Source organism: Talpa europaea, assembly GCF_964194135.1.
Source record: "Talpa europaea genome assembly, chromosome: 1".
NCBI lineage: Eukaryota > Metazoa > Chordata > Mammalia > Eulipotyphla > Talpidae > Talpa > Talpa europaea.
In genome coordinates, this window is record NC_140073.1 from 44592061 (window position 1) to 44865681 (window position 273621).

The 273621-nt window shown below is 46.3% G+C and overlaps 12 protein-coding genes across 14 annotated transcripts; 6 read left to right on the top strand and 6 right to left on the bottom strand.

Annotated features, from left to right (window-relative positions):
* Positions 1-5881: 5881 nt before the first annotated feature.
* On the top strand, positions 5882-10177 carry CHRNA10 (cholinergic receptor nicotinic alpha 10 subunit; the record flags this gene model as incomplete). The annotated part of the gene is made up of 5 exons (XM_084238602.1): positions 5882-5957; positions 7081-7226; positions 7608-7762; positions 8490-9022; positions 9720-10177. 5 exons carry the CDS (start codon positions 5882-5884, stop codon positions 10175-10177), a joined length of 1368 nt encoding a protein of 455 aa, XP_084094728.1.
* Positions 10178-11437: 1260 nt separating this feature from the next.
* ART1 (ADP-ribosyltransferase 1) lies at positions 11438-15794 on the bottom strand (the record flags this gene model as incomplete). The annotated part of the gene is made up of 4 exons (XM_084236025.1): positions 11438-11652; positions 13070-13111; positions 14645-15425; positions 15732-15794. 4 exons carry the CDS (start codon positions 15792-15794, stop codon positions 11555-11557), a joined length of 984 nt encoding a protein of 327 aa, XP_084092151.1. The 3' UTR covers positions 11438-11554.
* A 7032-nt stretch (positions 15795-22826) lies between these two features.
* On the top strand, positions 22827-25275 carry ART5 (ADP-ribosyltransferase 5; the record flags this gene model as incomplete). The annotated part of the gene is made up of 4 exons (XM_084247889.1): positions 22827-22883; positions 23743-24472; positions 25052-25084; positions 25169-25275. The coding sequence occupies 4 exons, from the start codon at positions 22827-22829 to the stop codon at positions 25273-25275; spliced, it is 927 nt and encodes a 308-aa protein (XP_084104015.1).
* Positions 25276-26389: 1114 nt separating this feature from the next.
* Positions 26390-41115, bottom strand: LOC311180227 (short transient receptor potential channel 2; the record flags this gene model as incomplete). The annotated part of the gene is made up of 13 exons (XM_084247902.1): positions 26390-26781; positions 27756-27885; positions 29783-29861; positions 30018-30145; positions 30656-30848; positions 32222-32314; positions 33304-33466; positions 33548-33748; positions 35590-35764; positions 36823-36987; positions 37837-38043; positions 39600-40319; positions 41101-41115. The coding sequence occupies 13 exons, from the start codon at positions 41113-41115 to the stop codon at positions 26390-26392; spliced, it is 2661 nt and encodes an 886-aa protein (XP_084104028.1).
* Positions 41116-52125: 11010 nt separating this feature from the next.
* XNDC1N (XRCC1 N-terminal domain containing 1, N-terminal like) lies at positions 52126-56937 on the bottom strand (the record flags this gene model as incomplete). Its single annotated transcript, XM_084230759.1, has 4 exons — positions 52126-52398; positions 53629-53784; positions 55215-55356; positions 56893-56937. The coding sequence occupies 4 exons, from the start codon at positions 56935-56937 to the stop codon at positions 52148-52150; spliced, it is 594 nt and encodes a 197-aa protein (XP_084086885.1). The 3' UTR covers positions 52126-52147.
* Positions 56938-58841: 1904 nt separating this feature from the next.
* On the top strand, positions 58842-143785 carry RNF121 (ring finger protein 121; the record flags this gene model as incomplete). Its single annotated transcript, XM_084248520.1, has 9 exons — positions 58842-58973; positions 91273-91310; positions 94197-94338; positions 117204-117358; positions 119461-119568; positions 122453-122573; positions 140873-141006; positions 141628-141729; positions 143665-143785. Exons 1-9 carry the CDS (start codon positions 58911-58913, stop codon positions 143783-143785), a joined length of 984 nt encoding a protein of 327 aa, XP_084104646.1. The 5' UTR covers positions 58842-58910.
* A 3299-nt stretch (positions 143786-147084) lies between these two features.
* On the top strand, positions 147085-148696 carry IL18BP (interleukin 18 binding protein; the record flags this gene model as incomplete). The annotated part of the gene is made up of 5 exons (XM_084247915.1): positions 147085-147106; positions 147369-147575; positions 148032-148155; positions 148232-148430; positions 148613-148696. The coding sequence occupies 5 exons, from the start codon at positions 147085-147087 to the stop codon at positions 148694-148696; spliced, it is 636 nt and encodes a 211-aa protein (XP_084104041.1).
* Positions 148697-149987: 1291 nt separating this feature from the next.
* NUMA1 (nuclear mitotic apparatus protein 1) lies at positions 149988-180523 on the bottom strand (the record flags this gene model as incomplete). The annotated part of the gene is made up of 25 exons (XM_084243412.1): positions 149988-150015; positions 150240-150434; positions 150555-150665; positions 150843-151019; positions 151284-151420; positions 152052-152280; positions 153018-153264; positions 154601-154758; positions 154874-155092; positions 155179-155289; positions 156358-156426; positions 157718-157759; positions 158161-161559; positions 161715-161837; positions 162408-162548; positions 163129-163246; positions 163364-163481; positions 163762-163919; positions 164482-164605; positions 165747-165834; positions 167100-167180; positions 167746-167828; positions 169115-169194; positions 173943-174028; positions 180482-180523. 25 exons carry the CDS (start codon positions 180521-180523, stop codon positions 150004-150006), a joined length of 6348 nt encoding a protein of 2115 aa, XP_084099538.1. The 3' UTR covers positions 149988-150003.
* Positions 180524-232591: 52068 nt separating this feature from the next.
* On the top strand, positions 232592-239088 carry LRRC51 (leucine rich repeat containing 51; the record flags this gene model as incomplete). Of its 2 annotated transcripts, none has more annotated exons than XM_084244300.1 (4): positions 232592-232872; positions 237477-237682; positions 238554-238702; positions 238947-239088. In XM_084244300.1, exons 1-4 carry the CDS (start codon positions 232791-232793, stop codon positions 239086-239088), a joined length of 579 nt encoding a protein of 192 aa, XP_084100426.1. In that variant the 5' UTR covers positions 232592-232790. The 2 variants fall into 2 exon arrangements, with proteins under 2 accessions (XP_084100426.1, XP_084100425.1); XM_084244299.1 differs by having other exon boundaries at positions 232592-232862; positions 237434-237682.
* A 1192-nt stretch (positions 239089-240280) lies between these two features.
* LAMTOR1 (late endosomal/lysosomal adaptor, MAPK and MTOR activator 1) lies at positions 240281-246227 on the bottom strand (the record flags this gene model as incomplete). The annotated part of the gene is made up of 5 exons (XM_084241468.1): positions 240281-240553; positions 240892-241018; positions 241403-241480; positions 241731-241873; positions 246186-246227. 5 exons carry the CDS (start codon positions 246225-246227, stop codon positions 240461-240463), a joined length of 483 nt encoding a protein of 160 aa, XP_084097594.1. The 3' UTR covers positions 240281-240460.
* A 3085-nt stretch (positions 246228-249312) lies between these two features.
* Positions 249313-253274, top strand: LOC311180907 (transmembrane O-methyltransferase; the record flags this gene model as incomplete). Its single annotated transcript, XM_084248948.1, has 3 exons — positions 249313-249684; positions 252400-252596; positions 252954-253274. The coding sequence occupies exons 1-3, from the start codon at positions 249426-249428 to the stop codon at positions 253272-253274; spliced, it is 777 nt and encodes a 258-aa protein (XP_084105074.1). The 5' UTR covers positions 249313-249425.
* A 722-nt stretch (positions 253275-253996) lies between these two features.
* Positions 253997-255569, bottom strand: ANAPC15 (anaphase promoting complex subunit 15; the record flags this gene model as incomplete). Of its 2 annotated transcripts, none has more annotated exons than XM_084248963.1 (4): positions 253997-254257; positions 254421-254558; positions 254831-254890; positions 255441-255569. In XM_084248963.1, the coding sequence occupies 4 exons, from the start codon at positions 255558-255560 to the stop codon at positions 254210-254212; spliced, it is 366 nt and encodes a 121-aa protein (XP_084105089.1). In that variant the 3' UTR covers positions 253997-254209. The 2 variants fall into 2 exon arrangements, with proteins under 2 accessions (XP_084105089.1, XP_084105088.1); XM_084248962.1 differs by having other exon boundaries at positions 253997-254269; positions 255441-255560.
* Positions 255570-273621: the final 18052 nt, after the last annotated feature.

Here is a 273621-nt window from a genome sequence, read left to right on the forward strand (position 1 = left end):
TGCGACCCTCCATAAAATCTGGTACCCTATGTCTACCCCAGCCCTTTTATACTAGTAATCTTTAGAAGGAGTGGAACCGGTAATGTGACACGTGTTGACCTAGGACTAACCTTCCTTAGCAGATAAACTATCCACAGAAGGAAGGAAAATCTGTCTTGAGTAAGCTGGTGAGTTAACTGAGTTTGAGTCAAGAGGGTTGGACTGGGTTAAGAAGCAGAACAGGGTCTTTCTGACTCAGTAAAGTAGAACTGAGTGCTCACCATGGAGGGATGGATCTTCAAGGTTAGTTTGTTCCTGCTTACAGTGTTCCGTGAACACCAAACCTTCCTCACTGCCATGTGCAGGAGCCCTGGGTCACATCTCACATTTCTGAGAAGCTCCCAGAATTCAGTTTGATCCCTGGTTTTTATCATCTTGCTAAGCCTCCTGTTGCCTGAAGAGCTTGGGTAAAATATGACAGTTTTGGTAGACCTCCATTCTAGCCCAAAGCATTTCTTATCATCTGTAGTCCCAGATGGAAAAACAATCACTGAGGCAGTCAAGAAGCTGGACTTCAGGTGCAGGTAGGCAAGAGGGCCTTTGCTACACTGCTGCCAGCTGTGGGAGCCCCAGGTGATGGCTGAGACAGCTGGTGTTAGAACTGTCACAGACAACATGGCCCCCTGGGTCTTTATGCATGAAGATTATGTAAAGGTTTTTATTAAAAAGTATATATATATAAATAAATGATCTAGATTATTTTCCTCTTTTTCTGAAGCTACTTTCTTAAAAAAAAATAAAATGAAATGTTTATAGCATTCATGGTATTGGCTTTCCCTTTGTGTTTTGGGGCCTCTTCAAGGAGCTTTATAGTGACTTTGTTTGATTTGCAGTCTAAATGAGATACAGATCATGTGTTAAATAGAGTAATTTGGTGCTAAACTGGGATATAAACTAGGTCAAAAGCTAGATTTATAAGGGCAAGATTGGGGTGAGGGGGGGTTAAGGTTATTGATTCACCCTTACTGCTGTACGTTATTTATGCACTTTCCTGTTAGGGGATTGGGGATACGGGGGTCTCACATTGCCCAATGGAATATATTTTGCATTCATGGCCTTCTTGGTCAATTCTTTTTTCCATCTCTTTAAATATATAAGTGTATTTCAGTTAGGATTAGGCCAGAGACTTCTGGGACATTGAGGAAAATAGAGCTGAGAAAGCTGAATAGGTCTGTCTCCTGACTGGGATTTCTCTTTTACTTGGGCCCCTGAGGACAAGGGTTACTCAACTGAGAATGAACATTCCATGTATAAATTTTTATGGGGACATGTTTTCATTTCTCTTAGGTATAAACCTAGGAGCAGAATTACTGGGTCAAATGGTAGTTTTTCACAAATCTTTTTTCCAAGGTAGTGGTCAGTACCATTTTACATTTCCACCAGCAATGAAAAAGGTCCTGATTTCTCCACATTCTCTCCAACATTTGGTATTGTTCACTGCTTTTATTATGGCCATTCTAGTGGGTATAAAGTAGTGTTAATTAATTAATTATGATTTTAATTTGCATTTCCCTATTAACCAGTGACATTGAGCATCAGTCTTTGAGCTAACTGTCCACTTACATATTTTTTTTGGAAAATGTCTATTCAAATTCTTCACCCATTTAAATTTTTTTTTTAATATTCTTTTTTTTTTTATAGAGGCATGTTTTATTTATTTATTTGTTTGTTTGTTTGTTTGTTTTGCTTATACATGCACTGGGTACAGTCAGAAGCATGGGAGGGTGAGAGAATTCACCAGAGCCAGAGCAGGGAGCAGAGCAGGCAGAAGGACCGAAGTACACTGCTGAGGGGAGCAGCGGGCGGCAGGAGAGGTCTGTGCGCCATGTGGGACCCTCCTCCAGTGGCCGGGGAGCAGCCGGGGATCGAACCGGCGCCGCAGAGGCTGCGGGCAGCTTCGCAACCCAGCTCAACCGCTGCGCCACCGGGGAGGCCTCACCCATTTAAAATTTAAGGGGGACTCCCTGATGGCGCGAGGGGTTAAGTTGGCACTATGAAGCAATCCATAGCTACTGCAGCACAAGTTCGATCCCCAGCCAGGGGATCCACATGGCACGGCAGACCTCTCCCGTCTCACCCGCTGCTCCCTTCATCAGTGTATTTCAGTCAAACTGCCTGTTCTGCTCCCCACACTGTCTCTGGTGAATCTTCTCACACACACCCCCCACCTCTGGCCTGTACCCCAGTTCTTGTATGCATAAATAAATAAATCTTTAAAAAATTAAAAATTTAAAAATTAAAATAAAATAATTAAAATAATTTTAAAAATTAAAATAAAAAAATAAAATTTAACACAAAATTTTGTAACATTTTTTAAATTGAAATATGTAACACGAATTTCACAATTTTGGAGTTTCTACTATAGAATCTCCAGAATGTTCATTCTCAGTTGAGTAACCCTTGTCCTCAGGGGCCCCAGTAAAAGGGAAATCCCAGTCAGGAGACAGACCTAATTAGCTTTCTCAGCTCTATTTTCCTCAATGTCCCAGAAGTCTCTGGCTAATCTACTGTGTAATAAGTGGACTTTTAGGTCTGTCTGCACTATGCATAACGTTTTTTTTTTTTAAGATTTATTTATGGGGCCTCCCTGGTTTCACAAGGGGGTAAGCACCGCACTATGAAGCAATCAGTAGCCTCTGCAGCATGAATTTGATCCCCGGCCAGCTAGGGAGCAACCCACATGGCGAAGCAGACCTCTGTCTCGCCCGCTGCTCCCCTCAGCAGTGTACTTCGGTCAGTCTGCCTGTTCTGTTCCCCACTCTGTCTCTGGTGAATGCTCTCACACCCCTGCACCTCTGGCCTGTAACCCAGTTCTTGTATGCATAAATAAATAAATCTAAAAATAAAGGCAACTATACTATTTCAAAGGAAAGATAAACCAACAGCAATTGTTCCTGAGAAAGCCCTGATGGCAGAGACTAAAACAACCATTTTAATGATGTTCCAAGAAATAAAGGAAGATTGGGAAGTTTATTTTTTATTTTTTATTTTATGTATTTTTTATATCATTTTTCATTTTTGCACAATGTATACATTTTCATCTTGGTTATAGTCCCCATATAAATTCCACCCCCCCTTGTTTTGATCCTACTCCTTTCTTTCCTACCCCCGTAGTGTGTCTCTGACTTATAGTTGCTTTTTTATTTTGATTTTTACTTTATTATAATTTAGTCTTTTTCCTTGTCCCTTATTTAGGTTTTCTGAATTCCTGTGATGAGTGAGCCCATCCGGTATTTTTCTTTTTCTTTCTGGCTTATTTTGCTGAGCATGATCCCTTCCAACTCCATCCATGTTGCTGCAAATTGCATGAGTTTATCTTTTGATTGCAGAGTAATATTCCATTGTGTATATGTACACGTCTTCTTGATCCAGTTATCTAGTTTTGGCATTTGGGTTGTTTCCATAGCTTAGCTATTGTAAATAGTGCTGCTATAAACATAGGGGTGCAGGTGCCCTTTTCAATTAATGTGCCCTTTTCAATTAATCCTTTGGGTAAATACCTAGGAGAGGAATTGCTGGATCATATGGAAGCTCCATCTTTAGCAGGTTGAGGAATCAGCACACAGCTTTCCATGGTGGTTGGACCAGTTTGCTGATTGGGAGAAAGTTATTGCACACAACACTAATGATAAAGGACTGATCACAAAAATCTACAAAGACCTGATGAGACTCAACAAAAACAAAGTAAATCATCCAGTCAAAAAATAGATGATTTTTTGATCTCCAAAGAGGAAATGCAAATGGCCAACAGTCATATGAAAAAATGTTCAACATCACTTGTAATCAGGGAAATGCAAATCAAAACTACAGTGAGATACCACCTTACACCAGTGTGAATGGCACATATTAAAAAAAACAAGCAGCAACAAATGTCTGTGAGGATGTGGGGGAAAAGCAACTTTCCCGCACTGCTGGTGGGAGTGCAAACTGGGAAGTTTTGTAAAAGCAACATTTGAACAAAATGAACATTTGAACAAAATACCAAAATGTTTTTCAAACTAAAAAGTACAATAACAATTCACTGGAAGGATTCAAATGAAGACATGAGCAGGCAGAAGCAAGAATGAGTGAACTAGGGCCTCCCCCGTGGCGCAGCTGTTGAGCGCTGGGTTGCAAAGCTGCCTGCAGCCTCTGCAGCGCCAGTTTGATCCCCGGCTGCTCCCCAGCCACCGGGGGAGGGTCCCACATGGTGTGCAGACCTCTCCTGCCGCCCGCTGCTCCCCTCAGCAGTGTACTTCGGTCCTTCTGCCTGCTCTGCTCCCAGCTCTGGCTCTGGTGAATTCTCTTACCCTCCCGCGCTTCTGACTGTACCCCCAGTGCTTGTATAAATAAATAAATAAATAAACAAATCTTTAAAAAAAAAAAGTGAGTGAACTAGAAGGACAATGGAAACTATCAAGTCTGAGGAACAGGAAGAAAAAAGAAATTTTGACATACTGCAGCGTAGGTGATCCTGGAGGACATAGTGCTAAACGAAATAAGTCTGTCACTAAAGATAAATATTGTGTGATTCCACTTATATAAGGCACTTAGTCAAAATCAGAGACAGAAAGTAGAATAGTAGTTGTCAGGAGCTAAGGGCTTATGAATTTAAATGTGTGTTCCTGAAGATATCCTGACTAACTCATTGGATCAGAGCAAATACTGTTGTCTTAATGTGCATTAAGCAACGAGCTAGGCACTTGCCTTACATTAATCCAGTTGTCTAATCCTTACAACTTTTGAGTTGCTCTATTGTGAGGACTGTTAATTCCATTATCCAGTTTGAGAAAATGAGTCCCATCAGGTTTCAGTATCTTGTTGAGGTCAGACAGCTCATAAGATGAAGCTGAAAGTGACTCTAAAAAAGCTGTGTTTTCTCTGCTACCCAATATTTGCCTGCAGTGTTTGGGCATGGGGAGAACACAGGTTCAGGGGGATGGCTGTGGGTACTCTAAGGAGCCCAAGACTCAGCACCACCCCCAACCGGAAGGAAGAGATTGCCAGACACAAAGTTTTGTGCCTGGCCTCAATAGTGTATTCAGTCCCTAATTGGGAGCAGAACTGACAGTCTAAAAGGAACATCCAGTGTTCAGCAGTGGTGGCAGAATTAGAAGAATAATTACCAACCCAGGCTCTGGCTGCCATCTCCTGCAGATCCTAAACCTGCCATCCCAATACCCTCCAACCTCTGAGACTGGACCTGAGCTGAGCCTGGGTGCTGTCTTACAGAATTTGAATTATTCAGATCCCAGTGACCTGAGGTGTCCAGTTTCAGCTGCTCAGTTCCCAAGGGCACAGATGTCCCAACCCTGTAATTAAGCTAATGAAAAGGGCAAGGGAGGAAGGGGTCTGGTGTCCTATACTTCAAAGGGCCCTTGCCCTTACCCTGCTGAGAATGTACCAGGCGCTCTCAGAGCCCAGGTCTAGGGGATGGAGGGAGGCAGTCAGGGCTGAAACAGAAGTAAGCAAAGGAGGAGAGAGTGGAAAGAGGACGATCAGAGCGAGGGGAGCAAAGAGAGATCAAGAAAGCATTACAGAGACAACAAAAGGAAACAGGCTGAATGCAAGATAAAGTGGGGGTAGGGGTAGAGAAAAGAACAGAGGCAGAAGTTGGAAGAAGCAAGGACCTACAGGGAAGAACCAAGTGCTAGAATCCAGGAGCAAGTACAAATAGGGGCAGATAAATGTAAGGGCTCCAGTGCTCCCCAGAGGGTAGCTAAATCCAGCAGAGATCTCAGTCTTTCTTCTGATTTACAGGTCTTATCTACACCATCCTTGCCAGCAGGGCCGAAGGCTGCCCTAGTTTGGGCCAAGAGGCTCACACCCTGAGATTTGCCCCACCTCTTGCTGTGGCAGAGCCATGGGCCCCTGGAGCCACCACCTCAGCCTCAGCTTCTCTGTCTCCAGCCTGGGCCTTCTGTTCCTACTCCTTCCAGGTATGAAGCTCAGCAAGCCAACTCTGGATCTCCAGGTAGTGCTGCTGTTTCCATCCTCTCTCAACCAATCTCCACATGCTCTTTATTTCTTTCTTCACTACCTGTGTTGGGAGCAAACTATCTAGGAAGTGTGGATGGGGCCATGCTGAAGAGAAGACTTGCCTGGCTCAGGTAGGAGTAATGAGGGGTCTTCCCAGAGACAGGGCTGGAAAAGTCAGGGAGAGGCCAGATCATGTAGGGCCTTCAATGCCAGTCTGAGAGTTCAGGCATTATCCAGCAGGCAGTGGGGAGCTATTGAACAGCTTTAAGCAGCTATTGGCCTGGTCAGTTCCATGTGTTTAAAAACTCGATCTATCAGGAGTGTGAAGAATGGTTAGAGAGGCTGAGTGGGAGAAGCAGGCTGCAGTAAGGTGGCTGCTGAAGCTGCTGTGGTCCACACCAGGGAGGACAAGGCTTCAGCTGGAGAAGAGATGACACATTCAAGACCTGTTTAGTAATCTGACTGATAGGATCTGGGGACTGGTTGGACTGGAGGGGAAGGGGGCAGAAGAAGGGAGAGATAATTTTTTTTATTTTATTTTTAATAGAGGCATCTTTTATTTATTTGTTTGTTTGTTTTGTTTATACAAGCATTGGGTACAGTCAGAAGTGCGGGAGGGTGAGAGCATTCACCAGAGCCAGAGCAGGGAGCAGAGCAAGCAGAAGGACTGAAGTACACTGCTGAGGGGAGCAGCGGGCGGCAGGAGAGGTCTGCTCGCCATGTGGGACCCTCCTCCGGTGGCCTGGGAGCAGCCGGGGATCGAACCGGCGCCGCAGAGGCCGCGGGCAGCTTCGCAACCCAGCGCTCAACTGCTGCGCCACCGGGGAGGCCCAGGAGAGATAATTTTGGATTTCCAGTTGAGGTCACAGGGGGATGCTATTTGCTGCAACGGAGAATGCATAAGGAGCAGGTTTCAGAGCTCCTTCATCCCAGGAGGCAGGCCGGGGAGGAACTAGACTACAGCCAGAGGAAGAGAGCACAGACATGGGGACATTGTGGCTGTGAGAGAGTGGAGCAGAGAATATGAGCAGAGGTCCCTGGACTAAGGTCTCAGATAGACAACCCTTCTTACTGGTCCCCCAGAATGCTTGGGAGTTGAGGGCAGGCTGGCTCACAAACTGTTCCGTGACCTCTTCGCCAACTACACAAGTGCCCTGAGACCTGTGGCAGACACAGACCAAGCTCTGAACGTGACCCTGGAGGTGACACTGTCCCAGATCATCGACATGGTATGTTGTGGTGGTTGTACACTGTGAGGTGTGTCTGTAATAACCTTGTCCAGGAATGGAGGAAAGGGTTAGGGGGAGAGGTGACTAGGATTATTCTCCAAAAAATTATTTTTGTAAATGTTAATATTAACAACAATACTAACAATTACCAAATGATGGATACTAATTGTTAGTATCCACAACTTGCACACCTAATCCCTGCCTAGCAGAGAAGAATTTGCTAAGGTCACATGGCAAGGTCAGGCCTGGGTGGGAACTGGGCTGCATAGGCAAGTCGGGTTTGTGGGTGCTCTCCAGAGCCCTGTAGATGAGCTTGCGTACACAGAGGAGAGTATGTATATTCCTGTATCTACATCTGTGCCCATTCTCTGCCCCCACTAGGATGAGCGGAACCAGGTGCTGACTCTGTACCTGTGGATCCGACAGGAATGGACAGATGCTTACCTACGATGGGATCCCGATGCCTATGGTGGCCTGGATGCCATCCGCATCCCCAGCAGTCTTGTGTGGCGGCCAGACATCGTTCTCTATAACAAGTAATGCCAGCCTGGGCACCCCCACCTTCCCTACCCCTCCCGGAGTTGCCCTAGGCTCCAGGTATGCACTGACATCCTTCCCCTCCCATCCTGCCGACCTAATCTGTTTGCTATGCTGCCCTGGAACCTTTATGCCTGCAAGCTTCTAAATTCATAGTCCCTTGACGGCATTCCCTCTTTAGACTGACCCAAACCAAACCAGGCTGACAGTCTCCTGGGAACCCATTATGTGGTCCTGGGCCAGTTTTGTATCTGGCCCAGAAGTGAGTTCTGGAAAGCATATGTGTCTCTTTATGGCACTTCCCCCACCCTTCCAGGCTGCTTCTGAGTCTCTCAGGGTTTCCTGGGGATTACCTCCTGGGTCTACACCTCTGGAGCATTCCTTTGTGCCACCTATACTAGTCCTCTGTTTTCTTTCCCACACAATCCCTGGCTCCTCTAAGAGTTTTGCAGATGACACCCAAGGGGCGTCTCTGTGCTGGCAAGTGCCAACTTTTGCAGAGGTCTTTTCACACTGCCCTCAGCTAGATCTGTGTCCCTTCCGGGACCTCAGGAGCAGCCCCTTCTAGGGCACCAAAGGTACAGAGGGTCCTCTCTACCCCACACTCCATGCTTCCCACTAAGCCCTAGGGTCCTGCAGTCACAGAGCCCCTGGGGTCTGTCCTGGCCTCCATGGCCCCAGGGCTCCACTGTGATCACCTCAGGGAGCCCCACCCACCTCCTACAGGGCTGACGCTCAACCACCGGCCTCATCCAGCACCAATGTGGTCCTGCGGCACGACGGCTCAGTGCGCTGGGACGCACCCGCCATCACGCGCAGCTCCTGCCGCGTGGATGTGTCAGCCTTCCCGTTTGATGCTCAGCGCTGCAGCCTGACATTTGGCTCCTGGACACATGGCGGGCATCAGCTGGACGTCCGTTCTCAAGGAGCCGCCGCCAGCCTAGCAGACTTTGTGGAGAACGTGGAGTGGCGCGTGCTGGGCATGCCTGCGCGGAGGCGCGTGCTCACCTATGGCTGCTGCTCCGAGCCCTACCCAGACGTGACCTTCACGCTGCTGCTGCGTCGCCGAGCTGCAGCCTACGTGTGCAACCTGCTGCTGCCCTGCGTGCTCATCTCACTGCTAGCACCACTCGCCTTCCACCTGCCCGCCGACTCAGGCGAGAAGGTGTCACTGGGCGTCACTGTGCTGCTGGCGCTCACCGTCTTCCAGCTGCTCCTGGCCGAGAGCATGCCGCCCGCAGAGAGCGTGCCGCTCATAGGTGAGCAGAGAGTGCTGGCAAGCTCCAGAACTTCTAAGTCCTGGAGACTGGTCCTTGCACACTTCTCCAGTGCTCAGGGGCAGGGACAAGAGGAGAGCCAGGGGCAGGACCTGGGGCAACAGACTGGGCCACACTTTAGTGTGACAGCGAGCATGTCTCATTCTGAGAAGCGGGGAAAGGAGTGGTCCCTTCCAGGAAGGACTTTCCTCTCTAGTGGGGCAGGAAGAAACAGGTCTCGGTCTTTTCTTCAGTACTTGAGGAAAGACTATCAACATCCTCACTATGGTAATAACGAGCAAAATGTACTAAATATGTGCCTGACACTCTCCAAAGCACTTGCCATTTATTAACTCAGGGAAGCATCACACAAATCTGTGAGGTAAGTTCTAATGTTATCCCGGTAGTGCTGAGAGTATCAGTACCTAGCCTCAGGTCATGCTGTTGCTGTTGGAGAGCAGTGGCTTTTGCCAGTTGTGTATGAGTGCAGCCTCCAACCGTTGAAGAGAATGATTAGGAAGCAACTGTTGCTAAGAACCCACCTATAGGAATGCAGGACTGGAGACCATGGTCTCCTTCCTCCTTGCATCTGTTGGGCTTGGAGGTTCCTGAGAGCGTGTTCCTATTTGTGCTGAGGTGGCTGGGAAGTTCAGGCTCCCTGAGTTCTTGATTTGAGTCCAGCTCACTCTTTCTCTTGCAGGAAAGTACTACATGGCCACCATGACCATGGTCACCTTTTCCACGGCACTCACTATTCTTATCATGAACCTGCATTACTGTGGTCCCAGTGCCCGCCCAGTGCCAGCCTGGGCCCGGGCCCTCCTGCTGGGATATCTGGCACGGGGCCTGTGTGTACGGGAACGCGGGGAACCCTGTGGGTGGTCTAGGCCACATGAGTCACCCCCCAACCCCCAGCCTTCTGAGGCAGGGACTGGTCCCCCAGCAAGCCCTTGCCATGACCCTCAGTGTCTGTGCCATCAGGAAGCTCTACTCCATCACGTAGCCACCATTGCCAGTACCTTCCACAGCCACCGGGCAGCGCAGCGCCGCCATGAGGACTGGAAGTGCCTGGCCCGTGTGATGGACCGCTTTTTCCTGGGCATCTTCTTCTCCATGGCCCTAGTCATGAGCCTCCTGGTGCTAGTGCAGGCCCTTTGAGTCCCAGGGGTCTGCTGAAGCCACAGCACCTCCAGACAGGGATGGAAAGGTCAGGTAGTTGTTGGCCCTCAGCTAGGCCACCCATTTCTCCCCACTGTACCTAAGAGCTAGAGCCACCTTCTGTTCAGGATCAGTGCTGGCTGCTGACTTCACAACCCACAAGGGGATACTTGCTGTCTATGTACCCTAACTTCTAAGGCAAATCTGAAGCTTGCCACTCCCTTAATCCCTAAAGGGGAAGAATGCTCATAAGGGTCAAGATCAAAGCCCTGGAGGTAGACGTGAACTTGAATGCTGAGTGTTAGAGCTTGCAGTGGGGAGAGACCTGCTGCATTTCAGTCTTCTCATCTTTCCTCAGAGGCTGCTATTACAGGCACTTGGTCTTGCCTGTCCCTGGCTAGGGGCTCAGAGAAGGGGATTCATGGTCTAGTTTCCAGAGTTCCACAGAGATTTGGCCCAACTCAGTAAAATCCCAACTCAATAAAGTGTGTGATTAGCACCTCTTTGGTGTCCTATCTTACCCTTGGTGCCCATGGTGGTGGAAATTGGGGATTCATGTGTCTCCCTCGAGACAGTAGCCTTAGGACTCATGGATCAGAACAAAATTACATGTCCACTGACGAGAAAATGACTGAGATTCAATGGAGACCCTACCAGAGGTCCTGATGCCCTCTCTGCGTCTCACCTGCCCACTACGCTCCGGAGTTAGGCCAGGTCCACCCCATTCCCACAGTGACATTTGGAGAGCTTGTACGAGTCCAAGGCAGGGGCAGTGCAGGGACTACCATTCACACTGTATTCATCCCTTTCTGACTGTTGCGTGTTTCCCAGCACACCTGTGTGCCTCAAATCCAGTCCCAGCCCTCAGCAAGCACACAGTCTGATGTGGCAAACAAACACGGACCCGTGAAATAGAGAGGCACCCAGAGGCCTGTGGGAGCAAGTGGTGGCCCCAAATCCAGCAGGTGGGAGAGGTCAGAGAAGGCCTCCGAGAGCAGTGAATAGGAGCTTTCTAGGTACACCTGTGAGGCATTTGAGCAACACCAGCAAGCACTTGGTCATTACTTTCCTTGCCAGCCCCCTTCCCCACCTGTACAAATACACACGCATTAGTCTAAATGTCTTCGATCTGCAAGCCAATTGCTGCTATCCTGGAGTTCCCCACCTCTGTTCAGCGTCTCACTCCCAGAGCCCTGGTTAAGGCTCAGTTCCCAAATCCTCTTCTCTTTCTCCACCAGCAGACCTGGCAGCTACCAGAGAGAGACCCAGAGTTCCCTGCAGATGAAGTTGGCATGGACTTGAGCTACCCTTAGAGCACGCGCGGTGGACATCCTCATGGCAGGCAGAGGTGGCAGGCAGGCTGTTCCATCTGATGGATCAGAAGAGGCCTGGATGCCTTGGAAAGGCCTCTCCTATAAGGAGCCACAGCAGCAGTAGAAGGAACCAGAATGCAGAAAGGGGGCCCTGACCCATGGCTGCAGGGAAAAGAGAGGCAGAGAGAGAGGTTTAGAGGCATTGTGATTTCCATGAAGAAACAAGAAGACGAGAAATTAGCAGAGTGAGCTGGCAAAAGTGATAGAAGAAAATTGCAACAGGAGACAGAGATGAAGGGCAAGAATTAGGGGGAAGGTGGACAGAGATGAGGAGACCAAGGAGAGCCCAGTTCCCTTTCAGGGGGCACTAGGTCCCTCCCCCTGCCTCCTACTGACACAGATGAGATATTGCAGAAGGGGGATGAAGTGGAGGAACTGAGTAGATCTAGTGATGCTCCTCTTTACGCACCTGCCCAAGCTTTGGTAGGTGAGGTGCTGATGGGCCAGAGAGGGAGATTCTAAACTTTTCCAGTGCTTGAAATATTTCAGAACTCTAACCACATTGGAGGATGGAGACCTGGCTTCTGGTCACCTTGGACAAGTCACTGTCTCTGGGTCTCGCTTTTCTATAAAATGAGGTTTCATAAAATGAGATTCTGCCTCCTTCCAATAGATGATTGTGCAGTAAGGAGAAAATAAGATGGTATTTGGGGAATGGAGGGAGCCACTCTCACAGTGCTGGTTGCCAAGAGTTTGGCTGTGTGGCTTATTGCTTTACCTCTCTGTGCCTTAGTTTCCTCATCTGCAGAACAGGGGTGACGACCACCACTACTGGGTTGTGGGTAGGATTCATAGTACAGTGTGCCTAGACTCTGGTGCTACCCCACAGAGCATGGCAGGAACAAAAAGTGGAACCTGGGACTTAATCCCACCACTGTTCCCGGAGCCCTGAGGAAGAAGCGGGTACTCACGGGAAGGGTGGCTGTAGTTCTTTCTCTGGGGATGGCCTGTTTGGGATGGTTCCCCTGGCAAGACCAGTTCCCACCTACAGAAGTGGGGGCCCTGGTGCAGCATTGTTCAAGGGAAGAGGAGAGTCACAGCTGAAAGGGACCGGAAATCATCTAGTCCAATATGCTTATTAGACACAGGTCTAATAACAGAAACTGAGTCACAGGGAAAGAGGACAGAGCCTGCACCGGAAGGTCTCTGGCCACCGCCTAAGGGAGTCCTCAGTGGTTGTAAGAGAAGGCCTAAGGGAGGGTTTGATAGGTCTTGCCCTTCCTTCTGTCTCCTGCATGCAACCTGAATCATTCTGGGGCCTGATCAGCATCTTCCTTTGAAGCAGTCTGAGGGGCAGGGGTGTCAGCTCACCCTGAAAACTGCCCCCCACACATAGACATCTTCTGGGAGAGGTGAGCAAACTCTCACCTCTCGGTCCCCCAGAACTGTCTAAGATCGTTTACTTGTTTTGACTAAAAGGGGGTTGTTTTCTTTGTAAGAGGATACCTAGGCAAGGAGCCCAATCCAGGGCAGCTTGCTCATCCCCAAACTGGGCCCAACCAATGTCTGCAGCCCTTACCTGAGTTATCCAGGTGGCAGGGCCCAGACTTGCACTTCTTGTCTGCAGGGAAGAAAGAGTAAAGAGTCAAATGGCTCCCAATATGGGAAAGGACCTCAAGTTCAATGGTCCATCTCTGACTTCTTCTAGCAAAACCCAGGGCACTTCCCCCAGTGCCGCTTCCTTAGTGGGACGTCACTAGCCCAGGCTTGACTGAAATTGAAGCAGTGAGCCAGCCCTGAAAGCCACAGTCTGTTCTGGGTTATTCCTCCTGCTCTCTTGGCCTATTACTTTGCCTCCCTGACTCACCTACCTTTCCCTGGCCATGCCTTGTCCCAGTCAAGGGGGGCTCTTTTGTATCCTTTGCAGGTCTTCCTCAACTTCTGTCAACGCGTGCAAACTCGTGATGCTGTCTGAGGTGAGAACTAGAGTCACACAGAACTTTCTCCCATTTTAGAAATGGCCCATGCTTCCAATGAACAGCTTGCCTCTAACTATGAAAATGGGTCTCATGAGCCCCTGGAATCACTCAGCCAGATCCAGGAACCCGCAATCCCCTGTGAGATTAAGAACCTAAGCCTGGGGCCTCCCCGGTGGCACAGCAGTTGAGCGCTGGGTTGCGAAGCTGCCTGCAGCTTCTGCAACACCAGTTCGATCCCCGGCCACTGGGCGAGGGTCCCAAATGGCGTGCAGACCTCTCCTGCCGCCCGCTGCTCCCCTCAGCAGTGTACTTCGGTCCTTCTGCCTGCTCTGCTCCCTGCTCTGGCTCTAGTGAGTTCTCTCACCCTCCTGTGCTTCTGACTGTACCCAATGCTTGTATAAATAAATAAAATAAAATCTTTTTTTAAAAAAAAAAATCTTTAAGAAAAAAAGAACCTAAGCCTGTCTTCATGCTTCTCTGGTCTTCCCAGGTAAGATGGAAGGAAGACTTCCTAAGACCTGCCTTGGCCTGAAGTGTATGTAGGACACAGCACCCAACTGCTGCTTCACTGCCCCCTGCATCCCCGCACACCTGACAGCACCAGGATTCCTGTTCAGTGGAACACATGCTCCTCTCAGAAACTGGGGTTGGGGCTCTTATCACTTCTGTTAGTACTATGGCTAGAAATTGATCTCCTTCCAGCTTCCAGATGGGCGAGAGCTTGACCAGGTCAAAATACTGACCAGGTATTTTATAATACAGTTAAACCATATTTTATTCAACCATTTCCTTCTTAGTGGACACGTAGGTTTCTTTCTTCATTTTTATATTACACAAAATATTGCAATGAACATCCAAATATATAAGTCCTTGTCTCATATTTTTATAGGAAAGCTATCAAAAAGTGGGGACAAATTGCCTGCCCTGGTCAAGAATCCCTCTTTGGTCTCCCAGCAAGCAAGTGATCAACTCTGTTGTAGACACCACCCGGGACAGGAAGAATGCTGCCTCAGGCTGTGTCTCTCCGTAGATGGAGAGGTTGGAGGTGCAGAGGGTCAGGACTGCCTCCTCCTCACCGCTTGCTTGTTTCTTAATAGCTAGGTATGTATCCTCTGGAAACAGCCTGGGGAAGTCCACCTCCACACAGGAGCTGCTGCCCGTCGCGCCATGCTCACCTTTGATGTACTCACAGTTGTAGGTGCTGCGCTTGCCCAGGGCCCGGAGGTAGATGCGGGCAGGGCCCTGGACAGGTCTACTGGCATTGATCACTTGGAAGGTCTCGAAGGGGGGGATCAGCACCTCCTCCTCACCCGGGAAAAAGGAGTAGCCCTTGATAGGGGCCCCGAGGCAGGTCCAGATGCCAAAGAAAGTGTCCTTACCAAAATGCTGAGCTGCAACATTCTGCAGGGAGGCAGAGGCAAAGCCCCCCAGTCTGACAGTGGCCCCAGGCCCTGCCGGCCGGAAGCGCAGGCCATGTACCCCTCGGAACACCTGGTGGCACCGGGGCAGACGCTGGCCTTTGCCTAGTACTTGCAGGGCCTCAGTCAGCAGGAAATGGAGTGTCTTGAAGGGGAAGTGGTTGAGGTAGTGGGCCCGGGAGCGGCCTGCCTCTCGCACGGCTGCATTGAATTCCTTGTGCAGGGGGCTGTTGGAGGTGTAGGCCAGGAGAGCCACCCCATGCTCATCACGAAAGCCAGGGGGTCTCGGGGGTAGGCGGGTAGGGCTGAGGCCCCACTCTGGCCCCCAAGCCTGGCGCTCCTGCCACTGACTGCTGGCCAGTGCCCAGCCGTCTGCATACACTTTATTGGCCTGGAACTCTGTGAGGTTGAGAGCTGGGAGGGCAGCCATCATGGCCTCTGCACAGCCAGCATATTGGTCATCAAAAGAGGCTGGGGCCATGTCCAGGGGCATTTCTTGAGAGAAGAGGTCTCGTCCAGTGATGGAGTGACCGTGAACCTGAGGAAGAGGGAGAAGCTAGGACTGAGAGGATGGACCCTGGGATAATAGGGGCTTATCATGCAGCTTTCCCTTCCACTAGGCTGAGAAAGATGCTAAGGGATCCAAAAATACCTAGAGGGAAAAGGGATTGGGAACTGGTAGCTGCAAACTCCCCAGGACTTGAGTCTGGAGCTATCCCCTCAGGCTGCGTGATCCCCAAGGGAAATGCCAGGCATTCTCCTCTCCCTCTGTTTCTCTTTCCATTGTTCACAAGCCAACAGCTTAGCTCCCTGCTATGGTGGGGATAGTGGAGGATGACCATACCTGTGGTGCTTCCATGAGGCCCATGGACACAAGTGACAGAAATACCATGGCAGGAGTCTGCATGTTGGAGGTGACCCTGGGCAAGTTATTGTTTCTCTTTGGGTCTCAGTTTCCTCATCTGGAAAATGGGAATGTTAATCTGTACAGCTTCATAAATATCACTTGACACCTAGTCTGTGCCATACCTAGTGCTTGACACAGAGTCACAACATGGAAAATGGAGGTACAGAAGAGAAAGAACCCATCTTGCTGAAGAAATATGGGAGCCTTCCTGGAGGAGGTGACATGTGAACACTAAGGTTAGCATCACTGCTCCTAGTCCCCTCTGGTTCTTGGAGATACTGCTCCCCAATTCCAGAATGGAATGCTAACGGGCAGTGTATGTGGCAGCAAGAAACTGCTCTTGCCTGAGAACTCCTGGAACCCATTAAAGAAGCCTGAGCTTCTAAAATAGAACCTCTCTTTCTTGTGGAGAAAGCTGTCCATGTGTTCAGGTGGGGTTTTCCCTACCCTGTGCACCCCTATTGACACTCAGTAAAAGGGAGTGTGCCAGACACGGTTGATTCCCCAAACAGTATTCCCTCAGACCACCTTCAAGTTCACACACAGGTGCAATGGGTGCTAATGGAGCCCCACCTCTGCTGTTCACATTTCTGTCTGAGGCTTTCTCCATCACCCTGGGTGCTTGCTAATGGTAGCCCAAAAGTGCATGGAATTTAATAACCTTAGGGACAACCCTCAACCAATGATGGATGGAAGTTAGAGGTTCCATAGTGGGACTAAGCCCCAGGTTGTCTCGGTGGTCACAGTGTGCTCATTAACACACTTTTTTTTTTTTTTTTTTATAGAGGCATGCTTTATTTATTTGTTTGCTGGTTTGTTTGTTTGTTTTGTTTATACATGCACTGGGTACAGTCAGAAGCGCGGGAGGGTGAGAGAATTCACCAGAGCCAGAGCGGGGAGCAGAGCAGGCAGAAGGACCGAAGTACACTGCTGAGGGGAGCAGCGGGCGGCAGGAGAGGTCTGCACGCCATGTGGGACCCTCCTCTGGTGGCCGGGGAGCAGCCGGGGATCGAACTGGCGCCGCAGAGGCCGCGCGCAGTTTCGCAACCCAGCGCTCAACCGCTGCGCCACCGGGGAGGCCCTCATTAACACACTTTTTATTGGCTTTTCTGCCTTCTTTGTCTCACACTGCCACTCACCCCTTTACTAGGACATCCTGGGATCATATTACAAAGAAGTTCACTACACCCTTGTCTCTGGGTCTGCTTTGGGAGAACCCAAAACAAAAAAGAGGGTCTTTTTCTTGGATCACAAGCCTTGCAAAAGTGGCCCAGACTATTCCTTCAACTTGGACCCCAGAATGAGCATGTAAAGAGCTGACCTTAGCCCCGACTATAGCAAGACTAGCTGAGCCAAAGTGGCAGCCTAAAACAGAGCTGCCCAGCCATGCCCACTTAGATGAGCCAATCTGCTGTCAACCTGAAGACCCATCAGCATGAGAATAAACACTCACATGTCTCTAAGCATGAAATGGTCATGCAGTGAAAACTCTCCACTGTCCTGTTTCTGTCCCCATCTTTGCTCTGCAGGGACAAGTTAGTAAAAGAAATCAGAGACTTGGGATAGGGAAGAACTGTGAAATCAGACTGAGGACAATGAATCACTTGGGCTGATTAAGGTAATGGCAGTGAGGATGGACGCTGAGTTAGAATTTACTAGACTGTGGACCTCCCTGGTGGCACAAGGGGTTAAGCACAGCACTATGAAGCTATCCTCAGCCTCTGCAGCATGAGTTTGATCCCTGGCCAGGAGCTACCCACATGGCACAGCAGACCTCTCCTGACTTGCCCGCTGCTCCCCCCAGCAGTGTATTTCATTCAGTCTGCCTGTTCTGTTCCCCGTTCTGTCTTTGGTGAATCCTCTCACCCTCCTTCACCTCTGGCCTGTACCCCAGTTCTTGTAGCATAAATAAATAAATAAATCAGTAAAAAAAAAGAATTTTCTAGACTGATGGGATATTGAAGGTGAGAGAGGGAAAAATCAAGGATTAGCCTCATGTTTCCATATTGTGAGCTGAATACACAGAGCAGAGTGACTTTAAGCACTCATCTTGCTCATCACAGAGATGTTCAATAAACAATATATCGAATGAATGATGAGATCTGGAGGGGAGATATGAGTTCAGTTTGGTATACGTAGACTCTCCAGGGGCATCAGATGTCTGAGAGGAAACAGAATGGAGAATAAGATGAGACATTTGAGAGTCGTGGTTATACTGTAGAGGGAGGGAAGACATGGGATCCCCAGAGAAAGATGCAAAGGCTGAGAAGCAGAGAGAGCTGCTTGGAGAATGAAGCTAAAGCACGGGTGCACTGAGACATCTTCTTGGGTTATTTATTTATTTATTTATTTATTTAATATTTATTTATTTATACAAGCACTGGGTACAGTCAGAAGCGCGGGAGGGTGAGAGAATTCACCAGAGCCAGAGCGGGGAGCAGAGCAGGCAGAAGGACCGAAGTACACTGCTGAGGGGAGCAGCGGGCAGCAGGAGAGGTCTGCGCGCCATGTGGGACCCTCCTCTGGTGGCTGGGGAGCAGCCGGGGATCGAACCGGCGCTGCATAGGCTGCAGGCAGCTTTGCAACCCAGCGCTCAACCACTGCGCCACCGGGGAGGCCCCATCTTCTTGGGTTTTTAAAGGCTTTTCACTTCCGGCCCTTGCATCTCCTGAGTTATGCTAGAATGTTTGTGCTAAATTCCTCTTTAGGTTCGATCTAGCTCAGGGAGTTTCCTGTTAACTTACCATCAGAATCATCTCATCTAATATACCATCCTTATTATTCACCCACTTACCCAAAATGGCCACTTGGGTATCCATTCATTCATTCATCAAACATTGTTAGTTGTCAACTAATGTGGATCCATCCTAGATGCACCTTCCCTTTCCCTCACCCCCACATCCCCTGTCATGGCTCATGCCCTGGTCTTACTGGTCCCTGCCTCTACTGTCAGCCCTGCTAATCAACCATCTTTGGAGTGGGGACATCAATGTTTCTAATGCTAAGTTCCTTACCTACTTAAAACCCCTCTGTGCCAAACTGACTGGAAAAAAAAAATCTCAAAGTACAGAGTGAAAATGCAGAAGTGAAAATTATGAAGGAAGAGATAAAAACAAAATAAGGGGGATAAAGTAAAAACACAAAACAAAATAAAATTTCCCTCCAAACCCTCAGTTCAGGGGCCAACCTGCTCAGGCTGGCATTTGAGGTCCTCTGTGACCTAGCCCTCCACCCGCACTGGCTGCTACTGTCAGAATAAAGTTCCAGATGACACCGCCCTGGGAGTCTTCTCTCTGTGTGCCTTTGCACACTTTGCTGTCTGCTGGGGATGGCTTCCTGCTACCTACTCCTCAAGGCTTAGCTCAGAGGTTACTTCCTCCAGGAAGTCCTCTGGGCTCCTACTCTGTGCTCTCTTCTGTCACTGTTCTAATTACACTGTGCTGCCATTAGATGTCTGTCTCTCCCCCACAACCCCACCTGGGGGTTCATTGAAGGTGGGAACTATTCATCAGTTCTGTGTCCCCAGAGGTCAGCATAAAGCCGAGAGGTGAGGCTTCCTGAAATGTTTGCTGAGAGTCTGAGGGATTTCCCAGGTGCAGGCAACAATGGGGATCATTGTAAGCACGTGACTTGATGACTCTGGTGGCCAGTACTGGGGTAAATGTAGGGGGGGGGGCGGGCAGAGTGACAGGAGGGTGTGGTTGTTGACGTGGAGGCAACTGGGTAACTCCTTTTCAGAACCGAAGGGAGCTGCCCTTCTCTGTCCTTCCTCTCATGCTGCTCAGGACACTTCTCTTGTCAGTTTTTCCTTATCCAGGCCCTCATTGAACATTCCTTCTGGGAATGTGATCCAGAAATCCCCAATTTTCCCAATGGCCCCAAACTTCCCTGATTTTCCCAAGCCTCCTTAAGTAGGGAGGCTTGGGAGCCTCCCTATCAAAGGTGTTATGATCTAAGTTTGTCCCCCTCCCCACACCCACCCCTAGCTCACATGTTGAAATCTGAATGCCCAATGTAATATTAGAAGGTGAGGCCATTGGGATGTGATTAGTTCATGAAAGTGCAGCCCCACAGAGCTCCTTAGCGTCCTCTGCTGTGTGAAGACACAGAAGGTACTAGCAGTGAATTAGGAAGGGAATCCTGACCCAATCATGCTGGCACCCTGACCTTGAACTTCCAAGCTCCAGAACTGTGAAAAATAAATGTTTGTTGTTAATAAGTTACCCAATCTGGGTATTTTGTTATAGCAGCCTACAAGGACTAAGATAAGAGGTTCCCTGAAACTTTTCTTAATGATTCCTAAAACCCTACCACAACCACCCTAAATTTCCCCTGAAAAAAACCAAAAGCCTCTTTCCCTGACTGGCACCCAGATGGTGTATTCCTTACCTAGGCCTTCTCCAGAGTGGGGACACCGGTGCTGGTCTCCTGTGATGGCCACTGGGGGAGGGAGAGGGCATGCTTCTCCTTTATACTGTCAACCCCCCTCTCCCCACCCCCTCCTCCACTGACTTCCCCCACAGCAGCTGCTCAGAAATGTGACACTCCCCCAGCTATTTCTGGATGTCTCCTTAAGGCTCAGAAACACTAGCTTATGCCCAGTCTGCCCTGGGCCAGTGCTCCCCCATATAAGAGGGACTCCCTGAAGCAGAGAAGGTGGGAGTAAGGCATGGAGGATCTAGGCTGGAACACTGCCTCTCTAGTGGCTTGGATCCTGCAACTCAGCACCCCTGGCCTCAAAGAGTTTCTCCTTACGTTTTTTTTTTTTTTTTTTTTGTTTGTTTGTTTGTTTGTTTGTTTTTTTTCATGTGAGCATGGTATGAGGAGAAATTCCCACATTAAGAAGACTGAGTTCTGGGTCCCTGCTACATTGATTTGCTGTGTGATCTTTCTGCCTCACTCAGGGGCTCTGCTCAATGACTAGATTTAACTACCTCTCTTGGGGGGCTTTCTGGAGGTTCCAAGTTTTGGGATGGAAGAAATAATCTTCCAAGCCAGAAGGCAGAGGACAAACTCATGGTATTGGGGATTGTCCCTGCAGGTCTAGCTGCCTCGAACAATATCTTCTGTTCCAGCAAATGTAAATTCTCATGTCTTTCCAGTGAGAGGCAGGAAATGTAGACAAGATGCTACCTGCTGCTTTTCACAATGATGGCAAGCAGTGGGTGACTCTTGATTTTCTAATCTAGGCTCTGGGGGTGATCAGTCTTTTTTTTTTTTTTTTTAAAGATTTATTTATTTATGCATACAAGAGCTGGGGTACACGCCAAAGCGCAGGGGCGGGGCGGGGGTGTGTGTGTGAGAGGATTCACCAGAGACAGAGTGGGGAACAGAACAGGCAGACTGAAGAAATACACTGCTGAGGGGAGCAGCGGGCACCGCAGGGGAGGTCTGCTGCGCCATGTGGGTTGCTCCTGCGGACAGCTTCATAGTGTGGTGCTTAACCCCTGTGCCACCAGGAAGGCCTTGGGGTGATCAGTCTTATTGGAAGGGGGCACTAGAACTTGTCTTGAAGCTGATTGGCATTCTGGATTTGGGGGAATCCACTCTACAGCTCTCCCCACCCTTCCGCCAAGCTCAGACGCACACTTTGTCTTCTATTTTGCACTACAGGAAGAGTTTTTAGAGAAAGCAGGATTTTAGGTGAAGGCAATTATTTATGTGGATGGCAAGCTGAGGGGATGGGGTACAGGGGTGAAGCCAAACCAGTAAGCCAGAGCAGGATGGAGGCCTTGGAGTAAGTGTAACCTTCCATGCCCAGCTCAGTCCCAGCAGGCAACATCTCAAACCCTCATGTTCAACGCCCCCACCCCTCTGGCCACCAAAGGGCAAAAACCCTCCCACCCCTAGAGGTTCAGCCACTCTGAAAGCTTTTCCCACAGCCACTTTCAGATCCTTTAACCGGCCCCTTCTCCCGTTACTCCGCTTGGACATCCAGAACTCTCAGCCAGGTTATTTACAGACAAGCCTACGAAAAGGCGAGTGTTTATAAACATCGGGTCACCTTAGTCTGAGCAGTCCAGAGAGAATCTGGGGGGGCTAGGTGACTCAACCCTAAGGACCTGAGGCCACTTTACATCTGGCCCAACCCTGACAGGGATGAGAGGGTAAAGCGGGGGAGAAGGGTGGGGGCCTCAGATTCTTGACCACGAGATGCAAATTCCATGCAAATGAGCGAGTACGCCCGTGGTGACTTCTGGGAGGAGAGACCCCGGGGGCTCCCGGGCCTAATGGGCCGGGGGTGGGGGGGGGTGGGGGGGGTGGGGGGGGTGGGGGGGGTGGGGGGGGTGGGGGGGGGTGGGGGGGGTGGGGGGGTGGGGGCAAGGCGGGGTCTGGGCCCACCTCAGGGAGAGGTCAAGTCTCACAAGACCCCTCGCACAACCCTCATGTTGCTCGGAGCCACAGAAGGTCCTGGAGAAAGAACTGGGTGTCCTTGAGAGAGAAGCGGCGCGCCCCAGCCCCTTCCCCGCCCCCCGCTCTGTGGTGGGGGAGCGGGGTGTCGGGTGACGCCGCGGCTATAGTTAGCCGCCCCGCTGTGTTTACCGGTCGGACTCCGGGGCCAGCGCCGCGCTGCGCCGCCCAGACCTCAGCCCCGCGGGCCCCTGCGGCTCCCCGACCCCCCAGCCTCAGGTGGGTCCTCGCCCCCTCAGCCTCTCTGGAGGAGCCAGACTGCGCTCTACCTTCGCCACCATCACAGAAACAGCCCCCACCCCACCCCACCCCACCCCGCCCCGCCCCGCCCCAGCCCCACTCCGACCCCCAGCCCGAGCCCCGGACCGAAAAACGCTGCGCTGAGGCGCCTCGGGGAATCTGGGAACCCAGGCCTGGGGCTGCTCTTGCGAGGGGGGACTGGACACCCCGAGGCGCCCCACCCCCCCAACCACGCTCCGCCCGGGCCGGGCCTGGATCTGGGACCCTTCACGCCACAGAAAGTGTCCGGGTCACCATCCTCCCGCCCACTGAAGCCACGACGTGCCCGTCGCGGCGGGTCCTGTCCTCATCTGGACCGCGTCCCCTGAAGGCTGCCCCAAGATGGTGCTGGCTTTGCTGATCGCCCTCGGCTGCTTTGCTCTCCAGAACTTCGGGCAGGTAACAGGGGAACCGTCCCCAGCCAGGAATGCTTGAGGGACAGACCCTGGGAGGTGGGCTGGGGGACTGACTCCTCACAAATCTCTCCGTGGGATCCCAGTTCTCTCAATCCTCTTCCGCTTGGGAACCTCCATTCCTGTGGAAACACCCATTTCCTCTCCCAGAACCCCCACACTCTTACCACCTGGTCCTCTCACCACCTTCCTTCCTTCCCTAGGGACGTCTCCAACTTTCTTCTCCTCACTTCCCATCTCCTACCAGGCAACACCCCCCTTCCCTTCCCTGTATACTTCCCCCCTCCCAGACCATGGTCTTCCCCATACCCAGCCCAGGTTTGGGGATAAGGGCTTCTGAAGTGGGGAGAGGACTCAGGAGCCTCTTAGAACTGACAATGACTTGGTGTGGTGGCTGAGAGGGAACATGTCTGAAGACGGAGACAGGTAATTGTCTACCCATTTGCATATCACCCACATACTGGTCTTAGAGCCAGGACAGCACTTATAAGTTAACTCGCCCTTCTTGCAGGGCCTCTCTAATGACAGAATGACTGCTTTTAGGGTTAGGAAGTGAAGTTCTCTGTGCTTTCCTCACAGTAGCCCTGTGAGGTTGAAGTAGCCCAGAAAAGTGATGTCTTGCCTGATTCCACAGGCTGTAGCTGTGAAGCCAGGCTTTGAACTCATGAACGCCTGAGTGTATTGCCTGTGTTACTAATGCTTTTGGGCTCTTGCCAAATTGAATCACCAGATATTTAGGCGTAGAAATGAGATTCTGTGTTCCTGATCTGCCGCCAGCGCTCCTGGCGGGTGCTCTGAACTTAAGCATTTTCCCCTGGTCGCTGCTCTCTTTTTTACCTCCATAGGCCCAAGCAGTTCCCATCTTGCCCCTGAGCCTGGCTCCAGACACCTTTGATGATGCTTATGTGGGCTGCTCAGAGGAGATGGAGGAGAAGGCAGTCCTTCTGCTAAAGGAGGAGATGGCCCGCCATGCTCTGCTTCGGGAGTCCTGGGAGGCAGCCCAGGAAGCCTGGGAGCGCAGGTGTCAAGGGCTCACCCTGCCCCCTGGCTTCAAAGCCCAGCACGGAATCGCCGTCATGGTCTACACCAATTCTTCTAACACCTTGTACTGGGAGCTGAACCAGGCAGTCCGGACAGGCGGTGCCTCCAGGGAGCTCTACATGAGGCATTTCCCCTTCAAGGCCCTGCATTTCTACCTGACCCGGGCCCTCCAGTTGCTGCGGGGGAGTGAGGGTTGCAGGAGGGGATCTGAGGAGGTGGTGTTTCGAGGTGTGGGCACCCTGCGTTTTGAACCTGGGAGGCTAGGGGACTCTGTCCGCTTGGGCCAGTTTGCCTCCAGCTCCCTAGATGAGGGGGTGGCCCGCAGGTTTGGTAATGCCACCCTTTTCTCTATAAGGACTTGCTTTGGGGCCCCTATCCAGTCTCTGTCTGTCTTTCCTGAGGAGCGTGAGGTGCTGATTCCCCCCCATGAAGTCTTCTTGGTCACCAGGTTCTCCCAGGACGGAGCCCAGAGCGTAGTGTCTCTCTGGAGCTATAATCAGACCTGCAGCCACTTTAACTGCGCCTATCTGGGTGGTGAGCTGTGCATGAGGGAAGCAGGACGGGCAGGGTGGGTGAAAGAAACCGGGAAGGCTCAATCCCCAGGACCTTCAGGAAACCCACTTGGTTAATGGGGACACTGAGGGCTAGAAGTCAGCTGAAGGTATTGTTCTTTATGACTTATATTCTTCCAACTCTTAGCAGGTTTTCCAGATCTGTGAATAGTCTCAGATGATTCTGTAAATGTTCTTGAAAAGTTCCATCTGTTATACTGCCTGATAGACCAAAAGAACATGGTTAAGGTTAACAAGCAGAGGAAAGTGGTAGAGGAGTGGTGCTGCAGATCTCGAGGCCCCAAGTTTAATGGGGTTTACAGGCACACTGCTATTCCCAAGTGCAGAGAAAGGGACACAAGGGAAGAGTGACTGGGGCTTGGGTGGGGCAGGGAGGGATAGACCACCTGGGGAGATTTCCTGGGGAAGGAAGGGGAAAGGAGAGTCAGAGGGGAAGATGAACTGAGAAGTGGAACGGGCCATGCCAGAGCCTGGTGGGAAGGAAGTTTGGGTGTAAGGGTCTGTCAGCATGGAGGCCTCACCGTGGTGCTGTCTGTTGCAGGGGAGAAGAGGCCAGGCTGTGCATCTTTTCCAAGTGAGTCCCCCTCCTCCCCTGTCCCTCAGCTGTTTTGACTACCCTCCTATTCGTGCTGGCCTTCACCTTCTTTTCTTTCTCCAGAAGGTGACCAGCCAGACTCACCCTCCAACAGGGCCTTCTCGCTGCAGTCCTGGAAAACCCTGCTTTTGGCCCCTGGGGGGTTCCAGCTCTCAGGAGCTGGGCCCTGAAAGTTCAGTGCCTGCCACTTAGGAGTCCTGGGAACTGGTGACCTTCCTATGAAGAAGGGGGGCTTCCAACAGTCTTGAGAATAAGAACATGGTTTCAGACCCAGCCTAGCAGCCATCTTCTCAACTGGGATATGGGGGGCAGGTATAAGGCCATGTAGCATGGAGGGAACCCCACTATGTGGTGGGGACTCTCTGGAACAAGCAAGGGTAGTACTGTGATGGCCACTTGATTAAACAGTATTGCAGTGTGGTGACATTGAATGTCATCATTGGTCGATTCCATGAGACTGGATCACTGTCCTGCTCTGACCACATGGGACTTGTTCATCGCTCTTAGACATGCTCCCCTGTGCAGACCCCTGTCACACCTCAGAAGCTTTAACAGCCAGAGGGTCCCACAACAGGAATGCAGGAAGGGGGACAGATTCCTCGACTCTTTTGTCAGACGAAGAATTTTGCAAAGTCACAAAGGAAACAATTTGCTCAGAGACAAAGAGTTAGTATCAAGGGCCTCCCTAGTGGCGCAGGGGTTGGGATGCAGCTTGTGGGGCTCTCCGCAGCCTCTGCAGCATGAGTTCTATCCCCTGGCCGGCCAGGGAGCTACCCACATGGCACAGCAGACCTCTCCTGTCTCACCCGCTGCTCCCCTCAGCAATGTACTTTGGTCAGTCTGCCTGTTCTGTTCCCCACTCTGTCTTTGGTGAATCCTCTTGTGCCCCGCATCTCTGGCCTGTACCCCAGCCCTTGTATGCATAAACCAATAAATCTTAAAAAAAAAAAAAAAAAAAAAAGAGTATCAAAACCAGGCCCCAGGCCTTCCAGTACAGAGCGCATTGAAGATTTGAGAGCACCCTAAACATTTGAGGGAACTCAAAGTAGGATCCTAAACCCAAGATACCTGGGACCCCCAAACAAGCTATTTCTCTCTGCCCTGCTCCCACAAGAGTCCATTTCAGGGGAGGGGATCTCAAAGCATCTGGAAACACTCTGGAAACATCTGACATGCAGAACAGAAACTTTATTGAGGCAAGGAAAGCAGCATAGGCACCTACTAAGTGACTCCCTCCCCATCTAGGGTGCTTGACTCACCAACAGAAGGGACCCGCCCATTGCATCAGAACACCTCCTTGCTTCCCAAATCTTCCTCCTGGGGCAGGTCCCCAGCCCCCTCTGATTCTTGCTCCCTATGCACTAGCACAGGTGCTGGGGAGGAAGGGCCAGGCTCTCCAGAAGCTGGAGTTCTAGCATCACCAGCACCCTGAAGCCCAATTTCTGAAGATTCCTGGCTCCCCGCAGTCTCTGGCACTGTCAGCTCTGGTGTCTCAGGGATGGGGGGGCCGAGGTTCTGAAAGCTGTTCCGTACTCTTGTGATGTAGTGGCTGAGGATGCTGGCACCACCGGGGGGCCGGGGTGTCCCTCCTACTGCCAGAGTGCGCTTCACGCTGGCTACCTCACTTTGCAGTCGAGACACAGTCTTGGTCAGCTCTGTCAGTCTGTTGCCCAGGTCTGGGAGGGGGAGACAGTGTTAATGAAGAGGTCTCTCACATGCTGGGCTGCCCTGTACCACGTCTATCCTCAGTGAACCCCAGGAGACAACATGTCTGGGATTTCTGAGGGAAGAGAAGTGGAGGAAGTGAGACTGGCTTATGGAGTGTCACCCGAGTGCCTCCAGATTTAAAATACAGGTGCTCATAGTGCACACTTCCCAGGTTGGTGCTTCCCTGGCCCACCTCTCTAGGGGTCAGACTAGCAGGCAGAGTCTGGGGCACATGAATCTGAATGGGATGGGGTGGTGGTGAGTTTAGAAGGCATCTGAATCCCTAGGGATGGGAAGGTTTGTAATGGGTGGTGATTTGTACATCTGCCCCTGCCAACCCTCCTTCCCATCTACACCCGTCCAACTCATAACCATCCTCAGGGCCCAGTTCACCTTCTCTGTCTCTAGCTTCTGGAACTCCATCCTCCTACCTTCCCATGAGCCTCTCAAAATGACAGGCTCTCTCTCTTCTGGGTTCTCAACTGCAATCTGTGTCTCTCTTAGCTAAGCACTTTCTGCCTAGTCAGAAGTTTTCTCTTCCTCACCAGACTGAAAGCTTTCTCTGAGTCTCTGCTCTACACAGTCCCCCCTCCCTCCAAGACAGAGTCTGGAACAAAGAAGACATAGCAATGACCGTTGGTTGAATGAGTGAATAAATAAAAGAATGAATGAAGTAAATGAATGAATGGGTAAGAGAGTAATGTGAGAATAAATGAGCATATGAATGAAGGCAGAAATGGGAGGATGAAATGAGTGGAATAGAGAATGGGTCAGAGAGCAACTGAGTGCAAGGGACCACATTGTGCAAGTTTTGGTTCCAGGGGCAAGGGAGGGAGGGACACATATAACTAGGCTGGGAGAGAGGTGTGAACCTGTGTGTTGTGCTTTTATCCTAGCTGAGCAAGGAACAGGAATGGGGAAGGCTTGGAGGTGAGCAACCAACCTTTCCGACGGGTCTCCTCGAATTCCCTCCGGGCAGTGTCTATATAGCGTTGCACCAGGGCCTTGATGACACGTAGGCGGTAGGATCCGCGCTCGCCCTCCCCAGGTTCTGTCCCTGCCCCAGGATTGGCCTGGGTTGGGAAGACAGGAGGGTGTGAGAGACTGTTTACCCTCTACCATTGTGCAAATCACTGTTCCCTCCTCTAGGCAGTGAAGGACAGAGGCAAACCTGTTAGGAAGGCCACACGTCTGGACCCTGGTACTTTCCTGGAAGATAGAAGGATGGAGGCTAGCAGTTGGGGAAAGAGCAAAGGAAAGGCAACAGGGGAGGAGGATGGGATGAAATGAGTGGAGGGATTGAATGAGGATGGGATTGAAAGGTGGAAGCGGTGGGGGGAGCAGAGACAGAATGTTGCCACCAACCCAACCTTGTTTTTCTTAAGTTAATCCAGGTTAACCCTGCCTTAAAATCCTGCAGAGGGGCGGAACGAGCAGATGTGGGGAGGCATCCGATGCATGGGCCTACTCATGCATGTGAGATGGAAATCAGGCAAATAAGAATGACTGGGTTCTGGGTCCAGTTTTAGGCCTCAGGACAGTACCAGGAGGGGGGCAGGTAACAGAGAGCACAGGTGGAGTAGGCAAAATTCTGGATTGGAAGACACAGGTTCAAAGGCCAGCTCAGTCCTTTTGTAGCTTTGTGCCGGAGGCAAGTTCCTTGACTTCCTTAGGCCTGAGTGTCTCCAGATTTAAAATACAAGTGCTCATAATGCCCGATTCCCTGGTTGGTGCTTCCCTGGCCTAGAGTAAAGGCTCTCTAGAGGCTTAAGAAATAATTATTTTCCTTTAACTAGTTTTATTTTTCTCTAAATATTTTAGAGTTAGCATCTCTACTTCTGTAATGTAAAATAAGCATAGCATTTACTAAGTATTTTGAAGGAGAGGTGAGTCGACAGAGATGGGGCAGACAAGTTGAGAGAGAAAGATGAACCCTTTTAGGCTAGAGTATATACTGCATTTTTCTTGTGTAAAATAAGGAATAAAAATTGCGGGGGCCATTCCCCGAGGATGCAGGATAAATGGGAAAGGAGCCTGACTGGAGGACCAAAGAACAGGCCAGTGAGGTGGGGGGCAGCTAGAAGAAGGGAACCTCAGTGGGGTGCAATGGAAGACTGGGAGATACCCATTTGGCTGGGATGTGGGATCTGTCAGGACGCAGAGACTCTGCCCATCCAGGCCTGGGCACCGACCTAAGAATTGAACACAACCTCAAAAGTTAAGTTGAATTTTCCCCTTGTGTGGAGGCAGCCCTGGCATGTGGTCTAAATATGCATCAGGCATCCTGGACAGGATCAGGAAGTGGCGAGGGGTAGAGGGGCTGGGGCTGCAGGGGGTTGGAAGGGTGGTATTTTCAGAAACTAGTGTCATAGGTCCCAGTAGGCGAAAGAGGCATCCATGCAGGGGTGTGGGGAGTGCCGTGGGGTTGGAGCTGGAACTTAGGGCCTTCAATTTCTGCTGTCATGTCTTGTGCTTTTGCACATGCTGTTTCCTGTGCTGCCATCAACCTCCTGTTTATTCTAAAGGATTGTGCTCTGCACACAAAGTCTCTGGGAAGCTCCCCCTCTGCAGCCCAGTAGCCCCCCATGTTTCTTTTATCAGAGGCTTGTCATACTGGAAAGTTACAGTCTGTTTCCTTCTGCTACTCTAGACCGGGAGCACCTTGAGGGACCACCATCAGGCTTGCCTTTCTCTCCAGTTTGGTAAGTGTTTGTTGAACACATTATCGATCCACCAGATAAGGGAAGGCCTTCTTCATCTGGGGATCCAAGGTTGGAAGATTAGAAAATGGCCAGAGCTAGGAAGAGGGAAAGGCAAACTATGTGAGAGAACAGGAACTGGAGACAGACTTCCCAAGCAAGACACCTGCACAGACAGACAAGCTAGGGATGTGTAGACAAAGGAACAAAATGTATGAACAACAGGTTCCTGATGTGAAGAAGACCAACAACTAGGGGATGAGGTACTCACAAAGGTGGGGATTGGAGGATAGTCTGGCTTCTTGATTTTGCAGCAGGAGCAACAGCAGCAAATGAACTGGAAAATTCTCCTGAGAGATTAGATGGCATGAAAGGGTTAGTCAGAGGACAGGGTCTATGGTCCTGGGAGAAGTAGTTGCGGGGCGGGGGTGGGGGGAAGAGGGGCGGGAGGGGGACTGTGTCTGGATGCCTGGGGCGGGTGGGAGTGAGAACTCTAAGGACATCACCTGAGAAGGTAGAAGATGGCCTTGGGAGAGGGCAGGGTGTTGAAGGGCACAGGCAGCGTCAGGCCTTCTCGGAAGTAGGACAGGTAGAGCTTGGAGCGAGCAAACTTCCATTCTACATCAGCATCATCCTGGGGTCCAGCAGGTGTGCGCTCAGTGGGGACCACTTTGGTGGCTGGTCCTCCTGCCCACCCACACTGCCTCAGTCCTCACAGCACCTCTTCAGTGAGCCAACCACTTTCTTCTCCCCATTCCTATCTCCATTCTCATTCCTTACCCACACTCTCCCTGCTTATCTCCCTCTTGCCTCTTCCCCCCATTAGCTTTCTGACATCCCTCTACCCAGTCTGCTCGCCAGCTACAAACCCCAGCCCATCAGTCCTCTTCCCCTCCCCTCTCATGTCCTCATCCACTTTCCCACAACACTCTTCCTCCCAAACATAAAGTGGAAAGAGCACTAGACTTGTGTCTGGAGAAACAAATACTAAGACCCACATTTTCCAGATCTGGAAAATGAGGCCAAGAGGGAAAGTTGCCCCAAGGCACAAAACAAGACAGCAGCAGAAGCAGAGCAGACACCGGGTGTCTACCAGTTCTCTCCCCTTCTTCTCCCTGGCCTAACGTGCTCTCAGTTCACGCACCTCAATCTTCTGGAAGGAGTTGGTGATCATGGCGATAAGCATGTTGAGCAGCACAATGACCATGATGATGGTAAAGATGCCGTAGAGGGCCCGGCCCACAAATTCAGGCACCAGAAACTGAGGCATGTCCACCACACTGTGCTCCTCCATGCCAAACATGGTCCAGAACAGAAACTGGAATGTCTCATTGAAACTGGCGTGGGGGCCAAGTAAAGAGGGGACGTGAGGGGTGGAAATGAGCTTGAGAGCCATTCAGACACTCTCCTCCTCACCTCCCAGGACCCAGCCAAAGGCATTCCACTTCCATGAAGCCTTTGGACCAGCCCAGTCCATATAGACACTTGCCATTTCTGTGCTCCAACTTTTATTCTTTCAGTCAACCAATATTTATTGAGCACATAGTAGTACCACGGGTGCTAAGGAAACAGTTGTGAACAAGATGTCCCTGTCTTCAAGGAACTGATGCTCTGGGGTGGAATTTTAATTATGCAAATAGTTTAAAATTGTGGCAAGTGAAGTAAAGGAGCAGCACAAGGCATGGCCCTAGTCTGGGAGTTGGGGAAAGCTTCTTTGAGCATTCAAGCTGAGCTCTGAAGGACACATGGGAATCAACAGGTGAGAGGGAAGGAGATGTGGAGAAGTGTTCCTCAAGGCGGAGAGCCTGGGGCATTTCAGGAACCGAAAAAGGCTAGCAAAGCTGGTATTGGAGGGCAAAGGAGTGAGCGTTGTGAGAGGTAAGTCGGGACCAACCAGATCATGCAGGATTTCATAGGATAAAAACAAAGATCCCTACCATGGCCACCACCTTTAGGAAGCTATGAAGAGTTCTAAGCAGAGGGTTCATACTTGATTTACATTCGAAAAGATCACCTTGACTGTTGTGAGTAGAATGGAAGGGAAGAGGGTGAGAGATGGGGGCATGGAGACCACTTAGGAAACTGTTGCCATGGTCTGGGTGAGAGGGGATGGTGGTTTAGACAGCAGTGGTAACAACACTAGTGCTGCCTCTTCCAGGAAGCCCTTCTCTATTCCAGAATGTCTGTTAGTTATTTGTAGACCTGACCACATTCTCCCTGCTATTGTATTTATTCATGGCTCTGTCTTATTTCCTCCATCTTAGTGCCAGCTCAGGCCTTGATTACTGCAGCAACCTCTGCAACTGGCCTCTGACCTCAGTGTCTCTTGTTATTCCATTCTCTACATTCATTCCAGGTGTTCTTTCTAAATGCTGATATGATGTGTTCTATTTCTGCTTGTTGAATATTAAATGCTCCTAACTACTTTCAGTCAAAATGTCTACCATGCAACATACCTGAGAATTTTAGCAAACATACTTTTGACCTAATTAGTTGTCATCCATGAACACATAGCCAGGAGTTTAGAGACAATGTAAGAATGAGTAATGGATGAGTAAATGAATAAATGATTGAGTGGTATGAATCAAGCAGGGAGTGATTCATCAAACCAGAGAATGAATATTGAATATTGAGTGAACAGGTGAGGGGGGGAGAGGGAAAGGAAGAGGCTATCAGCCGCAGGGTCCCGCCTGCCTCTGCCCCTGCATACTTGCCCAGCCGCTCTGTCTCCTGGTAGGGCACATAGATGTTGTTGAGGCCACAGAGGAATGCAGTCAGGATGATCATGAGGATGAACATGAACCTGGAAGGGGGTGGGATGGGGGAGAATCAGAGCAGGTCTCCAGCATGGGAGAAGTCGGGCCCTGGGGAGAGGGGAGAGGGCCTCCCGATCTCAGCCTCTGCACTTGACAAATACTCGATTCAATTATTGTTAAGAATAAAAAATGTAGGGGATGGCAAGTAAGTAGGGATTTAAAGTGGGTGTCAAAACAGGAATAAAGGGTATTCAAGAATAGAGGGTGTTATAAAGGGTATTGAGGTTAAGGTGTCAGAGCTGGGGATGGGGCAATCTCCTTGGGAGGGACTGAGATGCTGAGATGTGGTTCAGGGATGCATGGGGGTCAGAATCCTGCTGAACGCATTCATCACTAGCAGAGTTAAAGCTACATGTAAGACTGAGTTAGCCTACATCAGGGAGGGCTAAACATCTCAGAGGTGGGGAGGGAGCTTTTCCTCTAAGCTAAGCTGAGCTGAAGATGTCCACAGACATAACCAGGGCTGTTCCCAACAAGGGCACCCACTCTATTCCCACCTCAGCAGGTATATCCCCAGGGGACCAGGCACTCCCTGTGGGTTCTGATTAGGGTGAGAGGCCAGGTAGGTGATAAGCATCAAGAAGACCAAACAATACCATGAGTTCGAAGAGCAGCTGTAGAGTGGCAAGGATCCAAAGGGACCCCTAGCTGCAGTGCCCTTGCTGCAAAGATGGGAAAACAGAGGTCTACAAAGGGTCACGGAGACAGCAACATGATTGGCCCTGATTTTCCAAGCAAGGGCTCTTTCTGCTATAGGTGCTTTGTCTTTTGTAGGTCATGGGCCTCTTTGAGAATTAGATGAAAATTATAGATACTTTCTGCAGAGAACATACATTTACACCTGCAACTCTGCCTGTAGTTTCAGAGCTCTCTGGACTCTGTGAAGGAACGCAGGCTAAGAACCCCTGTGCTGCACTGGACTGGGAGGAGGTCAAGCGGAATCTCTCAGGGAGGAGTGTGCAGAGACGGCACTCACCGCATCATGTCGTCGATCATCTTGCCAATGGAAATCTGCAGAGTGCCCAGGGACTCATGGGCCGGCAGAATGTAGGCCAGACGCGTGAAGCTAAGCATGCTAGTGACAGCAAAGAGCACCTCAGCCAAGAACTGGGGGTCCTCGGTGTGCCACTCACTTCGCTCTGTGCAGGGAGGAGTAGGGGCTAAGACTGAGAGCCAAGGAAGAGAACTGGGGAATTCAGGGCTGGGTTGAAGTCACTCACCAGCCGTGGTGAAATAGTGGCAGCGAGCCCCATCCGGCGCATCCCGGCAGTGCACGTGTGCAAGCCCAGCCATGAGAAGCCGCAGCGCGAAGGCCGCCAGGTACAGGGACAGGATGACCACATCCAGGAAATTCCACCAGTCCAGGAGGTAACTGCGCAGGCCTTCGATCCACACTTCCTTACACTCAAACCACAGAAAGCCTGAGAGGGAGGCAGGGCGCCCGACAGGATGAAGCAGTTTTCAACTCCTTCCATCTCAAAATAGGTTGGGGGTAGGGGGCGGCTAAAACATCACAGGATGAAACTGATAAAATATAAACAATCAGTCTGGTTAAGGACAAAGTGGCTTTATGAGAAAATAAGGCCTGGACTGATGCAGACTCCTCTAAGGCATGGTCAGCTGATTTTCAGATAGTGAGGAACACGCAGGAGAGACTGGTTACTAGGAGGCAATGACTTAAATCTGGTTCCCCCTGCCTGCCACCAAGTAAATATATTTCAAGAATATTGACTTGAAGAGGCTCTAAATTATCAGCCTGCCCAGGGTGCCCATGACTCAGCGGGACCAGCGCTAGACCTGGGGATAGAGGTGCTGAGAGATGGACCCCATTTGCCAGAAGGCCTTGATACACAGTGCTCTGCTCCATCCCCTGGAGAACAAGCATGTGCTTTTCACTCATAGTTTCAGCTGCCTAGAATGCCCTTCCTCACCATTTTGCAGCCAGCTGCTCCTCTGTGGCCCAGGTCATGTGTTGCCCTCTGGGTGATGCCTTTCCTGCTGGGGAAGTGGCTGCCCCTGCTCTGTGCTCCCGTGGTCTCTTCACACATCTCTGGGATGCCATCACTGAGGCCATGGAGGCCACCTCTTCCTGACTTGTGTCCCCACACCTCCCCTGAACTTGGGGCCCTCAGGGACAGGACAGGGGCCAGGTCCAGTTCATCTCCTTGTCTCCCATGTCTAGAATAAGGCCCAATATTCACTATTGAATGAAACTTTATTAAGCTTCTATCATGTGCCAGTGGGATCCTGAGGTGAATAAGGCAAAAGCAATCCATCTCCTCCCAGAGTTGGCAATCTAGTGAGGGAGATGGAAAGTAGTGACAATGAGGGTGGAAAATGTTAAGATGGAGGAGCAGGGGAACAAAGAGGCTAATGTAAGAGTGTTTAAGCCTGAAGTAAATGAGGCCCTTGGGATTAGATCTTAAATTAGGTACTTACTGGTGATATCTATTCTGGTCCTCACATGTCCTCTGCCCAAAGAGTGCAAAGAAAATTCATAGCAGCTCATCAGGATGATTGTAAACTATAGTTGTGGTCAAATATACTTAACTCCCCTGGGTTTCTCGACAGTTCAAGTGTTGGACCCAGGCACCTTTGCCTGTTGCATCCTCCTGCTCCAACCTGAACCGTGGCACTCAGCAACAACATCTTAAGTCCGCTATTCAACATTGTAATTTGCCTCCTAGCACTGTAAACCCAGTCTTGTTTTGGCAGTAGGAACCTCCAGAGTGGGTAGCGACTGGTCCCACGGTGGGTGAAGAATGGGGTCCTTACTCAGGATTATCTATTGCAGGGCTAGGTCCCTGGACTACAGGTGAAGGGAAAAGATTTCTTGGTGTACCAGGGCCCAGAGAGGTGTGGCTTTATGTTCAAGAGGCTATATTGGGCCTCCCCGGTGGCTTAGCGGTTGAGCGCTGGGTTGCGAAGCTGCCCGCAGCCTCTGCAGCGCCGGTTTGATCCCTGGCTGCTCCCCGGCCACCGGGGGAGGGTCCCACATCGCATGCAGACCTCTCCTGCCGCCCACTGTTCCCCTCAGCAGTGTACTTTGGTCCTTCTGCCTGCTCTGCTCCCCGCTCTGGCTCTGGTGAATTCTCTCACCCTCCCGTGCTTCTGACTGTACCCAGTGCTTGTATAAATAAATAAAAAAAGAAAGAGGCTATATTTACAGAGGTATGGTCCCCCCATCGGGGTACTAATCATGAAGCACACTGCGGGGTCCTCCCAGGGGAACCGCCAACAGTGAAAGGTGCCACACACATACCTATGACCCAGACCATGTGCAGGGAAGTCTCCCAGACGCTCTGGCTGCGGCCCCGGAAGGTGGTCAGCTGTGCCTCCATGACCAGGGACTCTCCCAGCAGGAAGATGAGGAACCACAGGTAGGAGGCGGAGTGCAGCAGGAACTTCAGCACCGGGATCTTCAGCAGGCGGCCCAGCTTTGAGGGGGAAGGAGGGATAACCCAGCTGAGTCCTGTTAACAACTCTCCTTCCTTGGAACTTCCAGAATGCTCAGCCTCCATGACACTCCCATTTTCACTTACTCACTTATTCAGATATTACTGACAGTGTACTCCACACTAGACCCTACATGTGCACGTCCATCATCTCCTTCACAACCACATGAGTGGGCATCCTTATCCCCATGTCCTTCGCTAAAGGACTGATGATCATGGGAGTAAAGTAAATTTCCCTTGGAGGTTCCCTGGGCTCTTCAATCACAACGTTAAAAAATAAATTCTTCATCTTTTCCAAACTTGTGTCCCCTTCGAAAACGATCCAGTCACCCAGGCCAGAAACACTGAAGGCATTGCTATATCCTCTCACATTCTGCTGACAGTCTCCCTAACTCCTGTACCCTCGCCTACCCGCCAATCCAGCCTTCATGCCACTAGCAGAGAGGACTTTCTCAAACCCAAAACTAATGGGATCACTCGCCTCATTAAAACCCTACAATGGCTCCCACGGTTCTGTGACACAGGGCCCCTGCCTACTTTCCAGGGCAGGCAACTTGCACTTCTGCTTTAGCAGCACAGCCTTCCTTCTTTCTTTAATATTTTACTTTCTCTCTCCCCTGGCCCGCAGAGGTACTGTTCCTGCTTCTGGAACACTGTTCCTTACGTGGTAAACAGGAACAGTGCCAGGCACAATGCTGGAAATACTTGTGGACTGAAGGAACAAAAATGCCTGGGTCCACAAAGACTCCCAAAGAATTTGTAGGTTGGGGTGGGAGTCTCTTTAGGAGCGCTCAGGGCTGTATATAAGATTCAGGCTTTGGAGGCAGAGACCCCAGTTTAGATCCTGTCTCTGCTGTGTCCCCTGGACAAAAAGAACACTTGTGTTCCCTGTAGAGCTTCCTCTTCAGTGAAACTGAAGTGGAATGTCTACTGTCCAGGGCCACCTCTGGTTGCTATCTAATAGAACATTCCTGACCCAGGGCCTGGCATAAAGCAAGTGGCCAATAATTGAGGGTTATCTTTAATTTTATTCTTAGTACCCGGGACTTGGGTGCCAGCCAATAGCCAAGGCAGAGGAAGGGCATGGTGAGGAAGATGAGGAAGGCGACAAAGAGCTTCCAAATGGTGGTGCTTCCACGCCAGCCGGCCAGGTTCCCACACCAGATGGAAGACAGGACTTGCTGGCAGATGGGGTGTGCTACAAACTAAGCAGAGGAGGCGTTAGCAGGGAGAAGTGGGGAAGCCTGCTGGGTGCACAGCTCTTATTTTCCTGCCATAGCGGTTAAAGCATGTTTCTTTTCTTCTCAGGTCTAAGAGAGGCCCCTTGGTTACCATGTGACCATAGGTCAGGTCCTACCCCTCACCTCCTATCCCTCTTTGGGCCTTGGTATCCTAGTTCATGAAGGAAAAGCTGAACTCAAAGGTTTCCCTGGACTCTCCAGATCCCATGTACTTGAATCTAAGTCAGGAGATTGTGGGTAGAAGTGCGTATCAAAGTCAGAATGCTCAGGATCCAGGGTCCAGGCTGAAAGGGCTTGAGGAGGAGCAGATCAGGGGAAGTGTGGGCTGGTGTCTTGCAGGCAGGGCCAGGCAAGTCATTATGAAGGCAAGTGCTGGTGGATTAGGTGAGAGGGAACAGTATGGGGCTGGAGAAAGCTCGAAAGGGATCTTGTCTTCAGCTCAAAGGGCAAGGTATAATGAGACAGGGAATAATCGAATCAGTTGATATCAAAGCCCCAAGAGCTCTTCTTTTATCTTGCTGAATAGAGATACTGAAGTCCAACAGAAAAAGGCTGGAACAAAGCTACCCAGTAGGCCGGAGGCATAGTGGGGTGTAAGGCCCACATGTTAGGGCTCCAGGTAGAGTCCTGGTGAGTAATGAGAGGGTAGGTGCTTAGAGGAAGGTAAGAAGGGAGGGTGGGGGCCCAAGATAAAAGGGTGCTCAGAATAAAGGTCTGAGAGGGTCCTGAAGCAGGGCAAAGACTTGGAGTGAGGGGATACCTAGAGGAGGCAGGGCAAGGGTGGGGCAGGGAGATGGGTGGGGCCCAGCTGACCCGCTTCTGATTGTAGTTGACAGCTAGTCGAAGCCTTGCCAGGTTGGGGATGCCTTCCTCAAAGGCCTGGCCCAGGCCCTCAGCCTCCGTCTCGCTGTCCTCCTCCAGGTCATTGAGCACCGCCGTGACCTCGCTCTGGTTCCGGCACATGCCCAGGAGCTCGAAGCCGTAGTCCTGGCTCAGCGACTCCAGGGCAATGTACTCAGGCTGTAGGAGAGAAGGTGAAGGTCTGTGTCTGTCTGACACCTTGGGGACCTGGGGCCATTAAGTCAGTCTCCCTCCCTCCCAACAGTGGGCCTGCACAGCCTCTGTCCTGACATTGGGTCTCCAGTTCTCCACAGCTAGAGTCACCCTGGTCTCTATTTTTTACCACCTCATCTCTCCTCCCAATGAAGTACCTGCTGTGTCAACTGGCTTATCTGGTGCTGCCTCTCCCTCTTTCACCCACCTGCCTGTCGCCGTTGCCCATGCCTTGTATGTGCCTTTTCTAAACCCAACTTCCTGTCCCACTTCTACCCTACTCTTCATGTTTTTCATCTAATTTCCCTAGCACCTTCCTCATAGGAGGACCTGTATTGACAGGTTGAGGAGACATGGACCGCAAGGTAGTTCTTGCCTCTTTACCCACTTATTCTCAGTTTTGCTTGGGACCCTAACCCTAGTGAGAGTCCAGGCTAGGACGGCAGGTGGCTAGGTCTGAGGCCCACCTCTGGCTGTCATAGTGGGTGTGGTACTTCCTTCCCATTTCCAGGCCTGTTTCCTTCCTGGGAAGAGGGTGTGGCAGTCTTGCTCTGCCTCCTTCCGTGTGCTGCTATGAGACTAGAGGGAAAGTCCTCTGGAAAGAATTGCCCTTTTCTGCAGGGGGGCTCTTCACTCTCTGGTCCTCCCACAATTTGGGGTGGAGGACACATGCTTTCCCAACTCACTTGCGCAGGCCATGCCCTGCCTCAGGCCTCGGTTTTAATATCCTTGTCTGTGCCCATCTGATGGTAATTGGAGCCCAGGGGCCTGTCTGCCTGGCACAGGGGGATGTCAGTGGAGAGTGACAGATAGAACTGCACTGCTGGTTTGCAAGGACCTGACTGGTTCCTGTCTCAGGTCTCCCTGGCTCCCCTTCCCATATTCTGTCTCACACCGGGTTTGTCTGTATTCATCACTGTGTTGACTTGGTCAAGAGCCTGTGCCTGGACTGTACCTTGGATACCCTCCCTCCGCCTCTTCACCTGCACATCTTGGCCTATGTACCTGAGATGAATCCTGTTTCTTCCAAGGAGTCTGTCCTGAACACAATTGTTGCTTCCCAACCCTTTTCTGGAGGCCCTAAAACACCAGGCACAGAGGCACTGAATGAAACTGAGTGGGAGTGCTGTGTCTGTCTCCTGCTTGTTATCACAAGCATGAGGCCGCCATACACACTATTCTAGGTGGGACTACAGAGCACTCAGAAGTGATGGGTTCTACTGTCTTCTCTGAGTCTGTCTGCTTTTCTGTCTTCTCTCCTCCCTTGGCCAGGCCCAAGGAACCACTTATGTGCTGCCCCCATAACTAGGTGCCCCTAGGGTGATGGCGCTGTGCCATTAGAATGAGACTTCCCTGGAGGATTCTGTAACTCCCCTCAAGATGGAGGTTCCCTGAGGACTAAACTGAGCTTCTTCATTCTGTTATTTTTCCACTTCCCAGAACAACTACACAGTCCCATCTAAGCCTTGGTGGAAGAACAGATAATGTGCCAAGGAGGGCAGGGGTAAGTATGAGAAACCAACCTTAAACTCTGGCTCCTTGCGTGCAAGGCGCCTGAGCTCTCGGCTGAGCTGGAAGGCAGCCAGCATGGCATCCTCACTGGCCAGTGAAAGGTGGGCCCTGCTGGCGATGCCGCGGTAGGTGTTGATGCGGGACAGGGAGAACTTGAGGAGATCGTAGCGGCGGGCATTGCTGCATTCCAGGCAGGCGCAGGAGACGGGGTGGGGCCGGGCAATAGTATGGCCCTGCTCCATAAGCAGCTGCGCGATCTCATATAGGTCCTTCTGGCAGGCCAGGGTGAGAGGCGTGACACCAGGTGCAAAGCGGGAGCCATCGATTGAAGAGTCAAAGAAAGCCAGTGAGAAAGACCTTGTGTCCACTTTGCGGCCCTTCTCTCTGTCCAATCGGGCCAGCAGGTGACGCACCACTGCCGGCTGGTTCGTGTCCACTGCCACTAGCAGTGCCTCATGGATCTGTCGGAAGTCAAACTTGACATTGGCCAACAATATATCAGTGATGGCCTCATGGCCCAGGCGGATGGCCAGGTTGAGAGCTTCCCTCCAGGAGCGGTCCTCGGCCTCCTCCACGTTCCGCAAGGGCCCGCCTGGCCCAGCTCCTGTGGCCTCAACCCCAGACTCCAGCAGCTGCTGTACAAGGCCCAGCCGCCCCTCCTGGATGGCATCCAGGAGTGGGGGTGGGAACTTCAGCTTCTTGTTCACGATCTCAGTCCAGTTTGGCTGTGGCTAGATGAGGAAGTGGAGAGGGTGGGATCCCAAGTCCTCAATCGCCTTTGTTTCGTGGCCTCCCTCACCCCTCCACCTCTCTATACCCGGCCATCATTATGTTCTTCCTTGTGCCAATCACACATTTACAAAATGTTTTCAGTCACCATTTTATTTTGTGGATTCTTAGGATAGGAAAATGGGAAGACTGGGCCTGACTGGGGATGTCTTTTTTAGTACAACTTCCATTTTCACAAGAATCCCCCCCACATGCAGTGGGGGCAAATGTGGGTATCTTGAAATAGGTAAGTTAAATAGCCCAACCCCACACAGGCACACAGGATCTGTCCAGGATCCAGTGGCATCTTGTTGACCTTGTCTTCCAGCTGCTCCTCCCTCTGGAAGCCAAGAGCCTCCCAGTAACAGGACTGGCCTTGTCCATACAGGATGCTCTTTGAACTGGATTTTTCCCAAGCCCCTCAGCTCTGACGAGGCTTCCTAGCGGGATGCTAAACAGGCTCCTACTTCATCAATTCCCCTTGCTTTACCCTCTCCTGGTTTGGGGGGCATACTGCCCTTCAGAGTTCCATGATCTCTCTTCTACCAGGCCCTGTCCCGTCCTCACTGCTTTTCCTCTGAGCTTGGTCCAGGGCTCTAAGGGCTCATTTCCCACCCTGTGGTGATGTCCACCACCAACACTGCAGCTGAGACGGCCCTGCTGCTCTGAGTCAGTCTGTGGTTTCAACCATTGCCAGAAGTATGACCAGGGTAGGGGAAAGTAGGGAAGCAGAGGGCTTCTTACCGTGAGGGGGTCCATAGCTGCAGCTACTATGCTGGAAGCGCTGAAGGACTGGACTCCTGTCTGCTCCCCAGACTGTGCCTGGCTTCCTCCTTCTTATCCATCCAAACTCCGCCCTGGGCCCTCCCTTTGCCAGGACCAGCTGCTCCCCCTCTGCCCTGAACCCTGGAGACCAGGGCAACTGGTGTTAGTGCCACATAGGGAATCTTCTGGGAAAGGGGAGAGAGGATGTGTTTGCTCACGGAAAGTGGGGACTGAGTTTAGAATGCCACAACTGGGGGTTAGGGCCTGCAAGCTTAGGGACTCTCTGGTGCTACTGCCTCATTTTGAAGAGGGGGACAGGGAATTGCCCAAGTCTAGAACTATCTTTCAGTCATTAACTCATCCGGTTCCTTTAACAGCTCTGTGGACCGGACAGAGACTTTCTCTCTCTTACTGAAGGTGAATTCTGAACCCAAGATAAATAACTAGCTTAAGGTCACACAGCAACAGTTGCCTGATGAGACCTAGGAAGGGAACCCACAAGGACCTCAAAGTTCATGGGGTGCTGGAAGTCATGCATACTTAAAACCCACTCTCACCTTCCCAGCATAGCCCAGGATCTTATCTGTTAGGCAGTGCTTTTCTTTTTACTGGGCCTCTGTTTTCCTTTTCAGGAAAATGGGCATGAGGACACCACCACTAACTGAAGGAAAGACATTCTGGACTATGTACCACAGTCCGAGAGATCACCAGTTCTATTTCAGAAGTTCTAGAGAGGAAAAGGATGATGCTGTCCTCGGGAGAACAGGTGCCATGGTGACAAAAGCCTTGACAACTGGGAGTAGGGAGCAGGTTGGGTCCAGCGGTGCCCTCAAGTAGAGTCCTGAGGGAATAAAAGGAGGGAAGGAGACAGGGTGCTTGGCCTCATCAGCCCTTCTCAGTGGTCATGAGATCCAGCCTCCAGTTTCAGTTATATGCTCAGAGGGGCCCCCAAACCACAGCACCTCATGTCTCAGGCCTCCCCACACATGCTGGCATGTTGTTCCACTTCTCCTGCCAAGAACTGAAGCTGGCAGATAGGGCACTGGACCCAGGAAACGGGTGAGCTCTCGGGGGAGGGCACCCACAGTACTGATGGTGAAGATGATGGCGATGAGCAGGGAGAGGCTGAGTGAGGCGGGGAGGTTTCTCCACAAGTGGCAGCATGCTGAGGGAGAATCTCAATGCTGAAGGTGCCTAAGGGAGAAAGAAGGAGGGAAAAAAAATTGGGCCTCCTCCAGGCAGCATGCCACCCTGAGCAGTCTGAAGGGAACATCTGTTGTCAAGATGCAGCTGCTTTGGCAGGAAATTTACCATCGCTGAATATTTTACCCCTGGGAGACACTATCCAGTCATGAGCCCACCAAACATGTATCAAGTGTTTACGATGTGCCTGACTAGCAGCTGGGGGATATAAATCCAGGTCTATCCTTACAGATTGTCCAGCAAAGGTGTAAAGATTAGCGATGACCACAAATAACCATGGTGCAAAACAGAAGATGAGAAGTACTGAGCCCCAGGAGAATGCAGCAGGAGCTTGGTTGGGAGAGATTATCTAAGATAAGATTAGAGAAGATTGACAAATAACTATCATTTGAATAGAGACACAGAGAGTAAGTAGAACTTGGACATAGAAGAAAAAAGTTATGAAGGAAATTCTAGCCTGAATTATATTTTAATTTAATTATATTTTATATTTAATTATATTTTAATTTAATTATTTTATTATAATTTAATTATATTGTATTTTCTGTTTCTTTTTTCTTTAGAGGCCAGATGATGAAGCAAGCTGCCAGGCTTGCCATGTCCCATCCGCAGCTTGGCCCAACACAATGTGAGCAGGTGTTCAATAAAGACTTGTCCTGATTTTACAGGTGAGTGAACGTACAATTCCACACCTAGGCGCTACAGATGACAGAGGCCAGGAGTCCAAATTTTAGCACTTCCTGGTAGCATTCCCAGCTCACCTATTCCTCCGTCAAGGTACGAATAGTAGTGAGGGGGTCCATAGCTGCAGCTACTATGCTGGAAGTGTACAGTAGTGACACAAGGACCCCCTCACAAGGACCACCTGTGCCCAAGCAGTTACCTGCACAAATGGGGCACTCTCTACTCTCCTGGATGCCGCTGCTTCGGGCCTGGGGTTGGCGTTGTGCTCTTTGCCCTGCCTTTGCTATCCTGATCCTGTCCATCCGAGAGTTTGATTTGGATGAAGATCTGTGAGAAAGAATAAAGACTGGTGATTAGCAAGAGGATATGAGGGCTAAAAGGAGCCTCAAACAGAGGTGGAAAGAACAGACGAGCTGATGTGGAGACAGATGCCCTGGTTTTTCCACTTGATGGGCTAGACTTAAGAGAAGGGACCCTGGCCAGGGATCGAACTCTTATATCACAGTGGCTGGCGATAGCTTGATAGCACTGAGACTAACTTCTGCACCACCAGGGAAGAACAAGTTCACCCTTTTAAAGTATATTTATTCAATAGTTTAGTATATTCACAAGCTTGTATAACCACAACTAATTCCAGAACATTTTTATCACCCCAAAAGAGTATCTATTGAAGCCATTAGTAGTCACTTCCCATTCTCCTATCCCCACAAACTACTAACCTACTTTCTATCTCTCTGGATTGGTCTAGTCTGGTCATTTCATAAAATTAGAATTAGACAATATTTAGTCTTTTATGACTGACTTCTTCCACTTACCATGTTTTCAAGGTTCATACACGTTGTGGCAGTTATCAGTATTTCATTCCTTTTTAACAGCTGAATGATATCCCATTGTATTAATATTTCATTGTATAAATGTACTACATTTTTGTTATGTAGTCATCAGTGAATAGATATTTGTTCTCTTTCCCACTTTGGGTTACTGAGAATAATGTTGCTTTGAATATCTGTCTATAAATTTTTGTGTAAATATTGGTTAATTCTTTGGGTCACATACCGAGGAAAGGAAGTGATAAGTCATATGGTAACTCTATGTTTAAATTTGAGAAAAATGCCAAACCATTTACCAAAGTAAATGGTGCACCATTTTATATTTCCACCAGCAATGTATACAGGTTCCAATTTCTCCACATCTTTGCCAAGACTGTGACTATCTTTTTGATTATAGCTATCCCAGTGAGTGTAGAATGATCACTGTGGTTTTGGTTTGTATTTCTCTAATGACTAATGATGCTGAACATCTTTTCATGCCATTTTATTGGCCATTTCTGTAACTTCTCCAGAGAAAGTCTATTCAGATTCCTTATTCATTTAAGGAATTAGGCTATCTTTATTGTTGAGTTATAGGGTTCCTTAAATATTCTAGATAAAGTCTCTTACTGAATACATGATGTGCCAATAAACTGTATTCTGTGTGTTATCTTTTTAAGCAGAACAAGATTTAAATTTTAATGTGGTCCACGAGATATCACATACTAATCTGAAGGTTCTGGTTCACTATAGGGCTACCGCCTTGCCTAGAACTAAGCCTGACAATAGGTGGACAAGATTATCTTTTCTCCACCACCTTCTAGGTCCAGACCATAAGATCAAGACCTAGACAGAGGCCACTCTGACCTAACTGAAACATGGCTGGGTGAGGAGGAGAGCTATAGGAGAGCAATAAGGTTTAGGAAAGTGATCAGGTTTTTTAGGTTGGCCTGCTTACCTGTTGGCTTGTATTTTCCGTCTCTTTGTTCTGCCCACACCATTCTCTGTGTTTTGTTCCTCTGGTCTGGGCTCTGTATTAAGAAATGCTCATTAAACTTAGCTCATTTAACAAAGGGGACTTCACATATGGTGTCCTTTCTTTTATGCATATTCTTTCTCTCCCTCTTTGCCTAATTATTTTCTCATTCTTCAAGTCTTAGTTGAAATGTTAATTTCTATGGAGTACTTTTTCTGGAATCTCTCATCTATACCTGGTCTTTCTATTATTCTTTGGCTTTGAAGCAGTTTTAAATTTTATATTTCTTTTGTGTGACATACATATATTTCCATTAGTAGAAGCATTGCTACTTTACTGTGGTATCCCTGGCTCAGACCCTCACATGAGACATTCAACAAATATCTGTCAAATGAGTGATAACAAATCCCAGCAACAACCATTTGTCTAACTATTTAGAACTAATGAAACATTTTGTTTAGTATTTAATATATTTCAAAACACTTTTGATCGCTCCAATGCTGAGCCTATAGAAGGAACCCCACGAAAGTTAGTTCTCCTCTGATTCTCCATCTCCTAAAATAACAAACTACATCTTTCCTTATGTGGGAGGCAGCTTCTGAAATGACTCCCAGCGATCCCTGCCTCCCAGTATGCATGTCTTCCCTCGAGTGTAGGTCGGCCTACTGACTTGTTCTTATGAATAGACATGGCAAACATGATGGGATGTTACTTCTGTGATGAGATTACAAAAGACTGTGACTTCTTTCTTGTTAGCACTTTCTCTCTCTTGCATGCTCACTCTGATGAAGCAAGCTGCCAGGTTGTGAGATGTTACATAGACTCTTGTGGCAATGGAACTGAGGAAAGCCTTAGTCCTGAGGAACTAAAGCTTACCAACCATGCAAGTGAGCTAGTGAGCAGATGCTTTCCAGTTGAACCTTGAGATGACTGAATCCTTGTGACAGAGCTAGAGCTAGAACCAAGGACCCAAGTTAGCCAGACTCAGATTCCTAACTATTATCCAGTGAGATAGTAAACATTATTTTAAGCCACTATGTTTTGGGAGTAATTTGTTATATATTGATAGATAATCAATATACCATTTTTGCTATGATATGATATATATTGTTTCACTAATTTGTTCAGTTCTTTGTTGTTGTTGTTGTTGTTTAATTTATTTATATAAGCACTGGGGTATAGGCCAGAGGTGCAGGAGGGTGAGAGAATCCACCAGAGACAGAGAGCAGAACAGCCAGAAGGACCGAAACACACAGCTGAGGGGAGCAGTGGGCAAGATAGGAGAGATCTCTCGCACCATGTGGGAATCTCCTCGGCCTGGCAGGAATTGAACCGGCACAGTGAAGGCTGTGGACAGCTTCACAGTGCTGCGCTCAACCCGCTGCACCACCAGGGAGGCCCCTGTTCAGTTCTTTGTAATGACAGACAAGTCTTTTGAAAAATGTTCCCAGTGAAACAATGAGTGAACTAAGGGTTTTCAATTAGAACTATTGTCTCCCTCTTGCTATTAGAATAGTAAAAAGAGCAAGAGCTTTGGGCTTTAAATCCTGGTCTTGTCACTTACTAGCTGTGTGACTTATAATATTTAACCTCTCTGAACCTCAGCTTTTGTAAAATGAGTATAGCACCATTCTACTTTTTAAAAAAATTTACATTAAATGTCCAGCAAAGAAGGAACTTCAAATGTTTTTTAATCCTCTCTTCCTTTGTGATAAAATCATACTATTTTGCCTATAAGCTCCATATACTTACTTGTTTACATCCTTACCTAATTGTCCTGAGATGATCACTAAACACTAATAAGGGAAGAAGCCTATGAAATCATGATTTATAAGACTCCAGGATGGGGGCTACCAACCATGTGGTTAGAGGGTTCCATGCCCCATGAGGCCTTGGAGATTGAGGCAATTCTTAGTGGTCAGGCATTTAATCAGATGTGCCTATATAAAGAACCCTTCAGGGCCTCCCTGGTGGCACAAGGGGTTAAGCACCATACTATGAAGCAATCCGCACCCTCTGCAGCACGAGTTTGATCCCAGGCCGGCCAGAGAGCAATCCACATGGGGAAGCAGACCTCGCCTGTCTCACCTGCTGCTCCCCTCAGCAGTGTATTGTTCTGTTCCCCACTTTGTCTCTGGTGAATCCTCTCACCTCCCGCACCTCTGGTCTGTACCCCAGCTCTTGTATGCATAAATAAATAAATCTTAAAAAAAAATATATATATATATATACACACACACACACACACATATATATATATAAATATAAAGAAGCCTTCATAAAAACCCAAAGGATACAGTTCCAGAAGAATTTCTAGGTTGGTGAACATGAGGAGATTCTGGGAGAGTGGTGTTCCTAGAGAGGGCATGATAGTCCTGTCCCTTCCCAGATATGTGGAAAGTCCCCTATGTATTTCTTCTTTCTGGATGTTCCTAAATTATATCTTTCTAACATAAACTGGTAATCTAGTAAGTAAAATGTTTCTGAGTTCTCTGACTCATTCTAGCAAATTTACTGAACCTAAGGGGGAAGGCTGTGGCAACCCCTGAATTGTAGCCAGGTGGTCAGAAGCACAGGTAACAGCCTGGGCTTGTGACTGGCATCTGGGGGGTGGTCTTAGGAGACTGAGCCCTTTACCCATGGAATTCAAAGTTATCTCTGCCAGAATTGGGTTGAATTTTTTTTAAAAGCTTTATTTATTTATATAAGAACTGGAGTATAGGCCAGATGCGCAGGAGGGTGAGAGGATTCACCAGAGAGAGAGCGGGGAACAGAACAGGCAGACTGATGAAATACACTGCTGAGGGGAGCAGTGGGAGAGACAGGAGAGGTCTGCTGCGCCATGTGAGTTGCTCCAAGGCCGGCGGGGATCGAACCGGCACTGAAGAGGCTGGAGACAGCTTCACAGCGCTGTGCTCAACTGCCTGCACCACCAGGGAGGCCCATTTTTAGGTTGAATTTTTGAACACCCTATTGATGTCTGAAAACTGCTTGCAGAAAAAGTGTCTCAAAACACCTATTCAGGGCCTAAATACTATTTGATTTAATTCCTTTACTTTGAAGATGAGAGAACTGAGCCCATAGAAATCACATTTCCTGAAGCCTAGGTCAGTGCTCTTTCAATTACTAGACAGTATTTCATTCCTCTTCTGATAACAAGACACTGACAACTGTCTTTTCTCCCACATGAAGTCCCATTTATGAGTCTTAGCTGTGTAGCATTGCTGGATTGAGGGAGGAAGGATGGTGCTAGGGACAGTAAGGAACCAAAATTATGTCCTGGAGCCTCACCTGTACTGTCTGGATGACTCAGGCCTGGTCCTAGACAGTTGTTTCTTGGGCTTGCCAGGCTAGCTAGAGGTGCCCTACGGGCAGCTGAAAGTACCATGTGGGCTGAACGCCCCAAAGTCCCTGGCTGCAGCTGCTTTAGGGTATTCTCAAGCTCTGAGATTTCCTTGGTGCTCCTGCAGAGAAAAGGAGAGTACTTGGTTTCACTCAGAATAGATACTTGATTCTTCTCAGAGGCTTCTAACCAAGAAAGCTGATTTGATATCAGATCAGGTTAGGTCTAGCGTATGTGAATAAATCAGTGAATCCAGTCTGGGCTTGTGCCTGTAAGTGCATGGCAGCCTTTCTGTTCCAAAAGAAAGAATGGGGAAATGGCCAGACTTCCATTCCAGCAGCTACGTACGTTGGAGGATCTGGGAAGAATGTTCTCCGGATAGAAAGATTAGCCATCCAGGGACTGGTGCCAGACTCCCGAGCCTCAGAAGAACTCTGAAGAGAAGAAAATGGAAAAATAAGAATTACAGACATTCTCCACAGGAGACACTGCCATCTAGTGTCAGGGACACTCCTAAGCCTGAGCAATTCAGCTCAGTGAGTGACGACATATCTATCATTTCTCCATAGGTTTGATTGATGTGTGGTACAATAGTTTCTTAAGTTGTTGAAATTCAAGTTATCTGTGTTCTCTGTCTGTGGCTATTTACCTTTTAACTTTTCCAAATTTCCTTTTTTCCCCTTGAATTAAAAAAAAAGTTAATTTTTTGGGGCCTCCCTGGTGGCACAAGAGGTTAAGTTGCAGCACTATGAAACTATCTGCAGCCACTGCAGCACTAGTTTATGGATCCCCGGCCAGGGAGCTAACCCACATGGCACAGCAGACCTCTCCTGTCTTGCCCACTGCTCCCCTCAGCATTGTATTTCAGTTGATTCCCCTGTTCTGCGCCCCACTCTGTCTCTGGTGAATCCTTTCAGCCCCCCACCCCCATACTTCTGGCCTATACCCCAGTTCTCGTATGCATAAATAAATTTTTTAAAAAAAGTTAAATTTTTTCTTTAAATTTCTTTAATCTGGCTCTTCTGTTACAGATTCTTTTAAATGTCAATGTCTTTCTTGAAAAGCATAATTTTTGCCTTCATTCTGCAAGTTTGAGAAGCAAATATTTTCATTTTCTTTTCTTGTTTAATATTTTCTAATTGTCACTGCCACCTCTACTTGGTCCTAGCATTAATTTTGAGGTATTTGGTTTAATTTTCCAGGGCTTTTTCTTTTTTCTTTACCTTGTCCCATAAATTTGAGAATGACTATAACTAGAAGGGATAACTAGATATGCATGTAGCGATGGTCTATTTAACCTTAACTCTAAATGAGATTAGTCACCAGGAATTAAGCTCTGGAACATGGGTTAAGAGGAGTCAGGCAGCCTGGATTCAAATCCACTCCAAGATTTATTTAGCAGTGTGGACACCCCGGTAAACTCCACTAAACTTTTCTGTGCTTCTGTTTCCTTACTGTAAAATTGGTGACCATAAAAGACCCTGTTTCACAGGGTTAAAAGCTTATATGTTTTGCTTTCGCTATACCATTATAATGAAACAGAAGTCTAAAGCATTTTATACATCTTAAATTATGAAACTGAGTGCCATCAATTCATTTTCATTTACCAACCCTCTCTTGTAGAAATGTTTCAGGACATCTTTTTCCTGTAGTTTTACTGAAGCACCTGTGTATATATTTCACTCATTGATGTTCAATTGCTTTTCTGTATTGTTGACTCCGTCTTCCTGGATCCTACCAAGGTCCTAGAGGTACTGAGTAATTTAGATGGCCAAAATGGAAGACTCTAGGAAGCTCTTATCCTATAATTAGGGTGATCATATGTAAGTCCTGGCTTGGGATGGTCCAGCTTTATGTCTGTTGTCTTAGTATCAATATTAATAGCACTCTATTTTGCTCTCAAAGTCTTGGTTTGGATGATAAATACTATGGTGACCTTATCTACAACTCTCCTCTGAGAAGTCATTTATACAACGAACATTTGTACTAAAAGCCTACTTTGTTCTAGGCACTGGTAGTTGCCAGAAATGCCTTATGGAACAAGACAGACAAGTCCCTAATTTCACAGAACTTCCATTTTATTTAATTAATTAATTAATTATTTTTTTAAAGATAGATAGATAGATAGATTGATTGATTTAAGCACTGGGTACAGTCAGAAGTGCGGGAGAATTCACCAGAGCCAGAGCAGGGAGCAGAGCAGGCAGAAGGACCGAAGTACACTGCTGAGGGGAGCAGCGGGCGGCAGGAGAGGTCTGCGCGCCATGTGGGACCCTCCTCCGGTGGCAGGGGAGCAGCCGGGGATCGAACCAGCGCTGCAGAGGCTGCAGGCAGCTTCGCAACCCAGCGCTCAACCGCTGCGCCACCAGGGAGGCCCAGAACTTCCATTTTATTGAACAGCCAGAGCTTAGTTCCATGTATGTCAACTGTCAGGACTGCAACATCAGAACCTGGCAGAGCACACTGAACTGTTTTCACTGGTCCTTTTGCTTTTTTAGTTCTTCCCGCACTGGAAGAGTAAATCTCAGATGCAGATTTATTTTTTAATTTTTATTTTTTTAAGAACACGCAGACCGACAAAGTACACTGCTGAGGGGAGCAGCAAGTGTGGCAGGAGAGATCTATGTACCATGTGGGACCCTCCCCAGCGGCCGGGGACTGAACCAGCGCCGTAGAGGCTGCGGGCAGCCTCGCAGCCCAGCACTCAACTGCTGCACTACCAGCGAGGCCCCTGCAGCTTTATTTTATCTCGGCTATCCGAGTCTCTCCAGAGGCAGACTGCCAAAGCATCTACTCCCATCTTGTCTGTTTGAACTTCATTTCCTCTTCCCGAAATGGTCAGTCTTTTCCTTTCCTCAGTAGCCTCAACAAAAGTGAGACCCATGAGGTTCCCTCCTGGGAACCGAGATTCTACTGGCCATGTCAAATATTTGAAGCTTCTAAAAATGTATTATGCGCATAGGAAGCAATATGGTGTAATGATAGGAAACCCTATTTCTAATCCCCACTCTGCTCTGACTTACTGTGTGACTTGACTATGTAAGTTTCCCTATCAGAGATATAAAAATGAGGCAGGTGGGGCTAGATGAGTTAGAAGTATTTTTTTTTTTAAAGATTTATTTTTTATTTATGCTTACAAGAGCTGGGGTGCAGGCCAGAGGTGCAAGGAGGGGTGTGTGAGAGGATTCACCAGAGACAGAGTGGGGAACAGAATAGGCGAATTGACTGAAATACACTGCTGAGGGAGCAGCTGTCTAGGCAGGGGAGGTCTGCTGTGCCATGTGGGTTAGCTCTCTGGCTGGGGATCGAACTCGTGTTTCAGTGGCTGCCAATAGCTTCATTGTGCTGAGACTTAACGTCTTGCACCATCAGGGAGGCCCAGAAGTATTTTTTTTAATTCTAAAATTCTACAATTCTAGCTTGGGTAATTATAGGCTCATATTTGTTTGTGAGTGATTGGTAAAGGAAATTGTGACTGGCTTGGAAAGATGAATAGAGACACTAGTGACAGGAAAGCAAGATTCAGAAAAGACTTAGGAAACAAAAAAACAACTATAAAACTGACTGAGAAAAGGGATGTTCAATTGTCCAGATACCTATATATCTACACCTATACACAGCCAGAAACTTACACATCTTCTCTTACGAGTATGTGTGCTGGACAGGGGAGAAAGCAGAACTCATACCTAAGGCTGTAACTGACTTTACTAGGCAGGTAGGTCAGAGAAAAACAATGACCCGGAATTTTCAGTGCTGAAAGGAAGTGTCTGATGGAAGCCACTGCCCCCAAGAACCTAGAAATAGAGCATGAGATTAAATCAAATCCATGAAGAACTTCCTATGGCTAAAGAATAAACAGCTGATAGCTCTGCATACACTATATCCAAGGCTCATTCGCTCGAATCTTCTAAATTTGGAAAGAAGAATTCACTCCTATCTGTAAGAAAGGGTAGCAAGTCCATTTATGTTTATACTTGAATGTATGTGTGTATGAGTGTGTCTACCCCTTCATCAAGCACCAGTTTCCTCTCCAGAAACCGTAAAGTTTGAGAAAATACCAAGTCCGTACCTCAACATCGCACATACCTGGCTCAGCCCAGAGCTCACAGGCGCCAAGGGGCCTATCACAGGGTCATCTGAGTCCAAGGAGGAACACACCCGCAGGAAGGCCAGGCCAAAAGACTGGTGCCGTGTGAAGGGTTGGGAGCAGGTAAGGCGAAGTCGGTCCCATGAGTCACCTGAGGCTGGAGCCAGGAAATCATCTCAAGAAAAACAAAATAAGGGGGGAATGGAAATACATAAATGAGCAGAGAAAGAAAAAGAAAGTCCATACTGAGGAAAAATAGGAGTGACATGTATTCCAATAAAAGGAAGAATGGACCTCATCACTGACTGACCCCTCAGGCCTTGGTGTTCAGGGTTGGCAGTGCCTAGTGGGCCTGTGAGGCTGCTGTCAGCCCTAGCCCCTTGCCTCCCCACAACCCCTGTCACAATTCCACATGGTCCCAGCCCACGTACACCCTCATTCTACATCTCCCCAGGATCCTTGTCAATGTCTCATTTCACAGGAGGAGTCTGTAGTGTTGGGGTCGAGGTGACCACTGCTCAATGGATTAACTGAGCTGTCTCTGCCCTTCCTGGACCATGAAACCTGAACTGCCCTCAGGCCACCACAGTAGCACATAACAATATTGCAACTCTCTTCATCTTCATTCCCAGCATGATCTAGTTCTACCCCATCTTTGCTACCTTATGCACCCCCCAATATCATTCTTCCTTCCCGACATTAAAAGCACCTCCAGTTGAAACACAGACAAATGTATAAGTGCCTAAGAACTTGAGGTACTTAAAGGCCAGAGATCTTACGTTTCTTGGTAGTGTACAGTGAACAGATTTGCATAGAAGAAAACTTGGGCAACACGCTATGCTACATAACAATAACTGTCATATAGGGCCTCCCCTGGTGGTGCAGCGCTTGAGTGCTGGGTTGCGAAGCTGCCAGCAGCCTCTGCAGCACCGGTTCGATCCCTGGCCACCGGCGAGGGTCCCACATGGCGCGCAGACCTCTCCTGCCGCCCGCTGCTCCCCTCAGCAGTGTACTTCAGTCCTTCTGCCTGTTCTGTTCCCCGCTCTGGCTCTGGTGGATTCTCTCACCCTCCCGTGCTTCTGACTGTACCCAGTGCTTGTATGAATAAATATATCAATCTTTAAAAACAAAAACAAAAACAAGAACCAAAGAAACCAATAACCGTCTTATAGCTTCCATGGACCTACTCTCCACTCTTCACTTAGATCCACTTATACAAACAAAATACATCATCACAGATAGGGTTTCTACATCATCTCCACTGAATCATGTTACGTGTAAACAACACATGACAGACAGAACCAAGACCCTACAAGGGCTCCCTCCCACAGTACTTTACAGTCCTCCATTGTACTGCATTATCTCTCACCCCTCTCTCCCACATTTCTGCTTCTGCCCTCCTTACCATCTTTAAACATGCGGACTCCGGAGCGGTTTTTCCCCTGCTTTGAATCAGCTAGGGACATTAGCATGGTGGCAGGGAGCAGGGTGACGAAAGGTCTGTCCAGGGACCAGGAAGAACGACCCACATCAATTTGCAAGAAAGCACAGCCACAATTACCTGGGGAATAAAAGGTTGAGAGGATAGGGTGATGGGATGATAGGGGCTCCCCAGTCTGCAGACAAGGGAATCAGGTGGGAAGAGGAAACTCCTCATTGTAGCTCCAGCTGGAAGCTCAGGAAGGATGACTGATATGTACAGTTGGTAACAGAAGTAGAATGAGACCTCAGCACAAAACATGATGATGTAAAGGTTCACTGAGTTCCTCCCAGTCAGAAAACTCTCAAGTGAAGAGTCCTGCCACTTCCCTGTCCTCTGGCTCTGGCAGAGAAGTCTGTCTCTCTTCATCCTTGCTAGGGAGCCTGGCATCTCTCTGTCCTGACAGAGTTGAGACCATTGGTCTTTACCAGGTTTTTATTCCAGTAAATTATTATTATTATTTTTTTTTAGGATTTATTTATTTATTTAAAAAAATTTTTTTAATAGAGGCATGTTTTATTTATTTATTTATTTATTTGTTTGTTTTGTTTATACATGCACTGGGTACAGTCAGAAGCGCGGGAGGGTGAGAGAATTCACCAGAGCCAGAGCGGGGAGCAGAGCAGGCAGAAGGACCAAAGTACACTGCTGAGGGGAACAGCGGGCGGTAGGAGAGGTCTGCGCGCCATGTGGGACCCTCCTCTGGTGGCCAGGGCACAGCCGGGGATCTAACCGGCGCCGCTGAGGCCGCGGGCAGCTTCGCAACCCAGCGCTCAACTGTTGCGCCACCGGGGAGACCCTAGGATTTATTTATTTATGCACACAAGAACTGGGGTACAGGCCAGAGGTGTGGGGGGGCGGTGAGAGGATTCATCAGAGACAGAGTGAGGAGCAGAACAGGTGAAGTGACTGAAATACACTGCTGAGGGGAGCTGCGGGAGAGACAGGAGAGGTCTCCTGTACCATGCGGGTAGCTCCCTGGCCAGGTATCGAACTTGTGTTGCAGAGGCTGCGGATAGCTCATAGTGCTGAGACATAACCCTTGCACCACCAGGGAGACCCTATTCCAGTAAATTCTAAGACCAAACTTCTCAACCCTCAATCCTAAACTCCTATGGCGCCTTCCCAGATAAGCCTGCATAGCTGATCCTCCAACCTCCTCTTGACATGGATATTTACACAGGCATATACACATACTACTTGTTGGCATTTATGTCAATGTCCTAAAACTCCACCCATATCACACAGATCAAAGCAGGGCAGATATGTTGCATAATTCAAGGGCCACCATTCACATTGAATTCTGTGTGAATGGAACCCTCAAAGATCTCCAACACCACATATCTGACCCAAAGGCAAGGGCCACATCTCATCTTCACAGCAGGAAATCAGGGAGAGCTGATTTCATGAAAAGCCAGATTGATGGGAGACATTTTTGTGGGAAATCTGGAGGGGGATGTTACTCCCATGTCCTCCCACAGAGGCCCCCAGGTCCCAGGGAACTCACTCACCTACATCGATGTAGCCAATGGGCACAGCCTTCTCCAACTGTAATTCCACTTTCAGTTGCCCACTCTTGTCCTGAGGGCAGCTGAGCCAAGGTCTTCTCTGACTGTCTGGGTTTAGCAAGTTCTCCACAGGGTACTTGGGATCCTAAGTCAGAGAGAAGAGGAAAAAAATTAGGAACTGCACATAGCCCAAGGGATAAAAGGATGCCCAAGAATGAGGGATCCTTATTCTCCCAAACCCTTCCATATAGCCTGATAGAACAGGCACGTGTGGGAGTCCATGGGAACACAGCTATCATCAGCCAAGGGGCTTATAGATCTCTGCTTCATTTACCAGACTCATTTAACCTTCATACTGACTCCTAGGTAGTTGCCATTATTACTGCTTCGTTAACAAATCAATAAACAGACACTTAACCCAGGCCATGAAACCAAATAACTAACCAAACTCAGAACCCCCCACCTTTCTGTATCCACGGCTTTTAACCACCACACTATACCATTTCTTTTCATTTATAAGACTTTCACAGCCATATATTTATCTTCAAAGTAACCCTGTAACACAGGCAAAGATTTTTATTCTAAGTTTATAACTAATGCTTAGAAATAAAGTGATTTGTTCCAAGGCAGGAGCAGCAATACTGAGAAAAATCAGATATTTTTTTGGTGGTAAGGCCTTGAATAAACTACCTTTTTTTTTTTTGCTGAATCTAATTTTTTCCATCTGTAAGTAAAGGGAGAGACCAGATTCAAGGTTTTCAATCTTGTTTTCTGTTTTAGCAATTAAGTTCTTTCTTTTAAATGAAATCTTACACTGAAGTGTGTGTGTGTTTTCGAGAAATAAAAGCTGAGCTCAGGTTAAAGCATAGATTAGGAGGCACAGAGACATACTTGTCCCCCCTCCCTTCACCTTCTAGAATTGGGTTCCTGTAAACGATACTGGAAGATAGCTAATATTCGCTAACATTTTATAAGGCTAAGAGTCTATGAAGAAGAACCACGTAGACTGACCACGTAGGTTAGGAAGATAAGCATAATTTTAATTTTACTTCACTTTATCTCATCGAGCAAATAATGTTGCTATAAAACACAAACTTATCCCACCCAAAGTTGAGAAAGACTAGGATAACAAAAGGGAAAGAGTGAAGAAAATGGGTAAATGGATAGAGCAATGACAGCAGAGTTAAGGATGGGATGTCCCTAAGAACCACCACACTGGATGAGTCTTGGGCCCAGGGTCCAGGAGCTAGCTATGCCCAGGGTCTAACAAGCTAGCTGAGATATTGTAGGACTTATAGGATGAGGCTGAGCACACCTTTGGTGATGGTGGTAACATGCTCACAGCTCACAAATGACCCTGAGTACCCTGACTAGTCTTTGTCAGAGTGACTAAATTACTCTTCTAGGGACCCCAAACAGACTTTGGACCTATTGCATTGCTAATTCCCTCCAAACTACAGGTGGAATCCTAAGATTGTTTCCCCCATTACCTTAACGCCTGGGAGCCCATCTTTCATGCAGCCTGGGGAAAACCTGAGGGAGGGCTATGCATTCCCTCTTGACGCTGGACTCTCAAAGAAGGGACACTGTCTTTTCTAATGGATTAGGAGTTCCCCAAATCTCTTAATTTTTTTACTCCTTTCAGTCACCAAGAAAATACCATGGCTGCTAATTAATATACCTGAGAGGAAAATGATACCACATGGGTAATCTTCACAGGAGCCATGACAGACCCAGCAGATGTCAAATAAAAGGCAAATATGATGCTTTCTTCTTAAGACTTCTTCTGTCACCAGTTTGGCACTCCCTGTATTTTGGGCTGATCAGTTTCCATAGGAGAAGGAATTCTCATGTTGCTCCTGAAGAAGAGAGCAAGAAAAAAATAAACTAGTTATGTTTGTCTGCTAACAGGAGTCATTTGCAGCCATCAGTCAGACTGTTTCTGATGACCCCCAGGACTGGGTCAGGGGATGGGTAGGAAGCAGATCTGGGCCAGCTGATTAGATCCCAATAAAGGTGAAACAACTAGAATGCAACCACTGGACAAGAGAGCAGCAAATACATATGAAAATATTAACATGTTAAAGTTGGATTTATTTATTTTAAGATTTATTTATGCATACAGGAACTGAGGTACAGGCCAGAGGTGTGTGTGTGTGTGTGTGTGTGTTTGAGAGAGAGAGAGATTCACCAGAGACAGAATGGGGAGCAGAAGAGGCAGATTTACTGAAGTACACTGCTGAGGGGAACAGTGGGTGAGACAGGAGATGTCTGCTGCACCTTATGTGGGTCAGCTCCCTGGCTGAGAATCGAACTCATGCTGCAACGGGTGGCAATATTTGACAGTGCTGAGAGTTTAACCCCAGTGCCACCAGGGAGGCCCTAAAGTTGGATTTATATACAGGTGAACTCCCAGTGGCATGAATGTGTACCTTAAATCATTCATCTTTATAGCCCGAGATCTGATCACATAGTATGCATGTGCAACCCTGTTTTAACTAAATATATGGTACAAGTCTCATTTATTTTCCTTCCCATAAAATGAATCTTTCTAAATCTGCTTCTCATTAAGTTATTCTTCTATTATAAATCTTCAGTGCCTTGCTGATGTACGCAAATCCTTTGCCACTTGGTATAAATGAGAACTTACAGTCTGTTGATCGTGAGGTGGACCACAATCCTGATTCTATCAGAAAAAGATGCAGTAGCAAAGTGTTTGGAAGGCTGGTTCACAATGTGAAGAAAAGTAAAAGTTGATTCCTACCTCGTAACATATTTTAATAATTATAATCAAATGGATCCAAAGTATACACTCAAATGAAAAACAATACTTTAAGGGCAACACAAACATGGTTAAAATACAAATGACTGCAGAGAGTTCCCGCAAAGCTTTTCAGTTCTCAGCTCCGGGAGCCTAATCGCGAGGCCACTTCTTTGATGCCACCCCATCTTTCGGCCACTCACCTTCCCACCAACAGCCCTCAGGGCTCCTCACCTGAGACCACAAACCGCGCAGAGTCACCGCAGCGTCAGATCGCGGGTCACAAACTAGTTCTCCCGCCAATTCAGCCCTCTGACCTCCGCCTTCTGACCCCGAGCACACGCTTCCGCCTCCCAAAGCCTGAGAATTCGTTCTGGGACCTCAAGAAGCCATTATTTCCGAAGAACGACCCTCACCGAGGCAAGAGGCAAGAGCATTTCTTACTGCTGTAGCCAGTAAGAAAATACACGTGTTTATATATATTTTTTCTAACCACAAATCTCTTGCCCAGAGCGCGGAAGTTAGACTTCCGGGTCAGATTGACTGCATGCTGGGAAATGTAGTCCTCAGCGCTTCCACGCCTCGTTCCAGGGAGCCCAGAGTCAGGGAGCGTCGTGAAAGTTGACGGTTTAAGAACACTTCTCTTTGGCTCTCCAAAGGGAAGAACTGGTGAAATATTTACCACGAAAATAACACAAGCCCAATTTCTCATTTTCAAAGAACGCGCCTCCGCCGAAGCTTGGAGGTGCGAGGTAACCGTGCCTCCTTGACCTCTAAGCGAGTAGCAAGTGGACGGTCTCTTAGCGGCTGTCAGGTCACCGCCTGCCTTAAGCCCCACCCCCTCTGCCGGCGCCGGCGCCTGCGATTGGCTGGGGCCCCGCGAGTGGCGGAAGCAGCTGGCTCGCGCGGGTAGTGGGGGGAGGGGGAGAGCCGCGAAGATGGCGGCAGTCGTGGAGCTGGAGGTTGGAGGAGGTGCTGCCGGGGAACGAGAGCTGGATGAGGTAAGAGTTCAGAGTCGAGGACAGGAGAGTTAGCGTGACACTGAAGGAAGGTGTCGGGAGGCATCAGGAGTGCGGGTCCTCAGAGAGAGGGGACCCTGCAGGGAAGGAGCCAACTGGGGGGCGGGTGCGCGGAGGGGGAAGTCGGGGACCCCGGCCTCGGGGACGCTGAGGCAGTCGTGGGGAGTGACTTCAGGGATGGAGATGAAGGGCTGGGAGGGAAACCAGAGGGGTGTGTGTGTGGGTGCGGTTTTGAGGTTACAGTAGCTGGGAATCCTAAGGTGGGACCAGAGGCTGAGAGGGAGCTTCAGTTGAGGGGCGTTGACTTGGGCTGGGGAAGGCTGGGCTTTCTCGGGGGGCGGCCGCCGTCCAGCCTCACAGCGGGGTTTGGCGGCTCGGACCGGGCAAGAGGGCTAATCAACTAGTGTTATAGCTTCGAGTTATTTATCTGTACGCTCTAGAACTTTGTACATAATATGTGCTCAGTATGGTTTTGGTCAACGAATGAAAAAACGAATTGATGAATGAATGCATATCGAAATTCATCCATGTTCACTTATTTAACAAACATGAAGCGTCACTTTTGTGCCCAGTCCTGGGCCAAGTGTTAGGAACCCCGAGGGATCTTCTTGAAGAGCCCACCATCGAGTGGTGGGAGACGCCAGAAACTGATGATCACACCTGGTGGTAATGGTAGCGCTGAGAGAGACCAATTCCATTTGAACTAGGGAAGGCTTCCCAGAGGAGCTGAACCTTAAAGGAGTACATGATTCTCTCCTTCTGGACTTACATGAGTTCTTTGAGGGTGAGCTCCTTGAGCATATACGTCCCCTTCACCTTTCTAATGCCTTTTAGCGACTGGCGTATTCAATTAGTAGTCCTTGCAGGAATCGTTAGGATGAAGGAGACCCTGAGTTTGAAGGGAATAAAGCACAGCGCTGAGAAGCAGAGAGAGGAGGCGAGGCAGGAAAGGGTAAAGATTCTGAGGCCAAAGGTGTATTCATAGCTAGATGTGCTTGTGGCTTGCACATGTTGGAGTATGGACAGCATGGGAGAAAAGGAGGAAGGGGACTGTTTGTTAAAGATGGAAGTGGTGTGAACTCTGGGGGATAAGACTCTTAGAGACCCTGGCTGTGTGTTGGTAGTGGGTGGGAAGGGTTGGAGAAAGGGAGTAGAAGTGACCCCGAGAAGCAAAGCCTGCTGCGTGATAATGGGATGACTTGGAGGATTTGGTTTACCTGATTGAAATCATTACCATAGGTGGGGGGTGGGAAGAGGAGGAGACTGAGAAACTTACAGGTGGGGGTTGGGAGAGGAGGGTGTTAAAGAAGCATTTTAGTTTCCTACCTGCTTATCACAAGAGACTAGAGATGTTTGGATACCACTCAGTGGGCACGGTAGTTGTGGAAATGACCTCCAGGATCCCTTCCAGCTTTATGTTTCTGTGATTACTGTTGGCTTTGGTTCATTGAGCCATATTTGAAAGCACCTTGAAAGAGGTAAATACTGTTTTGGAGTTTCGGTTTGTTAGTCTGTGGGCTCTCCTTTGAGGGAGTCTGATTGCAGTGTCCTAAATCAAGGTTCATTGAGATAAACACCAAGATTTGGCAGAGGAGAAATTTAAAGTTTTGATGTTAGACATTTTTTATGTAAAACATTTTTCTTCCCTTATTGTTTTAAGAACTTTGGTGCTTCTAAAAGCATAATATACTTCCAGAGTGTCATGCTTAGAGGTCAGCTTTGATTGTAACCATTAGCATGCATCCCAGAAACCTGTGTTATTTGTTAGATTTACTGAGAAAATATAATTCGTTGTCTGTAAATTCTATATGGGTTGGTTGTATCCTTTGTCTAACTCTGAGAAGCAGGAAGTCCGATATTTCTTCAGGTTTCACCCTACCCTCCCAAAATAGGGGTCTGAGCTGGCAGACCTTAGTTTGTGTGGGAGTGTCTACTGATGCATCTCCAGCTGTTTTTCATCAGCTTCAACTAGTGAAAGGCAAAATCTATCATTTGTAATTATGGGGAACTACCGTGTGTTATGAACGGGATATGCAAAAATGAGCACGAATAGCTCTTTGCTAACTTATATTGAAGAGACATAAAAATGGCCCATTACAATTCTAGATAATTGATTGCTGTACTGTGTTGTAACAAGCACATTGTAACATAGGGGACAAGCACTTGAGTCTGCTAAGGGGGGGGTCAGTGAAGTCTGCTAGAGATGGAACGAAAAATTAAAGGTTAGGTTACAGAGAAGCAATGATTTGCATGTGGCATAAGAGTTGCTATCCTATAGCACTGTTTGGTTGATAAACGATTGCAGAGCTCTGATTATTATACTAGGATGCAGTTGGTGTGCTTTTCCATATGTCTGGAAAGATTGCACATGCTGTGGTATGATCAGGATTTTGTACCTATGTTTTCTATTATCAGGATTTTGTAGATATGTTTTTATTATCAGATGCCATTAATATGATAGCAGCATCAGCTGATTCACACTACTTTCCTCCTCTCTTGTCTTTTTCATTATACTTTCCCGAGTGGTTGAAGTAATTTTAATTTAGTCTTTGCTAACTGCTTACGTTTTAGAGAGGTGGATAGAAAAGGGGACATAGGAAAAAATTTAGGAAAAGACTGCTGTTTATTGAGCCCTTACCATAAAGTAGCACTTGTTTAAACAGTGCTTAAGTAACTTTCGTAGGAGTCCACAGTTTGTGAGTGGGGAAGTGCAGGTTCCAACCCAGGTCTGCCTGTACAATATTAGCCCATGCTATGTATAGCTTCCCTTGGTTCCATTTCTCACTCTGGGCTCTGCTGGCAGATAACTTACAGCTGTGTTGCTTGATTATTTTATATGTGAACATTGATGCAGTACTTGTGATGAGTTTTATTAGCGTCTCGTTTTATTTCCTATTTATAACTGAAGGAGTTAGGATTCAGAGCAATTGAGACATGCCGAGGGGCATGCAGGTCCTTTAATTTATTGGTAATTTGGTTCTGCTGAACCTCTGGTCCCGTGGGATTAGCCGAGTGGTAGGGAAATGAGGGATAGATACAGCCAGCTCAGACTGGGAATTAAATGGTTCTGTGATGACTGACTGAGATCAGTTCTGTCAATTTGCCAAACAGTGCTTGAGGGTGTTAGGTTTGTAGTGCCAGGAAGGCACAGTGCAGGATCTCTATGATCCGGGCAGATGGGTAAAGGAGAGTCCTGGAGCCTTCAGTGGCTATTTCAGACTTTTATTGAGCTTTTTACACCATTTGTAGTGTGGCACCCAGGTACACGGCAGGCAGAGGGGCTGGAGGCTGGGGGGGTAGGGGCAGGAGGCTGGCGGGCCTCCCAGCCCCCCGCAAGTCTTCATTCTTCCTGGGCTCTCTGGCTTCTCTCGTGGTCTCTGCTTCTCCTTTGCTGCTCTGCTCTCGTTCTACTACTCTCGTTCTCCTCTCTGCTAGTGCCTGTGACGCCGCCCTTGTCAGCCCAAGTGTGCCCACCTGTGCATGCCCACACTCTACTCCAGGTGTCCACCATCAGGCACATGTGTAGGACCGCAGGGGTCTATCATTAATGCTAATGGCAGGAGGGCAGAAAATCCTGATAATTTTCACTTACCCCACAAGGATAAAACCTGGTTATGAGCTTCGCAGGAGGCCCAGAAATAAGTGCTACTTGTGAGCCAGTGAATTACTCAAAGAGGTAGCTGGCCATCCTCTGAGAGGATTTAGAGGCATCCTTTTGATACAAAGAGCTGGCTTGATAGAAAGGCACTTCAACATCCAATCACGGTCAGCCAGTCGGCCCAGCCAGTGTCTGTAAATTCTGGGTGTGTCTTCTCCCGGTGCTTGTTCATCTGCCTCTGTAGGGGCAGGAATGACACAGGGCAGGTTTTCTGATCCAGCAGTCCGGGTAAAGGAGGAGTCCTGGAGCCCTCAGTGGCTTTTCAGGCTTTTATTGGAATTTACCGGGTACGTGGCAGGTAGGGGTGCTGGGGGGCCGGGATGTTGGCAGGCCTCCCAGCCCCCAGCAAGTCTTCACTCTGGGCTCTCTGGCCTTCTCTCACATTCTCTCTCCTCTTCTCATGGCTCTGCTTCTCTCTCGGCTTCTCTGCTCCTCAGCTTCTACTGCTTCTCTTCTCTCTGCTTCTGCTGGCGTCTCTGCGAAGCTGCCCCTAAAAGCCCAGTCTCAGCCCAGGTGTACTCACTTCAGGGGCCCACCATCAGGCATGCATTCAGGACCACAGGGTTCCCTCATCTATCCTAATGGCGGGAGGGCAGAAAAACCTGATACTTTTTCCTTATCCTACAGCCACAAAATGAGTGAGTAGTTTCTAGCTCAAGCCAGAGTTAAAAAAGCACTTAATTGGGCCTCCCCTGGTAGCGCAGTGGTTGCGTGCTGGGCTGTGACGCTGCCCGCAGCCTCTGCAGCGCTGATTCGTTCCTTGGCTGCCGGCGAGGTTCCCACAAAAAAACACTTAATTTACCTCTTCTGGGTCCTGTTTTATGCTTGTTAAAAAAGGAGATTGGACTGGATTGGTGGTTTTTTAACCTTCAGTTAGTTATGAAACCTTCTAGTCAAACAAAATCTTACTCTGAAGGCTTGTGGTCCTTGAAGGGATTCAGCAGAAGCCCTTGGGTGTCTCAAGCCATACTTTGAAAATGAAGGAGCTTTTTCTTACTGGTCACTGATTGGGTGATCCTGTTATGTTTCTTTGGCCTTCCTGTGCTTCCTCTACCCCAAGCGTTGTTTTATCTTCCTCACTAGACTGTAAGGTACATGAGAGAGCAGAGGTCAAGTCTGTTTTGCTCATTGTTATAGACCCTTCACCTCAGCTGGCATACAGTAGGCATCTAATAAGTGTTTGATAATTATTTTTGAGCAATAGTAATAATAGCTATTATTTAGTGAATGTGATTTGCCAAAACCTCTGTTTTTCTGCTGAATGTTTATAAAATCTCTATTGTGGGCCTCCCCGGTGGCGCAGCGGTTGAGTGCTGGGTTGCGAAGCTGCCCGCGGCCTCTGCAGCGCCGGTTCGATCCCAGGCTGCTCCCCAGCCACCAGAGGAGGGTCCCACATGGTGCGCAGACCTCTCCTGCCGCCCGCTGCTCCCCTCAGCAGTGTACTTCGGTCCTTCTGCCTGTTCTGCTCCCCGCTCTGGCTCTGGTGAATTCTCTCACCCTCCCGCGCTTCTGACTGTACCCAGTGCATGTATAAACAAAACAAACAAACAAATAAATAAATAAATAAAACATGCCTCTATTAAAAAAAAAAAAAAATCTCTATTGTAAGAATCGAACCGTTGGATTAAATCATGTCTAAATCTAATTTTGGCTTTAACATACTGTGTACTATATTTCTGACTATTGCCACGTCTTTGTTGAAGCTGTCCTGCTTGCCTGTAGTAACTTTCCATTCCCTCTGTGCCTTTGCAAACCCTACCTGTCCTTTAAGGTTCCAGCAGAAAGTGCCCTCACCTTCTAAGACTATACAAGACAGATAATCTTTCTTTGCATTTTGTGGCTTTCTTTGTTCATTTATCAACTAATTCATTAAACTTCTGAAGCACCTTCTATTTTGCAGGCACATTGTACTATACCTAAAATGCTAGGATAGGTAAGGTCTGATAATTGCCCTGAGGAATTCACAGACTGGGGTGTAGAGAGAAAGACTGATAAACGAAAATGTGTTACAGGTGCTGTGGACCGTGGCATAGGTGCAGTGTGCACAACAGGGAGGAAATGGCAGTCAGTATCACATCTTCTTTTCCCAGCTAGTTGAGTAAACCTCCAGCAGGCAGCCCGTGGAAGTTCCCATCCCTTGCTTCAAAGTAGTAATCACTGTTGTGGTTTTTTTTTTTTCCTCCTGTGGGTCTCTCCCTGTAGACATTTAATAAGTGTTCCTTGTTTCCAGGGGTTTTCTTCTCTAGGGATTCTTGGTCAAAGCCAAGATCTTATTGAGGGATTGAAGCATGTGTGACTGGAGTTAATATTGGCTATCTGACCATTTATCTTGAGTTTTTTTTTTTAAGGCGTGCAAAATGAGTGGTAGTAAGTTTAGTGGAAAAAACAAAAAACTAAACTAGTAAGCAATCCACCTAGGTTCTAGACTAGGGTTAGCAAATTTATTTTGTCTCAGTAACAGCCAAATGATAATATATGCTTTGAAAACTGAGCCCAGGCTCAGAACAGTGATCAGGGTGAGCTAGTATTGAATCATACGCTCTGCTAGGCAGTAGGATGATTAGGGCTTTCGAGGAGAACCTGGTCTCACAGGAGAGACAGACAAATACCATGACCCCTATAATGGGGTCAAATGACCCCTATAAATAAAGTCCCACCCTTTATTGTTAGAAATGTCTAGTGTAAGAGAGCATGAGAAGAGTACTTACTCTGTGCTAGGTCCTTTGTTTTATATGCATTATCTAACTTAATACCACAGCCTTACAAAACAAATATTTTTTTAAAAGATTTGTTTATGCATACAAGAACTGGGGTACAGGACAGAGGTGTAGGGGGTGAGAGGATTCACCACAGAGTGGGGAACAGAACAGGCAGATCTACTGAAACACTGCTGAGGGGAGCAGTGGGTGAGACAAGAGAGGTCTGCTGCGCCATGTGCTGGCCGGGGGATCAAACTTGTGCTGCAGAGGCTGCGGATCGCTTCACAGTGCTGTGCCACCAGGGAGGCCCAACAAGTATTATTTTTGTACCCATTGTACACTTAGGAAACTGAGTTTAGCAAATTTAATTTGCTCAATGTCACGCAGCCAGGTAAGTGACACTGCTGCGGTTCAGTCGCAAGACCACTCCAACATCTGTGCTTTTAACCACTCTGACAGTATTACTATATACTTTTCATACTTTCTTAAACTAAACATTTCTGCCAGTAAAGTGTGGGACTTTACAATCTGCCTGTTCTGTACCCCACTCTGTCTTTGGTGAATCCTCTCACCCCTCTGCACCTCTGGCCTGTATCCCAGTTCTTGTATGCATGAATACCACAAATCTTTAAAAAAACAAACAAAAAAAAAAAACTGTGGTACTTTATTTATAGAGGTTATTTGACTGGGTTCATGCTATTTGTCTCTCCTGTGAGACGAGGTTCTTCTTGAAAGCTCTAATCATCCTACTGCCTGGCAAAGAGTATGATTCGATAAATGTATAAAACAAAAGAACTCATGAAAGATTCCAACCTCTCTGTACCTTAGTTTATTTTTAAAGATTTATTTTATTTATGTATATGAGAGCTGGGGTGCAGGCCAGAGGTGTGGGGGTGAGAGGATTCACCAGAAACAGAGTGGGGAGCAGAACAGGCCGACTGTCTGAAATACACTGCTGAGGGGGGCAGCGGGCGAGATAGGAGAGGTCTGCTGTGCCATGTGGGTAGCTCCCTGGCTGGGGATCAAACTCATGCTGATAGCTTCATTATGCTGAGACTTAATCCCTTGCCCACCAGGAAGGCCCTGTACCTTAGTGCTTCATCTATGAAATGATAGGCTTGTACTAGTTAGATGACTTTTTTTTTTTAATTTTTTATTTATTTACACAAGAGCTGAGGTACAGGCCAGATATGCGGGAGGGTGAGAGGATTCACCAGAGACAGAGTGGGGAACCAACTGAAATACACTGCTGAGGGGAGTAGCGGGCGAGACAGGAGAGGTTTGTGGCGCCATGTGGGACCCTCACTGGCCGGCAGGGATCGAACCCACGCTGCAGAGGCTGTGGACAGCTTCATAGGTTGTGTCTTAACCCCTGTGCCACCAGGGAGGCCCTGAATTCAAATCTTAAATCTACCCATTCACCTGTGTTGAACATCCCTAGCAACCCATCACCCAGCCTGTGTATAAACCTCATAATGACATGGAGCTTATTATTCTATGGTTAGCCTATTTCCTCTTTGAATATCTCTGTTGCAGATGTCTTCATGTTGGGTTAACATTCTTATTTCAGTAGATTCAGCTTTTCAGTCATCTTTATACCTTTCCCCAGATCCTGCTTCTTTGCATCTTTGATCCATAGAGTTTTTTGCATGAAGTTCTTTGCATCTTTGACCCATGTAGGCCAGAGAATGACTCTGAGGAGTACAGGCTCAGTTCACCTGGGACTGTTTGACTTAAAGGCTTGCTGCATAAAAGTCAATTCAAGATAATCCATCTGTCATTCCTCACCTCCACTTTATTTCTGTGAGTATGCCCTTTTGGAGTCATTTGTTATCTCTTTGCTCCTCAGAGGAAAATCTGTAAGTAAACACAAACTCATTAGTTCCCTCTAAAGTGCGGCCTTCCCAAAGGAATGCTGAGTGATGGTCTTGGGATTTAGGCTCTGGGCATCTAGGGAGAAACTGCGGAAAAGGGAAGTAGAAAGCTGGAGGTAGAGCACATAGCCCTACCAAGGTCAGTTCCCCCAGTAGTGTGTTCTCAGTAACTTAATGTGTTCTGTTACTTAAGAGGCCCCAGGTGACATTTTACTCCCCACTGCCCATAGGATGGAGCCTAACCTCAGCTGAGGTTGTCGTTTAGCAGAAACAGTCTCGTCTTCTTCTAATGATAACAAAAATAACAAACATTTTTAGTGCGTGTGTTCCAGATGCTATATCAAGCATTTTACATGCTTTAGATATTTTAATTCTATTTTAGCAGATGAGAAAAACTAAGGCACAGCAAATTAATTTATACAAGTTTGCCTAGCTTGTAAGTGGAGTTGGGATTTAACCTGGCAGTGTGATTCCATAGTCTCTATTGATGGTCTGTAACATGGATTCACTGTTTTCAGAATTTACCATATATTTATGGAGCATTTAATTTTGCCAGATACTTGTTTTGTCTTGGTAATTCATGAATAAAGAGACTGTTTCTGCTTCATAAGAGTTCATGGTCTAGTGGGGAGAGGAATCTATAAATTATGTGATAAAGAAAATATAGTGTAGTAAGAAGGGTTATGAGCTATGTACACAGTACCATAGGTACATGGAATAAATGATGCTTAAGTATATCTGGGAGAGTTGGTGAAGAGTCAGTAATTTGGACTGATTCTTAAAGGAGGGATAAATGTTTGCCATGTGGATGGGAGGCCAGTTTAGGTCAAGGTAAAAACACAGACATGGAGGAATGGAGGCATGAAATCTCTAATCCTTGAGGGTAATATTCTCTGCTAATAAAACATTTATTGACCACTGCTTGTTTTGTGCAAGGCACTGTATTAAGCATTTGAGTTGAGAGATAAGAAGGCAAACTGTTTCTTGCCTTCAAAAGCTTACAGTTCATTTAGAAAAATAGGACTTGTAGTCCAGTTGGAAAGATAGTGACTAATTTTTTTTAAAAAGCTTTTATTTATGCATATAAGAACTGGGGTGTAGGCCAGATGTGCGGGTGGTGAGAGAATTCATCAGACAGAGTGGGGAGCAGAACAGGCGGATATACTGAAATACACTGCTGATGGGAGTAGGGCAAGACAGGAGAGGTCTGCTGTGCCATGAGGGTTAGCTCCCTGGTCAGGGATCGAACTCATACTGCAGTGGCTGGTGATAGTGGTGAGACTTGACCGGTTCCACCAGGGAGGCCCATTTAAGATAGAAGTACTACATACCTTGTCAGTAGAACAAAGTGCCACTGGGAAAGTAAATCCCTTCCCACTGGTGTGGTTAGGGAAGACTTCATGGATAAGGAACCATCTGTGCTGCATCTTAGTGGTAATTTAAATTTCACTAGAGAAAGAGAAAGTGTGCACATGTGCATCAGGAATGAAGACCCCGAGTAAATGTGAAAAAGAAGGATGTGTTTGGGGATTAGCAAGTGAGATAGGACTAAGTGCTAAATCTGGAAACATAGATTGGAACCTACATGAAATTGACTTTCGGTGCCAGGCTGAGGAGGTAAGATTTGTTTCTTCATTCCTTAAGTCATCAATTATTGAGTGCTTGCGTATGCTCGACACTGTGCTGGGGACACCAAGATGAAGGCATGGCTCCTGCTCTCAGGGGGCTAATAAATGGTCTGTGAGGTGGCAAAATGGAAAGATGTGAAGATTTGGAGGCATTAGAAAGCCTAGATGTGTGGGTATGAGGGATAACAGTGGGAACTAAGTTTGGAGAGACCTTTTTAAACAGCATGCTGAGAAGCTTGGCTTGTAACATGTTCACATTTATGTCTCAAAATGGTAAGTCTGGTAGAAGTGTAGAAGTTGTTTTTTGAGGGATCAAATTGAAGAAAGGAGAAGAAATTAGTTGCTGAGGGGAGTAGCAGCGAGAAACTGCAGTAGTCTAAGAGATGATGAGGATCTGAGTAAGAGTGAGAGTGGAGGAAGTAAACTCTTAAGAGTGTTATGTAGGAGCAATTCCATTTATTTGTGTTTTGCCCTTTCCTCTCCTTTTTTTGCCCTTTCCAGTCCCAGGTGAACTGAGCCTGTACTCCTCAGAGTCATTCTCTGGCTTTCATGGGTCAAAGATGAGGAATGTGAATCACACATTCATCAAGCATTTGTTAGTACGTAATCTGTATTGCTTATTCATTCTTTCATCAAATACTTGTGGTTTCAATATGTCAGCTGTTTTTCTAGGCATCAGTAATTTTTAGCAGTGAACAAGATAACCAAGGTCCTTGCTCTTGTGGGGTTTACTTTCTAATAGGGGGAAGCAGATGACAAATAAGCAACAAGCAAGATAACTCCAAATGGTGGCATGTGCTCAAGAGGAAAGTAGAGAGATGTGACAGAGAGGGCCTAGCGGAGAGGCTCTGCTTTAAAAAGGGTAGTTATGGAGAGCAAGTACAAATCAGTACAAATCAGTAAGGCATGTCTTGGAACCAGAAAGAATGGGAATGTGACAAAATCATCATGAACAAGGGCAAAATAATCACATGAGATCAGGTAGTTTTGGCAGTCAGATCTGTGAGGCCTAGTAGATGCTGTTAAACAGCTAGAATTTTATTGAAGGATTTTAAATAGTTTAAAAATTCTGTTCAGCAAGTTTGAGATACCTATTTAAACATCTAAGTGGTAGTATTAATTAGGTAGTTGGAAATATGAGCTTAGAGCCCAGGGAGAGGTTTGGACATTGGACTGGAACTCTGAAAATCTGCTTCCTTATCCTAACTCGACCACTCAGTTATTACCTTAAGCAAGTCAGTAAGGCACCTGAGCCCTAGTGTTGTCAGCTTAAAATAATAAGAAAGTTATTTATTATGCTAGCCTCATATGATGGTGGGAGAATCCTGTTCATTTACTCATTCATCAAACATAAATGCACTGTTCTACCTGTGAAGGGTAATAAAGACATAAGCCCTGCTTTCAGGCTGCTTGTAGTCGAGTGGAACTCAGTCAGATGATCAAATGTACTAAATACTGTAATTCAAAGAAGCACAGAGACATCTCAGACTACATAAAATGGTGGGCAAGGGATCAAGAAAGTCTCCCAAAAGAAGTCACATTTTTACTGATTATGAAAGATGAATAGGAATTGACTAAAGAAAGAAGGGAAGGCTTTAGTTAGGAGGAACAACATGTGCAAGTTGAGAAGTGAGAGGGAGAGAATGGCACCTTCAGGGAACTTAGTGTGGTTTAGTATTACTAGAGCACCAGAGTGGAAGATGTAGGAAGTAATAAGAAAGTAAGGAGAATGGAAAGGGAGGCAGGTGTGAGATCATGTTGCGCTAAGGAGTTTGAATTTTTATGTGAAGTTGAGGATTTGCTATTAAGAGCTTTAAACACTTGGGTGAGTGACAGTGGATCAGATTTTCATTTTAGAAAGATCACTCTGGGGGAAGATAGGGAGGAGAGATTAAAGAGGCTGGGAAAACTTGCCTTGATCTGGGCAGGTAGGGCATCCAGGTTTATCTAATGCCAAAGTGCACGTACTTTGTGGTGTGTTATGCATAGAACAGAGGAACATTCATTAAAATGCCAGAGGAGCAGAGTAAAGTAAAACTGGAAAGGCAGATTAGGGTTACATCATGACCTTCTGTGGTCACAGGAGCTCATTCTCTCAGTGCTCTCATGAAGAGCGTTGTATGATCTACTGTGTTCTTACCTTCTCTAGTAGGCAGCTTTGGAATACCAGGAGATTTCAAACTTGGGTGACAGTGACTGACAGTAAGGGCATAAAGTTGAAGGGCCTGGATTAAAGTTGTAGCTGAGTAATAGGAAGGAAGGAAGAGGTGGTAGAGACCCACTGACCAAGACCTGCTGGTACAATCAGCCCTCCTCTTCAGGTTTTTTCCCTCCCCAAAGCTTCCTTCAGTTCTACTTTCATGCTCTCTTAAGTTTGGGAAGTTCATATGATTGGGTGTTAATGATCATGTAGTATTTCATATTAGTGTTTCTCTTATGATGAAAAGTCCCTTTGAAATTTAGCACTAAAAGGCTAAGGCAAAGCCTTTGTCAGCTCCGTATCTCTGATGTGGTCCAAATGCCAACCTCTTCTCTGCTCTTCTGGATCAAGTTCTGAGTTCCTTAAGAAAGGTACTTCAAGCAAAGCATAGTATCGTTTACTGCTGTGGATGAACATAACTTATGATTCTGTCATGTGGTGCTTAATATCTCCCAAGGGAATGGAGGGAGGGGACCAGTTTTCTAAATGATGGAGCATTTTAATAACTTCTGAATGTGGGCCAATGCAGAAATGCTTTGTATAGAAGTTCATCTTATCCTTAGAGGACAGCAGCTTTCTTGGGGTAGCTGGTAATAACCTGTATAAATAGTTGCAATCTGTTGATTTCGGATGACTTACCCAGTTCCTCTGGATTCTTCTGCAGTATTATCTTCACTGTTTGTTCAAGAGAGTATCAATAGAAATGTACTCAGTGCTTTGTTTCTAGTGCTAGGTGTGAAGTTTGAGGGTGATGCTGAAATGAGTAAGGCAGCTACCTTGTCTACAAAGCAGTTAACATTCTGAAACATCCATCTAAGATTTATTGAACATATACAGTGTGCCAGATCATGTGCTAATTCTTTGAATCACAAAAAATGAATAAGATACAAATGATCCTCAGACCACTTCACACCCATTGGGATTGCTAAATGGAAGATGATATTTGCAAATCATGTATCTTTGGAGGTGAAAGAACTTTTATAGTTCAACAAGAAAAAGATAAAAATAACCTATTGGAAAATGGACAATCTGAAAAGACTTTTTTTTTTCCAAAGAAGATATACAAATGGCCAATAAGCACATGAAAAGATGTTAAATATTATTAGCCATCAGAGAATGCATATCAAAACCACAATGAGATATTACTTAACACCCACTAGAGTGCTGTAATCCAAAATACATAATAAATGTTCTCAAGGATGTGGAGAAATTGGAACCCTGATAACACTGCTCATGGAAATGTAAAATGATGCAGCTGCTGTAGTAAAGACTTTGGCAGTTTCTCAAAGATTAAGCATTGAGTTATCATATGATCCAGTAATTCCACCCCTAGGTATATACTTGAGAAATAACAGGTCCACACAAAAACTTATTCACAAATGCATGGAAATATTATTCACAATAGTCAAAAAGTAAAAACAAAAACAAAAAACCAAAAAAACCCTAACATCTGTCAGCTGATTATATTTATACAAACGACTATTAGTTGGCAAGAAAAAGGAGTGATTTACTGTAATATGCTATAGGACAGATGATCCTTGATGTGAAAGAAGCCAGCCCAAAAAGACTGCATATTGTATGATTTTTGTTCATATGAAAGGTCTGGAATAGACAAATCTGTACAGGTATTAAAAAGATTAGTGGTTGCCTATGCCTGAGGGTGAAACTGGGGAGGTGGCAAATGAGCATAAAGTTTCTTTTTAGAATGATGGAAATGATTTAAATAAGATGATTGTACAAGTTTATACGAACAATTATTATCTAATTAAAATGGATGCCAAACCTCAACATATCTCTAAAAAATAGAATCCAGTGATGGAAACAGACTCAGAAACAAGTATGAGAAATAATAAATGTGACCTTGAAGGTATGTGAAAATTGCAAATTTCTACGTAACAGGAAAGAAAAGGAATCACTCGTCCTGAGGAGATCTACTAGACTCTAAACTCTTTGAGAGGGAGAGCTATTATTTATTACTGTATCCCCAATGTAGAACTTAACATATGATCAGTTAATTGTTGAATGTGTGAATGAATTAAGTTGGAGAATGTCTCACAAGGAGATGATGATATTTGAACTCCATTTTAAAGAGTGAGTAGAAATGGATAGTGAAGGTGAGAAAAGAATTCTAGGAAGACAACAGCAGCCAGAGCAATGAGGGATGAAAGGGAAACTCATGTTAAAATGGTGGGTGGTTTAGTGTGGTTGGAGTATAAACCATCTGGTGGGGAGTGGTGAAATAAGCAGCTGATTGGACCAGATTATGATGTGCCTTATGTGTCATAGAGAGGAATTTGGACTTTAATCTGAAGGCAATAGAAAGTTATCAAAGTTTGTCAGTGTAAAGAGCTGATGTAATCAGATGTTTTTCTCATGAAGATCATTGTTACTACTCCTAGGTTATGAATCTGTTCTGGCAAGATCAGAGTCGGGAAGATTACCTGGGAGGTCTCTAGGAGAGAGCCGGGACAAAGTCTGAACTAAGGAGGTGTGGCAATGAAGAATTCAAGGGAGATTTCAGAAGTGGGTGGAAAAGATGTTTCTGTCCACGAGGTGTTTCTGCAGGCCGTGACGTATGGGCAGAGTACGTGGGAAGGTGGAGTGAGTGCATCTAGGGAAGGACGAGAGAGGAATGCCGGGTGGGGAGGAAATCAGACTGAAAAATATGAATTTGATGAGATAGAAATTGAAAAACCAGAGAAACAAACTTTAAGTGCTACCAAATTTCATAATTATTGAATGAGAAACCTCATTAAACTATTCCTTCTACTTTTGAATGTACATTTGAAAAGTTTCATTAAAAACGCTTAGCAGGGCCTCCCCGGTGGCGCAGCGGTTGAGCGCTGGGTTGCGAAACTGCGCGCGGCCTCTGCGGCGCCGGTTCGATCCCCGGCTGCTCCCCGGCCACCAGAGGAGGGTCCCACATGGCGTGCAGACCTCTCCTGCCGCCCGCTGCTCCCCTCAGCAGTGTACTTCGGTCCTTCTGCCTGCTCTGCTCCCCGCTCTGGCTCTGGTGAGTTCTCTCACCCTCCCGCGCTTCTGACTGTACCCAGTGCATGTATAAACAAAACAAACAAACAAACTAGCAAACAAATAAATAAAGCATGCCTCTATAAAAAAAAAATAAAATATTAAAAAAAAAAAAAAAAAAAAAAAAAAAAAAAAAAAAAAAAAAAAAAAAATAAAAACGCTTAGCAACTCAGCTGACCTGGAGATGTGCTTTCTGGTGATGAGAGGAGGGGATAGGTGGTTGAGGACAGAGAGCAGCCACAGCAGTTATTTCAGCCAGCATCTACTTTCACTTCACTGTCCAAGTCAGGCTGCATGATCCCCAGCTGATCTATAAAGTCTGAAAGCTGAAGTAGTTCCACTTTGATTTACTGGCTTTGAATTCTTGGCAAGGTTGAAGAATTGGAGAAGAAAGTAAATTAAGAACAGAATGGGGAGCTACAAATATGGGTAGCCTGTAAACCTTTGGATTTCACTTATTATCCTAATAACCCAGCAGACCATAGTAACTGTCCCCATAAGATAGAAGCAGCCGGTCTGGTTGTTATGTTGTATTCTTACCAGGTTCAGAAGCTAGCTAATCTCTCCTTTCTCTGGTCTTACACAGCATTTTGTTTATATATCATGGTTATCCTTACCATGTTATGTCTTTCTCCCTTCACACCTCAACTGAGTACCTTAAGGGCAAAGGTTGGGCTTATTCATATCTAGTGTTTTGTGAAAGAATGAAGTCTCTAGGGGAATGGCTGATCAGTTTCTAACTTGGAAGGATCAACCGAGACTCCTGAAATGCTGGGTTACCCTGGTGGAAGCGGTTCCAGAGTTTGGGCATTTAGCAGTTCGCAGATACTTAAAACCAGGGTACGAGGCCATCCCCTGAGTGATGGATGTTCTTGATGTGTGCATATGGTAGTCACTTGACAAATTTTCACTGATTTAATATGACAGCATCCTGTTAATGTTATGCCTCACCAAGAAAAGTATTTTGCTTTTACATTTGTGGTAGCTAAGGAAACTGGCAATTTGGAAGTCCATAGTATTGTAGCTGACTCCAAAACTTTGGAGTTAGGCAGATTTGGTATGAATTATTGAAACATTTTAGCTTTAAGGGATATTGAAAATCACCTAAGCCAACCACCTCATTTTATGTATAAGGTAAAATTGAGGTGTAGAGAGAAGTTTCTCTGTCCATCTTCCCCAGCATATTTTCTGTTGTTGGAAACCTTTATAGGTAATAGTCTCTATATGTAGGAACAGGATAGCCTCCCTCTTTTCATTGCTTGGTTATTCTTCATAACAGTGCTGCCAGAGGTCATTTCATATATGTAAAATGGCAGTTTACTTGTCTGTTTTCTACTGCAGGTCAATGATGTATCTTGTTTCTTTGAATGAATTTAAACCCCTCTTAAACACAGAACACATATTTTATTGTCAAATAATTGCCCAGGCTCTAAGTACTCATATGAGTATAACTAGGTTGTTTTTGTGTGTGTTTGTGGATCTAGGCAGTCTGAGATTTAGTGTGAATCTAAACCTCATGTTTTTTGATCAAATAGGCCCTGTAGAGAAGAGAATCACAGAAGCTGCAGAGAAAAGTGACTTGGGAGCTGGGAAGAGAACACTTGGTCCATAGCTATTGGGATACAGCAGGACCCAGGTCTGAGCTATCCAGTAGGCACAGTGCCTAGGAATGCACCAAAAAAAGGTCTTAATTTCTTTTAATTAGAAGACAAAAATGGATACACTCAGTTTGGATTATAAATCAAACAATGTGGTCATAAAAATATTTAAAAAATGGTTTTTAATGGAGGAAAGGTCCCACAAAGGCAAATAGTACTAGGGCCCTGAAAGTTATAATGTGACTCTTAATATGAGCTATGGTTCATTATTGGTTTGACCACTTGGAGGCCCTAAGGCCCTTAAGGTCTGTGGTTCTCTTTCTACCATTTCTGCTCCGTATCCCCAGTGAGCATGATAATCAGTGAATCATTTCTTTTATATCTTATCTGTGCCTTCTGTAAAATGGAATTCTACCTCCTGGTCTAATTCTACCTCCTGGGCTAAGTAAATTCATGCCTTTAGAACAGCTTTATTATTTTCTGTGTGACTCCTGAAGGGCAGGAAAAGAGTCTGGTTCAGCTTTGTTTTGCCATGTCTAGTCCAGGACCCGCACATTTAGTCATAACTTAAATGGAGTCATACCTTAAATGGAGTAGATGAGTGACTTTATTAAATTTTATCAAAAAGTTTAACAAACTTGACAGATAAGAGGACTCATTCACTCATCCACTTATTTATGGTAGCATACACAGTTCTCCAGCTATCTTTTACCTTTTTTTGAGAGCTTTCCAGCAAAATTTATGGAGGGGCCACTCAAGAAAATGATTTTAGAAAACAAGGGTGATGTACCATTTTAGAGAGTTAAGAGCCAATGTGAAGAATCAAATACACATGGGAAAAGAAAAGCCTTTTTATTAAATGATGCTACACAACTGAATGGTCTTATGAAAAGAATGAAGTTGGAACCATACTTCACATAATATGCAGAATTCAGCTCAATCTGGACCAAAAATCTAAGTTTAAAAAATAACAAAACTGGGCCTCCCTGGTGGCGCAAGGGGTTAAGACGCAACCTATCAAGCTAGCCACAGCCACTGCAGCATGAGTTCGATCCCCCTGCCAGCCAGGGAGCTACCCATATGGTGCAGCAGACCTCTCCTGACTCACTGTCTGCTCCCCTCTGCAGTGTATTTCAGTCAATCTGCCTGTTCTGTTTCCCCACTTTGTCTCTGGTGAATCCTCTCATCCTCCACACCTCTGCCCTGTACCCAGTTCTTGTATGCATAAAATAAATAAATTTAAAAAAAAAAAAATAAAAAATAACAAAACTGGAAAACTCGTAGAAAAAAAGTTATAAACCATGACCAGACTAGGCAATGGTTTTCTCAGATATGATGTCAAAAGCACAAACAGTAAAAGAAGAGATGAGTAAATTGGACTTCATCAAAATTAAAAACTTTTGTGTTGCAAAGGACTTGAAGAAAATGAAAAGGTAGCCTACAGAATGAGAGAAAATATTTGCAAGTCCTGTATCAGTTAGGAACTTAGTATCTAGAATATAAAAGAACGACAATTTAACAGTGAACATATAAGTAACCCAGTTAAAAAACAAAGGATTCTGGGATGGCACATGAAGAACTTGGAAGTCACTATTCTGTCCTAACAAGTAAAGAACTGAATTAGAAAGTCAGTAATTCTTAGATCTTTATGGGAAGTGAGGTCACAGGGAAAACTGCTACTCTGAAAATTAGAAATGAACAAACAACTTACAAAGAATCACACCTTACAGGCGTAGAAACCTTTGTGGGAACCAAATTTTGGTGGTAGGGAAACCTGGTCTACCCTATAATCAGTGAATTATGGGAGACTGTTCAGACAACTTTGAGAGTTACAAACTCCAAGGGTCCTCAGTCATTGTGTGGGAAGGACCTACAATTTTATGAGTTTTACTCCTTAGGTTTCTAACAGGTTCTTATAGGGAGCATTAAAAAAAAAACCCTTCATGCTTTTGGCAAGGGGAGGGAGAGAGGAACCATTTAAAGTAATACAGAACAGGGCCTCCCCGGTGGTGCAGCAGTTGAGCGCTGGGTTGCGAAGCTGCCCACGGCCTCTGTGGCGCCGGTTCGATCCCCGGCTGCTCCTCGGCCACCGGAGGAGGGTCCCACATGGCGTGCAGACCTCTCCTGCCGCCCGCTGCTCCCCTCAGCAGTGTACTTCGGTCCTTCTGCCTGCTCTGCTCCCCGCTCTGGCTCTGGTGAATTCTCTCACCCTCCCACGCTTCTGACTGTACCCAGTGCATGTATATACATGCCTCTTTAAAAAAAATAAATAAATAAAAATAAAGTAATACAGAACACTCTGTCTTAAGATCACCTGTCAGGAGAAAGCATTTAACCAGGAGAAACTGCTGGCCCAGAACCTAACCTCCTAGAGTTTTATCAGTTCCTAACTGAGGTGGGAGAACGAAAATACCCAATTCTAGTCATCTGAGCTTTCCATATGGGAAAGGGAAATACCAAATTCCAGCCCACTCTAAGCATCCTATCCCATCTAGGAGGAGCATGTACAAGAATGTGAAGATCACTCTCCAGAAGCACAGATTTATCAAAATACTGAAATCTAGTCATGCAACTGTAGCATGCTTCCCCTCCCCCAGAATCTTACCACCATATTACTAAAACTAAAGATCTATTTAATTCCTTTTAACTAGTATATCATGCCCAACTATCAAGAAAAAATTGTAAGACTCACTAAAAGACAAAAAAAAAAAAAAAAAAAAACAGTTTGAAGAAACAGACCAAGCATCAGAACTAGACTCAGAAATGGCAGGGGTGTTGGAATTATTGGACAAAGAATTCATAATAACTATGACTAAAGTGCTCAAGTCTCCAATGAATAAAGTGACAACATGCAAGAATAAAAGGGTAAGGGTAGAGATGGAATTCTTGAAAGAGAACCATGAATAAATGCTAGAGATAAACAGGATTTTGTTTTTAAGTTGTAATTCTGCAAAAGAAATAAATGCCTTTGATAGGTTTATTAGAGGACACAAAATCTACTGAAACCATGCTTCCAGAAATGTGGAAAATGAAACAACTATTAGCAATCCTAAAGCAACATTTTGACAACACTTTAATAGTGTAAGGGATTTGAACACACCACATACATCAATTGATAAATCATGCAAACCAAAAGTAATACCCATGGAACATTCTCTAAAATAGGTCATGCCAGGACATAGAACATGTCTCAAAAATATATGAGAAATAGAAATTACATCAAGCATCTCCTCTGATCATAATAGTATAAAACTACAAATCAAACCCAAAAAGAAACCCAGGAAAACACCAAACACATGGAGACTTAACAAGATGCTTTTGAATAACTTGTGAGCCAGTGAAAAAATCAAAGGGTAAATAAAACGTTATCTGGAGACTAACATAAGAGACAAGCTACCATGGGGTGTGCTAAAAGTGGTGTTAAGATGAAAGTACATAACAATAAAGGAGCACGTCAATAAACAAGAAAATTCTCCAATAAACTAACTTTATGTCTGAAGGGACTAGAAAAAGAAGAAATGAACCCAAAAATCAGTAGAAGGAAGGAAATAATAAAAATGAAAGCAGAAATAAAATGAAAAACAAAAAATTTGAAAGATCAATGAAACCAAGCACTGGTTGTTTGAAAGCATAAACTAAATTGATAAGCCCATAGTCAGTCTCACTAAGAAAAGAAGAGAGAAAATGCAAATAAAAAGAATCAGAAATGAAAGAGTAAAATTCCAACAGATACTGGAGAAAATAAGGATCATAAAGACAAAAAAAGATGGAAGTGGAAAAATACCCCACGCTCATAGATTGGAAGAATAAACATTGTTAAAATGCCCATATTACCTAAAACAATATATATCAAAATCCCAATGACATTTTTTTCAAGGGAATATAACAATTTTAAGATACATTTTTGGAACCACAAAAGACCTTGAATAACCAAAACGATCCTGGGAGAAAAGAAAAATGGAAGTATCACACTCTCTGAATTTAAACTATACTATGCAATGATAGTAATCAAAACTATATGGAATTGAAACAAGAACAGAAACAGCCTGGAAATAAACCCACACAGTTGATGTTTGACAAAGGAGGCAAGGAAGGAAAGTTTCGTTTACAAATGATGTTGGGAAACTTGGCCGGCCAGCCAGCTGGCAAAAAATAAAAATAAAAATAAACTAGATCCTTAACTCCATACACAAAATTTAATTTGAAATAGTTGAGGGCCTCCCTGGTGGTGCAAGGGGTTAATTACAGCATTGTGAAGCTATCCGAAGCCCCTGCAGCGCGAGTTCGATCCCCGGGCCAGCCAGGGAGCAACCCACATGGCGCAGCAGACCTCTCCTGACTCGCCTGCTGCTCCCCTCAGCAGTGTATTTCAGTTGGTCTGCCTGTTCTGTTCCCTACTTTGTCTCTGGTGAATCCTCTCACCCCTCCCACACACTCTGGCCTGTACCCCAGTTCTTGTATGCATAAATAAATCTTTTAAAATTTTTTAAAAAATAGTTGAAAGAATTGGATATAAGATCTGAAACCATAAAATACTTAAAAGAGGTGCTACATTCCTGGACATCAAGCACAGGGATGTATTTGGGGGCACAACTCCAACAGCAAGGGAAACAAAAGCAAAAATAAACAAATACATGAAGGAAATCACCACAAAACCAAAAGTCAACCTGTGTATTGAGAGGTGATACTTGCATATCACATGTCTGACAACATTAATTTCCAAAATATATAAAGAACTGATACAACTCAACAAAAAAGAACCCCATCAAAAAATGTGTTAAAGACCTAAATAAACACTTTTCCAATGAAGACATACAGAGGACATATAGGCACGTGAAAAACAATGCTCATCATCACTTTTATTATAAGGGAAATGCAAGTCAAAACCACAGTGAGATATTACCTCTATTGCCTCACCCCCTGTGAGAATGGTCTCTATCAAAAAGTGAGAATGTGGAAAAAAAAGGGCACTCATCACCCACTGTTGGGGGGGAAATAGCTTGGGGCAGCCCCTGTTTAAAACGGTATGGAGATTTTACAAAAAAACGAACAAACAAGAAATGTCATATGGTCCTGCAATACTGCTAGGTATTTACCCAAAGAATATGAAAACACTAATATAAAAAGATGTGTGTATTTCTGTGTTTATTGCAGCATTCCTCATGATAGCCAAGTCATGGAACCAAACTAAATGCCCATCATCAGGCAACTGGATAAAGAAATTGTAGAATATATATCAGTTCAGTAGTACTCAACTGTTGAAAGATTAAACAGTACCTTTTGGGACAAAATGGATGGGTCTCAAGGTGATTTTGTTAGGTGAAATAAGTTAAAAAGTAAAAGACAATTAGCAGATGGTTCCACTCATTTGTGGAATATAAATAGCAAAAGAAAACACACTGGCAAAACATAACAAAAATAGTTGAATTCTGTGAAATATATACTGGTTACAACAGGGGATGGGAGGGAGGAAGGAGAGAAGAGGAGGGAAGGTGGTAGGGTATTTGTACAGGTGATTAGGTGGAGGGAAATGAAGCATGTGCACGTGTAAAGGTGTGAAGTGTAATCCCAAAATTATATAGTTGTATAAATGATTGGCAAATCAGCAAAATTTGAAAAACAAAATGGGCACACAGATCAATGGAATAAGATTGAGAGACCAGAAATAAAGCCACACATATATGGGCAACTAAAGGAGCTGAGCACATACTATGGGGGAAAAGGAAAGTATTTTCAGTAAACGGTGCTGGGAAAACTGGAAAATTACATGAAAAGAATGAAACTAGCCCACTATTTTAACACTGTACTCAAAATCAACTCAAAATGGATTAAAGACTTGAACACCTTAAGCCATGAAATATATAGAAGAAAACATTTGCAAAAAAACTCTTTAATGTCGATCTTGGTGATGTTTTTGTGGATTCATCTCCAACAGCAAGAGACACAAAAGAGAATGGACTATATAAAATGAAAAAACTAATACACAGTAAAAGAAACCATAAAAAAAGGCAGCCTGCTGAATGGGATAAGATGTTTGCTGACCATATATCAGCCAAAGGGTTGATAACCAAAATGAATAAACAACATGTACAACTTGCCAAAGAATAGCAACATACAACCCAATTAAAAAATTGGCAGAGGCTCTAAATAGACATTTCATCAAAGAAGACATACAGATGGCCAACAGACAGATCAAAAGATGCTCTATATCACTTATTAGGGAAATGCAAGTCAAAAGCAGAATACAAATCAAAAGACTTCACCTTACAACAGTTACAATGGCTATTATCAAAAAGGCAAGAAATAACAAAATGTTGGTAGGTTGTTGAGAAAAAGGAAAGGAAATTGGTCTAGCCCTTATGGAAAACAGTATGAAGATTCCTCAAAAAAATTAAAACTAGAACTACCACCATTTCCAGTATTCCCACTTCTCGACATTTACCCAAAGAAGTATGAAAACTCTAATTCAAAAGGATAGGTGTATCACATATTCAGTTCGGTACTGTTTACAATAGCCAAGATATGGAGACATTCAAGTGACTGATGGTAGATGGTTGGATTAAGACGGTGTTGTATACAAACAAAGTGGAACCCTGCTCAACTATTTAAAAAAAAAAAATCTTGCTTTTTGTAACAGGATGCCATGATGGACCTTGATGCTAAGTGAAATAAATCAGGAGAAAGGTGCACCATTTGAGTTTATGCTTTAATAGAATATAAACTAAAAAGAGCAATTGGACAAACAAAATATCTCTCAGACTCTGACAGCAGAATGGTGGTCACTAGAGGGGGATGAGCAGGGAGAGAATATAGATGGAAAGGGCAGGTGGTCATGGTGGTGGTGACTAGGCATTTGGTGATGTTACGGAGGTGAGAAACTGTACACCTCAAACTCATGCAGTGTTGTAAATTAATGTTATCTCAAGCAAAAGAAAAAGGAAAAAGAATGAACTCTAAGGTAAACTTTAGGGATAAAGATATGTCAATATAGTTTAATTGGTTGGCACAAATGTGCCTCTGTGGTGGGGAATGTTGGTAATGAAGATGGCCCTGCATAAGTGGGGGCAGAGAATAGATGGAAAATCTTTATGCTTTCTATCAAGTTTTGCTGTGAACCTGAAACTTCTCTGAAAAAAAATTTTTTTAAAAGGGGGCAAACCTGACCTCCCTGGTGGCACACGGGGGTCCAGTCTCAGTGCTATCAAGCTATCACCAACCACTGCAGCATGAGTTTGATCCCTGGCCAGGGAGCTAACCCAGAGGGTGCAGCAGACATCTCTTGTCTCGCCCACTGCTCCCCTCAGCAGTGTGTTTCAGTAGACCCGCCTGTTCTGCTCTCTACTCTGTCTCTGGTGAATCTTCTCACTCCCCCACACCTCTGGCCTGTACCCCAGTTCTTGTATGCATAAATAAATAAACCTTTAAAAAAACAAAAGTGAGCAAACAATTTGAGTAAACATTTCTTCAAAGAAGATATATAAATGGCCAATAAGCACATGAAAAAATGCTGAACATCATTATCCATCAGGAAAATGCAAAGTCAAAATCACACTGAGATGCCATTTCTTATCTACTGGGATGCTTTCATCAAAAGAGAAAAACAAGTGTTGTCAAGGGTGTGGAGAAACTGGAACCCTCATACAGTGCTGGTGTGAGTGTAAAGTGGTGTGGCTTGGTAATTCTTCAAAAAGTTAGAGTTACTATATGATCCAAGAATTCCACTCCTATATATAGACTCAAGACAAATGAAAGAATGTCTACATAGACACTTTAGACAAATGTTCATAGCAGTATGTTTTGTAATAGCCAAAAAGTATAAACAACCCAAAATGCCATCAATTGATGAATTGATAAATAAATGTGGTATATCCGTACAGTGTAAAATTGGCAATAAACAGTAATAAACCACAATATATGCTTTAACATGGTGAATATTGACATTGTGCTTAGTGAAAGAAACCGACCACATTTTGTGTAATTCTGTTTATGAAAAATATCTAGAAGAGACAAATCTATATAGAGACAGAAAGTAAACTGAGCTGGGAGGAGGATGGAGAGTAACTGCTGACTAGTGTGTGGTTTCTTTTGGAGTGGTGAAAGTGTTCTGGGCTTAGTGGTAATGGTGGTACCATCTCTGAATACACTACGAAGCACTGATTAGTGTACTTTATTTTTTATTTTTTGCTTTTTGCTTTTTAAAATTTATTTTTTTTTACATTCTAAAAGCACAGGTTTATTGGGAAAAGGAGAAAGGAAAAGAAGAGGCCCCCCACATAGACCCAGGTGGGCAGAGAGTTGCTGCTGCTGCTGCTTTTTTTTTTTTTAACTTTTAAAAAAATTTATTTTTTTATACAACATTGGTCGTTTCTAAACAGTGTTTGTTTCCCCACTCTCCCCTGGTGTAGTTCCCATAGAATTCCCTTCACCAGTGTACCTGTGCACCCTCACCTCAGTCTCCGCTGCTCCTTCCTCCCTCCTTCCAACCCCTCTCCCTCCTCGTCCTCTGCAATATGTCTCTGATTTATAATTGTCTGTTTGTTTTTGTTTTGTTGTGTTTTGTACTGTTATTATTTTTTTCCCTTGATGTCTTATTTGGTTCCCCTGTATTCCTCCTATAAGTGAAACCATCCAATATTTTTCTTTTTTCCTTCTGGTTTATTTCACTGAGCATAATTCCTTCTAGCTCCATCCATGTTGCTGCAAATGGCATGAGTTTATCTTTTTTGATCGCTGAATAATATTCCATTGTGTATATGTACCACATCTTCTTGATCCAGTCATCTGTTTTTGGGCATTTGGGTTGTTTCCAGATTTTACCTATTATAAATACTGCTGCAGTAAACTTAGGGGTACAGGTATGTTTTTTGAATCAGTGTTTTTGTGTTCTTTGGGTAGATCCCTAGGAATGGAATTTCTGGGTCATATGGTAGCTCCATTTTTAGGAGACTGAGGGACCTCCAGATAGCTTTCCATAGTGGTTGTACCAGTTTGTACTCCCACCAGCAATGTAGGAGAGTTCCTTTTTTACCACATCCTCGTCAACATTTGTTGTTACTAGTTTTTTTAATATGTGCCATTCTTACTGGTGTAAGGTGGTATCTCAATGTGGTTTTTGACTTGCATTTCCCTGATTATAAGGGATGTTGAACATTTTTTCATATGCCTGTTGGCCATTTGCATTTCCTCTATGGAGAAGTGTCTTTTCAGCTCTTCTGCCCATTTTTTGTTCTGGATTGTTTATTTTTGTTGAGTTGTGTCAGCTCTTTGTATATGCGATCAGTCCCTTATCAGTTGACTGGAGTGCAAAGATTTTTTTCCGAATCAGTGGGGTGTCTCTTTATTTTGGTTAATGTCTCTTTTTCTGTACAGAAGCTTTTTGGTTTGATGTAATCCAGGTGTTTATCTTTTCCTTGACTTTCTTTGCTTTGGGTGATGAGTCTTTAGAGATGTTGCTAAGATGTATGTCTTAAAGATACTTTAAATGCATGGACTTTGTGGTATGTGAATTAGATCTCAGTAAAGCTATTATTAAAGAATCAGGAAAAAAGAATAGGTGCATAGAAGAATATGGCTGTAGGCCAGATTATGAATGTTGACTGTTGGGATGCAGTCGCAGTACCTCTCTGTCTTATAGTACATGTGAATAACCTGGGTATCTTCTTAAATGCACATCCTGATTGAGGAGGTCTGGAATGGAGTCCAAGATTCTTAGTTTCTTTATAAGCTGTTAGGTGGTGATGCTGCTGGACTGTGGACCATGCTTAGCAAGATAGTAGGGGATGTTCGTTTGTTCTGTGAATGGTATCAATCTAAAGAGTCTCCTGGAACCAGGGGGATTGACCAGCATTTTGCGGAAGACTGTGTGGTTTGGTGGAAAAGAGGGATTTAAGGGACAAATAATAAACCTATGTTTGACTTCTGAGTATCTGATATTTGTGGGGGACAAGTGGTGGTCTTTGCACCTGAGAAAAGATAGCAGCTAACCTCTAATCAGTTTTCTTTTTTTGTGAAGTTTTCTCTTCCCCTCTGCCTGCTGTTTTTGGTTTAATGTCTTTGAAATCTGGATCTAGGTAGGTCCATTGGCATGACTGGGAGCCTTGTGAAATCCTAGGAAGGGAATGATTGGCAAGACAACATTGAGTGAGGGTCTTAACAGTTGAATATGGGCCTATTAATCAGTAATCTTGCCCTGAGAGCCTGCTAAGGAGCTAACTGAGCTTGGGACAGATTCAGTGCTTCAGACTGGTTGAATGCTTGGCCCCAGATGAATAAAATCATTCATGAGGGAGCAAATAAAGATGTCTTTCCAGATGGTACAGGTTAATTATAAATATAGTTTGCAGTTTTCTTTGTTTTTCCACTAGAACTAGAAGACTAGTTTGAATGTAATTTAAATAATCTTTAGGTTCAGAAGGCAAATACTAAAGCTGAATCATATTTTTATTTTATTTTTTTATTTTTTATTTTTTTATTTTTTTTAAAGATTTATTTATTTATTTGTTTGTTTTGTTTGTTTACACATACAAGCACTGGGTACAGTCAGAAGCGCGGGAGGGTGAGAGAATTCACCAGAGCCAGAGCGGGGAGCAGAGCAGGCAGAAGGTCCGAAGTACACTGCTGAGGGGAGCAGCGGGCGGCAGGAGAGGTCTGCGCGCCATGTGGGACCCTCCTCCGGTGGCCGGGGAGCTGCCGGGGATCGAACCAGCGCTGCAGAGGTTGCGGGCAGCTTCGCAACCCAGCGCTCAACCGCTGCGCCACCGGGGAGGCCCTATTTTTTTTTTTTATTTTAAATATTCCTTTTTTTTGGATAAATTTTATTTTTATATTTCCCATACAATTGTGACCCCCTTATTTTTACCCCAATCCCCCCCCAACCCCCCATAGAGTGTCTCTGGTTCATAGTTGTTTGCTGATTTTGATTTTTACTTTCTTATAGTTATTCTTTTTCCTGATCCCTTTTATTTAAGTTTTCTAGATTCCTGCTATGAGTGAGACCATCCGGTATCTTTCTTTTTCTTTCTGGCTTATTTCGCTGAGCATGATCCCTTCCAGCGCCATCCATGTTGCTGCAAATTGCATGTGTTTATCTTTTTTGAATGCTGAGTAATATTCCATGGTGTATGGTAATATTCCATGTGGTGTACCACATCTTCTTGATCCAGTCATCTATTTTTGGGCATTTGGGTTTCCAAAGCTTAGCTATTGTAAACAATGCTGCTATAAACATAGGGGTGCAGGTGCTCTTTGGAATTGATGTTTCTGTGTCCTTTGGGTAAATACCTAGTAGTGGAATTGCTGGATCATATGGAAGCTCTATGTTTAGTAGGTCCAGAAATCTCCACACAGCTCTCCATAGTGGTTGGACCAGTTTGCACTCCCACCAACAGTGCAGGAGAGTTCCTTTTTCTCCACACCCTCGCCAACATTTGTTGTTGCTAGTTTTTTTAATATGTGCCATTCTCACTGGTGTAAGATGGTATCTCATGGTAGTTTTGATTTGCATTTCCCTGATGACAAGTGATGTTGAACATTTTTTCATATGCCTGTTGGCCATTCGCATTTCCTCTTCAGAGAAGTTTCTTTTTAGCTCTTCTGCCCATTTTTTGGCTGGATTATTTTCTTTGTTTTTGTTGAATCTTAGCAGCTCTTTGTAGATTTTTGTGATCAGTCCTTTATCATTAGTGTTGGGTGCAAAAATGTTCTCCCAGTTGGTGGGGTTTCTCTTTATTTTTGTTATTGTCTCTTTTGCTGTGCAGAAGCTCTTTAATTTGATGAAGTCCCAGCTGTTGATCTTTGCCTTCACTATCACTGCTTTGGGTGATGTGTCTGTAAATATGTCTTTGATGTGCATATCATGTAGTGTTTCGCCTATATTTCCTTCTATGTATTTTATGGTTTCAGGTCTTATGTCTAGTTCTTTAATCCATTTTGAGTTGGTTTTTTGTGTATGGTGTGAGGTAGTAGTCAAGCTTCATTCTTTTGCATGTAGTGACCCAGTTTTCCCAGCACCATTTATTGAACAAACTTTCTTTGCTCCAATGCATATTCTTTACTCCTTTGTCAAAGATTAGTTGATGATAAATCTGTGGGTTTATTTCTGGATTTTCTATTTGATTCCATTGGTCTGTGTGTCTGTTCTTGTTCCAATACCATGCAGTTTTGATGATTATGGCTTTGTAGTATAGTTTGAAGTCTGGGAGTGTGATGCCTCCATTCCCTTCTTCCTTCTTTTTTTTTTTTTTTTCAGGAGAGCTTTGGCTGTTCGGGGTTTTTGGTGATTCCATATGAATTTCATCAATAATTGTTCTATTTCTTTGAAGAATGACACTGAAATTTTTATTGGAATAGCATTGAATCTGTAAATTGCTTTTGGTAGGATGGCCATTTTAATAATGTTTATTCTTCCAATCCATGAGCAGGGGATGTCTTTCCATTTCTTTCTGTCTTCTTCTATTTCTTTTAACAGTGTTTTATAGTTTTCTTTGTATAGGTCCTTTACCTCTTTTGTTAGATTTATTCCCAAGTATTTGATTTTTTTTGTTTTGATAATAAAAGGGATTTTTTTTTTTGATTTCTTCTTCTTCAGATTTATTGTTTGTGTATAGGAAGGCTACTGACTTTTGCGTGTTGATTTTGTATCCTGCCACTTTACTGAACTGATTGATGAGTTGAATTAGTTTTTCTGTGGAGTTTTTGGGGTTCTCTATGTATATTATCATATCATCTGCAAATATGATATGATAGTTTGATAGTGGTAGTTTGACTTCTTCTTTTCCTATTTGGATTCCTTGTATGTCTTTCTCTTGTCTTATTGCTCTGGCTAGGACTTCCAGTATTATATTGAAAAACAGTGGTGAGAGTGGACATCCTTGTCTTGTTCCAGATCTTAATGGAAATGCTTTCAGCTTTTCACCGTTGAGAATGATACTGTAAAGCCGAATCATATTTTACTTGGCATTTGTAATGTCCCGTGAAGTACTGAATAATATAGTGGTCCTCTAAGCCATAGGTGTAGTCTAAGTCTCAGCATTTCCCATCTGAGCTGTTTTTCTTGAGACACTGAAAGCTTTACTGTCCTACGCTTCACCAACATTCAGTTCCCCATCATCTTCTAATAATCCCACTCTCCCAGCAGGAAGCTAATGAAATCGCGTGGTCACCTTGAATGTCCTTACCCTTACAACCCCACAGTGTCAAAGTCAGTCTCTATTTAATCTGTTTTCTTACCCTTTCTATTGGAGAAACCAAGGCATTTATGAGGATGTTTGACCACTATCTCATCCAGAGACACCCCTACACCTGACCCAATTCTCTGGATCTTCCCAATTTTACTTTCAATGGACTTGTCTTGCTCTTTGACATTTAGTTGTTTTTTGGTTTGTTTTGACATGTATTTTTAAAAACATTTTTCAGGTGCCTCCTGATTTCAAGTGAATAATCTTTCCTAGATGCTTATTAGGTATTTTTCAAGTGTCTGCTTATGCTCTCTCCTCTTTGAGCATCTCAGAGTGGTTGCTGGTTTGTCAGCATACTTGCTTTCTACCCTATTAGAGAGAATTCTGTTCAATTCCACAAGTACTCATCAAATACTTAATATGTGCCCAGCTCTGTTATTCAAGCAAGCAGCAAAGAAATACACAAAGACTAGAGACAGAAATGGGTCCCATGAGTTTTGGGACAGTGGACAGAGTTACTTGGCGCGATGCAAGTTCAAGTTGGAAAGGAAGTAAAGAGCGTTTATAGGTAGCATGAAACTTGTGTATTCCTTGTGAAATATGTTCCTTACTTGTTTGTTCAGGTTCCTTAATTGTTTGTTCAGGCCACCTGGGCCTTTCCATTTCTTAGGTCTACTTGTTCCCTCTCTGAGGGGAACTCTGTCCTCCTGGGGAGATGAAGACCTGTCAGGACACCTTAGGCAATGTGTGAGTAGGGAAAAAGAGGAGGGCGGTTGACTTCATAGCCTTGATTGGCTTGGTGAAGTTTTGTGATCTTTTTTTTAAACGTGACTAGGATATGTAGAAACCTGAAAGCCTTCCTTCAGTGGTGAGCAGCATTTCTAGTATACACATTTAGAGATGTCTGGTAAATTTGACTCAGTGATATGATGTTCAGCTGATTATATATATATATTTTTATATTTTTAAAGATTTATTTATTTATACAAGCACTGGATACAGTCAGAAGCGCGGGAGGGTGAGAGAATTCACCAGAGCCAGATCGGGGAGCAGAACAGGCAGAAGGACCGAGGTACACTGCTTGGGGGAGCAGTGGGCGGCAGGAGAGGTCTGCACGCCATGTGGGACCCTCCTCCAGTGGCTGGAAGCAACCAGGGATTGAACCGGCACAACAGAGGCTGCGGGCAGCTTTGCAACCCAGCGCTTAACACTGCGCCACCGGGGAGGCCCTGATTATATTTTAAACATTACCCTTAAAGTACTTTTTTGAAATTATCAAAGGATAATGGGAAGCTAGGCCGTGGGCAACATGAGAACTAAAGGGTATTAATTGATTAATTAATTTCAGTAATTCTGAGGCCTTCTCTCTCTTCTAGATCATGGGACAGTTTCAGCACTCATTTGAGTGCTTTCATGTGCTTCTGTATGGCTTTAAGAAAGTGAGACTTGAACCTTGAAATCAAGAGTTTAGTATTCTTCTAGACCAGTGATTTTCAACTGGAGGCATTTTTTTTGTCCCTCAGGGAATATTTGACAATCTCTGTAGACATTTTTAGTTGTTGCATCTTGGGAGTATACTACTATCATCTAGTGGGTAGAGGCCAGGGATGCTGCTAAACATCCCACAATGAATAGCCTCCTCCCATCCAGTGAAGAATTGATAGCTCAAAATATCAGTAGTTACAAGGTAAAGAAACCCTGCTCTAAAAAGACTAACATATAGAACCAGAACTTTGAGGTTGGAAGGTCAAACTGCTAGTTAATAGCAGAGCAGGGTCTCCAGCTCAGTGCACCCTAGTCTAATGTTTTACCTGCAACCATGGGCTCCATTAGAGTCAAATGTCATTATATCACAGAATGTTATCTCTAGCTTCATCTTCATTAATACTGATTCATACTTTTTGTTTTAGCCATATTGAATTGTTTGTATACTATACAACTTACTCCTTCATGTTGATATTATATTCCCTTTGCCTGGAACATAGTTCTCTCATTTCTTTATTTGGATGATAATTCACATCTCTTCCAGGAAAGTCTCACTAATCTCTCACACCACAGATTGGATTAGAAGTTGCTTTTTTATTCTTCCATACCTAGTCTTCAGCATATAATAAGAAATTTTCCTGTATGGATGTCTGTCTTGGGAGTTTGACTGCACAGAAATGCTCAGCTCAGGGGCCAGTCCTCACCCTCATTGCCTAGCACAGATATGCTATAGTCATAAGCATAAGCCAAAGCAAGTGGTTAGGGAAGGGAGACGCCAGTGGGAAATAGAGTATTGGGGAAAGCTTTGTTGAGATTGTGACACTTGAAGCTTCATGTAATTCCTTGAAAATACTGATTAATGCATGAACACCTTATATTGGGCAGGGACGATTCTAAAGCAGTAATGGATTTCTCTGATGGTGTTTTTCTACAGGTTGATATGTCAGACCTTTCCCCAGAGGAACAATGGAGGTAAGTATGACAGTGCGTGCCCCTTGGGCTAGAGAACTATATATTAACCCAATTAATAGTGTTGTATGTTTATCCTGTTTACTTCCTTGGTTGTAGAAGGCAGTGGTTTATAACTAGTAAGACAGGTTTTTTGGGCATGTTTTACTGTACCTGGGTCATTCCTGGGTGTCTCTCAGTACTAGGGGAGTAAATAAGGTAACTGTACCAAACAATCCATCTGAGTTTGAATACCAGTTTTGCCATTTCCTATCTATGTGATCTTGAGCAAATTACTTAACATCTGTTTTAACCTTAGTTTTCCCCATCTGTAAAGTCAGGGATTAGATTAATTTATGTGAAATCCGTAGAACAGCACCTGGCATGTAGTAAGCTTCCAGTAAGTGTTGCTTATTTGGAAGATGGTATCATTAGCATCATTATCCATGAAATAAGGCAGAGAGAGCTCTGCTTGATTAAATAGACATGTCTTCTTATCTCAACTTTGCTATTGGCTTTCCTGGACTAAGGTGAATTGAGCTGTACTCACCAGAATTAATCAGCAATATCTTACAGTCATGCTTTCTCTTAAGTAAAGAAGTGTCAGAGTACCACATAGACCTCCTAAGGTGGCTGACCATTGAGCTGAACACAGCCAAGTAAAATTTAATAGTGAGAAAGAAATCCTTCATTTAGACTAGAGCTATTGACTATAAAAATGTTGATTATAAAACCATAGCATCAACTCACATGACAAACCCAGTGAAATTTTAGAGGACTTTAAGCTTAATATGTGCCACTTAACACCAAAATACTCCAAAAAATTTAGATGTTCACATCTGTCTCACAATCAAGGGAGGTGATAGTGCAACAGTGCTCTTGTTTCAGTGATGCTACGCTGATTTTGTTGTAAACACAGCATATTAAGGTCATACTTAGCTAGATAATATCTAGAAGAAGGCAGCTAGGACTACTGGTTTCCACATTATGTTACATGAATAGTGTTTAGAAGATCTAGAACTGTTAACCTAAAAGGGCACAAGAGAATGGTGATAGGAACAGGATAGCTTTTTTTTTTTTTTTTTTTTTTTTTTTTTTTTTAAAGAAGATGTGATAAACCTTTGAAGGGGCAGCATTGGGAAAGAGGAATAGATGTCCTTTGTTCCAGAGTGTGGGATTAGGTCCAATGAATTAAAGCAACATGAAGATAGATTTTGTTTCATTATCAGAAATATCTTTAATAATCTTGGTATACCAAGAAACAGTGAGCTTCCTGTCTCCTAATGCATTGGAATTTTATTCCTTCATAAGCACATATAAGTATCTACAATGTGCCAGAGTGCTGGTTCTATAATAGATTACCTTAAGAGGCATTTATGTTCTCAGCCATTCGAAGCATTCAAACAAGGGATTATAGAAATCATTTTTGCATTGGATGGAAATTAAACTAGATAACTTCAGTGGGCTCTTCTCGAGCCTTTTGTTGATTTCACATCCATTCAGTTATATACTGTTTGAGAACAAGAAACTTATGTTATCTTTACAACTTTCATAGCCTTTAGTTTTTTAAAGTATTCTTTATTTTTTTAGTTTAGCTTTCCTCACAACAGCCCTATGAGGTATGTTATGATCCCCTTTTGACAGATGAAGAAATCGTGATGTAGAGATGTGAATTCTCTTGGTTGTGACCGCTTAGATGTGTCTGAACCTAAGTGTTGAGTAACCCTGTTATCTTTTCGTCAGATTCTCACTCAGGATAGATTTTTATCTAAGACAAACTCTTGGCTAGGCCGACATTTGGCTGCTCACTTTGCCCACCAAGTTTTCCCTTCTAACATTGTATTATGAAAAACTTCAAACGTACAGAAATGTTGAAAGAATTGTGCAATGATTGAAAGAATTTTAAATACCCAAATGCCCACCACCTAGAATCTATAGTTAGCTTTTTGCTAATATTGCCCTATCATTTATCCATAATTCATCCCTCTGGGTTCTTCTTCCTTAGACTTTCACTGTTCTTAGGAATTCCATGAAGACACCATCTATGTTATCCTTTACCTCCCTCCCTATTACCCCATGTTTAGAGAAGGCGGTCCTGACTACAGGTTACATTAGTTTTAGTTTTTTAACTCCTTCCTCATTCCTCTCCCTTGTTTGACTATGACCCGTAGTGGTAAGAGTGAATGTGCTTCTCTGAGAGGAAGCTTTTTGCCTGTATTGGCCAATGGAATTACTTTCTGCCAATCCTTAGGAAAAGAGTAGGCCAATCTTAGATTAAATAAGAGTTTCCAGCTGTATTCTCCTTGACCCTTGAAGAGGTTATTTATCTGTGTTGGTGAAGTCATTGTTGGATTAGTATAAAATTAAAACAGATTTTCAGACTTTGCCTTGTCTTCAGAATCCCTGGTACTGACAGGAGAATGAATAAAGCAATACTTTATAAAATCCTGGAACCAACGCACATTTGCAGTGTTTCTCCTTTACAGGTTTCATAAACATCATTGACTAAGTAGAAGGCTTTATGACTGTAATCTTCTCTCTGAGTTGCTTTCTCTTTCCAGTGACAAGTTAAAATAAGACCAAAATGGGCAGTGACACAGGATTCTTCTGGATCCTCTTTCTAGCTGCAGGAATAATATAAGGTGCCCAGTTGGGACAGGCAGAATACTCACCTTTCACCCCAGTGACTAAGTTTGGTGACTGTCTCCTAGAGAACCGCTATTTTATCCCCAAATGCCTGTCCTCGGGCGTGTGTCTTTCTAGCCCCTTACTTGCTGCTTGCTACCCTGCAACTGCAAAACACAATGAATATGTCTAAGCTACACATTACTGGAATATCTGTGGAAAATACTGTTCCTTTACCACCTTGCCATCCCTGACCTAGCTTACTCCATTTTGTTTGGCTTTCAGGATCGAGCACGCACGCATGCATGCCAAGCACCGCGGCCACGAAGCCATGCACGCTGAAATGGTCCTCATCCTCATTGCTACCTTGGTGGTGGCCCAGCTGCTCCTGGTACAGTGGAAGCAGAGGCATCCCCGCTCCTACAATGTAAGCCACTCTGCCTCTCATTTTTTTTTGTACATCAGTCATTGAGTGACCCTCCTTAGGAATTCTAGGGTCTAGCCTAACCCAGATCACGTGTAGGCAGAGGATGTGGACTTTATGTATGAATGGTGATTAATGTATGGTGGATATCTGTTCAATGGGCAAGTGATCCAGAGGGTGAAAACGGATAGTACCTGAGACTATTTTCATGACTAGGTAAAGGTCCCCCCACTTTTAAGCATTTTGGGACAGATTCATAAAGGAGACATTTATCAGGAACTATTCAAATAGAGGGAGAAGTGATCATTTGACTGGGAAGACTAAGTCTCTACTGAATCTTATAGGTAGGATTTAGGGTTTTTTTTTTTTAAGGTTGTAATGGAGGAAATAAAGAATAAAGTGTATAAATAAGAAAACTTAGCTAAATGGCAGAAGTAAATCCTTCCTTATCAGTAATTACTTTCAATGTAAATGGATTAAATTTCTCATTAAAGGTAGATTGGATTTAAAAAACAAGAACTATGATCCATTTATATCCTGAAAGATACTTTATATACTCTAGATAATATATAAAATAAAAGGATGGGAAATAGATACCCCATGCAAATAATAACCAAAAGAGCTGGCTGCCTATTACATATTAGACAAAGTAATCTTAAAACCAAAGAAAATGAGAGACAAAGGACTTTTTTTTTTTTTTTTTTTTTTTTTTTTTAAGATTTATTTATTTACACAAGCACTGGGTATAGTCAGAAGCGCGGGAGGGTGAGAGAATTCACCAGAGCCAGAGCAGGGAACAGAACAGGCAGACGGACTAAGTACACTGCTGAGGGGAGCAGCAGGGGTGGCAGGAGAGGTCTGTGCGCCATGTGGGACCCTCGCCGGTGGCCGGGGATCAAACAGGCGCTGCAGAGGCTGCGGGCAGCTTCGCAGCCCAGCGCGCAACTGCTACACCACCAGGGGAGACCCGAGACAAAGGGCTTTGTATATTGATAAATAGTTCAGTGCAACAAGAAGCTATAACAGTTTCAAACACATGTACCTAACAAAGGATCCCCAAAATATGTGAAGCAAAAGTTCACAGAATTAAAGGGAGAAATAGATGTTACTACAATGATAGTTGGAGACATCAGTATCTCACTTTCAGTAATGAATGGAACAACCAGACAGAGAAAATCAACAGGTAGCAGATGACTTGAACAACACTAAAAGTCAATTAGATATAACAGACATTCACAGAACTTTCCACCCATCTACAGAAGTGTGCATATTCTTCTCAAGTGCACATGGAACATTCTCTGGGATAGACCATATGTTAGATCACAAAATAGGCCTCAAATATTTTAAAATAATTGAAACATTAAATTCAGCTGCTCTGATAATTGGTAGGTAGTCTGTTGGATTCTTTCATAACTATTAGACGTTTTTAACTCATTCAACTATAATAATACCTTTTAACATAAAAAACTTGGCACACAGCACTATTAAACAATCCACACCTACTGTAGCACAAGTTCTATCTTTCAGCAGTTATTTCAGTCATTCTGCCTGTTTTGCTCCCCACTCTATCTCTGGTGAATCCTCTCACCCCTCTACCACTGGCCTGTACCTCAGTTCTTATATGCATAAATAAATAAATCTTTAAAACAAACAAAACTTGACACATACACAAATACTTTGAAAGAATACATAGGTACATATAATAGTTATGATAGCTGACATACTATAGTACATACAATAGCTGGTTCATACTGAACCAACCACTGTTATATGCACTTTTTTTAAAATTAAGATTTATTTATTTATGCAAGAGCTGGGGTACAGGCCAGATTCGCGGGAGGGTGAGAGGATTCACCAGAGACAGAGTGGGGAACAGAATAGGCAGACTGAAGAAATACACTGCTGAGGGGAGTAGTGGGCATGACAGAAGAGGTCTGCCACGCCATGTGGGACCCTCACTGGCCGGCTGGGATCGAACCAGTGCTGCAGAGGCTGCAGACAGCTTCACAGTGCTGTGCTCAACCACCTGCGCCACCAGGGGAAGCCCTATAAGCACTTTTTATGTATAGACTCAGTTAATCCTCACAATAAACCAATAAGGTAAGTACTGTTTTCTCAAATAACAGATGAAGAATTGAGTTATAGAAAGACTCGGTAACTTGTTCCAGTGATAAAACCATTATTATGTTAACCCGCATAATTTTACCCAGGGCTTTCAGTCTGAATCCATAAATGATTCTTTTTCCTAGTAAATGCTTTTTCAGACCTCTTTTAACATGGTCTGTAGCCCACAGAATGGGAACTGCTTTACTTTCTCATTTAATTCTCCTAATAGCCCTTAAGGTAAGTACAGTGAGTAAAATGAGGCCCAAATAGTTGAGGCATGAAGGAGATACTAATAGAGACAGGACTTGAACCCATGATTTCTGTTTCATACTTCATAATTTCTTTTGTACCATATGTTGCTTTTGGAAAGAGATTTCCATAAAGGAAATCAAGGGATAATCTGGAACACAGCAGAAAGAGAGACTAATCTTTGCTCTTGAGCTGTCACAGTTCTAGACATTACTGACCACAGCTAGCTCAGGTATTTGGCATGCACAAGAAGAGATATCAGTAGCTTCAGGTCACAGTGCATGAAACCATCGTATATCACCAAGGTTTTTTGTTTTTTTGTTTTTTTTTTTTTTTTTTTTTTTTTTTTTTTTTTTTTTTTAATAGAGGCATGCTTTATTTATTTATTTATTTGTTTGTTTGTTTTTGTTTATACATGCACTGGGTACAGTCAGAAGCGCGGGAGGGTGAGAGAATTCACCAGAGCCAGAACGGGGAGCAGAGCAGGCAGAAGGACCGAAGTACACTGCTGAGGGGAGCAGCGGGCGGCAGGAGAGGTCTGCGCGCCATGTGGGACCCTCCTCCAGTGGCCTGGGAGCAGCCGGGGATCGAACCGGCGATGCAGAGGCCGCGGGCAGCTTCGCAACCCAGCGCTCAACCGCTGCGCCACCGGGGAGGCCCTCACCAAGGTTTTTTGAACTATGCACCATCCAGCAGGCTGAGCCACCAGGGGTAGTGCTTCATATCTGAACCCTGTTCATACTTCACCCTGTCATCTGATACAAGTCAGTTATTTCTCAGGGTGTGGTTATGGTGCCTACTCTCTAAAATAAGGTTTACAAAGATGGTTCAATGGAGAAAAATCAAACCAGGTGTAGGGTGACAGCCCTGTTAACATTATTCTCTGCTTGTTTTTAGAAATAATTCTAATTATAATATTAATTATATGTACACATGTACACTACAGTGGTTTTTTGAAGTACATTTTTTAAAACTGTGGAATCCTTTCTTCAAGATTATTAAAGTGGCCACTGTGATGAAACAGTAAGGTAATTCTTACCCTTCTGCTTCTCCCTCATCAGTGTCTTAGGACACCTCTGATTTGTCATTTACTTGTTAGCCTTTAATAGGAAATGTGACTGTAGCTTAATGAGTCCTGTTGTACAGGAAACATGCACAATCATCTCATTACTGCCAAACCTGTGAACATTATGCTCAACTTCACTGGAGAAGGGGCCATGCTAACGCGACATATCTTGTATGGAGAAACTTAAGCTGTATTTGTGGAAAATAGGAAAAAGAAAATCTGTAATGATGCTATTGCACAATAATGAGCTGTATTGGTTTTGATAAGATTTTCATTATGTACAATGAATATTTCTGCTTTGATTAATTAAAATATTAACTCTGGAAGAAGAAAAATTGCCCAAGATGGCATCTCCTATCCTTTTTCTTTTTTCTTTCTTTTTTTTTTTAAGATTTTTTATTTTTTATTTATTTATACAAGCACTGGGTACAGTCAGAAGCGCGGGAGGGTGAGAGAATTCACCAGAGCCAGAGCGGGGAACAGAGCAGGCAGAAGGACCGAAGTACACTGCTGAGGGGAGCAGCGGGCGGCAGGAGAGGTCTGCGCACCATGTGGGACCCTCCTCCGGTGGCCGGGGAGCAGCCGGGGATTGAACCGGCGCTGCAGAGGCTGCAGGCAGCTTCGCAGCCCAGCGTTCAAGCACTGCACCACCGGGGAGGCCCTCCTATCCTTTTTCAAGCTTATCAGAGATAGACAGACCATTTACCTTGGAGGCAGTATAATACAGTGGAGTCAGGCCAGTCTGGCTTGTTTAGCCAGCTCTCCCACTTCATATTCAATACTTTATACCTTTCTGAGCCTCTTTTTCAGATCCCTAAGGTGGGGTGATTATATTTAGCTTAGGGTTATTTTGAAGGTTATAGAGTTATAGAAGATTGTACAGCAAAGTATTTTGTAAACTCTAAAGCTAGTGTTTGTGACTGTTGCTGCTCCTACTTTTATTTTTTTATGCATACAAGAGCTGGGATACAGGCCAGAGATGCGGGGAGTGAGAGGATCCAACAGAGATAGAGTGGGGAACAGGATAGGCAGACTGACTGAAATACACCGCTGAGGGGAGCAGTGGGCGAGACAGGTCTGCCTCGCCATGTGGGTTTCTCCCTGGCCGGCCGAGGATCAGCCAGGGATCGAACTTGTGCTGCAGAGGCTGTGGATTGCTTCATAGTGTGGTGCTTAACCCCTTGTGCCACCAGGGAGGCCCTGCTCCTACTTTTAAGAGGAAAAAAATCTCAAGATAAAAATGTCTTCAGGTACAATTTGATGTGGAAGAAAAATAGACTTTTATTTTTAATCAAGGTCAGTTTAACAAAATTCCTTTTTTTTAGTATATGTGCTGCTGAAGTGAGCACCAAAATTCTGTTTTTAACCATTTTAAAGTATAGAGTCTGTGGCTTTTTGTACATCCACACTATTGTGCAACCAATACCACTGTGTAGTTCTAGAACGTTTTCATTACCCTAAAAGAATAAGTAATAACTCTATTTTGCAGACTCTGGCAACATAAATCTGCTTTCTATGTATTTTCCTATTCTGGATATTCATGTAAATCAAATCCTACAGGATGTGGCCTTTTGTCTGGCTTCTTTCACATAGCATATTTTTAAGGTTTATCCATTTTATGATTGAACAATATTTTATTGTGTGGGTGTATATTTTGTCTGTTCATCAGTTGGACATTTCCCTTTTGCTTCAATCTTTTGACTTTTGTGATTAGTACTGCTATTAATTATATGTTTTTATTTGAATACCTCTTTATAGTTCTTCACTGGAGTGAAGTTGTTCGTACCTCTGTAAGTATGTTTAACTTTTGGAAAAGCTGCCTGATTTTTTCATAGCAGTTGCACCATTTCACATTCTTTTAATCCACAGTGTAATTAGTTTCCAGTTTCTCCACACTCTGATCAGGGTTTGTTTTCTCTCTTTCTCCTTTTTTTTTTTAACCTTAGCTATCCTAGTGGACATGAAGTGATACCTTATTGTGGTTTTGATTGATATTTCAATAATGATGTTGAACGTCTCTTTTGATGTCTTTATTTGTATATCTTTCATGGAGAAATGTCTATTCAAATTCTTTGCCCATTTAAAAATTTTCTTTGTCTTTTTATCTTGAGTGTAAGAGGTCTTTTTATGGTCTAGATACTAGGCTGTTATTTGATGATATATGATTTACAAGTATTTTCTCCCAGTCTGTGGGTTGCCTTTTCATTTTATTAATAGCATCCTTTGATGCATAAACATTTTTAAGTTTGAAGTCCAGCTTATCTATTTTTCTTTTATAGCCTGTGCTTTTAATGTCATATCAAATAATTCATTGCCAAATCCAGTATCATTAAGACTTATCCCTGTTTTTTATTGTTAGTTTGTTAAGTGTTTTTATCATGAATTGGTGTTAGATTTCTCACATGCTTTTTCTATATGAGTTGAGATGATCATGTTGCATTCTTGGTATAAATTCCCCTTGGACCTAGTGTATAGTCCTTTTAATAAGCTGCTGGATTTGGTTTGCTAGTATTTTTTGAGAGTTTTTATATCCATATTGATAAGGGATATTCTGTAGTTTTTAATGTCACGTTTGCCTTCCTTTGGAATCAGGGTAGTATTGGCCTCATAGATGAGTGTTTTGGTTTTTTTTTTTTTTTTTTTTTTTTTTTTTTTAGGGACAGAATTTTGGTGCAGTCTTGACGTGGGAGTCAGGTGACCTAAGAAATATTTCTAGCATTGCTGCTAATTAAATTAGCAGTAAATTACCTACCTCCCCTTAGCCTCTCTTTTCTCATCCTTGTTTCATTTTCAAAATGAGGATTTAAGACTGGATAATTGCTAATTTCTCTAAGTTTTAAATACTATTTTTCATGACTATTAGTCTTTGTGACTCCAAAGGACCAAATTAAGGCTAAGGAATGAATTTTAAGAATGGAGATTTTGGCTAAGTGTTTTAAAGAATTTTTCAGAGTTTTTCAGCAGTGGGCGCTGTTCATTCAGTAGAATGAACTGATGTAGAAGAGAATGATCTTCCCATCACAAGCTCTGTTTTACTAGAGACTGGCAACTATGTCAGAGATGTTGAGGAGGGAATTTTGTGCTTTTTGTAGAATGGTTGGCTGGATGCTTACATAAAAGAGAGTTTGACAAAGCAAAATATTTTTTAAAACTAGGAAACAGTAATAAAGGTTTCTGAGGTTAAGAGGGAAAGGAGAGGATGAAAGTGTCAAAGGGGTATAAGGGATAGTGATAGAGGAAAAAAGTTTGGAAGGCTATGGTCACAGCTTTCAAAAAGATATTTTATGAACTTAGAGTAGTGTGTGCTGGCTATAGTTGACATTTTACTTCAAGAGAGAGATAATCTCAGAAAAGATTTGCATGGTTACCCAGCAGAAGGAAAAAGAAAAGAAAACATTTCAGAAATTCAGAGATTTAGTGGTTTGGAAAGAAAAGAATTTTTATGACTCGGATATCATTTTTTAAAAATTCAAGCTATACATATGTGACATAGAAATCAAAAGTGCCGAGTTAGGGCTTCCCTGGGTGCAGCGGGTTGAGCGCCATGCGGTGAAGCTGTCCGCAGCCTCTGCAGTGCAGGTTCGATTCCTGGCTGGCCAGGGAGATTCCCACATGGCGCAGCAGACCTCTCCTGTCTTGCCCGCTGCTCCCCTCAGCAGTGTCTTCGGTCCTTCTGCCTGTTCTGCTCCCTGCTCTGTCTCTGGTGAATCCTCTCACCCTCCCACGCCTCTGGCCTGTACCCCAGTTCTTGTATAAATAAATCTTTAAAAAAAAAAAAGTGCCCAGTTAAAATCACTGCTAATAATTTGTTACACTTGGACATTTTTTCTATGTGTATGTTAATACTTATAATTGTTGAGAAATAAGCCTTTTGATATATATGCCACAGTTGTCTTCCCACAGTTTGCTATCTTATTTATAGAATTGGTACAAAAGTTTTTTTTTTTTTTTTTTTTTTTTTTATATTTTTATCAGTCAGCTTACTCTATTTATTTATTTATTTATTTATTTATTATTTTTTTTAATAGAGGCATGTTTTTCATTTATTTATTTATTTTGTTTGTTTGTTTTGTTTATACATGCACTGGGTACAGTCAGAAGCGCGGGAGGGTGAGAGAATTCACCAGAGCCAGAGCAGGGAGCAGAGCAGGCAGAAGGACCGAAGTACACTGCTGAGGGGAGCAGCGGGCGGCAGGAGAGGTCTGCGCGCCATGTGGGACCCTCCTCCGGTGGCCGGGGAGCAGCCGGGGATCGAACTGGCGCTGCAGCCGCGGGCAGCTTCGCAACCCAGCGCTCAACCGCTGCGCCACCTGGGAGGCCCCAAAAGTTTTTATAGACTAGATTTATGAACTAATCTGTGGACTGAGGATTCTATTCTTTGCTCTTCTGTTTGGCTGGCCCATCTTGTTGTTCCTGGTTTTTCATCCTGGTGTATCTATAATTCTCTCTGCCTGTACAGATTTTTTATTTATTTATTTGTTTGTTTTTGTTTTTGTGTTTTTTTTTTTTTTTTTTTTTGTTTATACATGCACTGGGTACAGTCAGAAGCACGGGAGGGTGAGAGAATTCACCAGAGCCAGAGCGGGGAGCAGAGCAGGCAGAAGGACCGAAGTACACTGCTGAGGGGAGCAGTGGGCAGCAGGAGAGGTCTGCGCGCCATGTGGGACCCTCCTCTGGTGGCCAGGGAGCAGCCAGGGATTGAACCGGCGCTGCAGAGGCTGCGGGCAGCTTCGCAACCCAGCGCTCAACCGCTGTGCCACCGGGGAGGCCCTCTGCCTGTACAGATTTTAGGTACTTGCTGTAACCATTAGTTTTGTAATTCCTTGGGCCCCTTTCCCTCAAATTTGATCTAGGTTAAAGATGGGCTCAAAGTGGGGAGAAGCAGAGCAGAAACACAGTTAAGACATGGTAAGGTGGGAACTTCACTATTAAATAAATATGGTAACACTAGTTACCATTTATAATTTGCCAGGTATTTTGTTGTGATATAGGTAGCCATTGTATGACTCAGGAGCCAGAAGCTCAGAGATTCATTTAGCTCCACTTAATGGCTTAGCAGAGTTAGAATTCACACCCAAGTCCATCTGATTCCTGCGAAAATGCTCCAGTACCCAAAGGTGAATGGATATGTTTTTTGTTATATATTCACACAATGGAATACTATATAACTTACAAAATAAAACATATATAAAAAACTGTAGCTACAAATAATGGTAAAGATGAATCTTGGCAATGTAATATTGAGTGAAAAAAGTTTCATAAGACAATGCATACCTTGATTATTTTTTATAGAAAGCTAGATATAATTAACTTTAGATGCCCCTGTTCTTACATTGGGGGGTGAGTTTAGTATCTTGTTGTATTATTTTAAAATAATTACCTTATTTAAAAAAAAAGGAAGATATCTTGTCACATGCTTCAGCGTGAATGAACTTGGAGGACATTCTGCTAAATTAAAAAAGCCAGTCACAAAATACTAATATTAATGTTTATTTTCCACTTTATATGATTTCATTTATGTAAGGTACCTAGAGCAGTCAGATTCCTAGAGAGAGAAAGTAGAGTGGTGTTTACCAGGGGCTAGGGGGAAGTGGGGATTGATATTTAAGCAGTATATAGTAGTTTTGCAAGAAGAAAATGTTCTAGAGATTTGTTGTACAACAGTGTGAATGTAGTTAACACTACTGAACTCTAAAATAGCTAAGATGGTACATTATATGTTGTTTTTTATTTTTACCACAATTAAAAATTAAAAGTGCTCCCTGAATGGACTGATCGTGAGAATATTCATTTACCAGGAATTCTGATTTAGTTACATTTTTCATTACTTGAAATTCAAAAATAAAGGCAAAAGAGAAAGCAATTCCCATGACAGGGACTTCTCTCCAGATATTAAGACATAACATAGGAATAGACAGACCAGTAGAACAAAATTCTCAGAGACAGATCCATGTATAATGGAAACAATACACAATAATGGTGAAACTACCAATCAGTGAAAAAAAAGATTTGATGCATTTGATTATATTAAAACTAAGGATTTTTAGGGCCACCCCACCCCGGTGGCGCAGCAGTTGAGCGCTGGGTTGCGAAGCTGCCCGCAGCCTCTGCAGCGCCGGTTCGATCCCGGGCTGCTCCCGGCCACCAGAGGAGGGTCCCACATGGTGCACAGACCTCTCCTGCCACCCGCTTCTCCCCTCAGCAGTGTACTTCGGTCCTTCTGCCTGCTCTGCTCCCCGCTCTGGCTCTGGTGAATTCTCTCACCCTCCCGCGCTTCTGACTGTACCCAGTGCTTGTATGTATAAATAGGTAAATAAATCTTTAAAATTAAAATAAAACTAAGGATTTTTGTCCTATGAAGGATACCATAAGGAAATTTACTGAATAACAGAATGGGAGTTTAGTAATGATTAAAACTGATACTTGATTAATATCTAAACTATATGAATGAATGCCTAAAAATAATAAAAGACAGATAGAAATAATAAAAGACAATAGAAAAGTGGGCAAATGAACAAGCAGTTTACAGGAGAGAAAATCTAAAGGTCCATCAAGCATGAGAAAAAATGCTTGAAGTCATTAGTAATTAGAGAAGTGCATGTAAGATACAATGATTTATCACCTTATATTTATTATTGGCTAGAAACTGTGAAGTTGCATGTTGCCAAATATAGGCAGGAATTAGTAGGAGCCTTCATGTACTCTCTGTGGGTATGATGACTGGTGCAGGCATTATGGAAAGCAGCATGGCACTCCTCAGTCTGTAGAACATACACATTTTAAGGGGTCATGTGGGAGAGTATTCATTCAAGTGTTAATTGAGGAGTTGGAGGCAATCTGGATATGTTTCTCAGAGTAAATCCGGTTCATGTGGTGGGTGCATGTCACACTGTTGTGCAATTAAAAGAAACACAGTAGGTATATCCAAACAATTTGTATGACTCTTAAAAGCTTGGTACTGAGTGGGAGAAAAGTAACAAACAAAAAGGTGCACAACACAGTGCTAGTTAATCAAAAATACATTAACAAAAAATATGTAGAGTTTTAAGAATAGACATAAAGTAGAATACCCTATTAAATACATTAGAATGTCTACTAGTTGAGGACTGGAAATAAAAAAAAAAAAAATCAAAACTGCTCCCTAGATAATGTTATATAAAGGACGGGCACTTGCTGGGCAGTAGAAGCATGAACTATTTGAGATTAGCAGCAGAGCTTGCAAAAATTGCTTCCTATGTCATGCCAAGAAATGTTGAAAGTAAATGATAAGGCTCTTTTTCTCTCAAACTAAATGAAATTTACTCTTCTTTAGTACTAGTTGGTCACTCAGCCTTTCAGTGGGCACCCTAAGCACTGAGTGAAAAAACACTCCTAGACCAGGTTTCTCAATAGGAGGCTGCTAACATTTTGGGCCAATAATTCCTTGGTTGGTTTTTTGGGGATGGAGTGGGGGTGGGGAGGTGTGCAATTATATGCACTGTAGCGTATATGGCAGCAATAGCATCACTCATTTCTGCCCACTAGATGCCAGTAGCACTCCTTCCCCGGCTGTGACAACCAAAAAAGTGCTTCCAGGCAATGCAAACATTATCTGGGGAATGAAAACATTCCTGATGAGAAACACTGTCCTAGACTCTGGGACCTAGAGCAACATGGATATTGCTTGCTATGAGCCCACTTATGAGCAAGGTTTCACTGTGAAAAGTATCAAATTTCTCTCTAACTTCGGAGTTGAAGTCCAACCTTTACCTTGAGAGACTTAGTCAAAATTAACTGATAGTGAGAGCAAGTGATCACATGTTTTCTGTAACTAAATCTCAGGTACTGTTTTTGTTGATATTTAAAAAGAATTCTTTTCTCATCTACTGTCATGTTGGAACTTTACAGCAGCTTTGTAAGAGTTCATTTCCTTTTTTTTTTTTTTTTTTTTTTTTAAATGTTAGTAAACCAAAGTGTAGAATCCTGAAGTTACTTGCCGGTAGGATATGCCCATTAAATTAGAGAGCAGGGCATAAAACCAAAATCTGAGTCTTGGTTAAGTGCTCTCTTTCCACAGAACATTCAATAATGTTTTGAGGTTTCTTGAATGCTTCAGGAAATTGTCAGTTTTTGCTATGGTTGTTTGTGTTTTTGACACCCTCCCCCCCCACACACACTTCAGTTTTTCTTCTTTAATTACTTTTGCCCAAGTCATTTCCTTGGATTTCAGTATTCTAACAAACAGCCCTTTTTCCTTTTTATATCTCATCTTGCCTTTTTAGCCTTTCTAGGATTCCCCCACAAACTCAGTGAATGATGCTAGAGAGGCAGGACTTGGGAGACAGGTGTGGATTGGAAACCTAACCCAGGCCAGTCTTGCTTTTTGGCCTCTCTGTAACTGTTTTTCATCTTCAGAGAGTCTAATATTACTTATGTAGCTCCCTCAGGGATGTTAGGGGAAGGAATATGTTTATGCCTGGACAATTATCCTATTTTTAAAGATCTCTGAGGAGAAACTTTCATCATCTCTGTTACCAAATATAGTGTCTTCTCAAACTCCTATCCCCTGAACTGCTTTTTCCTATTGGAATAGATGAGTGGCAATATTTCCTACCTGGAAATCTTTCAAGTACTATAGATTTTTTTTTCAGACCAAGATATTATGATGGTTACCAGAATATGGCTAAAGAGTGCTGACTAAGATGATAAAGGGTTGTAATCCACTTTCTATGAGAAAGAAAAACTTTCTCTTCAGAATATAATTAAAAACTTCCAGATGTGTTGTACACATCAGCCTCCTCTTTAGGCTCATTTCTCATATCTCCCCTAGATATTACCTATACTTTCCCGAGCATACCATGTTACCACTTCCTGAAACTCCATCATGATGTCTTTCTCCACGTGTACCTACTCAGCCACCAGAACAGAGCTCAAAGGTTGCTTTCTTTAGGAAGCTTTCCTTGGCTCCTTTGCATTGAGTGAAGCACCTCTCCTTTGTACAGTTTTAGCCAACAGGGCTTACTCCATAATAGCACTTACCATACTGTTATTTGTTTCTCCTCAGTAGACTTGAGTTCTTGAGGAGGTTTTGTATTTTATCTCTGAATTGTTCATTCCTTAGCATGGTATCCAGTAAGTGCTCAGTAAGTTCTATTAGATATTGCTTGACTGACTCTTTTGCCTGGAATAAGAAGACCTGGGAAAGAAAACATAATCTAGATTTTAGGAGAGTAGTTACAAGAAACAGAGTAAATTTACTCTCTCTGAAGGAAGAGTTGGACTCAGAGGCAAAAGGGACATAAAAACAGATTTTCCTGCTCAGCATCAGAGAAGGTCCAGTACATCTAATAGTTAGCCTTTTGTGATAAGGATGGCCATTTCCAGGTGTAGTAGGAAGGAATTGTCAAGTAAGTGCCCTGAAGAGTATTCCGGCATCATGAGGAGTCTTATCAAGTCACGGAGACTATAAATAATATATCTACTGTATTGGGCCTTCCTGGTGGCGCAGTGGTTGAGCTCTGGGTTGTGAAGCTGGCCGCAGCCTCTGCGGCGCCAGTTCAATCCCCGGCTGCTCCCCGGCCACGGGAGGAGGGTCCCACATGGCGCGCAGACCTCCCCTGCTGCCCGCTGCTCCCCTCAGCAGTGTACTTCAGTCCCTCTACCTGCTCTGCTGCCCGCTGTGGCTTTGGTGAACTCTCTCACCCTCCCGTGCTTCTGACTGTACCCAGTGCTTGTATAAATAAATAAATCTTAAAAAAAAAAAAAAAAGATGCCTTGTTAAAAAAAAAAAATCTACCGTATAGATTGTATATGATCATTAGGTAACTAAAGATAATAGCCATGCCTTCCTATAGTCTTTGCCAGGCCTAATATTCCAGGAGAAACTGGACTCAGCTGTTCTTATGTGATTTGGTTTTCAGACCCTTGGTAATCCTGGATACTGACTTATGGCCATGCCTATTTGTCTGTATTCTTTGTACAGCGTGATTCCCAACACTTGATCTCAGAGCCCCCAGGATGATTTGGTAGAAGAGAGAATAGCTGTCTCCTTCGTTCTGGGTGTATTCCTAGTTAAGCATCCAAAGGTTGCCTTGGATTTTTTTGGCAAGACCTTATGGGCATATATCCTTAGTAACTTGTGGTCAACTGAAACCCTAGGTTTATTTCACAAGAGCTGCTAGTAAGCCATTTTTTCCCTCTCCTATAGTTGGTAAGTTTTCATCATAGGATTTTGGTTCATTTCAAGTTATTAGCTTATAGAATGTTAGAACTAAAACTCTAGAAACAAGCTTTTTTTTTTTTTTTTTTTTATAAATTTTATTGTTATATTCCCCATACAATTGCAGCCCCCCATTCTGACCCCAATCCCTCCCCTCCTGCCCCCGCCCCCCTAAAAGTGTCTCTAGTTCATAGTTTTTTGTTGATTTTGATTTTCACTTTCTTATAGTTATTCATTTTCCTGGTCCCTTATTTAAGTTTTCTAGATTCCTGCTATGAGTGAGACCATCCGGTATTTTTCTTTTTCTTTTTGGCTTATTTCGCTGAGCATGATCCCTTCCAGCGCCATCCATGTTGCAGCAAATTGCATGTGTTTATCTTTTTTGAATGCTGAGTAATATTCCATGGTATATATGTACCACATCTTCTTGATCCAGTCATCTATTTTTGGGCATTTGGGTTGTTTCCAAAGCTTAGCTATTGTAAACAGTGCTGCTATAAACATAGGGGTGCAGGTGTTCTTTGGAATTGATGTTTCTGTGTCCTTTGGGTAAATACCTAGGAGTGGAATTGCTGGGTCATATGGAAGCTCTATGTTTAGTAGGTCCAGAAATCTCCACACAGCTTTCCACAGTGGTTGGACCAGTTTGCACTCCCACCAACAGTGCAGAAGAGTTCCTTTTTCTCCACACCCTCGCCAACATTTGTTGTTGCTAGTTTTTTTAATATGTGCCATTCTCACTGGTGTAAGATGGTATCTCATGGTAGTTTTGATTTGCATTTCCCTGATGACAAGTGATGTTGAACATTTTTTCATATGCCTGTTGGCCATTTGCATTTCCTCTTCAGAGAAGTTTCTTTTAAGCTCTTCTGCCCATTTTTTGACTGGATTATTTTCTTTGTTGTTGTTGAGACTCATCAGCTCTTTGCAGATTTTTGTGATCAGTCCTTTATCATTAGTGTTGGGTGCAAAAATGTTCTCCCAGTTGGTGGGGTTTCTCTTTGTTTTTGTTATTGTCTCTTTTGCTGTGCAAAAGCTCTTTAATTTGATATAGTCCCAGCTGTTTATCTTTGCCTTCACTATCACTGCTTTGGGTGATGTGTCTGTAAAGATGTCTTTGATGTGCAAATCACGTAGTGTTTCGCCTATATTTCCTTCTATATATTTTATGGTTTCAGGTCTTATGTCTAGTTCTTTAATCCATTTTGAGTTGATTTTTGTGTATGGTGTGAGGTGGTGGTCAAGCTTCATTCTTTTGCATGTAGCGACCCAGTTTTCCCAGCACCATTTATTGAACAAACTTTCTTTGCTCCAATGCATAGTCTTTGCTCCTTTGTCAAAGATTAGTTGACCATAAACCTGTGGGTTTATTTCTGGATTTTCTATTCGATTCCATTGGTCTGTATGTCTGTTCTTGTTCCAATACCATGCGGTTTTGATGATTATGGCTTTGTAGTATAGTTTGAAGTCTGGGAGTCTGATGCCTCCATTCCCTTCTTTTTTTTTCAGGAGAGCTTTGGCTATTCGGGGTTTTTTGTGATTCCATATGAATTTCATCAATAATTGTTCTATTTCTTTGAAGAATGACATTGAAATTTTGATTGGAATAGCATTGAATCTGTATATTGCTTTTGGAAGGATGGCCATTTTAATAATGTTTATTCTTCCAGTCCATGAGCAGGGGATGTCTCTCCATTTCTTTGTGTCTTCTTCTATTTCTTTTAACAGTGTTTTATAGTTTTCCTTGTATAGGTCCTTTACCTCTTTTGTTAGATTTATTCCCAAATATTTGATTTTTTTTGTTTCAATAACAAAAGGGATGGTCTTTTTGATTTCTTCTTCTTCAGATTTATTGTTTGTGTATAGGAAGGCTACTGACTTTTGCGTGTTGATTTTGTATCCTGCCACTTTACTGAACTGATTGATGAGTTGAATTAGCTTTTCTGTGGAGTTTTTGGGGTTCTCTATGTATAATATCATATCGTCTGCAAATAGTGATAGTTTGACTTCTTCTTTTCCTATTTGGATTCCTTGGATGTCTTTCTCTTGTCTTATTGCCCTGGCTAGGACTTCCAGTATTATATTGAAAAGCAATGGTGAGAGTGGACATCCTTGTCTTGTTCCAGATCTTAATGGAATTGCTTTCAGCTTTTCACCATTGAGAATGATACTGGCTGTTGGCTTGTCATAGATGGCCTTTATGATGTTGAGGTATGTTCCTTGTATCCCAAGAATTTCAAGGGCTTTTATCATGAATGGGTGTTGCACTTTGTCGAAAGCTTTCTCAGCATCTATTGATATTATCATATGGTTTTTATATTTCTTTTTGTTGATGTGTTGGATAACGTTGATTGATTTTCGGATGTTAAACCATCCTTGTGCCCCTGGAATGAATCCAACTTGGTCGTGGTGAATTATCTTATGGATACATTGTTGGATTCTGATAGCTAAAATTTTATTGAGGATTTTTGCATCAGTGTTCATTAGGGAGATTGGCCTGTAGTTTTCCTTTTTTGTGTTGTCCTTGTAGAAACAAGCTTTAATGAATGCATTTTGGATCTTCCCTCTGTTTCCATGTTTACTGCTCCCCTTACTCCCCTCTACCAAAGCTTTGTTCTGTTCAGGTTGGTAAGCTGATCCTTTGCATTTTCATCTACATTTTTCATGAAAGCATTGATCAAAGCTGTGGACCATACCCCAAACATCTCCCTCCAGTTGATTTCTGTTGATTTATCAGCATTTTATCAAACTGATTGTCCTATTAGCTGTGCGTCTCTTACTTTGTTCTACTACCTGTACTTGTAATTTTCATTTCATCCTCAGTGTTCCTTTTTAGACTCTCATGGTGGGGGATCCCTGCCTATACAGAGGATGATGCAGAAGTGATAAGATGAGAATCCTGAAAGTCAGAAATGCCAGGTACCAGAAGACTAGCCTGGCACCTGCACTACAGTTTCTGAGCTGAAGGAAATTTGGAGGTTATCTTGTTCCCCTTCACATGAATTAGAATTGTCAAGTATTGATTACATCTTTACTAACACACCTTGCAGTGATGGTGGGCTCTCAACTAAAAAGAAAAAGTTTATTTAAATATGTGCTGAACAGGTCCTCTCTAGTGGCGTAGGTGTTAAGTCTCAGCACTATCACACTATAACCGCTGCTGCGGCCTGAGTTTGATCCTGGCCAGGGATCTAATCCACATATAGAACAGCAGACCTTCCTGTCTTGCCTGCTGCTCCCCTTAAAAATGTGTTTCAGTAGATCTGCCTGTCTGTTCCTCACTGTCTCTAGTGAATCCTTTCATTGCCCATACTTCTGGCCTACACCCCAGCTCTTCCTTTTTTTTTTTTTTTTTTTAATATTTATACAAGCACTGGGTACAGTCAGAAACGCGGGAGGGTGAGAGAATTCACCAGAGCCAGAGCGGGGAACAGAGCAGGCAGAAGGACCGAGGTACACTGCTGAGGGGAGCAGCGGGCAGCAGGAGAGGTCTATACGCCATGAGGGACCCTCCTCCGGTGGCCGGGGAGCAGCCGGGAATCGAACCAGCGCTGCAGAGGCTGCTTTGCAACCCAGCGCTCAACCGCTGCGGCCCCACCCCAGCTCTTCTATGCATAAATAACAAACCTTAAAAATGATGTTTTAAAAATTTGCTGAACAAATATGAAAAATAAATGCTGACTCTTACTGTTAGTACCTAACATCCTCCTCTCAACTGTGTAGCTTTGTGGAGAGTTAAGCTGGATATTGCTATTCTTACCTTCCAGGTTGAAGAAGCTGGGATTGTTTGTTGAATGAATCAGTGACACAATTTCAGTCTAGTTTTTAGCTTAATATTTGCAGATTCAGGGAGAGAGGATGAATGACTTTAACTTTTCCCCTCCACTTAGGCAAATCCAAGCCTTCAAAACCAGCCAGAGCTCTGCCTCTCCCAGGCAAATCTTCCCTGTCAGCCCCTGCCCACACTGTTGCATCTCTTCTTCAAACTCTGACGTCGTACTTGATCTTTTGCATGGCTGCCTAATTCATGTGTTTCTGTCTCATCACCCCAAATCCTGGAAGGGAAGTTAAGGCCAAGGTTTCCAGTTATTTTGTGGTTCCACAGCATAAAGCACAAATACTTGAGCAAATTATTGAACCAAAAGTATGTGTGTGGTGTTGCCACGAGATGGTGCCAGAGTCCCTGCATTTGTTCTGAGAATCTTGCATAACTTTCAGCTATTTAATGCCAAGCTAGCCCTTAAAAATGCCTTCTTAAGATTATGCTTGGTAAAATAAGCCAGAAGGAAAAAGAAAAATATCGGATGGTTTCATTTATAACAGGAATATAGGGGAACCAAATAAGACATCAGTGTAAAAAATAACAGTACAAAACACAACAAAGCAAAAACAGACCATTATAAATCAGAGATATACTGAAGGGGAGGAGGAGGGAAAGGGATAAGAGGGAGGAGCACAAGGGATGGTGGTGATGGTGTATGGGTGCCCTGGGGAAGGAAATTCTATGGGGACTCAATCTGAGGGAGTGGGGGAAGCAAATATTGTTTAAAAATTAAAAAAAAAATGCCTTAGTGATGAAGCTTCAACTTATTTATTAAGCAAAGTGCTGGTAAATAGTATAAACAAAGAAATTAACTAGGCAAAGTAACTTACCATTTTCCCATGGTACTCTATTCTGTTTACTTGGCCCACTGCCCTGCCCCTTGTCAGCCACTGGATATTCACCTTGGTGGCAGCTTTCTAGGCTTTGAGAAGAATCTGGCTTTCAAGCCTCTCTAATGGAGCGCCTAGATAACCGAAATGGTCTCAAATCCTTGGTTTGCATTTTCAGATCAGTTATTCCTAGAAAGGACAAATTTTTTTTTTTAAATAATAAATTTTATTTTTATATTCCCCCATACAATTGCAAACGCCCCATTCTGACCCCAATCCTTCCCCTCCCGCCCCCCACCCCCCCAAAAAGTGTCTCTGGTTCATAGTTTTTTGTTGATTTTGATTTTCACTTTCTTATATTCATTTTCCTGGTCCCTTATTTAAGTTTTCTAGATTCCTGCTATGAGTGAGACCATCCGGTATTTTTCTTTTTCTTTTTGGCTTATTTCGCTGAGCATGATCCCTTCCAGCGCCATCCATGTTGCTGCAAATTGCATGTGTTTATCTTTTTTGAATGCTGAGTAATATTCCATGGTATATATGTACCACATCTTCTTGATCCAGTCATCTATTTTTGGGCATTTGGGTTGTTTCCAAAGCTTAGCTATTGTAAACAGTGCTGCTATAAACATAGGGGTGCAGGTGTTCTTTGGAATTGATGTTTCTGTGTCCAGAAAGGACAAATTTGACTCCAGCTAATATAAGGGTCTGAAGGAGGAAAAAGTTAAGTAGGCCCTCTTTAAAACAAATGTCTCCCTCCTAGGGTTTTAGTCTTGCTCACCTCTCAGTTATCTAAATGTGTTGAGGATCTATCATGTGCCAAATGATTTCCTAGCACAAAGGAAACAGATGAATATGGCCTAGTCCCTGCTCTCCAAGAACTTACATCAGGAGAGTGATTTTTTTATTATTATTATTATTATTTAATATATATAGGGCCTCCCCGATGGCGCAGTGGTTGAGCTCTGGGTTGCGAAGCTTCCTGCAGCCTCTGCAGCGCCGGTTCGATCCCCGGCCGCCGGGCGAGGGTCCCACATGGCTCGCAGACCTCTCCTGCCGCGCCCGCTGCTCCCCTCAGCAGTGTACTTTGGTCCTCCTGCCAGCTCTGCTCCCTGCTCTGGCTTTTTTTAAAAAAAAAGAAATATATATTATTTTAATTTTAATTTATAGTATTTTAATTTATTTATAATTTTATTTTAATTTATAATATTTTAATATATAAATCTTAAAAAAAGAAAAAAGAAATATATATTATTTTAATTTTATTTTTAAAAAGATTTATTTATTTATTTATACAAGCACTGGGTACAGTCAGAAGCGCGGGAGAGTGAGAGAATTCACCAGAGCCAGAGCGGGGAACAGAAGGTAGATTGACGAAATACACTGCAGAGGGGAGCAGCGGGCGCGGCAGGAGAGGGTCTTTGCGCCATGTGGGACCCTCGCCTGGCGGCCGGGGATTGAACCGGTGCTGCAGAGGCTGTGGGCAGCTTTGCAGCCCAGTGCTCAACTGCTGTGCCACCAGGGTAGGCCCTATATATATATTTCTTACATCATTGTTCATTTCTGTAATGTTTGCTTTCTCCTCTCTGGTGTAGTCCCGTAAATTCCCACCACCAGTTCACCCATGCACCGTCACCATAGTCCTTTGTGCTCTTCCCTCTCCTGTTTTGATCCCTCTTCTTCCCCTTTCCCTGCAGAATGTCTCTGATTTATAGTTGCCTGCTAATTTTTATTATTTACTATTATCATTATAATTATTATTTCCCTGATCCCTTATTTGGTTCCCCTGTAGTCCTCCTGTAAGTGAAACTATCTGATATTTTTCCTTTTCCTTCTGGCTTATTTCACTGCGCATAATCCCTTCCAGCTCCATCCATGTTGCTGCAAATGGCATCTGTTTTGATTGCTGGATAGTATTCCATTGTCTATATATACCACATATTTTTTTTTTTTAAGATTTATTATTTATTTATTTATTTATTTATTTATTTATACAAGCACTGGGTACAGTCAGAAGCGCGGGAGGGTGAGAGAATTCACCAGAGCCAGAACGGGGAGCAGAGCAGGCAGAAGGACCTAAGTACACTGCTGAGGGGAGCAGCGGTCGGCAGGAGAGGTCTGCGCACCATGTGGGACCCTCCTCTGGTGGCCGGGGAGCAGCCGGGAATCGAACCTGTGCCGCAGAGGCCGCGGGCAGCTTCGCAACCCAGCGCTCAACCGCTGCGCCACCGGGGAGGCCCTATACCACATATTCTTGATCCAGTCATCTATTTTTGGGTATTTGGGTTGTTCCATACTGAAACAAAAACGGACACACAAACCAATGGAATCTAATAGAAAACACAGAAACAAACACACATATGTAGATAACAACTAATCTTTGACAAAGGAGCAAAGAATATACAATGAAATGAGGACAGTTTGTTCAATAAATGGTGCTGGGAAATATGGACTGCTACATGCAAAAGAATGAAACTATACTACTACATCACACCATGCACAAAAAACAACTCAAAATGGATAAAAGAATTGGGTCTTTTTTTTTTTTTTTTAATTTTTTTTTTTAAAAGGCTTGAAACCATAAAATATGTAGAAGAAAATACAGGCAAAACACTACACGACATACATCTCAGTAACATCTTTAAAAATTCATCCCCTAGGGCCTCCCCTGGTGGCCCAGTGGTTGAGCGCTGGGCTTCGAGGCTGCCCTCAGCCTCTGCAGCGTCAGTTTGATCCCCGGCCACCGGCGAGGGCCCCCCCCCACACACACACAAAATTCATCCCCCCAAAAAGCTTCTGTACAGCAAAAGAGACATTAACCAAAACAAAGAGACACCCTACTGATTGGGAGAAAATTTTTGCACTCCGTATAACTAACAAGGAACTGATCACAAAGATCTACAAAGAGCTCACACGACTCAACAAAAACAAAGTAAACAATTCAGTCAAAAAATGGGCAGAAGAGCTAAAAAGACATTTCTCCAAAGAGGAAATGCAAATGGCCAACAGGTATATGAAAAAAGTTCAACATTACTTATAACCAGGGAAATGCAAATCAAAGCCACAGTGAGATACCACGTCACACCAGTGAGAATGGCCCATATTAAAAAAAACTGGCAACAGCAAATGTTGGTGAGGATGTGGAGAAAAAGGAACTCTCTCCTACACTGCTGGTGGGAGTGCAAACTGGTCCAGCCACTATGGGAAGCTGTGTGGAGGTTCCACAAACTACTAAAAATGGAGCTACCATATGACCCAACAATTCTACTACGAATCTACCCAAAGGACACAAAAACAGTAATTCAAAAGGATACCTGCACCCCTCTGTTTATTGTAGCACTATTTACAACAGGGAAAGTGAATTTAAATCTGACTTTGGGGCCTCCCCTGGTGGTGCAGCAGTTGAGCGCTGGGCTGCGAAGATGCCCGCAGCCTCTGCAGCGCCAGTTCAATCCCTGGCCACCGGCGAGGGTCCCACATGGTATGACAGACCTCTCCTGCCGCGCCTGCTGCTCCCCTCAGCAGTGTATTTCGTCAGTCTGCCTGTTCTGTTTCCCGCTCTGGCTCTGGTGAATCCTCTCACCCTCCCCTGCTTCTGACTGTACCCATTGCTTGTATAAATAAATAAATAAATCTTAAAAAATAAACATTCTTTAAAAAAATGAATAAAAATAAATCAGACTTTGTACTCTAGATAAACAGTGTCGCAATATAGAAAAGAAAATGCTTTTTTAGCTCTCGATATTTGCCACTTGTTCATGTGTCTTGAATGTAATATCAGGCAGATAGGCAGGTCGGAAGGATTTTTTTTAACCTGAAGGGACAAGCTGACTAAAGGCATAGGAATGCTAGAAGGTGGTCCCTGAAAAAGTAGTTTGGTTCATATTGTAGGGGATTTGCCTGTCTAAGGATGTTGGATATTATTCTCCATGCACAGGACCATTAAAAGGTAAGCAGGGAATGACATGCTTAAGACTCAGTGTTAGAGATACCACTTCAAGAACAGATTAAAGATTAGATTTGTAGGGAAAGACATTGAACGTTATTACAGATGTTATTGCAGTCAGTAAGGCAAGGGATAGCAAGGGATAAAAGGGAAAGAATATCTGTATAAATGATTGTGTGAGGCATGAAAGGGAGGAGTCAAGCTTGGCTTCAGGTTTCTTACTTGATCACTAGTGGAGGTGCCGATATCCAGAACTGGAAATGGGGCCTCCCTGGTGGCGCAAGGGGTTAAGACACAGCACTCAGGCTAGCTGTAGCCACTGCAGCACGAGTTCGATCCCTGGCCAGGGAGGTGACCCACATGGCGCAGCAGACCTCTCCTGACTCCCCTCCTCCTCCCCTCAGCAGTGTATTTCAGTCAGTCTTCCTGTTCTGTTCCCCACTCTGTCTCTGTTGAATCCTCTCATCCCCCACACCTATGGCCTATACTCCGGTTCTTGTATGCACAAATAAATAAATCTTTAAAAAAATAACAACTGGAAATGTAGCACAGGACAGGCTATAAAACAGCACACAAGATACACCCTGGGCTTGTGGACAGACCTGCAGAGGGAGCTGCCTGGAGCTGAAGTGCTTGTGTTTGTGTTTCAGATGGTGACCCTCTTTCAGATGTGGGTTGTTCCCCTCTATTTCACAGTGAAGCTGCACTGGTGGAGGTTCCTAGTGATCTGGGTCTTTTTCTCTGCTGTCACAGCCTTTGTCACCTTCCGAGCCACCCGGAAACCTTTGGTACAGACAACTCCCAGGTGAGAGTGTAGTTAGTGGGCAAGAGCTTCGTTTCCTAAACTTAATGGGCGGGGATGCATGGGAGAAGGATGGGTTTAGACTAAAAAATTCCGGTTTTTGTCTGCCACAATTCCTTGTGGACTCCACCAATACAAGCTGATTGGGAGACCTACCTCCCCATTCACAGATAAAACCCCCCAAGTATTCCCTATAGCTTAATCTTATGATTTATATCAAGACCTGTTTATATTAAAAACAAGCAAAATAAGTAAATGCTGGTGATCATGTAGTCTAATTTTATTTTATTTTTTGCCCATTTCCTTGTGGTTTCATTTTAAATGTTGCTTCTGTGAGCATTTCTCTGATCTCTAAATTAGATTTTCTGTTACATTCTTTCTTGGTGCCCTGTAGTCTTCCTTCACAGAACTTACCAGAATTTATAATTAAATATTATTTTGATTATCTATCTCCCCCACTAAACTATAACTTTGAGTTTAGGAATCACACCCACTTTGCCATTGTATATCCATACTCCCTGCAGGGCCTGGCACATAGTAGCCTACTCTCTAAATTTTGTTGAATGAATGCTGTTGGCAGATTTACGATTTTCTGCAAACAGTGCTTTCTTCTTGGGTCAAATGTGTCCCTACTTATATAATTCTCTGTATTTTTTCTGAATGCATATTTGTTCAATCCTTTCAACCAGCAATATCTGTACTTGACAAAAAAAATTTTTTTCTCATTCTTTCATTCAATGAGCACCTGCTATGTGTCAGGCCCTGTGCTGAGCACTGGGGATACAAAGCTGGATAAGACATGGTCCCAGCCCTCAAGGAGTACTCAGATTAATGGAGGAGATGGATGGGAAAGCAACTGTTTCAGTGTAGTGGGTAAGTGCTAAGAGAGACCTGGTAAAAGTCTGGGAGAGCCTAACAGGAACTGGCCAGCCTCAAAGTTGTGACTACCGGATCCAGAGTCTTCCAAGTTGATTGTTGCTCTTTTCCCCACCCTTATGTTCCACTTTACTGCAAGACTTTCTTTGACCTTTTGAGTTTAATTGTGCAAAGTAGAATTTGTCTTCAAGGTGAAGTTGGTGATCCAGAAGCAGAAACCCCTCTGCGGCTGTAGTAGTTTATGTTACCTTAAGACCATTATAGAAGATCACAGACTCTGGAACTGGGTGGATGTGAATTGGAAAACCCCACATCTATCACTTGTTAATTTTATGACTTGTGTTTTTTACCTTTCTGATCTTTGAATTCCTTATCCCTAAAAATGTGGTAATAATTGCTACCTCATATAGGGTAACCAGGAGCCAGGCTGATGGTGATTATTCAAGCAAATTGAATAATCACAGACATTGAATAATCACAGACAAAATAGAGGCTCCTCATATCGGGGGCCTGCATAATCATGGCATTTAAAAGACTGTATCTTCATTGACCCATCTTTGATCTCTGAACCAAGCTTGGGTCAAGCAACCAATTCCACACTGCTGCTTAGTGGCTCCTGGGAATGAATGCTTCTCCCTCAGGAGCATTTTGCAGCCCCACTCAAGCCCATAACCCATCACACACATACATCCAGTTCAAAGGTATTCTTTAACAATTCTATCCTTGTCCTTCTTCTGGGGGGGGGGGGGGATATCCAGAGCAAATTCATTTCATTATTCGCCTGTGGATAGGAGCAAATCATGCCTAGATGCAAAGACCTGTCACTATTTCTACATCTTACTCTGTTCCCTTGAGTTCTTTTTCCTGAACAAGAACAAATAAACTTGCCCATCTGTTCCTTCTGTGGTTACTGGTTTACAGTTCCTTATCCAACTAGCCTGAATGGAGGATGACATAACGGTCTGAGGTCAGCTGTACGTTGAGACTGAAACCTTTTAAGGTTCTCTCTTCTTCCTTTGGTCTGAGACCAGGAAAATACGAAGCACTAATTTCCTGGTATTTGGAGGTATTTCTGCAATTAAGGGAGTGACCAATTTTTTATAGTAAAGTTCCTAGAAAGAGCCTGATAGCCCCATTAATGTGAAAATGGGATTTGGGTGGTCCAGAGGCCCCTGGGGCAGACACAGAGAGTCTGTGTCAGCTGTACTAATTTTCTCTCCTTTCTTCAGGTTGGTTTATAAGTGGTTCCTGCTGATCTATAAAATCAGCTATGCCACTGGTATCGTTGGCTACATGGCTGTCATGTTTACCCTCTTTGGTCTTAACTTACTATTCAAGTGAGTACTCTTTGCTTTTTTTTTTTGCTGGTATTTGGGGAGGAGGGACTAGTGAGATGTACCTTTCTTCTTGCTGCAAGTCCTGAGTTTTTAACCAGGGGTTGGTGGGGGGGAGTGACCCCTGGGATATGAGGCCCTTTGTGATTTGTGCTTGCAAAAAGAATGGAATGTTTGAATATATACAAGGTCAGAATTCCAAATCACTGCTTTTAATTCCCAAGAATATGTATTTTAGTGGAAAAGTATAATAAAGCATAATAATGAGTATAGTCTGTTACCTGTAAGTTCATCATCCTATCAGAAACATTTTTCTCATCCATGTGTCTAATATTTGTTGTAACATCCACTCTACCTGAGTAGGCCTCTGTTCAACGACTAGGAATTGGCAAACTGTGTCCTGTGGGCCAAATTGGTTTACCACCTGTTTTTATAAAATTAAAATCTGGGACATAATCATGCTAATTTGTTTATATATTGTGTGTGACTATTTCTGTTCTAAAACAGCAGAGTAGAATAATTGTGACATATGGGTCACAAAACCTAACCTGTCTAGCTCTTTACAGAATAAAATTTGCGCTTGAACCAGACAGTTGGTTGAACAGTTAGCATAGACATCATTGGCACATCTGGCAGCAGATTCACGTAGAAAATTACAAGGTAGTAAATAGCAGGGCAGTGTCTTTAGGAGTTTTCACAGTAGCCCCAGGGTTGAGATATGAGGGAATGAAACCACACAGATGGGTGTGGGGCCACCCTGTCCCAGAACTAAGGTATGGGTCCTCCCAGTTTTAAGTATCTCCCAGTCTAGAAACAATTTACTAATCACAAGTCATGTTTAACATATAAGCCCCGTTGCATTGTAGCACAGCTGACATTCTACTGTATTACATTTCTAAGAAAATGGGTCTAGTATTATTGACCCATTTAAGTTCTACTCCATTATTGGGCACTTAGGTGTTTTGTTGGTTGGTTTGTTTCAATTTAATGCTATCACAGATATATTGCTATGTTGCTTTCTAAGGAGTCATTACCAGGACTGGGATTCTGATTGTTGCTTCATATTGTCATACTTTCCAAAACATTTATACCAGTGTACTGGTCCTAGCCCCAGTGGAGACAGAAACCTAGTAATCCTGGCCTCAGGGACTGTAAGAGCCAGTGAGTAAGGAGGGCAGGAGAGGGTAGGAATGTGGTTTCCTGGGTGAGGATAATGATGACTGTGGATCTGAGATAACATTGCACTGAAGCTTGGTTTAGGATTCAAATTTAAATTCCTGACCACTGGCCTAGAATACTGTAGGCAAAAGTGTGAAACTGAAATAAGTAAGTTCTACTTTATCTAATGAGAGGATAGCCTTGAAATTCCTTTTTGCAGAGTTAGTAAAAGCTGAGAGAATGAGCAGACTCGCAGAGGTTTACAGGAACTCATCAGTATAGAGTTCAACACATCTTGTCAAAGAAGACATTTCCAGCTATTCATAACCTGTGTGGTTTTTAAAAATATAAGAATAGGGGCCTTCCCTGGTGGCGCAGTGGTTGAGCACTGGGCCGCAAGGCTGCCCGCAGCCTCTGCAGTGCCAGTTCATTCCCCTGCCACTGGCGAGGGTCCCACCAAAAAAAAAATAAAATAAAAAATAAAATAAATAAGAATAAAGGTCCTGCATTATGTTGTAAAGGTACTTAATTTATAGTTTCTTTATTGTATATAAACTATATAAGGAGGAAAACAGTTAAGATTCTTGACCATTTTTATTCTGTTGATCAAGTTACTTGGGATAAGATCATGGTCTAAGATCATGGTCTCTAGTCAGTAAGTTAAATATTTTAAGGTTGATGAGTAAATTCAACTTTTTAAGATAAATGTAACCTACAACTTTAAGTGAACAAAAACAGTTTGTGGTACTATTTTAACAAAGGTAATTTTCTACAATGAGTATCTATAGCATATAGTAAGCATATGTATAGTTGCAATATTATTGGTCTTTGGAATTATTAAAGCAAACCACCTAGTAGTACAGGCAGGATCTTTATCCTTTTTAGTAAGCAGACTTGCACCTTTGAAGACAGACTATATATATAGGTACAACTTAAAATTTTATGGTAACTGGTGTATAAATATTTACCATCTCTTTTTTTTTTCCCTAAAGCTGTGGTTCATAAATTTTTTTTCTATAAAGAGCTAAATAGTAACTATTTAAACTTTCTGGGACAAAATCCAAACTCTAGGATATTATGTAGATACTGTATAACAAAAGAGAAGGCTTCTCTCTTAGACTACTTTGTTTGCCTGGGTGGACTGCTGCCTCAGGTGGTAGGCAATCTTTGTGCCCACTTGCCATCAATGAGACTTTCTCAGGAGGAGGGATCTGAAAAAGGAGGGTTGTGACCATTGGGATCATTTTTATACTACTCCAGTGACACCAAGATCCAGGTGTGAGGGCCCTTGCCTCCTTTCAGAGGGCTCAGCTTGGGCTGGAGGAAAGATAACTCACTGAGTTGCCAACTTTCAAATTGAAATTTCATTGCTTGATGTCCAGCAGCTGCCAACAGTGGAATCTTCAGTACCTAGATGCCAACTGTGTGTGCACAGGCAAAGTACAAGGCATGTTGACCAATCAAAGGAAGCAGGGACTGGAAACAGTGGGGAAGATGGGCAGAAGAGGATATCCTGGTTTGGGTTTTATCACTCACAGTGCTAGCCTATTCAAGTGGTGCCTGCAGGCCACATTAAACAGGTAGCAGGCTAGTTTGGTTTTAGTCTGTCAACACTTACTCCAGTACTTGAGCCTTCCAACTTTAGGCACTATTTCCTGTGTCCCTGAGTAGTAATTCAAAGCATTGTGTCTCAGGGCAGGTCTTACATGCCATGCTGCTTTCCTTACAGGATCAAGCCAGAAGATGCCATGGACTTTGGTATTTCTCTCCTCTTTTATGGCCTCTACTATGGCGTTCTTGAACGGGACTTTGCAGAAATGTGTGCAGACTACATGGCATCTACCATAGGGGTAAGTTCACCCAGGCTCTTAATACTGCCTCCTCTAGAGAGTGGAGGATAGCACCACTCTTTTGAAGAGATAAGCCATACAGCTGGGTGGTATGTAGGAAGATTCCATCCTTAAAATTTGCAAAGTCAAATCTCAGATGTACCCTGGGATTTTTTTTTTTTTTATGCACCAAAAAATTTTTAATAGTTAGCAAAAACATAGCAATGCAAATTATAATGTTCACTTCGTACACGCAAAGAAATGATATTTTATTTTTTTAACTTATAAAATTTAGAATTTTTTTAAATTTATATCTTTGACATCATTGTGTATTCCCTGTAAAATTCCTGCAACCAGTTTCCCTGTGAACCTTCACTATAGTTCCTTGTGCTTTTATCTTGCTTGTTTTGATACCTTTTCCTCCCCGTCCCTTGCAGAATGTCTCTTATTTATTGTTGTCTGCTAGCTTTGTTTTGTTTTTTATTATTGTTGTTGTTATTTTTTCTCCCTGGTCCTTATTTGGTTTCTCTATATTCTTTGCATAAGTGAAACCATTTGATATTTTTCTTTTTCCTTCTGGGTTATTTCACTGAGCATGATCCCTTCTATCTCTGTCCATGTTGCTGTGAATGGCATGGGTTTGTCTTTTTTGATTGCTGAATAGTATTCCATTGTGTATGGTCATTTGTTTTTGGACATTTGAGTTATTTCCATGTCCTATCTATTATAAATAGTGCTCCAATAAACATAGAGGTGCAGGTATCCTTTTGAATTAATGTTTTTGTGTCCTTAAGGTAGATTTCTAGGAGTGGAATTGCTGGGCCATGTGGTAGCTCCATTTTTAGTGGTTTTTTTTTTTGTTGCCTTTTGTTTTTAAGATTTATTTATTTATGCATACAAGAAGTGGGGTACAGGCCAGAGGTGCAGGGGGGAGGTGAGAGGATTCATCAGAGACAGAGTGGGGAGCAGGACAGTTGGATTGATTGATATACACTGCTGAGGGGAGCAGCAGGCCGAGACAGGAGAGGTCTGCTGCGCCATGTAGGTCACCTCCCTGCCCGGGGATCGAACTCATGCTGCAGTGGCTGCAACTAGCTTCATAATGCTGAGTCTTAATCCCTTGCGCCACCAGGGAGGCCCCATGATTCTGCCTATTTTTTGACTGGATTGTTTACTTTGTTTTTGTTGAGTTGTGTGAGCTCTTTGTAGATTTTTGTGATCAGTCCCTTATCAGTTGTTTTATATGCAAAATTTTTCTCCCAATCAATAGGGTATCTTTTTGTTTTGGCTAGTGTCTCTTTTGGTGTATGGAGGTTTTTCAGTTTGATGTAATCCCAGTTGTTTATCTTTTCCTTTACTTTCTTTGCTTTGGCGATGTGGCTTTAAAGATGTTACTGAGAGATGTATATTCTGTAGTGTTTTGCCTATATTTTCTTCTACATATTTTATGGTTTCAGGTCTTCTATCCATTTTGAGTTGTTTTTTGTGCATGGTATGAGGAAGTGGTCTAGCTTCATTCTTTTGCAAACAGCAGTCCAATTTTCCCAGCACCATTTATTGAACAAACGGTCCTTGTTCCATTGCATATTCTTTGCTCCTTTTTTTCTTTTTTCCCCCTATTTTTTCCCTATTTTTTTCCTATTTTTTATTTTTTTTCTATTTTTTTACATCGTTCATTTTTATTTTTTAATATAAATTTTTTTTTATTTTTATATTCCCCATACAATTGCGACCCTCTTATTTTGACCCCAATCCCTCCCCCCACCCCCATAGAGTGTCTCTGGTTCATAGTTGTTTGTTGATTTTGATTTTTACTTTCTTATAGTTATTCTTTTTCCTGGTCCCTTATATAAGTTTTCTAGATTCCTGCTATGAGTGAGACCAAACGAAGTTGCGTGTCATCCTTGCGCAGGGGCCATGCTAATCTTCTCTGTATCGTTCCAATTTTAGTATATGTGCTGCCAAAGCGAGCACATTCTTTGCTCCTTTGTCAAAGATTAGTTGTCCATAAATATGTGGGTTTCTTTCTTTTTTTTTTAAATGATCACTTTTTTTTTTTTTAAAGATTTATTTATTTATACAAGAACCAGGTAAAGGCCAGATGTGTGGGAGGGTGAGAGGATTCACCAGAGACAGAGTGGGGAACAGAACAGGCAGACTGACGAAATACACTGCTGAGGGGAGCAGCAGGCGAGCCAGGAGAGGTCTGCTGCAACCTGTGGGACCCTCGCTCGCCGGCCGGGATCAAACTGGCGCTGCAGAGGCTGTGGACAGCTTCATAGTGCGGTGCTCAGCCGCCTGCGCCACCAGGGAGGCTGTATGTGGGTTTATTTCTGGGTTTGCTATTACATTCCACTGGCCTGTGTATCTGTTTTTGTTCCAGTACCATACTGTTTAAATTATTATGGCTTTGTAGTATAGCTTGAAATCAGGCAGTGTGATACCTCCATTCTCCTTTTTAGTCAAGAGAGCTTTGGCTATTTGAGTGTTTTTGTGATTCTGTATGAATTTCATCAATATTTGTTCTATTTCTTTGAAGAATGTCATTGAAATTTTTATTGGAATACCATTGAATCTGTAAATTGCTTTTGGTAGGATGGCCATTTTGATAATGTTAATTCTTCCAATCCATGAGCAAGGGATGTCTTTCCATATCTTTTTATCTTCTTCTATTTCTTTTAACAGTGTCCTGTAGTTTTCTTTGTATGGTCCTTTACCTCTATTGTTAGGTTTATTCCCAAGTATTTGATTTTTTTGGTTTCAATTATAAAAGGGATGGTTTTCTTCATTTCTTCTTCTTCAGATTGATTGTTTTCTGCATATAGGAAGACTACTAATTTTTGTGTTGATTTTGTATCCTGCTGCTTTACTAAATTGGTCTTATAATTTTAGTTAGTTTTTCTGTGGAATTTTTAGGATTCTCTATGTATATTATTATATTGTCTGCAAATAGTGATAGTTTTACTTCTTTCCCTGTTTGGATTCCTTGTATATCTTTCTCTTGTCTTACTGCTCTGGCTAGGACTTGCAGTATTATATTGAAAAGCAGCAGTGAGAGTGGACATCCTTGCCTTGTTCCAGATCTTAAGGGAAAGGCTTTCAGCTTTTGCCATTGAGGATCATATTAGCTGTGGGTTTGTCATATATGGCTTTTATTATGTTAAGGTATATTCCTCTATCCCAAGGATTTCAAGGACCTTCATCATAAATAGATGTTGAACTTCGTTGAATGCTTTCTCGGCATCTATTGATATAATCATATGGTTTTTATTTTTCTTTTTGTTGATGTGTTGGGTTATATTAATTTATTTTTGGACATTGAACCATCCTTGTGTCCCTGGCATAAATCCCACTTGGTCATGGTGTATTATCTTTTTGATGCATTGTTGGATTCTGTTGGCTAAGATTTTGTTGAGGATTTTTGCATCAGTGTTCATTAGAGTAGCCTATAGTTTTCTTATTTTGTGTTGTCCTTGTTTGGTTTTGGTATTAGTGTAATGTTGGCATCATAAAATATATTTGGTAGTAGTCCTTCCTTCTCAATTTTTTGAAAAAGTTTGTGTAAGATAGGAACTAGTTCATTTCTAAACATTTGGTAGAATTTGTGAAACCATCTGATCCTAGGCTTTCGTTTTGGGGGAGGGTTTTGATTATGGTTTCAATTTCATCTCTTGTAATGGGTCTGTTTAGGGGTTCTATTTCTTTATCTAGTTTTGGATGATTGTGTAGTTCTAGGAATTTGAATCTCTTCTAGATTGTTGAACTGGTTTGTGTGTAACTTCATAATCTCTGATTATTCTTTTGATTTCTGCTGTGTTGTAATTTCTCCTCTTTCATTTATGGTGCTGTTTATTTGTGTTTTTTCCCAGTTATTCTTTGTGAGTCTGGCTAGAGGATTGTCTATTTTGTTTATTTTTTTTCAAAGAACCAACTTTTGTTGATATTTTAGATTGCTTTTTTAATTTCTATTTCATTTATTTCTGCTTTGATTTTTATTTCCCTTCTTACGCTTGCTTTTGGGTTTTTTTATGTTCTTTTTCTAGGTCTTTAAGATGGGAGATTAGGTTGTTTCTTTGAATTCTTTCTTGTTTCTTGATATGAGCCTGTATTGCTATAAACTTTCCTCTTATTACTGCTTTTGCTGTGTCCCATACATTCTGGAAAGTTGCGTCCGCATTGTCGTTTGTCTCTAGGTATTTTTTTTATTTCTTCTTTGATCTCCTTGTTAATCCAGTTACCCTGGGATTTTTATTTATTTTTTCTATTTATTTTTTTTTAAGATTTATTTAATTAATTTATTTATACAAACACTGGGTACAGTCAGAAGCGCGGGAGGGTGAGAGAATTCACCAGAGCCAGAGCGGGGAGCAGAGCAGGCAGACTGACTAAATGCACTGCTGAGGGGAGCAGTGGGTGCAGCAGGGGAGGTCTGCGCGCCATGTGGGACCCTCCTTCGGTGGCTGGGGAGCAGCTGGGGATCGAGCCGGTGCTGCAGAGGCTACGGGCAGCTTCACAACCCAGCGCTCAACCGCTGCGCCACTGGGGAGGCCCTACCGTGGGATTTTTAACTTTAGATCCATTATAGAAATTAACCCATCTACCAAGAAGGAACTTAATATTCACTCGGCAAATGTTTGTTTAGTGTCTCCTATGTGCTTGGGTGCTGTGTATATGCTTGAATTTCAAAGGTGTACCCAAAAAAAAGGGTCTTTGCTCAGTGGAATTTATTCTGTAGTGGTAGAGATGGATATTAAAGTAATGAACACATTGCAACTTTAATAAATATTATAAAGGAAGAATTTTACATGTGTTGAACAAATAAAGTAATAGCATTTGACCTAGTCATGGGTTTCAAAGATGGCTATTCTGGAGAAATGACTGTTGAAATGACTTAAACAATGAGTAAGAGTCGACTGGATAAAGTGGGAAGTGAAAAGTGTGCGCTAGGCAGAGAAAACTGCATGTGTAAGTGAAAATGGGTGGACCTTTTGAGAAACCAAGACAGTGTGATTAAGGCTGAAATATGGTGGAAGTGTCTGGAAATTTAGTTAGAGGCTAGGCTAGAAAAAGCCTTTTAGACCAAATGAAATATTGTGATTTTTATACCATAAATATTCGGAGGCTAAGGTAGAAAAGATATCAGATTTACACTTTGAAAAGATCATTTTGGCTGATGGGTAGAGAACACATTGGAGAAGGGCCCAAAGATTAGATGATTAAGACTATTTAAGAGACAATTGCTGGGCCTCCCCGGTGGCGCAGCGGTTGAGCGTTGAGTTGCGAAGCTGCCCGCAGCCTCTGCGGCGCCGGTTCGATCCCCGGCTGCTCCCCGGCCACCAGAGGAGGGTCCCACATGGCACGCAGACCTCTCCTGCCGCCTGCTGCTCCCCTCAGCAGTGTACTTTGGTCCTTCTGCCTGCTCTACTCCCCGCTCTGGCTCTGGTGAACTCTCTCACCCTCCCGCGCTTCTGACTGTACCCAGTGCATGTATAAACAAAACAAACAGACAAATAAATAAATAAATAAAACATGCCTCTATTAAAAAAAAAGAGAGACAATTGCTGTAGTTTGGTTAAGATAAGTGTAGTTTGGGGCCTCCCCGGTGGCGCAGCGGTTGAGCGCTAGGTTGCGAAGCTGCCCGCGGCCTCTGCGGCGCCGGTTCGATCCCCGGCTGCTCCCCGGCCACCGGAGGAGGGTCCCACATGGCGCGCAGACCTCTCCTGCCGCCCGCTGCTCCCCTCAGCAGTGTACTTCGGTCCTTCTGCCTGCTCTGCTCCCCGCTCTGGCTCTGGTGAATTCTCTCACCCTCCCGCGCTTTTGACTATACCCAGTGCATGTATAAACAAAACAAACAAACAAACAAATAAATAAATAAACATGCCTCTAGGGAAAAAAAAAAAGATAAGTGTAGTTTGGATTGGAGCAGAAATAGTGGAAAGGGAGAGAAGTGGAATATTTGCTAAGTATTTTAGAGGTAAATTTGACATGATTTGATGTAAATTGGTTCCAGAGACTGATGGAAGGTAGGTTTTCAAAGCTGATATTTCTAGCTCAAGCGACTCCTTGGATGATAGACTTTCATTGAGCCTGGAAATGTTTTAAGAAGACTAGGTAGAGACTGTGGAGAGAGTCTTCAAACTTAAAATGTGGGTAAAATAACCTATTTAAGAAACCCAATTACATGTCTCTCTTGTTTTTTTTTTTCTTCAAAATATGACTTCATTATTTTGCTGTTATAAAAGTAGATTCTCTTGGGCCTCCCCGGTGGCGCAGCGGTTGAGCGCTGGGTTGCGAAGCTGCCCGCAGCCTCTGCGGCGCCGGTTCGATCCCCGGCTGCTCCTGGCCACCGGAGGAGGGTCCCACATGGCGCGCAGACCTCTCCTGCCGCCTGCTGCTCCCCTCAGCAGTGTACTTCGGTCCTTCTGCCTGCTCTGTTCCTCGCTCTGACTCTGGTGAATTCTCTCACCCTCCCGCGCTTCTGACTGTACCCAGTGCATGTATAAACAAAAATAAACAAATAAATAAATAAAACATGCCTCTATAAAAAAATAATAATAATAGATTCTCTTTGTAATTATGTAAACAGTGCAGAAGTGAGTCCCATCTCAGTATTATCCCTTTAGACTGCACTCCAAGAAAGAAAGACTGTTTCCAGGTTTAATGGACATTTCTCCAATTTTGTGTAGAAATATGTATGGCTCTGACTGATGAAGGACTGAAAGGTATTCAGAAGTTCTTGGCACAGCAGGGCATGGCAGTTTGGAGAGAAATGCTTGGAGAATAAGGCAGGCTGGTTCTCTTGGCGCATCTAGATACCAGTCACAGCTTTTAGGAGCAGATACCAAAGGAAACCACTTGAGAAATCATCAGTTGTGATTTCATGTGAAGCCCCTTGGGAACTCTGAGGAATTTTAGGTGCTTTTGCCCCGGGGGGCGGGGCAAAATTTATATATCAGCTTGCAGTCTCATCTGTTCCATAGCTGGTAGTTTTAGGGCAGTTCAGGTTAAACAAACTACTCAGCCATTACTTTGGGTAACTTTAATCAAGTACAACTTTAGATCTAGGACTTTTTCAGCATCATGAGACTATTTCTATTTTTCCTGTAGTGAATCAATGAAAACAGTGTATTGGGTCACTCTATAGATAGCCTGTTAGATTCTTTTTTGAACTATCTTCTGCTCTGTTTTCACTGTCTCTTATTTGTGTAGACATCAAATCTTCCTTTATCTACTTCACTCCCCAGAAGAGAGCTCTAGACCTTAGATTATCTACTAACTGCACTTTGGCAACTGTTCTCTAAGACTGCTTCTGTGGCCATGCCAGCTTTTCATTGACTTATTTTTTTTAAAAAAGATTTATTTATTTAAGCATACAAGAACTGGGGTACAGGCCAGAGGTACGGGGTGTGAGAGGATTCATTGGAACAGAACAGGCAGGTTCCCTGAAATACACCTCTGAGAGAGCAGGAGGAAAGACAGGAGAGGTCTGCTACGCCATGTGTGTTGCTCCCCGGCCAGGGATTGACCTCACCCTGCAGTGGCTGCGGACAGCTTCATAGGCTGTCTCTTAACCCCTTGCGCCACCATGGAGGCCCCCCATGCCAGTTTTTTAAGCAACTCTTGCCAGTATCTTGTTGTTTATCTTCTACTTCTTTTTTTCTCATTTTGTTTTTATAGCACCAATTATCTGATTTTCCCAAGTTGTTGTCAACTTCATCTCAAGGTTATTGTTAGCTGCCAGGTTAAACGTAGTCTTAATTCCCTCAGGTGGGTGATTAGTAACCAATCTGCAGAATCCCTCTTCTGTCTAGATGGAACTCAGTTTAGAGTTGATCCACAGGTTAGCTTCTCTAAGGGATGGAATTACTACTTTGGCCTCCCTCAACTGGATCTCTTTCCATGCTCTTGGGAAGAACTAATTGGGTGGACCAGTGATTACAAATGATAATCCCTAATAAGGTAATTCCCTCATTCGGGTTCACCAAGAGACCTGCTGGGAGAATTTCTTGCTAAGATATACAGTAACTGAAATACCAACTTTTCACCCTATATTCTCCTCTTTACGTGGGATCTCACGAGTTATCCCCCCTACCCTCCATGTTCATTCTCTAACAATATACTCCAAGGATAAACCCACAGACCTCTTTGTACCTCTTAGCACAAAAACACAAGAGTCAAAATAATGTCAGACAGTTGAATGAATGAAGTTGATCTCATTTACCAAGCTGTCTGTTTTCCAGGGCTTCCGGAGCCTGCGTCGTCTAGCTCTCAGCCTGCCTGCATCGTGGGTGCTGCCTTAGCATCTGCCACCTAGAGTCTGCATCTAGACAATAGTGTGCTCCAGATGTCTCAACCTAGAACTTGTGTTCCTGACAAAGATATGCCTCCCCTTCCTTTGTACTTCAGCCAGCATTCCTGAATCTGCTATCTTATGTGAAAATTGACCTTTTCCTTAGTACTTGACACTGAGAGTAACTGTCTTTCCTAGGAGCCCTACCCAATTCCTGTTCAACAGAATGGGACCCTGCTGACCCTAACCACAGGCAGGTCATTTGTCCTTTCCCTGTGTTCTCTTGGGGCAGAAAGCGAATTTTAGGAAGACTTGGATGGCTTGTGATAGTGCTGGGTGAGTCACTAGGAATTCATTCATTTATTGTCAATTCCCACCGCATATATTGCTCAGACTGAATGACAGGTCTTCTGCTGGAGCTCAGAGGCTGGCAGATTAGACCAGAAAGGAATATGGGAGAAGGGCTTCCAAAATAGGATAAAAGGGTAGATTTTGCTTCCAACCCTGAGAATTCCAGTGCTTTTCTTATTTCTACCCAGAATTTGAGTTAAGTGAGCTTGGCTTTGCTCAGGAACACCAGGGGCGCCCCCTGAGCCAAAGCAACCTGAATTGCAAGAATATCCTTGGCCTTATACCCAGAATCCGATCAGTAGTCTAGGGAAAATAATTTGCGAAAGCCATGATACCTCCTTCCTTGCATTCATTGGCCAACTCTTTCATTTGTTCAAGCAGTAGTTATTTATTACCCATCTACACCGTGCAAGTGTGACGAAGGACACCTTTACTCATGTCACTGTTGCCCACATCCAGTAGTAGCCCTGGTCGGTTTTTTGGGGGATAAAATAACATAAAATATATCATTTCAGCCATTTTTAAGATTAGTGGTATTAAGAACATTAACATTGTTCTGCATCCACCATCCATACATAGAATTCTCTTCATTTTGCAAAACTGAATCTGTATACTCATTAAATAGCATCTCCGTGGTCCTACCTTCTCTCAGCCCCTGGCAGAAACTATCCTACTCTCAGTCTCTGAATTTGACTGCTCAGGTACCTCATGTTTGTGAAATTTACAGTATTTGTCCCTTGTGACTTCACTTAGCATAATGCCCTCAAGATTCATGTATGTGTCAGAATTTCCTTCCTTTTTGAGGCCGAGTAATTGCCGTTACATGTATAGACCACATTTTCAGTCCTTGTCACTTTCCATGGTCTTGTACATTCTGTGATCACAGGTCTTAGAGGGTCATAGTTGAATTCATAGTCAATGGAGCTGGGCCACCTATGAGGAGAGGAATGAGGCCTGTGTCATAACCTGGCATTACGCCCTCTGAGAATGGTTTGATTGAAAGAGATCTGTGACTGACTAATTTCAGAGATCCTAGAAATGAAGCCATGAGCTTTTGTAATTTATGAATAAACTTTCTCAATTCTTTTTCACTATTGTGTACTACTCTGTTAGTGTAGAACAGCTCTTTGTTTTGCTCACATGGAGAAATTTGTAATCTGAATTAAAATAGCTGTAAGTTGAGTCAAAGGAACCTTGGATGACGTCTGTTTTTTCCAGCTGCTCACTGTGAGGTCATAGGCTTGTGACAGCCAGTCGGTATAGTTTCCATTCACACCCAGAAGTTATGTTGGAATGGGGTCGTAGGGTGGATTGTGAAATAAGCCTATTTTCTGACGAGTTACTTTACCTCTCTGGTCTGTTTTTCTTAGCTGTAATAATGCTACTGGACTTACAGGATTGTAAGGACAATTGGATTAATGTAAAGCACTTTGCAGAGTGTCCTGGCCCTAGTAGATGATGATGATGATGGCTGCTGTTTATTAAGTGCCTGCTCTACAGTACTGCTAAACATAAAATTACACATTTTCTGTCTAATCACCTGGAGCACAGAGCACCTATAAGATTTGTCTTTGTGTCTCATCACACCAACACACAGAGCAAGACATAGAACCAACAAATTATATATCACTAGTATATACCAGTTTGTCTCTTGATGCCATCTGTTGTCTGAAGGCATCTCAGTCCACTCTGTGGCATACATTTTTCTTTAACCCTGAGACAAGGGTGTTTTTTTTAGTTTCAATAATATTTATGAAGTCATCTTCTTCAGTTGCCTAAATACCAGCTCGGTTCTGCTACCAGGTCTCTGGCCTCGTGCTACCAGGTCTCTCTCCTCCCTTGGGCACCAGCCCCTTCGCTTGTCGAGAGAGGATTGGACTAGACAAGCTCTCAAGGCTTTCCTGGCACAAGTTTTCTGTGCTGTTCTCTAGTGTGGAAAGGAACTGAACACCTATTGGCTGCAAACTCCTGAGCTGTGTGAGACTCGGGGTGGTAGCGTTCTTGTTTTCACTATGTTCACTTGGAGCGCTTACTCCCACTTTGAGTAATCTCAGACCTTCTCCACTCTCAAATCTCTCACACTCCTTCTCCCTGTCCCTTCATTCTAGTTACTTGAGAAACTAGAAACCAAACAAATTCCCATTTTCCTGACACTGTATTTACAGATTTTCCTCCCCTTGCCTCCAGTCCGAGTCGGGTGAGCGTCCTTTCTCCGCACGGACCGGCCCTGTCCTCTGGGCTCCACACCTTCTCGCCGGCTCAGGAACCCTGTGTGCTGTTGACTCTTCCCCCTGTCACTGTTTCTCTCTAAAGGGCTCTTCCCATTCACTTTTTCAACATTCTTTTTTAAAAACCTCCTTTCTTTGTCTCACTTTCTCCTCTATCTACTGACCTATTTCTTGCCATTTGCCGCTGGACTTAAGAGAAAGTGCCTGTGTCCTTTGAACCACCTGTCACTCACCCTTCAGCCCATTCTCATCTAGCCTCAACTGAAATGGCTCTGACTTAGGTCTCCGGTGACTCTATCACTAATTCTGGGGGACTAATTCAGATCTCAGGAGTCATTAATGCTTTCCTTCTTAAGAAGCTTTTCCTCCTTGGCTTTATGTGACATTACCTTACCCAGGTATCTTTTTGTCTCTCTGATACTTCTCTCCATTGCTAATTTTATTTCTCTTAAATGTTACTGTTCCTCTGAGTTCAAACCTAAGAATCTTCTCTGCTCATCACCTAGGTATTTCCCTTTTTGCATAACTTCCAGACCTCTAATCCAAAACTCCTTTTTTTGAGCTCCAGACTTTTACTATTTAGCTATTTGCCATCACCAGTCTGTCCAGTTTCTCAGTTTTTCCTACCATCAGCTTAGTTTGCACCATCACCTTAGCACAGGCTTCTATCTATTGCTTTTAAACAACTGCCATTGTCTCTGAATTCACTTTGGCCTTATCACCAATCCATTTTTCACACAGATGACTGATATTTTCTAAATTTAAGGCGGATCATGCCACTCCTTAGGAAAGTCTAAGATGACTTCCCATTCAATTCCAAAATCCTGCGTGGCCGTTGAGATCTTAACTGCTTTCCTCACATCTCTCTAGCCACATTAGGTTCCTCTCAGTTTCTCAAGTACAGAAAGCTCCTTCCTGCCGCTTTCCTCTGCTGCTGCCTTCATTTCATTCCACTTTCTCAGCTTAGAATGTCACTTCCTCAGATGCCTCAGCTTAGTTAGGATCTCCTGTCATTGCACTGTTCTTTCTTGCCTTTATGATAATTAGTTTTTGTGTAAACATTGTTCTAACTTTTATAATCTTGTGTTCTGCTTATTTTTAAATAGAAATTCTAAAGTCTAGCTAACGTTATACCTTCTAATTCTGCCAACAATCCCATAATGCGTTTCTGATAACACTGACATTACTTGACATGGTGACAGGGAGGAGAGAGCAGGCTGTCTCTGACACTGTTGAAGTCAGTGAGGAGGCAGCTACACCTCTGTGAGTCCGAGTTTCACTTAGATCTTAGTCATGGGATAATGGATCTATCATAGGCATCTTTCCTCACATTTAAATTATTCACCCATTTCTCCTCCAACACCTTCCCTCTATCTCTAGCTCCTGTGTAAGTCCTCTTCCTAAACAACTTATTTTGCTTTTCTCCCCCTCTCTTTGTCCCACTGCTGTAATATAAAAGATTGTGCTTCAGTGAAACTATCTTAACTTCCGGAGAAGAAAAATCAAAATGTGATCAAAGATAAAAGTTTATCAAATTAAAATTTTGACAATATAAAAAAGTGATTCAATCATTGGTTGCCTGAAAGCATTCTTTGTTTCTTTTCTAAGATGATGATGATTAATTTCTTTCTTCCATGAGCCCATAGTTTTGAGGATTGCACCCGCTGGGCTTAGGACATTGCAGCGGGCATGCTTGCTTCTGACGCAGAACTCATAAGCCACGACTGTGGAACACTGCTGTGTCTTTGGCCACTTCTGCCTAATGTCACTACAGATTTGTCTAGCTTCATTTTCTGCCATTGGTAGATATGCTTCATTTTCAAAACTAATGACTTTTCCCTCCAAAGTTCTTTCTTGTAGTCCCTACAGATAGAAATATTATGCCATAGAGTGGAGAGCACACACTAGACATCATCTTTGAAAGTTTATTTTTATATAAATTTATAATTTTATTATAATTTTGGAGATTTTTTCAACTTCACAACTTTCCCATGTGACTTAAAAGTATGTCTACACTCCACTAATGGGAGATAATGGCAGTTTCATTTCTTGAGTTGAACAGGGGGCGTCGATCTCCAAGCTTCTTTTTTTTTTAAAGATTTATTTATTTTTATACAAGAGCTGGGGTACAGGCCAGAGGTGCGGGAGGGTGAGAGAATTCACCAGAGACAGAGCAGAACAGGTAGATTGACTGAAATACACTGCTGAGGGGAGACAGGAAAGGTCTGCCACGCCATATGGGAATCTCCCTGGCTGGCCGGGAACCAAACCCGCGCTGCAGAGTCTGTGGACAGCTTCACAGCGCTGCGCTCAACCTGCTGCGCCACTGTGAGGGCCTTGACATATTCTTGACAAACGGTAAATATCACCTCATTTTTGATGCTAGTCAATCCAGGTTGTCCTGATTCTATCTCATTCTACAACTGCAGTGCTTTTATTTCTTATAGCACAGAAATGGTCTCTAAATGAATTCCTGTTGTTTCAGTAATTTTTGAAAAATATTAATACTTCAACCTGGCACAGTAGCCATCCTGTTCAGTATTCTCTTCCCTGTAGGTTTCATGAGGAAAGAGGCCAAGTCTGTGTTTTTCTAGCATTCTGTTCCAAGGACTTAGTCCAGTAGCTGCCCATAATCCTTTGATGGAAGGAAGGAAGCATTTAGATGGGTTGTTTAAGTTTGGCTTTTTCAAGGGCAGCAAGATAGTGACAATGGAATAAAATTAGGTCAGTCTAATCTTCTAATCCTGAGAAATCATAAGGTCTCTTGGGCCCCTGTTCACTGAGGATCAGATACATGAGGTTCAACTGAAATCAGCCTCCCATACTTTACCCAACTCAGCCTCAGTGCCTCCCAGTACTTTCCTCCTGTGTGGTTTCTGGGAATGGTGGGATTGCTGGGGTCTTCATGACCTGACAGGCTTACCTGATGACTTTGTGGAGACTCTGTGGGACTTGGCCCTTCCTACCTGTTGTCACATTAGACTGATGGGGAGAAATCTAGAAACTTAACATACACTTTTCTGGATTCCCTTCTAATGTCATAACTTCATCTAAGTTCCTTTTGATTCTTCATCCTTTGCTCCAGTGTCCTAGCGCAGAACTCTGGGATGTCTAAGAGGAAGCGCTTCCTCAGAGCTCTCCTCTCTTGAGGTAGAGCGTTTCTCCTCCTCTTGCTGTACTGCCAGTACTGTGGCTCTGTTCCTGTGCTGCATGATAGTCTGGGCACTCATGTCAGAACAGAACTGGTTCAGATCACTCTTTGTTCTGTTGATGTGCCTAGAAGCTCTAAATCAGGCACATTTCAGAGCCATCAGCCTATTGAACTTTGGAGAGGTGTTTCTCAGAGGCTTCCCCACCCTCAGCATTAACATTCTAAGATCCCAGCTACGGAGAGCAGTGCAGTTAGTGGATTCCCATGGATCTGGTCCTGTCTCCTCTGACTTCCACTTGACCCTTTCCCACTGCCTTTGTACTCTTGACAAGCAGATCAAAACCTTTTGAGTAACTGGCCTTCACAAGTAATAGCTGCTCTTTCTGCAGCGTTCAGCAAAGGTAAGAGTCAGAGGATATGGGTTCTAGCCCCAATTTTTTTCTTTCTTTTTCTGGACTTTGATTTCTCCATTGAGAATACTGCTCTGATATTCTGAGACAGTAAGAGCACTCTGCTGAGTCCCTTGAGACAGTTTGGCAAGAAGGCAGGTACAGATAGAATTGTAATAAAAAAATTCAGAAGGCTTTAAAAAGTGTGTTATACTATATTTGTACTCCCTGCAACTGATAAGAGACTGATTTCAAATATCTACAAAGCGCTCACACGATTCAACAAAAACAAACAATCTGGTAAAAAAAAAAAAGTGGGCAGAAGAGCTAAAAGGACACTTCTTCAGAGAGGAAATGCAAATGGCCAACAGGTGTATGAAAAAATGTTCAATGTCACTTATAATCAGGAAAATGCTCATCAAACCCATAATAAGATACCACCTTACACCAGTGAGAATGGCCCAAATTAAAAAAAACTGGCAACAACAAATGTTAGCGAGGATGTGGAGAAAAACTCTCCTACATTGCTGGAGGGAATGCAAACTGGTCCATTCACTATGGAAAGCTGTGTGGAGGACCCTCAAACTACTAAAAGTGGAGCTACCATGTGACCCAGCAATTCACTCCTAGAAATCTACCCAGAGGTTACAAAAACATTAATTTGAAAGGAAACCTGCACCCCAGTGTTCATTACAGCACTGTTTACAATAGCTGGTTACAATAGCTAAGATATGGAAACCACTTAAATGCCCCAAAACAGATGACTGGATCACAAAGATGTGGTGTGTATACACAATGGAATATTACTCTGAGATCAAAAAAGATAAACTCATGCCATTTGAAGCTGAAAGGGATTAAGCTCAATGAAATACATCAGAAGGAAAAAAATATTGGATGGTTTCACTTATAGGAGAAAACATGGGGAGACCTTTATACAAGGGATCAGGAAAAAAAACTAGCAGGCAAACTATAAATCAGAGCTATTCAGCAGGGGAAGGAGAGGGTTCAAAACAGGGGAGGGAAGAGCACAAGAGACTATGGTGACACTTCATGGGTGACTTGGTGGTGGAAAGTCATGGAGATTACACCTGAGAGGAGAAATCAAGCATAGTACAAAAATGAACAATGATGGGGGCCTCCCAGGTGGCGCAAGGGGTTAAGACGCAGCCTATGAAGCTTACCGCAGCCAATGCAGCACGAGTTCAGTCCCCAGCCAGGGAGCTACCCACATGGCGCAGCAGACCTCTCCTGCCTCGCCCGCTGCTCCCCTCAGCAGTGTATTTCAGTCAGCCTGCCTGTTCTGTTCCCCACTCTGTCTCTGGTGAATCCTCTCACCCCCCACACCTCTGGCCTGTACCCCAGCTCTTGTGTGCATAAATAAATTAATCTTGAAAAAGGAACAATGATGTAAAAAATACATAAAAATTTTTAAAAATAATAAAAATGTATTACATAGTTTTGCAAGATGTGAAGGTTCTGAGATTAGTTGCATAACAATGAATATATATAGTTAATACTACTGAACTGTATGTACATTTAATAATAGTTAAGATTTTATATTATGTGTCTTACTATAATTATTAGGACAATGTAAAAAATTAGGTCATAGAGAGTTTTAACAAATGAATTTCAAGTCCTTTCCCTTGGGTTAAGAGGGAAATGTAATGTAGCTACTTAACAGTAAACCATAGGGAAAGTGTGCAATGGTGCAGCAGACCTCTCCTGGCTCGCCCGCTGCTCCCCTCAGCAGTGTATTTCAGTCATTCTGCCTGTTCTGTTTCCCACTCTGTCTCTGGTGAGTCCTCTCACGCCCCACCCCCACACACACCTTTGACCTGTACCCCAGTTCTTATATGCATAAATAAATCTTTAAAAAAAAACTTGGAATTTCTTCTTGGAGCACGGAATTGATTATTCATTGTAATTAACTGTGGTAGTAAATAATATTTAAAAGTAATATACATTTGGGCCTCCCCTGGTGGCGCAGCGGTTGAGCGCTGGGCTGTGAAGCTGCCTGCAGCCTCTGCAGCACCGGTTTGATCCCCGGCTGCTCCCTGGCCACCTGAGGGAGGGTCCCACATGGCGCAAAGACCTCTCCTGCCGCCCGCTGCTCCCCTCAGCAGTGTGCTTCCGTCCTTCTGCCTGCTCTGCTCCCCGCTCTGGCTCTGGTGAATTCTCTCACCCACCCGCGCTTCTGACTATACCCAGTGCTTGTATAAATAAATAAAATAAAAAATTAAAAAAAAAAGTAATATACATTCATCAAGGAAAAATTGAGTACAGAAAAGTACATTAAAGAAAAGCAATCTGGGGTCTCCCTGATCATGCAACCTGTGAAGCTGTCCGCAGCCTGAGCAGCCATGGCGCAGCAGGCCTTTCCTGACTCGCCCGCTGCCCCCCTCAGCAGTGTACTTTGGTCAGTCTGCCTGTTCGGTTCCCCACTCTCTCTGGTGAATCCTTTCACCCCCCACGCCTCTGGCCTGTACCTCAGCTCTTGTATGCATTAAAAAAAAAAAATCTTAAAAAATAAAGCAATCATCTATGATCCTACTACTAAAACATCACTGGTGTGACCATTCTGATATATTTCCTGCTCTGTTTTCTTAGTATAGATTTGTACTTGTCTTTACATGTGGCACCACTTGATTTTTGTGCCCTGCTTTTGACATCGTTATATCTCAAGCTTCAGCTGAGTGGCTGCAGCGTGAGCCCCTTGTGTGTGCGCTGTAATTGATTTAGATATTGTTCTGTTGTTGGTCACTCATGGTTATTTCCATTTCTTTGCTTTTTAAATATTTTTTCTGTTGTCTAATATATGTAACACCGAATATACCATCATAGTTGTTTTTAAGTACACAATTTGGTGCGTTACTTTCATTCATGGTGTTATGCAACTGTCATCACTATTTCCAAAATTTTTCATCCCCCCAAACAGAAATTCTGAGCCCTTTGGACAGTGACTCCTCACTCAGCCCCAAGTTGTCTCCAGCCTCTCTCTCTCAGTTTTCCTAGCCTTGATATTTTGTATAAATGGAATCATAACACTTGTCCCTTTCTGTTTGACTTATTTCACTTTACTAAGTGACTTATTTCACTTAGTAAAAAAATGACACATGTCAACTTTTTAGGAATTAATAATAATTGTATTTCATTGTATGGATGTGCCACGTGTTGTGTCTCCATTAATCTGTTGACTTGGTTTGTTTTCACATTTTGTCTGTGGCGAGTAATACTGCTATGGGGGTTGGTGTGCAAATGTGCGTTTAGTCTGGTTTTCCTTGGGGGGGGGGGACTTATATACCTAGGAAGGAACTTGCTGTGCCATGTGGTAATTCTGAGCTTGACTTCTTGAGGAATTACAGACTCTTCTCTTCAATTACAAATAATGTTTAAATGAATATCTTTGCATGAAGCTTTGTGACCTGCTACTTATTTCATAATTCTTGAAGTGAAATTAATGAGTTAAAGATTGTGGTAGTCTGAGACATGAAACTGTCCAACAGAATTGAACCTCCTTTGCTGTTGTCGGAAGTGTTTGAGAATGGCCTTTCCAGCAGTGCACGGGGTAGTTCACTGTTCTGAATTTGTCGAAGGAAGGCCGCCCACCGCCATGGAACTGTAGTCTGGCCACAGAGTGGCTCTCCCTGCAGCTCCTCATCCCTATCCCTCCTCCTCCCATCCCCTCACCTATGGTGCCGACCCAGCCTGGCTTTCAGGTCTGCATCTTGGTTCCTAACCTCTCTCTGGGCTGAGCGGTTCTCACCTTTCACCCAGCAAAGACAAGGCTGATTTATTAGCATGTGAAAGATGCTCTCCGGTCCTGCTGCCCCTGCCACTTTGCCGCCTCTCCAGCGGGCGGCTCTCCTACCTTCCCATTTTGCCCGATTCTCACATCTTTCCTCTCCTCCCAGTTCTACAGTGAGTCGGGCATGCCTACCAAACACCTCTCGGACAGTGTGTGTGCCGTGTGTGGGCAGCAGATCTTTGTGGACGTCAGTGAAGAGGGCATCATCGAGAACACATATAGGCTGTCCTGCAACCATGTGTATCCTGCCCGCGCACCTGGACCTCGCTTGCGCAGCAGTCAGGGAGGGAAGGGGTGCTCGTGACCCTGGCCAGCTGTGCAGACCTTTGCCTGTTGGACAGTCAGTTCAGGGCAGACATTTGGGGGATGTTCCCTGTTGGGGACGCCAACACCAAGGGGTGGAAGCTGCAGCTTCCCACGCCCTTTCCAACAGATAGGAGCCACATGTGTGTGTGCATATTTGTGGGCACTGTGTTCCCAGCATGTGCCTGCCGTTCCCGCGCAGGAGGCGCTCACTCGTCCCATTTAAGACCCTCGTCTTCAGGGTGTAGTTCAGGAGAGATCGTGAGGTTCAACATGTGCTTCCCCGGAGCTGAATTCCCAGCTCCCTCTCCAGCCAGCACTTAGCTGGAAAGTAAAGGGAAGGGAACTCATTTCCAGACCGCTGGACCAGCTGGATAGGAAAGGAGCCTGCAGCTGCACTGCTGCCCCAGGAGTGGATCGGCCACAGGGGAGGAGCATCCTCTAACGATCCCTGTTTCAGGATCAAATCCCCCTGAATATCACTTCTAACTCGCACCTTGACAACTACCCGGGGCTGAACCCCATCCTGTCTGCCATTTCCTTGACCAAAATGCTCAGGTTCCATGAGTTCTGCATTCGAGGCTGGTGCATTGTGGGAAAGAAGCAGACGTGTCCCTACTGTAAAGAGAAGGTAGATCTCAAGAGGATGTTCAGCAATCCGTATCCTTTTGTTTGGTTTCTGGTTGGGGAGAAATTGGCCCCTCCTTCCCACCTGGCTCGTGGCCCAGGTCTACCATTCTGTTTGGCTTCTGGTCTGGGAAGTTGGGCCTAGAGCAGAAGAGAGGACTCACGGCTCAGCTTCCCATCATGGTTCCAGAACTCTCGAGGGTAAATTGGTAGTAATAGCGGCTCCGCTTACTGTGTGGCTAGCACTGCATTCAGTGCTTTACTGGGATTATCTTTTTTGATCCTCTGGCAGATTTATGACCTGGGTAATTACCCTTTATTTATTTATTTATTTTAGATTTGTTTATGTATACAAGAGCTGGGGTACAGGCCTGAGGTGTGGGGGGGTGAGAGGATTCACCAGAGACAGAGTGGGGAACAGAACAGGCAGACTGACCGAAATACACTGCTGAGGGGAGCAGTGGCGAGTCAGGAGAGGTCTGCTGCGCCATGTGGGTAGCTCCCTGGCCGGCCGGGGATAGAACTTGTGCTGCAGAGGCTGCGGATTGCTTCATAGTGCAGTGCTTAACCCCTTGCGCCACCAGGGAGGCCCCGGTAATTACCCTTTTACAGACGAAATGGTTTAGAAGTTGAATAACTTGTTCAAGGTTCCATTGCGAATGGGTGATGCCACCTGTGATGTGCAGGCTGGAGACCAGTGCTGTGCCAGAGCAGGTGTGGCTGCGGGACTCCCTCTCTTCACCTCTCCAACACAGGACCTATGCTCCTCTGCGCTGTCACTTCCTACCCTGCTGCCCTCACCACTGTGCCCTCACCCCCCATTCCTCCTGACTGTTAGAAAGTACCTGACCACTTTTCTGGTTCCGCCTTTAGATCCCCCTGAGATCAGGCACCCAGCTTTCTCCCCTCTCCTTTTTCAACTGCCCTTTCATTCTGCTCCAGGGCTTCCTATCCCTGGACACAGCTGGGCTCTGTGGGGTGCTCTGCAGTCCCAGCATGTTCCCCCGAGCAGGGGACGCTGACTCTTTTAAGGTTGCTTGCTTGGTTCCTCAGGGCTAGTTCAGGGACAGTTAAGTAACTCCAGGGCCAGACTGAGGCTTGGGGCTGCCTTAGTTCTCAGGGACTGGCTGATTTTGGGTGTGAGGGTCCCCACAGAGTCTCTTGAGATTCAGCCTGTGTCTCCCTATAGACTGAATTCCCAGTCTCCACCTCCCCACCTCCCTGCCTCCAGCTGTCTTGCCCAGCATTTAGCTGTAAAGTGAAGGAAGGGAGCTCATCTGCAGGGCTCCTTGGCCTCAGTAGGGCCTGCTACTTAATGCCTCTGGCTAGGGGTTCCTCAGAGCCTTTGCCAGGGGTCATCCCTATGTCCAGTCTCTTGCTCCCTACTCCCTTGTGCTTCTGTCCTAGATTTAACCCATTTCTTAACCTAAAAAGCTTTCCATTTTGGACTTTAGAAGAGCCTTCAGGGTTACCTGATCCCGCTCCAGCCTCCCTCTGGCATCATCAGGCAGACAGAGCCTCAGACTCTGTTCTCCCACAGGCTGCCCCACCTTAGAGAAGGTTTTATAGGACGCCCCCTTGCATGTTGGTCATGGAGAGCAAAGTTTCACCTCTCGCCCTCTCTCCATGACTGTCCAGTCCCCTGTACCAGTCCCCTCCACCTCCTCCCCACATACTCTGGGTTTAGGCCTTCCACGAGAGGTCACCACAGAGGCTGGGTGGACATAGCCGGGGAACTCTGCATTCCCAGCGTGTTCCCACAGCCCCTGAGCAGGGGCGCTGACTCCTGTAGGGTTGCTTGCTTAGTTCCTCAGGGCTAGTTCCGGGACCACTAGCGTTCTTCATGGGCTTCCTTTACGGGCTGATCTCTGTGGAGCAGCTGGAAAGTGTGGGCCTGCGCTGTTACCACTCCCCAGACGGTCCTTAGCAGCTTAAACACATAGTGTCTTTTCTTTAACACCCTGTCAGCTGGGAGAGGCCTCACGTCATGTATGGACAACTGCTGGATTGGCTTCGATACTTAGTGGCCTGGCAGCCTGTCATCATTGGCCTGGTGCAAGGCATCAACTATATCCTGGGCTTGGAATAGTCAGGAAGAAGAGCATCCACCCGCCACGGACCTCAGGGCACTCTCCTCCCTGCGTTCTAAGACCTCCTGGGTGGGAAAGACTCAAGGGGCGCTTGGGCCACTCAGGACCCCTTCCCCCGACTGTGTCCAGACTGGGGAGGGACGTGATGGAGAGCCAGCCAGTGGAGCTGTCAGCAGTGGGGCTTTTTAAAAGAAAATTATTTTGATGAATATCTCTAAAAACCTTTTTTATTGTGGAGCATAGGATTTGCTCTAACTCCCCCAGGCCTCACCCTCGCTGCTTGGGCAGGCGGCGGCAGAACCATGTTTTGGGGTTAAAGGCGTCCTCTCACCTCTGACTGGGAGCTTCAGCTCCCCCGTCCCCTTTCCTTCCCTCCATGGGGCTCAAGCCAGGGACCCTCAGTGTGGAAGAGCCAAAGAGCTCTGGCCGGTGCCACAGAAGAGCGCTGAGGCGTAGCCCCCCCCACCCCGCCTGGGACCTGGGGGACAGCAACTCTCTCCCCTGTTCCGGCGCGGATCGGCGGGTTGAAGCAAGTAAAACCTTGTGACTTTTCCAGCAAGGGAAGCCCTGGGGCCTCAGAACTCATCGAAGATTTATTTGGGGTGGGGGGGCAACCAGACGCTGCAGCAGCATGATAACCTGCCCCCAAGCAGGGCTGTGCTCGGCCGAGCACAGGGGCCGTCCATGCATAGCCGGGCTGCAGGGACTGCTTCAAGCAGGGATTGCGCAAGCTGTTCCTTGGGCGAGGAAGTAGTGACATGTGCCAAAGGTTGCTCTGCCACTCCCTTCCTTCCCTGAAAGCCCGGGCGAGCGTGCGTGCGTGTGTGCGGGCGGCAGAGCCTGTGACAGATGTAAGCCCTGTGGTCAGCGTGCCCGCGAGGCTGGCAGAGGACTTCCCCCGGGGAATATCCCTCTGTCAGCCCCGGGGCTCGTGAGCCTGGCCTGGGCCTGGCAACTGGAGAGGTGGGGCGGGCGGGAGAAGAGGGCGAGGCCCAGGTGAGAAGGGGATTCTGAAAAGGAACTGAGGCGGGAGGAAAATGTCAGCTAGAGCCCCGGCGAAGAGGAAGTACCTGTCGTTGACATCTAAAATTGGGAGTAGCTCCAGCTCCGCTCCCGGGAATTTTGAAGGAAGTGGGAGGCAGGCACTGGCGTTCAGCACGGGCTCCCGAGGGAATCTGCCGGCTGGGCCGCCCCTTCAGAGGCAGCACGAGTCAGCAAGATCTTGTCACTCTGTTTTGAATAAAGCTCCATGAGCTGGGTTGGAAAGCTGAACATCCATCTTGCTTTTCTTCTCCCACTTTTCTCCCTGGGGTCGCCGGGCTCCCTCGCCTTTGCTGCCTTTTGCTGCTCCCATTTGAGAGCTGGGGCTGGGGTGGTGGGGTGCCTGGCTCCTGTTCTGGGGCATCTCTGGGCCCCTTTCAGATCTTACCGTCGGAGGTCAGTGCCCGGCTGCCCTCCTCCCTTCCATGGACCACTTGGCACTTCGTCTTCTCTTACCCAGCTGCACCTTCTGTGGTCGCGCACTGCTCGTGCCCGCGCGCCCTCTCGAGGGTGGAAGGGGGACTGACCAGAGCGTTTGGGTTTCACCCTTTTACTTTCATCCCCAGTGGCCATGTCAGGCTTGCGTGAGAAACCGAGGCCAGGCCGTCCAAGGCACGCTCTTCAGCCTTCAGCAGTCCTGGGTCCCACCATCTCCCAGTGCCCCGACTCTCCCTCCCCTCCTCACCCCAGCCCCAGGTGTCTCTTGGGTTGGTCTCACCGCCTGACCATTCCTCTGTAGCGTGCAACTTAGGAACTGAGGCAGGAGGAAAATGTCAGCTAGAGCCCTGGAGAAAAGGACGTAACTCTCGTGTACATCTAGAATTGGGACTGTGAGTGATTTTGACACACACACAGAGGCACAGCAGATGACGGCCCGAACCTTCTCCAAACCCTGTTCCATCTCCCGGCCTCCCTGGCTGTCGTCATACTCCCATCCTCCTCCTCACAGACATCACAGCTGTGAGGCCCTCAGGCCCCGTCCTTCAGGTTGGCTCACCGGGCCTGACCGCCTGCCTTCACGCACGTGTGCGCCTCTGACAGCACGTTCAGTGTTGCCCCAGGTGCTCGCTTGCCTTAACCCTCGTCCCGGCCCTGCCACCGCCCAGCTCCATTTGTCCCATCAGGACCAAACCAGCAGGTGAGGTAAGTCTTTTGCTCTTTTGGCCACTAAGCGGCCTTTCTCCCTCTGCCCTGGGAAGTGCCCTTTCCTCCTCCCAGGACCAGTTCTCCAGGTGCCTCCAGAAAAGGAGGAATTCGAAGCAGGAGCGTTCTTCATGGGCAACTTGGGAGGCCCAGGTAGGGAGAGTCTGGACTTCTGGTCCTAGGCTTGAACCCAGGCTCGTCGCTCAGCCGAGGGGCTGGGGTGAAGACGCGAGAAGGGTTTGCAGGGGGGAGGGTGGGTGCTGGGCTGATGGATGCGGAGAGTAAGGAGCTGAGCAGGATCAGAACGTGGATGGGCTGTTGATGCAGTTGAGCCTGAAATGGTCAGTGACCCAGCTTGGGGTCTCTAGTGCCTAAGAAAGCTGTCCCCTTGAGTATCAGGGCGAGTGTGAAGGAGCAGGCCTAGCAGAAGGGGCCCTCGAAGTCCTGACCCTTGGCTGAGATGGACGAACTGCACTATGAGACTCTCACTGGTTCACACTGCATGGCCCTGGGCTGACAGCAGAGCCCCGTCCAGCATTAAATTGGGGGGAGGGGGAGGGCATGACTACTGGCTCCACAAAAGCTCAAGCTCTGAATTCCCTGGCTAGAATAAAAGTGAAGGTGAAGCAGTGGGAAGGGGCTGGGCATCCCCAGCATGTCACTGTGCTCTTCCCGGGGCCAGCTCCGCAGGGAGGCGCTGGCCTCTCTTTATGACTAGGAAAGCCCTGGCTCCGTGGGCCTTCTGCTTCTCTCTCTGCAGCGACGGGACTCGCTTGGACCACCACCAGCGTATGTTCGCGGTAATAAGAGATGGGGGTGCAGGAACCGTCGTTTGAGGGGCCTCTGGCTGTATTTCTAAGTGCTGACCGAGCCTCTCCCGATCCAGGACGCCCGTTCTCAGGGAGTTCCCAGCGGCACAGATGGATGGGACACACAGTGCGTTCACGCCCAGGGAGAGGCTCTGGAGTCTTCGGAAAGGGGGGCGGGCATGCTTATGGCGGGCGACAAGTGGCTGGATTTTCTTCCCCTTTTTGCAGCCAGTTTAAAACCCAGGAGGAAGTTGGCACAGATCTGTGAAGGCAGGCAGCCGGCTCCCGACACAAGCGTCAAGGCTATGAGACAGAACTGGACACCAGGTGGGACGTGGCGCTGTGGGGCGGGTGGGGTCTGAAGAGAGGGGAGCAAGCCTTAACCCGCGTGAACGTCTACCTTTGTGCTGTTGCTTTCAGCCTTAGTCCGATGTTAAGGCTCTGGCCGCATTCCAGACTCTTCCAGGAGGCGGGGGCTGAGGGGTCCACCGATTCCCTCAACCAGAGTTAAGACCAGCCAAGAGCCGAGCTAGGATGCGGGGTGTCCCCGGGCAGCGGGACAACTGCTGACTCTGTGTCTTGTCCTCAGACCCCAGCCCTGTGCGTGTCCTGCTCCTGTGTACCCACATTGTCTTCCACCTGGCCGGAGCCACAGCTCTACCTCAGGCCACCACAGTTGCCACAGGCTCGGTGATGATCGCACCGGACCCTGTCCCGTCCTGGTCCCCGATGATCCCGGCAGCTGAGCGGTGCCCGGCGCTGGAGGTGACCTGGCCTGAACTGGAAGTCCCACCGAGTAAGGAGCGGTCGGAGGGCAGACTGTGGGCCCAGGGACCTACGGGTGAAGTTGACTCCTGAGCACCCCCTTTTGCTGTGTAACCCGCTGCCAGCCTGGCCAGCGCGCTCGGAGTGCTCCCGCCCCTGCCCAGCTGTGCGTGTGGGCACAGGCTCCCAAGCTGCTCCCTCCCAAGGGGACAGACTGACGAGGGGAATGGTCGCGGGCTCCCGGAGCCTTCCCTGGCTGCCGCAGACAGTGAAGCTGGGCGCTAGTGAGGCCATCCTGAGAAAGCCCGGGAGACACCACCTGCAGCGGGACCCACTCCCAAATTCCTTGGATTTGACTGTGGGCCTCCCTCAGACACAAATGCACGTCCCCTTCAAGGGCTCCCCTGGTGTGTGGGGGACTGGGGGAGCTGGGGGGAGAGGGAGGGGCCTGCTCTGTGGAAAGGCTGACAGCCACACGTGTCCCTAGACGGAGTGCTGACCTTGTCCTGTACGGCCTGCAGCCGCTTTCCCCACTTCAGCATCCTCTACTGGCTGGGCAACGGCTCCTTCATCGAGCACCTCCCAGGCCGGCTGTTGGAGGGTGGCACCAGGTGAGGCCTGGAGGAGTGGGGCAGCAGGAGGGGGGCCTCCTCCCTGCTCCCCTCACCCCTCCCCTTCTCCGTACAGCCGGGTACGCCACGGCCCGCGCACTCTGCTGCGGAGGGCCTTGGTGCTGGAAGAGCTGAGCCCCACCTTGCGCAGTACCAACTTCTCCTGCGTCTTTGTGGACCCCGGACAGACTGTCCAGCGCCACATCGTCCTGGCCCAGCTCTGGGTGAGGAACCTGAGGGACGGTTTCCAGAACAGCAGGAGCAACTCTGCTCCGGTGTGGGGTGGACTCTGCCCAGAGTGTCCCCGGCTGTTGTCCAGCATGCTCCCAAGTCCCCAGGCCTGAGGTAGCAGCAGAAAGGACCCTAGAACCCAGGCAGGGGAGGCCTGTCCTGGAGGAAAGTGACAGGTGACTCTTGCCCCCTTGACCTTGACCCTTGTCTGCTTTCCCTTCCTCAGGAGGGGCCGCCCCGACTCAAGAAGCCCCACTCTCCAGCCGCAGCCCATAGCCGCCAGCATCAGCGGGATCGGAAACCAGTTTGAGGCTGGCAGGCACCTAGCTCCTTGGCCAGAGCCTGGCGCAGCCTACCTGGAGCGGGACGGCGGCCAGGCAAGCAGCACTCCCTTCACGGCCTTGGAGTCTTCTGCCCCCCCCCCCCCCCCGGGCTTTTGTTCTTCCTCTCACCGAATCCAATGTCCCTCCCGTGTCTGCCTCTCACACTGCTCTACTCAGCAGCCTCCAAGACCCATCACCCCCTCAGCCAAGGCCCCCAGAGCCCGGTAAAGAACTGTTTCTGGACGGCTCTCACTTCTGCCTGGGTGGATTCCCCACTGCCTCCACCGTGTCTTCCGTCAAGTCTCTGCTCAGCCACATTCCGCGTCAACTTAACCTTTTATTTGTATTTTGTTCTGTCCGCTAATGGACTGTCCCCGGAAGGAGCTGGGGGCAGAGCCTGCTGGGGCACACATAAATGATCTTGGCAGAGGTGTACTGACATCTGTTCATTTACCATCATTCGACTACAGAACTTGGCCTGTCCCAGGAGGGATTGCGGGAAGAGGGCCTGCCACGCAGAAGCTGAAGACAAACCCCATTCAGGGGACGTGAGTCTTCCGAAGAGAGACAGCGCCTCACTCTCCTCAGGAAGAGAAGCTAGAAATGGGGTGCAGGAGGGAGGGCCTTGAAGCTAAAGCAGGGACAAAGGTGTGCTCCAAGGAGCCCAAGTTTCCCTGCACAGATCAAGGCAGCTCTCAAGGGAGAAAAATAGACTTTATTTACAAGTAATAACATTTAGAAAAGATCCATCCCAACACTCCCAGTCCTACCCCAGGGACAGGCCTGGGGCAGGTAGGGGGTGAGCTGCCTCTGGAGGCTGCCCAGGGCCCACTGATCCTGGAAAAAGCATCCTCTGGGCCACCGTGTCCTTGGTTAGGTAACACCAGAGGGCGGGGTGCCCCCCCCCCCCCCCCCCAGTCAGTGACCAGTCCTAGACTTTAAGAGCAAGGGCCCTGTTAAGCCCAGCCACCAGGAGCAGCAGCACCTGCTCCTCCAATGGTCCCTTCTAGAGGCGGAGAGGACTGTCTGGGCCCAAAGCCAGCCTCAAATCTGGTTGCGACGGAGAAGTGACTTGCTGTTGGAAAACATCAGGAGAGGGAGAGAACCCAGGCTCCGGGCCACCTCCGACACCTAGCCAAGGTTCTCGTGTAGGGCCAGGCCAGGGGTCACTGTCTCTAGGGGTCTGGCCGCTGCGGGCCTGGGAGCTGAGAAAGGCACTGAGAGGGGCAGGAGGACGACAGCCAGGCGAGGCCAGCATCGGGACACAGGTAGGGCCAGTCACTGGTGCTGCCCTTTAGTGCTTTGCCTGAAAGAGAGAGACACAGTTGGCTGAGGGAACACAGCCCTGGGTGTTCAGCAGGAAGGAACAGCCCCCCAAGACAGAGCACTTGCTCTCAACCCCATCTCCGGTGGCCTGGCTGGGCCCTGCCTTGGATGCCACCCTTATGTGGGGCGTGCCCAGTGCTCCCACCACCCACCCGCTTTCCTTGGTGGTGAACCCCCGCCCCCTTTCCCAGTCAGTGCCTCCACCTTGCCCTTGGCCCGAGGGGTGGTGGCAGTGGCAGCGGTGGTCGTGGCAATACGTGGAGAGCGGCGGGTTCCACTGCGGATACTGGGGGAGGCCTTGGCTGGGGCTTTCTTTGAGGCCCCCCTCCGTAGAAGGCTATTCCCGAGCTTCTTGGGCGTGTTGAGGATACTGAAGGCCATTGACTGGCGGCGGTCAGCCTGCGGGAAGGGGCTGTCAAAATGGGAACTCGCCCACTGCCTCCCCAGTCAGTCCAACTTGTTGCTCTAGGCCTTTGCCAGCGAGGCCCCCGCAGGGTCTCTCTCCTGCCCCCGACTAACCTGTTTAACGGCCGCAGCTGCTTTCTTCTGCACCTCAGTAGTGCTCTGTTTGCGCCCTTCGTGTCGATCTCTGGGAGTCATGGGGCGCGGGAAACAGCTGGCCTTCTTAGACTAGGGGGGGCAGAGGCAGCAACAAGAGGACGTCACACCAGGACTCCCCCGCCCCCCTCCCCCCAATCCCTGCATCAGGCCCGTAGAGAGAGGAGTCTCCCCTTTAATCCACTTTCAAACTGGGTGACCGGGGCAGGGTGCTGCACGGAACATGACACAGGAGCTTACGTCACCCACCTCAGGGGTGCCAGGGCCTTGGTGGGACTCAGAGGAGACACGTTTGCGCTGCTGCCGGGTGGTAATGCCAGCGCCCTCGGCTATCTGGGCTGGCTGCATGCTGGCTCGGCGCAGGGTCTCCCGGGGGTCCCCGGTTTTCATCTCCTCATCTGTGATGGTAGCCAGGCTCAGGGAAGGCTGCATGAGGTGGACGTGTTAGCAGACCTGGAGGGTGTTGGCGGGCCCCTACCCGCACCGCCCTGACGCACGGTGCAGCTGAAGCCGCCCCACCGCAGGGCCACCTCCCTACTGCCTGTCCAGCCCCGCCCGCCCAGTCAGTCACCCTGAGCACCTCCCTGGAAGCGCAAGGTCACTCCCCTCACCCCCTCCCCGCCCCAGCCAGGCCAAGGGAAAAAGGTGAGCCAGCTCGGCGGGTCCTGCACAGGTGACCCCAAAGCTCACTCTAGATTCCAGGGGGTAGCAGGTCTTCAGGTGCGGGGGACAGACTCGGTTGCGCTGCTGCAGCTCTGCGATGCGGTTCCAGTCGTCCAGCTGCTCGGGCTCATCCTGGCACGTGCCCATGTAGAAGCTGTTCCTTCCTGTGGGGCACAGGCAAGTCAGTAAATGGGCTGCGAGGGAGCAGGCCGCCTGCTGGCCCTGGCACGTCACCAGCCTTTGCTAGCTCAACACTCTCGACTTGGAGTCTGTGCCCGTTTCCTGCTCTGCTCAGTGCCGCAGACGCAGAGTAGGGCCCACAGGCCATTACTACGCTGGGGCGTGCTCCCTGCTGTCCCTGGAGAGACACACACAGGCTGCGACGCCAAGGGAAACTAACGGAAGGCCAGGAATCGATGCCCAGCGGACCCCTCAAGGCCAGAGCCTCCAAGCGGAGTCTGAGGCTACGGCACCGGGCAGTCTGGTCCTTCTGGCAGCCCCTCACACCTGAGAAGGGCACGGGCTCCCGACAGTCGCTGAGTGGCACTACTGTGCTGGGACGCGCCGGCCTCTCTGTGAGCATTAACGGTTGCCCTGCTGAGAGGAACGGCAGCCTGACTTCCCGCGCAGTCTCCTGACGGGCGTGTAAGGCCCTGATGCTGCGGGAAGGCGGCCAAGGGGCTGGAGGGTGGTCAGGAAGCCAGTGCTGAATTGTAGAAAATCAGCCCCTTCCCTGTGCCAAGATCTGCTTCTAGTCTGATGTCTGGGTGTGATGAAGCCCCACTGTCCCCTCACCTGGAGGCGCCCCACTGGACACTCCAGCCTGAGAGCGGCGTGCAGAGCTGCGTGTGGTGGGCCGGTAGCCGGGCAGGCTAAGCAGAGCTGCATTTCCGTCGTCAGGAGAGCCCAGGCGGGCTAGAGACTGGGCAGAGGAGGTAGCTCGCAGGCCGGCCTGGGAAGCAGGGGCGGACTGCGTGCTGTAGAAGGAGGAGTTGGCACTGTCTGGTTCTTCCACGTCTAGCTTCTGGAAGAAAGGGCGCATCTGTTGCAATGGGGTGGGGGCCCCGACACTCAAAACCACCTCCTCTGCTCCCCTTCCTGAACTGCCTCAAACCCTGCGGCCCATCTGCGGTGCCACCACTTGGCTTTACAGGGACCAAGGTGCCGTTTGCTGGTTTCACAAGCCAGGTACCCAGCAGGTACAAAGAAATGAGCTGACCGTCCCAGTCACGCAGCGAGGATGGGCGGAGCCAGCCCGGGTCGGGCTCATCCACAGCTCCCCTGGTCTTTAGGCTCAGTTGGCCCGGACTCTGACCATTTTTCTAAAATGTCTCCAGCTTCTTGGCCACACAGGGCACCCCGCGCAGAGCTGCCTCTGCTGCCACGAAGGTAACATCCTAGGGATACGGAAACAAGGGCCCAGCCTGGCTGGCAGCCCAGCGGGCAGCCCCAGAGCATCTCGGCTACCCCAAGGGAGTGCGGGAGGCACAGACTGAGCTGCAGCTTCTCCATATTCTACCCCATCGGCCCGCATGGAGTCTGTGCTACGCGTGGGGAGAAAACTGGCCTTAGACTCAGCAGACGCATCCGCTTCCGGCCCTTCCGCTTTGCACAGACCTGAGCAAGTCACTTTCCCATCTGCAGGCTAAGGACTGCTCAGCCCTGCCCGCCTCTTGAGGCTTTTTTGAGGATCGATGGGAAGATGCCCCAAGAGGAAGTGAAGTGTCACTGGCCTGCAGCCCCACACCCCAGCGGCCTGACCTTGGTCATAGTGATGTTGATGATTTGCGTGGTTCGCCGGCGAGCAGAGCGGGTCTTGCGGCCTGAGTCCAGAAAGACGTCCCCCAGGGAGTCCAGGCTGCTCTCCAGGGGGGCCTGACCCCGAGTAGGGATGGGGGTGAAGTAGAGACTCTCCAGGGATTCTACCTTGGGGGGTAGGCGCTGGGAGATGGGCGAGGCCGGCTCTCCGGGGATGCTGGTGCCATCTGGCTGGGTACGAGGCAGCTTGCTGTAGAAGGAAACCTACTGAGGTGCTATTCCTAGGTCAAGGGTCTGGTGTCCACCTCTCTGCACCAAAGTGACGAATTTCTACATTTATTACAAGCAGGTACCTTAAATGCCGGTGACCTATTCACTCCCATGACCCCTCCCACTTCTCAATACCAGCAACACCCAGAGCTGCTCAGCAGGATCCGGTGAGGCCACCAGGCACCCAGACAGGCCCCTGGATTCCCACAGCTACTCCCCAAGTAACACGTCCCAAATGAAGCCCATCCGGCTTTCCTCTCCTCTCTCGCGGAGCCCCCTCGGCAAATCTCGCGGCTTTCCTAGCCAGTCCGCGGCACCCTCATCGCCGTCTCTGGTCTGAGTCCCCTGAGGGGTCACGAGCCAGGCTGCCTGGGCTCCAGCCCGGCTGGCGCACTGCGGGGCGTGGGCAAGTGATTGTCCCTCTATGCCCCAGCTTCATCGGCTGAAGGAGAACCTACCACCTCAGAGGCTGTTGTGGGAGAAGGAAAAGTTCTCAGGTGTCTGCACGTGTATTTAATAAAAATCCTTGTTTCCAGTCTCAGCCTCCGCACTGGCTGCTAGTGCCCTTTGTTATTTTTTTTTTTTTTAAAGATTTATTTATTTATTTATACATGCACTGGGTACAGTCAGAAGCGCGGGAGGGTGAGAGAATTCACCAGAGCCAGAGCGGGGAGCAGAGCAGGCAGAAGGACCGAAGGACACTGCCGAGGGGAGCAGCGGGCAGCAGGAGAGGTCTGCGCGCCGTGTGGGACCCTCCTCTGGTGGCCGGGGAGCAGCCGGGGATGGAACCGGCGCCGCAGAGGCTGCGGGCAGCTTCGCAACCCAGCGCTCAACCACTGCGCCACCGGGGAGGCCCTGCTAGTGCCCTTTGAAGTGTGCAGATCTGACCAGGTGCTCCTCAGTTTGAAACCCTTCCCAAAGCCCCTCAACGCCTTACGATCAAGTCTAAAGACGCCTCCAGACAGAGAATCCGGCCAGCCCCACCCCCGGGGCCTGGGCCCAGGGAGCCCTCCTGAGCTCACTTTCCCACGGGCTCCACGCTCACGGCACGGCCGGCCAGGCACACCCCTAAGGATGCGGCTGGAAGCAGGACTGATGGCCGCCGTGTAGCCTTTTCTGACCACTCCTTTCGCCCTACTCTTACACAAACATCTGGCACAACACCTGTTGATACTTTATTCTTATTTCTAACAATCGGCTCCCAGAGGGCAAAGGGACCGCGTCTTACTTCTCACGGCCCCAGTGCCCGAGAGAGAGGCTGATCAACATGAGGTACTCGGTGGACAACCGCTTGAAGGGGGAAGGTGCCTCCTGACCTGGTGATAGTGAGCGGGGTTCCCTCCTCGCAGCTCAGGTCCAGGCTGTCAATACTCAAGTCCAGCTGAGGCTTGGCCTGGGGCTCCCGGCTCTTTAAGGCGTCAGTCGCCACCTGGAACTTGCCCAGGTCTCGAAGCTGCTGGTCAGCGTGGGCAACCTGGGAAGGAGAAGGCAGGGGGCGAGAGAGATCAGTCTAAGGCAGGGTGGTCTCGGAGAGGAGGGCAAAAGGGTCGAATATGACAGGTGAGGGATGTGTCCGACCAGATACTCACCTGCGCCTCCAGGCTGCGCACCTGGGCAGTGAGGTGGCGGCAGCTCTGTTCAGCCTCCTTGGTTTTCAGCCCGGCCTGCTGGAGCTCACGGCCTAGTCGCTCAGCTTCGGTCCGCAGCTCCTTGTTTTCCTTCTGCAGCTGCTCCAGGCCTCGCAGCTGCTCCTGCAGCTCTTGGTTCTGTTGCTTCTTGGCATCATAATGGGTCTTGGCTTTCTCCATCTGTGGGTACACAGGCAGGCAGGTGGTGGGGTGGGACAGGGGCTAAAAGGCAGAAGGGAGGCAGAGCAGGCAGGGGCTGGGCTCACTTGCAGCTTGTAGTGCTCAGCCGCCTGCTCCTTCTGGCTCAGCTGGGTCTGCAGCTCATTCAGCTGCGCCTGCAGACGCTGGGCCTCTTGCTGGCTCTCGCCTCCCTGGGCCTGGAAAGCATGAGAAAGGCTGATCAAGGTGGCTGGTTTGGCTACTCCACCCAAACCCAGTGACTTGCCCTGGTCTCTATTCTCCCAGAACAAGTAAAAAAAATCCCTTTTACTGTCCCCTGCCCACCTCCAGCACACCGGAAGATCACAAACCCTTTAGGGGCCATATTCTGCTGGAATTTTCCCTTTCAGCCAATGCCGTATCTGACAGCTGTGTGTTTACGGCCAAGTACACCGCCCCTCTCCAGGCCGCAGGCCCCTGGGGAGCAGGGCCGGTGTCCACCTGAACGGCCATCATGTGCTTGCTTGGGTGTAGACACTGCACAGGACCACTGGCCTTCCCTCCCCCCGTCTCCTAGCACCAGCTGGGCGCTGCCCGAGAGGAACACAGTCAACACCTATTTATCACATCACCACGACCTGGTGTGGAAGAGGAGGAAGTGAGCTGGAGAAACAAAGCTCCCACCACCTCTTGTGACCCCACAGGCCTCTAGTGAGTCCCAAGGTCACGAATGTCCAATTCTTTGCCCCTTACTAAAAGCTGTGATGCCTAGAACTGCAAAAAGGCAAACATTAAACCAGAGAAAGTGAAATAGTGGAAAGTATTGATATTAAATTACATTGTAATATTAAATGTTGATACTTTTCATTCCTTGAGACTATCTAGACCAGTGTCATCCAACAGAGCTTCCCGTCACGATGGAAATGTCCACGCCTGCCTCCCCAGTGTCGTAGCCACCACCACACGCAGGAGAAATGTGGCTAGTGTGACTGAGGAACTGAAAATTTCATTGTAATGAACTGAAGTGTCACCACACAGCCTAGTCTATTCACTACTGTAGCGGGATGGGTGGGAGCCGCTTGGTCTTTCCTGACTGAGAGACACACACACACACACACACACGCACGCACGCACGCACGCACGCACGCACGCGCGCGGCTCCTGAGGCAGCCAGGTCTCCAAGGGCCCTGCCTCTGCCCCACATCCGTCACGGTGCAGGGCCAGAGAGTACCTGCTGCTCACAGCCTCACTCTCTAAAAGAGCTCTAGCCCCCCTTGCTGTCTCACCTTCAGCTTCTGCTGCTGGGCCCTGCTGGTCTGCTCATGGTCAGCGAGCTTCTTACTCAGTTCTTCCACCTGAGGCAGGGAAAGGAAGAGGAGATTCGGAAGGGCTCATTAGGTTGTCCAAACTGTGAGGTTTCCCCAGACCAGCCCCTGTTGTTTCTAGAAGAAACCCAGGTCCTTTCTCTCGACTCCAGTTGGGAAATAGGCTGCTGCCTGGGCTGGCTGGCAGGGCTAGAAGAAGACGACCCAACACCTGCCCACGCTCCCCTCCATCTGGGCCTGTGAAACAAGACGCCTGTCCTACCCCCGTGGCCACCAGAATCTGCAGAATTGTCTCTAGGGAGGTGACACCCTACTCCTGTCACCATTCCCAGCTGTAACCTTCCCTGGTGGAGGACAGGAACAGGGAAACTGATCTTGAACTCCAGTAGACACAACAATGAGCAGCTAACTTTTCGAAACCGCCAAAGCAAAAGGCCAAAGATGCTCAAGACCTCTTCCCAACACCACACAGGTGGTTAGGGTGGCTGCTGACAGTGTGGCTGCGGCGGTTAGCACTGGGGATCAGACTGCTGGGGCACAAGAGGAGCAGCAACACACACACGCCCAGCCCAGCCCACCCCACTTCCACAGAGAGGAGCAGAGGGAGCAAAGCTCCCAGATGCCCAGGAGCTCAAGCACAAGGCCAAGTCAAGGGCTCCATTGCTAACTGCTGTTCAGTTTGACTGTCTCTCCCATCATGGGCTCCATGGAGGTGTCGAGGGAGAGGAAGGTCTGATTTTTCTGCAGGTCTAAGGTGGAAAGGCGGAACAGGGTGCTCCCACTAAATAGCAGCTCAGCCACAACTCTGACCTTTAAAACAGTGGAGTTCCTGGTGAGAGCAAGGCAGCCAGGCCTCCTCCTCAAAGGTAGAGGCCTTTTCTTTCCTCCCAACCTTGGTTTTCCTGCTCCTAGACCTATCTAAACCATGCTCGATCAGGGTGATGCTCCAGAGGCAGGCATCCTGGGCTCTCGAACCCCTCTAGTCTGTAAGAACGGCCTGTGCATCACTCACATGGCTTCTGTGTGAAGGAAGGACTGTGACACACAAGGTCCTATTCCTCCGAGTGCCCAAACCTGGAACAAGACTGGGAGCTTTTACAATCCCAAGGGTTGTCACTGGTTCTGATGAGGGACAGATGAAGCCTCCCCTACCCTTCCTCCCTGACAGGCAGATGACACTGAGCGTGTAGGAGGCTGGAGAGTCTGACCTGGCATGGGATTCGTGGCTTGGCACTGCCCCCGTCACTAACAGTTCACCCCGGGAGCTGGCGGGCGCAAGCTGCAGGTCTACCCTGTACTGCTCTAGAGCCCCCAGCATGACCTGCTTACCCTGCTCCCCCTGAAATACCTCTACTCGCGCCACCTGTGCATGGAGGGGAGGAACAATGCAGGCGGGGCATGGGAGCCCAAGAGGCACTGCAGCTCTGACACGGTGCCCAAGGAGCCAGACGTGTAGAAACTTTTAAAATGTATGTGGCTCACTGTAGCTGCCAGGGCCTCCTGGGGCGCCCACTGCAGGTGTTCCTCACAGTGTGCCTCCAGAACGGGCTGGCGGCCTTCAGGGCTGGACTCGAGGACAGAGCCAGGGACAGGGAGGTTGTGAATATTTTCTTTAAGGGGCAAGACTTAAACTCCTCCCAGTCACACAGTGGGAGGGACAACACACTCCGACACTGTGGGGGCCAGAGGCCCTGGAACGCAGAGGGGGCAGCGTCTCCCCTCTCAGGTCTGATCTTGGGGTGTGGGACTGAGCTGGCACCTTACCTGGCCAGTTAGTTTCTGCCTCTCTTCCTGGAACCGCTGTCTCTCCTCCAGGACCTTGCCCTTGGCACCCTCGTACTTGGCAGTCATCACCTCCAGCTCGCGGGCAGTACTCTGTGCTTCCCGCTGCATCTCAGCCAGGCGGGTTTCGGCGTCAGCACGCACAGCTGCTAGCTCTTGGCCATACTTCTCCCGAGCCTGGTCCAGCTCCACTTCTAAAAACTGCCGGCCAAGGTTTGCTCGCTCGCCCAACCCCCGGTTCTCCTCTGCCAGCAGGCCGTGAGCCTTCTTTAGCATGCTCAGCTGCTCTGCGTAGCTGGCCTTCTCTGCTCGCAGCTGCTGGGCTGCTCGCTCTTGCTCTGCCACCTTCTGCCGCAAGGGCACCAACTCCCCGAGTTCCCGCTGGGCTCGCATCAGCTCCGCCCGCAGCCCACCAGCTGCCTGCTTGCTTTGCTCCAGCTCCTCACGATGGCGTTTCTCCGCAGCTGCCTGCTCAGCCTGCAGCTGCTGGCACAGGTGCTTGACGGGCAGCAGCTCACTCACCAGGGCCTGGGTGCTGGTGTGCTCGAGCTGCAGCGCTGAGAGGGCCTGCTCCTTCTGGAAGAACTTCTCTTGCCACGCCTTTAACTCTTGGCCCAGCTCCTCTGCTCGCTCGGCCTGGGAGGCCAGCTCCTGCCGTAGGCTCTCTGAAGCCACCCGCTGTTTCTCCGCCTCCTCCCGAAGGGTCTGGACCTCCTCCCGCAGAGCAGAGCTTCGTTCAGCAGCTCTGGCACTGCTGCTGGCCGTCTCGGCCTGGAGCAGGCGTAGCCTGTCCTCCAGCTTCTGGCTTTTTTCTGACTCAGCTACAACCAGCCGCTTCAATTCCTTGCTCTCACCCTCCTTCTCCAGAACCTGGCGGTTGAGGATGGACACCTCCTCCTCCAAGCTACTGATGAGACTGTTTTTTCTTTCAGCCTCTTGCTGGCCCCGGGCTACCTGGGCCTTCCACGCATCCTCAGCCTTGCTGTGGTCTTGAGCCTTGGTGCGGAGGGTGGCCAGTTCCCTTTGGGTGGAGGCTAAAGTGTCCTGACTATGTCCCAGCTCCTGGGCCTTCTCCTCTAACTGGCTCCGCAATGTCTCCAGAGCCTTGGCCTGCTCAGTGTGGGAGGCGCGCTCAGACTCTAGGCTGCGCTCCAGGCTAGAGGCCTTGTGCTGATGCTCCCGGCACTGCTGCTGCAGCTTGCTCACTTCTGCCCGCAGAGCTTCCAGCTCAGCACCTTTTTGCTCTGTCTTTCCAGTTGTCTCAGACTGGGCTCCTGACCCAGAAACATCTCCTCCACCGGCTTTCACTACAGACTGCTGGCGTTCTTCCTCTTTCTTGGCAAGCTGTGTCTTCAATTGCTCCACAGTTTGCTGAAGCTCCCCCAGCTCCGTTTTGTGGGCAGCCTCGTGTTCACGCCACTTGACCAGCTCCTGGGCTTTCTCTTCCTTTTCCACCTGCGCACAGGACAGTGCCTCTTGCAGGGCAGCAAACTCCACACGGTGCTCATTGAGGGCATTCTGCAGCCGCATCTCAAGCTCCGCCTTGGCAGCCTTCTCAAGGGCAAGATCAGCTTGGGCCCGGCTCCGCTCCTGGGTCAGCCTTGCCACCTCCCTCTCCTGCTGTCCACGCTCCTCCTGCTGCTGTCCTTGGCTCTCCATCAGCGCAGCCCGCAGCCTCTCCAGCTCACTGCCCATTTGCTCTGCCTGACGCTTCATGGCCTGCAGTGCATCCTGGGTGCTGCAGAATGGGCGACCCCGCTGCTCTTCCAGCCACTCTGACTCTCGGTCTCCTGCCCTTGGGTGCTCCTTGAGTAGCTCACAGGAAGTTGTTTCTTGCTGCTCACCTGCCCTGCGCACCAAGGCCTCTAGGTGGGCCACCTCCTTGCTGGTTGCAGCCATTTTCTCCTGCAGAGTGGAGAGGTCATCTGCAATCTTCTGGGCCCTGACCTCCTTCTCCTGGACCTGCTGGAGGGCTCTGGCCAGGTTGGCATGCAGCTGAGCTAGCTCACTTTGCTGCCGGCCTAGCTGGCGCTCGCTGTGGGCCTCTACCTCAGCCACCTTCTCCTTTGCCTCCTGGAGTTCCTGGCGGGCCTTCTCACATTCCTCCTTCAGGGTCATCATCTGTTCCTGGCACATGGCGCCATAGCGTGCTTCCTCTTGCTGGCTATCCTCATACCGCTCGCGCCAGGTAGCCACCTCTTTGGCAAGCTGCTCACACTCACTCTTGGCCCTGTGTTGGGAGGCCAGGGCCTCGGTCAGCTCCCGTCGCAGGCCCTGCACCTCAGCCTGATGGGCCTCCCCAAGCTGCTGCACTTGGGTCTCCAGTCCCTTGCGCCCATCCTTCTCTTCTTCCAGTTCCTTCCGTCCCTGCTTATGCTGCTCCAGCAGATTCTGGGTCTCTGCCTCCAGCTTGGAGATACAGCGCTGCTGCTGTTCCAAGGCATCTGCAGCCTTGCGCTTCTCCTCTTCCAGGCTGCCCTGGGTAAGCCTCAAGGACTCCTCCAGGGCCCGAACCTGCTTCTGCAGCTGGCCCTTCTCCTGAGTCACCCTTTCTTTCTCGGTTGCTTTTTGCTGCTCAGACCTCAGTTGGGCCTTTAGCTCTGCCACCTGGGCCTGGGTCTCACACTGCTCCTGGCGGGTTGCCTCAACTTGGGCACGGAATTCTTCCAACTTTTGGCTCAGCTCTGCCTTCTCCTTTTGGGCCTGTTTGACTGAGGTCTGGGCACTGTCCCGGGCTTCATTAGCAGCCTGAAGCTGCTGTTGCAGGAGCTCGAGCTTGGCAGCCTTCTCCTTCTCCAATGCCTCCAGCTGCCGGAGGGCCGAATCCCTCTCCCTGAAAGAGGCTTCCCGTTCTTTAGTAGCAGCAGCCAACTGCTGGGTGTGCTCTCGCCTAGTTGCCTCCTGCTCCTTGGCCACCTCCTCCAACTGCTGCTCCTTCTGCCTCAGGCTGCTGCTCAGCTGCTCCATCTGGTGGCGAAGGTCCTGGGAGGCCTGTTCTTGTTGCTGGAGGGTCTGTGTTAGCTGGGCCTGCTCATTTTTGGCCTGTTGTTTCAGGCTAGCCAGTTCTTGATCCTGCTCCTGGAGTGTGGCTTTGAGGGTGGTGATTTCAGAGGTCAGCGTGGTCACCTGGGCACCAAGTCGGGTCCCCTGAGCCTGGGAGGATTGTTCTAGCTCTTCCTTGGCCTGTCTGAGGTTGTCCAGGGAGACCTGCAGCTGGGCAATCAGGCCAGCCAGTTGCTGCTTTTCTTCTTCATAGTGGCTCCGTTCAGCAAGCAGCTTGGCTTCCTGCTGGCCCCGTTCAGTCTCCATTGCCTCCACCTTGGCTTGGAGCTGGGTGTTGTCTGCAGCAAGAGTGGCTGCCTCTTGCTTCAGGGTTTCCAACTGGTGAGGAAAAGAGACAAAAGGGAATCAGCATGACTCTTGGTTACCATGGCCCCTCTGGAAATTAGGATGGCCAGGAATCTAAACATGCCAAATGGGTCCAGACCAGGCCAGCCCTGCACACAGGTTGTTCTGCTGCTCCTGGGCATCCCTACCTGCAAGACGTCACCCAGCACCTCGCCCTTCTCCCGGGTTGGATTCTCCTGCAGCTGGGCCAAATGTTCTTCCAGTTGTGAAAGTTTCCCCTGAAGGATTTCATTTTTCTCTTCAAGGCATTTCTGAGAATAAAGAACCCCATGTGAACATATGTGGAACAGGCACAAAGACCCTCAAGAACATCAACAAAACATGGGACCCGGGCCTCCCTGGTGGTGCAAGGGATTAAGTACAGCACTATGAAGCTGTCAGCAGCCTCAGCAGCACGTGTTCAATCCCAGGCTGGCCAGGGAACTACCCACATGGCGCAGCAGACCTCTCTCGTCTCCCTGCTGCTCCCCTCAGCAGTGTACTTCAGTCAGTCTGCCTGATCTGTTTCCCACTCTTGTCTCTGGTGAATCCTCTCACCCCCCCACACCTCTGGCCTGTACCCCAGATCTTGTATGCATAAATAAATCTTTTTGAAAAAAAAGAATAACTTGTTCAACATCCACACCCTATAAATAGCAGAGACAGGATTCAAAGGTGTACTGCACGTAAATTCACAATCTTTCCATTAAAGCACACTATTAAATCTTGAAGAGAAGTCATACTAATTCTCTAAAGCCTTGGAGAAGGGACTGGTAAACAGAATTCAACTTTGAACATGAAGTCAAGATTGTGACCCGACTCCCACAGCAAAGGGTTATTACCTTGTCCTGCAGGGTTGTGCCCAGCTCTTTCTCCAGATGGGCCTGTTTCTCCACCCATTCCTGTGTGGCCTTGTTGTGTTCCTCGGTCAGTTCGTTCAGTGCCCCCTGTAGTTGCTGCAGGTGACTGGCAAACTCCCGCAGCTGAGACAGAAAAGTGTGAATCCCTTCACCCAGAATCAAAATTGCCATCACCACTGCCATCTGCTCCCCGACCTCCAGGCACCAGATGCCTAGGACTTTCCTTCCAACCCTCCTCAAACCAAATGCAACTAATCACATCTCAAACTCAAGACTACAAATCAAAACTCAAGACGAGGGCCTCCCCGGTGGCATAGCGGTGCCTCTGCAGTGCCGGTTCAATCCCCGGCCGCCGGGCAAGGGTCCCACATGGCTCACAGACCTCTCCTGCCGCCCGCTGCTCCCCTCAGCAGTGTACTTCGGTCCTTCTGCCTGCTCTGCTCTCCCTTCTGGCTCTGGTGAATTCTCTCACCCTCCCATGCTTCTGACTGTACCCAATGCTTATATAAATTAAAACAAACAAACAAACAAACAAAAAAACCTCAGGACAATAACTCATTCCTGGCTGGTACCAAGTGGCAGATGCAGGTCTCTGGAGAGACTGAACAGGACACTCTTCTCAGCCCTCTTGGTAGCGGGCTCTTCCATATGAACTCAGCCCCTAGGAGTCTATGTGGGGGATCAGACCCCCAACACTACTCACCTTAAAGGAAAGGTCCCCATTCTCTTCAGAAAGTTGGCTGATTTTGCGATCCATCTGGCCCTTCTCTGTCTTCAGGTCCTGGCACTGCTTCAGAGTCTCGTGGAGTCGCACAGTGAGGCTTGACGGAGGGCAGGAGACAACGGTATAGTTCACCAGGGTCTTGGGTGAGGGTGGGGGGAGGAAGGGATGGGTGAGGCAGAGATCAGGGAGGTGAGGAGAAACCAGGGAAAACTACCTCTCATTCTTGACCCGGAGCTCCTCAAGCTCCCTGGGTTCCGGTGGGCTGGTTGCCTGCTTCTCATTTAGCAGAGCCAGGCGGTCGATGCGTTGTTGCATCAAGGCTATCTGTGCATCTGCCCAGAGGAGGAAAGAGGAGGGCAGTGAGCACAGAACAAGGGAGGGGAAGAGGGGCAAGGAGGCAGCCAATCTGAGAGAAAAGGAGGATAGTTGCAAGGGCAGAGCCAGCTTCTAGGTCAATCTGACAAGCCCGGGACTGAGCTCTAAATTCCAGGGCCCGCAGAGGGGACACATGGGAGGTAGAGGGGCCTTTCCTCAGATGAGTTCAGCTCTTCACTGGGTGGAAATCCTGTAAGTTGCTCCTGCATAAAGACCTGCCAGGCCGTCGGCACCTACCCTTTTCAGTGAGGAGTTTGCGATTCTCAGCCAACTCCTGCTCCAGCTCATCCCTATTATTTCTCTCATCTGCAAGCTGCTTCTTCAGCCGTCTCATTTGAAATTGTGGGGTCTGCAGGATGTCGCCCATGGGTGAGGCAGGAGACCCTGCAAGGAAGCTGAAAGAGATGGTCCAGATTCCATGATCAGGGCCTCCCCTGGTGGCGCAGCGGTTGAGCGCTGGGCTGTGAAGCTGCCCCCTCCCCCAGATTCCATGATCAGAGCCGGAGATGTGACAGAAGGGCTGAAATGACCAATAGTGGGGGGCGAGTGCATGAACAGGCCTTGACTGACTGACTAGGAGGCCCAAACACCTGGTTCTGTTAGCAGTGCTACCTCACACCTCATGACAGAACTTGTGAAAACGTTCCTTCTCCGAGCCAATTTCTTTGCTCCCCTCCCACCTCCACTCAAGGGAGGGTTCTGCCTCTGCAGAACTGCACTAAGAGTAGGATCTTCAGTCTCTAAGAAAGGAATTCCATAAATAGAGAACTGCCTTTTAGAGGCCTTCTGCCCAAGATAGAGCCCAACTAATTCCCCCAATCAGTACTGGGTCAGGGGCGAGATCCTATCAGTCTCTGATGAAGTAAGAGGGGCTGGTGAACAGCTCAGCCTCTAGAATTATAGCCACTTGAAGGCTGAGTTGAGACCCCATCCCAGGACAATACTCCCAGCACGTACTTGTTCCCACTGGAAGAGGAGGCAACCTTCTGTAGCTCAAGGAAGTGAACCTCCCTCTTGGCCTGGTGGCTCGGGGGGGACAATTCTTCAGAGAAGATGCTGGAACAGGTGGAAGGGACAGGAGCTAGGGAGAAGCAGCAAACAAACCACAAAGCGGGTAGTCAGAGTATGACTGGTAGGAAGAATATGACTGGATTTGTATTTTTATGCAATCTGAGAACTCGCCTGGGGGAGCGAAGAACAGTGGAGGGAGAGAGTCCTCTATGTATACAGATGACAAGGTGCTCATGCTTTTCCCAGAAGCCAACACTGCAGAGGCAGCTTGGGAGCCCTGAGCAACATCTCTTTAGTCCCAGGCCTCTCAGGCCAGAGCCTCTGGCCTCCTTTCTGAACTCTTCTGTTCTGAAATCTTGCACTTGCAACACAACCTTCTCAAAACCTTTCCCCTTGTTTCCCAAGATGACTTCCTCATGATTCTCCCACTAAATACCCCTCGTTAGTCTCCTTAATCCGCTCCTCTCTCCTTCACCCACGCTGTAAACCCTAGAGTTCTGATGGGGCCGCCTTGCTTTGGGCATAGTGCCATGGCTGCGATGGTCAGCCAAGCCCATAACCTGGGCCAGAGTCCTCTCCTGCCTTCTAGACATACATTCCAACAACTCCATCTGAAGGGTTCATGAAGAACCTGAACACAAGGAACATCAAATTCAGCGTCTAGAAGAGAACATGCCTAGACCTCTGTTTCACATTCTCATCACTAGATCCCCTACTCGACAGGGCTCTCTCTCTTTCTACTGTTCTTCCAGGCAGCAAGAAATCTGGTAGATTCGGCATCTCTCTGTCCCAGCACTCATTCCTTATCATACGTAGTTATCTGCCTTACCTCATAAAACATACAGGCTTCTTATGGTAAAACCATGTTTTTAAGACTGTACTCTCAGCTTTAAAGCTTAGGGTGGTGGTTGTTGGGAAAAAAAACCACAAAGTATGTATGGAGAGGGATCAAGGACACCCTAACAGCAGACACAATCACTTATAAATGCTATGCTTAGCTACTGCTAGGCAGCAAGAGGCGCTCCCGTCGCAGGAACTAGGATGACAGCTACAGGGTCCCAAAATTGGCCTACTCCATTACACACTTTTCCTGAGCCCCACCTATGCCTTCTGTTGGGGGAAAAAAGACAACCCCCCACCATATTTCCTAGCAGGATCCTGGCAGACCCAGCTCAGACAAGAAGGGATCCTCAGGAGTGGCCCCTAGTTACCTTTCTGTAAGAAGCTCTCCAGATCCTCGTTCAGGTTTAGCCCATCCTCATGGTCCAGCACAAATTTTAGGATGACAGCTAACTCGGCCTGGGTCGCAGAGAGAGAAACCATTACGTCGGAGTTCTGAGTCATCTGGGCATCGCCTGCCCCAGGAGCCTGTGGGAGCCCATCCTTCCTCTCCCAGCCAGAAGTCTCAGAGCACAGCTGAGCACATTCTACTAGAGATATGTTCACCCTGCTTGTCCCTTCCCCGCGTCCTCTCCTAAAAATGCACCTGGGGTCAGACAAGCGTTTTTAACTGACCTCACTTGTGACCACAAGCAAAATAACAGGGCAAAGAAAGAAATGCAGTAAGAAAGCTTTCTATAGAACTATGTTGGCCACTTCCAGGTGACCCTCACCATTGTTCTCCGAGTGAGAACTGGGGCTCAGTTCTCACCAGCCCCAGTTCACCTGGGGCTCATCCATAGCTTAATCCACTGGCTCAGCTGTAAAATCTTCCCTGCCTAGCCTGAATTCCAAAGCTACAGAGTTGATTGGACTTTCCCAGTTAACTATAATGTAGCTGCTTATTCCTGTAGAATTTCTGTGTCCAACAGAACTAGGACTAGTTTGGAGCACAAAAAAAGTTGAAAAAAGAAACAGCCATTCCCCCTCCCCTCCCTGCAAATGCCACCACAACCCTAATCCCAGAGAGAGAGCCAAGAACAAGCATGAAATGGGATATGCCAACATTCCTAGCACTCCAGACGCTGCCCCACAGGTCACCCACGCTGGCATCCCAGCTGCTCTGCTCTGGGAAGTAAGACAGGTGCTCATGCAGGAAGCAGAGCCAACATCAGGAGCCTGTGACATGTAGTTCCCAGCAATCAGGTCAGTTCCCCAACAATGCAGCCAGTACATCAGTCCCTCTTCACTCTGGGACCATGCAGAGGAGGGGAGGGGAGATAATTGCTCTGAGCTAAGCTGTCATGGTGGACAAAGAACTCTCCCTCACTGATCCTGCCTACTAAAGGGAGTGACAGCCTGGAAACATACACCGCATGCAGGAACACATGAAGAGAATGCAATTTCTATGTATTACCCATACACAGCACAGTTACAGTAAAATACATATACATGGAAAAGGATTTAAGTATATCCTTTAAAAGTTAGCAGTTATCTACAGGAATGAAATTATTAGCGACTATTACCTTCTTCTTTGTACTTTTCCAGTATTTCCCTTTCTATACTAAATGGCTGTAATGACTATAACAACTTTTTAAAAAAACAAAATATGCTATTTAAAGAACAACAAACATGGGGAGGTGAAGTATAGGTTAGGCCCACTATGTGGAGGCATAAGGACTTACCTGAATCTTATATTCGAATTGTTCCCAGTCCCTGGGGCTTTTGGAGCTCATGGTGGAGTGGTATAAAAGCAGCATGGTCATCTAGAAGCCAAACAGAGGCAGTAGTGACTAGAAAGTAGGGCTATCTCTCTTTCCAGTGCTACCCCTCTGGGTTGTCCTGGGGGCGCTGAGCTATTCTGGAGTTTCTTCCAAAGCTCCTAAGATTCAGCAGACCCAGGTTATTGCCCTTAACTGCACCAGGAAACAGCTGAGGACTCAATGCCCCCTGTAGAAAAAGCTGGGAGTCAGATCGCTACAAAGCTAAATTCCTGAACTCACAGAACCCTGAATATGAGGCTTAAGGCACCTTCTCCAGGCCACACCCAGAAACACAAGCAGTAAGGAAGTAAAAGAAAAATATGGCAGCTGGGTAAAGCCTGATGCTTGCCACATCTCCATCATGGTCCACAATAATGGTGTTACAAATCTCTTTTTTCATACAACACGAACTCCTATATTCTTGGGCTGCAATAGTATTAGCCAGGTGGCTGCCTTGACCTCCTAAAGCCTTAAAAATGTTCACCACTTCCCCTGGATTAAGACAGGGCCCTGCAGGTCCCTCCAGTGCCACCCTCCCACCCTCACCAGTCTGGTATTTCAAAGGTACCTTGGCCAGTTCCAGCTCTGACCCTTCCATCACCTTCTGCCTTGACACCAGGCATTCCGGGGCAGAGGGATGTTTTCGGTTTTCTATATTGACAACACAGAAAACAGGGTGAACTTCTTGGGAACCTTCCCTGAGTTCATCAAAACACCACAGAGTCAGAGGAGCAGAATCATGTCTCTGGTGAGACTAGGGGACCTCGGGGCTCTTTACTCCTAAGTCTTTTCTTCTGTGACATGCACTTTTCCATCTGAAGTTAGTTCTAGCCCAGGCCAGCACAAGGATTACAGGGGTAGTTCAAGAAGAAAGCAGGTCGGGAAGGCATAACAGCTCTGGCACATGACATCGCACTCTCCACCCACATAGCACCTCCTGCTCAGAACCACAAAGGAGCCCAGAGAATACAAGTCTTTCTAGACTCTTGTTCCAAACAAGACTGCAGAGGAAGCTGAGCTGAACAAGGAGGACTGGGGACAACTGTTCTTATGCTGCCAGAAGATCTGGACTCAGTAACATCTAACTTAGTCTACTCTGTTATCACACATGCTTTTTGTGAGCTGGAGGGGTAGTTCCCATGTCAAAGATGAAGATTCTGTCTCCACAGCTGTAAGAAGGGTAACTGACAAGCACTGTGCTAGAAGCTCTGCATGTGCCCATCAACCTGAAAAGAAAATATCTCCATTTCATAGACAGGGAACCTATGTCCAGAAAGGTCACACAAGATCTCAACTTAAATCTGCCTCTGTCCCTGGGCCTCCCTCGTGGCCTAGGGGTTAAGTCTCAGTGCTATCACCACTACAGCCTGAGTTCGATCCCTGGCCAAGGAGCTCACCCACACATGGTGCAGCAGACCTCTCCTGTCTCACCTGCTGCTCCCCTCAACAGTGTATTTCAGTATATCTGCCTGCTCTGCTCCCCACTCTGTCTCTGGTAAATCCTCTCACCAACCCCCCATACCTCTGAACTATACCCCAGTTCTATGCATAAATAAATAAATCTTTAAAATACTACTAATATTACTACTACTACTAAAAAACAAAGTTATCTGGGGAAAAAATGTTATTCTTATAAGGGAAAGAGGGTAACATGGATCGTTCATCCCTTTACAGTGGGAGAAACAAGAGCCCAAAGTGATGTGTCCTCCATATCAACCCTTGGTTCTATCTGAATCTCGGGGATGGGCTCTGGGCCTGAAGGGAAAATTTCCCTCCCCTCTAACGGGTGATGGCAACACCAGGCTCAGAGAAGCTGGTACAGAGCAGGCAACTTTGGGCCTTTGCTCCTCAGACATCTGTGAACTGTTCTCTAGCCTCCCAAGTCCCAGGAGTTGAGGAAGCAGCAACTTCCCAGTGAGATTAAAAAAGGTGCTTACTCTGCAGAAAAACACACACAAAATCCAGTCTCTCTGGTGCCGGCCGCTGCAGGATTTGCTGTCCCTCGTCAGTGCCATGGCTAGAAAAAGAGCAAGTGTTAGGACTAGAGCACTTAATAATCCTTCCCTCTTTGCTACTGCACTACATAGTACCTTCCCTTCCTTCAGCCTTGGTCTACACTGGCTCTGGAAAAGAACCAGAGTCAGTAGAGGCAGGGAAGACGATCCTAAGACACCACTTTGTCTGAAGGAGCTGGGTAAAGAGTAAACAGTAGGCACCTGAGGCAGGAGATCCCCACTGGAAAAGACTACACTCCCATGCCATCTGTGAAAATAAAACCCTCTGTGGGAAAATGGCTAGGAGGAGACAATACAGAAGCTACATTCCCCGGTGTTGAATGGCTCAACTATGAATAAGGTCGTTAAGTCTGAAAAACATGGTTGGAGTAAGAGCAAGAGAGGGCAATGGAATGGGGAAAAAAGGTCTAAGAACTGAAAGAACATGCGAGAACAAGGCTCTGACTTGATAGGGAAAAGTGGAACACACACCAGGCTGAAAGCTGAGATGGCTAAAGTCTTCCCTATCACAAAGGCCACAGGAAGGGGCAATACTCTTGATCTTGGCCCTGTCTATGTTTAACATGGGAAGGCAGCAACATGTGCAGAGCGCAATGCAGGCAGGTGGCAGTAGGGGGTGCTCTCAAGCAGCTCAGACAGCAGCCCCCATGCTTCCTTTAGCTGCAGTTTCACTTCTGGGGGTGAATTGAATACTATGCTATGGCTGGAGATATTGATTAAATATCTTGTTCCTCAGAACCTGAATCACCAAGTTTCAGCCAACTTTCTGGAGAGCACAGCAGGTCTTAGAACCTTCAGTGCCAGACATCCTACAAAGCACAAGCATCCAAGTCAAGACACGATGGTAGCTCTCACCATCTCCCACGTCATTACAAAGGTTTCTCCCAAGTGAACCTCCCACAAGCAGCATTCTGGGAAGCTGGTCTGTGATTAGGCACTCCTACAAAGTCTTTAGGAGATGTTAATCTCCTCTGACTCCTAAGAGCCAGCTTCCTTACCCACCCACAATCTGGAATGTTGTGACTCCTTGCCTCAGTGTAGAACAGTAATTTACCTAAGTGTATTCCATTAGATAAAAATAAAGAGGGCTCTCAGGCTAAATGAGAAATGCTGGATTAAAGCAAATCCAACATTTTCCAAAGAAGAGTATACAACATCTGTTATTTCCTAAACCTGTTAGACCACAAAACCTTTTTCTCCCATTAAATTCCTGGGGTAAGTTAAGCTGCATGGAACATGCTCTGGAAAAAAGCTTATCCTAGAGGAATCCAGTCCATCCTCTAGGACTGCATTCAAGTTTCATCTCTGGCAGGATGCCACCCAGAAAACGACTGCCAGTCACACCTCCACCCACCTCCCAGGAATTCCTACAGCACTGGAGGGTACAACTGCATCATGTACAACTGACCCCATTAACTGTGACTTAGAAGCTAAGAATATAGCAGGTGCTCAGTATATAAGGGCTAACAGATAAGAGATGTTTTTTTATGGGGAAGTGCAGAGGTAAATGTCAGAAAGATCAGTATCAGGGTTTTAGTTATCCAGCAAAATGCCTCCACTAAACTTTGCTATTCAAGTCTCATAGACATCAAAGATATGAACAGTCTGTTTGTTTCAGGCTATTCACATACAAAGAACAGAAAGGGAAACTTGTCAAAGAGGTTGATTCCTATAATCTGTTTCTCAGAGAGAAGAGGCCAAGCAGTGAAGGAACAAGCCTTGTTCATTCCCACAGTTCTAACAGCAAGCAACACCACCATCCTACGCTGCCTCCCCTGAGAACTAGGTGTATGATTTGGGTCAGCAACAGAGCCTCAGCAGAAGTGCAACAGCACATTCCCTAAAGAACATGTGTTCCCAAAGGAATTTGGTCTGCATTGTCCTGGATCTGAGATGGAGATTAGGGTTAATGTGTGGAATTTCAATAGCCCCTCCCACTAACTGTCCTGCACGTGTGTGCGCTTCTCTCTCTCTCTTCTCACCTCACCGTAAGTCCACAGGCTTATGCACCACCCTAAGACAACTTAGAATATGAACAACTTGAATTTCTGCCCTCTCCTATGAAAATTTCCCACCAGGTTATAAACCTACAATGGCTAACCAAAAACACATATCCTTTTATCTTTACCCCTGAAAAATCTACCGCCTTGTCATCAGGCAAGGAATTCTACCTCCTCAAAAGCAAAAGCTCTCTGATCTATTTAAGATAAAAAAAAAAAAAGCATGCTGCACCTATATTTCAACATGAGGTATATCAGACCTGGAAGCCTCTCTTTTATTGATGCTAAAATTAAACAGGTTAGGAACCACCAGTCATTGACAGTGGTTGCCTAGATCTACCACTTCATTAGGGTCTGCAAAACAATGATTTTTATTAAGAGTCGGAAAACGCTGACTTATAGATGGTGTACAACTCTGTCTATAGAGTAGTCTTGTAAACAAAAGCAAAGTGTTAATCAATAAGCTCTAATTACAAGCTTATAGGTAACGAGGAAAAGAAGAGTAAGTTAAGCAGCACCATGATGAGGCAATTAACAAGATCCAGAATTTAGGAAATTCTGCAAAATTAAAAAAAAAAAAAAAGGATTGGGTAAGGAGGCAGAAAAGAGTAGGACACATGACTGGTGGGATATGGGCCTGGCAACGAAGGAGGTCCAAGGGCTGCGCAGCATCACAACAAAGCAGAATTGAAGGAAGGTTCTGCAAACGTATACAGCAATGCCCTGGAGTAAGAGATCATGGCAATCACTGCCAAAGAAAGGGAGGAATTCAAAATGACACTGAAATGTCCTGCCTTAGTAATTCTAAGAGAAAATGGTAGTGTCTGTACCAAAACAAGAAGTGACTTCTTTCAGAGGCACTAAGGGAGCTGTGGTGGGAGTCACAATGACTTTCAAGAAATCTTTTAAGCCTCCCCTGGTGGCACAGGTGGTTGAGCGCCGTGTTGTGAAGTTGTCCACAGCCTCTGCAGCACCGGTTTGTTCCCGGGCCGGTGAGGGTCCCACATGGCGTGGCAGACCTCTCCTGTCACGCCTGATGCTCCCCTCAGCAGTGTATTTCGTCAGTCTGCCTGTTCTGTTCCCTGCTCTGTCTCTAGTGAATCCTCTCACCCTCCCACGCCTCTGGCCTATACCCCAGTTCTTTTATAAATAAATGAATAAATCTTTTAAAAAAAAAAAAAAAGATACCCTACTATAAATATCCATTTTAAAACATACCATTAAAAACCACTCTAGCAAGCCCATCTGTCCTGGGCAACTTAGCCCACTAGACTTTGCCGATGGAGAATACCCACTACATTTTCATTCATTCGTGTACTCATTCAACACACAATCAATGTACTGCACCTGCACCATGCTAGGTGTCAAGGACCCCAAGGTGAATCAGCCCCAGTTCCTGCTATCTTTAACGAGCTCAATTATACCTGCTTTGTCTGTCAAGGATGGGTTGCCTATGAATAGGTGGCCAAACTGCTTCCAAGATACCAAATCCCTAACACCAGTTACCACCTGCCATGTGTGAAACATAAATACGTTGGACATTTCACTCTATCCTTAACCTGAGGACTTACAGTCTACTGTGCTTTCCTTTAAAAAGAAGGGATTCTAGCTCTCATCACTGTTACCCCAATTCCTTATGTTATGGATGGCCTAACTTTGCCCACAGAACAGAGAAGACAAAGATGTGAGAGGTCAGTTCTGCCCTCCATAATTCCTAAAAGTTGATAATAGAGGAAAAAAGGATGAACTGTATGAGCTTAATAAAATAACTGTAGGGCCTCCCTGGTGGTACAAGGGGTTAAGTTTTAGCACTATCAAGCTACTGCCAGCCACTGCAACACGAGTTCAATCCCTGGCCAGGAAGCTAACTTGCATGGCGCAGCAGACCTCTCCTGTCTCGTCTGCTGCTCCCCTCAGCAATGTATTTCAGTCAGTCTGCCTGTTTTGCTCCCCTTTCTGTCTCATCCCCCAACACCTCTGGCTATAACCCAGTTCTTGTATGCATAAATAAATAAAAATGAATCTTTAAATAAAAATAAAGTAGCTGTAGGTCACAGCTTGATCCCTTGTTGCTTGGTTCCAAAGAGGTAAGATATCAAAGGAGGCCCTGCTCCACTGATTTCCCAGATAAGCATGGAAGTTCAAAGGAAATGTGCTAAAGACACATAATAAATCAAAGAACTCAAACTAGAATCCTGGCTACATGACAACAAGCTTATCAAAAGCTAATGGACCTCACAAAGCAAGTCAGTGAGGAAGGAGGAAACCCCAGAAATCCTGTAAAGGCTTAGAAGAGGGCATGGCTGTGCTGTATAGTGCTAACAAGCTAGAGAGGAGATTTCTGTGCAGCTTATTTCCCTGTTCCTCTGGTCCTGCACGTTGCAAACAAGGCTCATGGATATGGCAGAATTACAGAAAGAGAGTTGTGGAAAACTACCACTGAGCCAAGAGAACAAAGCACCTCCAGAGCATACTCTTGGCATATGTAAGAGTGCAGAGATTTGAAGGATCTTCTGGACAAGAGTGGGGAAATCTTATGATGGGACAAGAGTGAAACCTCACCCATAGAGAGACACAGTGATTAGAGGATAAAGTCACCGTGCTTGCGCTGCGCTCCACACTGTCTTATGACATTCCAATACTGTCTGTTTTCTGGCTACAGCTGTCACCAAGAAAAGGGAGCAAAAGCAGTCTCCACCCAACTATGCACTTGACAGGAGAGGATGAAAGGGGATGTGGTGCATACTCACATCCTGTCAATGATCTTGAGGAAGACACTGCAGTCCTGGAGCTGCAGCAAGGCCTCCACAGGGTCAGCCACACGCAGACTGTTCACCTGCCAGACAAATGGAAGAGCTGGTGAAACTCATAAGTACCCAAAAGCCCCACAGTTCATTCCTTTTCCCAGATGTTGACAATTATTGTCTACTCATCACACGTGCATATAGTTATAGGAATGAAGAAACAGCTAATTTTAGGATTTTTAAAAAAATTTTATATATTTTTATACTAGAGCTGGGGTACAGGCCAGAGGTGCAGGAGGGTGAGAGGATTCACCAGAAACAGAGCAGGGAGCAGAACAGGCAGACGACAGAAATACACTGCTGAGGGGAGCAGTGGGTGCAACAGGAGTGGTCTGTGGCACCATGTGGGATTCTCGCTGGCTGGCCGGCCAGGAGCAAACCCACACTGTCAAGGCTGCAGACAGCTTCACAGCACGGCGCTCAACCCTCTGCACCACCAGGGAGGCCTGCTAATTTCAGGACTTTTAATTTCAGTAAAGAAATGTTGTACCTACTCAACCACTAACAGCTGAATGCTACCTTCAAAGGCCTTTTGGGCTTCAACTAAGACCTTAAGTTCTCTAGAACACAAGACCTGGAACCACCTCTGTCTCTAGAGAGGAATCCGATGGCTGGGAATCGGAGATGGGGGAAAAGAAACTTTTTATACTTTGTAAATCTCAAACATTAAAAAACTCTAGACCTCAAATTTTTATATTATAGCTCTTCGTATCTCTAATATTTGAAATATCGAAAACTTATACTGAATACTACATGTATTTTATATACTCCCACAGACATAAAATCGTTTTAATGCATTTTAAAAATTATTTTCAGGAACTTCCTGGTGGCCAAGGGGTCAATTCTCAGCACCATCACCATTAAGGCCTGAGTTCGATCCCCAGCCAGGGAGCTAACCCACATATGGCACAGCAGACCTCTCCTGTCTTGCCCACTGTTCCCGTTAGCAGTGTATTTCATAGATCCATCTGCTCTGCTCCCCACCTTGTCTCTAATGAATCCTCTCACCCCCATCCCCTGCACCTCTGACCTACACCCAGATCTTGTATGCAAAGAAAATTATTTTCGGGCCTCCCCTGGTGGCACAGGCGGTTGAGCGCAGTGCTGTGAAGCTGTCCGCAGCCTCTGCAACGCCAGTTCGATCCCAGCCGGCCAGCAAGGGTCCCACATGGAGCGGCAGACCTCTCCTGTCTCTGCTCCCCTCAGCAGTGTATTTCATCAGTCTGCCTGTTCTGTTCCCCGCTCTGTCTCTGGTGAATCCTCTCACCCTCCCGTGAATCTGGCCTATACCCTGATTCTTGTGTAAATAAATAAAAATCTTAATTTTTTTTCCTTTTTTTTAAAGATTTATGTACTTATGCACACAAGAACTGGGGTACAGGCCAGAGGTGTGTGGGGGGGTGAGAGGATTCACTAGAGACAGAGTGGGGAATAGAACAGGCGGACTGACTGAAACACACTGCTGAGGGGAGCAGCGGGCAAGTCAGGACGGGTCTGTTGCACCATGTGCAACGGGTCTGTAGCTCCCTGGTTGGGAATCGAACTCATGCTGCAGTGGCTGCAGATAGACTCATAGTGCTGTATCTTAACCCCTTGCGCCACTAGGGAGGTCACCCAAAAAATTATTTTCATACATACAACTTTCACTGAGGGAGGAGGAAGAAATAACAAAGGAACAAGATAACTAAAGAAAAAGGGAGGAAGGGAAAGAAAATCTGGGAACCCCACAGAAAAATTCTTGTCAATTGCAATTCAATCACCTGTTCCCTTTTTTTGCCTTCAGGTAGACATCACTCTAACAGTCTGTACCATTAGAAAATTCGCCACCAGTCACATGTAAATGAATCTAGTGCATAGGCTGTTCAACAAGCGTATATGGTCCAACTTCTGGAACACCTTGTGAATACCACAGGCACCAAGTTCAGAAGAAGCCAGGCTGAAGTTTACCTTTGTATTACTTCATGTAGGAAGGACGGGATCTAACTCAATCATGTATGCAAAACTAAGGAAGGAGGCGGCAGTCTGCCTAACAAGGTACTTTTAAGAACATTAGCAAGAGTGGTTATGTGCAAACAAGTGGATTTATTGTTTATAAATGCTCTTTATTTTTTTCTTTGAAGATTTATTTATTCATGCATACAAGAACTGGGGTACAGGCCAGATGCACGGGAGGATGAGAGGATACACCAGAGACAGAGCCGGGAGCAGAATTGGCAGACTGATGAAATACAATGCTAAGGGGAGCAGCGGGTGAGACAGGAGAGGTCTGCCAGGCCATGTGGGATTCTAGCTGGTCAGCCGAGATGGAACCCGCGATGCAGAGGCTGCAGACAGCTTCACAGAGCTGCGCTCAACCGCCTGCACCACCAGTGGAGGCCCTATAAATGTTTGAGAGACACTTGAGGGCCTCCCTGGTGGCGCAGGGGTTAAAGACAGCGCTATCAAGCTATCTCACCAGTTCCCAGCCAGGGAGGAGACCACATGGCGCAGCACCTCTCCTGTCTCACCCACTGCTCCCCTCAGCCATGTATTTCACTAGATCCGCCTGTTCTGCTCCCCACTCTGTCTCTGGTGGATCTTCTCGCTCTCCCCCCCACACCTCTGGCCTGTACCCCAGCTCTTGTATGCATAAATAAACAATGATTTTATGTCCAGTGCCTCCACTAACTTGCCAGAAACCTTTGTGCCTATTTTTTTTTTTAAAGATTTATTTATTTATACAAGCACTGGGTACAGTCAGAAGCACGGGAGGGTGAGAGAATTCACCAGAGTCAGAGCGGAGAGCAGAGCAGGCAGATTGACGAAGTACACTGCTGAGGGGAGCAGCGGGCGGCAGAAGTCTGCGTGCCATGTGGGACCCTCACCCAGTGGCCGGGAATCGAACAGGTGCTGCAGAGGCTGCAAGCAGCTTCGCAATCCAGCGCTCAACTGCTGTGCCACCGGGGAGGCCCTGTGCCTATTTTTTTCAATTACCAAATGGATGGAATCTCTACCTCATATACTGTAAGGACAAAACACGGGCCTCAAAAATGGGGTTATGAATGGAATGCAGAACACATTACAAAATAAAAGTACTAGATAAAAAACACAATTATGATTAATAAAATTAAAATAATGAAGTAGATCCAGCATGACTCCTATTTCTTAACAATATAATTAGAATCAAGGTAAAAAAGCAAAAATAAACAACACAGTTCAGTACAGAAATGATACTATTTCAGTTAAATACTTTACAAAAAAACAACTTCTAGATGAACCTAAATTAACATAGATGAAAACTTTTGTTAAAATATGGACTACAAGGGCCTCCCCGGTGGCGCAGCGGTTGAGCACCGGGTTGCAAAGCTGCCCACAGCCTCTGCAGTGCCGGTTCGATCCCTGGCTTCTCTCCGGCCACCAGAGGAGGGTCCCACATGGCGTGCAGACCTCTCCTGCCGCCCGCTGCTCCCCTCAGCAGTGTGCTTCGGTCCTTCTGCCTGCTCTGCTCCCCGCTCTGGCTCTGGTGAATTCTCTCACCCTCCTGTGCTTCTGACTGTACCCAGTGCTTGTATAAATAAATAAATAAATAAATCTTAAAAAAAAAAAATATGGACTATAAAATATGATCTCTCACTGAGATCTTAAAGACTGTATGTTTTTATACCATCTTTTGAAACAAAAAAAAACAGCTTAATCCAATTAGTTGGGAAAGGTTAGGATTCTAAATATTCCAGACTTCCAGAACAACATCCCTTCCTACCTGCTGAAAATAGAGACTGCAAAAATCTAGGCATCCAAAAATTGTATCCTTTTGTTTTTAAAAGTTTTATTGCAATGTAATTGACATGAAAACCACTTCCTTGTAATACCACCAATCTAGGGGAAACACTCAAGGGCTATGAATGTTTTTTCATTAACAAGTCTGAAAAAAATCAAACCAATTAGCTGATTTAAAATCAGCTAAGGAATGTGTATTCATCTCATACCAATTAAAAGTAGTAATCCAGCAATAGCTTCTTTCCTGGATATAAAAATTTATTTTCTTCCTGTGTATTATTTTGCTCTCAAATGAGAAACCATTTGAAAGTGGAAGGAGAAGTTCTTCCATCCCTAGTCAAGGTATGAAATGTGAGAATGAGGGCTGAGCTCACTGTAGAACCAAAGGCTTTCGGAGTTGCTGAAGGCTATTGAGTCTTAAAAGTTCTCTATTCCCTATAATAATTTATTCCTTATAATTAGCAGATAAAGAAATTTTCTGCCTACACGAGGAAGTTACTGAAGTTACTGAAGGGGGCCTCCCTGGTGGTGCCACTGTGGCATTAGTTCAATCTCAGGCCAGGGAACTAACCCACATGGCGCAGCAGACCTCTCCTGTCTCATCCACTGCTCCCCTCAGCAGAGTATTTCGGTCAATCTGCCTGTTCTGCTTCCCCACTCTGTCTCCGGTGAATCCTCTCACCACCCCCACCCAGTATCTCTAGCCTACACCCCAGTTCCTGCACGAATAAAATGAATCTTTAAAAATAAAGTATTGAAAATTTGATAAACACCCTACTCATTCTATTTTATACATACACTTTTAGCATTCTGATTTATTTATTTCTAGTCTTTTTTCCCCTAGACGATTTTTTTTTAAAGATTTATTTATTTTAATATAAGATCTGGGGTACAGTCAGAGGCATGGGAGGGTGAGAGGATTCACCAGGACAGATTGGGGAGCAGAACAGGCAGACAGACCAAAGACACTACTGAGGGGAGCAGTGGGCGAGACATGAGAGGTCTGCCACGCCACGTGGGATTCTCGCCAGCTGGCTGGGATGGAACCCCACTGCAGAGGCTGCATACAGCTTCACAGCGCTGCACTCAACCGCCTGTGCCACTGCGGGGGGGGCCCCCCAAGATGAATTTCTTTTTTTAAACCACAGCTGTAATTATCAAATGTGTATGTGTGGTCGATGCTATTCACTTTAACTGTCTAACTTTTGTTTAAATTGACAAAGCCTACATAGTTATATTTTAATGCATGTTCACTGTGATCTTTGAGAAAAGCATATACAAGTATCTGTTGCTATAACTAGTCTTGTGTCTGTTCTCTGTAATAGCAATCACCATTTAAAAAAAAAAAAAAAAAGGAGGAGCACCTAAATAAACAGATCAACTAAAAACATTGTGGTTAGAAAACCCCACCAATATTCAGTTAATTTGCCAAACCAGAGATGTAGTTTATGGCCCCTCATATATCAACCAGCTATTTTTTAGGGGGTAAGGGGACAAGAGGAGCAGGACGAGAATGTTGTTAATACAGATATAGAACATTGAAATGTAATGTAAACATAAGACGTAAAATATAATAAAAACACCCATTTTAAACCATACAACTAAAACTTACATCTATTTCAGGAAGATGTCTAAGAATGCATGTTTTGTACAATAAACACATTATTTCCTGACTAGAGAGTTGATAGTGATTAAAGATACTGTTTTATTAAATCTACCTGTCTTGGAAATTAAAAATTCATTTCCTTTAAAATATTTTATAATGTTTTAAAGGTTGGCTTTTAAATTAGCCTTAGCTGATCAGTAGTCAGAGTAACTATTAAAAAACCCTGAACTAAGTAAGCATGCTCAGGCAATATTTTAAATAACAAGAGTTATCACTTAGGTATTATGCTAAATGGCTTTGTCTGTGTGTGTGTATTTGTATACATTAATTATTTTTTAGACACATCTCATAATCCTCATAATAACTCTGAGAAGTATTACTATTTTTTAAATGAGGTGCTGACAGGCTAAGTAACTTGCCCCAGGTCACTCAGATGGGCCCAAGCAGTGATTCTAAGCCAGACTGTCTGACTCCAAGGCCCAAGCGTATCATCCCACACTACCATGGCCGCTTCTGTTTCTCTGTAGCTTTGAATTCCCAATGCTCAGTATTACTTTTCCCATCTGCCATTATCTTGTGTAGAAAATATATGACAAGATCTAGTAGGATTTTGGTGAAGTAATCAAGGTGCCAAGAGGACAATGAAGGCTGACAGAAAAATAGTAAAGACAGTGAGAAAGAAAAAAAGGAAAGAAAAACAAAAAAAAAAAAAAAAAAAAGGGAGCGGGAGAGCAAGAAAACCTTATCCTACTCTGATTAAAGGTTTTTGTAGACCAAAGTTCCTGGCTCTCAGTGAAGTTTAGTATCAACCTTTCTAGACAGAAAAGTGCATAGGGAGCAGATAAGGATGGGTTTCTATGTCATTCTGCAGCCACCCTTTCCATGACAAAAGGGAACATTTATCTCAGAGAAAATTCTTCTGATCTACACCAGCAGAGTCATGGATCGCTATCAGCAGCAGTCATCAGTATCATCTTCAGAAATAATAATGAAAGTTAAAACTAAGGGGAAAGCAAAGGAATTTGGAAATGAGACTTTGCATAGCCCTGGCTCCTAAAAAGCTCCCCTCTGATCCCTCACAAACTTCCTGGAGAAGCTTGGCAAAGGAGAGAAGGCCACTCACCCACGAGAGGAGTGCAGCAGACCGGCTGGCATGGAGGGTCATCTTGGTGATGCCAGTCAGTCACCCCAGTGCACCTGGAACCCAAGGAAAAGCAATTCATTAATATCAGATATTCACGATGAAGGAGAAGGGAAACAGTTGCGTATTATCAGCTCTGAACATTTAAATAAATCACTTTTCACCTGGCATTTAACTCACCATGGGAATTTTTAGAGAGCTCAAAACACACATCTAAATTACTGTAAAACTATCATCACGTCAGAGCTCACAGTAAAAAATCCTGCATTTAATTCACTGTCCATAGCTCTACATGCAATCTGTCTGTTCCATAGACAACACCACAAAGTTGTCCTTTTACCCTTCTCTGAGACATGATGGCCTTAAAAAGGGAACAAACATAATTTTCCAGAAAGACCTGGGTCTGAATGCTGATTCCATGTGACCATGGTGTTCAGACCTTGGCCAAGTAGTATAATCACTTTCAGTCTCGGTTTTCTCATCTGTAAAATGGGATCAACAAACTCCTCTTTGGGTTACGGTAACGCTCAAAGATAAAGCAGATAAGGCAAATAGCACAGCAGTTTGGACAAGCTATTTGGTGTTCAAAAATTATATTTAAAAAATGGTATTCAGGCCTCCCTGGTGGCACAAGGGGTTAAGCACCACACTATGAAGCGATCTGCAGCCTCTGCAGCGCGAGTTCAATCCCCGGCCAGTCAGGGAGCAACCCACATGGCGCAGCAGACCTCTCCTGTCTCGCCCACTGCACCCCTCAGCAATGTCTTCAGTCCGTCTGCCTGTCTGCTCCCCACTCTGTCTCTGGTGAGTCCTCTCACCCCCCGCATCTCTGGCCTGTTCCCCAGCTCTTGTATGCATAAATAAATAAATCTTTTTTTAAAAATGGTATTCAGGGTCTTCTTGGTGGCTCAGGGGTTAAAGTCTCAGCGCTATCAAGCTCTCGCTGTCACTGCAGTAAGAGTTCAATCCCCGCCCAGGGAGCTAACCCACATGGCCCAGCAGACCTCTCCTGTCTCAGCCCTCAGCAGTATACCTCAGTAATTCCACCTGTTCTGCTTCCCAATCTACCTCTGATGACTGCTCTCACCCACTCACACCTCTGGCCTCGACGCCAGTTCTTGCATGTTTAAATAAATAAATCTTTAAAAAATAAAAATGAAAAATGGTATTCAAAAACTGATCACTATCTAAAGTAGGAAGGTTAAGGTTTGACTCTTTTTGCAGGTATCCAAATTCTACTTAATAATCAAGCCCTTGGAAATACCTCTCCAATTCCAGGTTTTTATATCCCCCACAGAAATGTCAAAGGTATGGTTTCAAATAGGGGACTTGTTAAAGTGAAATCCAATTCTAGTGGAGATCCTATGGGGCATTTAGTGAAAAATTAGATACTTGTCCTGGAATTCTTATCCCCAATTTTCTTTCCCATTGGGAATTAGCCACCTGTCTACCAACCTGCTCAACAGAACACAGGCCTGGTGACTAAATATTCCCCAACATCTCCTAACAGCCCCCACAATTCTCTAAGGGAACAATCATTCCCAACCCTCAACTCCTGCCAGGTGCTCAGAGTGTTACTATAGGAGGAATAAAGTTATGAGTCACGTCATCTATATCCCCACATGTTAGCATCTCCAAGGTGTGGGTTCTATGAAACCAACATTTACTAAGCAGCTTTTGTATGCAACGTGTTGGGGTTATGAAAGACACTATTCTTGTCCGTAAGAGATTTGCTGTCTAATAGAGAAATGAGATACATAAATCTGATAATCCACTCCCCCCATCTCTTTCTATTCAACGTGTACTACACTTACCAGCCAACAAAAAAGGTTATTTTTTTCGTCGTTCATGCCATGGAGCTTGTCTAAAACTACTTCATCCTGTGCTGGAAGCTACATGGGGGAAATGGGAGATAACAACATGGTTCCTGCCTTTGAGGGCCTTACAGTAGCGTAAGGAAAGAAATTAAACATAATTGAGGCACTTAATAATAGAAAATAATTAAATGAAAGCATAATTTAAATGCTAATTATAATTAAGTGCTTCCTGACCCTGCAAAATCTAACATGGATTCCACCTGTCATATCAGTGACAGTCTTGGAAATGAACCAATTCAACTAGACTTTGGCAAGAACATGCTGAGGAAGCTCTGGGAGGGCGAAGAAGCTAAGGGGCCTCTGTGTTCCTCAGTCTTGAATGATTTTCACCCTCACGGCCTTTCCAACCCAGCATGGGCACCGACTGCCTAGCTCCCTAAGGCAGATGGCCTACTGCACTGTAAAAAGGCTTTTGTGGTGACTGGCTAGTCTAACGTCGGAGGGACCACGCTTGGCCCTGATGGTGAAGGCAGCAATGGCCAGATGCTTTACTAGAACTTCTTTAAAAAAAAAAAAAAAAAAAAAAAAGCTGAGTTATTCAGGAATCAGAGAAATGAGGCCCAGATTACTTCTCTCTCATGCCCACTGCTGCCTCTATCTAGACTTGCTATCCTTTTGACAAGGTCCAAGACTTTCAGGAGAAATTTTATTTGCAACAAGAGGTAGATCTTGCCCCCTCCTCTGAGAGATTCCACAGCTGTGCGGCTAAAAATGACCTGAGGTTTAACCAACCTCCTCCCTTCATTTAGAGGCAAAACATACAACCCTCACGTCCTCCCAGGGGAGCCTGTCTAAAACTAGTTCCACCACTCAGAAAAGCTGGTGTCAAGGCCAAATGCCTTCTGTGCTCCCCTGGGCCTAGTAAGAGGAATACGCTACACAACATGAGGAACTCCAGAAGAACCCAGTCAGTTCAAAGCTCATAAAGGGACACTTTCTCAGACAGGACACTGAGAAGAGAGTCTTAGGACAGCCCAGCCATTTACTCTTCTCTGCATAATGAATGATTGAAGCTAGTAGCACAGCTAGTCCTGGACACTGTGACTATAACTTTAAACAGGCGTTGGCTTGAACCTTAGGGCTCCCAGCCAGAGCACCATCCCCCCTCCCTCCCCCTGAAATCTGAGGCAGGCCCCACCCAAAAGACTTGGTGATGGTGCTGGAAAAACAGATCCCGGCAAATGTAGCCTGGAACCATTTCACAGAAGGATCTGGTGAGATCTTCCCCAACTCAGGCACACACCCCTGATTCCCCACAACCCCTCATCAACAAACAAAAACAAAACCTCTCACTGCAGGACCTCTGAGGGCACCTTCAGAACTCGCACCTACTAGTTCTTCAAAAAAGAAGTGACCCCCTCCGCCCCCAGAATCTAAAAGAGGCATCATCATAGAGCTGATAAAGTGTCCTCGCTTTCCCCTGGGCTCAAGAAGGAACCAAGACACAAAAGCAGCTGCCTTATAAACTAAAGGTCCTGCATCCTCTTTACATTTTTCAAAATAATGTAAATAACATAATGTAACTCCCTCACAAATAAGACAAATTCCCACATATACAGAGGCCCCTGTTTCCAGAGGAAATAAATCAGGACAAAAAAAATCACATGCAACATACACATAGTCTCCTGGCCTGTACCCACTCTGGCTCTCAAAGAGTTAAAGCCTAGCTCTGGTTTCTACAGGGCCTGAAACTAATGCAAACCACCTGCTCAGATGCAAGACCAGAGGGTCAGGTTGCTGAGCTCTGGGGTCTGGTTCTGCAAAAGTTTCAATTTTAGGGGTTGACCAAGTGATAGGCCAAAGGCCAGTAGGTCTGAGTTGTGATAACACTGTTCTCCTTACCCCACCCCACCCCCGCCTGGGTGCCAGCTCCATTTGAGACTGCCTCTTGGCCACTTATTGCCTGTCGAACACCAGCCCTACCTCAAGATAACACCAAAGTGCCCTTTGGTCCCAGAGAGCTGCTAAACTGTACTGACCTATCAGTTCCAGGGCCTTGCCCCACTGAACTCTCCTTTCCTCATGCTACTCCCACTCCCAGAATCTCAGAGCCTAACGCCCACATAAGCTCCCACTTCAAAGGGTATTTCTCCAAGTCTCACTCCCTCTCTACCCCATGGTTCCAAAGGCCCACAGCTCATAAACAAAATAGCAGTCACATCTGCGTACCCATGCTAAATGGCAAGATTTACTACCACTTACCCTGACAGCCTGCCTGCCTGCAGCCATAATTCTGTTGTCCTTTCTAAAAGGAATACTCCTACCATCTGAGACCCCAGCATCGAAAGGGTGAACAACCCTGATGTTGGGGCTCCTCCTACTCTAACTCAGTGAGGGGATAGGTCAGGAGGCACAGGCAATCAGCACCCAGACCTTACCTGGTAGGTTTTGCCAGCTGGGCCTAGCAAATGCCAAGTTTTGTCGCTACAGGCTAACTCTCATAAAGAATAGGAAATATCTTGTTGGTGTATCCCCCTTACAAGGAGAAGTAAAAGATCCAGGGCTCAGCAGCTCCAAGAGAGAATAAGGAGGGAAAAACAGAACTGTTTTCACCTCCTCAGTCCTGGGCAGACTGTCTTGTCCAAGTCCAAAGGATTTCTCTGCATGCATGAGGTCAGGGCAAACCAGCATGCTGGATGCATTCCCTGGGCCCCTGAAAGGGTCTAGCCTCCCCCACTTCACAGACCACCCACTTTTTGTCGCCTAGAATTTGACCCAGACCCCCCCCCCAACGGGTTGGTAAGGAACAAGAGTGGAATTGCAAGGAAACTCAACATTTCTCTTTCTTCAAAAGTAGATTATAAATTACTAATAGGCCTCCCAGTGGCACAGCGGGTGGAGCGCAGCGCTGTGAAGCTGTCCGCAGCCTCTGCAACGCGGGTTCGATTCCCAGCAGGCCAAGGAGAAACCTACATGGCGCGGCAGACCTCTCATGCCTCACCCGCTGCTCCTCACAGCAGTGTCTTTGGTTCGTCTGCCTGTTCTGCTCCCAGCTCTGTCTCTGGTGAATCCTCTCACCCTCCCACGCCTCTGACTGTACCTCAGTTCTTATATAAATAAATAAATCTTTAAAAAAAAAAAAAGTAGACTACTATATCGACCCTTTCCCCAATACTCCATATGATCCAGATCAAAAGGATGTGGGCAAACGGTTATAATAACGAACTAGACCTGGGGCCTATATTAAACACTGTATGGGCGAGCAAGAGTGAGCAAGCCTGGGCGTGCGTACATACATACACATACACACACACACACACACACACACACTCTCTCTCTCAGCCCACTCCAGCAGAGTTCATCAGCACTTGCCCCCACTGCTATACTCACACACCCTGGTGCCTACCCAACAGACAAAATGAACCTTTCTCACTCCCCACCACTGCATACGCATACAGGCCTCACTCAGGACTGGAAAAGCTCTGCTGAGCTGTAGAGACAGCTCAACACGCAGGCACACACACTTCCCCCCTATGAACAAAAACACGCTGACATCTATGCGAGCAGGAAAGAAAGCAACCCTTTGCTCTGAAAGGCGCCAACTCCCGGATGTTGGCAAGCTCCACTCCCAGCGCCTGTTTTGAGTGTTTACTCACTCTCCCTCTCCTCTCCCTCCCCTTTAAGGATGGCGCAGGAAAGGGAGGTGAAAGGGGGAGACTCCACCGCACCCCTCGTCCATGTTTGAACAAAAACCCAAAGAAAGAGTGAGGCAGAAAAAGTCTCAGTGCAGGGGGCCTTACCAGACTCCTAAAGCCAAATGTATCTACAGGTTTTAATCCGCCATTAGCATTTAAATCTTGAAAGGAGAGGAGGAGGGGGGTCTAGTGGAAAGTAACCCCACACACAAAAGAAAAGTTGTTGGTTTTCTTCTCAGTCAGCCTGGCAGGAGCGATCTTCCTGGCTGACAGCCAGAAGTGCGTCACAGCCAGGAGTCTGCTTTCTTTAAAGGCACAGCAAGCTTCCGCAATATGGGAGCGGAGGCAAAGCAGGGAACTCTCAGCAAGGGGGGTGGGGGGTGGCAGTCAGGGCAAGGAGGGAGGGGCGCACTGGAGAGGAGGGGCTGAGAAGGCTTGGCCCACAAACAGAAGAATAGGACGCATGGCGGGGAAGGAGCGCATGGCGGGGCACGAGCGGCAGACAAAAAATACCACAACAGTGGCAAGAGCCAAGCCCAACTGTGGTATAAATACACAAAACACATCTCTCAGTGGCCTGACAAACCTGTTATCGCCCGGACAGATCCCCCTTCACTCACTTAAGACAGCAGTGACAGCCTATCCATCTGTCTGGACAGCAAGGGAAAGGTAGGTGGATGATTAGATCAGCCCCCAGCCTGGCAGCAAGCAGGGCAGGGAGGAAGACCCGGGAACAGAATCTTTGGCGAGCAAGCAAAACACGGATCCTTTTAAAAAGGGGGGGCAGCATCCTGCCGACTCCAGAGCAGGCTGTGTCTTTAAGCACACACTTGCAGCTCACACACAAAGCACCTCGCCTTCCCCGACTGCCCTGGGACATGGGCACCCCCCTACCCCCACCCCTGCCCATTCCCAGGGGAACCTCTCCAGCCCGTACCTTCTACACAGCAAGGCCAGGATGCCGCACTGTGCCCGCTCCTCCCCTCGCCACCCAAACAAGAAGCCCAGGCAGACTGTGGCCCTGGAGTGCAGGCCTGCGCTGTCCTGTCCGGGTGGCTGCGTGCTATTGTCGACTGTGGAATGGCCGCCAAAATCCCAGCTGTGCTGCCAGAACCTAATCCCCTGTTCCGCTCAGCATTTGTGGGGAGGGGCTGAGGGGCCAAGGCACGAACCTAGTATGGCAGGCACTGGCTGGTATCCCTTAACAGACACAGGCTCTGGGACCCATCAGCACAACTACAGACTCTGCCTCTCCTACATGGCTGAAAAGAAAAGATGTCTGACTCTTAGAAAACAAAACCAATGTTTCCACCCACTCACCACGGCTACCAGAGAAACCCATCAGACAATTATCAGGAAACCCCCCCATCAATCTTACTTTCACTTATAACACACATTTATTAAGCACCTACTATGTGCAAGACACTACTAAAGGACATTATAGAGAATTAATTAAACCCAGTATCTACACTAAGACAGGTTATATTCCACAGGAGATAAGAAATATGGCTCAGGCCTCCCCGGTGGCGCAGCGGGTTGAGTGCAGTGCTGTGAAGCTGTCCGCAGCTTCTGCAACACATGTTCGATTCCCGGCTGGCCAGGGAGGTACCACATGGCGCGACAGACCTCTCCTGTCTCACCCACTGCTCCCCTCAGCAGTGTTTTGGGTCATCTGCCTGTTCTGCTCCCCACTGTGTCTCTGGTGAATTCTCTCACCCTCCCGTAACTCTGGGCTGTACCCCAGTTCTTATATAAATGTTAAAAAAAAAAAAAAGAAATATGGCTCAAAAATTTCATTTGAAGACAGTATTGCTGACTTCCACAAAAAGACATAAAGGAAAATTCTATCCAGTTGAGAGGAATAGTTACCTATTCCTCTAAGGACTAAGAAAACTAATAATAATTTGGTCCTTAAAACACTTAAGTAGAACGTCCCCAGATGAAACAGAGGAGTAGGGAGGAGGGAAAGGAGATAGGGAAACAGCAAGGAAAAGGTTTGAAGGGTGCTCTGAGGTCAGAGTGCACTGACTGAACTTCAGAAAAAATCAATTAAGTATTTGAACATTTATTTTGTTGTTTTTAATGTAGAGATGTGGTACAATGAACTGTACGTTACAAAATTATTCTGACATAGAAATGAATGAGACTAGCAGCAGGGAGGTGGGAGTCAGAATGCTGCCACAACAGAGAGGAGACAGGAAATAAGAACATGGACTAGGATAAGGTAAGACAAAATAGAAAGAAGGGGAGTGAGAGTGATAGTGGGAGAGAGAATGAAAAGGAACTGAGTGGAAGGAGAGGGAAGAACTGTAAAGAAAAGCACGTAGGATGGTGGAAGTGAGGATAGAAAGGCCATTTACAGAATTAAATCAGAGAGGTGGCATGGATTGTGCTAGAACAAGAGAGGAGAGGGGATATAATAAACAGCAGCTAATGCTTCCTTAGTGCATACTGTGTGTAAGGCGCTATTCTATTGAGCTAGTATGTATTAAGTCAATCTTAAAAATTCCCTCAGGGAAGTAAATACTATTATTACTCACCCTTACAGAACAGGAAAGTGAGCCACAGAGATGAATTTGCCCGAGATCACACAGCTAGTGAATGGCAAAACTATATTAACACTTGCTGCTATATGACCCAAGCAAGTAACCTCTGAGCCTCAGTGTCCCTATTTGTAAAAAAACAAACAAAAATAATACCTACTTTATGAGGTGGTAAATTCAGGGCCTCCCTGGTAGCCTAGAGGTTAAGTCTCAGCCTATCACCACTAAGGCCTGAGTTTGATCCTGGCCAGGGAGCTAACCCACTTATGGTGCAGCAGACCTCTACTGTTTTTGCCCGCTGCTCCCCTTAGCAGTGTATTTCACTAGATCTGCCTGTTCTGCTCCCCACTTTGTCTCTGATGAATCCCCTCATCCCTTGCACTTCTGGCCTATACCCCAGTTCTTCTGGGGGGGGAATCAATTCAACGCACTGGCTAGCTCCCAAGGTACAAGGTGCTACTGAACAAAGGAAATTCCTATTTGGGCATTCTGGTTCATCACCAAGGTATCCAAAGAGAAGTTGGCTCATCACTTGTCAGAAAGCTACTGGAGGTATTCCTCCCCGGAGTAATAGTTTGGATAATTGCTTTCCTTCCATCAGTGTGCCTTTCTGGATTTTATGTTAAGGTCCAGCTCAAACCTAAACTCCTCAAATACATCTTAACAATTAACAGTGGTGGGCCTCCCCAGTGGCGCAACGGTTGAGCGCTGGGTTGCGAAGGATGCCTGCAGCCTCTGCAGCGCCGGTTCGATCCCCAGCCACCGGGCAAGGGTCCCACATGGCGCGCAGACCTCTCCTGCCCCCCGCTGCTCCCCTCAGCAGTGTACTTCGGTCCTTCTGCCTGTTCTGCTCCCTGCTCTGGCTCTGGTGAATTCTCTCACCTTCCCTCGTTTCTGACTGTACCCAGTGCTTGTATAAATAAATAAATAAATCTTTAAAACAAACAATTAACAGTGGTTATCTTGATGTGGAGTTAGATTATAGAGACTTTCTATACTATGTTTCTTTCATGCTTGAATTTGTTTTTATTTATTTTTAAAATTTATTTATTTATGCATACAAGAACTGGAGTACAGGCCAGAGGTGTGGGGGGTGAGAGGATTCACCAGAGACAGAGTGGGGAACAGAACAGGCAGACTGACTGAAATACATTGCTGAGGGGAGCAGCAGGCGAGTCAGGAGAGGTCTGCTGCACCATGTGGGTTAGCTCCCTGGCTGAGGATCGAACTTGTGCTGCAGTGGCTGCGGATAGCTTCATAGTACTGCATCTTAACCCTTATGCCACCAGGGAGGCCCCTTGAATTTGTTCTTAACAACCATGTATTTACATGAATGTTCAGAAAAGTATGTCTACATTCTGCATTTGAACTTGCTTGCTTTAACTGTATGTGCACGGAAGACTTACCTTCATATCTAGAATAAAAATTTTTCATGAGTATAACCAGCTCTCCTCCCTCACACCCACGGTACCTAGAACACTAGGTTTCCTTCAATCTGTTCCACCTGACTACATCTGGATGGCAGATTCCAAATTCATCCTTCCAGTCACCAGAGAATGGTGAATGGTGGGCATGCTGTGAGGGGTCAGGCAGACCACGGTCTACAGCTGCAGAGAACTCCTATTCCTATTGTAACAGGGTGATCCCCAGGAAAGGGGGAGGTTCCAGGTTCCCTGCCCCACCCAAATGGAGGGTGGAGTTGAGCAGGGAGAGGAGAAGCTGAAGAGGAGACTGAGGAAGGAAGCAGGATGGAGCCAGAAGGAGACCTGGAGGAGGCGCATGGAACCTAGAGACACGTGAAGAAGCTGTACTTGTCTTTTGGTCGTGGACTGGGTGACATAGATGTGGGTGAGACCCGTGGGGAGGTGACAATGGCAGCTTATATCTTGATTTTGATTTTGCTCTTTTCCTTCTGGGCTTGTCTGGTTGTTTCTGACCCTTTTCTGTGGGTCCCCACTAGAAGATGCTTTAGACTTGTGCCAGGCTTTGGGGCCTTGCTCTGGGCCAATCCCATTTGGATGGAGTTTTACCCAAGAGGGGACGGGTAACTTTGGGTGCCTGACTTAGAAACTAGATTCTTTGCCTTTCCTGTATTGTTTCCTAATTGTATTAAAGTTCCTTCCCATTAAAGTCTCATGTTTTGTGTTGATGCAGCAGATGGCAGAACCCATTTAGAATAAGCAGTTTTGCAGGGTTTGGGCTGCCCCTCTCCCTGCCCTGTAACACTATCACCCCACTTCTCCCAGATACTGCAGCTTAATCCAACAGTATCACCTGTAGTCTGTGGTTAGTAATCACCATTAATAGAAAAGCAAATTCTTATTCAAAAGAAAAAAAAAAAGAAAGAAAAGCCAAAGCATGAGGGGGTGGCTGCACTGTGGTGGGGGAGGGAGAGGCTGCTGGAGAAACTGGCCTGGCTCCCTGGGCTGTCCTGAAGAGCAGGCCCTCAAGCTTGACAACTTCAGTGGAGAGGTTCCAGTGGTGAGTTCTGAGTTCAGCCACTGTGACGCTGCACAGCTGGAAGCTGTGGCCTTAAGTTTAGAGCCAAGGTGGGGGCAGGGGGATGCAGCGATGCATTCCTCTTCCCATGAAAGCAAAGCAAAACCAAAGCTTTTATAGAAAAGCAAAGTGGCAAACAAAATTCAGTAATTGGCACAATCAACACTCCAGAAAATGTATGAGGTGAAAATAGAAGGCAGGCCTGCTAAAATCGCTGTGGTCACATCTGGTATTTTGTCAGCCCTGAAGTTCCCTAGCACATGACAGAATTGATACTGAGTCTCAAAGAATACAAGAATTCCCCCACCTTGGCTCTAAACTTAAGGCCACAGCTTCCAGCTGTGCAGTTTCAGAGTGGCTGAACTCGCCACTGGAACCCCTCCACCTAAGTTGTCAAACTCCTGGGCCTGCTCTTCAGGAGAGCCCAGGGAGCCAGGCCAGTTTCTCAGCCTCTCCCTTCCCCACCACAGTGCTGCCACTCCCCTCAAGTGGCAGCTGCAGAACTTCCCCACCTGTCCTCCCAACCTAGCCCAGTAACAGGCAAGCCACAAAGCTTCTGCCTAATTCCACAGCCCCTACTCATTGTCCCCATAAGACTAGGATAGGGATGGTAAAACCATTTTTAAAAGAAAGAGAGAAAATGAAAAATGACTAGGATAAAATGTGGGAGAGCATTCAGATAGAGGCCGGAGAGGGGTAGTGATGGGCACTGTAGGACAGCATACATGGTGTTTCAAAGTATACGGTGTTATTACATCTCAGGAGCCAAGGGATGGGTACATTTTATTCTTGTTGAAATGTAAATGTTACATTTTTTAAATATTTTTTAAAAATTGGGAGATAGCAATTCCCTTAAGACAGTCAAAAAATGGCATGGTTCAAATATAAATAATCTGCCCAGCATTCAAGACCTCCCATGAGCTACCCCAGTTTTATCTTCTCCAGTCATATTGATGCCCTTAACTAAACCCTTCACCCTGCCATGTTAGACTGGTCTTCTTAATATCTTCTGAAGTCCCGGGCCTCCCTGGTGGCGCAGCGATTGAGCGCTGGGTTGCAAAGCTGCCTGCAGCCTCTACAGCGCCAGTTCGATCCCGGGCTGCTCCCCGGCCACCGGCGAGGGTCCAACATGGCACGTAGACCTCTCCTGCCGCCCGCTGCTCCCCTCAGCAGTGTACTTCGGTCCTTTTGCCTGCTCTGCTCCCAGTTCTGGCTCTGGTGAATTCTCTCACCCTCCTGCGCTTCTGACTGTACCCAGTGCTTGTATAAATAAATAAATAAATCTTAAAAAAAAAAAAAGAAAAAAAGGAGACCAATAAAGAAACTTAGTTTAATATTCTGTGAAGTCCCTCTGAATCTCCTACTCAATCTACTACTAGGCCAGCAGGGATGCTTCTGTTATAGGAAGCTTCACAGAGAAAAGGACTCTGTCAGGGCAGTCTCTGCACAGGCTCGGGGCAGCACTCCCACTGCCCACCTGTGATTATGCATGTGCCTCTTCTCACCAACTCTCTACCTCCGCAGGGCCGCAGCTTTCTGGCTGCCCGTGACCTGTACATGCCAGGACTTCTCTTCACTGACCTCCCTCAGCGGAGGCCGCTCTCCTCAAGGCTGCCTGCCTGCGACCATGCAGGCCTCTCTCAGCAAACCTGTCCCTTTCCCTTTCCCTAATAAACCTCTTCTTTAAATATGACTAATGTCTCTGATTAGTTACATCTTTCCCAGATTGAACCCAAGGACCCTGCACTCCAAAAACCCCGTCAATACTGAGGTCCAAAGGAGGCCCCATCTCTGTTTCTGCAGGTCTTCTAATAAAAGGTGGCAAGAAAACCCCTTCTTATGGGTCACTGTCCTATGCAATCCTTCTAGTCTTTTCTTAGTCACTATCACTATGCATGTCCCAGCATAAAAAATACCTAAAGATCATCATTGTTGTCAATGTTGTAATTAATAGTTAAAATTTAATAAGCACGATGTGCCAGGCACTATACTAAATACTTCCCAGGCTTTATTTTTTTAGTCCTCATAATAACCCAGTGACACAATAACCCAAATGTTATTATTTCTATTTTACAGAAAAGGAAACTGAGAATCAGAAAGATTAAATAACTTCCCTAAGGTCATAAAACTAGTAAGTGTTGGAACAAAGTCTGGGCCTAATTGGGTCTGTTCCCAGAACACACTCTCTTACTCAATCATTTCATTGAATCCTCAGGACAATCTATCAGGTAGGCTTTATCTTTTTTTTTTTTTTAAGATTTATTTTATTTATTTATGCATACAAGAACCAGGGTACAGGCCAGAGGTGTGGGAGCGTGAGAGGATTCAGCAGAGACAGAGTGGGGAACAGAACAGGCAGACTGACTGAAATACACTGCTGAGGGGAGCAGTGGGCGAGACAAGAGAGGTCTGCCTTGCCACATGGGTTAGCTCCCTGGCCAGGGGTTGAACTTGTGCTGCAGTGGCTGCTGATAGTTTCATAGTGCTGAGACTTAACCCCTGCACCATCAGGGAGGCACTTTATTTTTATTTTAAAGATGAGTCAATCTGAAGCTCAGAATTAAATGACCTAGTCACATAAGTAGTGACTTGTCTGTCTCTTTGCTATTCTCTACTGTTTAAGTAAACACTTGTTGAAAGAATGAATAAAATTAGCACAGTCTCAAAGAAGTTTTATTATCACTACCACCTCATAAAAATCTATTTTAATTAAAACACTTCTACTTTCAAAAGCAATCACTCAAGCATTTTTTCCTAAAGATGCAAGGGCTGGGGCCTCCCTGAAGCTATCGCTAGCCACTGCAGCACAAGTTCAACGCCCGGCCAGGGAGCTAACCAACATGGCACAGCAGACCTCTCTTGTCTCGCCCGTTGCTCCCCTCAGCAGTGTATTTCACTAGAACCGCCTATTCTGGTCCCCACTTTGTCTTTGCTAAATCCCCTCACCCCTCTGGTCTGCACCCCAGCTCTTGTATGCATAAATAAATTAAAAAAAAAAAAAGATGCAAGGGCTGGGTCTCCCTGGTGGCACAGGGGTTAAATGCTCAACCCTATCAAGCTATTGCCAGCCACTGTGGCATGAGTTCGACCCCTAGCCAGGGAGCAACCCACATGGCACAGCTGACCTCTCCTGTCTCACCTGCTGCTCCCCTAAGCAATGTATTTCAGTAGATCTGCCTGTTCTGCTCCCTGCTCTGTCTTTGGCGAATCCTCTCACTCCCATACCTCTAGCCTACACACCAGTTCTTCTAAGCAAAAATAAGTAAATAAAATCTTAAGGGGAAAAAAAAAGATGCAAAGGCTTTATAAACATTAAAGAACCAAAACACCTCTGAAGCAGTAAGCATGAAGAACAGTCTTCTGCGAGGAGGGATGGTGGACATATCTCAAAGGTGAGGAAGAAGACTGGAGGAAACACCACTGCTAGAGGAAAGAACTGCTTTTTCAGAATCCTGACCTCAGACTTATTTGCCAGGCCGCCTTCTCCCTCCTCTCCAGAGGGTAGTGGCTGATTAATGAGGTAGTGTTGGTAAGCTTGCAGCTTCCTAGGGAGAAAAGTAGAGGGCAAATCAAAACCCAGAGAGGATTCATTATAACATCCATGAGGCCCTATTCAGTTCTCCCTCAAGAAAGTCTTTCTACAAAACACCTAAGAACCTGTTCACTATTTCACTGTCACAGAGGAGTAAATGGTACTGTCCCCACTAGCAATATATCTAGCATAATGTTTGCTCACAAACACAGAACCAATGAAGAGAAAAGTAAAATAAACTGAAAATAGAAGAGTTTTAATGTAAAACTATTTAATATGCCTCCTGGAGACAGCCACACTATAATGGCAGAAAACATATTATTAGATCAGGTATTTGAAGGCCCTGGAAGTAAGTTCTGGATCAGTCACTATTATACTTGTAGCTTTAGGCAAGTCACTTGCCTACCTTGGGTCGCAGGAAAAAAAAGGGGTTGGCTTAAATCATATCTAAAGTACGTTGTGGGGCTTCCCTGGTGGCACTAAGGGTTAAGACGCAATCTATGAAGCTATCCACAGCCAGGGAGCTGCCCACATGGCACTCATCCACTGCTCCCCTCAGCAGTGTATTTCAGTCAATCTGCCAGTTCTGTTCTCCACTGTCTCTGGTGAATCCTCTCACCCCAGCACCTCTGACCCATACCCCAGTTTTTGTATGCATAAATAAATCTTTAAGAAAAAAGTGCAATTAATAATTACATTGGTCTAAAGAACTTAAACTTGGTCAGTAAATCACAGAATCTTAAAGTTGAAAGTCTCCCACCCCACATCCATCTGCAATATATGTGACACCACCACAGCCAAAGATTTGCTGTCTCCTGCCCAAGTTAGAAATTTTACAACTTATGGGCCTCCCCTGGTGGTGCAGCAGTTGAGCGCTGGGCTGCGAGGCTGCCCGCAGCCTCTGCAGCGCCGGTTCATTCCCTGGCCACCGGCAAGGGTCCCACAAATAAAAAAAAAAAAAAGAAATTTTACAACTTGTTTGTACGGCTGAGCAAGGTCTGCCTATTTGAGAAAACAAATGTTATTTCAGAACATAAACTTGGAGAAAAGGATCTTCTGTCCAGTATCTGTGGGTTGTTTCACGCAGACATTAAGTAGCTATGAAAACACAGAGATGGTATCTCTTCCTTCTCCCTTCCTCTCCTTTCCATCTTTATCTTCCATGCCTCTACCTTGCACACAGCACTAAAACCCCTGTATTTCTGGTTCCAAATCCACTTCTACCATGCCAAGATGTCTACATTCATTTTCTACAGCTAGAAATGAATAAATGCAAATAATAAGAGGTTTGGTTTATATTTTTTTAATATTTAAAAAAAAATTTTTTAACTTTTGCAGAGAACTGGGGTGTAGGCCAGAGGTGCTTGGAGTAAGAGATTCACCAGAGACAGAGTAAGGAACAAAACAGGCAGAAGACTGAAACACACTGCTGAGGGGAGCAGTGGGTGAGATAAGAAAGGTCTGAGGCACCATGTGGCTTGCTCCCTGGCCAAGGATCAAACTCCTGCTGCATTGACTATGGATAGTTTCATATTGCTGAGACTTAACCCTTTGTGCCACCAGGGAGGCCCAAATAATAGCAAGCTACATTAACTCAAGAATCCAACTTGTCACTATGCTACTAATCAGTAAAATAAATGGAAATAGTGTCTAACATGCCCATGATTAAAAAAAAACAACAAAACAAAACAAACCCACATTAACACTGAAGAGGCTTCAAGAATGTAGGGAAGACTATGTATCTCATCTCAGTTAATCCCCCCCAAAGAAACCCTGAGACAAACAAACATGTTTACTCCAATTTTATAGATTAGAAGTTTAGAGCTTCCTTGCCCCTCCCTGTCCTGGTTCCACTGGCCTGGGTATCCCACTTGATTTCTGCTCCTTTTCTCCCTAATAAACTTTCTCTTTCTCTAAACAACAACAAAAAAAGTTCTTTAAGGCTCAGGGCCTCCCTGGTGGCACAAGGAGTTAAGACGCAGCACTATGAAGCTATCCACAGCCACTGCAGCACCAGTTTGATCCCCGAGTTTGAGCTGGCCAGGGAGGTGGCCACATGGCACAGGAGACCTCTCCTGACTTGCCTGCTGCTCCCCTCAGCAGTGTATTTCAGTTAGTCTGCTTGTTCTGCTACCCATTCAGTCTCTGGTGGATCCTCTCACCGTCCCTCCCCACCCCACCCCCCCACACCTCTGGCCTATAACCCAGTTCTTGTATGCATAAATGAAATTTTTTTTTTTTAAAAGGCCTCCCTGGTGGTGCAAGGGGTTAAGATGCAACCTGTGCAGCTGTCCGCAGCCACTGCAGCACGAGTTAGATCTCCCGGCTGGACAGGGAGCTACCCACATGGCGCAGCAGACCTCTCCTGACCTGCCCGCTGCACCCCTCAGCAGTATACTTCCATCAAGCTGCCTGTTCTATCCCCCACTCTGTCTCTGGTGAATCCTCCCACCCCCCTGCATCTCTGGTCTGTACCCCAGCTCTTGTATGCATAAAATAAATCTTTTTTTTTTTTTTTTAAAAAAAGAAGTTTAAGGCTCAAAAAAAAAAAAAAAAAAAGAACACCTGCTGCCTCAAGGTCAACTGCCAAGTTTGCAGAAGCAGAACTAGCCTCTTAAATCCAGTGCTCTCTCTGGCATACCTCAATTACAACCTATACTTTTCTCATAAGGATAGTTCTTCATGTGCACAAAGCACTTACACATCCATTCCTCATTCATATTGTTTCTGCTATAATTGATTAATGGACAGGGCAAATGTCATTTTCCCCACTTTAAAAAATGCTAAGTAATTAGATCATCATTAAAATACTATCACATCGGGCCTCCCCAGTGGCGCAGCGGTTGAGCGCTGGGTTGCGAAGCTGCCCGCGGCCTCTGCAGCGCCAGTTCGATCCCCGGCTGCTCCCCGGCCACCAGAGGAGGGTCCCACATGGCGCGCAGACCTCTCCTGCCGCCCGCTGCTCCCCTCAGCAGTGTACTTTGGTCCTTCTGCCTGCTCTGCTCCCCGCTCTGGCTCTGGTGAATTCTCTCACCCTCCCGCGCTTCTGACTGTACCCAGTGCTTGTATAAATAAATAAATATTTAAAAAAAAAAAAATACTATCACATCACTGTAAAGTATGAAATTCTACACAAGCAATTTCCAAATAATTAAAAAGCTCCCCTCCCCTTTTAGGGATAAAGCTTTAAAATAAAAGCTATTTGCGGGCCTCCCTGGTGGCGCAGCGGTTGAACTCTGGGTTGCGAAGCTGCCTGCAGCCTCTGCAGCACAGGTTCAAACCCCGGTTGCCGGGCGAGGGTCCCACATGTCGCTCAGACCTCTCCTGCCACCCACTGCTCCCCTCAGCAGTGTACTTCTTCGTCAGTCTGCCTGTTCTGCTCTCCACTCTGGTTCTGGTGAATTCTCTCACCCTCCCGCGCTTCTGACTGTACCCAGTGCTTGCATAAATAAAGAAATAAATAAATCTTTTTTAAAAATAAAATTAAAAAAAATAATAAAACCTATTTGCTATATAAATTCTCCAAAATACATATAAATTACTCTTTATTTAGAATGAACTAAATTTAATCAGGGACATTCAACTACAAATATAAAAATAAATACCTGTAGATACTGTGCTGGAGGCTCAAAGATAAATTACACTATCTTATAATCCTGTGAAAAAGAAACATAATACCAGGCCAAAAAACAGAGATGTGGGGAGTGCTGAGAGGTGAGATAGCTCTGTAAAGTCTAGTGTAGTTCAGCAAGGACTTATTAAAGAGCAGCCGGAAGTCCTGAAGTTATCTTGAGGAGAATAGCAACATAGGTGTGCTTTTTGAAAGATGAGTCTGTCACAATAATGAGTTCAGAGGCAGAAAACAGAGGACGGTGGCAATTTTAGTGGAAGAGGTAAGTCTGCTGCTGCCAGCGTAGGAGAGTAGGAACTAAGAAAAATCTGAAAAGTATTATGGAGGGACTGAGGTTCTCCAAGCTCTTAGGATATGATGATGTGGAAAAGGTGGGGAGTTGAAAAGACCTCTAGAGTCGTTGCTTTGGCAGGGGGGAAAAACTTTAGAAAGGGAAAATAGAAGTTACTATTTTACAGGAGCTGTGAGGGACTGATTAACTCAGGATGGGGTGAGGACAAAAGCTTTACCACGTAACGTTTAGATTTAAAGTATGAGTAGGATAAGTAGAACTTCACCAAGTGAAAAAAAAAAAAAACAACACAACCATGGGGTGAGGACAAAAGCTTTACCACGTAACGTTTAGATTTAAAGTATGAGTAGGATAAGTAGAACTTCACCAAGTGAAAAAAAAAAAAAACAACACAACCTTGAGTGTAGTGCTGTGAAGCTGTCTGCAGCCTCTGCAGCACCTGTCTGATTCCCCGCCCGCCAAGGAGATGCCCACATGGCATGGCAGATTTTGCCTGTCTCGCCCACTGCTCCCCTCGGCAGTGCTTTCAGTCCATCTGCCTGTTCTGCTCCCCGCTCTGTCTCTGGTGAATCCTCTCATCCTCCCACGCCTCTGGCCTGTACGCCAGCTCTTGTATAAATAAATATAATCTTTAAAAAACAACAACAGTATTCTAGACAGAGAGAACAACTTGTTCAAAGACAGAGCATATTATAATTGAGCAATGATATGTAGTTTTAGGAAGTCATAGCAAATGATTAGGATAAAAGTAGTACTAAATTGTGAGGTAATTACATCATGCTAAGGAATTCAGATTTTATCCTGTAGGTGATGGGAAACAATCAAGGTTTCTAAAAAGAGTGAAATATAGATCAGATCTCTGTTCCAATCTCTATGAAGTACAGAGTGGAGTCAAAAGAAGCAAGAGGAAGGCAATATAGAAGAGCATGGGGTCTGATGTTTGAGTTTTTCATTAAAATCCTAATCCTATAGCTTACCACTGTGAAAACTGGGCACAGCTTTCTCCCCTCTGTGCACCCAGCTTTCCCCATATATAACTTGGGATTATTACTACTTTTTTTTTTTATTATTACTACTTTTTTAAAGGGTCATTGTTATAAAAAAAATTAACAAGATACAACATGCAAAGTGCTTAGCATAATACGTACTACAGAGAAATACTACCAGAGGCTGCAATTTCATTAATAAAAAGTTACACCTGCATACTGACTCATGTTCATTCCTATACTTCTACCTGAAATTTTCTTTTCCGAGCTCTCCATCTAGTTAATTCTAACCTATCGGTTATCTCATTGTTACCTCATATGAACTCTCCCTAACCACCCAGATTAGGTCAAAGTTCCTACTAATATTCCCTTCCTTCACTACACAGGTAGTTTCTAATCGCACCTTTTAGTATTTCATTCATTTCTCTTTCACCCATTCTCATAAATTCCATAAAATCACATATTGCATGTCACCATCAAATTCTTGGAATTTAGCATAATAACTGGCAAAACAGAGGTAGCTGGTAAGTATTTCTTGCATGACAAAAGGTTTCAAATTATATTTTAAAAGTATACCCTCTTCAGATGCAATCTTTATACAGAAACCTAATATAGATAAAATAGATGGTTTGAAGCAAAGGATGTTTCAAGCCCTGCTCCCTCTGCTTCCACCTGGTTCCTAAGTCAGTTCTGCGGTTCTATTAAGCTTTGCAGAACGTCATGCAAAACACTGCTCCAAGCAAAAAGTGATGTATGTCTGAAGTAAGGCAATTACGATAAAAACGAAGCAACTGTTTTGGGGATTATTACAGGCCCTGATAACTAACTGTGTGAGTGAAAAAAGGGAAAATCTAGGAGCATCTCTAAATTTTCTAGTTGGAGCAAATGGGTAAACATGTGTGTCAATACCAAAAAAAAAAAGAATGCGAAAGTATTCATTCATCAAGCACTAGAATCGATCCTATAAAAGCTTTTTTAATCCATCGACCTTTTTTAATATGTCAAACTTTTTCTTTGAGGTTAATAATTTACTTTGAACCATCTGTTTTTATCTATATGAGGGTTCAATATAATAATTCAACATTAGTTGAATTCAGGTGTAAACATAATGATTTGATATTTGTACAATGTGAGTATGCTAAGGCTCCCATTTGTAAACAATTCAAACCCATCTAAACTATTACTGTAGGCAGTTTGAGACTTTCAGACAAGAAGCATCTACTGGATATACAATTAGGAAAATCAGTAACCAGAGAAAAAATATGATTTGGGGGAAGAAATATAGATTTGGGTCACATTTACAACAGTGTGCCTCTAATCAGAAAAGGATCTACAGTAGACTCATGCTTGTTTATTAAGTTTGTAAAGGAGTGCTGTATTGTAATTTGTTAATCTTCTAAAAAAATCTCTGCCTTGCACAGCTCCATCAGACACTATGAGAGGAAGCGAGAGACTGGGAAAAAAATCTAGATCTCTGGGCGCTTCCTTTCAAGTCCTTAACATTTCTTACACTTCAGAAAAATGTAATGGAAAGCCAGTGATGACACTGATACCAACAACGAGAAAAAGGCAGCACAGGTTAAGAGAATGGGTTTGGACGTCCTTATTTTCTATCCTTACTTCAGGTTCACATCATTCCCTGCTTGGACTATACCTCCCTCATCAAAAATCACTAGCATTTTTTTTTTAATGTGCACAAATTTATATATATTTTACATCATTGTTCATTTTTGTACAATGTTTGTTTCTCTTCTCAGGTGTATTCCCCATAGAATTTCCACCACCAATTCACTGGAGCACCATCCCCATAGTCCCTTGTGCTCTTCCCACCCTTGTTTTGATCCCTCCCCCTTTCACCTACTCTGCAGAGTGTCTCTGATTTATACTTGTCTGATTAGTTTTGTTGTGTTTTGTATTGTTATCCTTCCCCCCCCCCATCCCTTATTTGGTTTCCCTATATTCCTCCTCTAAGTGAAACCATGCAGTATTTTTCTTTTTCCTTCTGACTTATATCACTGAGCATAATCCCTTCAAGCTCCATTCATGTTGCTGTGACTGGCATGAGTTTGTCTTTTTTGATTGCTGAATAGTATTCCATTGTGTATATATACTACATCTTCTTGGTCCAGTCATCTATTTTTGGGCATTTGGGTTGTTTCCAAGTCTTACATATTATAAATAGCACTGCAATAAACATAGGGGTGCAGGTGTCCTTTGCTTAGACCCGTAGGAGTGGAATTGCTGGGTTATATGGTAGCTCCATTTTTAGTAGTCTGAGGAACCTCCATACAGCTCTCCATACTGGTTGGACCAGTTTGCACTCCCACCAGCAGTGTAGGAGAGTTCCTTTTTCTCTACATCCTCACCAGCATTTGTTGTTGCCAGTTTTTTTAATATGGGCCATTCTCACTGTTGTGACATGTATCTCACTGTAGTTGTGATTTGCATTTCCCGGATTATGAGGGATGTTGAACATTTTTTTCATATGCCTGCTGGCCATTTGCATTTCCTCTTTGGAGAAGTGTCTTTTAAGTTCGTCTGCCCATTTTTTTTTAAAGATTTATTTATACAAGAAACGGAGTACAGGCCAGATGCATGGGAGGGTGAGAGAATTCACCAGAGACAGAGTGGGGAACAGAACAGGCAGACTGATGAAACACACTGCTGAGGGGAGCAATGGGCGAGACAGGAGAGGTCTGCTGCGCCATGTGGGATTCTCGCTGGCCAGCCGAGATCGAAGCCACGCTGCAGAGGTTGCGGACAGCTTCACAGTGTGGCGCTCAAATCGCCTGCGCCACCAGGGAGGCCCACTTCCGCCCATTTTTTGACTGGATTGTTTACTTTGTTTTTGTAGAGTCGTGTAAGTTCTTTGTAGATCTTTGTGATCAGTCCCTTATCAGTTGTATGGGGTGCAAAAATTTTCTCCCAATCAGCAGGGGGTCTCTTTGTTTTGATTAATGTCTCTTTTACTGTACAGAAGCTTTTTAGTTTGATGTTAACCCCATTGTTTATCTTTTCCTTCACTTGCTTTGCTTTGGGGCAAGAGTCCTTATTAAAGATGTTACTGAGATTTATGTCATGTAGTTTTACCTATAATTTCTTCTATATATTTTATGTTTTCAGGGCTAATGTTCAATTCTTTTATCCATTTTGAGTTGATTGTTGTGCCTTGTGTGAGGTAGTGGTTTAGTTTCATTCTTTTGCTTATGATGGTCCAGTTTGACCTGCACCACTTATTGAACAAACTGTCCTTGTTGCACTGCATATTCTTTGCTCCTTTGTCAATGATTAGTTGTCCATGGGCCTTTCTGGTGGTGCAAGGGTTAAGATGCTACCTATGAAGCTACCCGCAGTCACTGCAGCACAAGTTCAATCACTGGCCAGGAAGCTACCCACAAGGAGCAGCAGACCTCTCCTGACTCGCCCGCTGCTCCCCTCAGCAGTGTATTTCAGTCAATCTTCCTGTTCAGTTCCCCACTCTGTCTCGGTGAATCCTCTCACTCCCCACACCTCTGGCCTGTACCCCAGTTCTTGTATGCATAAATAAATCTTAAAAAAAAAAAAAGATTAGTTGTCCTCATGTGTGCGGCTTTATTTCTGGCTTTCTATTCAGTTCATTGGTCTGTGTCTGTCTCTGTTCCAGTACCATACTGTTTTAATTATTATAGCTTTGTAGTATAGCTTAAAGTCTAGGAGTGTGATACCTCCAGTCTCCTCTGTTTTAGTCAGGAGAGCTTTGGCTATTTGAGGTTTTTAGTGGCTCCATATGAATTTCATCAATATTTTTTCTATTTCTTTGAAGAATGTCATTGAGATTTTTATTGGAATAATGTTGAATATGTAAATTGCTTTTGGTAGGATGGCTATTTTGATAATGTTAATTCTTCCAATCCATAAGCAGGGGATGTCTTTCCATTTCTTTGTGTCTTCTATTTCTTTTAACAATGAAAAAACACTAGTATTTATGCATGGCTTTTTAACTGCATTACAGTGTTTCCTGTTAACAAATATTTCACATAATCCAGACCGGTGGAGTATTAGGACTCAAGGGATCTTGGAGATCAATGTCTTCTGGTTCAAAGTCTTCATTTTAGAGATGAAGAGGCGGGCCTCTCTGGTGGCATAAGGGGGAAAGCACCACACTATGAAGCAATCCACAGCCTCTGCAGCACGAGTTTGATCCCCAGCTGGCCAGGGAGCAACCCACATGACACAGCAGACCTCTCCTGTCTTGCCTGCTGATCCCCTCAGCAGTCTGCCTGTTCTGCTCCCCCCTCTGTCTCTGGTGAATCCTCTCATCGCCTCCCCACGCATCTCTGGCCCGTACCCCAGCTCTTGTATGCATAAATAAATAAATCTTTTAAAAAAAAATAGAGATGAAGAGGCTTAAAACTAAAGCTCACACAAAGGAAAGCTGAGAACTATAACTACAAAGTTGGTTCCCCGACTTCCTGATTCTCTTTCCACTACCCAGAATACCTCCCCCTAAACCCAAGAGAAGATTCATATGTTAACTGTTTTTGCTTTCATAATTCCTACTTTATTAACTCACTAAAAAATAAAAAGCATCTCTTAAAAATCAATTAAGGTGAAGAAGTGTTTAGGAAACTTTATTTCTTGCTTACATAAGTTTATTTTCCTTGTTCTTCAAAAACAATAAACAATGCAAAATTAGATAGATAAAACAAAGTTAGTAATCGTTCTGTCCCTTTCCATTCCCCTCCAAATATATATATTTCTTTTTGAATGAAAGAAAAAAAAAAAAAACTTTCTACACACAGTTTCCCTGTTGTCCCATGTCTTGCTTACTACCTTTCCTAACATCCCTGCCTTGATTGCTCACAGAATTCTCCTTAGGGTTCAGTGTGATAAAGGAGGTTAAAACAATTTGGAGTCTGGGCCTCCCCGGTGGCACAGCGTTGAGCGCTGGGCTGCAAAGCTCCCCGCAGTCTCTGCAGCGCCGGTTTGATCCTCAGTCGCCGGGTCCCAGATGGCGCGCAGACCTCTCCTGCCGCGCCCGCTGCTCCCCTCAGTACTATGCTTTGTCAGTCTGCCTGTTCTGCTCCCTGCTCTGGCTCTGGTGAATTCTCACCCTCCTGCGCTTCTGACTGTACCCAGCACTTGTATAAATAAATAAATAAAACAAAAAACACAACAATTTGTAGTCTGTCAAGACATGATGTGATAGTCACTGTTAGTAAATTAGAATTGTCCTGTGTCAGCTGCCTCTCCCAGCCACCCCCACCCTATACCTATTCCCCACATTTGCCAATGACATAACCTTCATAGGTACCACTGTTATTAATTTTGGTATAATCTTTTGGACTTTTCTTAAGCATGCAGACATGCACACAGGTATATATATGCATAGACACATGTATGTATACGTGTGTATATACAAAGAGGAGTGTGTTTGGTCTATATACCTGTAAATCATACTGTATAATCTGTTTTGTAACTTGTCCTTTCCACTCAAATATTTGACATTTCCATGACTCCCCATACTTTCAAAAGTTTAACAAAAGTAAGGTTGTGCTAAAACTTTATTTTCTAATTTTGCTATGTGTGGACACTTAGATTGTTCATAGTGTTTTGTCATGACAAAAATGTTGTGATGATAATACTGGCACACACATCTTTTAATATATAAACTAATATTTCTCTAGGACATATACCAAAAATTGGAATTGAAGTGTGTACATGTTAAAAGTACTCCCAAATTACCGTCCCCAAAGATATATCCATTTACAGTCCAATGAATAGAGCATAAAAAGTCCTGTTTCTATACACTTCCATCAATAGAAATTATTTTTTATTTTAAGGGATAGAAAACAATGTATCACTGTTTACATCATCCTGCTTTCCAAAAAATTTAAACATTTACCAATATGTGTAAATGGTCATTTTATTTCTTATGGAAGGTTATTACCACTTTGATTTTAAACATGAGGGCTCAAGAGAGGCTAAGGTGACACAGGTAGCAAGTAGCAGACATCAAAGCTAAGCTTTTGAAAATTTCTCATCAAAGCAAGGCCTTCAGTCTGTCTTATGATCCTTCCCATTATCCAAGGGTTAACAAACTAGGCCTGCAGGTCAGCTGCCCATATTTTGTAAATGAAGTTTTACTGGAAAACAGTCATGCCCATTCATTTATGTATTATCTTTGGCTACTTTAGTTCACCAAAGGCAGAGGTGAGCAGTTGTGACAATATGGCCTATAAAGTCTTTTTTTTTTTTAATTTTTTTTAATAGAGGCATGTTTTATTTATTTATTTGTTTGTTTGTTTGTTTTGTTTATACATGCACTGGGTACAGTCAGAAGCACGGGAGGGTGAGAGAATTCACCAGAGCCAGAGCAGGGAGCAGAGCAGGCAGAAGGACCGAAGTACACTGCTGAGGGGAGCAGCGGGGGGCAGGAGAGGTCTGCGCGCCATGTGGGACCCTCCTCCGGTGGCCGGGGAGCAGCCGGGGATTGAACCGGCACCGCAGAGGCCGTGGGCAGCTTTGCAACCCAGCGCTCAACCGCTGCGCCACCAGGGAGGCCCTGGCCTATAAAGTCTTAAGTATTAACCGGGTCTAAATAAAAACACTAACTCACACTTAACACCTAAAGAAAAGTTTCTTTTCTTTTTTTTTTTTTAAAGATTTGTTTTATTTATTTATGCATACAAGAGCTGGGGTGTAGGCCAAAGGTGGAGGTGAGAGGATTCACCAGAGTGGGGAGCAGAATAGAGAACAGGCAGATCTACTGACATACACTGCTAAGGGGAGCAGCAGGCGAGACAGGAGAGGTCCGGTGCACCATGTGGGTCAACTGGGCCGGGGATCGAACTCATGCTGCAGTTGACTGTGTATAGCTTCTTAGTGCTGAGACTTAACCCCTTGCGCCATCAGGGAGACCCAAGAAAAGTTTCTTAACAGAAATTGTTACCCAATTGACTAGGTTGTGGCTATGTTAAAGTGTATAGTTCATTTTCAAATACATTTATAGGCAGTATAGGCCTGATATGTAATACTGAAGAAAAGAGTTCAAACACTCAGATGAAGTCAAAAGACACTGCTCTGTTTCTGAGTTGGGACACTAACTGTAAAGGATTTCCTATGCAACTAATGGGAAACAGATCTAGGTTCAGAGACTTTAACAGCGATGTAGCTCCCACTCATACACAAAAATAATAACAGGAAATCAAAGCAAGCCTCACTAAGTCTGCTGCTAAACAGATCCAACACACACAAGCATGTGTTGTGAGTACACACAACTCTCCTTTCCTTTTGCTTGTAGAGAAAAGATTCATTAGGAAGTAGCTAAACATTTCCGACACATATAGTCAACTGCTAAGAGCTAGGACCTTGACCTTTGTGGGAAAAGAAAATCAGTTCTTTCCATTAGATTCTACTCTTCTGAAGATCCTAGTCACAAAAGCAAGCCATTTCTTCTATTCTGAAAATAAGATTTTTACAGGGAATTTTTGGCAATTCAGTTTCTGTGGGGCAGGTGCCATCATTCCCATTTTATATAAATACAGAAATGGAGGACAACTAGTCTCATGCTATTTTCACCTCCGAAGGTCATTTTAGCTAATAGAACTTGATACCAAAACCCACACCCCCCAACTTTCTCTTTCCAGCCTCTCCCTAATTTTGATTTTATATAAAAATGACAAAGAAGCTATCCTACATCCCCAAAAAGTTAACTTAATCTAGGATTCTGAATGAGAAATTCATGATCAAAGAATGAACAGTGCATTTTCTCACGCAAGTAAGCAGGCATGCTTTAAGTGGTTCTCTGGAAAAGAAATTTGGCAATATATTTCTTTTCCTAAAAAATGTTAGTATTCAAACATTATGTTAAGTGAAATAAACCAGACACAAAAGGAAAAAAATTGCATGATCCCACTTATGAGGTACCTAGAATGGGCAAATTCACAGAGACAGAAAGCAGACAGAGGTTACCAAGGGGTCAGGGAGGGAAAGGTGGGGGGGTGGGTAGGAGTATGAATTATCATTTAATGGGTACAGAGTTTCTGTTTGGGATGATGAAAATGTCCTGAGAGTGGACAGTGGTGATGGTTGCAATCATTGTGAACTACTTAGAGCCACTGAATTGTAAATTAAATTCAGTTTATATTAAACTGAATTAAAATGATAATTAAACATGATTAACATGATTAAAATGATAAATTTTGTTACATATATTTTACAAGAAAATTTAAAAGTGATAGAAAGGCAAAGTTCACGTTCTTTGAATACCTAATTCTATTCACAGCAATAAACATTCAGGGAATAATCTGAAGTACAAATTAGGACACATGTATATTAATAGAATTATTTATCATTATGAACAAATGAGAAAAACTAAATATCGAATAATAATTCAAATAAATTAGGATATATTCATTATGATGACGTCGTATGGCCTTAAGACTTTATAGGCAATATTGTCACAACTACTCACCTCTGCCTTTGGTGAACTGAAGTAGCCAAAGATAAGAGAAATATGCATAAGTACAATATTGAAAACACTAAAATAGGAGGAAGTGAATTTCTCTAGATGGTAGAATTACTGATTTTAGTCTTCTTTACACGTTTCTGTATTTTCATATTTTTTACAATGAGCTTATACTATTTTTTAATCAAGTTCAAAAAACTTTATGATTCCACTGTTTCTAAGGATTTGTTTTTATTTATTTATGCGTACAAGAACTGGGGTATAGGCCAGAGGTGTGGGAGGTGAGAGGATTCATCAGAGATAGAGTGGGGAGCGGAACAGGCAGACTGACTGAAATACACTGCTGAAGGGAGCAGGAGAGGAGATCTGCTGCGCCATGTGGGTCAGCTCCTTGGCAGGGGATGGAACTCAGGCCTAGGCAGTGATAGCATGATAGTGCTGAGACTTAACCTCTATGCCACCAGGCAGGCCCCAAAAGCCCTCCTCTTTTAAGAAATTTTATCTTCAAAGGATGAGCAATAACAAGCAATCCACTAGGCAAGAAGACTGTATATAATGTATATGCCTAACAAAACCTTTTTTTTTTTCTTAGAAAAAAGAACTGTTGGGCCTCCCCTGGTGGTACAGCGGTTGAGCGCTGGGCTGTGAAGCTGCCCGCAGCCTCTGCAGCGCTGGTTCAATCCCCGGCTGCCAGCGAGGGTCCCACATGGCTCGCAGACCTCTCTTGCCGCCCGCTGCTCCTCTTAGCAGTGTATTTCGTCCATCTGCCTGCTCTGCTCTCCACTCTGACTCTGGTGAATTCTCTCACCCTCCCGCGCTTCTGACTATACCCAGTGCTTGTATAAATAAATAAATAAATCTTTAAAAAAAAAAAGAAAAGAAAAAAGAACTGTTTTGTGGAGTGCAGAAGCTCAGTCTAAAAGGGACACAGCTCTGGGCCTCCCTGATGGCGCAAGGGGTTAAGCACTGCACTGTGAAGCAATCTGCAGCCCCTGCAGCACGAGTTAAATCCCCAGCCGGCCAGGGAGCAGCCCATATGGCACAGCAGACCTCTCCTGACTCGCCCGCTGCTCCCCTCAGCAGTGTATTTCAGTCAGTCTGCCTATTCTGCTCCCCGCTCTGTCTCTGGTGACGCCTCTCACCACCCCACCACCCCACCCCACCCCACCCTGGCATCTCTGGCCTATACCCCAGCTCTTGTATGCATAAATAGATAAATCTTTAAAAAAAAAAAAGGGACACAGCTCTGACCACTTACTGTCTTTACGCTTTTGGAATTGCCTTAGTAACTATAACCAAGGAATCAAGTATCCAAATGTGAGATCTGTGACAAACTAAATGCCCCAAGAATCAAGACCACCACATTCTCAACCCTGAAATCTATCTATGAACTTACATTTAAAAACACAACCAAGACCTAAAGAGTATGGATTAGGTCATGTTATTTGGTGGCCTAGAGGTTACATCTCAGCGCTACCACCTCGAAGGCCTACCTCCACAGCCTGAGTCTGATCCCTGGCCAGGGAGCTAACCCACATGGTGCAGCAGACGCTCCAGCTTCTCCTTCTGCTCCCTTTACAAGTGTATTTCAGTGGATCTGCCTGTTCTGTTCCCCGCTCTGTCTCTGTTGAATCCTCTCATCACCCGCCCCGCACCTCTGGCCTGCACCCCAGTTTGTCTATGCAAATATAATGGTTTTTCGTTTTTGTTTTTTTTAAAAAGAAAGAGGGCCTTCCTGGTGGCAAAAGGGGTTAAGCACTGCACTATGAAGCAATCCGCAGCCTCTGCGGCAGTTCGATCCCCGGCTGGCTAGAAAGATTCCCACATGGCTAAGCAGACCTCTCCTGTCTCACCCGCTGCTCCCCCTCAGCAGTGTACTTCGTTTGGTTGGTCTGCCTGTTCTGTTCCCCACTCTGTCTCTGGTGACTCCTCTCACCCCCAACACCTCTGACATAGACTCCAGTTCTTGTATGTATAAATAAAATTAATCTTAACAAATAATTTAAAAAGCAAGAATGAAATAAAATTCTATTTAAAAAAATTTAGGGCCTCCCCTGGTGGCGCAGAGGTTGAGCGCTGGGCTGCGAAGCTGCCCGCAGCCTCTGCAGTGCCGGTTCGACAGTGCAGACCTCTCCTACCGTGCCCTCTGCTCCCCTCAGCAGTGTATTTTGGTCCATCTGCCTGTTCTGTTCCCGCTCTGGCGAATTCTCTCACCCTCCCGCGCTTCTGACTATACCCAGTGCTTGTATAAATAAATAAAAAAAACTTAAAAAAAAATGTAACAGCTAACTCCATACAGAATAAAGTCCAAAGTCCTTAGCATGACACTAAAGTTCTTTAAGATTCAACCATTAAACTTCCTTCCAACTTCATCTCCAGTTCATTCATCTGAAATATCTTTATGTAGGGCCTCCCTGGTGGTGCTAGGGGTTAAGATGCAACCTATGAAGTTATCCACAGCCACTGTGGCATGAGCTCGATCCCCAGCCAGGGAGCTACCCACGTGGTGGGTAGCTGAGTCAGACCTCTCCTGACTCACCCGCTGCTCCCCTCAGCAGTGTATTTCAGTCAATCCACCTGTTCTGTTCCCCCACTTTGTCTCTGGTGAATCCTCTCACCCCCCACACCTCTGGCCTGTACCCCAGTTCTTGTATGCATAAATAAATCTTTTTTTAAAAATTTCTATTCAACCTTTGTAACTTGGCTCAAATACCTTGTCTCCTCTGAATCTCTCCTCGTTCCCCCATTTAAAAAAAAAAATTGTGTCTCTATGCTTCCACATAGCGTTGCACATTTGATTTCATTTCTCCTTGGGTTGATCTAGCATTTTTCATTTGACTAAGCTGGTAGAGAGCATAAACTATTTTACTCACCTCTCAGCTCCATGCCAGCACAATGCTTACATGTAGTAAGTACTAAATAATGCTGCTTGAATGAATGACAGCTAACTGGCCTTAATCTAGTAAATCCTTTCAGTGGGATAGTCAGTAAAGCAACTGTCAAAGAGAAAAGTCCCTCTCATTTAAAGTCACATACATATCATGAGTGGCCATGCTCATGGGCGTGTACCTGTCACTTTAAGGGGACGGGCAAACTGTGTTTACACAATCCTAACTAAAACTAAAGGGCACTGAGGGAAAGAAGAGAAATAGAAGGATTAAGAGGTGTGGATTCTACAGGTCACCTTCTCCAGCTATAGGAGCCCAAATCTCCCAGCCTGGTGCCTAGTCTACTTCACCAAGCAGCCTATTCTCTCTGTGGGGTTAATGTATGAGGTCTAAGACTTGAAAAGCAACTGATTAGGTCACTTAGTCTATCTAGCAACTGGCTGGGTCTGCTTTTGGGTATTTAACTTCTAATTGTGGCTACATGGGGCTTTTTCCCTAAATGAATCCCACTGCACCAATTATTGACAGAATCCCTTTAAAGAAAGGTTTGAAATTAATAACAGCAGGGAACAAATCTAAATCACAATATATCCACACTGTCCATTTTGAGGCAATTCACCCCCATCCCCCTCAAACAATAGGCCCTACCAGGGAACCACATGGGTCAGCACCAGCACGCGCGTCCTGTGATTGTTGTTTGTTTTTAGGAGAAAGCACTGGGTGCATGTTTGATCACAGAACTGTGACTGCAAATAGAAAGTAAAGTTACCATAATTTAGGGGCTGAAAAGGACCTCCATTCCTACCTAGGTCTACTTCAAACCACCTTAAAGCCTACCTGCTTTCAGCTCCTGAACTCTCAGTATCTAACGCTTAATTTAAGAATGAGGAAAACAAGGCTGAGATTAAGAGGGAATTGCAAATGACCATATAGCAATTTAGTGACAGAATCTTTTTTTTTTAATTATTAAAGCTTTCTTTACCTATGCATACAAGAGCAGGGGTACAGGCCGGAGACGTGGGGAGGGGGGTGAGAGAACTCATCAGAGACAGAGTGTGGAACAGAATAGGCAGACTGACCGAAGTACACAGCTGAGGGGAGCAGCGGGTGAGATAGAAGAGGTCTGCTGCACCGTGTGAGTTGCTCCCTAGCTAGCCGGGGATGGAACTCATGCTGCTGAGGCTGCAGACAGCTTCATAGGTGTTCCAACCCCTTGCGCCACCAGGGAGGCCCTAGTAACAGAATCTTGACCAGAGTGCTGAACATTTTATTTTAGTGGCCAGCTATCCACAAGACTGCCATTTCCAGGAATAAATTTGAATGTACTGCTATCAGCCTAATTTAGGTGCATTCAAGATAGCCCCTCTGATTTGATTCTCCAGCCTCATCTTCCAATCCATCCCACCTTTCTCAACCCCCAGCTGTGGACCCTATCTACCCCCCAAATCAATAAAATAATTTCTCCTATGAAAAGCTGGAGCTACTACACCATCTGCTTCAGTAACCTGGGAATCAGCTGAGTCTTTTGGAAATGGGGCTGCATTGGCTCCTAGCTAAAATGTTCTACAGCAACCACATTCCAACCCTTTGTGCACCTCAAACACATTTGTTATTTGGGAGGACCATCATGAGAAAGGCAATTTTCTCCACTATCTCTAGTCACCCTAACCTAGAAGCCAGCATGTGCACCATGAATAAAAAGGATGTGACACCTTTTTAAACATGTCCAATCTTATTAAATCAAATGAAAATTATAATCAATACTTTCCTTAGGAAGTTATTTACTCATTCTAACAATATTAGCATTATTCAAAATACTTACAAAATACTCCTTGCTCCATGTGAAACACAAAAATTAAGTCTTGCTATTTTATAGTCACACCTCATTCTTCATCAAAAAAGGTACTGCCTCACACATCATCTGGCTGTTTCCAAAAACTGAATCCAGCCAAGAGTGAACATTTGCTATTTCTGAGGCTAGTCAAAGGATCAGCTTAGAAGTTGAAAACGTTCTGAGCCTTGGCAGCATCACCAGAATAAATGTAAAAGGCTGGCAACACAATTACAAACTGACAAATATAACTCCTACAACTCCAATTAAGAGGTCAAGATATGTGTAATATGTTACTTATGTTAAAAGTAAACTACTATATTACTTTACAATCAACTTAGAAGAAATCTTCTAGAGCATATAACCCAAACTGTTCATTTTCAAATATGAGAAAATTCCAGTCCACTGAGGGAGGACAGTTTGTCCCTGGTTATGAAACTAGTTAGCAACAGTGAGGACTAGAAACTCCACCATCCTGACTGCCAACATAAACCACAAATATCCCAATCCATGTAACTCCTCCCTTCCCTGTTCCTCGCTCCTTTCAAGGGGAAAGGTGGTAACTTGGGGCAATAAAGCACACCCTAACAATATTCCAAAATGATTCTGAAACCTGAAAGTTTAAGACCAGGAGCTCTGTAAGGTTGTTCTCACAGGGTTATGAGTCATTGTTTAATGTCTGGCACACAAAAGTTCTGGGTAATCTATCTCAGAGCAGGGGTCAGTGATAGCTCTGGACACTTCCCCCCACAAATAGAACAATATGTTTATTAAACCTTCCTGGCCAGCTTGTGCAATAACCTGTTTGCTTCAAATAATTAAAAGAAGGTTATTATGAAGAACCCGGATCTGGGAAAAATGAAAGTAGTACAAATCCTGTTCTGGAAGAAGTTAACTTGTGGAAAAAGAAGAGAAGGCAGAAACCATCGTGACTTACCTCTTGGTGGAGAGCTTCCTCGGGTTTGGACACAGTGAACTCTGCAGTCTGGCTTAGAATTAGCCTTTACCCAGGGCAAAGGGTCAGGAATGCTTGTGCATTCCCCTGTCCTACCCACTGGCAATCAGCTCAGGATCACATCATCATGGGAAGCTCCAGCGTTCTGTAGATCAGACAAGTAACCGGAAGGGAAGCCACGCAGTTCAGGTCAATGGGGTGAGTCAGTGGCAGAGCAGGAAAAGTCACTGGGGCAGAAATTCTGGCCTCCTGTGGCAAGACTGCCAAGCCACACCCCCTTGGTGAGCACTGGGAAGGCCCTGCCCTATTAGGATTCTGGACTCCAAACCAGGAGAGTTCCTTCCCCTTAGGAGGCTCCATACCACTCATTTCTAACTATCTCTCTCCTATGCAAAGTCTTCTATGGTTATTTTTTCTGTCGAAAGTATCATATCTAAATTCTTTGGCTAACTTTCCATATCCTCCATTATATGACCTCAAGTCATTTATTCAACCTTATTTCCCACTATTCCAATATACATTCTGACCTCATCAAGCCAGTCTTCCCACTTCTCTCTGCATAAGCCACGTCCTTTCTCATTTCCAGCAGTGGTCAATTCAAACACCCTCAGGAATTAGGCAGGTAACAGAAATGAGTGCTTCAATGGGGCACATGGCAGAATTATGACATGCTGTCCCCACCTAAAAGCACTCAAGTATTTTAATTCAAATATTTATGCAATATGTCCTGTGACCACCAAACAATAACCTTTTAAATACTTATTAATACTCTTTCTAGCTTGCAAGTGAGGAATCTTTCCCAAGGTTAGGCAGCTGGCAAAACATTGGGCACAGCCTTTAAGGTCTATCAGAAGCCAAAGCAAGAGTTCTAAACTATTAGGCTTCCCAATGGTACACACACCACACAAGAAACAGAACTCTAAACTCTACAGAGGAAATTCACTTTTTAGGATTTACAACCTTAATAGTGGGATGGGGAGCCCAAAAACCAGTTTATCTAGTAATACTCCAACTGCCTCAAATTCTGTCCTCTTCCCCACTCCATATTCCTGTCAAAGTCTTTCCTCGCTATTCCAGGATCTACTGAGTTCCCCTTCTCTCAATTCCTATAGGGCTTTCAGAGAAGAAAACACAATCAAGTGCTAAATTGCATACTGTCATGCAAAACTTAATGCTGCTTTCATGTGTTTTCGCATAACCTTTATTAAGCAAACTACTGTATTAACCTACATAGTTCTATCAAAAAATGTTGAACCTAAATCTAATCAAAAGAAAACAAGCAGGGCCTCCCTGGGGGCGCAAGGGGGTAAGACACAACCTATGAAGCTATCAGCAACCACTGCAGCTGGAGTTCAATCTCCGGCCTGCCAGGGAGCTACCCACATGGCGCAGCAGACCTCTCCTGACTCGCCCGCTGCTCCCCTCAGCAGTGTGTTTCACTCAGTCTGCCTCTTCTGCTCCCCACTCTGTCTCTGGTGAACGCTCTCACCCCCCACACCTCTGGCCTGTACTCCAGCTCTTGTACGCATAGATAAATCTTTTTAAAAAATAAAGTACTGGTAGGTTTGAACAGTTGAAGAAGGAAATCCTGTACCATACACTACTTTATATGCTCAGTTTAGTAAGAGATAGTAACAGGCACTCATTCTGTATTTTTCATTACCTAAGGAAACAGTTTTGGAGGTTAGCAACCAAAGTCTACTTTGTAGTCGTTCATGAGGAACAAGAGGTTTCCCCCAAATTCATATTGTCACAATATAGGAAAAACAGAAAAGTAGGCTATCAAAGCTATTATTACCTCATCACTCACTGAGGTCATCAGAGAAGTGCAGCCCTTGACAAAGGCCCACTGACAAGGCAGAATACACATGGTGTCCCACACACAGGATGGAGTCATACTATATGCACCATGCCACAGGGTACCAAAACCTTGATGGCTACAAAACAAGTGTCTCTGGCTAGTCACATAAAGGCATCCAAGTGATCAAAAATATATGCCTGAAACATATGCAGTTTTTACTCCTTGCCACATTAACCAATCCTTAGCTGCAATAAGGCAGAAAAAATTTGCTGCAATAAGGCAGAAGACTGAATATGCAAGACTGAATCACTGGTATTTCCTGCACTTGCTTCAAAGAAAGTGGCCCTTATATAGGACAGAAAGGGTAGTGACACAGCTGCCTACAGCGGCCTCAACCCAGGAGCACACTGTGCAATAATGCCCTCTCTCCCTTCTACAGCCACTAGATCAATTTACTTCTGCTAAGTGGTCCCTTACTAGGGCGACTGCCCAATGGCCAACCCTAACCGTGACTCTTCTCTTGACCTTCGGTGATAGCCACGATACTGTCCTCCTCCAGTGGAGAAAGAATAGTCAAAACTATTTCTCCCAGGGCCTCCCTGGTGGTGCAAAGGGTTAAGTGTCAGCACTATGAAGCAATCTGCAGCTACTGCAGCACAAGTTCAATTCCCAGCAAGGGAGGTGACCCACATGGCACAGAAGACCTCTCCTGTCTCGCCTGCTGCTCCCCTCAGCAGTGTATTTCAGACAATCCATCAGTTCTATTCTCCACTCTGTTCTATTCTCCTCTCAATCCCATGCCTCTAGTCTACACCCCAGCTTTGTATAATTCTTTAAAAAACAAAACACAAAAAACAACTATTTTTCCCAAACCTCCCTCTATTGTATTAAGATCTATAATGGTGTAACATAGAGGTTATTCCTCAACTCTAGTATGGTAAACGTTTTTACCAAAGACAGATGAAAATACATAAACTTGTCTGTTACGTTTTGGAATGATAAACTATGATGGATAAAAAAACACAAAATTTTTGGGCCTCCCTGGTGGTGTAGGGGTTGAGCACTGGGTTGCGAAGCTGCCCGCAGCCTTTGCAGCGCCGGTTCGATCCCCAGCTGCTCCCCAGCCACTGGAGGAGGGTCCTGCATGGCGTGCAGACCTCTTCTGCCGCCCGCTGCTCCCCTCAGCAGTGTACTTCGGTCCTTCTGCCTGCTCTGCTCCCCGCTCTGGCTCTGGTGAATTCTCTCACCCTCCTGTGCTTCTGACTGTACCCAGTGCTTGCATAAATAAATAAATAAATCTTTAAAAAAAAAAAAAAAAAAACCACAAAATTTTTAAGATTTGATCTGACCAAAAAAAACTTGAGTTAAACATAATTGAGTTTAACTTGAGTTAAACATAATTTAGGGCCTCCCTGGTGGCACAAGGGGTTAAGCACAGCACTGTGAAGCTATTTGCAGCCTCTGCAGCTCAAGTTCAATCCCTGAGTTCAATCACTGGCCAGCCAGGGAGCTGCCCACATGGCACAGCAAACCTCTCCCGTCTCGCCCGCTGCTCCCCTCGGCAGTGTTTCAGTCAGTCCACCTGTTCCGTTTCCCACTCTGTCTCTAGTGAATCCTCTTTTCCATCCCATACCTCTGGCCTGTACCTCAGTTCTTATATGCATAAATTAATAAATCTTTAAAAAAAATAATTTAACTCAATTAAATGTAAAATTCTGCATTTATAATAAAAGAACCAAATATAAGATGGTAAGACCTGATATTGTAGCTTTTTTTTTTTTAAGATTTATGTTTCTTTTTTTTTTTAAGATTTATTTATGCATACAAGAGCTGGGGTACAGGCCAGAGATGCAGGGGATGGGGGGGTGGGTAAGAGGATTCACTAGAGACAGAGTGGGGAACAGAACAGGCAGGCTGATCGAAATTCACTGCTGAGGGGAGCAGCGGGTGAGACAGGAGAGGACTGCCTCACCATGTGGGTTTCTCCCTGCTTAGCCGGGGACCGAATTCGTGCTGCAGAGGCTGCGGATTGCTTCACAGTGCGGTGCTTAACCCCTTGCGCCACCAGGAAGGCCCTGAAGATTTATTTTTCTTTATTTATGCATATAAGAACTGGGATGCAGCTCAGAGGTTCAGGGGGGAGAAAGAGGATTCACCAGAGACAGTGGGGAGCAGAGCAGGCAGATCTACTGAAATACACTGCTGAGAGGAGCAGTGGGTGAGACGGGAGAGGTCTGCTGCATCATGTGGGTTAGTTCCCTGGCTGGGGATCTAACTCATGCCACAGTGGCTGGCCATAGCTTGATTGCTCTGAGACTGTAACCCCTAAACTGCCAGGGCAGCCCTGCAGCTCATTAAAAAAAAAAAAAAAAAAAAATCTACCCATAGTAGGTGGTTACTGTGTTACTGTGAACTCTCAATAAATCATGAATCTAAGAGAACTACTCAAAGCACTTATACAGGCTCAGGTTAGCTTAGTAGACAACAACTCTATACCCCACCTCTGAAAAATAAAGTCACAGCACATACAGTGAAAGAATAACAACTATAGTGAAAGGGTCTGAAAGTTAATGAGGATAGAATTACAAGTGTTTAGCAAGGAAGAACATAAAAAACTTTTTTCAAAGGTCGTATGCAGATGAGGCGAAAGACTGTCCCCATGCAAGAAGTTAAAACCAGAACTAATGAGTGGAATTATAGGAAGGGAGATTTGAAGAAAGGAAGAACTTTCAGCATAACAAATAAATTAACAATGGGATTTTGGGGCCTCCCTGGTGGCACAAGGGGTTAAGACACAACCTATGAAGCTGTCCACAGCCACTGCAGCATGAGTTTGATCCCCGGCCAGGGAGATACCCGCATGGCACAGGAGACCTCTCCTGACTCGCCCGCTGCTCCCCGCAGCAGTGTATTTCAGTCAATCCACCTGTTCTGTTTCCCACTTTGTCTCTGGTGAATCCTCTCACTCCCCACGCTTCTGGCCTGTACCCCACTTCTTGTATGCATAAAAAAAAATCTTAAAAAAAGAAAAGGTAAACTATAATTTGGGGGAAAAAAAAAAAGAATGGGATTTTGGAACTCAGAATGCTGAGACTAAAATATCAGTAGCTTCTGGGCCTCCCTGGTGGCGCAGGGGTTGAAGACACAGTGCTGCTGTCAGGCTATTGCCAGTCACTACAGCATGAGTTCGATCTCCGGCTGGCCAGGGAGCAACCCATGAGGTGCAGCAGACCTGTCTCCCACACTGCTCCCCTTAGCAGTGTATTCCAATAGATCTGCCTGTTCTGCTCCCCACTCTCTCAGGTGAATCCTGTCAGTCCCGCACCTCTGGTCTACACCCCAGTTCTTGTGTGCATAAATAAATAACTCTTAAAAAAAAAAAACAACAGAGCTTTGGGAAGATGACTAAACTTATCTGTGCTTCAGTTTCCTGGCTTGTTACAAGGAATAGTAATAATGATGATACCTCATAGAGCTTTGGTAAGTAGTTCGTGTAAAGTACGTGTAACTGTGCCTGGTTCACATTATATGCTAAAAAAAAAAAAAAAAAAGAAAGTTAGCTATTGCTATTATTGATATAACGAAACAAGAAGTTGAAAATCTTCCTACTAATTATGCCTGGAAATGCTTGGAAAGATTTAATAAAACATCTTTTTAGAATGTGGCAGTTAAGTTACTCTCTAGGCTCCACACTTATCCTGTGTTAAGGTCTGCTCTATGACGCTGGGCATTGGATTCTGTCAACTCCATTTCACCTTTGCCTGAAGGCTTCCTGTTTGGTTCAGTTTATAGAGGGTGCTAAAGAAAAAAATGAAGGCAGGAGGTGACTACCAAGGACTTCCCCTCTGGCAGCCTGCTGTTTGTAGACAACAGCACTTGGTCCCTCCCGACTTATTTTTAAACTCCCAGCTCATTGTGCCCCCACAGAGGGACCAGCACCAGCTGGGCAGGGCTCAACCAAACCTGGTTCCTCCAGGCCCCTGTTGTGAGCTCCTAAGAAACCAGTAGCACTAGGCAACACTCCCTCCTCAGAGAATTAGGGCACAGTTCCTCCAGATCCCTCCAGAGTTTTAAGTTCTGATAACCCCAACCTTCCTTCGTTTGTCAGTCCTAGATGAAGGAGCTGTTTAATGCAATTATTACATCAACATTATACTCTAAGATTCCATTTTTTGCTTTTTCAGGCCTCCAAAAACAGTTAAACTAATTCCCTTTACTGAGTTCACTATAAAACAACTACACGTGGCTTCTATCTACCTTATTAGATCCTAGCTGACACACAGCTAAACTGAGCTCAAAGAAAGAGAAATCCCTGGAACCAAAAACAAAGAAGCTAAATTAGTGAGCTGAGGACAGTAGGTGTCCTGGTGGTATACGAAAATGACTTTCTCATAGTCTGGGAGACAGATCTTAAGCCCACAAAAAAGAAGCTATCTGTATAAAGACTAATACCCTTAGCAAAAAGATAAGAGTAGGAAATAAGGAAGCTTGCCTTACTCACCTAGCAAAGTAAAAGAGGAAAAACTAAAATTCCAAACCACAGGTGTGTACAAGAGAGAGATGTGGAGTTTAAAAAAATACACTAACCCCGTGGCTGGACATCTAAGTAGAGAAAAGGTACATATATTTTAACCCCAGTTTGGGAAACAAAATTCCTCCAGGAGATACAGGTGCAGAAATATATGATATAAAAACATGATCAAATGTTCAACATCATCAGTCATTAAAAAAATGCAAATTAAAGCCACAATGAGGAGCACTCCCACTGCCCACCTGGGACTATGCAGGTGCCTCTTTTCACCAACTATCTCCCTCCACAGGGCAGCAGCCTCCTGTCTGCCGCGACCTGTACATGCCTGGACTTCTCTTCACTGACCTCCCTCAGTGGAGGCCGCTCTCCTCAAGGCCACCCGCCTGCAACCACTCAGGCCTCTCTCAGAAAACCTGTCCTTTTCAGGGCAGCTCTTCCTGCCCGCTTGTGTCTATGCAAGTGTACTTTACTCTTCTGACCCTTTTCTAATAAACCTGCTCTTTAAATATCAAAAAAAAAAAAAGAAAAGAAAAGAAAAAGAAAAAGAAAGAAAAGAAAAAAGGGGGGGGGAAAGGAAAGAAAACCACAATGAAATACTACTATGCCTTCATGAGAAAGGCTAAAATCAAAGACTGACAATACCAAGTATGTTGGTAAAAATTTGAAGCAACTGGAGCTCCCACACTGCTATAGCAATATAAAATGCTACAATCAGTTTGGAAAACTGGTAATATAAGCTAAACATATACCTGTCGGGCCTCCCCGGTGGCGCAGCGGTTGAGCGCTGGGTTGCAAAGCTGCCCGCGGCCTCTGCGCTGCCGGTTCGATCCCCGGCTGCTCCCCGGCCACCGGAAGAGGGTCCCACATGGCGCGCAGACCTCCCACATGGCGCGCAGACCTCTCCTGCCGCCCGCTGCTCCCCTCAGCAGTGTACTTCGGTCCTTCTGCCTGCTCTGCTCCCCGCTCTGGCTCTGGTGAATTCTCTCACCCTCCCGCGCTTCTGACTGTACCCAGTGCATGTATAAACAAAACAAACAAACAAACAAACAAATAAATAACATGCCCCCCCAAAAAAGATTAAATAAATAAATAAATAAACATATACCTGTCATCCAACCCAGTCATTCCACTACAAAAAGAAATTTGTAAATGAATGCTCACAGAAACTTTATTCACAGTAGCCCAAAAAATGGAAAACAATCTAAAAATCCAGGGGTGAGTGGACTTTTAAAAAGTCCTTTAACATGACTGATTAAATTATATGATATCGCCACACAATGGAATACAGTAGGTCCTCATGTAACATTTGTTCAACTTTGTTATAGCATGGATGAGAAAAAAACAATCCTGGTTGATTTTGAACTAAATGACATTATTCAAGGACATGCTTTTCATTCCTTTAATGTCCAATTTTCCAAGGACTTAACCAGAATTTACTAGATAAGTTCTCAGTGGAAGAAAGTAACAAATTACTGATACTTACAACTAAGGAGATAAATCTCAAATGTAATATACTACATGGGGGGGGGGGGGAGGGACTGATGTAAGAGTCCACACAGTATGATTCCACTATGGAAAATTCTACAGTCCTTCAAGCATGTGAGAATATATCAAGAAGGTGCCAACTATGAACCAGGAAAAAGGCTCTCCCCCTACCATGCTGGTGCCTGGATCTTGGAATTCTCTGCCTGAAAAACCATAAGAAATAAATTTCTGCAACTCTCCTGCCTGCCTGTGAAGACTCAAGTGCTTCTCTTCACCATCTCCCCTTGCAAAGAGCAGAGGCAGCTCTCCTCCCAAAGCTGCCCACCTGTGACTACCCAGGCCTCTCTTAACAAATCTGTCCCTGGAAGGTACTGGTTGTTAAGTATCTCTGTAAATATCTTTCTACCTGCTTGTATCTGTGTTCTTTGCTCCCCTTCTCTTTTTATAATAAACCTGCTCTTTTGGGTACATACATAAAAAGGAATAAATTTCTGTTGTTTATACCCAAAAAAAATAATCTAGAAAATGCAAACTAGGGGCCTCCCTGGTGGCGCAGGGGTTAAAGACAGCACTATCAGGCTATTGCCAGCCACTGCAGCATGAGTTCAATCCCACCACAGCCAGGGGAGCAACCCACATAGCGCAACAGACCTCTCCTGCCTTGCCAGCTACTCCCCTCAGCAGTGTATTTCCGTACATCAGCCTGCTCTGCTCCCCACTCTCTGGTGAATCCTCTCACCACCACTACCCACCCCCCCAACACACATACCTCTGACTTCCACCCCAGTTCTTGTATGCATAAATAAATCTTTTAAAAAAAGGAAAAGAAAATGCAAATTAATCCTCTAAGTGGTTCTTGAGGCCAAGGTGAAGGCAAAGACTGAAGGCAAAGAGGCACAGGAAACTTTTGGGAGTGATGGAAATGATCTGTATTTTAATTATGATCGCTTTTAAATCATAAGTTAAAACTCTTCCTACTTTAAATAAGTTTATTGCACATGGGGCCTCCCTGGTGGCACAGGCAGGTGGTCGAATGCAGTGCTGTGAAGCTGTCCGCAGCCTCTGCAGCGCGGGTTCGATCCCCACCAGCCATGGAGATACCCACACGGCGCAGCAGACCTCTCCTGGCTTGCCCAATGCTCCCCTCAGCAGTGTATTTCAGTCAGTCTGCCTGTTCTGTTCCCCACTCTGTCTCTGCTGAATCCTCTCACGCTCCCGCACCTCTGGCCTGTACCCCGGTTCTTGTTGCATAAATAAATCTTTAAAAAAAAAAGTTTATTGTACATAAATTACACCTAAACAAAACTGATCAAACGAGGGCCTCCCCGGTGGCGCAGCGGTTGAGCGCTGGGTTGCGAGGCTGCCCGCGCGGCCTCTGCGCTGCCGGTTCGATCCCCGGCTGCTCCCCGGCCACCAGAGGAGGGTCCCGCATGGCCGCAGACCTCTCCTGCCGCTCGCTGCTCCCCTCAGCAGTGTACTTCGGTCCTTCTGCCTGCTCTGCTCCCCGCTCTGGCTCTGGTGAATTCTCTCACCCTCCCGCGCTTCTGACTGTACCCAGTGTGTGTATAAACAAAAACAAACAAACAAACAAATAAATAAAAACATGCCTCTATAAAAAAAAATTAAAAAAAAAAAACTGATCAAACGAAAGGAAAACACCTGTTCTTGGGAGGCCTGAGCTCAATACAAGCTACATAAGGTTACTTAAGACAATATTTCACTGAAAATGAGCTCACAATACAAAACACCTGAGGAACCAATTCATCATGAACAAGTCAGTCATAACAAATGGCAGTTATAGCCCCCAGAACTTCAGATAATTGAAAAATAGACCAGAAGTGTACTTAAAATTATTATAAGGGGGAGTCCCTGGTGGCCCACGAGGTTAAGTCTCAGCACTGTGAAGCAACTGCCAGCCACCACAGCACAAGTTCAATGCCCAACCAGGGAGCTAACTCACATGGTGCAGCAGACCACTGCTGTCCCGCCTGCTGCTCCCCTCAGCAGTGTATTTCAGTAGATCCACCTGTTCTGCTTCCCCCTTTGTCTCTGGTGAATCCTCTTACCCCCTGCATCTCTGGCCTGTACCCCAGCTCTTGCATGCATAAATAAATAAATCTTTAGGGCCTCCCCTGGTGGCGCAGCAGTTGAGCGCTGGGCTGCAAGGCTGCCCACAGCCTCTGCAGCGCTGGTTCATTCCCCAGCAGCACTGGCGAGGGTCCCACAAAAAATAAAAAATAAAATAAACAAATCTTTAAAAAAAAAAAGCAAATTAGATCTACCAGAAGAGTAAATAAGTATGCTAGTTAGTATGCTAGGAGAAAAGAAATTACCCAGAAGGTAACACAGAAAATATAGAGACAGGAATTATGAAAGAAAAAGATACAGAGAATAAAATGTTCAGATCCAACACAAGTTAAATATGAGATCTTGGAAAGAAACTAAAGAATAAACGACCCTCAACATACCTACGGGTCATCAGGTGTTATCAATTAGACATAGCTTTTAAATCATTCCCTGATCAGCTCATTTAGCCAACTCAGGCAGAGTTTTGCACCCATCTTATTGGCTCTGGAACTCAATTCTTAGTTCAAGGAATTCTTCCCACTTCCATGTTTGGTAAGTAAAAAAAAGAACATTCTAAATAGAGATGTTTCTTAGAAGTTTCTGGGTCTGAGCTTCTATTTTCGGGGAAGGACAGTCTTTGGTTTTAGACTAAGATTCAGGAATTACAATGAAGGCAACATTTGCTTCCACCTGGCCCAGGTAGAGTACCTTGGAACCTTTTACATTAAAGTATGTGCTTCCTCCTCTAACGAAGAAAATACTCCACAGCAACTGAGAGGAAGGGGACACTTACACTTACCCCTGCCGACTGAAGAGAGAGATCCACAGAGAGAGAAAGCGCAGACCCAAGGTTTCCGCCTATTACAGGGTGACATATCTGACAACCCCAAACTTGGGAAACACCAGACACCGGAGAGAGAGAAGCACGGATTAAAGCAGCAAACATCACATTTCAGGAGGCAATGCCACTGCAGGCAAGAGGACAGCTAACATAGAGGTTTCAAAACACTAAATAAAGATGGGAAGTCAGGCTCCTCACTCCTTTTAGACCAAGAAAGCTCATTCACTGCAAAGCATCCATTAACAGCCATTACAGATTTCATATCCTGCGCGGGCATCAGGATTCAAGGACAAAGAAACTATATCCAGAAGAGCAAACGTGCAGACAGCAGAACACAGGATGAAACGCCCTATGTTAAAAATAAATATATATGTGTATGCACACACATGCACGTACACACACACACACAGCAAAATAGGGCGTCCAGAGAAGAGAGCGTTGACCTAGACACGCTCTTTAATAGTCACATATTTGTAGTCTCCACGATGCTTCCACCAAACACCTTACCTCATTTGACCCTCACAATAACCCCAGGAAGTACGTAAGGCAAGCAAATTCATTGTTTACATATATGAAAAATGAGGTGCAGAATAAATTAAATGCCCCCCCCAAACACAGCCCCTTCCCGTCCTCACTGAGGTCCAACCCTCCAACACTCAACAAGTACAGCGCAGCCTCTCACGCCCCGGCTGCGCAACCCCGGCCAAGCTCAAGTTCACACACCTCGGATTCCTCACCTGTGATAAGGTACAACAAGGGTGTGTGGACAGTTTTAAAAAACGATCCTCGTACAGGGTGTGGCAGTGTCTGAAACACACTTGGCGCTCGGCAATGTCCACCACTACTATTGTTAACCATAGGGTGAAGCCCTCCCATGGCAGGGCCTCTCGGTTACAAGCCTTGCAAGCACCTGCACCCCCTTCGCGCGCACCCCGCTCGTTGCCTCGCGACAGACACGCCCCCAAGCAGGCCCCGCCCTCCCCCGCCCCCCCCGCCCCCAGCTCACAAGCCTTACCCCCAAAGATCCTCCCCAGTCAGACTCGGCTACCGAGGAGGCCTTCCGCTCGCACCCGCCTCCGCAGCACCCTCTCTAGGTCTGGGCATCCCTGCAGGCGCCCAGGCCGCACGCCAGCCGCGGGCCCGCGCCGGTTACCTGGCCGCGCGCTCCCGCCGCGCCTCGCGCTTCCCCCGTGTGTCCTCCGCCGCCGGCTCGCGCGAGCGCTCCGGGCGCACAATTAGTTTAAACTCTGGCTCCGCCCCCTCGCGCCGTCCTCTGATTGGCTCCCGCGGGCTGGCGTCTCCAGCAAGGGCACGCCGGCGGACGCGGGAGGGGAAGTGCGAGGGCCACCGGGAAGGGATAAGGGGTATCGCTACTTCCGGGCCCCGGCCCGCGGCCTTGGAGCCCCGCCCCCGAACTACAGTTCCCAGGAGGCACCGCGGCAGCGCCTGGAGCGTCCGGCCGGGGCTGGGCGGCCGAGGTAGTTACCATGGAGCTGCGCTGAGTAACGCGGAGGCAGTGGGACGCTGAGGCTGGAGGAGAGGCGGCTGCGGGTGAGTCGGGAGGGAAAACAGGAAACCGGCTCGGAGGGACTCGAGCTCGGTGGCGGTGGGAGGGGCACACAGAACGCCCCAGCTTCCTTTCTCCCGAGTCCCGAGACCCCGCCCCCCTCCTCCTCCCAGCTCGGAGAACGAGTTAACTTCCCCGGAGAATAGACTGGCCCGCGGAGCGGAGGACGGGCGCTGAGCTACAAGCTTACACAGGTTTGGGGTGCTTAAGATACGCCCCTGTCACAAGCATGGGGCTCCCGAAAGTGAATCCTCAAATTCCTGACACCCTGGGTGATCCGAAACGCCTTCAGTATGGGTTCGTTTTTTCATCTGATGAAATGAGACAAGGGAATAGCATTAAAGTAAAAAGCAAACGCTAACTCTGGAGATGTAGGAAACTATGGGGCTTGCACTGACCCCCCTTTCCTTCCAAGCTGGAAGACACCAGGGTGGTCTCAGAGTCATCAGGGTCTCCCCACAGGCGCACTCATTCTGGGTCCTGACCCTAAGTGACCTGCATACACTTGCCTCTCAAAGCTCTACAGTTAGTTTCATTCCTATTAGTCTTCTTGATAGATTGTTACGTTTTCCCGCTGCTTTCACATCTATTCTCTCTGTGTCGGAATATTTATCACCATTTCACAGATTGGAAAACTGAAACCTAGAGAGCATCACAAGCCAAGTCAGTGATAGCTAGGGGCAGATTCCAGTTCACCGACTTTCAGCCAAGTCTCTAGCTTGAGCCTACAGCAGCCTCTATAGTTTAAGGACCTATTCTAAAAACTAGACTGCCCGGGGAAAATAATCTTTCCGACCTACATTGGATTATTTACATTTCAGCCTGAATGAATTTCAAATCCTTCCTTTGAAGATTTTAAGATTTATTTTATTTGCTTATGCACTAAAGAGCTGGAGTGTAGGCCAGAGGTGCGAAGGGGATGGGGGGTTGGGTGAGAGGATTCACCAGAGAAAGTGGGGAGCAGAACAGGCAGATCTACTGAAATACACTGCTGAGGGCCTCCCTGGTGGCACAAGGGTTTAAGCACAGCACTATGAAGCTATCCGCAGCTTCTGTAGCATGAGTTTGACCCCCGGCAGTCCAGGGAGCTACCCACATGGCACAGCAGACCTTTCCTGCCTTGCCTGCTGCTCCCCTCAGTAGTGTATTTCAGTCAGCCTGTTCTGTTCCCCTTTCTGTTTCCGGTGAATCCTCTCACTCCCTGCACCTCTGGCCTGTACCTCAGTTCTTGTATGCATAAATAAATCTTTAAAAAAAGAAATACACTGCTGAGGGGAGCAGCAGGCGAGACAGGAGAGGCCTGCTGTGCCATGTGGGTCACCTCCCTGGCCTGGGATCAAAGGAGTGCTGCAGTGGCTGCGGATAGCTTCATAGTGCTGAGACAACCCCTTGTGCCACCAGGGAGGCCCTTGTTGCAACTTTTAATATATTTTTCAAGCACCTTCTACACTGTAGGGATACAACTATACCCCTATATAGTATATACAACTATATACCACTGTAGGGATACACTGTAGGGATACAAATTTGCATGAAAAAAAGCATGGTTCCTGCATTGGTGGAGTTTACAGACATACAAATAGTAAGCAGGTAATCTTAGTGTTATGAGTGCTACCAGAGCAGTAAGTATAGGGTGTTATAGGAGCCCAGGAGGGAAATGATGTTAAACACAGAAAGCTGGATGTGCAGAGGCCCAGGAGCAAAGTACAGGAAACTTTGAGTAGTTGCATTTGGCTGGACTCATGTAGAACTGGAGGTGAGGATAAGAGATGAGAGTTAACTGGTAGGTAGGACCAGGTTGAATTCTGGGCCTCCTTTATTCACCTGAGAATATAACCTCCAGAATACATTAGACTACATGGCAGACTTCCTGACATTCTTTGATTTTTCCTTCTACATGTAGCCCATAAGCAGAAACCACCTGCAGGCCAGACTACTGAATCTTCTATCAGATTATTATCTGATTGTTCCTCAAAGCTTCCTGTACCATTATGTTGTTACTTACGTGAGAGAGGGGAGGGGTAAGCTATCAAAAAATCAGATTCCATGGGGGCCTCCCTGGTGGCACAAAGGGTTAAGTCTCAGCGCTATATGGGTAGCCACTGCAGCATGAGTTCAATCCCCACCCAGGGAACTAACCCACATGGCGCAGAAGACCTCTCCTGACTTGCCCGCTGCTCCCCTCAGCAGTATATTTCAGTCAATCTGCCTGTTCTGCTCCCCGCTCTGTCTCTGGTGAATCCTCACACACACACACACACACACACACACACACACCCCACGCACCTCTGGCTTGTACCCCAGTTCTTGAGTGCATAAATAAATAAATCTTTAAAAAAAAGAGAGACCATGAGTAGGGATTATCAAGAGAATCAATCTAGGGCCTCCCCGGTGGCACAGCGGTTGAGCGCTGAGTTGCAAGGCTGCCCTCAGCCTCTGCGGCGCCAGTTCGATCCCCGGCTGCTCCCCGGCTGCTCCCCAGCTGCTCCCCGGCTACCAGAGGAGGGTTCCGCATGGCGCGCAGACCTCTCCTGCCGCCCGCTGCTCCCCTCAGCAGTGTACTTCGGTCCTTCTGCCTGCTCTGCTCCCCGCTCTGGCTCTGGTGAATTCTCTTACCCTCCCACGCTTCTGACCGTACCCAGTGCTTGCATAAATAAATAAATAAAATCTTTAAAAAAAAAAAAAGAGAGAGGGCCTCCCCGGTGGCGCAGCAGTTGAGCCCTGGGTTGTGAAGCTGCCCGCAGCCTCTGAGGCACCGGTTCGATCCCCGGCTTCTCCCCGGCCACCGGATGAGGGTCCCACATGGTGTGCAGACCTCTCCTGCCGCCCGCTGCTCCCTTCAGCAGTGTACTTCGGTCCTTCTACCTGCTCTGCTCCCCGCTCTGGCTCTGGTGAATTCTCTCACCCTCCTGCACTTCTGACTGTACCCAGTGCATGTATAAACAAACAAACGAATAAATAAATAAAAACACATGCCTCTTTAAAAAAAAAATCAGTCTAACACAGGACACAGTGATCAATTTTATCTGGAAAGAAAGACTTCATCGAAGAGTATACACCAGAGCTGAGTCCTGAAACAGAATATTCACTTAATAGGCAGCTGTTACTCAGAACTGAATGCAGGCTGATTTGCCACAGGCAGTAGAAACCCCCAGGCCTTTCTATACTTATGACAGACAGGGTTTTATTATTTGTGTCTTGGCTTTATTCCTTCTGGTCAGGCAAAGGGCAGCAGGCACTCAACAAATGTTTGCAGAATTGAATTGAATATCTTACTATGGATGAGGTGTGGACTGAAACAGCTGAACCTAGGAGCCAGTTGTTAGACAAGCTTAGCCTCAACACTTCCAAAACAGAAGTACTTGTATTTGGCAGTTTCCCATTCATTCCTCCCACAAACATTTCCTGGGTGCCTATTGTAAGCCAGGTTCTACGTTAGATGATGAACAAGACACAATACTAACTCACATCCTCGGCTACTGTCTAAATGGAGATTAATATAACTTCCCAAATGACAAATTTGTCTAGCTACTTGGGGCTCCATTTTTAACTCATCCAGAAAAATGTATCAAATGCTGATTTTTAAAAAAAATTTTTAAAGATTTATTTATGCATATAAGAACTGGGGTACAGGCCAGAGGTGTGGGGGGGTGAGAGGATTCACCAGAGACAGACTGGGGAGCAGAACAGATGGATTGACTGAAATACACTGCAGAAAGGAGCAGCGGGTGAGTCAGGAGAGGTCTGCTGTACCATGTGGGTAGCTCCCTGGCCAGGGATCAAACTCATGCTGCAGTCGTTAAGGGCAGCTTCATAGGTTGTGTCTTAACCCCTTGTGCCCCAGGAGGCCCCTCAAATGCTGATGTTCTATAAAAATCAGAAGTTCTTAAGAACGGCATTGAGGTTCTCCTATGGCCAAGGAAATTAATGGTAAAATGTGCCCCTAATTTTATGCTAAAACCCACATCCAGTGGTACAGAACTCTGGGATCCCAACCTAGGACTGATTTTGAGAAAACTATCCTGTTTTGCTCAAAGGCATCAAAACTGTTACAGGTGCTGAAGTGGGATAGGCTTCTGTCCAGGTGAGAACACAAGCAGGTTCTTCCATGTCTACAAAAGAATATGTCGTCTGGTATCTGTCTGTAGATTTGATTATCTAAGAGATTCAGATCTCCCTAGTCAACAGCAGATGATCAATAGGCCCACCTGCACTAGACAGAGAATTTAGATACAAAGTGACACAAGTTGTCAATTCCCCAAAGCTCACTTAAGATTGTTGAGGGAGACATTCACTTTCCATTCCTCTAAACCCATTAAATTCTATCCTTGCATATGTTACATGACAAAAAAAAGAAATGTACTTGAACTGTATTAAGCTTAAACCGAATTACAAGCTATCAGATCCATGGTTTTGAAGAGAAATTCCATATTAAGAACATTTCATTGTATCTGTATACAAACTACTTGCTTCTTTAAAAAAAAATTATTTATGCATAAAAGAGCTGGGGTACAGGCCAGAGATGCAGGAGGTGAGAGGATTCAACAGAGACAGAGTGGGGAGCAGAACAGGCAGACTGACTGAAATATACTGCTGAGGGAGCAGCAGGCAAGGCAGGAAAGGTCTGTTGCGCCATGTGGGTTGCTCCCTGGCTGGGGACTGAACTCGTGCTGCAGAGGCTTCAGATTGCTTCATAGTGCGGTGCTTAACCCCTTGCGCCACCAGGGGGGCTCCCAAGCTAATTGCTTCTTTGAATCAAATGATGAGAGCCAAATATCCTAAGGATTCCCTCTCTTGCTTTGTTTACCAGAAATTTCAGAGCTAAATATAGGCTTAGTTTTCTAGTTCCTGGTACTTTTCTGCCTCTCTTCATTTAATTTGGTGCCTAACCTTTCTGTTCCATGATTCCATATTTCTATCTGTACAATCCCTTTGGTAGCCTCTAGTCATTTGTGCTTGTTGGGCTCTTGACAGAGAGCTGGATCAAACCTGGATGTATCATAAGTGTAAAATACCACTTTTTAATATGTACATGTTGAATGATATTTTGGATATATTGGGTTAAATAAAATATATTAAAATCAACTTCACTTGTTTTTTTTTTTTTTAACTTTTTTTTAGATTTATTTATTTATTTATACAAGCACTGGGTACAGTCAGAAGCGCGGGAGGGTGAGAGAATTCACCAGAGCCAGAACAGGGAGCAGAACAGGCAGATGGACGAAATACACTGCTGAGAGGAGCAGCGGGCGGCAGGAGAGGTCTGCGCGCCATGTGGGACCCTCGCCCGGCAGCCGGGGATCGAACTGGCGCTGCAGAGGCTGTGGGCAGCTTCGCAACCCAGCGCTCAACCGGTGCGCTCAACCACTGTGCCACCGGGGAGGCCCCATTTGTTTCTTTTTTTATGACTACTAGAATTTTTTTTTTTTTAAGATTTATTTATTTATTTATACAAGCACTGGGTACAGTTAGAAGCACGGGAGGGTGAGAGAATTCACCAGAGCCAGAGCAGGGAGCAGAGCAGACAGAAGGACCAAAGTATACTGCTGAGGGGAGCAACGGGTGGCAGGAGAGGTCTGCGCGCCATGTGGGATCCTCCTCCGGTGGCCGGGGAGCAGCCGGGGACAGAACCGGTGCTGCAGAGGCTGCAGGCAGCTTCACAACCCAGCGCTCAACCACTGCGCCACCGGGGAGACCCAGCTACTAGAATGTTTTAAAACTTAGATGTGACCTGCATTTGTGACTTTCATTATTTCTGTAGCTCAGCTCTATAGATCATCCTGTTTTATGACCCTGTTATTGTAAACTCAAAAAACATTTGGAAAGTAGTAAATGCAAAGGCTGTGACAGCAGTGCATGAAGTGAGAAAAGGGAGAGTGACTGAGACATATACTTGACCTTGTCCGCCTATATGTCATTTGTGTCATATACAAACACCTTACTGAAGTGTTTTCAGCACTCCTCTTCCCAGGTGAGTAGTATTTTAATGGTATTATTTTAATCTCCCCAGTCTCTTGAGAAATTCTCAGATTTACTTGAACTAACAAATTGGGAAATATCTGATAAGACAATTCAGGCCACATTGTACAGGACTGGTAACACTGTGTGCACCCCTCTTAGGGAGTCTTTTCACTTTAACAGGGAATGATCCCCGAACCCAAAGGAATGAATCCCTAATGGTGGAATTTCAGGCTTCAGTGGCAGGTGAGTGAATGTCTGGTTTGTGTGTATGTGTGTGTGTGTGTGTTTATGTATGTCTATCTTCAGGAGATGGCTGAAAGTAGGGGCTTCAAATGGAATAATGGAACTGACAAGACAAACTGAGCAAAGAAGGTAACAGCTGGGTCAGACTGCAAAGGGCTGTTGGACATCAGATCCAGCACAGGCACTCAGGGGGTTGTTAAGCAACAGAATAGCCTAGTTGATGTCACTAGAGGGTAGGTATGAAGACAGCATCCATGGTAACTTCTGTGGAGTAGCAGAAAGGGCCTCAGAGTAGGATTCAGGACATGTGATTACAGTCCACAACTGACTCACCCACTTAACTTTGGGCAAGTATTTTCACCCTGGGGTTTCAGTTTCTTTGTTGGAAAGTAGAAGTGGGTGTTAAAATTTATCAGATGAGCTCTACGGAATATAAAGGTGCTCTGAGAAGTAGAAATTGCCCAACAAATATGAGGAATTGTGATTAATATCTTAAAAGAGCAATTCAGCCAGGCGAGGCTGGAGTAGTGGAGGGTAGAAGGCAGGGGTGGAGGGCTACGGGAACAACTGAGGGTGGACGCTCCTTGTACCTACACCACCAGCCCTTCTCTGTCCTCCCAGGTTGAACCCGGACTCACAGGGCCCACGCTTACACCTGACAAATGATGGCCTGAGCTATGAGCAAACGGGACTATATGAACACTTCGGTGCAAGAGCCCCCTCTTGACTACTCTTTCCGAAGCATCCACGTGATTCAAGGTCAGCCCACAGCGCACAGCACCCCCGCTCATGAGAGCAGGCTAGGTATTCGTCCCCGTGGGGAAACCAGTCTTCTATTTAAAAACCTAAAGAGATCCTTCCCATATTGCTTGCAGGTTTGTTGCTATTGTCATTGTCTCCTTGAGAAGTAAGGGCTAGGGAGGTGGGAGAAGGGTTTGACCCTTTCAAAAATTAGAAGGAAATCTGTAAGGAAACTGGGAGCTTTCAGGGTAACTGATACTTTCAAAAGAAACCAAGCTCACAGCAGGAATGTCAGGTGGAAAAAACCTGGGAAGCCAGTCAGCCAGCCAGTTGTTATGTTTTCACCTGAAGAGAGGAAGATGCTAATGCAAACAGGCTACTGCAGAGTCCCCGAAATCAGCAGAACCCTGTCTCCTCTTATCACTGGTAAAATGTGGGATCTTGTTAGGAACAACCTGGCAGGTTTCCAGTTAGACACTTATTGACAAATTTTATATTCATTCCAGTCATATCCAACTTTATCCCATCACCCACTTATTGCAGATTCCAGCACTACCCGTGCTCATTCTCATTTTTTACATTCCATGGGCAGCTGTACCCAAGGAAGGGACAGCAACCTCTTATTCTCCAGAGAGTGTGCTTCTCAGGGGAGTTCTGCTATCCCTGGCTTCTGTTACCCACCATCACAGGACACAGGCCGGCATACATATATCCTAGTCCAGTATCTGGCTTTGGGCTTCTCTCTTAGGCAATTGGCAGCTACCTTTGAGTCAAGGAAGCAGGCTCCTAGTTACCCGTGTGCTAGCCTTGGCTTGGGTTTAGGGGGTACTACTTGGGTTGCCATCAAATCCATGTTTGCTCTCTCTAGCACAAGCCCACTGACCACAGTCTTCATTATGCACAACATCTGGTGGATACAGTCCATGTTCCACAAGGGTGTTGGATGCAATAATGACTATGTGCACAAATAGTTGAGGTGACAGAGAAGGGAAGTATGGCTCCTACCTACCCAGAGATGTAGCTGCCCTCCATGGAGTCCTCAGAATGAGGGAAAGACAAGCTACTACAACCAAGGATAACTCCATAGCACAAAATATAATCTGCTCAGATGCCCTGTCCTTCATTCAATAGTTAAATATTTATTGAGCACCTATTTATTAGGCATTTATAAATGTGTGTGTTGTATACATACATGCCAGGCATTGTGGTCTTTGATGAGTGCTGTGGGAATGGGAGCAGGAAAGGCACATCTAAGCCCCCAAAGGCCAGTCCCCTCAGTTTCCCCAAAGCTTACAGAATAAAATACTTAAAACTGAGGTTAGAGGACAGGATAGAGTTTAGAGATACTTGATGCATTATTTGCTAAAATTAGTAGACAAATGGATCACAGAATTTGAAATGGAAGTTACTTTCAAAGGTATCCAATCTATACTACTTCTACCCATAGTTCTCTTAACTTCTAGCTGTCTGCAGCGTCTGTAGCGTGGGTTTGATCCCGGCCAGCTGGGGAGCTACCCACATGGCGCAGCAGACCTCTCCTGACTCACCCGCTGCTCCCATCAGCAGTGTACTTCAGTCAGTCTGCCTGTTCTGTTCCCCACTCTGTCACAGGTGAACCCGCTCACCCTCCCACACATTTGGCCTATACCCCAGTTCTTATATGCATGAATAAATCTTTTAAAAAGAAAAAATTATGCTCACAAACCTACAATGTTAAGGGCGTCCTCTACCTACCATACATCTACCAACCCCTTCAATTATGGGATGGGGAATGATACAAGGATGTTCTCATCTAACTCCTGCACTACTAGTGACACATGTCAAAGGTTATATGCGAACTCTTCAGAGAGATGAAAACAGGAACTTGTTTTCCCTGGGATTAGAGAATCCCTAGTTCTGTGAGTGTTGAAGTTTGTGGCTCAGTTTCCAGACCTCAGCCTACTCTGAATAAGGCAGCTTCAATAAATCCTTAGGCAGTGCAGTGCCCCATGGAGTCTGTGGAGAGCAGTAGCCTGTAGCAGCCTGGATATCCTTTGAACAGGAACCCTGGGCAACCTCACGTGTCAGACAATCCCTTCCTACCAGTGGCTCCCTCTGAGCTGGGGATCACCTGTACTTGGCATTCCCCAAGCTGCTCTCATCTGCATGCTGGTCCATGTTAGCTTAGTTTGACCTTTACTTTGTCATTTCATTTCAGTGTTCACAGGAGATGTGAAGCTGGGGGACTGGACTAGGAGTTTATTAATGTGCTGGGCTACTCTGCCCTGCTAGTCTGCCTTACCCCTGCCCCCACTCCTCCAGACACTAGCTGTGGGGTCTGCTTACTCCAGCGCTAAGGCAGAGCGCCATCTGGTGGATGCCGCCTGACCTGCAGCTGAGGAGAGGCTGTTAACCTTGGGTAGGGATGGAAGAGTTGAAGTGCATGCAGCGTGAGCTGAGGGAAGGGTGAAGACACCTGGCCAGGATGGCAAGTACTAAATACTTCCTTCCCTGGAGGTAGCTTAGATCAGTAATCAAAGGTATAGGGGCAATAGGAAAAATATAGTCACCTCAGCCAGAGTTGGTTTCTGGTTCTGGCTCTGCCACTGACTTCTGAGTTTGGAGGGCCATACTCTCTCTAGACCTAATTTAAAAAAAAAAAAAAAAAAAAAAAGTGGGGGTGTGGGGGAGGCATGGCTGGTGGGGGAAGGGAAGCTCCATTCTGATGGATTCTAACATCATTCTATTGCCTGTTCTCTCCTCAGCCAATCTTTTTGAAGACGTTTGTTTATGCTGCCTTGATTATACTCCCTTCCCTTCTCTTCTCTCTTGAACTCATTTAATGGCGCTACTATCTCCATTTCCTTTCACTGAAACAGCCCTTACCCAGGCCATCAGGGACTTCTGAGTTGCCAAAATTATTTATCAGCCCTTATCTCCATAAAGCTCATTCTTATACTTCCTGAGCATCTTTAAAACCACCTCTCCTGGTTCTCCCTATCCTCCCAATTATTCAGTAACTTCTTTAATGGACCTCCCTCCCTCCTTGTCTCTCCTCTCCATTCTCACTTACCTTGAGGAATTGCATCTATTCTCCTAACTGTAGACCCTGATTCTCAAGTTTGTATTTCCTGGGCTTCATACCTTCATATCCAAGTGCCTACTTGGCTTTTCCTTCTTCAAACCATGTGAGCCTGACACATCAAGGCCAGTCCTGAACTAATTCCTCTCAGTTCAGAGAACTAGCATTCACTCAGTCACCCAAACAAGAATCTGAGCAACATCCTTAAATATTATTCTACCCTGGGCCTCCCCGGTGGTGCAGCGTTGAGCGCTGGGTTGCGAAGCTGCCCGCAGCCTCTGCAGCGCCAGTTCGATCCCCGGCCACCAGGCGAGGGTCCCACAAGGCGCGCAGACCTCTCCTGCCGCCCACTGCTCCCCTCAGCAGTGTACTTCATCAGTCTGCCTGTTCTGCTCCCTGCTCTGGCTCTGGTGAATTCTCTCACCCTCCCGCGCTTCTGACAGTACCCAGTGCTTGTATAAATAAATCTTTTTTAGAAAAAAAATATTATTCTACCCTTACATATAGTCAATCAAGTAGTCATACTGATTAATTGTCTTACTTGCATGACTTTAAGAGCCAAATTGGTCTTCCAATTCCACCCACTCCCTGAAGTCTGTATTCAACACTAAACTCCAATGATCTTTCTGAAAGTAGGAGCCACCTCCCCTGCTTAAAACTTTCCAGTGGCTTCCATCATCTAGAGGATAAAGTTCTCAAGATTTTCAGATTGGCACCTTAGGCTCCTAGTCCTTTTCCCCCTCATGCATCTTGTGCAGCACATGCCCATGTCTATGCTGTTCCATACCTCTGTCTTTGCGCGTGCTGTTCTCCTCTCCACTCTTCTTTGCCTCCTAATCCACTGACCTCCTAATCCAGCGACATCCTACTCAGGTTTCACTTTCACTGGAAAACATCCTTAAGCTCCCAGACTGGGTCAGGAGCCCCCCTTCTGTGCTTCCATAACTATTAACTATAACACATTGCTTCCATAACTATTAACTATAACACATCGCACCCCACATGAGCTCCTCCGAGGCATAAACTGTTTGATCCCTGCCCTGTTACTCATACAGAGGTTGACACATATTCATTTTGTTCACCATTGTACGCCCAGTATCAGCCACATACAAATTTGCTCATTAATGGAAAAGAGGCCATCCATCATACTGAAGTGAATTCTAGAGTTCTACCAGTGAGTAAATCTGGCATTTGTCATCATCCTCTTGGTTCAAGCCCATTAACTGGGCTCTTAAGTTTCCTCATCTATAAGATGGAAGTACTTCTGTTCCCTCCTCCCCATATAGATACATGGGTACTGTATAGAGGACCCAATGATACCAAATGTATGAGGACCACGCGACTCAAACCAAGAGTTTGGATGGGAAATCATCTTAGCCCAAGCCTCTTCAGATTACTGAGGGCTATGACAGCCAGCAGCTAGAATGCCTCTGGACTCAAAGATGGGACTATGGCCCTGCCAGCCCCTCCAGCTACAGTTTAAGTCACAAATGTGTCCCTTATCATGCCCAAAACCAGAAAAGCAAAGTTAACATACCCACATCTAATTCTGTTCCCACAGATATGATAAGCGAGGAGCCAAGGTCAGGACTACGACCACTAAAGCACTCAAAGTCGGGGAAGTCACTCACCCAGTCCCTGTGGCTGAACAACAATGTCCTCAGTGACCTGAGAGACTTCAACCGTGTGGTTTCACAGCTGCTGAAGCATCCAGAGAACCTGGCCTGGATTGACCTGTCCTTTAATGACCTGACTTCCATTGACCCTGTGAGTCTGTAGCCCTGGGAGTGCAGTAAGAGTGGCCTAAAGCCACTTTGTCCATCTCCAGTCTGCCCACCTCTCACCTTTTATCAAAGCAGTGAGGTAGCGCGGTGCCATGCAAAGCACATGACTCTGGACTCAGATGGAGGTTCAAATTCCTAGATTTGCCTCTTACTTGATAGTGTGACTTTGGGCAAGACACCTAACCTAAAACCTTAGCCACCCTGCTGAAAAATGAGGATTTTATGCCAGCATCATAAAGGTTTTGTGAGAATTAAATGAGGATATGAAAACCAACTACCACATAGGAGACAGAAGTAAAATTGTAGTTCTCATCATCAGGTAGCAACCGTGCCTCCCATGGAAGAGATATGTAGTAGAAATTCAGCACTTACTCTCAGTAAACTCAGACTCAAGTCTTACAAGATAAACAAAACTACCTCCTTCCTGTCCAGGCCGCCCATATGAGGCGCGAAGAACTAGGGCATGACTTGGAAACCATTCCCTCTGCACAGTGATCTCAATTCACTATTTTAAAGACTTCTCTCATGTACCTAGCATGAAGCTCTGTGCCCCTGTGCCCTGTTGCGACAGAATCTGGAAAGGCCTTCAGTGAAGGGACAACTAGGCTCAGGAAGAGGCAGGAAAGCCTAGACAGATGCCTGGCAAGTCACAATGGCTATGCTAGGATCCAGACCCAAACCTCCTGCCCCCATATCCCTACAAAGACAAATAAATGGAACTAGGCTTGAGTCACCCAGTATGGCTGGTGGGACGGGGCAAGTTGCTCCCCAAACTCTTCCTTCTCTGGCTAGTCGGTCCTGAACACAGATCTGGCACCCCACCCAGTCAGGCTTTTGATTTCCTTCTCCAACAGATCCTGACAACTTTCTTCAACCTGAGTGTCCTCTATCTTCATGGCAACAGCATCCATAACCTGGGAGAAGTGAATAAGCTGGCTGTCCTCCCTCGGCTCCGAAGCCTAACACTCCATGGGAACCCCGTAGAGGAAGAGAAGGGGTATAGGTAAGTGCCCTGCCCCTGAAGCTGCACTCTAGCTGGGCTCCCTAAGACCATCCTTCTGCCATGATTGAACCAGGGAAGGGAGTAGAGATGTTTCATCACTCCCTGCTATCAATCAGGGTAAACTCAGCCTCCACCAAACAACTTGAATCCCTCCATTTCTTGCAGTCAGGGTAGACAGCAGCAACTGGTGGAGTGAGAAGGGAGTTCTTGGGGGGTGGGGCCCCATCTGGAGTCTTTCCCACAGGCAGTATGTGCTGTGCTTCCTGCCCCGTATCACCACGTTTGACTTCAGTGGAGTCACCAAAGCAGACCGGACCACTGCCGAAGTATGGAAACGTATGAACATCAAGCCCAAGAAGGTCCGGATCAAGCAGAATGCACTCTGACATTACTGGACCCTGGCAGTCCTATAGGCCTGAGGATGGTCATTATGTTGGACAATAAATAGTTAAGCTCTTCTGCAAGTTAGAAGTCACTTGTACTGTGTAAAATGTCCTCCAACTCAGGCAACTGCCAGCAGCTCTGTTCTTACCATTTCACTGAAGTGGGAGGCAATGGAATTGAAAGTCTGTCAGCTTGGGACACAGAAGGCCTGGGTTCACTGTATGGCCTTAGACACTTACCTAATCTCTCTTGGGCCCCTTTTGAGGCTTCAGCTCAGATATCCAAATTCCTCAGAGCACCAAGGTTCTGTGAACAAGCTTCAGAGGTCTCATCAGAAGGCCAAGGAGAAAGACTGATCTCTGAACCCTCACTTCAATCAGATCAGAGCAGCTCTCACTTGTTCTATATGTTGAGATTCTGGCTTAAGATTTCATTTAATAGAATTTTTTGCTTGAAAACATTGCTTGCTGACTTCCTATCAAGTGCTCCTGGTCTACCTGCACCTCTCACTCCCAATCCTGGGCTTGGTGGTAATTCCACTGAGTCTGAGACAGGATCCCCAACAGTGACAGCTGCCTCAGACTCAAGTTTGTTCAGCTTTGATGGTGTTCCCACTACTGGAGAAAGGATAAGTATAGTTTTAAAATCCAACATGAGGTCAATTCAGGCCGAGTCTCAGCTAAGACCTGGGGGCCCTGAACCCTTATCCTTTGGATTCTTCTTAATGTCCCTGGAAGACAGCTCCCTCATTCATTTTGCTCTGCAGACTCTGGAGAAGTTAGAAGTAAATGGGAGTGTGGTGGGCAGGACAGAGGGGCTGGAACCAGCACACAGATGAATATACTTCCTTTATCGAGGGTGACAAACCAAAACAAAACCAAAGAAAAACCCCCAAACATGTAAAAACCCAGGGTGCTAGAAATACAAACTCAATTCATTCAAATTCAAGCTTGTCCAGACCCTGGTCACAAACCCTAGTGAGGTGCAAGTGAGCACCAAGTCAGGGAGAGGGGAACAGGAGTGAGGCCAAGAGAAAGTGGGAAGAGGGCCCCCAAAGACCCCCAGTGATCACCTCACTGTGGTACCTCCACCTTCCCAGTGACAGTAAGGACCTAGCAGGTCCTGTCCTTTGACCCCCACCCCACCCCTGGCCAGGCTTCAAAGGCCAGTCTCAAATGGTTCTACCCTCCCCTTGCTCCATCCTCACTTGCTCAGGCTTTAGCCTTACTCTTCTCCTCCTCCACATTCTTCCACGTGATTAGTAGCAGGTTAGGGTACTGTATAAGCCGCAGTGAGGCTGGGGGCCAGGGCAGGCGCAAGGTGGAGATGGGGTGAAGGGAGGAGAAGAAGAGCTGTCCAAGGCCCCTCCTCTCTTCATGGGATCCCAAACTGTACAACCAGCTCCTCTTTTGCGTCCACACGGATCTGAGAAAGTGCACTGTAGGCATAGGCAGCTATCCTGGAGACCTGCGGTAAAGGACCAGGGCGGAGAGGAACAGAGAGCACAGTAAGAAAGGAGGACCAGAAAGCAGGGGAGGGAGATTAGACAGTGAAAGAGGAGGGGGATTGGGAATAGATGTCAAAGAGAAAGGCAAGAATGGAAAAGACAGAAGAAAAAAAGAACAAAAAGGGGAAAGAGTAAAGGTTAAAAAAAGATTAAAATGTCAGATTGAAGTGGGCCAGAGCCCTCAAGTTAGAAGGCTCCCTACCACCACTTCCCTACCTCCTCAGACAGGGAGGCTGAACCCCTTCCACACCCCTGCAGTGTAGGAAGGATATTGGGGGCAGGATAAGGGGAGGCTCACCTGCTGCAAGTCAGAGAAGGGGATGGGTTCACTTGCCAGCACTTGGTGGGGCTGGCTGGTGAGAGACGGCAGCGGCGGCAGCTTCTTCCAGTGGGTCAGGCTGCTGCTCAGCACGGCCAGGCGGGTGCTGGCCAGAGGAGGAGGGGTGTAGTTAGGCAACAGTCTGCTCTGTCCTGCCTAGCCCAGGTCAGCCTCCCTCCCTCGGGCCAGAGAATGGGGGGAGGAGGTGTACTAGGGGTGCTTAGCTAACCACAAATTCACTCTGGCCCCACCTCCCTTTCCCTCTACACCCTGGAGTGCCACCACGCAAACAGGGCTGACAGCAACATTTACTGAGGCGTCCAGGTGGTTGTGGTCAAGGCCTGGGCTACACACAGATAAGAAACCTGGACTAGGACCCAGGATCCAAAGCAGGACTTGAGGGGAGGTTGGCCAGTGGTGGTGGTGGTGGGGGTAGAGCCCAAATAGCCCAAGTTACTTGGGTAGGCACCCAAACTAGCAAGGAACTGACCTGTACTGCCTTGCCCGGTCCATGTACTCATGCTGCTCCATGCCCTGGGAGTCTGCAGCAGACACATCGATGATGTTGCTTTGGAGAAAGGAGGCAAAGAGCACATGGTACACACTTTGAGGGAGACAGACAAGACTCTCTGCCAAGCACCAACTCCAGGGCTTTCTGACACCAGTATCCCCACCTGCCCACTAGAACAGGGCTGAGTCTAGAGGGACCTCTCCCCACTGACCTTGTCCCATTCCTCATTTCTGGGTCTAGCTACCTCCAAACCAGCCTTTAAATGGACGGAGGAGCTCTGCCCCAGGCTCGGTCCTATGATGCTCACCTGGCTGTCTTGGCAAGGATGGAGGAGAGCAGGGCCTGCTCGTCTGTGCGAGCAGAAGGCAGGCTATGGTAGTTGGGCTCAGCTCCATTGAGGGCTTTGGTTGGGGGGCTGCTAGGCAGCAGCAGCTTCCGCTCCTCTTGGTCCTAGGAGAGGCCATGGGGGAGAAGTCACCAGGGCCCTTAATCCAACCTGCCATTCCTGGGCTCTCCATTCAGCCCAGCTCTGACCTTTAAGCACCAAAATTTATTTTTATTAAGAATACCCCAAGTGCCCAACTGTATGCAATGTCAGATAAGACTCAGCTCCTGCCTGCGATTAGGAGCTCAGCTGAGTTGGTGTCTAGGATGAATTAAAGTAGAACCAAGCAAGGTTAGAGGCGTTGAGAGGATGGACAGAAGCACAAAGCAGGTACTCGGTAATAGCTCTGAAGCTTTAGAAAACAGCTCAGCACCTGATGAGGAAAGGATACTGGAGGCTGCGAACCAAAGGAGTGAGGAGTAGAGCGGGGGGGGGGGGGGGGGGGGCTGATGTAAGTCTGGAGTCCAAGAATAGCCCTCCTGGGCCTCCCTGGTGGCACAGTGGTTGAGCGCTGGGTTGCGAAGCTGCCCGCAGCCTCTGCAGCGCCGGTTGGATCCCCAGCTGCTCCTCGGCCACCGGAGGAGGGTCCCACATGGCGCGCAGACCTCTCCTGCCGCCCGCTGCTCCCCTCAGTAGTGTACTTCGGTCCTTCTGCCTGCTCTGCTCCCCGCTCTGGCTCTGGTGGATTCTCTCACCCTCCCGCGCTTCTGACTGTACCAGTGCTTGTATAAAATAAATAAATAAAAATAAATCTTAAAAAAAAAAAAAAAAATAGCCCTCCTGATCCAGGCCCCCTCCCCCACCAGCAAGGCCATCTGCCCCTAGGATGGGGAGGCTCGAGGCCCCAAAGGAAAGCAAGCCCAACTTCTCAAAGGCCTTTCCTCATCTTATCTTAGGGTCGGAGTCCCAGCTGCAGCCTAAGTCCTGCAGTTCAAGCATGCTCCCTTGAGGACAGGTCCCTTCCACACTCAGGTCCCCCCTCTCCTCTGATGCTCTCTTTGCCTAAGAATCCCAGAACCAAACTTGGTGAATGTGGTGTTTCCTGAGCCAAACTAATGGTAGAGCTATACCCTTCCTCACCAAGTCACCACAGCTCCAGTTCTGTGGCGTCGTTGATTTGCAGCAGCCTTGCTGGTGCCAGCCATGCTGATAATCGCATCCTCCAGGACCAACCTGGGGCCAGAGTGAGTCTCCTGGTCTTGATAGTTCTATGTGTTTCTCCTTGACCTGTTTTAGTCTCTTGTTCTAATCTACTGCAAACTTTCTGGATATGATCCTAACTTGTGCCCATCACCTGCGAATCCCCGCTGCCTTTGTGCCAGCTATGAATTGGATGAGCAAACCTGCGAGTTTCTCTCCTAGCCATGAAGAACAATGGGTGCCCAGGACAAAACCAAGGACAATGGACCCACCCTGGCTAAAAGTGACTCACGATCTTCAATGCCAGACCACCAGACTCCTAGGCCTCCTCTCTGGGCCTTCAGCTCCCACCACAGACTTTCTCAACCCAGGCTTCCAGTTCCCCTATCCACAACTCTCTGTACAGAGGACCACTTCCTCCTGCCCTGCCTGCCCCACCCTAAGCAGACGAGCCTTTTCACATTTTCCTTCTCAAGTCTGTGTTGCCCAAGTTTCCAACAGCCTGAAACAGAAGCTGTAGGCAGAGTCCCATCACCTTTCACTTTCTAGACATCCTTCCTCCTCCCTAAAACACAGGCTAAGAATAAAAGGGCTAGAAGGACAAAATGCTTGCAAAGATTAAACTATCTCTAAGGAAAGCAGGCTCCATAATGAAGTCTAAGTTTGCTGGTTATGGGTCTAAATTTCCCCAACCCCGCTTAGGACACATCTTCCTACCGGACAGGGCAATGTCTCCCCTATCAGGGGATCTTCAAGAACGAGCTTGTTTTACTGAGACCTAGACTCCCAGGAAAGGCCATGCTACTCCCATCAGAGTGGACAAATAACATCACCTCACCCCCTCAAAAGGCAAGGAGGGGCTTCCCCTGGTGGCGCAGGTGGTTGAGTGCCACGCTGTGAAGCTGTCGGCAGCCTCTGCAGCACCGGTTTGCTCCCGGCCGACCGGCTGGCAAGGGTCCCACATGGCACAGCAGACCTCTCCTGTCTTGCCCGCTGCTTCCCTCAGCAGTGTATTTCATCAGTCTGCCTGTTCTGTTCCCTGCTCTGTCTCTGGTGAATCCTCTGATGCTCCCGCGCATCTGGCCTGTACCCCGATTCTTGTATAAAATAAATAAATCTTAAAAAAAAAAGGCAAGGGGCCTCCCCTGGTGGCGCAGCGGTTGAGCGCTGGGTTGCGAAGCTGCCTGCAGCCTCTGCTGCGCTGGTTCGATCCCCGGCCGCTCCCTGGCCACCAGAGGAGGGTCCCACATGGCGCGCAGACCTCTCCTGCCGCCCGCTGCTCCCCTCAGCAGTGTACTTCGGTCCTTCTGCCTGCTCTGCTCCCCGATCTGGCTCTGGTGAATTCTCTCACCCTCCCGCGCTTCTGACTGTATCCAGTGCTTGTATAAATGAATAAATGAATAAATAAATAAATAAATAAATCTTTAAAAAAAAAAAAAAAAAAGGCAAGGAGGAGGTTTTTCACACCAAGGTTTGTCCGTGAATCAATGTCAACCCAGGAGTCAACGTTTCACTGCCTGTCCCAGCACAGACACATCCGTGGCCTGCACATGACTAGCTACCTGGACACAACAGGAGTCAGCTTGGCCCAATGGATAAAACACATAGTTTGGCATCAAAACACTTAGGCTGGGCTGAATCACCCTCTTGGAACTTTCCCTTCATCTTTAAATGTGTTGTATGTACAAAGGGGCAGAGATGAGAGTGGGAGAGGGGTCTGCCCAGACTTGAAAGAGGGACTGTGGGATAGTGAATGGATATGGCTCATAGACACTCTAAATAGGCCTTTATCACATAAAGCCTCAAATCACCCAGCACTGATCAAGCACTGTCTCTGGAAATTAGAAACAGAAGTGCAAGCCCATCAAGGGGATGGTGGAGATTCATGTCAGCAGCAAGCCCAACTCTCTAACAAGAAACTGGTGACCTTTCTCATAAGGCATTAATCCTTTTTGAGAGTCCTTACTGTGCTTTAAGAGACAATTTTTGCACATTTCCACGGCTTCCCCAGTTGGCAGGGATATTGGAAGGATCACTAATAGGTTGGGATAAAGTGAGAGATATTTGACATAGGAAAAGGAGTTTGTGTTTATTGGGTGTCTGGAGAATCAATAAGGTCCACAAGCCACCCAAACCTCCCATATAAATGGCATTTTCCTAAACTTAAGTCCTCAACCCAAAACAGGGTCATGTGAGTCAGTGAGGAAAAACCTACTTCCTAAATATCAGTGACAAAATCCATTTTTGTATCCATCTTCTCCACTAGACTGTGAGCTACTTCCTGGAAACCTTCTGGGTGTCTCCTATGCGCTGAAATGTAGAACCCAGGTTTAGAGGCAATGAAACTGCCAACAGTTTGAGGCTTCTGTCTTGAAAAGGTCTCCCCCTCCTCAAAGAATGCGAGACAGGCAGGGCAGGGATTAAAGTGTGGGGAGAAGTGAGAATGCATCAAGAGGAAGAGGGAGAATTTAAAACTGTACAAATCTCTGCAGCCTAAACCTTTCCGTAAGGGATCAAATCTACAAATTCTCAGGTAAAACACCCCTTTAGCTACAGGAACCCTGAGATCTCCGGCGGAGCTGCACGAAGGCAAGCCAAACTGAGCTCCCCAACCTCCCCGCCACCCTTCCTCGGTACAGCCAGTGTTAAACCCAATTTATTGCTTCCCAAACAACTGCCCACAAGTCCCGATGTCCTCATCATGTCTATTAAGCCTTTCACTGGCCAACTCAAATGCCACCTCCTTCCAGAGGCCTTCTCTGAGGCCAGACCACCGGCGACCTTCCGTCTTCAGCCCCAGGCACTGAGAGGAAATACAAATTATTGATCTATCTCGGGATAAACTCACTCAGAGCCTCAGCTTATCCACCTCTACAATGGATGCACAAAGTTCGCTAACACAAACACAGGGAAGGTACAGGAAGCTGGGCAGGTGGTTCTTCCCAGGAACCTAGAACGAGGGTCCCTGAAGCTGTAAAGGTTTGAAGGTAGGGCGATGGCAGGGCTGGGAGGCAGCGGGACGGGCGGCTTGCCCACTGCACAGCGGGGACTGTGTGGAGAGACTGGGGCTTTAACAGATAGGAACCCGGCCCGGCGTCTCCTCCGTAATCTGTCCCCTTCGGGCCTCCGTACTCAGTGAGCCCCGCAGTCGACTCCCCTCTTCTGCAAGCTTTTTGGGGGGACCCATGCCTCAGGGACTCAGCCCTCCTTCCCGAGCCCCGCCCGCCACGGCCGCACCTGGTCCGAGTCCTCGTTCTCGCTGCTGTAGCAGCACCCCATGGCCGGGGTCGGGCCGGGCACTCAGGCCGCGCGGAGGAGGGACGGCGTCCGTCAGGAGCCCTTCCGGTCACATGACGTGTGGCTCTCTCCCGCAAGCAACCACCACCCCCGCGCCTACCCCTTCCCAGAGCCGCTTCGTTAAGGCCGCTGCCGCGGCCGCAGGACTTCCGGCCCTGCCTACACCGCGTGATCACCCTCGACCAATGGGAAGGCGCGCCGCGCGCCTGGCGTGACAAGAAGCGAACACGTGAGGGGAGGAATGGGCGGGTCGGGTCATGTGACTTCAATCGTTTCCCGGTCCTGGATGGTCTGAGCCTCACCTTGGGGGCCGGCAGACCCTTCTATGGGTTTTATTAGTGGGGCTTGAGACTGCCAGGCTACCTTATGGGCCAGTGAGAGAACTTACAGCAAATGCCGTCAGGATACGCCCTCCTAAATAGCATGCAAAAGGCGAATGGGACCCAGCATCAACGTTCCTAGAGTATCTGGGTGGACACACATAAGCCTAAAATAACCTGCACCAAGTTGGGGGCCACAGACTCCGTAGTTTCCAACAAAATTTTCAACCTGTACTTGGAGTCTTAGACTTTCTGGAAGAAGGGACCTTATACTGAAGCGGAGTGCAGCTCAATCCTAGTAGAGGAGAGACCACCTTACTGATCTTGCCTTGGGGCGTTTCTCTTTAATCCTGCCTGTTTACACAGCTGCCTGTTCACAGAGATCTAATACACAAAGCTGACCATCGGTGCTTTTTTAGAACCTTCCCAGCGTCTTCCCTTGATCCCTAAACAGAGGTCCAAGTCTGTCATTAAGGATTTGCAGAGGGGGCCTCCCTGGTGGTCCAGGGGTTAAGTCTCCGCTATCACCACAAAGGCCTGAGTTCGATCCCCTACCAGGGAGCTTACCCACAAATTGCACAGCAGATCTCGCCTGTCTTGCCCACTGCTCCCGTTAGCTGTGCATTTCAATAGATCTGCCTGTTCTGCTCCCCACTCTGTCTCTGGTGTATCCTCTCACCCCCCAGCACCTCTGACCTACATCTCAATTGTTCTACGCAATAAAATTTTTTTTAAAAAACTTTAAAAAAAGATTTTGCAAAGTCAGACAGACACCTGATGCCCACTAGAGTGAGCAAGGGAGTGGGCTGGGGTATTGAGGGCACATTTCACCAGCCAAAGAGAAATTACTTGTAGTTTCCTGATTTTCCTGAACTTGTGCACATGTGGCATAGCACACTGTCTCCCCTGTGCCATGTGTCTTCAGGACTCTACACAAACCTCCAATTTCCTCCTTTGACCTTATTCTTTGGGCATCTCAAGCATCCTGTACTAATTATCCAGTATTGATTAATTTACTTATTGAATCAGACATATACTGAGTGTGTGCAATGTCCCACACACTTTTATCTGACTATGTGGCAATTCACAAAGTAGCCAAAAGTCCCTGTATTCATGGAGCAGCCATTCTAGTGATCACATTAAATAGTATTCTCTGTTCCTGCATGTCTCTTCTACCAAATACAGAATTCCTGAAGGATAGGGACAGGTTCTGATGCTTCTTTGTGATACAAGTCCTGGCACTTGCTTAGAAAAAACATGAATTTTGAATTGAATAAATTATAGCCTCCCCATTACCTTGGCTCACACTGTGCTCCACATTCTGATCCAAAGGGTTGGAGTAAAAATCACCAAATCCAGTAGTTCTACATCTACTTTTTGAAAGCTCCTGAAGGGTAGGAGTCGGCTCTAGCTTGTTCCTGTGGCTGGTAACTTGAACTGCAGGTCTCAGGTGACAACAGCAGCCTCAGCATCAATTATTGAGAGCAGGTTCAGCAGTCTCAGGGTTCTCCCTGGCCAAGGACTCCCCCTCTTGTCCTATGCTCCGATCTTCCCCAAACAGGAGCCTCTAGCCCAGGTAAGCAGGGTCTTTGAGAGTGGGTTCCCAAGCACACCAGTTCAGACTCACCATCACTCACCCATCCATGCATGGTTAGTTTCATTTTTAGTCTCCAAGGGCCCTGCAAGGGTCAGATCTGAAGGGGAGGATGGCCCAGGAAAATAGACGGCACTTATCTCTCATAAGAGGACGGGGCGGGGGCAGAGGGGAAGAGTATGTACTGCATATATGCTTGTGAAGGTAATTCTGAGCAAGAACAGACAAGGGGAATGCAGGTGAGAAAGACAGGACTGGAGAAGTGCAGAATCAAGGACTCCTCCCATCTCCAGGGAAGGCCAGATAGAGGGAGTCAGGGTAGAAAGGACTATAGAACTAACTCCCTATAGAATAAGTGTTTTGTGTTTTTGTTTGTTTGTTTGTTTGTTTTTTTGTGGGACCCGCACCGGTGGCCGGGGATCAAACTGGCGCTGCAGAGGCTGTGGGCAGCCACGCAACCCAGCACTTAACTGCTATGCCACCCAGGGAGGCCCTAGAATAAGTGTTTTTTAAAAAGATTTATTTATGCATACAAGAACTAGGGTACAGGCCAAAGGTGCAGGGTTGAGAGGATTCACCAGAGACAGTGGGGAACAGAACAGGCAGATTGACTGAAATACACTGCTGAAGGGAACAGTGGGTGAGTCAAGAGAAGTCTGCTGGGCCATGTGGGCAGTCCTCTGGCCGGCCGGGGATGGAACTCATGCTGCAGCAGCTGCAGATAGCTTCATAGGTTGCCTCTTACCCCTTGTGCCACCAGGGAGGCCCAAGAATAAGTGTTTTGATTGCCTTTTACTGAGGCAGAGCACAATGACAATAAAAGGGTTTCTGACCACAAAGATGTGCTCTTTTTCTACACAGTAATGGATCAGAGGAGACCAAACAAGCAAGGGGTAGGGTGGAAGGAAGATATTTTAGAGGGGAACTGGGGAAGGGTCCAGAAGAAGGGGTAATAATAGAGACAAGGGGAAACAAGGGAGAAGGGGAAAGGGAGCAAGTGAAGGTGGGACCAGAGGTCAAAAGTGGGAAGAGGTGGTTTGGGGTAGTTAAACTTAGCACGAAGTCCTTGGAAGCATATGGGTTTGGAATCAGACCAACTTGGATTCAAATCCTAGTTCTGCTATGTGACTCTGGGTGGCAGATTTAGCCTTTCTGAGCCAGTTTGTAAGCAACAGGAATAATCATCGCTGCTGGTGAGGCCAGCATTCATGGCAGGTGTGGGTTTCCTTTCCTGCCTCCCTCTACCCCAGGGCCCAGGAAGGAATCATGTCCCCTGCAATTGCACTGGCCTTCCTGCCACTGGTGGTGACACTGCTGGTGCGGTACCGGCACTACTTCCGGCTGCTGGTGCGCACAGTCTTGCTGCGGAGCCTCCGTGACTGCCTGTCTGGGCTGCGGATTGAGGAGCGGACCTTCAGCTATGTGCTCACCCATGCCCTGCCTGGGGACCCCGCTCACATCCTCACCACCATGGACCACTGGAGCAGCCACTGCGAGTACCTGGGCCACATGGGGCCTGTCAAAGGTCAGTGTTTCCTAGCCTCCTGCTCTAGGAAGTACCCCCAAGATGGTGAAGAAAGATCTGGGATCTGCCATTATCTTGCTAGGTGAATTGGACAGGTTCTTGATCTTTTCTGGGTCTTTTTCTTTTCTTGAAATGAAGGGACTGTGCAAAATCATTCATTCATCCAGCAAACATTTATTGTCACTTTTTTTAGGTTGGGATACTCACCACTATACTAACAAAGATAGTGGCAATTGCCACCTTTTTGTTTTTGTACCAGGCATGTGCTAGGTGCTGGGGTAAAAGGTAGAGGCCGGGCCTCCCCGGTGGCGTAAGGGGCTAAGCACAGCACTGTGAAGCTGTCCACAGCCTCTGTAGCATGAGTTCGATCCCCGGCTGGCCAGGGAGAAAACCACATGGCACAGCAGACCTCTCTGTCTTGCCCGCTGCTCCTCTCAGCAGTGTATTTCAGTCAGTCTGCCTGTTCTGCTCCTCGCTCTGACTCTGGTGAATCCTCTCACCACCACCACCTGCCCCTCTGGCCTGTACCCCAGTTCTTGTATGCATAAATAAATAAATCTTAAAAAAAAAAAAAAAGGTAGAGGCCACTGGGAAGTGAACTATAAGATGAATAAGCCACAAGTACAGACCTCAGTGGAGGCCTAAAACACAGGGGAACGACCATCTCAGCACATAACCTATAACTATATTTTTTTTAAAAAGATTTATTTATGCATACAAGACCTGGGGTGTAAGTCAGAGGTGCGGGGAGTGAGAGGATTCACCAGAGACAGAATGGGGAACATAACAGGCAGATATACTGAAATACACTGCTTTAAAAAAAAAGTTTTATTTATACATACAAGAACTGGGGTGTAAACCAGAGGTGTAGGGGGTGAGGATTCACCAGAGAGAGTGGGGAGCAGAATAGGCTGAGCTACTGAAATACACTGCTGAGGGGTGAGACAGGAGAGGTCTGCTGTGCCATGTGGGTAATTCCCTGGCCGGGGATCGAACTCATGCTGCAGTGGTTGGCGATAGCTTGACAGCACTGTCCTTAACCCCTGCACCACCAGGGAGGCCCATAACCTGTAACTTTAATTATCTATGTTGGGTTTTTTCTCCCCCACCAAAGGGGCTCTTACATCCCATTCAGGGGAGCTGTCTGTCTGGATTTGTCTAATTCCCAGCTCCCAGCACAAGTGCTTATTTAAGAAATTAGTTCAGGGGCCTCCCTGGTGGTGCAGGGGGTTAAGCACAGCACTGTGAAGCTGTCCACAGCCTCTGCAGCACGAGTTCGATCCCTGGCCGGCCAGGGAGAGACCCACATGGCACAGCAGTCTTCTGTCTCACCTGCTGCTCCCCTCTGCAGTGTATTTCAGTCAGTCTGCCTGCTCTGCTCCCCACTCTGGTGAATCCTCTCACCCCCATACCTTTGGCCTGTACCCCAGTTCTTTTTTTTTGGGGGGGGGACAACTCTTTATCACGCGCCTCTGCCCCCGCAACTATACCCCAGTTCTTGTATGCATAAATAAATAAATCTTTGACAGAAAAAAAGAAATTAGTTCAGGGGTCTTCCTGGTGGTACAAGGGGTTAAGTCTCAGCTCTGTGAAGCTATCAGCAGCCACTGCAGCACAAGTTCAACCCCTGGCCAGGGAGCTAACCCATGTGGCGAGGCAGATCTCTCCTGTCTCACCTGCTGCGCCCCTCAGCAGTGTATTTCAGTCAATCTGCCTGTTCTGCTCCCCATTCTGTCTCTGGTGAATCTACACACACACACACACACACACACACTCCTCTGTAAATAAATAAGTCTTAAAAAAAGAAAAGAAATTAGGAGCCTCCCTGGTGCATAAGGGGTTAAGACTCAGCCTATGAGGTTATCGGCAGCCACTGCGGCATAAGTTCAATCCCTGGCCAGGGAGGTGACCCACATGGCACAGCAGACCTCTTCTGCCTCGCCTGCTGCTCCCCTCAGCAGTGTATTTCAGTCAATCTGCCTATTCTCTTCCCCACTGTCTCTGGTGATCTCTCTCACCCCCCACATGTCTGGCCTGTACCCCTGTTCTTATATGCATAAATAAATCCTAAAAAAAAAAAATTTGTTCAATTCCAAGGTGAGAAAGATACTCAATGAGCAAGACAAGGGGAAATGAAACTGGAAGTTCTAGTAAACAAAATGTTAGCAAACCTAGCAAAGGTCTCTCAGAAGCCTGGTAGTGCTGGCTTCTGCCTAGCCCCTATTGGAGGAACTGACATTTGAACTGAGCCTAGAATTACTTTTGAGTTGACCAAGCAGATGGAAGAAGGAGGGTAGGATGGAGAAGGGCAGAGGCAGCCACATATATAAATATAACCTGAAGGAATGAGTCAGCGTGGTTGATTCTGTTTGGGATGGCTGTGATACAAGCTACAGGTAGGAAGAATTGAGAGCTGAAATTGGAAAGGTAGGATATGCTTAGGTAAAAGAAAGTCCTAAATGTCAAGCTGAGGATCCCACGTTCTATACCAAAGGCCTTTAGAATCATAGAGATCAGGTATTCATTTGTTAGAAAGATTCCTAGTGGCTGGTAGGAGACTGGACTGAAGAAGGAAAACCTAGAGGGGCAGGGGGCCCAATGGGGCAGTTGGGGCTATAATCCAAGATGAGACCCCAGCTGATTGGGGGTTTCAATGAGGCAGGTGAGCATTTGAGAGCTTTTTCTATCAAGGACCATGCCCATCTCCCCCCACAGGTCAGATCCTGATGCAGCTGGTGGAGGAGAAGGCCCCTGCTTGTGTGCTGGAGCTGGGCACTCACTATGGCTACTCTACACTGCTTATAGCCCGCGCCCTGCCCCCGGACAGTCGCCTTCTCACTGTGGAACGGAACCCCCACACAGCAGCAGTGGCTGAAAAGCTCATCCGGCTAGCTGGCTTTGATGAGCACACGGTGAGCCCTTACCTCCCCAGTCTGGTCTCTTCTCAGCTAGCCCAGGCCTTGCCCTAACCAGGCCTTCTCATGGGGGAATCGAAGGAAGCACTTCTGTCTAGGAGATGTCAACCTGAAGGGTTTGAGCTTCTGTTCTCCTCTTCCAAGTCATTTGCACATATTTTCTGTGGATGACAAAAAAGCGATTAAGAGGAAGGTGTGTGGAGCCTAGTAAATCTGAGTCCACACCTTAGTCTGCTTGTTAGCTGTGTACTCTTGGGCAAAGCACTTACTCTCTGCATCTCAGCTTCTTCACTGACAGAAGGAAATCAAGGAAATCACAATACTACCAATCCTGATATTTTCCCATTCCAACAGGTGGAGCTCATCGTGGGTAGCTCAGAGGAGGTGATCCCAAACCTACGAACCCAGCACAAGCTGAGTCGGGCAGACCTGGTGCTCTTGGCACATCGGCCCCGATGTTATCTACGGGACCTGCAGCTGCTGGAGGCCCATGCTCTGCTGCCTGCTGGGGCCACTGTGTTAGCTGACCATGTGCTCTTCCCTGGTGCACCTCGATTTTTGCAATATGTCAAGAGCTGTGGCCGCTACCGCTGCCGCCTCCACCACACTGGCCTCCCAGACTTCCCTGCCATCAAGGATGGCATAGCCCAGCTCACCTATGCAGGACCTGGCTGAGGTCCAGGCCCATGCATACTTACTACTGTCCCCAAATCCCCATCCCCAAGCAAGGACATCAGAACATACCTACCCCTCCTGCTAGTGGACTGATACATGCTGGGCTCAGGGCTGAGGAGGTCCCCTCCCCCACTGCCCCATTCTGGCACCACACTGATATGAGACATAAAGTTCTCTCAGGCTGCTTGGTCCACTGGTCCACTGCTTCCAGAAAGAGCCATGGACTGACAGGCAAGTGGCTGAGCTCCCAACACAGCTGAGTCACTGAATGGGGGCCTCCATGGGAGTCCTTGCCCTGCTCTGAGATTTCAGCCACTCTCAACATTGAGGAATCTAGTGAGAAAGGTTCCAGGGACCTCTCAGCTCTGGGTGTCACAAAATTCCCCTGCCCAGCCCATGCCATCCTGTGTGGGATTGGATGAAAAAGTGAACACTGAGAGGCCTGGCAAGAATGGCTGGGTGCAAATTGGGCCAGAGGAAATGACAAAGAAGCCTTAGCCCAGGGCCAGGACCACCCTGGCCTTTCCTAGCCCCAGCCTACATGACCAGTTAGGTTTGCCCAAAGTCCCTGGAGTGCCCTCTCCCCAAAGCTCAAAAGATGCTGGATACCTCTTGGTCTCACCAACAAACAAGGAATAGATGTGGGGGGAAAAAAAGATCAGTCCTGTGTCTTTATTAAAGAGAATTAGAAAGAGATTAGACCTGGCAACCAAGGGGTAAGGTATCATTCAAAAAGACACGGTAGGCTCAGGCCCTGGAGATTCAAGGGCAGAGTGTTGACCTGGAAGGAGCCAAGGAGATCAGGTCCTGGCAGCAGCCGAGGAGGTGCCCAAGGGTGAGCTTTCAGGCACTGGAGCAATCAGCTGGTTCTGCAGGAAGTTCAGGGTAGGCTGGGCAGGCCTGGAAGCTCCTTGAGGCTGCCCTGCCTTATCTTCCTAGATCATCCACTGGTCCTGATCCTGTTCGTTGCCTTCCATGTCCACCTGGAGAGGAGGCTGGGTGTGGGTGGGGAGGGGTCTCAGCCACCCAGCCAGCCCTAGTAACAGATCCTGCCATTAGCTGGATCCAGAGTTTCTCTACCCCTGGATCACCGGTTAGGTTAGGGCAAGGGCCCAGGAGCAGAGGCCCTCCCCACACCCCACTTACCTCATTGACCTCGCCATCATCAGGGGACTCATTGTAGTCATTCATCTCATCCATGTCCTGCATGTCCTCATCATCCTCTGAGTCCTCTTCACTATCCTCATCATCATCTTCATCTTCCTCTTCCTCGTCATCATAGTGCTAATGAGGTAGGGAAGAGCCCACAGGCTTTATGGGCCTGCCTGGACCCCGTTCAAGGCCTGGCCCAATTGGAGCCCTCTCTAGGGCCAATGAATAACCCTGGTGCATGTTTTGCAGGATCTTAGTGCTGGACCTGACACTCACTCACCCCCTCTTCTGGCCTATACCAGAGCTGAGGATCACAGCTGCTCTGGGGTCAGAGGTAGAATCTTCAGAATCAGAGGCTCAGCCCATCCTGGACCCCCTATCTCTCAGTCCGCAGAGCCACTCACCTCTGAGGCCGGCTTGCCAATAGGTACCAGGTTGTTGTCTTTCTCTGCGATGCTTTGGAGCTATGGTCAAAGTGGGAAGAAAGCAGGGCCATGGTTCAAGTAAAGAAGGTCAGGGCATGAGACCGGCACATTCTGCCCTCAAGAAGACCCCCAAGTATGGAGAAAACAACTTCCAATTTTCAGCACGATTTTCCCTTTCTCTCCTGTCATCTGCTACTTACTTACGAACTTGATCCAACTAATGAAAATCTACGGGCCTTGGTTTTCTCGTGAGATTATGGTGAGAGTGAAGTGAGATATAATCAGCCTAGAACATAACATCTGCTAGGTCCTCAAAATAGTCAAAATTATTACTTCCTATGCTTTAGGGAAAGAGCCTGGGCTGAGTATCAGGAGCTTGGGCTCCAGTCTGGTGCAGAGGTTCCATGGTGGCCCAACAAATTAGGGTAACAAGTTAGATAAGAATCTAAATGCTCCTAATCCCAGCCTAATTCTTCCAAGCTAAGGGCAAAAAGTGCCTCCAGGGCAGATCTCCAGAGTAGGCTGGGTCATAACCAGTGAAAGGGGATCCCTGACTGAGGTTCCACTATTGTGCTAGATCATCACTCACCCAGGCCTGATGCTGCTGTTCTTGCTGCTGCAGCTCTGTCTCCTCCACACAGGGTCGATCCAGATTAAACCACAGTGTCTCAGTCACACGGGGAAAGAGTGAGGGGAACAAGGTGGACATGGCTCCTAGACTGAGGGAAAGGGTCAGGTAAATCCAGCTCTCAGTTGTATTTGGTTTTGGGTTTTATTTAGTTAACAGCTTGATTTGGGGGTGGGGTAGAGAAGGTAGCCAGGAAGTAGCTCTCCCCTGTGGGAATCAGACAGACCTGGATTTGAATCCTGGCTCCACCACTTACTGTTTGACCTTGGCCAAGTCACTTAACCTCTCTGAGTCTCAGTTTTCTCATCTGTAAAATGGGAATGACAATTATACCCCACCACCATTATATAATTAAGTAAAGTGATGGGTAAGTAAAGCTGTTTGTAAGCTGTCTGAAGAAGGAAGAGAAAGGAAGCCAAGTGCGGAGATAGAAATCCAGAATGCAGGCTGGCATTACAAAATTAGCGGCAGCAAGGCTCTACTGAAACTATCTCTACCTTTTCCAAACACTAAAATCTACTTTTTGCCCCTCTGATTCTATACCACGCCCATCCAGTATCACCAATTTAGGCCCTTAATGATCTCTCTCATGAATCACAACCAAATTGGGGAAGTGGTGGGGACGGTGTTCTCCTAGCGAGTGGTTCAGTAAGACATTCTAAAGGCAATGGTTGAATAAACAGACAAAAGAATGAACGAACATGTGAATGAACAAGTAAACTCAACTCTGATTGAGCACTTGCAAAAGCTGACCGGCAAGACAATCTGAATTTAAACCTCTCAGCTAACAGGAAACTTGAGGCCCAGCGACAAAGACTAGCTCTAGATCATACAGTAACTGGGGATTTCGAGCACCAGACAGATAAGACATCCAAGGGAGGCAGCAGAAGAAATAACAGGACCAAAGGACCTACGTCTAGTTCTGATTTTGCCCTAGTTTATCTGCCCTTCCGTGGACCTCAGCATTCCAGTTCGTGTACCAGGCACAAGAGCAGCCACCCTCAAGACCCAGAAGCAGCGAGAGGCCAGAGAGAGCAAGACTCCTAACATCCAAGGCCTCGCCGCAAAGCTATCGCCTATTCTTCGCTCATTATCATAATGAATCCGAAGCGGACCAACAGGAAGAAGGCAGGGGGCGGGATTCACACAGGAATTTGCCTTGGCAGCAACGCTAACCGCGAAAAGGAGCGGGGCCTGAGCAAGGCCAATTAACTGGAAGAAATGTTGGGAGACGGGCGTGGGCACCAATGAGCGACGGACCCCGCGGGGTGGGGCTGAGTCTCGAGGAAGCGCCCAATGAGCCGGCACCCCTTAATGCTAAAGGGAGCCTGGGCATGGAGCTCCTGAGGAGGCGGCTCAGCGTAACTGGTTTTCTCCCGGCCAGGGAGGGACGACCGCACAGGGAGGCAGCAGCCCAAGCCCAGCTTCCGTACTTACCGCGCCGGGCGGCGATAGCCGGCGGCGACCCGGAAGCTCTTCCCTCCGCCTGAGCGGAAGCGCCCGCCAGGCCCGGGGCACGCCACGCGCATGCGCCTTGGCTCTCCTTTTGTTGCTCGCTCCCGCCCACCAGCCCGGATGTGACGTTTACACCCTTGCTGGGGATGCAAATCTGCTGCTCTTATTAGCTTGGTCCAGCCCGGAGTGGCAGCCAATCGGCCTCTCCCGCCCGGCCCTGCCCTCGTGTCCTCAGGCGGTGTTTGCTCGCCTACGTCTGCTGAAAAATAAGTGGCAGTAACTTGCCGTAGTACTAGGACTGTTTGTTCTGCGGCGTCCCAAGAAAATTAGGCGGCTTCTACCCCAGAATCATTGGGTGATTTTATGCCCCTCCTGTGATCCTCTAACCCACAATATCCCATTTGGGCGCATGCAGTGATTTATGTGTGCCTTCAACAAAAATATTCTAGTCTCTACCACGTTCCAGGCTGTGCTTGAAGCTGGAGTTAAATTTAGGAGCATGATCCTTGCCCTCAAAGACCTCTCAGTCCAGTGGAGAAAACAGACTCTGCACAACTTCTGTGCATTCACTGGTCTCTGAAAATTGGCAATTCAGTTATGCATTCGAGGTTATGTACAGTTGGGTGACTATAGAGGCATGTTTTTATTTATTTATTTGTTTGTTTGTTTGTTTGTTTTGTTCATACATGCACTGGGTACAGTCAGAAGCGCGGGAGGGTGAGAGAATTCACCAGAGCCAGAGGGGGGAGCAGAGCAGGCAGAAGGACCGAAGTACACTGCTGAGGGGAGCAGCGGGCAGCAGGAGAGGTCTGCGCACCACGTGGGACCCTCCAACGGTGGCCAGGGAGCAGCCGGGATCGAACCGGAGCGCTCAACCGCTGTGCCACCGGGGAGGCCCTAGGCCTGTGTATTTTATTTTTTTTTTTTAAGATTTATTTATTTGTTTGTTTGTTTGTTTGTTTATACAAGCACTGGGTACAGTCAGAAGCGCGGGAGGGTGAGAGAATTCACCAGAGCCAGAGCGGGGAGCAGAGCAGGCAGAAGGACCGAAGTACACTGCTGAGGGGAGCAGCGGGCGGCAGGAGAGGTCTGCGCACCATGTGGGACCCTCCTCCGGTGGCCGGGGAAGAAGTTGGGGGATGGGAGATCAGCCTTGGGGGCAATGAAGACATGAAGGTATCTGAAATGATCTTGGGGGATCTTCCTCAGAAGACCACTAAATGGACCATTTATCTAGCACCCACTATAGCCAAGCGATTTCCTCACACCATGTTAGTGAATATGACCAGAGGGCCCACTCCATAGGAGGATGGTGTTCTCCACTAACGCAAATGAGAAAATAGGCAAATGAGGAAATGCCATGCTAATTTTTTACCAGGGCTAGGAGACGGACTAGTGGTACCTTTCCCAAACTTATTATGGGCCAGCCCGCAGAGCTCTCGGAGCTCACAGCAAGAAGGGAGACACTTCCTCGTGATCACGATGCAGCAGACATGTACGAAGAAACCAGGTCCCCACCCCCTCAGGTCCCGAAAACAGAATGACAAGTCAGATTCGCTGGGAAGGCTTCCCAGTAAAGGGGCCATTGGCCCTGGCCTTGGAAGATGAGTAAGAGTTTTCCAGGAAGATAAAGCAGGAAAGGGCAGTCTAGCAGAGGACACCATGTACTCAGGTCAGAGTATGACAGCATGAGCAGTGGCTACTCTAGTGTGACCGGAGCCAAGGGTGCTGCTGCTCACAGAGCAGGGGACGAGAGACCAGAGTCCCCACCTCATAAGTAAGGAAGCAGCTCAGTGATTCTGAGCTTGAACTTGAATTCTAGGCTCCGTAGTGATGCTAGTAGTTCATTCCTCCTGCTCTCCTTCTCTACTTGCCACAAAATTTCACATTGCCAGAGGATCGAGGTGTTTCCAGCTGAGGACTGTGGCATGGATAGACTCCAGGGATTTGCATTAAAAAGAGGGAAGGGCCTCCCTGGTGGCACGGGGGTTAATACGCAACCTATGAAGCTGTCCTCAGCCTCCACAGCACAAGAACGATCTCCTCAGCCGGCCAGGGAGCAACCCACATGGTGCAGCAGATATTTCCTGACTCGCCCACTGCTTCCCTCAGCAGTGTATTTTTCAGTCAATCTGCCTGTTCTGTTCCCCACTCTCTCTAGTGAATCCTCTCAAATAAATCTTTAAAAAAATAATAAATAAAAAAATAAAAAGAGGGAAGCCTAGCAGCCCCACGACTTCTGAGTCACTGCAACATTTCATTTGCTCAGTGTGTGTGTACATTTAATTTATACATAAGAAGTGTGCAACCATCTGCACCATCCCTCTCCAGAACTTTTCCATCTTCCCAATCTGTAAGTCTTTACCCACCACTTCAATTTTTAGAATTTTTTAAGTTCCAAAGCGTTCTTTCAAGTACCCTCTGGAACATTCTTCTGCCAAGAAATGGCACAGATTTAGGCCTTTAAAGGAGAAAGATGATTGCAATTCCGAGTGACATGGGTAGCAGGTCAGGAATGATGTACACAGGATTTTGCAGGCAACCGAGAGTCTGTGCAAAATCAGGATGGTCTGGAAATATGTCCTGTGTCAGTTGCCTTGGTGTGGGCTTGTTTGTGAGAGACAGGTGGATTTGGTCCCATCCTCATGGATTTTCCTTGGTTTCTCCTAATTTTCCAGACCTGCCACATCTCCCCTCTTGTTTGACTCTGGGTCATCTCAGAGATTTTGAGCAATTGGCTCATGACTAACTCAGATTTTGAGTCCCTCTGGAGTGGTTTCTAAAAAGAAAACTCCCCCACTTCTAAGTCTTACTAGCCTTGAATTTACCTCTTTAGAACTAACTCCCTCCACTTGGTCAGGTCCATATGCAGACACTAGCACCTCTGATCCCCCGCTGCTTTCAGGGTGTGGAGACCCCTAGCCTTTATTTCCAGATCCTGGGAGAACCAGACCATCATCCTTTAATGCTATCCTCACCCACCCTGCTTCCCCCAACTGGGGTCTTCCTTGTCCTGAGTGAAATCTTAACCCCACATCTACCAAGGGTGCACCTTATGTACACCACAAAAATTAGAGTGATGATTTTTTTCCCCCTTGAATTGTTGAGAGCACAGAGTCCAAAAGTCTCAGGGATCTTTGCCTGCTGTTTTCAATGTCTACAGCGCTCTATCTTTTTTCACCCCTCACTAAAGCCATAAGCTTCATGAGGACAGATATTTGATCTGTTTTGTTCACAGCAGGATACTCAGCATCAAACACAGCGCTGGTTATGTAAAAAGCACTGTTAATGTTGCTTGGATGCAAAATGAGTAATATAAATAATTCACATAATGTGAAATAACTTCATAGACAATTTAGAACTGTATAAATAATAATTGTTCCCCAAGACTGGTGCCAGCTGGTTTCTCACATCCCATGTCTTTTTTTTTTTTTTTAAAGATTTATTTATTTATTTATACAAGCACTGGGTATAGTCAGAAGCACGGGAGAATTCACACCAGAGCCAGAGCAGGGAGCAGAATAGGCAGACTGATGAAGTACACTGCTGAGGGGAGTAGCAGGCGTGGCAGGAGAGGTCTGCCTGCCATGTGGGACCCTCGCCAGCGAACGGGGATCGAACCGGCGCTGCAGAGGCTGCGGGCAGCTTTGGGCAGCTCCGAAACCCAGCGCTCAACCACTGCGCCACCGGGGAGGCCCACCCTCAACATTTTTTACAGTAAAAACAAAAAAAAAACCTTACTAGGTCCCTCCTTAACCCCTTAATGCTTTCCCATGGTATCTATTGGAGAAACCAAGCTTCTTCATCGGCATACAAGACCCTGCCCATCACCACCAGAACTCATGTCAAATCATTCTGGTACAGGAGGATATGTAATGGCGGGGCAGCAGGTTTAAACCAACCACACAGAAAAGACATAAAAACAGAAAAGATATAATCTTCTAATTAACCTGGTTATAGGTTAACATAGACTTTGTTCTAACTCTACCATTGTTTTTACCACCCTTTGTGTGTAGTGCTTGCTTCACCAATTAAAGGCTGTCACATATGCTTTGTTTACTAGTGATTAATAACCCCTCTCAGGCATAAGAAGCATTCCATAGGTTTTATAAGCAGCCTTGACTGTCATGTGACCTATGTTTAAACACAAGAACACTACACATGACATGCTCTGAAAAATCCTGATGGCCTCAGAAGGGAGAGATAAGATCTGTGGATTAATGCTGAAAACAGCTTAAAAATCCACCACAAAATCCCTTTGGGGAGCCAGCCTGAGACCTCTTTCTTGGGGATGCCTCCCTTCTGCCTTAATAAACCTTGTCTGGCTCAGCCATGGCAATGGTGAAATCTTCTTCAGGGTCTTGAACCTGCCACTTAGGGTTGAGCGTTCTGTAACAATTCCCCCCCACACCTCCATATGAGCTCCCATCACAGCTTTCACTTTGGGACCTTTACCCAAGCTATTTCTCCCTGTATTCCTGGAATTCATCCTCTGAAGTCTGGCTCCTTGAAACCCACTTAGGTCTCAACCTATAATCTTCCTCTCCTCTCAAACTTCCAACCACCCAACCAAAGAAATCACCAGGTGTTTTCTTAGCAGATCACTCGAGTCTCCTTGTATTGAGATCCATCTATCAATCTTATTGTCTGGTTTTCCCCAACAAAACATGTTTGAAAGCAAGGGCCAAGTCAACATCATTTTGTGGCAGCCCAGGGCCTGGCACAGAGAAGGTGCTCAGGAAGGTAAGGAATCCATGTGCTTGTGTGGCCAGTCAGCAGATGCCTCCTGAGCACCCAATCTACTGGCCTCAACCCACAGTAAGGGAACTGAGTGTGGGGGACAAGCAGACCTGAGAACCAATAACTCTGAGAACAATGAGCCAAGGCTTTGCTAGATGGAAGCACAAAGTGTGAGGTAGTTCTGCTGAAGCCCAAAGAGTTTAGGGAAGTCTTCCATAGGACCACTGTTTGCCAAGCAGAAATTGGCCAGAGGAACAGAGGAGAGGGTTCAGCAAGTGCAAAGGCTTGGAGCCAAGCCAGCAGAATTTCTAGGTAGATAAGAAGTTAAGAGGGTGTGGCATGGAAAAAAGGTCTGTAATCCTAGGCTGATGCCTGAGGGTCCTGCATAGAGGTATTCAGCAACTCTTCCTGCAAGAAGCCAGGCTTGGAGGGGGGGTGGGAATTGTATGGGGACTATAACCAAGATGAAAATGCATACATTGTGCAAAAATGAAAAATGATGTAAAAAATATATAAAATAAAATAAAAATATAAGTGAATGAATAAACCAGGCTTGGATTCAGATGCAGATCTGAATCTAGCTCCAGTTGCTGACCAGGAAGTGAAAGTTCTACAGCTGTGAGGATGGGTGATGTGTGATAGTGTGTGCCATGGGCTGGCACCCACTTCAAGCTCTGGCTTCCTACCCCCAGTTCCTGTAGTCCAGAGTCTCCTCCCTTGACACATGCCCCTCAAATACCTTTCTGTTATTTTTGCATGGCCACAGGGCAGCCTTCAGATTTGGCAAAAGTATGTCCATGGCTAACGTAGCTAGTATTAAATTTCTGGTCTAGCAGAGAGTCTCAGGATTGGCCTAAGCTGCGGGCCTGAACCTGCCCCTTCTTGTCAGGCAGCTGGTCCTAGCATCCATCTGAGATTCAGAGTAAGGAACGAGCCTCAACAAGAGCAGGGACTTCTCAGGTCAGAATCCATCTCCAATTCACCTTCTAATCTCACTCCTGTGGTGAAGGGGCCAAGAGACTAGTCCTTTATCACTCCTGGAGTGAGGGTGGAGCATGTGGGGCAGCCATAAGTCCCACTTAGAGGAATTCCTTCACATCTATCTACTCTTCTCCAATCCGAAGAAGGCAGAGCTGAGCATATAAAGCCAGGAGGCAGGTCTGAGGGTTTCAGTGGCCCCCTACTTACTGAGGTGGTCAGAGGGCTTAAGGTTCTGAAGTTGTAACAGGATTCAGGTGAAGCTCACTCTGGGGGGGGGGGGAGTGTGGAAAAGCAGGGAATGATCTGGGGTCTTCTGGGAGTCCATTACTTGGCAAGCCATCAGGCCTTCCATCTTGGCTGATTCTCCTACAGCAGATCTGCTCTGCGGACCCAGGCCTATGGCCTTTCCAGGGTCTCTCTCTCTCTCTCTCTTTTTTTTTTAAGATTTGTTTATTTATACAAGAACCAGGGTACAGGCCAGGTGCGCAGGAGGATGAAAGGATCCACCAGAGACAGAGCGGGGAACAGAACAGACTGACGAAATATATTGCTGAGGGGAGCAGCGGCCGCGACAGGTGAGGTCTGCTGTGCCATGTGGGACCCTCACTGGCCGGCTGGGATCAAACCAGCACTGCAGAGGCTGCGTACAGCTTCACAGTGTGGTGCTCAACCACCTGCGCCACCAGGGCAGGCCCTCTTTCTTTTTTTAAACACACAATATAAATGGCTTATTACAGTGTCAGGTTATTCCATGGGGGACAGATAGTCAACCCAGACATCATCCAGGACCCAGCACCAAGTTCAGTGCAGCCTCTGAGCTTCTTGCTCTATTCCAAAAGGGTGAGCACTCACCCTCAAGAATAGGGCCTTGGGGCCTCCCTGGTGGCACAAGGGGTTAAGCACTGCACTATGAAGAAGTCCGCAGCCTCTGCACCATGAGTTCGATCCCCGGCCAGCCAGGGAGCAACCCACGTGGTGCAGCAGACCTCTCCTGACTTGCCTGCTGCTCCCCTCAGCAGTGTATTTCAGTAGATCTACCTGTTCTGCTCCCCACTCTGTCTCTGCTGAATCCTCTCACCACCACCCCCACCCCGCTTCTCTGGCCTGTACCCTAGCTCTTGTATGCATAAATAAATAAACCTTTAAAAAAAAAAACACACAGGGCCTTTCGTGTGGCAGGTGATGGAGTGACTTGTGTCGTCTGCGAGTTCCATGCATACCTGTGTGCACTGACCCTACGAGCTGGCCCTACCCGATACCTTGGTGACCCTGGCCAGCTTGAGGGGCTACACGTGGCTCGTGTCCAGGATGGCGGTGCAAGTGGGGTGGAGAGCCTTTCCCAGTGTCTTGGACCTCATCTCCCCTGGTTTTCTGCTGCCATCCATAGGCTGATGGGTGTTTGGGTTCAGATGAGTGGGGTTCTTGGGTCTCTTTGAGAGTGAATTCAGCAGACATCCCCAGTTCAGCAGCACAGGACAGGTTGACTAAGGAAACAGAGAAAAGAAACGGGGAGATACCTGCATAGGCACAGACAGACAGTCTTAAAGGACAAGATTTGTGTTTTGCCAGAACAAGGGACATCCAGTAAACATTCATGCTTTGTTTGAAATTAGAATTTACTACCTTGGGGTCGGGGTGCGTTGGCTTTCTGGAACTGATAATCCTCTCTCTGCCTCTACCTCAGAATCCTGCAAACTTCCATAGCCAGTTTAAGATCCTTCACCTATCCCCACCTCTGGATTTTGACCTTGTGAAAACCTCCATCCTCAATTTTTCTACTCTAAATTTCCATCAACAGCTCCACATCTGCATCCTAGACCTTTCTCCAGGGCTTTTGCCTCTATAACCACATCCCTGTGGCACACAGGCACTGGAAATACGGAGCTCAGCATTTCCTCCTGCCAGAATCGGCTCCTCTCCTCCCCCCTTCTCCCTCCAGTAGTACTTCCCCGTTCTCAGAGGTTGAAAAAAGAAGGCTTTTGTCCTGGCTGGGGCGGGGGTGGGGGTGAGGGAGTCTAATAAGACTCTCAGCTGCTACAGAATAGGTGAGTGAGTAACGGGAACTGAGGACTCGGAACAACTGAGGTCATAAGAATGTCTGTGACTTTGTAACCGGATTTGGACAGTGCCTGGGGTTGACGAGGTTGGAGGTGTTAGGGCACAAAGGAAATCATTTTTCAGCTTCTCTAGGCTGAAAAACAATCAATCAAGCATCAGACAGACTGATGAGAAAAAGTCATAGAGACATTGAATAACAACATGTATACCTCCTGTACAACTGAGAGAGACCCCAGATGACTGAGTAACTGGGCCTCATAGCCTTAGATGCCATCTTAAATACTTTAGCTAGGACAAGAGAAGTTGGGGGAAGAAAGGCAAAATCAGGGTATTTACTGGGGAAAACAAAGGTGTTAGGTCTTCCTGGAAAAGACCCGGGCAGAGAGAAGTTTAGAGATAAACATCAAAAACAACTTTCACTCAGACTTCAAAGCCCTTCCCATGAAATAAACCTCATGCAAAAGACGTGTTTTGGGGTAGCAGATTTTTGCTCCCTTAAAGAAGACTTGGGAACATGGATACTCCTTGCCCTCTACATCTGGCAGGGAGGTTAGAAATATGCAGTCTAGTCCTTCACCTGTATTTGGCTCTGACCTGATTCTCTGGGCCTGTATAACAGGACAGAGGTGTTGTAAGTGGAATGGATTATTTTAAAGGATCCCCGCAATTCAGGCTGCAAGGTTTTATCAGACCTGAACTTTTGGGAAGTAGCAGGGTAAGTGGGGCTTGCAGATTTGCCTTAGCCCTGAGCTATTAATCCAGCCCCTCCTACTCATCCCTCTCCCGTGGAGGCCTGGCTGGTGCCCACGTGCAATAATTAACTGCTGAGTGGCCTTCGCCCAATTCCAAGCTCCACTCCTGGGCTACATTCCCACTCCTGCCCTCCTGCCCGTCTCCTAGGCCACTAAACCAAGTTGTCCTCTGGAGCAAGGCAAGGGAGACTGCAGAGCAGAGCAGAGCCTGAGCCAGACTGAGCGCTACCTCCTCTCCCAGGTATGCCACTTTCCACTCGGATCAGAGGCAATATACCCTAAGGTCCTTCCCTCATGTTTTAAAGGAGTTGCTGAACTGGAAGGATTGAATTGCCTAAAGTGCAGAGAAGAGAGAAGTGGGGACTGAGGCCCAGACCAGAGCATGGCCTGCCCAAGGTTAAGCTACACATTAGCATCCACACCCCAACTATAGCCCAAAGCTCCAGCCTTCAGCACAGCACTGAGTTCTTGGTGCTTTAAATCTGGGAGCAGGATGACAGCTGTTGTTGTTGGGGGTCAAAACTGGACTAAATCTGAAGCTGAGAATAGGAAGGTGAGATGGGTTTTGAAGCACGATGTAGGTTACCTGGAAAGAAAGAGAACTCTGGCTTCTAGAAAATAGCCATGGCAAAAAAAACTACCGATAGGGTAGGGTTGTAGGGAAATTAGGGTGCTGGCTGGAGGTGCCAGAGTGAAAGAATTTACAAGAGACGGAATGGAAAACAGGAAAGGTGGATGGATTGAATACACTGCTGAGAGGAGCAGTGGGCAAGATGGGAGAGGTTGTCTGCACACGAATAGGTATTTGAGGCTCTCTTTTATACTCTGTTTTCAGGGGCTTTCTTATTTGGGGCACCAATTATCTGCTGGGATGTCTGGTCTTGGGCGTTGACCTTTGAAACAAAATGTGGCCTGGCTGTTTCCACATTCTGGGAGCAGGGTTAGTTTTTCTGGTCATGGTGGTCAGTCTTATGGCCCAGTTCTCAAGGCAACCATACCAATCCCCTTATCTATGCAAGCTTCCCAAACCTGCCTCTGGGCAAGGAGTGGGGGCTTAGTATTTAACCTCAAAAAATGATACCCCAACATTTTGCCCTCTTCTTTCTCCCCTCTCCAGAGCAGATAATGACAAATCTTTGGATGGGGGGTGAAGGGCTGGCTTATGTAGTTGCTTCAAGTCGAATTTTGGGGCATGAGATGGCCTTACTTAGATTATTATCTAGGGGCAAGTAGGGAAAGGGTGCAAAAGGGCACGCTTGGGTTTTCAGATCAGGGTCAATTTTAGCTACTTTGTGTTGTTTTGAGGGATTCACCGAAATGTGCTGCCCAAGTGAGAAGGTCCATGTGTTCTGCAGTCATTTGTGCCTGTAGGTCTCAATATTCCATGACTGAAAAAAAAAATATTCCATGACTGGAAGCTGTAATTTGATGGCCTGCAGATGAGATGAAACTAAACAAAAAGGTTAAGAATTCAGCATCTTAATTTTGTTTGTTTGTTTTTTTAATAGAGGCATGTTATTTATTTGTTTGTTTGGTTTATACATGCACTGGGTACAGTCAGAAGCGCGGGAGGGTGAGAGAATTCACCAGAGCCAAAGCGGGGAGCAGAGCAGGCAGAGGGACTGAAGTACACTGCTGAGGGGAAAAGCGGGCGGCAGGAGAGGTCTGCGTGCCATGTGGGACCCTCCTCCGGTGGCCGGGGTGCAGCCAGGGATCGAACCGGCGCCGCAGAGGCCACGGGCAGCTCCGCAACCCAGCGCTCAACCGCTGCGCCACCGGGGAGGCCCAAGAATTCAGCATCTTAAAAAGACCTAAGAGGTTGTAGTCTTCGGGCTTTCGGGCTTTGTGGCTTCCTAGGGAGGATATGAAGGTCCTTGCATTGCTCTGTAACAGGTATGGCAATCTTATCTTGTCCTGGGACTGTAGTGTCCCAGACACCTGAAGTTGCTGTAATCAGAACTGGGGAATCAGTGAGTCCCTGCATTAATCCCATCATCTGCTGCAGCAGAATCCTAATATAATAAACCTCCAGAGGTAAGAGACATAAATGCAAACAAAGACACAGAGATCGTAATTTTCATTTAAAATTTTGGCTATGTGTACTAATTTTAAGAAATAGTTATTTTACAGATAGTTACAAAGATAATGAAAACTTCTATTGATTCAGTTTCTAAGTTGTTCTTTACTAACTCCTTCATATAGAAAACATTCCTTAAGTTTATATTTCTAAGAAATAATCCTTTTGCTTCAAAGAATGTTGGGCAGAAGATTTACATTAGTTTCCTAAAACCACATTTTCTTCACTAAATTTCTAAAGAGATTTTGCATGGCTGGACAGTTTTGGACAGAGCTATGCCCATTTTATTTATTTATTTTATTTATTTATGCATATAAGAACGGAGGTGTAGGCCAGAGGTTGTGGGGGGTGGGGGGTTGTGTGAGAGGATTCACCAGAGATGGAGTAGGAAGCAGAACAGGTAGAGCTACTGAAATACACTGCTGAGGGGGAACAGAGAGTGAGACAGAAGAGGTCTGCTATACCATGTGGGTTAGCTCCCTGGCCAGGGATTGAATTAATGTTGCAATGGCTGGCAATAGCGTGATAGTACTAAGACTTAACCCCTTGTGTGACCAGGGAGGCCCACCATGCCCATTTTAGAACAAAGATAGTCTAATAACCTCAAATAACTTTAGTTGTTTATTTATTTCTTTATTTTAAGATTTATTTATTTATGCATGCAAGAACTGGGGTACAGGCCAGAGGTATGGGGGGGTGAGAGGATTCAGCAGAGACAGAGTGGGGAGCAGAACAGGAAGATTGACTGAAATACACTGCTGAGGGGAGCAGCAGGCAAGTCAGGAGCGGTCTGCTGTGCCATGTGGGTAGCTCCCTGCCCAGGGATCAAACTAGTGCTGCAGTGCCTGCAAATAACTTCATAGGTTGCGTCTTAACCCCTTGCACCACCAGGGAGGCCCCAACCTCAAATAACTTTAAAGGTTTTAGCCGTTAAGTTTGATATACCCATTTAACTAAGTTCTCTTTCAATATACGTGTGTGTGTGTGTGTGTGTGTGTGTGTGTGTGTGTGTGTGTGTGTGTAGAACTGGGCCAGAGGTGCAGGTGGTGACAGAGAGTGAGGAGCAGGATAGGCAGATGTACTGAAATACACTGCTGGGGGGAGCAGCAGGTGAAACAGGAGAGGTCTGCTGAGCCATGTGGGTCAGTTCCCTGGCCAAAGATCGAAATCAGGGCCTCCCCGGTGGCGCAGCGGTTGAGGGCTGGGCTGCGAAGCTGCCCGAGGCCTCTGCGGCGCCGGTTCAATCCCTGGCTGCTCTCCGGCCACCGGAGGAGGGTCCCACATGGCGCGCAGACCTCTCCTGCCGCCCGCTGCTCCCCTCAGCAGTGTACTTCGGTTCTTCTGCCTGCTCTGCTCCCCGCTCTGGCTCTGGTGAATTCTCTCACCCTCCTGCGCTTCTGACTGTACCCAGTGCATGTATAAACAAAACAAACAAACAAACAAATAAATAAAAATAAAAACATGCCTCTATTAAAAAATAATAATAAAAAAGATGGAAATCAGGGCACAGTGGTGATAGTGCCGAAACTTAACCCCTACTCCACCAGGGAGGCCCCCAAATCCAAAGTAATTTAATAATTTTTGTAGCAGTATAATCTAAAAAGGAGGAGTTCCATATTCCCTACCCCATCTAATAAAAGGGTGAAGCTGAGCCCTGAGGGGAAGATAAAAAGGAGTGTTGGAAAGAGGACTTAGAAGACTTGGAGGAGGCGTGTGGAACAGAGACATCTGAAGAACCTATACTTGTTCCTCTGTCTTGGACTGTGCCAGAGACTTGGGGAACATGGAAGGAGACACTTGAAAGAGACCTGAGTGAGGCCTGTGGGAGGCTGACAATGGCAGACTTTATCTTGACTTATACTTTGATTTTCTCCTTTTCCTTCCAGACTTGCCTGGCCTCTTCTGCCCCTTTCCTAACAGGGACATCTTGCAAGCTGTTGGGCCTCAGTGGCCCCTCTTTTGGGCCTCAGTGGCCCCTATTTGGCTGTGCATCCCCATGAGAGGATGGGTAACTCTGGGTGTTTCATTGGGAAACTATATTTATCTTTTCTCTTCTGTTCTCTCTACTGCACACTAAGGTCTTACACACTAAGCTACACTGTCTTTATGCAGCAGATGGCAGAAACCATTTAAAGCATGCTAGGTTTGGGGATCTCAGAGTGTCCTCAATCTGCCCACTAACATTTTTACCTTAATCACTGTACACTTTTCAAGACTAGGAAGACTTAGGGAAAATAGAATTTCTTACCCATGGAACAGACCAGTAACATATCTCAAGGTAGACAAAAGGAAGCTTCAGTGCCTTACAAATGGAAGGTGGCAGACACATAGTGGGGCCAGGCAGTATCACAAAAAAAGACTAGGTGTTTATTTTTTAGAGTCTGAGAATCAAATTTGCTCTGGTTTCTAAGAATGCAGCCTGAGCCAGTCCTGTGGCGCTGAGGTAGATTGTCTCATTATCCTTAGCAACAAAGGGAGTATCTGTAATGACAAGTAGGTGACCCTGCGGTCTGAGGGCTTCCTTCCAGGGAATTAGGGATCTGAGCGGTGAATGGCCCTATGGTTTGGGGTTTCCCCACAGGAACTGTTACAGGGCAAACCCCAATATAAAATGGGGTTGCCTGCAAAGAAAAGTTACTTTGGGCTGGTCTACCACGGGTGTAACTTGGAAACCACATTGGGCACCAAGCTGTTATAGGGCAAACCCTGATATAAAGTGGGGTTGCCTGACTGTGGGTCCTCACCCATGTGCTTAAAAGGGACTTACTAATACTCAACTGCAGGCACACACAAAGGTTAATAAAAGGTTTATTTACAGGGGAAGGGGAACTGGGAAAGAAATAACTCAGGGAAAAAAAGAGGGAGATAAGTTCACAAATGTGTCCTACCCGTTCCCCTGACCTGGAATCCCAATGACCCACCGAGCTGGCAAAAAAAACGAGCATGGGGCCTCCCGAGTGGTGCAGCGGTTGAGTGCTGGGTTGTGAAGCTGCCCGTAGCCTCTGTAGCACCAGTTCGATCCCCGGCTGCTCCACGGCCACCGGAGAAGGGTCCCACATGGCGCGCAGACCTCTCCTGCCGCCCGCTGCTCCCCTCAGCAGTGTACTTCGGTCCTTCTGCCTGTTCTGCTCCCCGCTCTGGCTCTGGTGAATTCTCTCACCCTCCCGCGCTTCTGACTGTACCCAGTGCTTGTATGTATGTATGTATGTATAAATCAATCAATCAATCAATCAATAAATAAATCTTAAAAAAAAAAAACAAAAAACCGAGCATGCCTCGTGGCCAAGCCCACTACCCCCAGCCACATGGCCACTTAATTACCCAAACCGAGAGCCTACTTGCTTAACTCCGCCCTCAGGTCCTTGCAACCTTCTCTTTGGTGATCATGGGATTCGTAGTTCCCAGTGTCGCAGGGGTGGAGTCCACAAAGCCTATATGGAGTTTGCTCAGGACATCCTTTCCCCTATCAGAACTAGAGGTCTGATTTCTCTCTTTCTTTTTTTTTTTTGACAATCAAAACATAACCTTTATTTTTTTTTCTTTTTTTTTTCCCTTCTGGCTTGACTTTATTTTTTTTTATCTTTTTAAAAATTTTTTTTTTTAATTTTTACATTGTTGTTCATTTTTAAACAATATTTTCTCCTCCCCACCCCCTGAGGTGTAGTCCCCATTAGGGGTCTGATTTCTCACTGCAACCTTCTCCACTGGATATAGAACGTTGGGTCCCAGATGACCAATGCCAAGCAGAGGTTCAGGAGCTGTGGGTCACCATCTGGAGCAAGTAGAATCAATCGCAGGTCACAAAGGAAAGGCAAAAAGGAGGAAAGCGAAGGAGACCACAGTCCAGAATGAGGTGGACTGCCCAGCTGTGGGACTTTCATGGGCACCTGGGGGTGCCAGGCCAGACCCAGCTTGCTGTGCCCAAGCTAAACAGTCCACCGGGGATTCCAAAGGAAGAAAAGGCTGTTCTCCATCCAGTCGTGCTACCGTGGTCCTTGTGGGTGCTTTTGGCTCTGAGTTTTCCTCACAGTTCACCAGAGAACATGAAACTGAGAGAAGAAATCAGAGATATCCATACCCGATTTCTCCAGGCAGGCCACCAGATGTTGCGGGGAAACCCTTGTATTGGCTGGAGGCTTGGGATGAAAGTTCACCAGAGACAGAGTGGAGAACAGGAAAGGTGAATTTATTGAAATATCCTGCAAGGGGGCAAGGCTTGAGGCTCTCTTTTATAGTCTGTTTTCTCTGTTTTTCGTACTTGGGGCATCAATTTGCACCAGTTATCTGCTGGAATGTCTGGGCTTGGGCATTGACCTTTGACACAGAATGTGTCTTGACCCTGCTTCCACATTCCTAGAACTGGGCTGGTTCTTCTGGTCATCTTGGTCAGTCTTATGGCCCAGTTCCCAAGGCAACCTTATCAATCCCCTTATCTATGCAAGCTTCCCAAACTTGCCTCTGGTCATGAAGTTGGAGTTTAGTTTTTATCCTTAGAAAATGATAACAGAAGACAGGATTCATCAGAACAGGGGGAAAAGTCTTCTTCTGTGGCTCCCGGGACTCCTGCAGTGGAACTGGCCTGTGACAGCCTTAGCACAGCAAAGGTGCAGGAGTCAAAACTGAATGAGCTCTGCACTTGAGGGTCCTGAGGCTCACTTGTATGGTCTCTTGCCGTGGTGTTAGGGGGAAAGGATGTCCTGAGCTAATCCCATACAGGCTTTGTGGACGCCACCCCCACTCCAGACCAAAGCCATCAAGACATTGGGAAAGACAAATCCCATCACCACCAAAGGGAAGGTGGCTGGGACCTGAGGGTGGAGTTAAGCAGCCAGGTTTGGTATAAAAACCAAACACTTGGGCCTTGGGGGGGCTCGCTATCTCGCTCGCCTCCTGGCTTCACGGCTCCTGGCTCGTGGCCAGCTCTCAGAGTGCCATTTGGGATTCCAGATCGGCAGATCGGTAGGACGCATTTAAGACTTTATCTCCTACTTTTCTCCCTGAGTTGTACATTTCCTCATTTCCCCTTCCCTTGTAAATAAACCTTTTATTAACCTTTCGTGTGTGCCTGCAGTAGAGTATTGATAAGTCCTTTTAAGCCCACGGGTGAGGACCCACAGTCAGGCACCCCGTTTTGTATCGGGGCTGCCCTGTAACAGTGGGACTAAGGCACATCCCTCAGTCTATGCCCACTTGATTTCATATAGATTAATCCAGCTATTATTTGCGGGGCCCCCCTCTGCATGTAATCCTCAGATGAGTAAATGAAGCCTCAAGATTATATGAATTATTTTCCCTCAAGCTCAAACAGGAAGTGGAGTGTGAAGGCTAGGATACGGACAGGTTGATATGAATTCTTGGTTTAAGCCACTAGACTGTTACCCAAAGGAGCCTTATTAGAAGAATCACCTGATGTACCTGAGATCGGTCCTGGGCTCCCAGAAATCAGTGAGTATTGGGTCAATGGAAGGGTGATTGGATCCTGGAATGGAAGAACCAGCAAATAAGAGAATAAACACTGAATAAAAAGAGCAGAAGATTTGCATTATGTGATGTAAGAGTGTGGGGCTCAGGTGGGGAGAAGAAAGAGGGGAAAGCTAAGCCCATTCATCTCCAGATTTGCCAGAGCCCTGGAGGGTGGGGTAACTAGCCACTTGTTTGGAGAAAGGGTTTGAGAATGAGTCAGCAAGAGAGGAGCTGTGGGAAACAAATGCAAGCTTTTTTTGGAGAGTCATGCACTAAGTGGGGTGAGGGAGCAGATATGTCCCAAAGCTCAGATCCTGAGGTCAGAAGACTGAGGTGCAGGCGTGGCCGACCAGCTGTGTGGCAGGGTATTCAGGAGCCTCTCAAGTTTCCAGGGCTACTTCACTGTCTGCCCACACCCACCCTAAGCTTCTGCCCTGGGACATCTCTCAGGTGCCCTGGCAGAGGTCAAATAATGAAGGGGGGAAGGACTGGAGCAAAGACTTTTTAAAACATAGTTCTGTAGTTTATCTGGAGCTTCTATTACGGTAAACTTTAATCAAAGTCATTTAGCATCAAAATCTGACCTGAAAATATGTGAAGTTGATGTTGTTTTTGG